The sequence below is a fragment of the Capra hircus genome, chromosome 16, assembly GCF_001704415.2.
Source record: "Capra hircus breed San Clemente chromosome 16, ASM170441v1, whole genome shotgun sequence".
NCBI classification, from domain to species: Eukaryota; Metazoa; Chordata; class Mammalia; order Artiodactyla; family Bovidae; genus Capra; species Capra hircus.
In genome coordinates this window covers 22,097,019-22,385,376 of record NC_030823.1, presented here as the reverse complement: position 1 = coordinate 22,385,376, position 288,358 = coordinate 22,097,019, and the positions used below count along the sequence as shown (strand labels likewise).

At 40.6% G+C, this 288,358-nt stretch overlaps 3 protein-coding genes and 2 non-coding genes across 8 annotated transcripts in view; 4 read left to right on the top strand and 1 right to left on the bottom strand.

The window, feature by feature from the left end:
• On the top strand, positions 121,164 to 223,090 carry RAB3GAP2 (RAB3 GTPase activating non-catalytic protein subunit 2). The gene is made up of 35 exons (XM_005690485.3): positions 121,164 to 121,408; positions 143,599 to 143,660; positions 162,486 to 162,609; positions 163,449 to 163,530; positions 165,605 to 165,652; positions 165,747 to 165,822; positions 166,144 to 166,245; positions 170,506 to 170,605; positions 173,099 to 173,197; positions 178,395 to 178,543; positions 179,662 to 179,741; positions 179,862 to 179,951; positions 181,543 to 181,682; positions 183,422 to 183,638; positions 184,179 to 184,322; positions 184,749 to 184,831; positions 185,187 to 185,251; positions 189,053 to 189,143; positions 191,382 to 191,509; positions 193,355 to 193,568; positions 193,890 to 193,987; positions 202,688 to 202,793; positions 203,400 to 203,560; positions 204,580 to 204,808; positions 206,174 to 206,347; positions 206,448 to 206,554; positions 208,997 to 209,063; positions 212,654 to 212,724; positions 215,255 to 215,290; positions 216,479 to 216,553; positions 216,880 to 217,098; positions 220,403 to 220,492; positions 220,689 to 220,910; positions 221,531 to 221,689; positions 221,885 to 223,090. The coding sequence occupies exons 1-35, from the start codon at positions 121,294 to 121,296 to the stop codon at positions 222,038 to 222,040; spliced, it is 4,179 nt and encodes a 1,392-aa protein (XP_005690542.1). The 5' UTR covers positions 121,164 to 121,293; the 3' UTR covers positions 222,041 to 223,090.
• On the bottom strand, positions 224,491 to 273,724 carry IARS2 (isoleucyl-tRNA synthetase 2, mitochondrial). The gene is made up of 23 exons (XM_018060168.1): positions 273,333 to 273,724; positions 271,484 to 271,606; positions 266,763 to 266,922; positions 265,679 to 265,827; positions 265,548 to 265,597; positions 265,357 to 265,466; positions 264,953 to 265,043; positions 264,490 to 264,605; positions 259,617 to 259,786; positions 258,581 to 258,671; positions 256,991 to 257,142; positions 254,479 to 254,639; positions 244,096 to 244,198; positions 243,365 to 243,458; positions 237,692 to 237,800; positions 236,615 to 236,717; positions 234,862 to 234,987; positions 234,116 to 234,247; positions 233,196 to 233,302; positions 231,903 to 232,048; positions 230,586 to 230,776; positions 226,755 to 226,899; positions 224,491 to 225,594 (listed from the first exon to the last, which is right to left on the bottom strand). Exons 1-23 carry the CDS (start codon positions 273,597 to 273,599, stop codon positions 225,452 to 225,454), a joined length of 3,039 nt encoding a protein of 1,012 aa, XP_017915657.1. The 5' UTR covers positions 273,600 to 273,724; the 3' UTR covers positions 224,491 to 225,451.
• MIR194 (microRNA 194) lies at positions 251,993 to 252,089 on the top strand. Its single transcript, NR_129629.1, has one exon. It is a non-coding gene; the product is annotated as a microRNA 194 (primary transcript).
• MIR215 (microRNA 215) lies at positions 252,286 to 252,392 on the top strand. The gene has a single exon (NR_129650.1). It is a non-coding gene; the product is annotated as a microRNA 215 (primary transcript).
• BPNT1 (3'(2'), 5'-bisphosphate nucleotidase 1) overlaps positions 277,004 to 288,358 on the top strand; it is a 24,715-nt gene continuing 13,360 nt past the window's right edge. The window contains exons 1-4 of one of the 4 annotated variants that reach the window (XM_018060166.1): positions 277,004 to 277,184; positions 283,021 to 283,148; positions 286,778 to 286,822; positions 287,585 to 287,692. In XM_018060166.1, the coding sequence (XP_017915655.1) occupies positions 283,029 to 283,148; positions 286,778 to 286,822; positions 287,585 to 287,692 (273 nt within the window). In that variant the 5' untranslated portion in view covers positions 277,004 to 277,184; positions 283,021 to 283,028. Of the gene's footprint in view, positions 277,185 to 283,020; positions 283,149 to 286,777; positions 286,883 to 287,584; positions 287,693 to 288,358 lie in introns of all 4 variants that reach the window. The other 3 variants (XM_018060164.1, XM_018060167.1, XM_018060165.1) reach the window with 3 other exon arrangements.

Genomic DNA, 288,358 nt, shown 5'->3' with positions numbered 1-288,358 from the left:
TGGGCCTAACATTTGGTTTGTATTATACATACATTGCACAGATCTGCCTGAGGGTAGTTTCCTCTCTCTCTTAGGGTGGCCTCGCTGAGAAGGCAGAAGGAGAGACGAATTGCTATTTGGACTCAAATACTGCCAGCTGGTTGCTGACATGGCAGATAATATTGTTACCTTAGGACCTGGTGACAGGGTTATCTCAGAGTTCATGGATCAAGAAAGAAGCTGGGAATCATCTGGCACTGAAAAGAGAAATCAGACCCTCAGAGACAAAGTAGGTAAAATACAACACTCAGAAATTCTAAAGAGGAGCATGGTTAATAGAGGTAAAAGTTTCCAGAATAATTTAAATATTATTCTAACAATGTAATTCCAAACAATCCCAATGACGATTTCAGTGGGGCTGGTATAAGTAATTTCTGTGTGGTTTTTGTTGATTGAAATTTATTCTTTTCAAAAAATTTTATTGAAGTTGAGTTGATTTACAATGTTGTGTTAATGTCTGTTGTACAGCAAAGTGACTCAATTATATATATATATATATATATATATTCTTTTTCTTATTTTCCATCATGCTTTATCACAGGATATTGAATATAGTTCCCTGTGCTATACAATAGGATTTTGTTGTTTATCCATCCTATATATACTAGTTTGCATCTGCTAATCCCAAACTCCTAATCCTTCACTCCCCTACCCACCTCCCCCTTGGCAACCAGAGGTCTGTTCTCTATAACTGACACTTATTTTAAGGTATGCCAAGAACTATAAAAATTCTTTACAAACATTTCCTCACTCAATCCCAAAACAACGGTATTAGGTAGAGTTTTCGTGCCCATTTAAGAGATGAAAAGGGCCTTCCCTGGTGGCTCTGGTAAAGAATCTGCCTGCCAACGTGTGTTTGATCCCTGGGTCAGGAAGATCCCTGGAGAAGGAAATGGCAACCAGTGGCACTCCAGTATTCTTGCCTGGGAAATCCCATGGACAGAGGAGCCTGGCAAGCTGCAGTTCATGGGGTTGTAAAAGAGTCAGACACATCTTAGTGACTAAATAACAAAAACAATTGAGAAAACCAAGGCTTACAGTAAACTGGCCAAGGTCAAACAGCTGGGAGGTTTTCCAAGTCTGGATTTGAACCTAAACAATCTAACTCCAGAGCCTGTGCTCTTAACCATCACCCGCACAAAAGAGAGGCATAGATCTGAAAAGATCATATCAGGATCCATAAGCCCCAAGTTAAGCTAGGGATTTTGAAAAGGCTTTTTAATGAGTTATCATGAAAGCAGGACTAACAAGGTAAGTATAAGCCCACCTTTAGGGCTTCCCCGGTGGCTTAGATGGTAAAGAATCTGCCTGCCATGCAGGAGACCCGGCTTGGATTTCTGGGTCAGGAAAATGCCCTGGAGAAGGGATAGGCTACCCACTCCAGTATTCTTGGGCTTCCCTGGTGGCTCAGACAGTAAAGAATCCACCTGCAATGCAAGAGACCTGTGTTCAGTCCATGGGTTGGGAAGATCCCCTGGAGGAGGTCATGGCAACCCACTCCAGTATTCTTGCCTGGAGAATTTCATGGACAGAGGAGCCTGGCAGGCTACAGTCCATGTGTCACAAAGACACACCTGAGCAACTAACACTTTTTTTCAAGCCCACCTTTTGGAGCTAAATGACATAATCCAGGATGGCAAAAAGGTTTCCATCTGCAGCACAATTCCGCTGGACTGGGTGAAGTGACCTGGAGTCCAGTGTCAGAGAGGTTCCTGAGACAGTGCTAGGCTGTGGTGGAAAGAATGCTGAGACTTATTACCCATACCTGCCACGTGTGCAGGGGCTGGGGACAGCATGATGGATGCTGCATAGCTGCCATTCCTGACAGAGGCCCACAGATGGCAGAGAGAGAGCAGGATTCCTTCAAGGAGACAGGCAGAACTTGAACTAGAAGCATGGCCTGCATGGGAAGAGCTTTAACCATGACTGAATATGCCCACCTGGAAGGAGGCTACAGGTGCGGTCAGGAGGGACACACATAGGTGGAGGTCCCAACTCACCTTTTAGGGTCAGTAGCCAGGTATCAGGGGCTTCCCTGGTGGCTCAGTGGTAAAGAATCTACCTGCCAATGTAGGAGACATGGTTTCAACCCCTGGGTCAGGAAAATCCCCTGGAGAAGGAAATGGCAACCCACTCCAGTATTCTTATCCTGGAAAATTTCATGGACAGAGGAGGCTGGGAGGCTACAATTCATAGGGTCTCAAAAGGGTCGGACATGACTGAGCAACTAAATAACAGCAAGCCAAATGTTAAGGGTGTAAAGGTGAGATTCCTTTTATAGAAGAACAAGATCTCAGAAAGAAATCAGGCAGTGACTCAGGGACTTGGTATGTGGTCTCAGAACAGAAGGCAAGAGTCAGAGGCCTGGTCCCTAGAGGTCAAGTTGGAGTGAGGTCAGCAGGGTGTCTGAGCAATGCTGCTCTTCAGAGTAATAGATCTCGGCTCTGTAGCTGTGTCTCTGTTGAAGGTCTGAGATTATTATAGAATACAAAGAGGGAAAGAGCAGGCAACTGGGAACTAAGTAGCCCTGGTTGTTTGTGAAGCTTCGGAGAGGACAGGGCAAGAAAGCAGTATGTCCTTACACTCTTCTCTGAAGAGAGAATTGGGGAGAACCGGTTTGGCCACTGATCAAGGGAGAAAGGCCTGGAGACTGTGACTTGACAGCTAAATTACAATTAAGCAACAGCTGGTGTGCTCTCTGTTAAAAGTTCATGCAATCTGCACCAGCCCTGTTTTTAGATGTGTGGCCCCCAGATCAAGGGGGAAATCATCTTTATTTTGGCATTTGTAAAACTGTATCTGGAAAACCATGCCAAGTCTTGTCACTCCATGTCAGGGAGGCCAGGGGCAAACTACAGAGAATGGTGAGAGATTATAGAAAGCACAGTTGAAAGGATTAAATCTGGATATTGTTTTGTTTCTGTTCTCTGGTCAAGAGGGGACCTTTGAGCAACATAGAAGTTTCTTGTAGTCAAAGAGCTGGCCTTTGGAGGAAGTCTTTGACGTGCTCATGTAACTCCAGGGAGAAGAATTAAAAATAGTAGATGAGGGCTTGCCTGGTGGCTCAGAAGTAAAGAATCTACCTGCCAACGTAGAAGACACAGGTTCAATCCCTGATCCGGGAAGATCCCACATGCTGCAGAGCAACTAAGCCCGTGGGCCTCACCACTGAGTCTGTGCTCTAGAGCCTGGGAGCCACTGCTATGAGCCCATGTGCCCTAGAGCCTGTGCTCCCTGATAAGATAAGCCACTGCAACGAGAAGCCTGAACACAACTAGAGAGTAGGCCCACTCGCTGCAAGTGGTAAAAAGCCTGTGCATAAAAATTATTTTTAAAAATAGTAGATGACAATTGGGCTTCCCAGGTGGCTCAGTGGTAAAGAATCTGCCTGCAGCGCAGACGACGTAGGAGACTCAGGTTCAATCCCTGGGTTGGGAAGATCCCCTGGAGAAGCTTAATGGGCTACAGTCCATGGGGTCACAAAAAGTTGGACACGACTGAAGTGATGGAGCATGAGCACGAGGTGATACTTACAGGGAGACTGATTTCTATTTAGTAAATGAAGTCATTTCTAACCATGAAGATAGCTTTCCCGCAGATTATTTCTCCACAGACTACTCTCCCATTGAATGTTACTAGAATATACCATAGGGTAAATTTAGGAATCTCTGGATTAGACAAAGTAAACAGGTTTCTTCATCGCTGGATTTCTCAAACCCTTTAATGTGTCAGTATCCTTAAAATTTCTCTGAAAAGGACATTCTCAAACATAACTGACCCTGACAGAATCAAATTCTATTTTATGTATTAGTTTTCATGACACAATCTGCTAATACCTCCTGAAGCAATGAGTTGTATCTGCAAAACACACTTGGAAAACTTGGACTAAAATCAACCACAAAGAAATGGGTTGCTTGGTAAAGAAAGCTGGCAACCCATCAATATTCATGCAGACAGCCTTCAAATTCTACCTGGGAAATGGGTTGTAGAGGAAATAAATTCACCAAGCACTGTGGGTCCCATGACTCTGGAGCACATGGTTCTGTGATTCCATTGCCTGCTTGAATGACCTTTGTCCCACAAACAAGCATTTTCAAGGACAGCTGAGTTAATTCTCATTTCAGCAGATGGGAAAGATATCCATATAAAGATGGGTGGGAAAGGGTGATGGTTGTTGGAGGGAGGTCCAAGAGAGAAGGGATATATTTATATGGATAGCTGATTCTCTTCATTGCAGAGCAGAAACAGGCACAACACTGTAAAGCAAGTATGGTGGGGGCGGTGGTCTAGTCAGTCAGTAAGCCGTGTCTGACTCTCACGACCCCATGGGCTATAGCCCACCAAGCACTCTGTCTATGGGATTTTCCAGGCAAGAACTGGAGTGGGTTGCCATTTCCTTCTGCAGGGGTAATGTTCCAACCCAAGGATGGAATCCCAGTCTCCTGCATTGCAGGCAGATTCTTTACTCACTGAGCTACCTGGGAAGCCCTAAAGCAGCAATACTCTCCAAATAATAATAATAATAATAAATAATATAAGGCTATATAGAGGCAGCCATTGCAAACGCTCAGCTAGTGATAACCCTTGGGATTATACAGGTAAAACAAGTGTGCTATTGGTGCATGCAGGTGTGTAAGACACTACGAGGCCAATTCTGCCTCCACAAAACGCCTTACTGAACTCGTAGAGCCTTTCAGATCAACTCAGGTCAATCTCTGAGAGCGTTTTTCTGCCTCTAGTTCCTCAGGTCTTACAGAGGTGCTTTTGTCTAAGATACATCCATGACTCCCCTTAAAAATGATTCTGCTTCTCAAACTTTCATATCATCTACGTCTTTTCAGAGACAGAGGATGGGGTATAAATTTTTTTCATTTAATTAATTAATTTACTTTTTTGGCTATATCCCACAGCATGTGGGATCTTAGTTCCCTAACCAAGGATCTAACCTGTGCCCCCTGCATTGGAAGAAAGCCATCCTAACCTAAATTTTAAATACAGAAGCTTGAGAACAGTGTATTTTCCACAGCCATAATATACAGTGGCATACCTGGTATTAAAAAAAAAAAAAAAAAAAGTGGGCCCAGTATAAAATCTGAATCCCTGGATTGAACAACAGCAAAAAAAAAAAAAAGATACTCAGACATTTCCACAGGTGCACTGGGTCTTAATTGCAGCATGTGGGATCGAGTTCCTTGACCAGAGATTGAACCTGTGCCCCCTGCATTGGAAGCACAAAATCTTAGCTATTAGACTACCAGGAAAGTCCGTCAGCTTTTCCTTTTAGGCAAAGGACAGGGATTTAGTTACACAAGATCTGTTTCTAGAAACTTCCATAAACATCATGGGCAGCTCAAGCCTCATTGAGCTCAAGCCTCGTCCTCTGCCTGGCTGGTCAACAGCCAAGCCCAACCAAAAGTCCACAGCTTTCCTTGTCCAAGATGGGCTGCTCTTTGCATACACACCATTGGCCTCAGCATACCCGTCCCTGCCCCTACAAGAGACAAAGATGACTGTTCTGGCCCTCTCCCTCCTGCACATGATCAGCTGCTGAGGCAGGGAGAAAGAGCTCCTAAGGAGACCTCCAGGCCTCCTGTGGTCTGGCCCCTCCTGGCTCTGGGATCTCACCTTCCCCCGCTGCCCTTTCACCATGCCCCTGTCCACTGTCTTTGACCCGACTCAAGCTAGTTCCTGCCTCCAGGTCGCCATTAACCCCAACATAGAGCTGCCAGAACTTACACAGGACTGGGGAAACAGACTCTCAGAGGGCACAAACAAAAGTTTGTGCACACCAGGACCCAGGAAAAAGGAGCAGCGACCCTAGAAGAGACTGACCCAGACTTGCCTGTGAGCGTCCAGGAGTCTCTGGCAGAGGCATGGGTCAGAGGCACCGAGTGCTGCAGCGCATGGGACCTTTTGAAGGAGGTCGCCATTATCTCCATTACCTCCACCAGAGTTTGGCCCCAGGTCAAACAACAGGGAAGGAACACAGGCCTGCTCATTAACAGAAAATTGGATTATAGATTTACTGAGCATGGCCCCGCCCATCAGAACAAGACCCAGTTTCGCCCTCAGTCAGTTTCTCCCATCAGGAAGCTTCCATAAGCCTCTTATCCTTATCCATCAAAGGGCAGATGGAATGAAAATCACAATCAATCACAGAAAACTAACCAAACTGATTACATGGACCACAGCCTTGTCTAACGCAATGAAACTATGAGCCATGCCATGTAGGGTCACCCAAGACAGACGGGTCATGGTGGAGAGTTCTGACAAAACGTGGTCCACTGGAGAAGGGAATGGCAAACCACTTCGGTATTCTAGAACCCCATGAACAGTATGAAAAGGCAAAAAAAACACAGGAAATGGAAAGATGAACTCCCCAGGTTGGTAGGTGCCCTATATGTTACTACAGATTGGTGGAGAAATAGCTCTAGAAAGAATGAAGAGATGGAGCCAAAGCAAAAACAACACCCAGTTGTGGATGTGACTGGTGATGGAAGCAGAGTCCGATGCGGTAAAGAGCAATATTGCATAGGAACCTGGAATGTTAGGTCCATGAATCAAGATAAATTGGAAGTGGTCAAACAGGAGATGGCAAGAGTGAACATCGACATTTTAGGAATCAGTGAACTAAAATGGACTGGAGTGGGTGAGTTTAACTCAGATGACCATTATATCTACTACTGTGGACAAGAATCCCTTAGAAGAAATGGAGTAGCCGTCATAGTCAACAAAAGTGTCTGAAATGCAGTACTTGGATGCAATCTCGAAAACGACAGAATGATCCCTGTCCATTTCCAAGGCAAGCCATTCAATATCACAGTTATCCAAGTCTATGCCCTGACCAGTAATGCTGAAGATGCTGAAGTTGAATGGTTCTATGAAGACCTACAAGATCTTCTAGAAACTAACACCCAAAAAAGATGCTCTTTCATTATAGGGGACTGGAATGCAAAAGCATGAAGTCAAGAGATACCTGGAATAACAGGCAAATTTGGCCTTGGAGTACAAAACAAAGCAGGGCAAAGCTAACAGAGTTTTGCCAAAAGAACACACTGGTAGTAGCAAACAACCTCTTCCAACGACATAACAGAAGACTGTACACATGGACATCACCAGATGGTAATACCGAAATCAGATTGATTATATTCTTTGCAGCCAAAGATAGAGATGCTGTATACAGTCAGCAAAAACAAGACTGGGAACTGACTGTGGCTCGGATCATGAACTCCTCATTGCCAAACTGAGACTTAAATTGAAGAAAGAAGGAAAAACCACTAGACATTCAGGTATGACCTAATACATATCCCTTACGATTATACAGTGGAAGTGACAAATAGATTCAAGGGATTAGATCTGATAGACAGGCTGCCTCAAGAAATTTTCTTCAGATGGAAGTTTGTGACATTGTACAAGAGGCAGGGATCAAGACCATCCCCAATAAAAAGAAATGCAAAAAGGCAAAATGGTTGTCTAATGAGGCCTTACAAATAGTTGAGAAGAGAAGAGAAGCTGAAGACAAAGGAGAAAAGGCAAGATATACCCATTTGAGCGCAGAGTTCCAAAGAAAAGCGAGAGATAAGAAAGGCTTCCTCAGAGATCAATGCAAAGAAAGAGGAAAACAATAGAATGGGAAAGATTGGAGATCTCTTCAAGAAAATTAGTGATACCAAGGGAACGTTTCATGCAAAGATGGGCTCGATAAAGGACAGAAATGGTCTGGACCTAACAGAAGCAGAAAATATTAAGAAGAGGTGGCAAGAATACACAGAACAGCTATACAAAAAAGATCTTTATGACCCAGATAACCACGATGGTGTGATCACTCACCTAGAGCCAGACATCCTGGAATGCGAAGTCAAATGGGCCTTAGAAAGCATCACTATGAACAAAGCTGGTGGAGGTGATGGAATTCCAGTGGAGCTATTTCAAATCCTGAAAGATGATGCTGTGAAAGTGCTCCACTCAATATGCCAGCAAATTTGGAAAATTCAGCAGTGACTACAGGACTGGAAAAAGGTCAGTTTTCATTCCAATCCCAAAGAAAGGCAATGCCAAACAATGCTCAAACTACTGTACAATTCCACTCATCTCACATGCTAGCAAAGTAATGCTCAAAATTCTCCAAGCTAGGCTTCAGCAATACGTGAACTGTGAAATTCCAGATGTTCAAGCTGGTTTTAGAAAAGGCAGAGGAACCAGAGATCAAATTGTCAACATCCATTGCATCATCAAAAAAGCAAGATAGTTCCAGAAAAACATCTACTTCTGCTTTATTGACTATGCCAAAGCCTTTGACTGTGTGGATCACAACAAACAGTGGAAAATTCTGAAAGAGATGGGAATACCAGACCACCTGACCTGCCTCTTGAGAAACCTATATGCAAGTCAGGAAGCAATAGTTAGAACTGGACATGGAACAACAGACTGGTTCCAAATAGGAAAAGGAGTACGTCAAGGCTGTATACTGTCACCCTGATGATTTAACTTCTATGCAGAGTACATCATGAGAAACGCTGGGCTGGAAGAAGCACAAGCTGGAATCAAGATTGCCTGGAGAAATATTAATAACCTCAGATATGCACATGACACCACCCTTATGGAAGAAAATGAAGAAGAACTGAAGAGCCTCTTGATGAAAGTGAAAGAGGAGAGTGAAAAAGTTGGCTTAAAGCTCAACATTCAGAAAACTAAGATCATGGTATCCAGACCCATCACTTCACGGGAAATAGATGGGGAAACAATGGAAACAGTAAGAGATTTTATTTTGGGGGCTCCAAAGTCACTGCAGATGGTGACTGCAGCCATGACATTTAAAGATGCTTGCTCTTGGAAGGAAAGTTATGACCAAACTAGACAGCATATTAAAAAGCAGAGACATTACTTTGCCAACAAAGGTCCATCTCGTCAAGCCTATGGTTTTTCCAGTAGTCATGCATAGATGTGAGAGTTGACTATAAAGAAAGCTGAGTGCCAAAGAATTGATGCTTTTGAACTTTGGTGTGGGAGAAGAATTTTGAGAGTCCCTTGGACTACAAGGAGATCCAATCAGACTATCCTAAAGGAAATTGGTCCTGAACATTCATTGGAAGGACTGATGGTGAAGCTGAAACTCTGATACTATGGCACCTTTTGCAAAGAACTGATTCATTTTAAAAGACCCTGATGCAGGGAAAGATTGAAGGCGAGAGGAGAATGGGATGACAGAGGATGAAATGGTTTGATGGACATGAGTTTCAGTAACCTCCAGGAGTTGGTGATGGACAGGGAAGCCTGGCATGCTGCAGTCCATGGGGCCACAAAGTGTTGGACACAACTGAGTGACTGAACTGAACTGCAAAGAGGATATGCCTGGGAAGTGCACCCTGAGAGTGTGTGTGGGTGTGCTCAGTCGTGTCCAGCTCTGTGTGACCCCATGGACCATAGCCTTCCAGGCTCTTCTGTCCATGGGATTTCCCAGGCAAGAATACTGGAGTGGGTTGCAATTTCCTTCTCCAGGAGAATCTTTCTGACCCAGGGATCGAACCAGTGACTTTTGCGTCTCCTGCACTGGCAGGTGGATTCTTTATCACTGAGTCACCAGGGAAGCCAACTGGTCTTAAATCTACTCAGTCCTACAGTGAGCTGTCTGCAGTGGCTGAGGTGGCTCCTGTCCTGTCCTCTGCTCCTGGCATGCCTTCAGCACAGTTAGGCAGGTACCAAAGTGTATGAAACTCACCAGAGCAGCAGAAGGACCTTCTCTCAGAAGCTTCCAGCTGGGCCAGTGCATATGAACTTCACCAGCATGGACTGTAGCCTGCCAGGCTCCTCTGTCCATGGCATTTCCCAGGCAAGAATCCTGGAGTGGGTTGCCACTTCATACTCCAGGGGATTGGAGAAGGGCATGGTGACCCATTCCAGTATTCTTGCCTGGAGAATCCCACGGACAGAGGAGCCTGATGGGCTGCAGTCCATGGGGTTGCATAGAGTCAGACACGACTGAAGCAACTTAGCTCACACACACTCCAGGGCATCTTCCCAACCCAGGGAGCCAACCTGCCTGACATTGACTAGTGGATTCTTTCCCAGCTGCACCAAAAGATGCATCACATGTTCTTATCACTTAGGAAATTACAACAGCTTTAGGAAGCTCTGTGCCAGGAACTGGGGGCAGATTTACCTATCTATCTATCCACCTATCTACAGAGACTTTGGTTGGGCTCCAGGGTGGGGGCTGGTCACCAGAAAGATCAAGCCGTGATTAGAAACTTGACATTTTTAGCCCAGCCTCCTGTGGCTTCTCTAAAGAGAGGAGAGGAGCTGGAAATGGAGTTAATAACCTACCATGCCTACAAGAGGAAGCCTCCATAAAGTCTCCAAAGTGCTGGACTGGGGGAGCCTCCAGGTGGGTGAACTTCTCTGTGCATGGAGAGTGTGACACGCCCTGATTCTATGGGGACAGAAGAACCGATGCTCAGGACTCTCCCAGACCTTGCCCTGTGCATCTGTTCATCTGGCTGTCATCTTTGTCCTTTATCACATCCTTTAATAAATGGATGAACTAAGTAAACATTTTCCTGACTTCTGTGAGTCCCTCTAGCAAATTAATCAAATCCAGAGGGATCATGGGAACCTGTGGTCTGTAGCCAAGTGGGACCGAGGTTGCGGGTAACCTGTGACTGGTAACTGCAGTGGTGGGGGGCAGTCTCATGGGACTGAGACTGTAACATATGGGATCTGATGATGTCTCTGGGAAGACAGTGACAGAATTAAATTGAGGACACCCAGCTGGCATTGTGGAGAATTTCTTGGTGTTGGGGGAAAAAAAATTCCACACATTTGATGACCAGAAGTGTCTGGTGTTCTGGGTGAGTAAAGAAGACACATGGGAGGGAAGGCTGGACTGAATTTTTCACTTCACTGTCCCATTGGGTCTACTGCACACAATGGGAGCTTCTGTCCGGTTCACCACTGTATACTCAGCACATAAACAATTCACACAGTCGATATTCAGCAAGTGTTTTCTCATGGTTAAATAAAACAGCAGTAGGAGATTGTCTAAGAGTGAGAATGGAGAAAACAATAAGATCCATAGCAAGGAACTGGAGGTCAGCTTTTCCCTCCTGAATCCCCCCACCTTTGAGACAATAGCTTATGACTCTAACAACAGCCTCTTACCTGGGCATGGAGCCCAGCCTCATGTGGTGAATGGACCCATTAGGACACCATCTCCAGAACTTCCACCAGGATTCCTCCCTGATAATAAAATCCTCTGAGATTTACAAAATTTGAAGACACTCCCTTGTTATTCTGAAGGACCTCAGCCCTCTTCTTCCAGATTTGTTCCCTCTAACCCTGACCACCAGGACTCACTATCAACCTGTAACCTTGAACTTGCCCCACTGGCCTCTAAACTCTGATTTCTATCTTCCAATAAAGTTCAAACCTGTTTCCCAAGCAAGCTTTATTCCTGAAATTTACCCCCTGTTATTTGTCTGAGTTATTTCTTACCCTATCTCATGTCGTTTCACGAGACCTAGAAGGGTGCCTCCTTGGAGTATACACTGACTGAAGAAGTAAGACAGATGCGACTTTAAGCGACCAAACCAGATACTCATCTCAGCATTTTCCATGGAAACTAAGAAAGGACACCTCAGAAGCAGGTGGTGACTGCTGGAACAGGCTGATCTTGGGGAAATCATCAGGTTCCAAATGAATACTGCAAAATCAAAGGAGTTGAAGTCCACAAGCCATTAGTGAAAACCCTTCAATCGATGGAGGAAATAGGAAAGACTTGTATTTGCTACAAGTTAGCTTGTTCTTAAGAGGTGCCATTTAAAACCACACTCCATAAAGAGGGTATGTGTAGGCGGATTAAGCTGAGAAAAACACTGCATCGCCTCATGCCAATGAAGCACCCAGAACGGTCAAGCTGGGCTTATATAAAGAGGTCAGCAGAAGGGAGATTCCAAGCAAATTTAAACATAGAGGTGGAAGATATGCAACATGTCGTAGAGCAAAGAACTGCACTTCACAAGCTTTTCCATTGCCTTCGCACTGGGCGTCCCCCGGCACACACCTGCAATGTCAACTGTAGGCCTGTCCTGTCCTATTCATGCCTGAGCTGTGTGTGTGCTTAGCCTAGTGGGACACCAGAGACACTTGGTTCTGATGTGCCCCAAGGTGGCCCAAAGTCAGTGGGCCTATTCCAGAGTGGGCTGGTGTCACCTGTCACCCTGTACCTACACACGTGCACACACACACACACACACATACACACACACGCTGCAGCAAGCCAGTGATTCTTTCAAGAGAGGAGTTTGGATTGAAATCTCAAGAGAGGATACATCATCTGATGATAAAAAGCAACTTCAACGTGCCTCTGATTTTCTAATAGAAATTTTGGGAAGTAAAGCGTCACAGAAATCTTTGTATTGTATGCATCAGCAAACAGCAGAGTGGGTGAGAATGCTTTGAAGGGAACTACTGGGCTTTAGAGAAATCCCTGAAAATCACTGCTTGTGTCTGCCCTTGTCTGTCCTTGGTGAGGCATCAGAGGTGGACAGTGCTTCAGGGCCCCCAGTCAGCAAACAGCACAGAAGCCTTAGTGTTTTCAGGAAAAAAATGTGACCTCCAAGCAGTTAAGTCCCCAGGAAATCTGCCTGTATTAACCAGCTGGGTGCTGGAAAACTTTGCCACTGCCTCAGAAAAATGATTTCATGAACAGATGTCTGATCTCCACCTGAAAGGATTATAGAGCAAATAGCAGATTTCCCACAAGCTTAGTGAGTCATCACCGATGCCGGGCCAGGCAGTTGCTCAAATTGAAAACGTTTGAGGAAATGTAGTCAGAGGGGGACCAGCTCTGGTCATGTGGTATCTTTTTTTTTAAGATTTCTTTTTTAATATGGACCATTTTAAAAGTCTTTATTGAATTTGCTACATTATCGATTCTGTTTTATGTTTTAGTCTTTTGGCTGAGAGGCATGTGTGATCTTAGGTCCCCAAGCAGGGACTGAACCCACATCCCCAGCATTGGAAGGTGACGTCTTAACCACTGGACCTCCAGGGAAGTCTTAAGGTCATGTTGCATCTTGATGGGGAAACAGAGCACTGTCATCTTTGTGATTGGAATTTTAATATATTGAGATTTTTCTACAAAGATTTTAGAATGTCAAGTCTCATTAACTGCAAATGACAGCATTGATTCCAGAGCTGAAAATAGTGCTTCCACCTAAAAAATAAAAACAGCTTAATATTCTGACTGTCTTTACTTGGCACCAACATGAAATTTTTTTTTAAGTTAGGCTCTCAAGATCAAATGGGACATCAGAATTGGTTTAGTCTAAACAATCAAGAAGTCAGCTTCTAATACTGCCTAGAAAATTGAATTCGAGTGAAAGAGGTTGAAGTGCTATTCTGTTTTAAAATGTTTTCCCAGAAGTGCTATTCTGGGAAAAAGACCCAAACCCTCCTGAAAGGTGTAAATGGGCTTATGTGTGAATATACACATATACACAAGTGTTCACATATTTCACACACATGTCCACACAGACTTGACTCTTCTAACCCTCCATGTGTCCTCCGCCTCCAAGGGTCTTTAAAAATTCCTTTCGATGAGTTTACAATCCAGAAGAACAATTAAGTTAAATAGCTCTGGAGTGAGACCCAAGCTTCAGTACCTTTTAAAACTTCCTCAACTGATTCCACAGTGCAACCAAGATTAAGAACTGTTATTCCAGAGGGAGAAAATTCACTATCCATTCATTTATTCATTTAACAAGTATTTATCGAGCATTCGGTGTGTACCAGACACTGTACTAGATGCTGGGAATAAAATTAAACAAAAACCATGATCTTAGCTCGCATGGAATTTTTAATCTAATGGGGGGGGGGTGAACCAGCTAATAGTAAATAATGTTGTTTAAAACTTACTAAGTGTTCTGGAGGATAGATTATCCTCCTGTGAGCAAATGTGACAAAGTGACCTAGACGAGAGGTTAGGAAGGAGCCTTTGCCATGAGTTCCTAAGGTGAAGTGAACCTTGCTCGACATCACTAGTCATCAGGGAAACGTAAACCAAAATCACGACGAGCGGCCGCCTCACGCCTGCTGCATCCGCAGTGGCTAAGGCATGTCCAGTTCCTTGCTACCCCAAGGACTGGTTGATCAGGCTCCTCTTCCATGGAATTTTCCAGGCAAGATTACTGGAGTGGGTTGCCATAGCCTCCTCCAGGGGATCTTCCCAACCCAGGGATCAAACCCATGTATCCTGCATTGGCGGGAGGATTCTTTACCACTGAGCCACCCCACTTCCCAGGTGACCCTAGTGGTAATGAATCTTCCTGCCAATGCAGGAGACTCAAGAGTTGAGAGTTCAATACCAGGATCAGGAAGATCCCTGGAGTGGGAAATGTAATTCCTCCAGTATTTTTGCCTGGAAAAGTCCATGTCCCTGGGGCAACAAAGAGTTGGACAAGACTGAGCAATATTTGATCTGATTTCACTATCCAATGAAATATAATACCTTAACAATTTGATAGCCACCATTATGCACTTTAAAAATATGAGAAAGATCATTTTTTAACATTTGTAAATTTAACATGTTTCTTTATTCTATCTGAGCTCATATTTCTGTTCTGCTTCTCCACACACACACACACAAATCTATCCTAATATATTTTATGGTTAAAAATCTTTTGTGTTTAAAATTACTTGATCATTTCATATCTATAATTAAAATATGTATAATAATTGAAAATTTGATGTGTTTTATTTTCTATGACCTAGCATGTTTAATGTTTAAAATTTACAGGGAGTTGCATTATCATTATAATGATGGTTAAACATACTTGATGAAAACAAAGTAAATACTTTTATAAATATTGATTATAATAAAACAAAATTATATTGAGACAACATCTTTTAGTCAGATGAATCATGATCAAACTTTTCCTATATATAGGTTTTGCCACAAGCACATAATTTTATTTTTTGCTAATGAGTTAAAAATAATTTAAACATTTATAAGATGAAACAAGAGTTGATTGCAACTGGAATAAATATTTAATAATATGATTTGATAATATAGGTTTTAATGACCAATTCTGAAAATGAAATCACATAAAATTTTTATCTATGCATTTTAGCTAATGTATCCTGAAAAAGCTTCCTGTTATATTTAAAGGAATTAATGTCATTCCTCTATGTTGTTGTTTAGAGATGACTTGTTTTCCAGCTATAAAGGAGAAAAAAGTACTCCTTTGAAAATAGCTGGAAAAAAAATGCCTTAAGAAGTATATTTTAAGTATTTCATATTTCTTATCAATGCTTTACTTTTATAAGACTCTATCTCAATAGTCAGGAAATGAGAGAGGCAAATTTACTGAGCAAAACTGTCCTTTCTCCTCTGCCATCCCACGCTACTCTGAATCTGAACTTCCCTACCCAGGAATGCCACCCCCATCTTTACACAGAAACAAGAGCAAAACCGAGAAAAACAGGATCTTAAAGGTTCATGGCACCTCATTACCCATCTGAGGAAGTCCTCCTTTGGCTTGGCACTGGGAAGTTTTTTCATTTCAGGACAACGCGCCCATAGTAAGATTTTTTCCTGGCGGTTTAGTGGTTAAGATTCTGTGCTCTCAATGCAGAGAGCCTGGGTTCAATTCTTGGTCAGGAAGATAGATCTCGCATGCTGCAACCAAGAACTTACATGCTGCAACTCAGCCAGATAAATAAATAAAGATAAATAAAATATCTTCATATTTTCATTTTAAAGTATTTAATCTTAAAATATCTTAATAAAATAAAAGATAAATAAAATATATATCAAGATAAATAAAGCCAAATAGATAAAAGAAAACAAAATGGGTGAGGAATAGAGATAATTACTGTGAACATAGGTCTGTTCTCTAGAAGAAAATATCTCACTGAGGATGGTTGAAGATTTGGATATTGATTTCTTTAAAACTAGGCATTGTATACCTTAAATATTTTTTTGCACATTCCAGAGGTGCATATACTCCAGCTTGAAAATCACTCAATAAAATAGCTTGATTCTGCAGTAATTTCAAATACAGATCCCTATCCCAGTTCTGACATTACTACTTGTGTGACCTTAGGCAGATTGTTTAGTCTCTCTGAGCCTCAGTTTCTCATGGGTAAAAAGGAACTAACGGACATATATCAGAATGTCATAGTGACAAATACAACAATACATGTAAAGCAACTAAGGTATCACCTAGTTAACATAATGGTAGGCCCTGAATAGTTTTGATCATTATCATCATTTTGATTTTGGTACAGGACTTGCTATCATTATTCCCCTGAAGATGGCATTGGATTAAAAGAAGAAAACAGGCACTGAAAGAAGGTCCACAACAAAACTGAGTATTTTACCAAAGGTCATGATGACCTAAGATTTCACTGATTGATGGTGGAGAAAAACTAGTGACTGAAATCAGAATTTGTTGTACAACCATTTGGTGTAATCTTTATTACAGAGAATGGTGTAGTCTTTCTCCTTAATCCCATTGAAGTCTTTGTAAAGTCTTTTGTTTAAAAATCTCTTTAAGATCCTACTGCATTATTATAATCTGGGTTCTAGTGTTAATAGATCACACAATTGAATGGATAGAAAACTTTACCTAAAAATTTCCTTGATGTGATACAGACTGGGGTCGTTCTTTTAGCCCATGAGTTTTGGAGGCAGGTAGATCCAGGTCATGGAGAAGGCAACGTCACCCCACTCCAGTCTCTTGCCTGGAAAACCCCATGGACCGAGGAGCCTAGTAGGCTGCAGTCCATGAGGTCGCTAAGAGTCGGACACAACTAAGCGACTTCACTTTCACTTTCCATTTTCATGCATTGGAGAAGGAAATGGCAACCCATTCCAGTGTTCTTGCCTGGAGAATCCCAGGGATGGGGAGTCTGGTGGGCTGCCATCTGTGGGGTTGCACAGAGTTGGACAGGACTGAGGCGACTTAGCAGCAGCAGATCCAGGTCAACGTCAAAAGACCTTACTAAATTACATCAGGGAGCTTGACTGATTCAACTCTTTCCTAAACTGTAAAAAGGATATAACAACACTAATTTTTCAGAGTTAGTCAAGCAGAAGTATGTAAAATACCTGATACATAGCAGGCACTCAAGAGTTAGTATTATTAAAGAACACAAGAAGAGAAACCACAGCAAATTATCACAAAAGGCACAATGTTAAATACAATGACAAGCAGTCAAGGGGCTGTGATGGTTGGAAAAAAGAGAACACCTTATTTTTTAAATTGAAATAGAGCTGAAATTTAAATTGAAGTATATAAGTTACAGGTATACAACAGCTGCACTCCACTATCAGTCCAGTTGCTCAGTCGTGTCTGACTCTTTGCGACCCCATGAATCGCAGCACGCCAGGCCTTCCTGTCCATCACCAACTCCCGGAGTTCACTCAGATTCACGTCCATCGAGTCCGTGATGCCATCCAGCCATCTCATCCTCGGTCGTCCCCTTCTCCTCCTGCCTCCAATCCCTCCCAGCATCAGAGTCTTTTCCAATGAGTCAACTCTTTGCATGAGGTGGCCAAAGTACTGGAGCTTCAGCTTTAGCATCAGTCCTTCCAAAGAAATCCCAGGGCTGATCTCCTTCAGAATGGATTGGTTGGATCTCCTTGCAGTCCAAGGGACTCTCAAGAGTCTTCTCCAACAACACAGTTCAAAAGCATCAACTCTTCAGCGCTCAGCCTTCTTCACAGTCCAACTCTCACATCCATACATAACCACAGGAAAAACCATAGCCTTGACTAGATGGACCTTAGTTGGCAAAGTAATGTCTCTGCTTTTGAATATGCTATCTAGGTTGGTCATAACTTTTCTTCCAAGGAGTAAGCGTCTTTTAATTTCGTGGCTGCAGTCACCATCTGCAGTGATTTTGGAGCCCCAAAAATAAAGTCTGACACTATTTCCACTGTTTCCCCATCTATTTCCCATGAAGTGATGGGACCAGATGCCATGATCTTCGTTTTCTGAATGTTGAGCTTTAAGCCGACTTTTTCACTCTCTTCTTTCACTTTCATCAAAAGGCTTTTTAGTTCCTCTTCACTTTCTGCCATAAGGGTGGTGTCATCTGCATACCTGAGGTTATTGATATTTCTCCCTGCAATCTTGATTCCAGCTTGTGTTTCTTCCAGTCCAGCGTTTTTCATGAGGCACACTGCATAGAAGTTAAATAAGCAGGGTGACAATATACAGCCTTGATGTACTCCTTTTCCTATTTGGAACCAGTCTGTTGTTCCATGTCCAGTTCTAACTGTTGCTTCCTGACCTTCATACAGATTTCTCAAGAGGCAGGTCAGGTGGTCTGGTATTCCCATCTCTCTCAGAATTTTCCACAGTTTATTATGATCCACACAGTCAAAGGGTTTGGCATAGTCAATAAAGCAGAAATAGATGTCTTTCTGGAACTTTCTTGCTTTTTCGATGATCCAGCGGATGTTGGCAATTTGATCTCTGGTTCCTCTGCCTTTTCGAAAACCAGCTTGAACATCAGGAAGTTCACGGTTCACGTATTGATGAAGCCTGGCTTGGAGAATTTTGAGCATTACTTTACTAGCATGTGAGATGAGTGCAATTGTGCAGTAGTTTGAGCAATGTTTGGCATTGCCTTTCTTTGGGATTGGAATGAAAACTGACCTTTTCCAGTCCTGTGGCCACTGCTGAGTTTTCCAAATTTGCTGGCATATTGAGTGGAGCACTTTCACAGCATCATCTGTCAGGATTTGAAATAGCTCCACTGGAATTCCATCACCTCCTCCAGCTTTGTTCATAGTGATGCTTCTTAAGGCCCACTTGACTTCACATTCCAGGATGTCTGGCTCTAGATGAGTGATCACACCATAGTGATTATCTGGGTCATGAAGATCTTTTTCGTACAGTTCTTCTGTGTATTTTTGCCACCTCTTCTTAATATCTTCTGCTTCTGTTAGGTCCAGACCATTTCTGTCCTTTATCGAGCCCATCTTTGCATGAAATGTTCCCTTGGTATCTCTAATTTTCTTGAAGAGATCTCTAGTCTTTCCCATTCTGTTGTTTTCCTCATTTTTTTTGCATTGATCGCTGAAGAAAGCTTTCTTATCTCTTCTTGCTATTCTTTGGAACTTTGCATTCAGATGCTTTTATCTTTCTTTTTCTCCTTTGCTTTTCACTTCTCTTCTTTTTACAGCTATTTGTAAGGCCTCCTCAGAGAGCCATTTTGCTTCTTTGCATTTCTTTTCCATGGGGATGATCTTGATCCCTGTCTCCTGTACAATGTCATGAACCTCATTCCATAGTTCATCAGGCACTCTATCTATCAGATCTAGTCCCTTAAATCTATTTCTCACTTCCACTGTATAATCATAAGGGATTTGATTTAGGTCATACCTGAATGGTCTAGTGGTTTTCCCTACTTTCTTCAATTTCAGTCTGAATTTGGCAATAAGGAGTTCATGATCTGAGCCACAGTCATCTCCGGTCTTGTTTTTATTGACTGTATAAATCTTCTCCATCTTTGGCTGTAAAGAATATAATCAGTCTGATTTTGGTGTTGACCATCTTATGATGTCCATGTGTAGAGTCTTCTCTTGTGTTGTTGGAAGAGGGTGTTTGCTATGACCAGTGCATTTTCTTGGCAAAACTCTATTAGTCTTTGCCCTGCTTCATTCTGCATTCCAAGGCCAAATTTGCCTGTTACTCCAGGTGTTTCTTGACTTCCTACTTTTGCATTCCAGTCCCCTATAATGAAAAGGACATCTTTTGGGGGTGTTAGTTCTAAAAGGTCTTGTAGGTCTTCATAGAACCATTCAACTTCAGTTTCTTCAGCATTACTGGTTGGGGCATAGACTTGGATTACCATATTGAATGGTTTGCCTTGGAGACAGAGATCATTCTGTCATTTTTGAGATTGCATCCAAGTACTGCATTTCAGACTCTTTTGTTGACCATGATGGCTACTCCATTTCTTCTCAGGGATTCCTGCCCACAGTAGTAGATATAATGGTCATCTGAGTTAAATTCACCCATTCCAGTCCATTTTCGTTCGCTGATTCCTAGAATGTCGACGTTCACTCTTGCCATCTCCTGTTTGACCACTTCCAATTTGCCTTGATTCATGGACCTGACATTCCAGGTTCCTATGCAATATTGCTCTTTATAGCATCAGACCTTGCTTCTATCACCAGTCACACCAACGACTGGGTATTGTTTTTGCTTTGGCTCCATCCCTTCATTCTTTCTGGAGTCATTTCTCCACTGATCTCCAGTAGCATATTGGGAACCTAATAACCTGGGGAGTTCCTCTTTTGGTATCCTATCATTTTGCCTTTTCACACTGTTCATGGGGTTCTCAAGGCAAGAATACTACAGTGGTTTGTCATTCCCTTCTCCAGTGGACCACGTTCTGTCAGGCCTCTCCACCATGACTCGCCAGTCTTGGGTTGCCCCGCAGGCATGGCTTGGTTTCATTGAGTTAGACAAGGCTGTGGTCCTAGTGTGATTAGATTGACTAGTTTTCTGTGAGTGCGGTTTCAGTGTGCCTGCCCTCTGATGCCCTCTTGCAACACCTACCATCTTACTTGGGTTTCTCTTACCTTGGACTTGGGGTATCTCTTCATGGCTGCTCCAGCAAAGCACAGCCACTGCTCCTTACCTTGGATGAGGGGTATCTCCTCACCGCCACCCTTCCTGACCTTCAATGTGGGATAGCTCCTCTAGGCCTTCCTGCACCCGTGCAGCACATTGGCTATTTCCTCTGCGTTGTACAATATATCCTTGTAGCTGATTTTATATGTAATAGTGTGTACCTCTTATTCCCCTACCCCTTCCACAGTCCCTCTCTCTCCCCTCTCCTCACTGGTAACCACTAGCTGCTTCTCTATATGCGTGACTCTGCTTCTTTTCAGATACATTCACTAGCTCGTTGTATTTTTTAGATGCCCCATGTAAGTGAGATCATACAGTGTGTGTCTTTGTCCAACTTATTTCATTTAGCACGATGCCCTCCAAGTCCATCCATGTTGTACTAATGGTAAACTTTCATTCTTTTATATGGCTGAGTAGTATTTCATCATATACATACATACATACATACATACATACATACATACATACATACGGGCTTCCCTGGTAGCTGAGAAGGTAAGAATCTCCTGCAATATACACCAGACAGAAGGACAGCTTTCCATTCTGGAAAGAGGTGATGGAGAAAGGCTGTCTGGAAGAGGTGGCACTTGAGATCACCCTCAAAGGACCAGGTGGATTTTGACAAGCAAGGTGGGAAGAAGGGACATTCAGGGTAAAGGGGAGGATGAGAAAAGGGTAGAGGTGGGAGACCATAGGGATTGGTTCAAGGAATGAATAATTCAGTGCTTACAGGTGGATGATGTTGAGACACCAGCTATTGCTTCATCTGTTTATGTACCGCCACCACCCCTGCCCTGCAAACCTGAGGTTGTAAAATTGGAAAGAGAATTTGCAGCCATGGCATGGAGATCCTTGAATGCTGGACTTAGATGCTGTAGGTGGGAGAGTTGGAACCAGAACAACTCGGAGATCTCAGGCAGGCCCTTAACTACCACACAGAAGCAGAGAAAGGAACTGGGTTTCCATTCCTTACCTGTTCCTCATACTACCTGGGTTGGATCCTGTATAGATATATTTATTAGAGAATACTGTTCAGGGGATGTTCTTGGGCCAGCATTTCTCAAACCGTCCTTTGGATGCACTGAAAACCCTTAAAGTTAATACAAACATACCACAAAATTGTCCACTGTGATCACACCAACCTGGGAAACATGGATATCCTGTTCCTCTTGGCCAGTTACCAGTAAATTAACATATTAAAGATCCTGAAAAATCCTGAAACCAATGAACCATTTCCCTTAATTTAATCCAGCATTTTCCTACTGTTTACAGCTCAGCACCATTATCAACAGCTGTGGAACACAATTCTGTAGAACCCAGTTTGGAAAATGTATCTTAAGCAAGACCTAAGTAGGCATCTAAATTATGATTTTGGCTAAGGATTTGGTGAGAAGCAGGGAGAAAGAGGGTGGAGGTGGGCAAGGTTGCCAGAATAGCTCACTGGGTATAAGCCAGGCTGAGTGACCAAGAGTCACATAGATAAGCTGTAGAAAATTAATGAGCAGATAAAAGAATTTAATCATCTTGAAATTTGGCAACTGTGAATAACACTTTCTTCCTTAAACTCCAATCTTTTTAAGTTTTTTAAACACACTTTTCAAATTCTATTTGCTAGCTCTTTTAAGAGCCAGAACTCCAGATTGCTTGGTGCTTGTTTTGAAAGACATTTCTGTAGCCTGCCCAAAAAAGGGTGTGAAATGGTTAAATACTAAAATCTAGGATCTCTGCAGCCAGAGTTCTGTTTAATACTGTTGCTCTGGCATCTCTGCCTCCCTCCCAATTTCCCAGCAGCAGAAGTCTTTTCATTTCATGTTGGAGCCACACGCATTTCTTCCCACCCAAAATCCAGAGACTATAAAGCATGTCTCCCCATCTTCCATTATTCTGCTTTTTCCTCTTTCTGTCTGGCAGCCTCTGAGGCAAAAATAAATAAATAAATAAAAAAGAAGCAGCAGCAGCAGCTTGCAAGCAGCATTTAGAGAGAAACAAAAAGTTGGCAAATGACAAAAATACAGTGGGACTCCTTCTTTGAGTAATAGGTTACAGGTAACAGGCTGTATATTGTCACCCTCTTAATTAACTTATATGCAGAGTACATAATGAGAAGCGCTGGACAGGAAGAAGGACAAGCAGGAATCAAGACTGCCAGGAGAAATATCAGTCACCTCACATATGCAGATGACACCATCCTTATGGCAGAAAGTGAAGAGGAACTAAAAAAACCTCTTGATGAAAGTGAAAAAGGAGAATGAAAAAGCTGGCTTAAAGCTCAACATTCAGAAAACTAAGATCATGGCATCTGGTCCCATCACTTCATGGCAAATAGATGGGGAAACAGTGGAAACTGTGTCAGACTTTATTTTGGGGGGCTCCAAAATCACTGCAGATGGTGATTGCAGCTATGAAATTAAAAGACACTTACTCCTTGGAAGGAAAGTTATGACCAACCTAGATAGTATATGAAAAAGCAGAGACATTACTTTGCCAACAAAGGTCCATCTAGTCAAGGCTATGGTTTTTCCTGTGGTCATATATGGATGTGAGAGTTGGACTGTGAAGAAAGCTGAGTGCCAAAGAATTGATGCTTTTGAACTGTGGTGTTGGAGAATACTCTTGAGAGTCCCTTGGACTGCAAGGAGATCCAACCAGTCTATCCTAAAGGAGATCAGTCCTGGGTGTTCATTGGAAGGACTGATGTTGAAGCTGAAACTCCAATACTTTGGCCACCTGATGTGAAGAGTTGACTCATTGGAAAAGACCCTGATGCTGGAAGGGATTGGGGGCAGGAGGAGAAGGGGACGACAGAGGATCAGATGGCTGGATGGCATCACTGACTCAATGGACATGAGTTTGATTGAACTCTAGTAGTGGGTGATGGACAGGGAGGCCTGGCATGCTGAGATTCATGGGGTCGCAAAGAGTTGGACACGACTTAGTGACTGAACTGAACTGAACAGGCACTTTTTAAATAGTATTTAAAGATAGCAACTCCTCTAAACTGTGATTGATGAATCACAAACTCTAAGCTGAAAATCCAAACTTTGAACCACTGCCGTTAACAGAGTGAAAGTTCTCTGTTAGCAACATGAGGTCCTGATATAAAAGTGGTATAAGCCACAACATCTTATACAACAGTATAAGCCAGGGACATCTGTGGAACCTGGAACTGAACAAGCAAACAATATCAGAACAAAAACAAGTTTCCTAGACACACCTGGGCAAGGATTTCAATAATTTCTACTGTGGAGGACTTTGAAATCAATTATTTCAGCCAACATATATGGTATATACAGTATGATATAGATAATTATGCTTGACTGAGTTTATGATAAGGCAGACCGCATGTAATTAATCCATATGTAATTTTAGTCATTCTGAATTCACCTTGTCTACCATGTTTATAAAGTTTATAGTAGGTCGGGATGGGAGACACATGTACATCCATGACTGATTCATGTCAGTGTATGGCAAAAACCACCACAATACTGTGAAGTAATTAGCCTCCAATTAAAACACATAAATTAATTTAAAATAAAAATAAACACCTACAAGGGGCTGACTGATTATCATACTCAACAGTGAAGTTCTGTTTGGTTCTTTTTTCACATCTTTCAATTGTTCAGTTTCTTAAAAAAATAAAATAAAAAGTTTATAGTAGGAACTTCCCTAGTGGTCCACTGCTTAAGAATCCACCTTCCAATGTAGGGGGCTCAGGTTTGATCCCTGATCAGGGAACTAGGATCCCACATGTCACAGGGCACCTAAGCCTGTGCACCACATCAAGAGAAGTAAATAAGTTAAAGTAAAATTAAACTTTTCAAAATAAAAGTAAAGTCTCTAGTTAAATAATCCTTTTAAATACATGTATTGATATGTTTATCTATTGCTTAACTGACAATTATAGACAGTATTTAATTTTTAGAATGAAAGATAAGATAAGTAACAGTTTGCAATAGCCTTCCTTAGTCAGACTTACTCTTGTCTAATAAGCCACAGTTAGTCTGAACTGTGGTGTTGGAGAACCCTCTTAGGGTCCCTTGGACTGCAAGGAGATCCAACCAGTCCATTCTGAAGGAGATCAGCCCTGGCTGTTCTTTGGAAGGAATGATGCTAAAGCTGAAACTCCAGTACTTTTGCCACCTCATGGGAAGAGTTGACCCATTGGAAAAGACTCTGATGCTGGGAGGGATTGAGGGCAGGAGGAGAAGGGGACGACAGAAGATGAGGTGGTTGGATGGCATCACCAACTGGATGGACGTGAGTTTGAGTGAACTCCAGGAGTTGGTGATGGACAGGGAGGCCTGGCATGCTGCGATTCATGGGGTCACAAAGAGTCGGACACGACTGAGCGACTAAACTGAACTGACTGAGTCTGCCGTTTATTCATGAGTTTCTCCACACACCTATGGCTCTATACTGGCTTCAGAAACTCCCAAACTCTGAAATAAAATGCTGAAGGTGGCATTCATGTTCTGATTTAAAGAGAATTAAGGCCTTATCATTCCTCCCTCCATTGTCCGGCATTATATCACATGACTGACTTTGCCTCTGAAAAACGGCACTGCCAGGAGATGACCACTCTCTCTCTGAAAAGTGGGACTATGGTTGTGTGCTCATCACTTAGTCATGTCTGACTCTTTGTGACCCCACAGACTGTAGCCTGCCAGCCTCCTCTGTCCATGGAATTCTCCAGGCAAGAATACTGGAGTGGGTTGCCATTCCCTTCTCCAGGGCATCTTCCCAACCCAGGGATTGAACCTGGGTCTCCTGCAGTGAAGGCAAAAGGACTATGGGTACAGAATAGCAATTTTTTCATCAGCCCTTCAGAGCTGATAGCAACCTTAATAAGCCTCAGTAACAACCAGAAAGATACTTTATGGACACAAAGTCCTAGAGGATGCAAACAGGGAACAGAAGCATCAATGGCTATTTCAAGGACATCCTTGTGCTGCTGACCACAGGAAACAAATTCTATCTTAGAGAATAAAGGTCAGAAATAATGAGAGTATTGCCCAGAGGCAAATGACAGTTCAGGAGAGTGGGTGGCAAGAAGTCAGTTCTCCTTTTCCCCCACCTGGCTCTCTCCCAGTTCTGGCCACCCTTACAGCCAGTCTCTCTCACTTAGTATTTTCCTTCCAGATCATTCATTTCATTCGCATAATGCAGGGAAAATATACTCACCTCAATTGAAGAGGCATTGTGAGGAGTGATTACCCACTCCTGCTCTCAATGGCTTTTACTCATTGTAGACAGAGGAAAAAAAAACAGCTAAGACCAAGACACACATACTCTGCATGTCCTGCTAATGGGAAGGAAACTCCAGATAAACTCTGAACTGTAGCCCTTGTTTTCCTTCCTTTTGGGCTCCTGTTGGAAAAATATGAGCTACTGTGATTCCTAAAGGAGAAACAGGTAGTGGAAAGAAGGCTTGCTGCCTTGGAGATATATCAGAAGCATCTGGCAAGGGAGGAGGAACATTTTTACCATTAAAACTTTTCTCCCACTGTAAGGGAATTTGGTACCCCTTCATGAAGGCATGCCCAAACTTTTCCATCCTCCGCTGCTGAACATCCCTGGACTGGGGAGACACTATTACGGATGTAGTTGCCCATATCCCTCCGCAGAGTTGAGTCAAAAAAACAGAACAAGGACCACTGCTAGAGAGACTCTCCACTCAACCTCAAAGAAGCTGAACATTTTTTTGCCAGACAAATGTGGAAGCTTTGCTGGGAAGGCTGTGATGGAGGAGAATATCTGAGTGTTGTCCCGAGGTCTGGGGCGTCCAGACCGGGAAGGATGTGGAAGCCCCTGGTTGCCAGGTAATGGAAGAGCTGGAGAATACAGAGCAATAAGCAAGCCGCAAGGGTAGCAACACAAAAATTGGTTAAGGGTCCTGTCTAGGAATGAGGTTTGCAGTGATGGTCAGAGGCAGGAAAGGAAGAGGAGATACAGTGGTTGAAACTCGGGGCTGGAGTAGAGTTGAGCAGAGCCGAGAGCCGACAGACAGGAGTGTCCAGTGGATGCAAATGTCCAGCCGTTTCCATGGTGAGACTCCTGCTTGATGCGGCCCCTGTGTTCCCTCTGACAACAAGCTGACCAGAACCCCTTCACACTTGGGGAGCAGCTCTGCTCAGAGGATTTAACTCATTGCCCACAGGCCTCAGGTGCCCCCTGAGCATCCTTAAGAAGATCCCTTTACTTCAGGCAAGGAAGGCATACTTTTCTACTCTTGCTTTTGGTCTTTGATAGCAAGCAGAGTTGACCCGTGAACAGCAGGGGGTTTGGACTGCCTGGGAATGCTTAATGGATTTTTTTTCAATAGTGAATATCACAGTATGGTCTGTGGTTGTTGATTCCTCAGATATGAAACCATGAAAGGGGGGAACCAGGGCAATGGAGGGCCAGCTATAATTTAAACACAGATTCGATTCTGTGAGGATCAGTAGCCCTAAACTCCGTGTTGTTTAAGGGTCGATATCACTGCAAACTGTGTTGTCAGGGCTTATTTTTACAGCAAAACAATTCGGCTTCTCCCTATGTTGGATTTAATCCCCCGTGTAAAAATTCTGACATTGGTGTGGAGACTGCTCCTGTCCCAGCTCCAACCAGCATCTCCCTGTGAACTCAAAGGCAAAAAACATCTAAGCTACGCATTCCCTTCCCATCCCTCAACTCTGCAAACCTCACTCCTTCCCTCCTCTTCAGCTTTGTGCGGATATAAAGCATGACAAGATGAAATGCTTGTTGAACAAACAGCTCCAGACAAGAGTGCATTGCCGTGGACGTCTGACGGCCAGAGCTTGACCGCTGTGATCTAGGGAGTGGCAGGACTCGAGGAGGCATGTTTTGGCTCATGTTTTGCAATGTTGTGCTGTGTGTCTCAGTTCCCATTTATATTTTACTCTATGAGACAGATTTAAGCTAGAAGACCGACTGACCCAAAGCCTCCTAGATTTGGACCACTGCTTTTTGGGATGCCCTCTGTATCTTTGAACACATTTCCTTGAAAGAACTAAACCTAGATCTCCGTGGTCTTTCCAAAAGGAGAAAGATTTCTTTACTTTCAAATCATGAGGGATCAATACTTTGCTCAGGGAAAGCAAAGGAAAATATGTAACATTAAATCGAGTGGTATAGGGTGCTTGGGCAAGATTTCTGCCATATATCTCTGGCCTCTGTCTTGAACTGCCACAATAAACACCATTACTGCCCTTAATTATAACATGTATAAATTAATGAATCCTGCAAATGTGAAGAATTGAGGCTTCTCACTTCCCTGCCTGAACAAAATGTGAAATTCTTCATGAAATTATCAAGATATCACTTAAGTTCAGTGTTAATTATAAATAATTTGCTGTGAAGTAATTCGGTAGACAAAATTATCCCTTCTTCCTAAAACTTTTATTAAAATAAAATGCTATAAATGCATTGTGACCTGTCAGTAGAAAGATGTCAAATGTTTTATATTGGGATTGCTCAGATGGTCAGTCATGTCTGACTCTTTGTGACCCCATGGACAGTAGCCTGTTAGGCTCCCCTGTCATGGGATTTCCCAGGCAAGAATACTGGAGTGGGTTGCCATTTCCTTCTCCAGGGGATCTTCCCATCCCAGGAATCAAACCTGCATCTCTTATATCTCTTGCATTGGCAGGCAGATTCTTTACCACTGGGAAGCGCCACCTAGGAGCCCTACATTGGAATTCAGTTCAGTTCACTTGCTCAGTCGTGTCCGACTCTGTGACCCCATGAACCGCAGCACGCTAGGCCTCCCTGTCCATCACCAGCTCCCAGAGTCCACCCAAACTCATGTCCATTGAGTCGGTGATGCCATCCAACCATTTCATACTCTGTCGTCCCCTTCTTCTCCTGCCCTCAATCTTTTCAAGCATCAGGATCTTTTCAAATGAGTCACTTCTTTGCATCAGGTGGCCAAAGTATTGGAGTTTCAGCTTCAACATCAGTCCTTCCAATGAACACCCAGGACTGATCTTTAGGATGGACTGGCTGGATCTCCTTGCAGTCCAAGGGACTCTCAAGAGTCTTCTCCAACACCACAGTTCAAAAGCATCAATTCTTCAGTGCTCAGCTGTCTTTACAGTCCAACTCTCACATCCATACATGACCACTGAAAAACCATAGCCTTGACTAGATGGACATTGGGATTATCAATTTCCAAATGATTGGAATAAAATAGAATGTGTACAAAAATCTGCTGAGTATAATTTGGCCTTTCTAATTATGGAAAAGATACTTAAGAGTTATCATAAAAATTCCTTGAAATGGGGGTGGGGTTAAAGGGACATTTGGAAAGTGCCCTTGATTTCAGGTTGTTTTAATGCTGTAGGTAAAGAATAAAGGTTAAATATCTAGAAATAAAATACATCAACCTCTTTACGAAGGCAACTATATGACAGCTCCAAGACATTCTCTCTCAAATACCTCTGAGATGCCTAATGATAAAAAAAAAAAAAGATAATGACCATCGCCACCTAGAACTAGTACTTACTCAGTAACTATGCAACATCTTTGTATGGTGACATATTGTAACTAGACTTCTGGTGGTGATCCGTTGAAATATACAGAAATATTGAATCGCTATCTTGTGGAACAGGAACTAGCATAGTGTAGTAGGTCAATTATACTTCAAACTCAAATAAAAAGAGATCAGATTTGTGGTTATCTGCAGGAGGTAGGGAACTTGGATGAAGGTGATCAAAAGATAAATACTAGGGATGTAATATATCAATACAACCTGATAAACATAATTAACACTGCCATATATTATATATGAAAGTTAAGAGAGAAATCTTGAGAATTCTCATCACAAGAAAAAAAATTTTAATAATTTGATCTATATGAGATGATAAACATTGTAATAATCACTTCATGATGTGTGTAAATCAGATCATTATGCTACCTACACAGATATCTATTACTCAGTAAAACTAAAAGAAATATATTTTAAAAATAAAAATAGGACTCACAATCATGCTACCGCATCTCAGAGATATTTCTGTTAATCATGAAGCTGATGAAATTCAGTTTACAAAAGCAATCAGTGGTCCATGTTTACTTTGCTGCTAAAAGCCTAGCAAACATGTTGATCTGAATGAAGACGGTGAAAGTGAAATTCGTGTCTGCCTCTTTGCAACTCCACGGACTGTATAGTCCATGGAATTCTCCAGGCAACAATACTGGAGTGGGTTGCCATTCCCTTCTCCAGGGGATCTTCTCAACCCAGGGATCAAATCCAAGTCTCTCATATTGCAGGCAGATTCTTTACCATCTAAGCCGCCAGGGAAGCCCAAAAGAAAATAGGAAGATGCCTTATGATTTTTCTGAGTGCTGCCTCCAAGTTTAAAATGGCAAAGTTGGGGCTAATCAGAAAATCAGGCAGAAAAATCTAGGGGTAGACTGGGATGGTGGGACATGGTTAGTGAAGTCCCGGGGCAGTTTATCAGGACAGTAGCCCATTTGATACAGTCTACACCGTAGCTCCCTTGTGGTTTTTACACATGTAGTAAAGATCTATTAGAATCCTCAAGACTTCTAGATTGTGGGCACCCGAGGACAAGAATTTTGTTCCTGGTTCACTGCAACATCTCCAGAATCTAGTGAAGTTATCAGGCACACAGATATACTCCAAAAGTTATTACATGGAAGAAAGAGAAGGAAGAAAGGGAGGGAGGGAGAATAGAAAGCTGCTTACATCCGACAGCAAGATTCCAACACCTCTTGGGAAGACACTTGGTCTACAGTGCTTTCTCATAATTAGAAAGAAACACAAACCTTTTTCCGGGGAAACTGTTTTGAAACAAACCTCTTCTATTATATCTACGCTGTGGTATATCTAACAAGTGGTGTGGTGCTAGTTACATACCCCACTACCTGTTATAAACTTGTCTATATTTGAAAACTATGCTTATGTAGTCTTCTTTTAGAATTTTAAAATCACCCTCCCCTGTACTTATCCTTCGGTAATCATAAGTTTGTTTTCTATATCTGTGAATTTGTCTTCTATGTCTGATTTTCTGTTTTGTAAATAAGTTCATTTGTATCTTTTTTTATACCTACATTCTTTTGATGACCCCTGTCCTATGCCATATTATCCTCCTGGGATTCTTAGATCTAATTAAAATATATTTAGTAGGGAAGGACATTCCAACCTGATCCCTGATCCCCTTTGGGGATATTCTTTCAGGAATAAACTGAAACCTCCCAGGCTTCTTGCCACGCACCCCCTCGACTCCATCTGCAACCTAGTTTCAAGGAAAGAAATCCAAGAACCCAGGAGATACCCAATCAAGCATTGTGCCATTCATCTCAGAGACCAAATAAAGACCTTTGCAGTAAATATGTGTGCAACCAGCTCTTTGTGACTCCATGGGCTATAGCCCATGAGGTTCCTCTGTCCATGGGTTTTCCCAGGCAAGAATACTGGAGTGGGTTGCCATTTCCTTCTCCAGGGGATCTTCCTGGCCCAGGGACTGAACCCGCTTCTCCTCTATCTTCTGCACTGGCAGAGAGCTTCTTTACCACTGTGCCACCTGCAAAGCCTCCTGGGAAGCAGTGAATGTAAAGATCTCTATAATGAAAATGAGGTAAATGAACCTATACAGTAATACTGCCAGGGCTACTATTTCAAAAGAAGTAGGGTAAAAATTTGTGTTCAAGGTCAATGAGAAAGCAAAACTAGTTCTCTCCATGGTTGGGTATGATTGCTTTTGGGTTATTTAAGATGAATTAGCCATGGGGATTCACTGGGGATTCCCAGGTGGCGCAGTAGTAAACAATCTGCCTGCCAATGCAAGAGATGCAAGAGACACAGGCTTAATCCCTGGGTCAGAAAGACCCCCAGGAGTAGGAAATGGCAACCTGTTCTAGTATTCCTGCCTGGAAAAATCCCATGGACAGAGGAGCCTGGCGGGCTACAGCCCATGAGGTTGCAAAGAGTCAGACACGACTGAGCATGCCACATAGCCATGGTTATTACCGCTGGAAAGAAACTGGGGTGGTGTCAGCTCACAAGTGAGCCAGCCTGGTGTACAGGCTAAGCGGCTGCAGTCTCGTCCCACTCTTTGCAACCCCATGGACTGTAACCCACCAGGCTCCTCTGTCCATGGGATTCTCCAGGCAAGAATAGTGGAGTGGGTTGCCAAGGCCTCCTCCAGGGAATCTTCCTGACCCAGGGATTGAACCTGAGTCTCTTATGTCTCTGGCACTGGCAGGCAGGTTCTTTACCACTAGCACCACCTAAAAAGCCCAGAGCCAGACTGGAGCCCCCACCTACTTCTCTATCCGAGTTGAGCTGAGATGAAGGTTGAGTTCAGCAACCCCCACCCCCTCCCTCAGAGCAAGCAGAAGCCGACAGGGAAGATTTCACTGACTCTGACTAGAGCCCCAGGTGGCTGAGTGAGTGTAAGACAAGAAGGATTGGGGCTGGGCCTCCCTGAATCTGTGAGGAAGTACAGCATCCCCACAAGAAGAAAAGGGCCTTAAAGAGAATATTCCTCATGTGGGAAGAACACAGGGATAATTAGAGAGGAAATGAAAGACCGCTCAGTGAGGCTCAGCACTGTCCTCAGCTCCCCCTGTCTCATCCAACTCTATACGTGTATAGAGGAGGCAGTTAGCCAAGGAAACCCACACCTTCTGATCCTACACCCTGTAAAATATTGAGGCAGTGGTTCAATGCTTCATTCACAATTCACCATGTGAGTTTGGTTTGGGGAGGATGAAAAGGATAATGCTGAGGACTTCTATTTGACCATCCCCTGAAGATTGCAAACCCCTACTTGCCTTAACATCTCTCAGGTGGAGAGTTAGTTGATTGGTGAGTCTGCTTAGAGGTCAGGCAGGGTTCACGGGTAAGCTTTCTCCAGGGAAGAAAGGAAGAGGCATTCCCTGCAAGACAGAAAGGAAACATGCCCAGAAACTCTTTTCAACAAACTCTCTTGCTATGCACTTTACAAACAAGGAATGGACAAGAGAGGATAACTAACCCTCCTTGCATCTTAGGACTGAGCTCCTTAACTCTTAGTGTTCAAGGAAAGAAGTTTGGATGGGCACATGGGATAGATTCAAAATAGCCACAAGGGCTTTCAATTTCTCACATCAGAAGATAGAGGATTTTCCCATTCTTTACATCTGGACTGGACTTGAGACCAGCTTGACCTATAGAAAGTGGGAAAAATTATATTGTGCCAGTTTGAGCCAAGGCCTCCAGAGACCTCAGCTTCAAATCATCCTCTCCCCAAATAGATACCATGTGAACAAGCCCACAGTAACCTCCTTGAAGGTGAGAACCATGTGGAAAGAAAGGTCTTGGGCATGCTCACACCACAAGGAGCAGAGAAGAGTCACCTGGTTTGAAAGCATGTCTGGAAATCCTTAGACACGAGTGTGGCAGAGTTTAATTGCCTTCCCCCTTGAAAACGGGTTGGCCTTTTAATGACTCACTTTTAATGATTATGATGCAGTGAAAGTAACTCTGCATGACTTCTGAGATTAGGTTAGAAGAAACAATACAACATCCACGGGCCTCTCTCTCTTGCGAAACACATCATGGGAGCCCTGAACTGACGAGTGAGAAGTTTGACTACCTGGAAGCCACCACATGAAGAAAACACACGGTGGGGTCACATAGAAACAAAGCAAGATGCTCCAGGAGCTGCCACTGTTTGAGTCTGATCAGCATCAACCAGCAGACATGTGAACCCCCAGACTTCCAGCCACTCCAGGTTGGTGCCAGGTAGAACAGAAATGAGCTGGTCCTGCCATGCTCTACTGAAATTGCAGATTTATAAGCAGAATAAAGGTTTCTCCAATGGCTCAGCAGGTAAAGAATCCACCAGTAATGCAGGAGACCTGAGTTTGATCCCTGGGTTGGGAAGATCCCTTAGAGAAGGAAATGGCACCCCACTCCAGGATTCTTACCTGGGAAATCCCATGGACAGAGGGGCCTGGAGGGCTGGAGTCCTTGGGGTCACAAAGAGTCAGATATGACTGAGTGACTAAGTGCATGCGTGGAAGCAGAATAAATGTTAATTTAAACTACTAAGTTTGGGGCTGAATTGTTAGGTAGCAGTATACAACAGACTATTGCATCTTCTTATTCTGACCTGTCATAATTTAGTGAGTTCTGGTGAGCAGGTATGCTTAAGCTTTAGCAGCATGGATCAATGAGGAGGAAGCAACTGAAAACAAGAAACTAGAATGAAGAGGGATGAAGGCTGGATATACCTACTTCAGCTGCAGAGGCAGCTGAGGAGTCCAACAGGTGATGCTTAAAAGCCAGGGGAACTCAAGTGAAGCGGCAAGGAGAGAGGACAATCCAGCCTGTGTGAGTCCATATTTTCAGGCAGGTGGGCAGAGCCCACATACATGGTAGCCATCCACTCCTGGGGCCTTAAGAGGGCTAAAGACATTGGGAAAGTAATTCTCCATCCCAGAGGAAGCCCTTTCCTTTCTATCTCATGACCCAGTTGAAGAGATCAAGTGTGGACAAAAAACTGTTGCCTGCCATTGCTTACCAACAAAGAATGCTGCTTAATATTCCTGTTAACAAGGAACGTTACCCACCATTAAGCCATTAGCCACCACAGCCACTCTTGACAGCGTGTCCTGAGGGGAAGCTGGGATGGAAAAAGAAGAAGATACAGGCTCTCGATAGTTAAGATGCATATCAAAGGAATCATTTCAATAAGCCCAGACTCCTGCATCTTCCCAAGTAGAGAAAAGCACAAAAAATCATCAACTTGAAATGTCTGGTTTTTTGTGTGATTAACAGTAATCTTTTGTTGTTTGACTACACGGCTTTTGGTTTTGTTTTGTTTTTCTTCCAACAAAAGTTCCTATGTATTCTGACTCCTCCTTTACCTCTTTGGGACAGTTCCTCAGAACTACCTGAGAGGCTGCCTTCTCGGGCTATCGTCCCCAGTAAGGTCCCCAAATAAAACGTAACTAGCAAATTGCAGGTTTTCTTTTTTTCTTTTTCTTTTTTTTAGTCAACAAAAGTAACACACATGAAACCCTTAGAGGGATAATTAAGAGCTCGATTACTTGGACTATGTGTTCAGAGAACAGAAAGTTCCAGTGTGTTGAAAACGAAAATTACCTTCATACAACACTATTCATATTAATTCACCTCCACCTTAGGTACAAAGAGCTGCATTGAAGATGGGTCATAGATGCATTCTCTGGCTAGAAAATAATTCGTTTCTGTTTCCTAGAAATGAATGAAAAGGATTTGTGAAAATAAACCACCAGTCTTGAGAAAGGGAAAGGCAAGACTCTGTAGCAGTTTGAAAATGTGACATTGAAATTTCCCAAGCAGCCCCAAATCATCATCTCCCTCCCAGCAGTGGTTCTTGGAAATCCATTGTATACTCATTTTCCTCCATGGAGTATTCACTTGAGCATCAGCATCATATTTTGAGTGTAAGTTACATTGAACCTCAAGCCCTGAGCGAATCCTGTGCTCTGATTTGAGGCCGGAGGTAAATGGGTTCCAGGCTAGACATTTGCAGCTAGATTTCTGTTCATATTTCTAGAGGCAGAGGATAGATGGGCCCCAGGTTAGACACTGATGTCCAGCCTCCTATTTATACTTCAAGATAGAAATAACAACAGCAACAAGGTGAGTAGCTGGATTTTGTCTCCTGTGGCCACTTTAAAACAATAGTAATGGCAGGCGCAGAGACGGGCTAAGCCCTGCTGGCCTAAAGGATCAGGAGGTCACAACTTCCCTCTCCTTGGGGCCGGGAAGATTTCAACTGCGCGTGCGCAGAAAGGCTCCTCGGGGGTCAAAGGGAGATACCAGGCCATAATAAGTTGTGCTAACTCCACCAGTGGCCTTTGCGCTGAAATTCACCTTGGATAAAGGATGCACACCGGAGAAGGCAATGGCACCCCACTCCAGTACTCTTGCCTGGAAAATCCCGTGGACGGAGGAGCCTGGTAGGCTGCAGTCCATGGGGCCGCTAAGAGTCGCACACGACTGAGCGACTTCACTTTCACTTTTCACTTTCATGCGTTGGAGAAGGAAATGGCAACCCACTCCAGTGTTCTTACCTGGAGAATCCCAGGGACAGAGGAGCCTGGTGGGCTGCCGTCTATGGGGCCGCACAGAGCTGGACAGGACTGAAGCGACTTAGCAGCAGCAGCACCAGAGGATACACACCCGCCTAAGGGAGAACTCTGGGGCAGATCAGCCCTGGGATCAGAAAAAGGCGATTGGCCAGAGGAAAACAAAGACCTGGGATACTTTAGCCCTTACTCCCTCTCTGAGCTCAAGCACGTGTCTATCCACATGTACTCCGCTTTTCTAATAAACCCCTTGCTTTCCTCTCTGCCTTCCATCTCCCTGTCAGAATATTTTTTTCAAGGTAGACAGGGTCTGGGGCCCAGACTCTAGCCACTGGCCCTCGTGGTCTGGTGGTTAGGACTTGTCGCTCTTGCTGCTGTGACTGGTGTTTGATCACAAGTCAGGGCACTAAGATCTCACTTCAAACTGCTGTTCACCGCAAGCTATCACTCTCACTGCATGTCCAAAATCATGCTCAGCATGAATGGAAAAGAATCAATGGAACTGAAGCCATAGATGCTGAACATTGGTTAGGAGTTGAAGGGTAGTTTTATCTTGTGTCTATGACTGTCTGAAATAATCTGATAATCTATTCTCACTGCGGGATGTTACTACAGATTTTCTACCCATTTGCCGAGAAGAGTACAGAGAAAGAGAGGAGTGTCAGAGAGCTGTATTCAAAATAATTATCTGTTACTCTTGGTAACTTAGACTTGCAGTAAATTAAATTAGAGGAAACTATGGTCCTTTTTGATTTTCAGATGGTTGAATCTTTTAAAAAGTGGACTTAGTTTATTTTTGGATTTTATGGTTCAAATATTTCTCCGAAGGTCAGTAGGCCTTGGGAAGGTTTATATCCCATATTTAGATTTCTAAAGCTATGTTTTAAATAAGAATAGTTGGGATTTATCCAGAATTTGAACTAAAAATAAGAATTGTGAGAAAAGTAGGATTTTAACAGCCAACCCAATCATTTGCATGTCCCCATTCAAGGCCATCCTTAGAGCTCCTCTTACTTCATGGCCACGTGTCATAGACCCTTCCAGCATCCTCTTACCATTTGCTTGTTTTTTTCTTCAAAGTCTTCACCCTGTGCTTGCCTTTTGGGCTTGACAGAAGAATTTGGCTGACCGAATGTATACACTGGGATTTTTGCAGTTCCAAGTAATAGAATATTCAGCTCAAATTGGCCTAATTCAAAAAAGAAACGTATTGTCTCATGCAATTAGAAATTTCAGAATTTCAGGTACACCATGGTGCAGGGGCTCAAGTGATATCTCCAGGACCCATTTTTTTTCTCTGTGCCATGACTCAACTAACTCTACTTTGATTCCATTCTCAGGAAGGCCCTCCCTGTATGAACCCCCAAGTGGCTGCTACATGTTCTGGGAATAAGTTCCTTCAAGGTCCAAATCTGGTAGAAAAGAGTGGGGAATATTTGACTCAGAATTCTCTAGAAAAGTCCAGAGAAACACACTGACTAGATTAGGCTTGGTCTTATGCCAAGAAAATATGTTACAGCCATTGGCTGAGACTTCAATCCCCAGAGCAAGGGTCTACTCTAGGCCACAGGAATGAAAGGGAGCAAGAGTGGATCTCAAAATAAAAATAGGGGCCATTGATGGCAGCGAAAGGACTGGATACCAGGGAGGCAAACAGCAAATGTCCATCCACCCAGCTTGGGGCATTAACTCTTTCTAGGTTCCATATATACACAATCTGCGGTGCCAAGTCACTTCAGTCATAGTTGACTCTTTGCAATCCCATGGGCTATAGCCTGCCAGGCTCCTCTGTTCATGGAAGTCTCCAGGCAAGAATACTGGAGTGGGTTGCCATGCCCTCCTCAAGGGGATCTTCCCAACCCAGGAATGAAATGCAGGTCTCCTGCACTGCAGGTGGATTCTTTACCATTTGAACCATCAGGGAAACCCAGGAATACTGGAGTGGGTAGCTTATCCCTTCTCCAGGGGATCTTCCCAACATGGGAATTGAACTGGGGTCTCCTGCATTGCAGGTGGTTTCTTTACCAGCTGAGCTAATACTCCTGCCATATTGAGCCCTCCATACTCAACTGGCCATGCTCTTTCCACTTTGTGTCACCCCATATGCTGGGATATGTGATAAGAAGTCGAGTCTATTGTCTGCCTACCATGAAAGAGTGTAAGTGAACTTACTCCAGGTACATGATTGAGGGCTTTGGACCCTGTCCAGTGAAACACCCTAACAATACCAGGATTGCTACAGACCCGCTGAATGAGCATTGCTGGTTCCAATGCATATTGATCATATAAACTCAAGAACTTCTAATTTTAAAACTTATCCTGCTATAGGAAGAATGATGATACAACATCTGTAGCAGGAGATGGGAAGTTCTCAGCAGCACTTAACATGGTGGCCAATAACACTTGGGAGTGCTTTTTCTCTACTGTCTTAAAAAAATATCTCAAAGTTTATCCTCCAACTAAGTAATCGTTTTGAAATTACTTGGCACCTGACAAGATCTATTCAACCTAGAGAAAAATACTTATTCAAATTACAGATAAAGTCGTCACCTACCATATCAATAAACCAAGGATGTTACAGCCAACAAATCGTCAGCCACTGCAGCCTCCTCTAAAGGTGCACCCTGAGGGGATTCAGGGTGGAGAAAAGCAGGATACTGTCTAAGACAGTTAAGGTGCACATCAAAGGGATGAATTTAGTGAGCCTAGACATGGGGCTTCAAAGGTGGCCCTAGTGGTAAAGAATCCGCCTGCCAATGCAGGAGACGTGGGTTCGATCCCTGGGTTGGAAAGATCCCCTGGAGGAGGAAATGGCACCTGACTCCGGTGTTCTTGCCTGAAGAATTCCATGAACAGAGGAGTCTGAGTGGATACAGTCCATGGGGCCACAAAGGGTCAAGATATGACTGAGCACACACACACAGACTCTTCCATCTTCCCAGATACAGAAAAGCATGCTAGATTCATTAACTTGAGATGTCTGGCTGGCTGTGAGTAACAGTAACCTTTTGATGTTCCAGTCACCTAGTTTTTGTTGCAAAAACTCCTATAGATCCTGGCTCCTCCCTTATCTCTTCAGAGCAGTCCCTCAGAGCTATCTAAGAGGCTGTCTTTCAGGCTAAAGTCCTCAGTTTTGTCCGCAAATAAAGCTCAATATTCAGAAAATGAAGATCATGGCATCTGGTCCCATCACTTCATGGGAAATAGATGAGGAAACAGTGGAAACAGTGTCAGACTTTATTTTTGGGGGCTCCAAAATCACTGCAGATGGTGACTGCAGCCATGAAATTAAAAGACGCTTACTCCTTGGAAGAAAAGTTATGACCAACCTAGACAGCATATTCAAAAGCAGAGACATTACTTTGCTGACTAAGGTCCGTCTAGTCAAGGCTATGGTTTTTCCTGTGGTCACGTATGGATGTGAGAGTTGGACTGTGAAGAAGGCTGAGCACCGAAGAATTGATGCTTTTGAACTGTGGTGTTGGAGAAGACTCTTGAGAGTCCCTTGGACTGCAAGCAGATCCAACCAATCCATTCTGAAGGAGATCAGCCCTGGGATTTCTTTGGAAGGAATGATGCTAAAGCTGAAACTCCAGTACTTTGGCCACCTCATGCGAAGAGTTGAGTCATTGGAAAAGACTTTGATGCTGGGAGGGATTGGGGGCAGGAGGAGAAGGGGGCGACAGAGGATGAGATGACTGGATGGCATCACTGACTTGATGGACGTGAGTCTGAGTGAACTCCAGGAGTTGGTGATGGGAGGCCTGGCGTGCTGTGATTCATGGGGTTGCAAAGAGTCGGACACGACTGAGTGACTGAACTGAACTGAACTGAAGATATAATTCTTAACTTTTAGGTTGTGCATTTTTTCCCAGTCAACAAAATTATCTGAAGAACTGTGAGTTAAGTAATAAAGAAATAGGCTTATTTTGTTAATTTTTTTTTAGCATATAAACAGAGCTAAAAGGAGAATTTCAAACAGGGCATATTTTATTCAACATATATTTATCAAGAGCCTGGGAAGTGCCCAACTGGGTATACACCATTGAAATGATAGAGGTAAGATCCTTGCCCCCAAGGCACAAATAATCTAGTAAAAAACAGTCTTGTGAACAGTATACACATTTAACACTCACATTAACACACACATTACTAGATGCCCCCAAGCGTGCCAGGAACCCTGACTGAGAACCACTGCACCCTCCTCTTGGCTCTGCCAACATTCCCACCTGGAAAAGAGGTGATCAGCGTTAGACTGTATAACATCCCTGGGCCTGCTTGGCATCTTCCAGCAGATGACTCTTCCTTATTTCTTCACCTCCCCTTAAATCCTGCTGCATCAAGACCATCTTGGCAGTTTCTCTTGCTTTCCTTATTGTTGGGAAAGACCGGTGAACTGGAGAGAGGCTCACTGGAATAATTTAAAGGCAACTCCTCACTTCCAGAAGCAATGCTCCAGTTACGTAAGATAACATCAGGCCACCCAGCCTTCAGCTTGTGCCTGAGGCGGGTATAGGCTAGTGATGGTTTCGGTTAAAATAGCCACTGAAGCAGTAGTGGCCATAACCACCCCAAAATTGTCATGAATTATGGGCTTCATTCTAAATTGAGGGATGAGGCTGTGTGTGGGAGAGGAACTGGTTAGATCAGTTGGTCAGCAGCAGGAGAACTGGTAAAAAGTAACACTTATTTGATCTGTAATAAAAATATCATGATTATTTACAGTTTTTGAAGTCAAGTATGGAAATTTTATCTACTTTCTCCACCTGCCTCCAGCCTCTCCGTTATTTCTTAAAAAAAAAAAAAAAATATTGGAGTGTAGTTGATCGGTGGCTCAGCAGTAAAGAATCTGCCAGCCAATGCAGGAGACGTGGGTTTGATCCCTGGCTTGGAAAGAAATGGTAACCCGCTGCAGTATTTTAACCTAGAGGATTTCATGGATAGAGGAGCCTGGCTGGCTACAGGACCAGGAGGTTGAAGAGTTCGACACAACTTAGGGACTAGACAACAACATAGTTAATTTACAATGTCGTGTTAATTTCAGGTACAGTAAAGTGAATCTGTTACACATATACATGCATTCCTTCTTTTTAAAATTCTTCTCCTATGTAGGTCATTACAGAATATTGAACCTCAGTCTTTTCAATAAGCACCTTCACCATGGAATTCAGAGAAACACAAATCAGTAATACATTTGAGTCCTAAAAATGAAATAAGCAGAAGTGAGACTTCTGTGGAAAGAAACAGCATGCAGTAAGATCTAGAACTCCCAAACAAGCTTTGTTCATTCAAATCCCCAAAGAAATTGGGTTCAAAATTAAGATCATACTTGCCAGATTTCTAGGTGTGACTATTGAAATATCCTGATTTAGCCAGGGCTAAAGATTGAATAGAAGCTAAAGCTGGAAAAAGAATAGAAACAAATCCAAGAAACAGCGTCCTTTTTATATCCGCCCTGTGAAAGTTGCTTTTATTAGTTTAATTAAGCTCCTGGATTAATTCAGGTAAGCCCTTCCTGATCCACCCCTTGCTCAGGCAGGAAATCCAGCACGAGCCTAAGCTGAGTTCATTCCAGGACTCAGGCAAGTTGAGGCGTGTTACAAGGACTGGCAGGGGTGAGGGGTTGGATCTACCTAAATGAGGTGTGGAGGGACCTTCTGGGAAATGACTCCTTTTCAGGAAAGAGACTTTTAAGGCAAACAAATTTGATACCGGCTTCCCTGATGGCTCAGATAGTAAAGAATCTGCCTGCAATGTGGGAGACCCGAGTTTGATCCCTAGGTCAGGAAGGTCCCCTGGAGAAGGGAATGGCAACCCAGTCCAGTATTCTTGCCTGGAGAATCCCATGAACAGAGGAGCCTGGTGGGCTACAGTTCATGGAGTCTGCAAAGAGTCGGACGTGACTAAACGACTAACACTCACTTTCAGAGGTACAGAAAGGAAGCGGTAAATGAACTAAAGGGGTGAGGTGGGGGATCTCGTTGAGGCTGAGGGAGCCCCAAACTCGTTCAGTGTTTGAGGCATCTGAAATATTACAAGATTAATTAATACCAATACTGGGTTATAAAGAACAGTCACATTTTACTAGTTTACATATAACATGTACATGTCAGATATTAATGTTGTTAACACCAAACTAAAAACACATTGCAGATATTCACAAGGTAATTACAGGATTTCTAAGTCAAGCATTTCTAATTCATCATTCAGTACAGGTGGACTGATCCAGATAGACACACAGGAGAAAGGCGTTGTGGGGAGTGCTCCTGTTTCTCTTCTGGGGATGCCTCTCTGAGGTGGCATGAAAGACCTATGGCTTCATCCCCGCGACTGTCCTGCGGGTGGCTCTATCCATCCCTCAGACTGTGCTCCTGCTCAGCCCTCACTGCCGCAGCCGAATTGTATGCCTGGGGGCATGGGGGGGAGGGTTGCAGGAAAAGGACAGTCGAAACCACAAGAGCTCTTTATCCGTAAGCTCTGAGAGATGCTGAGTTTGCAGACGTGCTGGTGCCAACACTTCTTCAGCAACTTTGGCTTCTTTGGCAACCACTGGAGCTGGCTCAGACTTTATCGCCTGGACTGGACGTCAGCGGATTTGGCTTGAGTGTTCCTAGGGCATCACAGCAGTGGAAGTGCCTTCACCTGACACCAGCAGTGGCCGCATCTTCTGGGCATAGTGACCGCCGAGCTGTCAGTTTCAGCGCTGATTACAAGAGAGCTCACCAATGGCAAGAAAATTGCAGTAGCCATGGGATAACGAGAAGCGTCATATTTCATCGATTAATCCATCCCTGGAGAAGGCGATGGCACCCCACTCCAGTACTCTTGCCTGGAAAATCCCATGGACGGAGGAGCCTGGTGGGCTGCAGTCCATGGGGTCCCTAAGAGTCAGACACGACTGAGAGACTTCACTTTCACTTTCTCGCATTGGAGAAGGCAATGGCAACCCACTCCAGTGTTCTTGCCTGGAGAATCCCAGGGACGGGGGAGCCTGGTGGGCTGCCGTCTATGGGGTCGCACAGAGTCAGACACGACTGAAGTGGCTTAGCAGCAGTCCTTTCATTTGGGGGCCAGTCTTCCCTCAGAAAGCACACTTTCTGTTTCTCTGTGGTGAATTTCGTAGGACAGTCTTCATAGGAAGTCTCTCCCTATAACTGGGTGGGTAAATCTGTTTAATCCTCAGGTTTAGTATCTAGAGGGCTTCCCTAGTAGCTCAGATGGTAAAGTATCTGCCTGCAATGCAGGAGACCCAGGTTCAATCCCCAGGTTGGGAAGGTCCCCTGGAGAAGGCAACCCACTCCAATATTCTTGCCTGGAGAATTCTATTGACAGAGAAGCCTGTCTGGTTACAGTCCATGGTGTTGTAAAGAGTTGGACACAACTAAGCAACTAACACACACACTTAGTATCTAGAAGCCCACTTGTCCACAGACAGAAGGTTCAGTCTCCAATATAAGCTTAATTGGGATTTTTTTAAAAAGTTATAACTTTGAATGTAAATGCTGGCTCTTTTGTCTTATTTCTGGATTGGCTCAGAATTCTGGAAAGAGAGATGTTATTTGTTGAGCTTCTTAAATACTCACAGGAACCATCATCACCAACATCATCATCACACTATGTTCTCAGGGCTTATATATTATTTGCCCCTAATAGACATATAAAAGTACATATGAGAAATGAATGAATGAGAAAATATGTGTAACACTCACCCTGCAAGAACAGCAGAAATATCTGACCGGAATTGAAAGGCTGCATAATGGGAAGAAGGCACGTCTAGAGAAAAACTGCTTGGTTGTAACAGTGATTCAATTTTTTTCCCTAAGGCTGGTATACCCCAGCAAGCAAAGTTTGCTCATTTACTGATTTGTACTTTCAAGAAACACATTTTGAGCATTTAACATGTACCAGGCACTCAGGAAAAGAATCCCCACCTTTTAGGCAGTCATACTCTAGTTGGGTAGGCAGACCTGGGTGGGAGTAACTGGAATTTAATATGCAAATGATTTACTAACAACAGAAATCAATTACTATAGAGCATTAAGGTGGTGACAATGAGTTCCGACTGTCAAGAAAGTTAGGAAAGTTTCAAAAGACAAAGGACCAAAGGATATCAGCTAAAGTTTATGGATTCACAGTCTGGAAAAGACAGGTAGGTTCGAAACATGGAACAAACCATCAGTGAACTGGCAGTTCTTCTGGAAGCTAGCAGATGGAAAAGACTCCACTCCAATGAACTGACAATTCGTTCATTCAGAGCATTAGCTGAGGGACTACTATATGTAAAGAACTGGCCCTGGGACTCTGCAGACCCAAGCATGGTGGAAAAAGGGCCAAGAGTTATATGTGAAGGGGAATCATAGAACTTCTCTGGTTTCAGCACCAAGCTCTCACTCCCAGACTCTGTGCTTGGCAGAAGCTTCCTTCCAGCAGAGTCCTGTTTCATAAGAACTATGAAAGTGAAAGTGTTAGTCAGTCAGGCATGTCCAACTCTTTGAGGCCCCATGGACTGTAGCCTGCCAGGATTCTCTGTCCATGGAATTCTCCAGGCAAGAATACTGCAGTGGGTAGCCATTCGGAATATAACCTTTAAAAATTATGAATCACTATATCATACCCCTGTAACTTATATATTACTGTACATCAACTATACCTTAATTTTAAAAATAAACGAATAAAGCGACTGTATTTCTGAGGAGAGGAGCCACTTTCTGTGAGCTGGGGGTTGCCTATTTTTCTAAGGGGAATGGAAATTTCCAGAATCTGGCATATGGAAATGGGAAGATCCAGGGCCAGAAAGAAAAGACTCAGAAGGCAGAGAATCGTTTACCTTTGATGGATTTGGGGACCATGAAGCAATGGCTCAGCAGAGGGGGAGATGCCTGAGGTCTTTCCTCCAACACGGGAAGGAGAAAGTTGGCGTCCACCATGACAAGCGAGGTCAAAGACTGTGCTGGCTTCGGCCAGTGCCTCTGAGAAGAGGCGTATCTATCAGTGATACTAGTTTCACATTTCTCTGCATTGCATTTTCCTTCTGTGATGTTCAGGCCCTGCATAAAGTTGTGTTGTTACAGTCTGGCCTTGGGTTGTCTAAAACCTAAGGTAAGGATCTGTGTAAAGTTGTTTTGAGGGAATAGACTTCTCTTATCCTTAGTTTAGCTTCATCAGAGCAGCAGCATTGATTGAAGGAATGTAGAAAGTTCTAGAAATTCAGAAAGTAACCAGCAGGAAAGTGAATGGTGGTCCAAGGCAGAATGGAGTTCACCAGTCTGGAGTCCTGCAAAGCAGAGGCATAGGTGTGGCATGACCGAGTGGGAAACCACATGAGACTTTCCCACCTACCTCTTTCTGAGCACACGAAAGGGGAAGGAACCATGCGGCTGGGAAGGGCTAGGTGCTCACTGATACTGTTGCCACCTCCTGAACACACAGACTGCATCTCCTAGGTCCCTTGAAGTGGTCAAAGTGGCATGATTGGAACAAACATGGGGGCACCAACAGGGAAAGGGCAGGGTGAGATGAACTGGGAGATTGGGATTGACATACATACAATATCGATACTATGTATAAAATAGATAACTGATGAGAACATACTGTATAGCACAGGGAACTCTACTCAGGGCTCTATGGTGACCTAAATGGGAAGGGAATCCAAAAAAGAGGGGATACATGTGTACATGTGACTGATTCACTTTGCTGTACAGCAGAAAATAACACAACATTGTAAAGCAACTATATGCCAAAAAAAAAAAAAAAAAGACAACTGGAAGTGAGGTAGGCCACTTTCAGGCCTGGACCCTAAAAATCTCCATGATACCCTCTCTTGGTCTTTCCTTGCTTGCTGGTCAGCTCTGCTCAGATACTATACAGAGGACTCCAAGAGGGCCATGCGTGTGTGCCTGCTAAGTCAACTCAGTCATGCCCAACTCTATGTGACCCTATGGCCTGTATCCCTCCAGGCTCAACTCTCCATGGGATTGTCCAGGCAAAAATACTGCAGTGGGTTGCCATGCCTTCTTCCAGGGGATCTTCCCAACCCAGGGATCGAACCCACGTCTCTTACGTCTTCTACATTGGCAGGCGGGTTCTTTACCACTAGCGTCACCTGGGAAGCCCCCAGAGAGGGCCATAGAGGGCAGCAAACTCAAAAGACAGAGGAGCCTGAATGCCTGAGTCATCACTTGGAGGAGAGCTGCCAGACTTGCTTTGGGAGTTGTGATGTGAGCAAAGGATAAACATTTACTGTGTAAACCACTGAGAATTTGAGCTTCTTTTGCTACTGCAGCTAACATTAATTACTCTAATACAAAATAAAGGGATGTCTGAAGTCCTAATATTAAACAGATGAGGGCCTTTGAACCGTCTGAGGTCTGGGTTACAAGAATACAAAATCGGACATAGATCTTTCTCCCAAAGCACTAGCACTTCACTAAGAAGCTTAGAGAAAAAGTGACAATAGAAAGATAAACAGGAACCTAATAAATGATTGCATTTTCCTGTTGTAGACATTCGTGATGAGGCACTGAGCCAGGAGGAAATGTTTAAGCGACGATTCTATAGTATTGTTCCTCTGTCAGTATTGCCGAGGGTTGAGTCCTTGTTTCACAAACGGTGAAGTCATTGCAAACCTACCCATTTTTCTCTCTGAGTCTCTCACCGGTTTTTGTTTATAACTTTCATTTCTACACTTGATCTTAGCCAAAAGGCCAAGAAGCAATGTTTATAACCTTTATTTCTGCATTACCATGGTTTTATTTTTTACTTCCCCGTGGCTATTGGAAAAGAAAACAAATTAAACTAAGTCAGTTCTTATTGAGCCAAAACTTTGCTAACACAATGTTCTTTAAGTATATATAACTTCAAACCAAAATATGACTAAAACTTCCCCCCAAAAAAGTTTATTTGGCACCCCTGGAGGAATAGCTATTCACCTGGGACGTATAGACTTCCTTTGTTTCTTTTAATCCTCTTTTCCCATTTCCTTGGAACTGGATAAAGCATCAAATCAGAGGTTCGCAATGGCTATTCTTTCTCTTTTGGACAACAAGCAAATCGGAGTGGAAGGAAATATCCAGCTAGGTGAAATGGGTCTGTGGCTTTCCCTCTCAATTTTTTAAAATTCAAAAGTAACTGAAAATATACGCTGCACCATGGATAAACCTTAAAAACATTAAACTATGTGAAAGAAGCAAGACACAGAAGACCACATATTGGGTAATTCCATTTATATGAAATAACCAGGCAAATCCATAGAGACAGTAAGCAGATTATTGGTTGCCTAGGGACTGGTGTGAGATGGGGGTAGGGGAATGAGTGCCACTTAATGGGTACAGGGTTGCCTTTTGGGATGATGAAAAAGTTCTGGAACTAGATTATAGTGGTGGTTGTACAACGTTGTGAATGCATGAAATGCTACTGATCATACACTTTAAAATGGTTAAAAGGATGTTAAGTGAATTTGACTCAATTTTTAAAATATTCTGACTTTCAAAGGTAACTTACTATTATCTGTTGCCTTTCTTGCCACACATATTCTTGTTCTGTCTCCTACTCATCCTTCCTAAAGCTATAGCATTAATAACGGCAGAAATTAAATGCAGCTCACTGCAACCAGACTGGCAAAACACAATACTCAGCTTTAGGACAATTGACTGTCTGCTGAATCAATGGAAAATCTGAAAGGGGAAATCGTATGATCTTCAGTCAAGCCTCAGGGGAGTCTGTGCTTTCACTTGGAGCAGACATAGAACTGTAAGTTCCTGGATGGGAGATTAAAGACTAAAGAAATGTATCTGGATCTTTTCAACTCACCTCCCATAAATGCATATTGGTGTTATATACAGGTCGGACCATTTAAAAAAAAAAATCTTACCTCCCAGAACTGGGATAAGCCACTTGGGTAGTGAAGAAGGATAATGACTGGAGGGCAGAAAAGGAGCTGGGGTTGGATTGAGGTTGTCACATTGATCCATAAAAAGCCACCCAGTCACTGTCATTGACTTTGTGCCAAGCAGGTAGGTAGAAAGACATGAGGCTTGAAGACAATGGACTGAAAGTCACTTATTTAAATTCCTGCCCTCTCTTTCTGCCTTGGCCACGCTTTCAGCTGGGATGCCTTTCTGGGAGAAAAAGGGCAAGGCTGTCACTTCATAAAGAAGTACATACCCTCATCTCAGGCTCCAGTCTGTTCTTTGAGATGGTTTCCAGGCATCTCAGGATATAAAGTTAGCAAGATGTCAGTAGACACTCCCTGGTCCAGCATGACGGAAAGCAAACACCATTTGGCGTTTTGATTACTGACTCCTACATACTAGCCCTGCTTTAAAGAAGATTTGAAGAGAATCAAGAGAGGTGACTGCCAGCCCCTAAGGCAGAGGTGTGCTGGAGCTGGCTTGGCTTATAAGAGTTATATGCTAAATTTTCAAGAATTTTTCAAGCCAGTCCTTAAATGAAACCATAATTTTTTAAAAATTATATTACAAATGTTATTAGAGCTGAAAGAGATGTCAGTTTAATGGTTATAATTTGTATAAAGGTGATAAATACTACATCAACAGTAGACTGCATAACAGATGTTACGATGATAGATTTCTTGGGTAAGGATTTAGCGAATTGGGCTACAGTGCTGTTCATCATGTCATGGCTAAACTGCAATCATAAGTTGACTATGGATGTATGATTTTGACAAAATCAGCAAAAGCCTTTAGTAAGGGTTAGTGGCTGTGTGGAATTTACAATAAAGCATGCTGTATATTTTATTATTATCTGTAAATTGTACCCCATACTCCTTTTATATTGATAAAATTCATAATAAACTCATAAACTACTTTTTTTTTGGCAGCCTGTCATTAAATATTACCAGCACACCTCTTCTTAAGGTCAATAACCACAGGAGACCTGTAGCAAGCTATTTTCCCACGTGTGAAAAAAGAGAAAGGAAAGGAAGGAAGGAAGAATGGAGGCTGGGAGACAGGGATGGTTCTAGGCTAGCCTATCTCTCACATTTTAAATTTAACATAGTGAAGAAAAATCTACATATGAAAAAAAAAAAGCCCACACAGGGCTCTCTCCTTTTACATGTAGAGCAGGATGCCTCTGACCTTGTACAATCTGAGAAGTACTCCAAGGCTTAGAGCCCAGAAAAATCGACTCCTTTGGCTTTCCAGAGTCTGAGTCTTGAAACTCACAGGATTTGAGGATCCTTCCTTTGGGTAAGCCTGTCTCCTGGAGCTTTCTTTTGCCTCCAATCTCACTCATTATCACTTTAGCCCATGTGTGTGTATAAATAACTAGATATGACCTTGAAAAGCACTGTACTTCTTCGCAGGGAAATGAGACAAAATTAAAAACTCAGATGTGGGAAGAGAGTTGGGAAACACCAAGACTTTGGACCTGCCTTGACAGTATCGGCCATGAAGCGAGGATATCAGGCAGCGTCTGGCAAGGGTGCCAACGGCCCTGTGGGTGAGCTCAGGGCGTCTCAGAGGATGGAAATGCTCCAGGGATCACGTCACGTGTGGACCAGCCTCATGCAGATCATGGGACTGAGCCTGCACATCAGACCCCTCAAAAAATAAAGAGGCTAGAATGAACCCTAATGCAAACTGTGGACTCTGGGTGATAACGGCGTGTCAATATCAGATCCCCCATTGAAACAAGTGTACCACTCTGGTGGGGAATGTTGAGGGTGGGGAGACTGTATGTGTAGAGGGGAGCAGAAGGAATATGGGAATCCTCTGTATCTTCTGTTCAATTTTGCTGAAAAATCAAATATACTTAAAAAGAGAGTTTTACTTGGTAGTTCTGGTTCTCAAGTGTGTACCCAGATATCTTCTTTCACTGCCACTCACAATCTTCCAGGGCCTCATACTGTGATCGTAACATACAATCCTTGGAAAGATTTAACTACAGGTGGTGGTGGTGGTTTAGTCACTAAGTTGTGTCCGACTGTTTTGCAACCCCATGGACTGTAATCTGCCAGGCTCCACTGTTGATGGGATTCTCCAGGCAAGAATACTAGAGTCAGTTGCCATTTCCTTCTTGAGGGGATCTTCCCAACCCAGGGATGGAATTCACATCTCCAGCATTGCAGGTGGATTCTTTACTTCTGAGCCAACCTGGAAGTCCAACTTAACAAATTAACAGGTATAAACGTGGGAATTTATAAAGTGGTGGCATGGTGAGAGAAAGCATCTCTCCCTCCAACCAAATTCAGAACTAATAAACACTCATGTTTTGCTCTTTCAAGGCCATTTCTCTTTCGCACTTCAGACAAAACATTGTGACAAACAAATATTGTGGTTTTCAAATCTGTATCACAATCTCTTTTCAGATATATATTTTATTTTGTTTATAGAGACCACCCTGGTTTTCAAAATATTTCTCTGAATGTCTTTTCAAAGGTTTATTTGATTTTACTTCCTATCCCTCCCCTTCTTTTCAAAGTGTATACTCGAATTGCTCTTCAGTACTATCATCAGACCTTTGAAGTTTGTTTACTGGCAGTCCAAGGGGCTCCCTTCCTTGTATGTTTCTGGAAAGGTCAGAGAATCAGAAGACACTGAGTTGTACTCAGGTGTGAAACAGACCCTAAAACTGATGCGATAGCAGCCTAGCTGCTCTTCCCTCCCTCCATCTCTTCCTGCATGCAGATGTTTTAGTAAATGGAAAAGTTGTATATTTTTAAAAGGGGTGAGGAATGACTCACCATGTACACAAAGGGCAGGGTTGGCTCCTGGTGGTAACTATAAACGTCAGGTCTGTGCCAGATCATAGCTGGTCCAGTTGGTTCACACCTGCCCTACCCTGGGTCTCACTCACCTCCTGTTCTGCCAGCCACAAGAACAGGAACTAAAAAGCCTCTTGATGAAAGTAAAAGAGGAGAGTGAAAAAGTTGGCTTAAAGCTCAACATTCAGAAAACGAAGATATGGCATCCGGTCCCATCATTCCACAGGAAATAGATGGAGAAACAGTGGAAACAGTGTCAGACTTTATTTTTGGGGGCTTCAAAATCACTGCAGATGGTGACTGCAGCCATGAAATTAAAAGATGCTTACTCCTTGGAAGAAAGGTTATGACCAACCTAGATAGCATATTCAAAAGCAGAGATATTACTTTGCCGACTAAGGTCTGCCTAGTCAAGGCTATGGTTTTTCCTGTGGTCATGTATGGATGTGAGAGTTGGACTGTGAAGAAGGCTGAGTGCCGAAGAATTGATGCTTTTGAACTGTGGTGTTGGAGAAGATTCTTGAGAGTCCCTTGGACTGCAAGCAGATCCAACCAGTTCATTCTAAAGGAGATCAACCCTGGGATTTCTTTTGAGGGAATGATGCTAAAGCTGAAACTCCAGTACTTTGGCCACCTCATGCGAAGAGTTGACTCATTGGAAAAGACCCTGATGCTGGGAGGGATTGAGGGCAGGAGGAGAAGGGGATGACAGAGGATGAGATGGCTGGATGGCATCACGGACTCGATGGACGTCTGAGTGAACTCCGGGAGTTGGTGATGGACAGGGAGGCTTGGCGTGCTGCGATTCATGGGGTCACAAAGAGTGAGACACGACTGAGCGACTGAACTGAATTGAACTGAACTGAACTGATAGGTCCTGCTTCATTCAAAGCTCTGGGCCAGCTTCTGGCAGTTCAAATGATCCTTTTCCACCAGGACCCCAGTCATCAGCTATCTCTTCACTTGCCTTGTTTGGGCTTTCCCAACCAACAATGCTGCCAAGTGGTCTAAGAAAAACATATATTTGACTTGTTTTTCTTATGAAGTCTGAAAGTTCTTAGGAAGACAAGTTAAACCTCATTTCCATATTTTATGAACAGCTTTTACTGTAAGGAATCACAATTGACCAAACTGGAACTGTTGAGGAATTCGGAATGGGTGGCCACCATGCCAAGACCTTCTCTCACAAAGGCCATTGGTCCTCCAGCCAACATCCAGGGACACTTTCACTTTGTGATCAGAGATGGAAACAGAGGAAATCATTTATTGGCTTCCCAGGTTGGCAGTACTTTTCCAAGATGTCACCTTTGAGAAGTTACTGCTTTGGGGAATTCCCTGGTAGTCTAGTGGTTAGGACTCCAAGCTCTCATTGTCAAGAGCCTGGGTTGGATCCCTGGTCTGGTAGCTATGATCCCCCAAGCCATGTGGCTTGGCTGAAAAAAAAAGAGAGAGAGAAAGAGAAGTTACTGCTCCAGATTTCAGTCTAAGTATGAGTCTTGGAGGTTTTTTTCTTTTACGTCCCCAACTCTAAGACAGACCCAGTGGATGACTCTGTCCTTCCTGGAGTCCACTCTCAAATGGATGATTTGTTTCATCCACTATAAAGTTGTTTCACCAACACTGTAAAGGAACCAATCTGGTATAAACAGAGCACCTGGACTCTGAGTTAAATTTTTGATCTGAGCCAAAGCTGACTATATTTTATAGGATAGCAGAGCAGATAATGACTTGTGTGAACTATTCTTAACTAGTAAGTAGAGGCCAAAAACATGATAAAATGATGATTACCAGTGCATCTTCTGCCGTTCGCACATGGCCAGCTGTCTCTGGGAGCCTTCCTGGGAATATCATCTCTATGGTTGCCAAAGAGAGGAACTGCATTAAGGAGATGACCAGCTCCTTGGCTCAGCTCCTCTGGATCTGAAGACAGATTGACAAGATCCGGGAAGGAATGGTGTGTTCTGTAGGCTTGGGCTTGGCATTGGATGTGTTGAAGCCATTTCTCAGCATAAGATCTCCTTTACTTAGCAGCTTGGAAAAACTGATTTATGGCTGTCAGGCAGAATTCACAGAAGTCACAAACCTAAGATGCATTTCCTTATGGCTAAACTCACCCTCAGCAAGTGGGTAAGAGGGCTGGGTGTGCTCCACAGCGATCCCTGCTGAGTCATGGCTTCTGGGCTGTGGGGAGAGCCCGGCAGCAGAAGCTAAACCACAAGAGAGGAAACACCGAGGCTGGAGACTACACAGTCCGATTAGTGCCTGTGATGTGTGTTCTTTCCTGAGTACTGCCCTCCCAGTAAAGCCTCCAGATGGCTAAAAAATAAAAGTAGCAGCTGCCAATTAATCCTACCTCCTATTCCCCTACTTTTGGAGAAGGAAATGGCAACCCACTCCAGTGTTTTTGCCTGGAGAATCCCAGGGACGGGGGAGCCTGGTGGGCTGCCGTCTACGGGGTCACACAGAGTCGGACACGACTGAAGCGACTTAGCAGCAGCAGCAGCATTCACCTACTTGGTGTCCATCCATTTGTTCTCTATGTCTGTGTTTCAATTTCCGCTTCACAGATGGGTTCATCTGTACCATTTTTCTAGATCCATATATAAGCCTTAATATGTGATATTTGTTTCTCTCTTTCTGACTTACTCCACTCTGTATGACAGACTCTAGTTTCATCCACAGCTTTGAAAATGACACGTTTTTGTTTCTTTTTATGGCTGAGTAATAGTCCATGGATGAATTGGGCGTTTGGGACTGGCATATACACACTGCTGTGTATAAAATAGATAATTAATGAGAACTGACTGCATAGCACAGGGAACTCTACTCAGAGCTCTGTGTGACCTAAATGGAAAGGAAATCCAAAAAAGAGGAGATATATGTGTGTGTGTGTGTGTGTGTGTGTGTGTGTGTGTGTGTATCTGATTCACTTTGCTGTAAAACAGGAAAATAACATGACATTGTAAAGCAACTATAATCCAATGATTTTTTTTTTAAGTAGCAGCTCCTTGTTCTTCTCTGTAGTTTTCCTCTCTCTTCACTCAGAAAGGGCTGCAATTAGCTTGGAGCCCTTCCCTCATGGGAAGATTTGGCCATGGCCACCCCAGACCACCAACCGTCCTCCCGCCTGGAGAAAGTCACTGGTGAAGAAGGGTCAGGAAGGAATATCTGCTTAGTCTCTTTGCAAGGCTGCTTGTCTTTGACCTTGTTTTCCAAACCAAAGCTCAGGACGTGTGGTCTGAAAAAAGGATCTTTGTGCTGTTCCCAGGGGCATGAGTCAGTCGGGAGAAGCACAGTTTAGAATACAGATGCTGGAGTCTCTGGCACACTTTGAGAATAGCGAGGAAGAATAGTAGTTTAGGAGTCAAATGGAAATGATTAAAAATTGTATCTGCTTGAAAACTGTGCGGTCTTAGACATATTATTGAGCTGGCCAAAAAGCTCATACCATCTTATGGAAAAACCAGAACAAACTTTTTGGCCAGCCAGTATTTTACTAGGACACAGCTTTCTCCTCCATAAAGAGAATCATAATTCCTATCTCAGAGAGCTGTTCTGAATACAGAGATAATATATATGTAAGGGAGAAAGGGAAAAGCATCACTATAGATGTCACAATTGCTTTTCAAAAAACCAGGATTCTTTTGTTCTGGGCATCTTCATGGGTCGGCGGGCCTTTCTTAGTGAAAAAACAAGAATTTGGACTTGCTGGAAATAGGCCAGGAGGGATCCCCTGAGGAATGGGATGGAACCAGGGAAAGAAAATAGGATCTGGTGAGCTGGTGTGAGGCTAGAGGAGGAGGTTCTAAACTTAGGGGCTTGTAGGCTGGATAAATGAAGGTTCAAATCCTACCACTGTCACTAACTAACTTGGAACTTTGGGTCAGTTCTTTGCCTTATTTAGTTCAGTTTCCTGGGGAATTGGGATCAGCATATTGAGGTAAGAGAGAGTGAGCATCCGGGCTGGACACCTGGTATTTGTCAAGTGGAGTAAAATTGAATCTTTGTACCCACCCAGACACTCCAAGATCAAAGCTAGTGGCAGAAGCTGAGCTCTGCTGAAGCAAAGAGATAAAGTGCCCACTCCTGAGGTCAAGGAAAACATCCCTGCCTGCATATATGCTGGAAGGCTACTTGAGGGTCAAAAAGGGAGGGGTCGCCACCCATATTAAGTCTGGACATGTACCCATAGGCCTCTGCGGTAGGACCCATCTTAGAAAAAAGTTGAGTTTGCATCCTGTGAAGGGTCCAAGGACCAGTCAGGTATGAAGAAACAAACAAGATAATTGGCCAAGATACACAAAGACTCAGAAGGATTGTTCTATGTACGTGATTTGCACCACCGCTTCCCTGCTCTCCCCCTCACGCAGGACACTTGCATTCCTCCTGCACTCCAGGCGTGTCTCTCTGCCTAGCTTTTGACCTACTGTGCTCCACACTCAAGGGGTCCACACTCCTTTTCAGGTGTGCACCTCTGCCTTGCTTCTGTCTGAAATAAACAACCTGCTTCACTGTGTGTTCTCCCATACATTGTGCTGTGTCTCTTCATATTAGACTTTGGACCTGTTTTTACAGTTTTTGCTTCCTTGAAACATTCTTGCTTTTAAATGGGGAAAAGAGCCAGGGCCACTTGGCTTCTAACCTCTAGCCCTAGTGGTCTGGTGGCTAGGGTTCCTGGTTTGAATCTAGGCTCAGTTCAGTTCAGTTCAGTTCACTCGCTCAGTTGTGTCCGACTCTTTGCGACCCCATGAATCGCAGCACGCCAGGCCTCCCTGTCCATCACCAACTCCTGGAGTTCACTCAGACTCACGTCCATCAAGTCAGCGATGCGATCCAGCCATCTGATCCTCTGTCGTCCCCTTCTCCTCCTGTCCCCAATCCCTCCCATCATCAGAGTCTTTTCCAATGAGTCAACTCTTCACATGAGGTGGCCAAAGTACTGGAGTTTCAGCTTTAGCATCATTCCTTCCAAAGAAGTCTCAGGGCAGATCTTCTTCAGAATGGACTGGTTGGATCTCCTTGCAGGAGAATCTAGGCTACCCACCTTCAATTTCTGGGCAGGGAACTAAGATCTCTCTTTAGGACTGCTCACTGCTCTCCCTCCGAGATCAATACATCCCTCCCAAAGCTAGACTGAGCATGAAATGAGATAATTATTTGGAAATATCTAGTACACAGTACCTACCATTGCTATGGGTGTGAATGACATTGAGAATTTGTGGTCTAGTTTCTACAGCGAGCAGCCCCACGGCAAAAGCACATCTCCTGCCTGTTCAACTAAGAGTGGACACGGTCTTGGCCCAACCTTTCCAAAGTCCAATGTCAGATGGGAGAGAGTTGAGAGAGTTTAGGCTACGTCCCTGGGTTCCAGCAGCAGGTACCACAGTCTACGCCCCAGCTGAAGACCAGGAATCACTTCCCCATCATGCTCTCTTTTTAATGTATTTTTAAAATTGGGGTCTAGTTGCTTTACCATGTTGTGTTGGTTTCTGTAGTACAACGAAGTGAATCAGCTATATGTATACAAATGGGTCCCTTAATGTATTTTTAGTTAATTAATGTTTATATTTATTTATTTCTTGACTGCGCTGGGTCTTCATTGCTGTGCATAGGCTTTCTCTAGTTGCAGAGAGAGGGGGTTACTCTTTAGTTGCAGTGTGCGGGTTCCAGTAGCTTCTCTCGTTGGGTAGCACAGGCTTTAGTTGCGGCTTGTGGGCTCCAGAGAGCAGGCTCAGTTGCTGTGGTGCATGGGCTTAGTTGTCCCATGGCATGTGGGATCTTCCTGGACCAGGGATTGAACTGGTGTCCCCTGCACTGCAAGGCAGATTCTTAACCACTGGGCCACCAGGGAAGCCCTGCCTCTTAATGTATTTTTGATTCAGAAGAGCAGCATTTGCTTTCTTTGACTGGGATGACAAATGTAAACGGTTTGTTTTTCTTGCTACATTTATTGTTTTATTTATTATATTTATTTTACTTACAGTATGTATGTAAAATAAATTAATGTACATAAAAGAGTTTTGTAAACAAATAAGTTTGTCATGCAAAACTAAGCCATCAGGATTATTATTACCAGAAGAAAAGGGTTTAAAGCCTATAAGGCTAGATATTCCTTTTCTATATCAAGTAGTTTTCTTCAGATACATCATCTCTATATCAAGTAGTTTTCTTCAGATACATCATCTAAGCACTAAGCACTTTTAAAAATCCTCTCTGGAGTTCCACCAAGTTTCTCCAGGGCCAGTGAAAATGAGTACCCCTTTTGCATGTGATGTGGTTCTAGGGCAAAGGTCAAGTGGACCAGCCCTCTGCGTCCTAGATGGGATGGTACCTCCATCCCCGTGGCGGTGAGTGGATGGGGCTGGCACAGGGAGAAGAAGACAGTTCTCTGCTGCAAAGGTGCTTACTATGGAAAACATTTCGAGTAAAGTCCACAATATCCATTCAGTTCCTTTTTGGTAACAAGTAATACAAAGTAAAGCTTACAAAAGTGTTCAGATAGAGACCTGACCTCATCTGAGAGTTAAGGCAAAGGCTTTTCTGAAGAAGTGATACTGCAGCACTTGATTAGAGTGTTCGCGCGCACGCGAGAGAGCCCAGTCCCACCAGGAAGAGGGAGAGCATGTGCAAAGGTACTGAGGCAGAAAGGAGTGTGGTGGTTGAGGGTCCAAAAGAGGGTCAGGATGTCCCAAGTCTAGTAAGAGGATGGGGAAAGTAGCCTGGGATCGAGGGGCAACTACGAATGAATCTTCCAGGTTGTTTACATGGGTGAATGGTATAGATAAATCTTTCCTCTCACAATCAGGGGAACAACCATCTGTAATATATGAGAGAGAAGGACAGCAGACGTGAATATACGAACACCTTCATTAAGGGTGTGGATGGTTTATCAGCTACCTAAAACACTGTGCCTAAGTTAAGGACCGATGAACTGTTTGAGCTGGCTGATCTTCCCCTGTCACGGCCAGCTTGCAGACAGGTGGCAAGAGAGAGGCTCAGGCAGTGTGTGGTTCTGTGCAAATTCATTCCCACTAGTAGGAGCAGGCTCAGAGTGAACCCTACTGATGATCTCACATAGAGGAGAGACCACATTGTAGTCTAGACACCAACCAAGCACGTATCGCAAGTGTTCCGTGCATCGGTGCACCTAACACGGAACCCAGCCTGCTTCTTGGGTAACTCCTCTGCTTCCAGAGGAGCGCCCATGTGTAGACTCTCTGGAGGAGGTGTTTCTACTTCTCACAACCTGCTTATTTGTCCTGACCCCTTGCAGGAATGAAAGCATCCAGGTATTCGGAGCTGGCCACAGGCAGCCTGCCTCTAACACGAGAGCTCAAGAACGGAGTGGGGTCCTCCTGCTGAGCTGTCCTGGGGCTTGTGACCCATTCACCCTGGGATGGTACTTTCTGGCACATCTATACCCAGACATTCACTGTCCCTCCAAGATGGGACACCTCCGTAACAGTGCCAAATGAAAGTCCTCTCATTCAGGTAAAGAGAAGCAAGAGAAACTATTACCAGTTCAGAACTCTTGGACTCTTTGGTGATATTAGTAGCTCAGTCATGTCCAACCCTTTGCGATCCCATGGACTATAGCCCACTAGGCTCATCTGTCCATAGGATCCTCCAGGTAAGAATACTGGAATAGGTAGCCATTCCATTCTCCAGGGGAATCTTCCTGACCCAGGGATCAAACCCTGGTCTCCTGCATTGCAGGCAGATTCTTTACTGTCTGAGCTGCCAGGGAAGCCCAATAAAAATTGATGAGTCCAGACAAGAAATGCAGGCCAGGCTTTATTGGGACTTGTGCTGAAGCTTAGGGAGCAAAAAGGAGTACAAAGTGCCCCTGCCCACTCCCTGAAAGAGAAGGAGCTGGTTCCTTAGGTGGGGTGAGTGGTGAGGCAGAGTCATGGGTCAGGCAGAGGGGTGGCTTGGATGGTCTGCCTACCCATTTCCTTGGAGGGCACGTGTCCAGGGGGCACATGCAGTCCCCCCATTTTTGCTCCCCACACCTCAGAAATGGCAGCTGGGGTTTTGGTCTTTTTGTGTCTGGTTGTTCATAATTTGCCTCAACTGCCCATGCATGCAATTATTTGTTGTTGTTCAGCTGCTAAGCTGTGTCCAACTCTTTGTGACCCCATGAACTGCAGCATGCCAGGCTTCCCTGTCCATCACTATCTCCCCAAATTTGCTCAAGCTCATTTCCATTGAGTCAGTGATGCCATGGAACCATCTCATCCTTGGTCTCCCTCTTTTCCTCTTGCCCTCAATCTTTCCCCGCATCAGGGTCTTTTCCAATGAGTTGGCTCTTCCCATCAGGTAGCCAAAGTATTAGAACTTCAGCATCAGTCCTTCAGTGAATAATCAAGGTCGATTTCCTTTAGGATTGACTGGGGTGATCTCCTTGCTGTCCAAGGGACTCTCAAGAGTCTTCTCCAGCACCACAGTTCAAAAGCATCACTCCTTCAGGGCACTAATTTTAGTCCCTTGTAGTTTGTGTTCTGCTGCTTGAGGAGACGTTTGTCCAGGTGCAAACACTGCTGCGAAGGGTCCCAGGTCCCAGGTTCCAGCCTGGCTCAAAATCAGTTTCTCCTCTTTCAGGTTCACATCGGAAACATTTGTTCTTAGCACTTATCTGCTAAGAAACATCAGGAGCCTTCCAACTATCCTTCCCACCACCCCTAGCACCTGTCTCCTCCTCCTCTTCACCTCATCCACCTCCTTCTCTTCTTTTTTCTCTTTCTTCTTCTTAACACTTCTCTATACCATTCCAATATTCTCTAATGAATATACCATGTCATAATAAACAGGGAAAAATAAAAGAGAAGAACCGAAAGGAAACTCAATCCTCAAATCACTAAGAAAGGTTGACCGGAGGGGTGAGTATCCTGGGCTCTGGCCCTGGACTTTTCACTCATAATCTCTACAGCCTTCAGCTCTCTCTAAGAGGGAATGTTTAAATCATTTCTAAACTCTATTTAAGCTTTAAGCTAATGGAACATGTGAATAAGTTGATTTTTTTAAAGGCAAAACAATCCTCAGGGACCAAAGGTATTCTTCAGTAACTTCATCATGGGCCAATAAGACAAGAAACTAGCCTTGAGCAAGGTTATTGGGTTCAACCCCTGACTCCAGTTAGCCATGCTAAAAGGACTTAGCCCTTAGACCTCAATGCAATCTTGCCTTTGGGGCAGTGAACACACACACACACACACACACACACACACACACACACACAGGAAATATAACACTGGAGAGATCCTTAAAAGAAGAATTTCTATTATCATTGATTTGCTAAAATTTTGTCAAAATTAAAGTCTCAAATTTGTTTATCCTCAGCTTTAGAAATGAATAGGATGATGGTGTCACCAAGCAGTTTCCTTGAGCTAGACTATTATTGATTAATACTTTCTCCACTTCTGAGAATTCATGCATATTCTGCCCCCACTACAATGTCTTCTCATGAAAGTCTCTCAGTCATGTCTGACTCTTTGTGACCCCATGGACTATACAGTCCATGGAATTCTCTAGGCCAGAATAGTGGAGTGGGTAGCCTTTCTCTTCTCTAGGGGATCTTCCCAAACCCAGAGATCAAACCTAGTTCTCCCGCCTCGCAGGCAGATTCTTTACCAGCTAAGCCACAAGGGGAGCCCAAGAATACCAGAATGGGTAGCCTATCCCTTCTCCAGCAGATCTTCTCGACCCAGGAACCGAACCGGGGTCTCCTGCATTGCAGGCGGATTCTTTACTAACTGAGCTATCAAGGAATCGGGGAGAGCTCTGATGAATGTGTGTATGTGTGCGTGTGTTAGTCGCTGAGTCGTGTCCAACTCTTTGGGACCCCATGGACTGTAGCCTGCTGGGCCCCTCTGTCCATGGGATTCTCCAGGCAAGAATACTTTAGTGGGTTGCCATGCCCTCCTCCAGGGGATCTTCCCAACCTAGGGATCGAACCCTGGTCTCCACTACTGTGAGTAGATTCTTTACCATCTGAGCTACGTGGGAAGCCTGCTCTGATGAATGGATGGCATCAAACACCCTAGAAGACTTCCCATATTTTTAGGGACAGATAATATTTAAGGGACTCCCTTGACAAAAAATGCCTTCTTGTTTATCAGAGAGCCTAATGCTGGAGACCTGCTGGTAGGATCAAAATCGAATTTCACCTGAGTTTCTATGGGAGTTTTAACCTATGAGAAGAGGAATGAGGTTTCCTCCCATCTCTCCCTGTCTGTGGGTTTTCTGGGAGAGAGAATTTTCCCTCTAGCCTTCTTGAGTTCTTGCAGCTGAACTAATAATAAGTTCAACACAACACAGGACTTCCCTGGTGGCTCAGACAGTAAAGCGTCCACCTACAATGTGGGAGACCTTGGTTCGATCCCTGGGTCAGGAATATCCTCTGGAGAAGGAAATGGCAACCCACTCTAGTACTCTTGCCTGGAAAATCCCATGGAGAGAGGAGCCTGGTAGGCTACTGTTCGTGGGGTCGCAAAGAGTCAGTACACCACTGAGTAAACTTTCTTTTCTTTCAACACAACACAGATTGATGGAAGAAAAGGAAACAATTTTTTAAAGATACTTATTTATTCATTTGGCTGCACCAGGTCTTAGCTGTGGCATGCGGGATCTTTAGTTGCTCGTGGTATGCACTCTTAGTTGGGGCACATGGGATCTAGTTTCTTGACCAGGGAGCAAACCTGGGCCCCCTGCATTGAGAGGGCAGAGTCTTAGCCACTAGACCATCAGGGAAGTCCTAGGAAACAAGTTTTAATTCATGTGCACAAAGGTCTCATAGAAATGCGACCGAAGTAGCCAAAGCTGGCGGTATTGATGCTCTTTAGACAAACAATAAATTTGTGAGAATTGACAGGAGTAAGAAACTTGAGTTTGGGTCCTCAGTTAGTGAAGAATCTAAATGGAGTTTGGGCTTGGGATAGCAAATTAAGTAACAAAGTTTGCCTATACAGGCTTCTGGGCTCAAATCTCCCACCTCTGGTGATAAGTGTCCTACTTCCAGATGTAGACAGTGCACCTCTCACATGAGAGTTTTTCTTTCCTGTTTTCAGAGAGACAGGGAGAAGGGTCACAGTGTCTCTCTTGCATTGGTCATTTCAAAACTTTCTCATGATGGGTAGTTAACAAGAGAAGCAGAAGAGTACTGCTGAGAAATGAATAGCAGGAAAAAGTCAGGAACTGCAGGAACCGAAGGGCACTTACCTTCATTGCTGAGATCATCAGAGCTGCCAGATGACTCAGATTACTCAGGTTCAAGAACTGCTCCTGAGCTGCCATGGGATCTTCCTGGGGAGGAGTTGAGCCCTGGCTGTAATCAGGGATGCTCTTCCTTGCCTGCTTGTACTTCATCATATTACCTTCTCCCACCCCATGTTAACATGTCTCTCTGATCCTTAAAAACTGTACTTTCATTTATTCAACAAACACTAGAATCCAGGTTAAAAAAAAATCAGCGTATCATTGAGGCACATTTTGGGGTAGCTTGCCCTGGACCTCAGCGGAATCCTCGTCGACCTTACCACCACCGCCTGTACATCTCCATCACTCATGGGGATTTGCTTTGCCTTGAGAAGCATGATCTATGGCTGCCTCGAGGGGGCTTGAATCCTAAATCACAAAAGTCGATGCCAAAAACTGACAAGTTGCAACCCAGTTGAGAAATCCATTTGCATATTTGGAACATATGGTTCAATTATGTCATTTAAGCTCCATAGTAGTAGACTGCTGCTTATTAGCGCTCTCATTTTGGAGATCAGGAAACAAAGGCTAGTCCATGAGTTATATTAGGTCTGCATTGAATATTAATAGATCCCTTTAATGTCAGACCTAAAATAACTGGGAATAAGAGATCAAATAAAAATCAAAAGGCTAAAAAGAGAAAACAAGTCTGTCATGAGTCAGGAGAGTCTCAGCAGATTTCACAGTTCCCTGAAAGCCCTCGAACTTCACTGTCTAATCTGATCATGATGACCCACATGTGGCATTTAAATTTTAATTGTAATGATGTCCTCAGTCACACGAAGTGCATTTCAAGTGTTTAATGGCCACACATAGCTAGTGGCTACCTTACAGATTTATATAGCATTTCCATTATCACAGAAGATTCCATTAAATAATACGGAATGTATCCTCATGAATGAAGGGGTCTATTCTTAGAAGATGATGGTTTTTTAAAGGCTATTATCTGAGCAGTGCTAGTATGGAGTTCCAGGAGGACAGAAGTAATCTGCTTTCTCCTGCTGATGGAACAAGATGCAGCAGACATCCTTTGTCTTTGAAGACAAAGCAGAGAGTCTTTTAAGAACCCACTCACTTGCCCAGGAGGCAGAGATGCTTCAGCGGCCAACGGGTGAGGTCTTTGAGGGCCCAGGAGGCACAGACTCATCCTCTGAGCTCTCTCTTCCTCTACAGGAGGCTTGATGGACTAGAGGACTCAGGAGGCCCTGTCAAGCTGCTCACCTCAACATGCTTCTGTGATGATGGGACTTCCCTGGTGATCCAGTGGTTAAGACTTTATGCTTTCAATGTAAGGGTTTTACCTCTGATCAGGGAACTAAGATCCTACATGCCACCTGTTGTGGCCAAAATATAAATAAATTCATAAAGTAAAATGTCTCTTCCAAAAAAAAACAATCCTTCCATGATACAACTAGCCAGAGGTAGGTAAGATTCTAAAGCTTAGTTTTATGGGGAAGACAGAGAAAATGCAGGATCAGAAATCTCACTTATGCCTCAAGCCTGAGCCAGATATCCCCCTATCGCCGCCAGAGCTGCACTGAGTGTTACTGCCTTTGGTTTGGTCCTTAATAAAAATTGCAATTTGATTTTTATTTGATATTCTTGTATATACTAATTCTTTGGGAAACCTGAAAGAAAGAGACTAGCAGGTAGGGCTGGGACGAGGTGACTCTGGGAGGCTAAACATTAACTACAATTAAAACCTCATCTCCCAATCAATAACACTTTATCCAGTTCTTTTCTTTAGCACATGCTGCCCAGCCCCTTCTTTCTGAAAGTCTCCTTCCTTTGTTTCCATGACAGTATTCTGAGTTTCCTATTTCTTTGACTGTTCATTAAAAATACCTTTAATTTAGTCTTCTTTTTCAACTGTCCTAAATGCTCCTACACAATCACACCTCTATTTATGGTTTTGCCCACTTCCCATATATGAATACTCTGGATGTTCTAATTGCATCTCACATCTATTGAGCTCCACACACAGATACTTGGTGACCTGCCAGATGTCACCATTCAGACGTCCACAGGCAATCCAAAGTTATTTCATCTTACACAGAACTCATCATTTCTCTTCCCGTTGCTAAACCTTTTTTCACCCAGTTTCAGCCAAGGCTAGCCATTGCTAGTGCTCTAATGCTACTCAACTTTACTGGTCAGCTTTAAACCAGGATTATGGTTCTGTTGGCCCTAGGCTCCCTCCAACAACCTGAGACACAGAACTTCGTGAAAACGATCTATAAGATATCAAAGGCTGTTTTTTTGTTTGGCTTTTGTTGGTTTTGTTTTGTTGTGGCTGCACCACACAGCTTTCAGAATCTTAGTTCCCTGACCAGGGACTGAACATAGGCTCTGGTAGCGAAAGCACAGAGTCCTAACAACTGAACTGCCAGGGAATTCCCTGCAAAGGTTTTTAAGGTAACGTTCAGTGCTAGTGGGAAAATAACATGAGTCCGTTACATGCTTTTATGATGGGAGCATAAATTTATACATTCCTGAATAGCAATTCAGTAGTATATGTTGTTACTAATATCAAAACACCCCTTCAGAACACACTTGGGTTCCTGAAATAATATAGCGAGACAGAGACCTATCTGACCTGAAGAATCTCTGGAGTCTATACTTGCATCAAGGCACTTTCCTCCATCATTCCTGATGGCTACTCCCTTGGGCTTCCCTGGTAGTTCCGAGGTTAAAGCGTCTGCCCACAATGCGAGAGACCCAGGTTCGATCCCTGGGTTGGGAAGATGCCCTGGAGAAGGAAATGGCAACCCACTCCAGTATTCTTGCCTAGAGAATCCCATGGACGGAGGAGCCTGGTGGGCTACAGTCCACGGGGTCACAAAGAGTCAGACACGACTGAGCGACTTCACTTCACTTCATGCCTTGAAACCAGCTTGTCGGAGTAATTTTTCATAAAAGTTTAAATGTCTTGAGCTCATCTTCTAACAATATCATCCATTATTCCCTCCAGAGCCATTTGTCTTTGATAACAACTCACAGTTTATTATATCAGATTATCAGAGGTGATGACAGAAGGCAGCCTGCAAATACAGACATTCCCTCCAAGTTTGGAGGTGTTGGTGCTCAAGAATCTCATCTACTGCTTGTTTCTTCTCCTCACAGGTACTCAGAGGCTAGATACAAGGCCTCAGCCAATCAGAGCTTGACGGAGCCTTCCAGACCCGTGCAATGAGATATATATATCCTAGGTAGAAAACATAGAAACAGCAAAGAATTCCAACTCTGTCACAGCACATTCCAGCACAAAATCAACTGTAAAATTTTATAAATACCACCAGAAATGTACTTTCCAATGGACAGAAAGCTCTATTCAAGGAAATCAAAGAAATGTAAAGCAAATTAGTGAGTGAATTGGAGACATAATGTGGTACATTATTCCCCAGAGCTGAGTGTCTGAAGTAATGCAACATCTTTCCAACACGTGTTGAGAGTTTCCAAAAATTTATTCTCAATCCTTCTCAAATGAATGTGTACTAAATGAGTCAGTAGAGACAAGGGTAAAGATTTGTGGTCTAGGATGTTCAATGCAATATTATTCATAAAAATAAATATAGTGGAAACTATAAATGCACTATAATTTATTTGTTGTGTATTATATTAGTTGCTTAGTCATGTCTGACCCTCTCTGTGACCCCATGAACTATGGCCTGCCACTCTCCTCTGTCCATGGAATTCTCCAGGCAACAATATTGGAGTGGGTTGCCATTCCCTTCTCCAGGGGATCTTCCCAACCCAGGGATCGAACCTGGGTCTTCTGCATTGCAGGCAGATTCTTTACCATCTGAGCCGCCATGGAAGCCCTGTTTATTATAGGTGGGTAATAAATAAATTATAGTACTATGAATACTATGCCACCACTAAAATTATATTTTGAAATAGTTTTAATATCATAGTAAAATGCTCATGATACAATACTGAATTTTTAAAAAGTACATGTATGTACAAGTATAGCTTAGTTTTAAATGTCTAAATATATATACATATGTGCATGGTAAAACAAGAGTTAAAACACACTAAGTGACAGAATTAGAGATTTTCCTACAATGTGTAGCTGTTCTCTTTAGAATAAGAAAAATATTAGATAAGCAATCAGGCTGTCTTCACAGTATTATTTAATACCTGGTGACAGATAAAAGAAATACATTTTATTTACAAGTTCTTTCCTCCATTTAGATTTGAGTACTTTGAAAGGACTTCCCTGGCAGTCCAATGGTTAAAGCTTCACACTCCCAAAGCAGACGGCACAGGTTTGATCCCTGGTCAGGGAACCAAGACCCCATATGCCCCATAGCATGGCAAAAAAAAAAGAACTTGGTTAGATTTACATCCCTTCAAAGTAAAGACTTGTCTACTATTTTTTTTGCTCCCTTATATTTAATAGTACAGAGTTTTATGCACAGGAAGGCAGTCAGCCAGTAAGTTTAAGGAGAAATAGCTAATATGGTCAGTTCAATGATCACTTCTAAAAAGGGCCCATGGTCAATCTGTCAATAAAAAGACCAATAAGTTACAAGGCGAAATTCAACATCAGTGAAGATGTCAAAATTTCCACTGTAGAGGAATACCAAAAAAAATTAGGGTCAAGCATATCTGAGTTCCAACCCAAATTTCATCACTTAATAGCTGAGTAAATTTGGCTCAGTTACCTACATCTTTGAGCCCCAACTGGTCACCAATAATAATACAATTCCTCAAGGTAGTTAAAAGAATTAAAGGAGGTTCAGTACCTGGCAAATTGTTGGTATTTTGTTTGCCCCCTCTTGAAGCATGCATCATTTCACCAAGAAATGAAAGTTATGAATAATTAAAATTGTCATCAGCATCCTCACCTCATTAAATATCTTCTTTTGAAGAACTCAAAGGATTTAACATTAAATTTTAAATGATATCTGTGTGGACTAAATCCACCCACATTAGAAAACTAGAGGTTGAATCTTTTGTTCTTGCTGCCAGCAGCTACATTTTTCAGTATTTCCCTGAAATCCTTTTGTTGTTTCATCAAATCTGAGTGGGATGGGACACTCGTTTCCCCAGGGTCTGGGGTTGAGCATTATATATGAAAGTCACACCAAGATCAGGAGGAATGAATACTTTGTCTCAGGTCGTTTATTTTCAAATGCTTTTTGAGGCAGGAGAAGAAGTGGATGGGAGGAACTTTGAAAGAGTAACCAGCTTTATGAGACCAAAGGATGTCATTTTCATAATTTAATACTAGGAAGCAGAATTATCTTTGATGAAATAGTTATTTTGGAACTGGAGTATCTGCTATTTCCTTTGTGTTTGCCTCTCACAGTATAGGGACATTAACTACAGTGACTGTAATAGGGCCATGTGAAATTTTATTTTCCATGCAGTACCACTTCTTGTGCTTTGACTAGTTGGTTAAGCAATAAATTTCAAAACATTTTTTCTTATCCATCTACTTAAAAAGATATTCTTTCAAAAGACTTATCAAAACAATTCTATATTCTTCTATTTTGGTCTATGAACCACAGGACTTTTATATTGTGCTTACTTTGAAGGAGGTGGCAATAATTATTAATAGCTGGGGCTATACGTGCATTAAGCAAACTAGTCATTTCAGTAAAGAAAACTGGATAGTAATAATGATGTGATGTGCTTGATTCAATCTTATTTAAGCTAAGGCTGTGTACAGCTGAGTGGTGTTTCTGCTTTGGCTCAGCTGCTTCATCCTTTCTGGAGCTATTAGGAATTGTCCTCCGTTCTTCCCCATAGCATATCTGACACTTTCTGACCTGGGGGACTCATCTTCCGGTGTCATATCTTTTTGTCTTTTCATACTATGAATAGAGTTCTCTGATCCTGGGAAAGATTGAGGGCAGGAAGAGAAGAGGGCGACAGAGGATGAGATGGTTGGATGGCATCACCGACACAATGGACTTGAGTTGAGCAAACTTTGGAAGATGGTGAAGGACAGAGAAGACTGATGTGCTGTAGTCCATGGGGTTGCAAAGAGTCAGATACAGCTTAGCAACTGAACAACAACAAGTGGGGTTCTCCAAAGCAAGAAAACTGGAGTGGTTTGCCATTCCCTCCCCCAGTGGACCATGTCTTAACAGAACTCTACACTATGACCCGTCCATCTTGGGTGGCCCTGCATGGCAAGTCTCTTAACTTTGTTGAAGTTATACAAGCCCCTTTGCCATGAGAAGGCTATGATCCAGGAAGGGGACTGTTAAACGTGGTGGGATCCCATTCCACACCACACTTTGGGAAATTTTTTTGGTCATTATGATATAACTTGCCTTCTAGAATCCTTGCCTTATACTACAAAATTCTTATGGTGTGGTTTTTGTTCTCATGGACTCAAGATGGTGCCTCTATGTCCTCTAGACACTACACAATCATTCCAGGCAAGAGGAAGAGATAAGGACAACACTGTAAGTCTGCCAGTGAAACAATATATTTCCTAGAATTTCCACCCAGTAGAATGCAGCTTGCCTGTCATTGGTCAGAATTATGTGACATGTTCATTATTAACTGCAAAGAAAGCCTAAGAAGTCATCCTCATGAAATGTTTTTCTTCTGCAAATGTATCAGATATCCCACCAGATTCATTCTCACCCCCAGAGACATCTTCCTGGTGCCTCTTGCCCTCTTCCAATCTGACCTGTATCTGCTCTAATCTTAATACTCAGCCAGGAACCCGGGACACCTCCGTTTTCATCATCCTAGGAACTTTCTTCCTCCTGCTCCCGAGTTAGATTCTCTTGTTCTTGTAGGCTTAGTTCCTGCTTGAAAGTGAAAAGTGAAAGTGAAGTCGCTCAGTCGTGTCCGACTCTTTGCGACCCCGTGGACTATAGCTCACCAGGCTCCTCAGTCCATGGGGTTCTCCAGGCAAGAATGCTGGAGTGGGTTGCCATTTCCTTCTCCAGGGGATCTTCCCGCATTGCAGGCAGACACTTTAACCTCTGAGCCACCAGGGAAGCCTTCCTGCTTACTCCTTTGTTTTAGTGGTGCACATCCTTCAGTAGTTTTTTGAAAAGGATCAAAAATATTTGAGATCTATTTACTTTGCCAACAAAGGTCCGTCTAGTCAAGGCTATGGTTTTCCCAGTGGTCATGTATGGATGTGAGAGTTGGACTGTGAAGAAAGCTGAGCGCTGAAGAATTGATGCTTTTGAACTGTGGTGTTGGAGAAGACTCTTGAGAGTCCCTTGGACTGCAAGCAGATCCAACCAGTCCATTCTAAAGGAGATCAGTCCTGGGTGTTCTTTGGAAGGGCTGATCCTGAAGCTGAAACTCCAGTACTTTGGCCACCTCATGCGAAGAGTTAACTCATTGGAAAAGACTCTGATGCTGGGAGGGATTGGGGGCAGGAGGAGAAGGGGATGACAGAGGATGAGATGGCTGGATGGCATCACCGGCTCGATGGACGTGAGTTTGAGTGAACTCCAGGAGTTGGTGACGGACAGGGAGGCCTGGTGTGCTGCAATTCATGGGGTCACAAAGAGTCAGACACGACTGAGTGACTGAACTGAACTGAACTGAACTGAAGATATTTGAAAATATATTTTCTCTCATGTCACACTTGAATGCTAGCTTGGCTGAGTAGAAGCCTAGATTATCAATTAGATTTTGGGGCTGCTAGTTTCTTTTTTTTCTTTCAATATTTTGGAGATGTCATTCAGCTGTCCTCTGTTGGGTTCTTAGATGTCTGCTCAGCACTGTGAAATCTCAGTATCTTCAGTCAGCTTCCTGGAGTCTCTCCAGCCATGTGTGCAGCTTCGTGTTTGGCTAAGAATCCAGGACTCTTTGCTGGTATCTGGGTCTCCTTCTCTGTACAGTTGCCTTCTCCCAAGCGCCTGACTCAAACATGTCAACTGTCTTGTTGTCTGGGAGTCCCAGTTTCTGTCTTATCTCCTCTCTGACTTCATTTCTGTATGCCATCTTTACAGAAGGCCCCATGGAGAAAACCAAGGTGAACGTGCTGGTTACATAATATGTTTACCTTTTCTTAAGAACCTTATCCCTGCAGCGTTCAATGCTGAATAACTGAAAAGTTGCTTCATGTATTTTGCCCAGTTTTACGGTTGTTTGCTGTAGGAAGGTACATCTGTATCGGCTACTTCATTAAAGCTGGAACTAAAATCTGATTGACAGAATTTTTTATTTTTTAATTTTTGGCCATGCTGTAAGACTTGCGGGATCTTATTTCCCCACCCAGGGATCAAATCCAGGTCCTTGTCAATGAAAGCTCAGAGTCCTAACCACTGAATGGCTATGGAATGCTCTAAATTTTTTCACTTTTCACTTTTTTCTGTTTTCAGTGCACATACAACAGAATTTAATTCAACATCTTAAAAGGGACAATTTTTTATGGTGATACTGGTTCTGTCCCCCCACCAAGTATTTAGTGATCAGTATAGAAAAAAGCGGGGTGCTTCACTGGGAAACTGTATGACATCTGTAAAAACTTAACAGTCTAAGTGCTAGTGAGGTTGATTTCTCACTATGAGATAAGGTGTGAGTGAAAGAAGATGTTTTTGCTCTGGATTGATCCGGGGAAGATTTGGATTTCTATTTTGACAAGCTGCTCAAAGTCTTCAAATATTAGCTTTAGAAAAATGAGCTCCCCATTCTTAGGAATGGAGAGAAGATTCTGCCAGAATAGATTCACATAGAGGAATTTCCTATTATAATTCCAATACATAGCTAAGTTAAACAATTCATTGGACCGGAAAAATTCAACAGATAATGAAAAACCGTGTTTAAAATAAAAGCAATTTAGGGACTTCCCTGGTAATTCAGAGGTTAAGACTCCTCACTCCAACGCAGGGGGCCCAGATTCAATCCCTGGTCAGGGAACTAAGATCTGACATGTTGCAATTATGAGCCTGTATGCTGCAGCTGAAGAACCTGCATTTGCAACTAAAAAAAAAAAAAAAGAAGAAGAAGAAAAAAGATAGACCCCCATGCTGCAATGAAGAACTAGAGCAGGCAAGTAAATTTTTAAAAAAGGAAAATAAAAGTGATTTATTCAAACTCTGGGCTTACCAGATGGCACTAGTGTAAAGAATCTGTCTGCCAATGCGGGAGATGTAAGAGACACGGGTAAAATCCCTTGGTCAGGAAGATCCCCTGGAGGAGGGCACAGCAACCCACTCCAGTGTTCCTGCCTGGAGCATCCCATGGACAGAGGAGCCTGGCGGGCTATGGTTCATAGGGTCACAAAGAGTCAGACACAACTGAAGCGACGTGGCAAGCACGCATGTATTCAAACTCCAGTATGTACTGTGGATAAAGACAGAAGCTGGGCTCCTTTTCACACAAGGCTTCATGACTCTTACATCTCTGATCTGGAAGGTTGTCAGCATACTCCTCATATCCCTACAGGTTCTGCTTTTGCCTGTCTCAGATATTGAGAATTGAGCATCGATGTTCTCTCAACATGGGAATGTGGATTTTGGGGTCAGACTCACTAGTTCAGATTCAAGCTGCCTCTTACAAGTTGTGTGATCTTCAGGATGTTACCCTCTTTGAGGCTCAGTTTCTGGAATACAGCAGAAAGCACTGCTTCCTGAGACATTATCTGCCTCTGCCCTGCCAAGCTGTTGGCACTAAAGCCAACTTCCTAGGGCAAGTGCCTGGACCAAGAAAAGGGGTATGTTAAAGACTCCTTCCAGACTTCCCTGGTGGCTCAGGGGATAAAGAATCTGCATGCCAACACAGAAGACATGGCTTTGATCTCTGGGCCTAAAAGATCCCACATGCTGTAGAGCAACTAAGATCGAGTGCAACAGCTATTGAGCCTGTGCTCCAGAGTCTGGGAACTGCAACTACTGAGCCCTTGAACCACATCTACTGAAGCCTGTGTGCCCTAGAGCTCGTGCTCTGCAGCAAGAAAAGCCACTGCAATGAGAAGCCTGCTCACTACAACTAGAGAGTAGTTCCCGCTCACCAAAACTAGAGAAAAACCTGTGCAGCAATGAAGACCCAGCACACCCAAAAAATATATTAAATAAACAAATATATATACATATATACATTTTAAAGACACCTTCCTCTTAGGAAGAAGAGACAGGAACAAGCACGCGTTGCCCATCCCACCTGTGGAAGTAGCAAACCGCTGCATACCCTGTGAGTGTTGGCCGCAGACAGCTCCTCGACCACTGTTTTTGTTCCTCAAGTGTGCCTTGCCTTTTCTTGCCCCCAGGGTTACACACAGCTCTTTCCTTCAACAGCAGTGTTCTTCCTTATCAAATCCTCACTGTGAGTCCCATCCCAAACTCATGTTTCCTGGTTAACTCTTACTCTTTTTATAAATCTCAAGCTAAACATCTCTTCCTCATGGGAACCTTCCCTTCCCTACACCAGGTTCACCTCGCCCTGCACTGGGTTCTCTGAAAATTCGTACTTCTCCTTACATAGGGGTCCCCAGTCAGATCAGTGGTGGCATTCGATTCCAAATAAAGTGCACAATAAATGTAATGCACTTGAATCATCCCAAAACCACCCCACTACCACCCCAGGTCTGTGGAAAAACTGTCTTCCACGAAATTGACATGTGCTACATCATGTCCAACTCTTTGTGGCCCTGTGGACTGTAGTCTCCTCTGTCCATGGAATTTTCCAGGCAAGATTACTGGAGTGGGTTGCCACTTCCTCCTCCAGGGGATCTTCCTGACCCAGGGATCAAACCTGCGTTTTTTGCATCTCCTGCACTGGCAGGTGAGTTCTTTAGCACTAACACCACCTGGAAAGCCCTATAAAATTGATCCCTGGTGCCAAAAACATGGGAGACTGCTGCTCAATATGTCACAAATACAATAACAGGTGCCACAAATACAATTATTTATTTAATATCTGTTTCTCAGATAGATCATAAACTCCATGAGGGCAGGGATTATGTCAGGAATCTCTAGGACCTCACCTCAATCCATAGCCAGAGGCTCTATAGGATATTGTTGACTTGAGTTAGCATTAGTGGTGATGCACACACATGTATCTGAAGTATGTTGGTGCTGGAGAAGTGGGAAGACTGGTTAGAAGCCCAGGATGGGGTCCAGCAGCAAGATATTTTGAAAACACACCTCTTTTCTATTAAAAATCCCACACATAGAGGGAGTTAGGTAACAGAGACAAGAATTCAGAGCTGAGTGGATAGGCAAGCACTCTGTCTATGAAGTTCTTTATGGAAACTTTGTTGAATAGAGAACAGAACAGAAATCAGTGTCACTGGGCAACCTAAGCTCACCTGGTTGGTACAAAAAGGTAGAAACAGAAAATGTTTGAATTCTGGCCATTGTCCAGTTTGGGGTGGACTCCGGGAGTTGGTGATGGACAGGGAGGCCTGGTGTGCTGCGGTTCATAGGGTCACAAAGAGTTGGACACGACTGAGTGACTGAACTGAGCTGAGAAGTCATTTTACGGCTCAGTACTTTCCTTTCTTCTCTGGTGAAACACAAGAAAGAGATAGGGTGTTTATAACCATTATATTGTCCTCTTTTTATACAGAGGGGGGTGGAAGTATACAGTTTAAATGTGAAGGAACCAAACACAAGAACAAACTCCTTAATTCTAAAGAAGCGATTCTCAACAGGATCAAGAAGGAGAAGATCAGTAACATTTGACTTGAAAATTTTAAATAATTTACCATTGTTGTTCTGAAAATTAGATGTAGGGACTTTCTTGGCTCTCCAGTGGTTAAGACTCCATGCTTCCAATGCAGGGGGCACAGGTTTGATCCCTGGTGGTGGAAGTAAGGTCCCAAAGGCCATGTGGCATGGCCAGAAAAAAAAAAATTTAGATGTACATGATAGATAGAAAGATACAAATTTTGCTTTATTTCTCTCTTTGTGTGTGTATGTGTGAAAAAGAGAAAAATAAAATATATAGAAAAATAATAACTGGCAAACCTATGTGAATGCTATATATGTGTATTTCTTTTGGCAATCTCATTTTTCTGCATATTTGAAATTTTTCAATTAAAAATATCATCATGATTAATAAAGCTTTGTATTTTCAAAATATTATATTTGGTCCATCCAGGGAGTTTGTAGAAGCTTCATTTCCCAACCCCCTGCACTTCCATCCCTAAGATTCTGTCTCCCTATCCACTCAGAATACATAGGAATCTTTGCTGTTGGGACCTGGCCAAACCCTCCCCTCACCACTGCTCCCAGACACTTACTCCTTGGAAGAAAGGTTATGAGCAACCTAGATAGTATATTAAAAAGCAAAGACATTACTTTGCCGACTAAAGTCCATCTAGTCAAGGCTATGGTTTTTCCTGTGGTCATGTATGGATGTGAGAGTTGGACTGTGAAGAAGGCTGAGCGCCGAAGAATTGATGCTTTTGAACTATGGTGTTGGAGAAGACTCTTGAGAGTTCCCTGGACTGCAAGGAGATTCAACCATTCCATTCTGAAGATCAGCCCTGGGATTTCTTTGGAAGCACTGATGCTAAAGCTGAAACTCCAGTACTTTGGCCACGTCATGTGAAGAGTTGACTCATTGGAAAAGACTTTGATTCTGGGAGGGATTGGGGGCAGGAGAAGAAGGGGACGACCAAGGATGAGATGGCTGGATGGCATCACTGACTCGATGGATGTGAGTCTGAGTGAACTCTGGGAGTTGGTGATGGACAGGGAGGCCTGGCGTGCTGCAGTTCATGGGTCACAAAGAGTCAGACACAACTGAGTGACTGAACTGAACTGAACTAAGAGCTACTGTTCTCAGGTTAGGGACCCTGGAGGCACAGACTAAAGCAGCTTATGTACCATCATTCTCCTCAAGAGTTTTACACACTTGAAGTTTTAGATATAATTCTCTAATAGCTCAGGTGGTAAAGAATCTGCCTGCGGTGCAGGAGACCCTGGTTCGATTCCTGGGTTGGGAAGATCCCCTGGAGAAGGGATAGGCTACCCACTCCATTATTCTTTGGCTTCCCTTATGGCTCAGCCGGTAAAGAATCTGCCTGCAATGTGGGAGACCTGGATTTGATCCCTGGGTTGGGAAGATCCCCTGGAGAAGGGAAAGGCTACCCACTCAAGTATTCTGGCCTGGAGAATTCCGTGGACTACAGTCCATGGGGTCGCAAAGAGTCAGACACTACTGAGCCACTTTCACTTTCACTTCCTAAAAGTAGACGGTTGAACCAGGTAAGCCTCCCAAGGTCCTTTCAATGGTAAATGTGCTTGAATGTGAACCAGTAAGGGTGTAGAGTCTCCTGAGTAAGTTTTACAGTACTGTTTCTTTTCCCCTGTGATCTGACTACTCAGATTTTTGAAGCTGGCACACACTTTTGCTTTGCTTTCTTTTTTGTCTCCCGAAAGAGCTAAGATCCAGTGTCTGCCAGGCAAAGTTGCTAGAGGTGCATTCCTGGAAGCTCCCACCCCCAGGTGATGTCAGACCTCACGTGACCCAACTACCACGCAATGGGATGCATGACGTCATTTCAGGATGTGAGTCCTAATGCAGAGCTTGCTGCTGCTGCCACTGCTATGAATAACAAGCCATCACCGTAGGCAGAGTCAACTTTGCACAGGTCAGCGGTCAAGGCTGAGTAGACAATAGACTCATCTGAAGGTCACATTGCCCCCACCCTAATGAAGGGACCTTGGTGGCAGGTTACACAACATATTCAACATTCATGAAACATTCTGCAATTGCAGATCTGAAATGAAAGCAAGGTGGGTTTTCCCTGCCAAGATGTGGTATCTTGTGGTTCACATTTTGTTGAGTCAGGCACTTCAGTTGGTCAGGCTGGGGTTATGTGGGCAGATGTTGGGGTGAATCGTCACTATGCACTGGTGGAAAGAGACTGACTCTGAATATAAAACTCATGAGTAAACAGTATCAGGACAAGAAGCCTTTAGATGAGCATTAAAAGAAGACAAGGCATACTTTAAAGACACTTGTCATTCACAATTACCTCAAAATAATTATAGATGCAGAACTTGAGGGTGGAGGGAAAAGATGAATAGCCAATATCCATTTGAAAGATAGTTATAAATAGAACAATAGAAATGATGACAATATGTTTTGTGTGGAGACTTTAGGGGCCTCTACCATAGACAGAGAGAAGTGTGTTAGTTGCTCAGTCGTGTAGGATTCCTTGTGACCCCATGGACCGTAGCCCACCAGGCTCCTCTGTCCATGGGATCCTCCAGGCAAGAATACTGGAGTGGGTAGACAGTCCCTTCTCTAGGGGATCTTCCCAACCCAGGGATCAAACCCACATCTCCTACATTGCAGGCAGCTTCTTTACCATCTGAGCCACCAGGGAAGCCCTCTACCAGAGAATATCATGTCAGTTCAAACAGTGAGTTTTATCTCTTCCCTGCAATTAACTCTGTTTCTTAAAACTAAATCTGGAGTCCAGAAAGTATGTGCTTCCCTACTTACTTAACAGTTGTGTTCACCCTCCTGGCTCCCCCAGTGGGCTGAGGCCCCCTTGATCACTGCCTGCTGCTGCAGCCCTCGTCTCCTAGCAACACCCAGCTCCCCACAGCTTGGGAAGTGGGGGGTGTCAGAGGGAGCCTGGTGGGGGCAGAGATGAGACTGTGAGGAAGGCTCTTTTCTCCCAGGTCTGGAGTAAAGAATTGCTGCCTCATAATCATTAATATTACAGAAGAAGGGATTTGCTTTCCTTGGCATATTGAGGACTCAGCCCAAGGGTAGTAAATCATGTGCCAAGGAGGGCGGGACTGCATTTTGGTGCCAGAAGCAGAGAGTTCTGTTTGAGAGATGCCTAGTAATTCTTTCTCTACTTGCCCTAAGGACTGATGAAGAAATAGTTTAAATGTATTGTCTTTTTGGTACATAGTTAGACTGTTAGGACGGGCTTCAGTTGTTCTTTGGGAATAATGTCATTTCAGAGTCTGATAATATTTTAGGATCATGCGGCTCAAGTATCTGATCTTCTGTAACCTGGTAAGTTGAGGCCCTGGGAAGTTAGATGACTCACTTGGGCTCTCCCAGTAAGGAAGGGTGAAGTCGGGACTAGAGTACTACCACTCACAGCTCAGCCTCATGCTCCTTCCAGAGTCAGTGCAGAGGTGCATCGGGCCATGACAGCTCACATCATGGTCAAGGTCATGGGTCACAAAACAGCTGGCTATTTTCAGGGATACGGCCCATGTTGTAGACGCAGCAGAACTAACTGAAACACACGACCTGCGCTCTTGGCCACACTAGCAACATGTTCTCCTTGGTTGAGCTAACCAGGACAGACACCAGTGAGGAAATGGCAAAAACCAGCGAAAACAACAACTAATCATCACTCACCCACGAACCTTGCACTGAAAGATGGACTCTGGGCTTATCCCTTTGTTTATGGTCAGAGGGAAGGTGATACCATGCTATGAAACTGTCTCTGTACTCAACAAAAGTTTCTGTTATGACAAAAATCTACCTCAAACTTTTTTTTTAATTTTTAAAAATGTCTATTTTGATTGGACCATTTTTCAAAGTCTTTGTTGAATTTGTTACAATATTGCTTCCATTGTTTATGTCATGGTTTTTCCCGCTTCGAGGCATGTGGGATCTTACCTCCTGGACCAGGGATCAAACCCACATCCCCTGCATTGGAAGGCAAAGTCTTAATTACTGGACCACCCCGAGAATTCCTTCAAGCTATTTTAAAATGACAACAAAAGGAACTGATCTCAGCTCTTGTCAGTTCAGTTCAGTTCAATCACACATGTAGCTCGTGGAGCTAAGTATAATAATTAGGGTCACTCAAAGAACGAGAGAACCTGGAGAATCAGAATCAGGAATTGGGAGTCAGTCCTCCATTTGGCATTTATCTCTGGGTCTGTGGTTAACTTTTGTATCTCTTCCTACAGCAAGTCTTCTCCGTTTAGTTAGAAAATGGACCACAAGTCATCTAACTTTATATCTTTCTGGCACCATAACCCCTGAGACAAGATAGTTTCTCCAATTTCAAACTTGGGAATCCTAGGAAAGGACTCTGATAGTCTCAGCTGGGGGCTTCCCTGGTAGCTCAGCTGGTTGGGAAGTTCTCCTGGAGAAGGAGAAGAATACCCACTCCAGTATTCTTGGGCTTCCCTGGTGGTTCAGATGGTAAAGAATCCACTGGCAATGTGGGAGACCTAGGTTTGATCCCTGGGTTGGGAAGATCCCCTGGAGGAGGGCATGGCAACCCACTCCAGTATTCTTGCCTGGAGAATCCCCATGGATAGAGAAGCTTGGTGGGCTACAGACCATGGGGTCGCAAAGAGTCAGACACGACTGAGCGACTAAGCACAGCACAGGCCCAGCTAGATGTCATGTCTTCCCCTGAATCATCACTGAGTTGGGAGAAACCGGAAATTATGATTAGCCAGACCTATGCTACAGGTTCATGTCTCAAAGTGGGGGAGGAAGAGGGAATAAGGGGTAATAGGAAAGCTTGCTTGTATAGCAGAAAGACCACAGCTACAGCAGCTCCTTCCATTGCATCTTGATCTCTGTAGGTGCTGTCATTCAGCAAAACTGCCATTACTTCATGCCCCCCCTCCCTCTAGCCCACATGCACAGATATGAACTATTAATAAACTTGGATGATGACATTGGTGGTCCAGGGATATCTTGGCAAGTTAAACAGCCTTGTCAAAATCAATCTATATCAATGAACCCTGCAAGAACCTTCCAAGGACAGGAGGGCAAGAGACAGTGTATAGTAAGGTCCCTACATATGAATGAGTTCCATTCTGAGAGCAAGTTCATAAGTCCAATTTGTTCATAAGTCCAACAAAGTTAGCCTAGGTACCCAACTAACACAATTGGCTATATGGTACTGTACTGTAGTAGGTTTATAATACTTTTCACACAAATAATACATAAAATAGGCATAAAAAATAAAGAAGACATTTTTAATCTTACAGTATAGTACTTTGAAAAATCCAGTAATACAGTACAACAGCTGACATACAAGGGCTGGCATCGAGTAAACAGGCAGGAAGAGTTACTGGTTGGAGGAGGGAAAAGAGGTTGAGAAGGTAGAGCTGAAAAATCGTCAGCAATAGGAGATGGAGGGCAAGCTGCAATTTCACTTACGCCTTATGGTGGAATGCACATTCACATCTTTGAAAGTTCGCAACTTGAAGTTCATATGCAGGGGACTTACTGTCTAGTGATTAAGAGTGCTAGGAGAGAAAGCAAGTGATCTGGGTTTTGTCATTAACCAACTCTGCGCCCTTAGGCAAGTCCTTTCAACTCTCCGCCTGTTTATAAAATGGAAGAAGCTGGCCCAAGAGATCACCAAGTTTCATTCAGCCCTATGCTTCAGGTGCAACGCAGGTGCTGCTACAGAGCATATGTCACTGCCCCCTCTAGTGGCTAAAGTAGGAAAAGCCTACTTCCAGCTTCAAATGCGGAGAAGGCAATGGCACCCCACTCCAGTACTCTTGCCTGGAAAATCCCATGGATGGAGGAGCCTGGTGGGCTGCAGTCCATGGGGTCGCTAAGAGTTGGACACGACTGAGCGATTGCCCTTTCACTTTTCACTTTCATGCATTGGAGAAGGAAATGGCAACCCACTCTAGTGTTCTTGCCTGGAGAATCCCAGGGACGGGGGAGCCTGGTGGGCTGCCGTCTATGGGGTCGCACAGAGTCGGACACGACTGAAGCGACTTAGCAGCAGCAGTAGCAGCTTCAAATGAAGAGGGGAACAACTTTCTCCACCCAGCCTGACAAGCACATTCCCTCGGAAGAAGTTTTAAAGGCCTACTTCTGGGAGCAGAAAGACACCATAGCTTTCTCAATAGAAGCCCTGGAGAAGTGCCAAGGGCAGCCTCGTTCCTGCCCAGAAATGTAGCAGAAACCCTGACATTGTGATTCTCCACGTCACTACGTGTGTCCAACCGAGGTGGTAGAAATAAGAAACTGACCACAGAGAAAAAAAAAAAAATTGTAGAAGAGTGTAAACACCTCTGCAGACAGTAGAGGACGAGAGGGAGAGAGAAGTTAGTCTCGCGAACGCTATTGATCGAGATTGAAGTGCTTATTGAGCATCTATTGTTGTCCTAGGCACTGACTGATTAATAGCACTGAGGATAAGGGAATTCACAGTTTCAGTCCTCCCAAAGCTTATATTCTAATATAGGACCTACACAGTACATATGGATGGATACAAAAACAGTATCCATAAATATAAGGATAGTAAATGCCGGAAAGTGGAAATCTAAGGTGTTCTCTGAGCTCACAACAGGGGGCCCAGCCCTTGACTTTGGTATCAGAGAAGATCTCTCTAGGGAAGTTATCTTTAAGCTCAGTTTTAAGAGTGCTAACAGGGCTTCCCTGGTGGCTCAGTCGGTTAAGAATTTGCCCGCAATGCGGGAGACCTGGGTTCAATCCCCGGGTTGGGAAGATCCCCTGAAAAAGGGAATGACTACCCACTCTGGTATTCTGGCCTGGAGAATTCCATGAACAGAGGAGCCTGGCGGGCTACAGTCCATGGGGTTGCAAAGAGTTGGACATGACTGAGCAACTTTCACTTTCAACAGTGTGCTATTTTGATATACAAGTGTACATACATCTTATTATACATATATATTTATACATATAGTTACTGTTGTTCAGTTGCTAAGTCGTGTCTGATTCTTTGTGACCTCATGAATTACAGCACGCCAGGCTTCCCTGTCCTTCACCATCTCCCCGAGTTTGCTTAAACTCATGTCCATTTAGTCAATGATGCCATCCAACCATCTCATCCTCAATCGTCCCCTTCTCATCTTTGCCCTCAATCTTTCCCAGCATCAGGGTCTTTTCAAATAAGTCGACGCCTCGCATCAGGTGGCCAAAGTATTAGAGCTTCAGCTTCAGCTGAATGTCCTTCAGCATCAGTCCTTCCTATGAATATTCAAGGTTGATTTCCTTTAGGATTTACTGGTTTCATCTCCTTGCTGTTCAAGGGACTCTCAAGAGTCTTCACCAGCACCACAGTTCAAAAGCATCCATTCTTCAGCACTTAGCCTTCTTTATGGTCCAACTCTCACATCCATACATGACTGGAAAAAACATGGTTTTGACTATATGGACTTTTGCTGGCAAAGTGATGTCTGCATTTTAATATAATGTCTAGGTTTGTTATCGTTTTTCTTGCAAGGAGCAAGTTTTTCTTTCAACTTCATGGCTGCAGTTACTGTTTGCATTGATTTTGGAGCCCCCAAAAATGAAATCTGACACTGTTTCCACTTTTTCCCCTTCTATTTACCATGAAGTGATGGGACTGGATGCCATGATTTTAGTTTTTTAAATGTTGACTTTTAAGCCAGCTCTTTCACTCTCCTCTTTGACCTTCATCAAGAGGCTCTTTAGTTCGGCTTCACGTTCTACCTTTAAAGTGGTATCATCTGCATATCTGAGGTTGTTGATATTTCTCCCAGCAATCCTGATTCCAGATTGAGCTTCATCCAGCCCAGCATTTCATATGATGTACTCTGCATATAAGTTAAATAAGCAGGGTGACAACATACAGCCTTGACATACTCCTTTCCCAATTTTGAACCAGTCCATTGTTTCCTGTCCGGTTCTAACTGTTGCTTCTTGTCCTGCATACAGGTCTCTCAGGAAGCACATAAGGTGGTCTGCTAGTCCCATCTCTTTAAGAATATTCCACAGTTTGTTGTGATCCACACAGTCAAAGGCTTTACTGTAGTCAAAAAAGCAGAAGGAGATTTTTTTTGGAATTCCCTTGCTTTTTCTGTGATCCAGCCTATGTTGGCAATAAGGGTAGTAAATGCCAGAAAGTGCAAGCAGCCCCTCAGACTCTGCAGCCTCATCTGTTGAATTCATTCAGAATGTAGTGTTTCAGACTTCGATATGGAGACAAGGGGCAGGAAGAAGGTTGGTGCTAAGTCAATGCCCTGCATAGAGTAGGTTCTTCTTTTTTTCTTAAGAAAGTCCTGCTTTTTAAAAAATTAATTAATTTATTTGGCTGCACCGGGTCTTCGTTGCAGCTCCCTGGATCTTCAGTCTTCATTGTGGCATGCAAGCCCTTAGTGTTGGCACGTGGGGTATTATTTCCCAACCAGGGATTGAACCCAGGGTCCCTGCCTAGGGAGTACAGTGTCTTAGCCACTGGACTACCAAGGAAGCCCCCAGAGTAGGTTCTTAATGAGTGTTTAACGAAGGCTTTGTTGAATGCATGTGTGAACAAAGAGCTTAGTCTGCTGGTAAGTCCAACAACTAGGTGATGACAAGGGTGTCATGTCCATCAGAAACCTGAGAGGCTGATAGTGTTTTAAGACTCAAAAGAGATCTTTAATTGCAAGCACAGTCACCTCCATTTTGTTGCTGTTGGCCATCCTCAATCCTCAGCATCGCAGGCTTCCTGTGTCCCACTACTGAGACTCTTGGATAAAGTATGATTTTCCGTGATTCTAAAGATGAAGAAAAACCAACCTCAGTTCAGTGATAGGTGGTCTGAGGGCCACTGAACCAGGTGCCAAGATAGGATAGGAACTGAAATCACTTTCTCTCACAACTGAGACTTTATTTCATAGAGTCAACACATTTATCAAGGAGAATATATTGGGAATTAAATCATTTTCAACACACTAAAGGTCTTATTGGAAGGAAGACTAATGAGGGTTCCTTTTTCAAAATTAAGATATCCTAATGGTTTCTGTATGTGGACTTTCCCCACCAGGTTTTCTTAAAATGTGGTTAAACTTTAAGGCAGAAATTTGTGTCAGAAAACAAGTCTCAGTTTCTGAAAATAAAAACTTTTAAGAGTCATCATCCTATACCCATAAGGATTCTCTCTTGCAAACAGTCCAAAACAACCCCAACTGCTCTAAGGAAGATGGGCATTGGTGAAAATGAGAGGTATGTTACACAGAATCACAGTAAGGCTGAAAAACCAGTTTGGGGTAATGAATCCAGAAAGAAGCCTGAAATCATGTTACAGAATGGGCCTGCAGCCTGACCTCCCCCCCCCAGGCCCCCCCCCCACACCGTGCCCCACATTGCAACTTGCACCACTGAGAGTGCATTGGTGAGATTACCTTCAACACTAACTACCAGAGCCCCCCAATTACAAGATTGTAAATAAGAGAAAGACAAGAAAGACCCCTCTTTATTGTTTTAAAGCCTGGAGCCTCAAGGCTGACAGGTAAACTCCGTTCCTTGGAGCCTCCTCTATGTGCATGTTCCCCCGTGCAGTCTCTGTTACTATGGTTACCGCGTGATTTGTGATCGCTGTTCCAGTTCAGCCATCCTGAGCCCCACTCTAGCCAACATAAAGAGGGAAGGGATGAAGTCCCAGCTCTCCTTTATTTTTTATTCGAAATCTTTTGCATTCCTATACACCAACAATGAAAGATCAGAAGGAAACAACGATATAGAGAGCAGTACAGAGGCTCCAGCTGTCCTTTAGAAAGAGGCATCCCAGAAGAAGCCAGAAGGAACTCCCCTGTACTGTGCACTGGCCAGAACTAGTCAATCCCTGCCTCAGTGGAGCAGGGTGATACGGTCTTTATCCTGAGTGGCATGTGCTCACTTTAAAAAAGAGAGGTTTGGAGGAGACACTTACACTGTTGGTGGGAATGCAAACTAGTAGAGCCACTATGGAGAACAATGTGGAGATTCCTTAAAAAACTGGAAATAGAACTGCCACACGACCCAGCAATCCCACTGCTGGGCACACACACTGACAAAACCAGAAGTGAAAGAGACATGTGTACCCCAATATTCATTGCAGCACTGTTTACAATAGCTAGGACATGGAAGCAACCTAGATGTCCGTTGGCAAACGAATGGATAAGGAAGCTGTGGTACATATACACAATGGAATATTACTCAGCTATTTAAAAGAATGCATTTCAGTCAGTTCTGATGATGTGGATGAAAGTGGAGCCTATTATACAGAGTGAAGTAAGCCAGAAAGAGAAACACGAGTACAGTACCTTAGCACATACATATGGAATTTAGAACCAGGGTAACTATGACCCTATATGCAAGACAGCAAAAGAAACACAGATGTAAAGAACAGACTTTTGGACTCTGTGGGAGAAGACGACAGTGGGACAATATGAGAGAATAGCATTAAAACATGTTTATTACCATATGTAAAATAGATGACCAGTGCAAGTTCGGTGCATGAACCAGGCACTCAAAGCTGGTGCTCTGGGACAACTCAGAGGGATGGGGTGGGGAGGGAGGTGAGAGGGAGTTTCAGGATGGTGGGACACATGCCTACCCATGGCTGATTCATGTCGATGCATGGCAAACACCACCACAGTTTTGTAGAGTAATAAGCCTTCAATTATAATAATAAATAAGTTTTAAAAAATAAGAGGTTTGGGGGAGAAATATTGGGTATAAGATAGGCTCAAAGATGTATTGTACAACATGGGGAATATAGCCAATATGTTATAATAACTATAAATGGAAAGCAAACTTTAAAAACTGTATAAAAATGAAAAAAAATAGGGGACGTCCCCAGTGGTCCAGTGGTTAAGAATTCATCTTCCGGTGCAGGGGATGTGGGTTCAATTCCTAGTTCAGAAACTAAGATCCCACATGCCTCAGGGCAACTGAGTCCATGGGCCGCAAGTAAGACTCAATGCAGACAAATAAATAAATGAATAAATGTAAAAAACAAGAGATTAAAAAATGAAAAAATACACATGCATACGTTAAAAAAATTAAGAGGTTCTGTTACTATGGATGAAAGGAAGAACAGAAACCTAGAGGCGCCTGGCACACATAGCAGACACTAGACATGAGACACCATCATTTCCTCCACTGCCCCTGTCTGTTAACTCCCAGGAACTCAGGTTTTCTGCAGCCACTGTCACTGCAGGGAACAGCTGTGTCTGAAAGGGCAGGGCCAGGGTTGTGTGCCCACTCTCCACAATGAGAAGCAGGTCGGGGAATTGCATATCTGACCTAATTGGCCTCCAGAGTTAGGAAAAGACTCCACATTCCACAATATTCATAAAGTATGAGAATTCCCAAAGGAAAATGTTGATTAGAATCTTAGATAAGTTCTTAAAACAACTATAATCCCAGACAATACTGATTTTGTTCCTTCTTATCCAGAGTCTCACTGTGAAGCCACATAAAAACATTACTGCTTTTGGCAATGATTTCTTGGACATAATACCAAAAGTATAGGCAACAAAATTTAAAAAATGGAAAAACTGGCTACATCAAAATTAAAAACATCTGTGCATCAGATGACATAGCCAACTGAGAGAAAAGGCAACTACAAAATGGAAGAAAATATTTGTCAATTATATATCTGATAAGGGGTTAATACCCAGAATATATAACTAACTCTTACAACTCAACAAATTGAAACCAAATAATCCAACTTAAAAGTGGCAAAAGAATGTGAAAAGACATGTGTCCAAAGATATACAATTCTCCAACAAGCACATGAAGAAGATACTCAACGTTACTAATCATTAGGGAAATGCAAATCAAAACTTAAACACATTAGGATAGTTACTATTTTTAAAAAGAAGAAGAAAGAAAACTGCAAGTGTTGGTGAGGATGTAGAGAAATTGAAGCCCTAGGCACTGTTGGCAGGAAAGTAAAATAATGCAGCTGCTAAAGAAAACAGTATCGAGGTGCCTTACAAAATTAAAAATAGAATTACCATATGATCTAGCAATTCTATGTCTGAGTATATATGCAAATAATTGAAAGCAATGTCTTGAGGAAATATTTGTTCAACCAGGTTCATGACATTATTCAACACAGCCAAAAGGTGGAAATAACCTGAGTGTCCAGTGACCGGTGAATGAATAAAGATGGTGTGGTATATCCTTTATTCAACTTTCTAAAGGAAGAAAATTCTGACATGCTACAACATGATTAGACCTTGAGGACATTATGCTACGTGAAATAAATCAATCACAAAAGACAAATACTGTATGCTTCCACTTATGTGAGGTATTAACCTAGTAGTAAATTTCATAGGGATGGCAAGTAGATGGTGGCTGCCAGAGGGTGGGCTTAAGGGAAAAGGGGAGTTTGTGTTTAATGGGCATAACGTTTCAAGTTTTGCAAGATGAAGCACTGGGGAGACTGGGTGCGCAACGATGCGGAGGTACTTAACACTACGGACCAGTATATTTTAAAATGGTTAAGATGGTGTATTTTATGTGTATTTTCAGTTCAGTTCAGTTCAGTTCAGTCGCTCAGTCGTGTCCGACTCTTTGCGACCCCATGAATCGCAGCACACCATCTTTTAAAAATGCTACTACTGTTTTCTTGATGTACACAGCAGTGGCCAAGGTTCTCAACCAGCCTGGCATTCATCTTGCCCAGAATGTGAAAATAGTTAGTAAGAACAGACACATAATAAAAACTATGACACACAACCCAAATCATAGAAGTCTTTGCTCTTGGATGAGAAAAGGAAGGAGCTTTTTTCCTTTAGCTTTAGGAATTTATCTATTCCTGTAGGTATCTATTCCTATTTCTTATAACCTTAAGAATTTAATCTTATTTATTCCCTATACCTGAGATACAGGGAATAAAATTTTCAACATAATTAAATTATAATTAGTATTCTGTGAAGGGTTTAATCTAGCCATTCTCTTTTATTTAGAAAAAGTTCTAGCATTCAAAAAAGGCAGATAAGTGGGTTAAGAGGCACAATCCTCAGAAGAATTCAATATAGGGAATAAAAGCAAGTATAATTCAGTAGTCCCATTACTACTTGAAAGTATATAGCAGTAAGTGTAATTTGAATCATGTCTACAGAAACCTGTCATCTACTATATACATTATCTCATTTGAACCTCAAAATAATCCTGCAAAAGAATTAAACAAGTATCACTGCTCCTATTTTAAATGTGAAAGCCAAGGCTTTTGGAGGACATATCTAGGGTTAAATGAAGTGTTCTATGAAGGACAACGACTCAAACCCAGAAGGCAACAATCCATTTTCTTCAAACACATTATGATGCTTCCCTTAGCACTTAGAAAACAAACTGGTTAATACAGAAAGCAGGCCAAAGATTCTATGCCCTTTAAATATATATACTGGCTTTATTTTCATTCCAGTTTTCAAGCTTTGCTCTTTCATGATATTTCTTTCATCACAATGGAAAAAAATATCTTAAAGCATTGTTTTGAATAAAAGCCAAATTTAAATCTCTTAAAAAGAAATAATTTGAGAGTTTCTGTTTCCAGATATAAGGAAGACTAACATATCTGAGACTCTTTAAAGCATTTCAAAATGCTGGGTAAAATATAACAAATACTCTTCTCAGTCATAGCTGAGAGCACAAAAACAAAGGGAAAGCTTCAAGACCTGGAAATTAAAAAAACAAACAAACAAACCAAAAACTGAAAAACACAGACGTAAGCTTGTAAATTAACACACAGACTATGCTGGAGCAGTGGGCATTATTAGTGCTGGTAACCAGGGCAACTTTCATGCATGTCTGGGAAATGATGATTATGCCTCAGGCTGGTTCAAAACAAGATCTGGAACTGAGAACATGCTTCATAAAACTAAGATTCAAAAAGATCTGCCCCATCAATGAAGCAGCAATTTAGACAAGCTTCCACCTTCTACCATAGATAGGAAAGGCACTTGTTTGAGTAGTCTTGGCTCTCTGTGAAAAATTCTTTCTGAGAATTAACCACCACCTCAAGCAGAGGAATTAGCACAAAAAAATGATTCCAACTTCCTGATACCCCACGACATGTGATCAGAGCAAACCAAACTCTGCTCTAGATGAGCATGCCTTCAACCCAAGTTGCTCATATAAGGCTCTGCTAAAGACGAGATATCAGCCCAAAATTACAAGACACACAAAGAATCTATTCTACATGACAGTCAAAACTAGACCCCCCAAACATGTGATATTAGGATAATCTAAGGAAAAAACATAAAAGTACGTTTGAATTTATTAAAGATATAAAATAAGAAATGAAAACATAATAAAATGCAACCACACTAAAGGCTATGGTTTTTCCAGTGGTCATGTATGGATGTGAAAGTTGGAATGTGAAGAAAGCTGAGTGCCAAAGAATTGATGCTTTTGAACTGTGATGTTGGAGAAGACTCTTGAGAGTCCCTGGGACTGTGAGGAGATCCAACCAGTCTATTCTAAAGGACATCTGTCCTGGGTGTTCTTTGGAAGGACTGATGCTAAAGCTGAAACTCCAATACTTTGGCAACCTCATGAGAACAGTTGACTCATTGGAAAAGACTCTGATGCTGGGAGGGATTGGGGGCAGGAGAAGGGAACGACAGAGGATGAGATGGCTGGATGGCATCACTAACTCAATGGACATGAGTCTGAGTGAACTCCGGGAGGTGGTGATGGACAGGGAGGCCTGGCGTGCTGTGATTCATGGGGTTGCAAAGAGTTGGACATGACTGAGCGACTGAACTGAACTAAACTGAACGCTATTGAAAAAAGGAAAACTTTTAAAAGAAGTGAAGTGAATCTCTAAAACTTAAAAACATAGTAATCAAAGTTTAAAATTACAAGAAATAGGTTAAATAATAAGCTAGACATATTTAAAGAGAGCATTCAGTTCACACCACGTGTGCTTTTTTATCAGCCATTATTAAGGATGGTAAAATATTTCAAAAGGATGAGATCATGAAATATTATTTTTCTGAAAAATAAAATAACTTTTATACAAACATGAACATTATCTTCAGAATAGATTCCTTGGAGGCAATGCTTTTTTTCCCCCAAGGTGTAGGTATTGCTCTGTATGTTTATATAGTTCCTCTTTTTAAACGTCCTTTAAAAAAATTAAAAATCTAGAGAAAAATTATCTTTGGGTATGCTGCCTTATTTTTTAATTTTTAAAACTTTTAATAAACTTTTCTTACTTTTTCCTGCTTTTCTCAGTTCACTTAATACCATCTCTCTTTGTGTCTTATGTGAAACCACTGACCAGTGATCCTGGGGCTGTAGTCTTAAATAAATGTGGCCCACATATTAATTCAATTTAGTTCAAACTAGAAAACATTTACAAAGCCCACACCATATTTTAGACCCTGAGCTATAAGCTAGAAAGCAAAGAGGAACTAAACAGCCTCTTGATGAAGGTGAAAGAGGAGAGTGAAAAAGCTGGCTTAAAACTCAACATTCAAAAAACAAAGATAATGGAATTTGGTCCCATCACTTCATGGCAAATTGAAGGGGGATAAGTGGAAACAGCATCAGATTTCATTTTCTTGGGCTCCAAAATCACCAAACAATGACTGCAGCCACAAAATTAAAAGATGCTTGCTCCTTGGAAGTAAAGCTATGATAAACCTAGACAGTGTATTAAAAAAGCAGAGACATCATTTTGCCAACAAAGGTCCATCTAGTCAAAGCTATGGTTTTTCCAGTAGTCATGTACGGATGTGAGAGTTGGACCATAGAGAAAGCTGAGCACTGAAGAAATGATGCTTTCGAACTGTGGTGTTGAAGACTGTTGAGAGTCCCTTGGACAGCAAGGAGATCAAACCAGTCAATCCTAAAGGAAATCAACACAGAATATTCATTGGAAGGACTGGTGCTGAAGCTGAAACTCTAATACTTTGGCCACCTGATGTGAAGAGTTGACTCATTTGAAAAGATCCTGATGTTGGGAAGATTGAGGGCAAGAGAAGAGGGCGACAGAGGATGAGATAGTTGGATGGCCTCACTGACTGAATGGATATGAATTAGAGCAAACTCAGGGAAATAGTGAAGGACAGGGAAGCCTGGTGTGCTGCAGTTCATGAGGTCACAAAGTTGGATACAAGTTAGCAACTGAACAACAGCAATAAGCTAGTTATACAAGAAACAGTCTACTTTCCAAGAGCTCGTTATTTATCAGTGGAAGCAAGGCTATGAACAAATAACTACCACAATGTGGTCAGCACTATAATAGAACTGTGTGCAAAACCAATGTTAGGCAACAATTCACTGTGCATGAGAGCTGACATGGAAAGGGGCAGAATCAGGGGAAGCTTTAGAATTGACACTGATTTGGGTTCTAAAGAAGTAGTGGGAATCCAGGAGGCTGACGGGAGAATGTGGGTGAACTGGAGACCGAAGTAACAACACGGACAAAGAGAACAGTCTGATAGTGCGCAGGACCGAGAAAACCCCAGTATTGATGTGCTTTGGGGAAGCACCGAGATATAGAGGGAAGGAAGGGGAGGTGGGAGAGATCTGAGAGAGCTTGGGAAGGCTCTTGATTCCATGATCAAAATCTGGGAACTGGGATTTCACTGGTGGTCCAGTGGCTAAGACTGGACCAATGCAGGTGGCCTGGGTTTGATCCCTGGTCAGGAAACTAGATCCCACATGCCATGACTAAGAGTTCGCATGCCACAACTACACATCCTGCATGCCACAACTAAGACTCAGTATAGCCAAAAAAAAAAAAAACAAAAAAGTTTGGAACTGATATTTTTTTGTACCCTACTGTGTGCCAGGCACACAGAAGAGCTTTTCATGTATTCTCTCGTCTAAGAAGATTGAACTTCACTCATTGAGTACCAAAGAACATTCAGAAGGAAGGCAGTGACATCATTAAATGAGGAAGGAAAAATGACATAAATTCTTTTGTATCTTTATGCTTCCTTTCAATGCTCAAAGTGGTGCTAGCTGGGAAAAACTGACTGAATGGTGGAAATGCAAAACAGTGAATGTAGAAATAACCAAAGTTGAGGACTGTCCGAATTTACCCCAAGCTTCACATTCTTTGAGGGCTCCCTGAGGAAGCTAACTATCATATACTCCCTTCTTTATTTGGATGAATACAGTAGAAGTTCCTGAAAATTTACAAACTAATTTGGAAATGCTGTAATTGGAGGTGGCTTAATCTGGAACCCAACCCAGAAAACCTTATCCATTAAACACTATAGCACCTCGTTAGACAAAAGGTACACTATCTGAGAATACAGGCCCCCCTGAGGGAAGCGATACTAAAGAATAATAAGAATCTCCATCATCATCACCATTATATCATTACATTAAATGTAGTATAATCTACATATGTACAAAGTATAGCATATAGTGTATAGATGTGTACTGTATACTAGCTATTCATGTCTTGTTTAACAATCTCTACACTGAACTCTAGTTCTAAAATGGGTCCATTATTCTGTCTCCATTTATTCAACTGTAAAAGGAGAGTATTGGGGACTTCCTCGGTGGTCCAGTGGTTAAGAATCCGCTTTCCAATACAGTGGATGAGGGTTTGATCTCTGGTCTGGGAGCTAAGATCTCTCATGCCATGGAGCAAGTAACCTGTGTGGCACAGCTACTGAAACCCACACACTCTAGGGCCCATGCTCCACAACAAGAGAAGTCCCTGCACTGAGAAGCCCCGTGCACCACAGCTAGAGAGAAGCCAGCTCACCACCATGAAAGATCCTGCATGCTGCAACTAAGACCAGATGCAGCCAAATAAATAAATACTAAAAAAAAGAGAGAGAGAGAGAGAGAGAATACTGGACTAAATGGTCTCCAGATTTCCTTCCCGCTCTAAATTTCTATGATTCTACAGGTGTTTTCTCTAGAAAAAGGAATTATATTCAAGTTCTGTATTTTGTGTGAGAAAGTTACAAAGGATTACACTGTATTTATCAACATCACTTGACTTCACTGGTTTAATATCAGTTATTGAGTTACTTTACACTGAGCCATATACATTACACACCTCTTCAGAAGAAACATCTCAGGATATTTGATGAAGTAATTGTTGCTCTTAAAATTTTTGATTATTTACAATTACAGAGATATTAGCAGTTATACTGGGGAATATTAGCATTAACTACTATAATTGAGGCTTATACAACCTTCCTTTAGGCAAACCACTCATATGAAAATAGAATAAACTTGTGGTTAGGTAGTTGCTTTACAAAAATAATCTCATAGGATTTACTTCAAATAATGAAGTCCTCTAAATACAATCTTTGTAGTGGTCGTGTCACAAAAAGCCTATCTATTCATAAAAGACCAGGATGAAATATTCACTATAGATAATGCTTGTGCATGTGGATACATATTTACACACACATGTGACAAAGGGCTTGTATCCAGAATATGTAAGGAACCCTTAAAACTCAACAAGAAAATAACAAGTTGAAAATAGACAAAAGCCTTATGGAGACACTTCACAGAAGAAAATGCATGACAAGCTAGATAGCACATGAAAATATGCCCCAAATCACTAGTTATCAGGAAAAAATAAATCAAAACACAATGAGATACCACGAGAACCATGAAAACAGCTAAAATCAACATAACTGACAATACCAAGTGTTAGTGAGAATGTGGAAAAACCAGAACTCTTATGCATTGTTCATAAGAGTGTAGATGGCACATTTATTCATAATGGTGATAAAATAGTTATCTTCTGATACAGCAATTCTAGTTCTAGGTATTTACCTGAGACCTAAAAATAAATATCTATAAGAAGACTGGTGCATAGTTATTTATAATGGCACCAAACTAGAAACAACCAGAAACAATCCAAAATTCGTGCAAGGTGAATGAATAAACAAATTCTGGTATAATTAAACAAATAACTAGTACTGCTAAACGAAAATAAGCAAATTTCTGATATCCACACAATAGGGACAAATCTCACAGAGATTTGGGTGAGTGAAAGAAGACATAAGAGTCTATCTATCTCATTCAATTTATATGAGCAGGGAAAATCACCATTTTATGGGAGAGGGGGCAAGGGCTGGGTCAGTGTAATCAGGACTGACAGCAAAACAGCAGGAAGGAACTGATTCAGGTCAGTTCAGTTCAGGAGCTCAGTCGTGTCCGACTCTTAGCGGCCCCATGAATCGCAGCACGCCAGGCCTCCCTGTCCATCACCATCTCCCAGAGTTCACTCAGACTCACGTCCATCGAGTCAGTGATGCCATCCAGCCATCCCATCCTCGGTCGTCCCCTTCTCCTCCTGCCTCCAATCCCTCCCAGCATCAGAGTCTTTTCCAATGAGTCAACCCGTCACATGAGGTGTCCAAAGTACTGGAGTTTCAGCTTTAGCATCATTCCTTCCAAAGAAATCCCAGGGCTGATCTCCTTCAGAATGGACTGGTCAGATCTCCTTGCAGTCCAAGGGACTCTCAAGAGTCTTCTCCAACACCCCAGTTCAAAAGCATCAATTCTTCGGCACTCAGCCTTCTTCACAGTCCAACTCTCACATCCATACATGACCACTGGAAAAACCATAGCCTTGACCAGATGGACCTTAGTCGGCAAAGTAATGTCTCTGCTTTTGAATATGCTATCTAGGTTGGTCATAACTTTTCTTCCAGGGAGTAAGCGTCTTTTAATTTCATGGCTGCAGTCACCATTGGCAGTGATTTTGGAGCCCAAAAAAATAAAGTCTGACACTGTTTCCACTGTTTCCCCATCTATTTCCCATGAAGTGATGGGACTGGATGCCATGATCTTCGTTTTCTGAATGTGGAGCTTTAAGCCAACTTTTCCACTCTCCTCTTTCACTTTCATCAAGAGGCTTTTTAGTTCCTCTTCACTTTCTGCCATAAGGGTGGTGTCATCTGCATATCTGAGGTTATTGATATTTCTCTCAGCAATCTTGATTCCAGCTTGTGTTTCTTCCAGTCCAGCGTTTCTCATGATGTACTCTGCATAGAAGTTAAATAAGCAGGGTGACAATATACAGCCTTGACGTACTCCTTTTCCTATTTGGAACCAGTCTGTTGTTCCATGTCCAGTTCTAACTGTTGCTTCCTGACCTGCATACAGATTTCTCAACTGATTAAGGAGATGGAAATGTCCTACATATTGACTGGGGTCAAGGAAACATGGGTGTAGATGTTAAAATTCATCAAACTGTACACTTAAACTCTACACAATTTTAAATGTATGTAAGTTATATTTCAATAAAGATGGCTTTACAAGAACAAGAAATGATTTTACAAGAATGATGTTATTGATTACCAACAATTTTCTGTTAAAAGATTTTTGGCAGTTTGTTATGTCATGACTCCTAAGTATCATTTTCTTGTAGAAAACATGTTATTGTAAAACCAGTGGTTCTTTAATCGATAAAGATGTGATACATGTATATAATGGAGTATTACACAGTCATTAAAAACAATGAGGAATTCCATGGTGGTCCGGTGGTTAGGAATCCACACTTCCACTGCAGGAGGGCACAGGTTTGCTCCCTGGTCAGGGAACTAAGATCCCACATTCCATGAAGTGCAGCCAAAACAACAAAAAGAATAAAATAATGTCATTTGCAGCAACATAGATGGATCTGGAGCTTATCATACTAAGTGAAGTCAGACAAAGAGAAAGACAAGTATCATATGATATCCCTTGTATGCAGAATCTTTAAAAAATGATGCAAATATTTACAGAACAGAAACAGACATAAACAGAATGAATTTATGGTTACCAGGGGGAAGGTCAGTGTGGAGGGATAGATTGGGAGCTTGAGATTGACATGTACATATTGCTATATTTAAAATAGATAATCAGCAAGAATCTACTATAAAATAATAATAAATCAAACCAGTGGTTCTTTTTTTAAAATATAAATTTATTTAATTGGAGGCTAATTACTTTACAATATTGTAGTGGTTTTTGCCATACATTGACATGAATCCGCCACAGGTGTACTTGTGTTCCCCATCCTGAACCCCCCTCCCACCTCTCTCCTCCTCCCATCCCTCTGGGTCATCCCAATGCACCAGCCCCGAGCACCCTGTATCATGCATTGAACCTGGACTGGCGATTCATTTCACATGATAATATACATGTTTCAATGCCATTCTCCCAAATCATCCTACCCACGCCTTCTCCCACAGAGTCTAAAAGACTGTTCTATATATCTGTGTCTCTTTTGCTGTCTCATATACAGGGTTATCATTACCATCTTTCTAGATTCCATATATTATGCATTAGTATACTGTATTGGTGTGGTTTTTTTCTGGCTTACTTCACTCTGTATAATAGGCTTCAGTTTCATCCACCTCATTAGAACTGATTCAAATGTATTCTTTTGAATGGCTGAGTAATACTCCATTGTGTATATGTACCACAGCTTTCTTATCCATTCATCTGCCGATGGACATCTAGGTTGCTTCCATGTCTTGGTTATTATAAACAGTGCTGAGATGAACATTGGGGTACACATGTCTCTTTCAATTCTGAACCAGTGGTTCTTGACAGAGGGTGACTGTATCCCCTCCCAGATGTCTGGCAATGTTTGGAGGCATATTTGGTTGTCACAAGTTGGGCAGTGGGGTGAAGGTAGCTGCTGGTGTCTGGTGTAGAAAGGCCAGGATACTGCTACAATGTATAGGATAGGACTGCCTCTATGCGGAGAATGATCAGGCCCCCCATGTCAAAAGCACCCTGCTGTAAAACACTTCCCGAAATTATATTCTGATGTGCACACAAACATTGGTGAACTTATTAGATTTACTCATTGAATGTGAACATCTATACAGTATCAACATTGTGCAGTACGGTGACCAAGGGGACAGCTTTGCAGTTGATGGTGCTAAAAATTCTTCATCCTACATGATAATGTCCAACTTTGAAGTATGGACTGCTAAAGGATGAAGTAATACAAATAATATTTGACTTTTTAAGAAGTCCATCTGAAGACATTTCAGGGACACAGGTACAACATAAAGAGAAGCTGTAAGTTTAATGAAATAGCAATGAGTCCCTTAATATTTGTGTTAAGAATCACCTTGACAATCTGTTTTAAGAGGGAAGAGTTCTAATAAGTACAATGAAATCAGACTTAGGGTATGATAAATACATATCTTTTCTTTCAAATGTCTTACACTATTAATGAGCTCATTTATTAAAACATCCTTAAAGTGTTCTTTTCATATTCATTACTAACTTTTGTTAAATACTTTATCTAGAGACCCATGCATGGTCAATAATGCTAAATAGTTAAGCTGTAACATATAAAACATTCAAAGAATTTCACTTACCAAGATATTAACGTGCATTAACCAGGACTCCATTCAGTACTGAAATATTTATTAATATGAGTGAATTATTTATTCCCTTGTTTTATTCATTGCTTAACATCTCAGGCCTTTTGATTTTCAAATTTCATTTCTTTAGGAAAAACATCTCAGAATGGATCTTGCCATGTTTACAGAGCTTAATGTCATAGCTTACAAAAAATACTATTCTCTGAAGGATGAGATTTTCAGCAAATGTGATTTAGCTAGAAAGGCTGCATATAGTACAGTGTTGTGCTCATAGACAGCATACAGTCAGTGTCTGAGGATGAGATGATGATGGGGGAAAGGAGAGGAGGGACAAAATAGACAGATGGAAATAAAATGGGAATGGATATCAAAGGATTAATATTAATAGTATGTAGCTAAATTAGTCCATAAAATGTAAGATGAGATTACACTTTATGAAATAATTTTAAAAAATAAAATGTAGATGGCTCAGTGCCACAGATAAAATCTATATTGATTTGTATCATCATCACAGGTAGTAATTTTAAAAATTGACAGTTATTATACTTATCAGAGTCAGAGTCTATTTTTGGATTAAATGGAGCCCGGTAAACCATTTTCTTATCTCACCAGTAAAAGAGCATTTGTGTGAGACTCCAAGGGTTACACAGAGCATAAATTAAGTAATAAGTATTTCTTGTTTTTATTCCATTTCTATGTAAATCACCATTTAGTAAATATTTCGTGATAATGGCAAAGCTATTTTGTAGCTTCATTTTAAAAAGTACTAGCTGCAAAGGAAATGACTGGACAATCTAAAAGTCATAGCATTGATTTTTTTTGAATTCTGCAACAATAAATGATATTTTATTTTCCTGATTACAAATGATTATCCAACCTTTTGTCTTTTCAAACTCAATGTTTGTTCAGTATAGTTTTTGAAATGGATTCAATGCTTCAGTTTGCTTTGACTTTTGACCTTTTAAAAAGCAGTGTTTATTGCCTCCTCACTTTTCTGCCGCGTGCATGATGGTGCAATTGCTTAAATCTCTGTTAGTATCGACTAAAAACAGCCATCATAAATTTTCTGCTGACCATTTGTATTTCTAATTTAGTGAGTGTGCAGTACAATATATAATCCTTGGTTCTTGTCTCCCTAAGGATCATAGTTAATTTCAACCCTTTAAATAGCTGGTAGATACATCACAAAAGTGACTCTTTTCCCAATAAAATATAAATCACCTAACTGACTGGAAAGACAATCAAATATTTAGTTCTATGTTCCTGATTTTCTGTTAGGAACAAAGAATTCTCCAGGGTTATCACAGAAAACTTGGAAATTTTTTTTCTTAACCTTTTAAGTTCAGAAAAGATTTGACAGAAGAGGGAGAAGTTGATTATTAAGAAATATAAATAAATCATTAGTAATAAGCACAACTTGTACCTTTTAATAAACTGACTAGCTTGACTGGGTTTACTAGCTTTACTTTTAATAAACTGACTAGCTTTATTAGGTTAACTACCATTAATAGGTCAGCGTAAAGCTACCATCAATAAACTAAGTCATCTAAAATACTTAAGACAATGTCACAGAAAAGTGTGGGGCTATCTGTGTTTTTAAAAAAAGAAAATGTATTCATTGTTCTAAAAGTTGGGCTTTACCAGTGGCTCAGCAGTTAAGAATCTGCCTGCATTGCAGGTGCTGCAGGAGACATGGGTTCCATCCCTGGCTGGGGAAGATTCCCCGGAGGAGGGCATGGCAACCCACTCCAGTATTCTTGCCTGGAGAACCCATGGACAGAAAAGCCTGGTGGGGTCCACAGGGTCACAAAGAGTCGGACACAACTGAAGTGGCCTAGCATGCATGCACATTGAGAGAATTTCTCACTGTCAAATGTTCTAATTGCAGAAAATACTTGAGAATTCACTATCATATATCACTGATTCTAAGATATATTTTCCCACAATATAACAACTCTAAAATAGAACTTGTTGTTGCTGTTTAGTCACTAAATTGTGTTTGACTCTTTTGCAACCCCATGGACTGTAGCCTCAGACTCCTCTGTCCATGGGATTTCCCTGGCAAGAATACTGGAGTGGGTTGCCATTTCCTTCTCCAGGGGATCTTTTCCCACACAGGGAGTGAATCAGTGTCTTCTGCATTGCAGGCGGATTCTTTACCACTGACCAACCAGGGAAGCCAAAATAGAGACACATTTTACAAAAAAAAAAAAAAAAGCTATATTATAGTTTAACTAACAATGCATTTAAATAATGATATATCTTTTAAGCAACAATATCTTAGATTCAATGAAATATAGCAAATGACAGGTAGACTCTGCACTAAAAGGATTGCATGAATTAGGTCACATTAATGTACCCATATTACAGGTGATGAAATTGAATCTAGAGAGATTAGAATACTGTGGCTGCTTATACCATTAAAAACAGTAGTACCTGAACTCAACCTTAAGATTTAGAAAAAGCTCTCACTTTAGCTAGACTACACCATCTTATACATTTGTATGAGGCTTGCAAGAGGAGCAAGAATTAAGAAATCTGCAGAAAAGTTTTACATAAAAATAAGTGTCACGTGATTGTGAAAGCCTGTTTGAGATTTAAAAAATAAAATAAAATAAAAGCTCTGCATTAAGAAAACACAGTAAGTTAAAAATCTGTATTTTTCAAATTAGCTTGATCACAGTCAATGATGTCCTGGTAACTATTTAACAGCTGGTTTGGGAGGGCTTCCCTGCTAGCTCAGACCAGGGAAGAATCTTCCTGCGATGCAAGAGACCTGGGTTTGATCCCTGGGTGGGATCCCCTGGAGAAGGAAATGGCATTCCACTCCAGTAATCTTGCCTGGAAAATCCCATGGACAGAGGAGCCTGGTGGGCTACAGACCATGGGCTTGCAAAGAGTTGGACACGACTGAGCAACTATCACTTTCACTTGGGAGTGGTAGGAAAGTAAATCGTGGTAGTGTTTGCTGACTTCTATGGTATAAACATTCTCACTACTATGGCAAATTTCCAGACACCAAAGTGGAAGCAATTGGTTTATGAATTTCTTAAAAAAAAGTTAAGCAAGTCTGGCAAAGTAGTAGGAGACAGCTTGAGTATACCACTGCCAGTAAATGTTAACCAATCGTAAAGAAATTGTTATAGCTCATGATTATCTTACAATGTCTCATTTGCAATATTCATTCAAATTATCTTGGAAGACTAAAAACTGATAAAACTATCATAAAGTCATTGCTGCTAAGATGGCAGATGAATAGGATGGGGAGACCACTTTCTCCCCCACAAATTCATCAAAAGAACATTTGAATGCTGAATAAATTCCACAAAACAACTTCTGAATGCTGTCAGAGGACATCAGGCACCCAGAAAAGCAGCCCATTGTCTTCGAAGGAGGTAGGAAAAAAATACAAAAGATAAAAAGAGAGACAAAAGAGGTAGAACTCCATCCCTACAAGGGAGTCTTAAAAAAGAGAGGTTTCCAGACACTAGGAAACACTTTCACTGCCGAGTCTGCGGCGAGCCTTGGAACCACAGAGGGCAACATAACTGGGAGGAAAAATAAATAAATAATTAAACCCACAGATTACATGCCCAATGGTAACTCCCCCAGCGGAGAAGCAGCACAAACGCCTGCATCCGCCACTAGCAAGTGGGAGCTAGGCAGGGAGGTTCAGGCTTCACTGCTTATAGTAAGGACTGGGCCAGAATGCCCCAAGGGCAATCTGAGGGAACTAACCTGGGCTAGCAAACTAGACTGTGGGATAGCTACCACGTGAAAAGCCCTAACCTAAGACACCGTCAGGCCCATTCACAGAACAAAGGCCTGATTAGAGCTACGTGAAAAGCCCTAAGACACTGCCAGGCCCACGCACAGAACAAAGGACTGAGCAGAGCTAGCCGGCTGCAGACCGGCCCATCCCCCTCTTCAGTGACAGGCAGCCAGAGCCAGAAGGGGGCAGTTGCGGCCCCAGAGAGGCATCATCTACCAAACAGCAAGCAGGCTTCGTTGCTAACTAAGACTTCTTGGGATTCTGGACAGTCAACATCCGCCTGAGAAGGTGCACCGGTTGTACACCCAGAAAACCAAGCGGTAGGGATGGGGGAGGTGATAAGTCACAGTGACTTAAAGACTGGTCACCTGAGCTGCTCAGACCTGGGAAGGGCACAAAACGCAGGCCCAACTGAGTCTGCACCTCTGAGGACTACCCGAGTACCTGAACCTGAGAGGCTTAGACCGGGGAGGTGCATGCAGCCCAGGGCCAGCCTCGGACAGTTCTCGGTGGAGCAACCTAGAGCCTGAGAAGTGTGGGCAGGGAGGGCGCACATGCCATGAGCGGGGGCAAAGCCAGTGTGGCCGAGAACCTGCGAGCACATGCCAGTGTTACTTGTTTGCAGCGTCCCTCCCCGCCCACAGCACGACTGAACAAGTGAGCCTAAAAAAGTGTCCACCACCGCCCCCTTGTGTCAGGGCGGAAATTAGACACTGAAGAGACCAGCAAACAGAAGAAGCTAAAACAGAGGGAACCTCCTTGGACATGACAGGCGCAATAGGTTAAAACCCTGCAGTTAGTACTGACTACATAGGAAGGGGCCTATAGATCTTGAGAAATATAAGCCAGATCAAGGAACTATCCGAAAATGAACTGACCCCACACTGCCTGCAACAACACCAGAGAAAGTCCTAGATATATTTTTACTATCATTCTTTAATTAAATTTTTTGTTGTTGTTGTTTTCTTGTTTTTGTTTTTTTCTTTTTTTTCCTTTTTTGCTTCTTCTTCTTTTCTTTAATATTGTATTTTTGAAAATCCAACCTCTACTCTAGATTTTTAATCTTTGCTTTTTGGTATTTGATATCAATTTTGTACCTTTAAGAACCCAGTCTTCAGTACCCATTTTTACTTGGGAGTGAGATTGCTGGTTTGACTGCTCTCTCCCCCTTTGGACTCTCCTTTTTCTCCATCAGGTCACCTCTATCTCCTCCCTCCCCCTTCTCTTCTCTATCCAACTCTGTGAATCTCTTTGTGTGTTCCAGACAGTGGAGAACACCTAGGGAACTGATTATTGGCTGGATCTGTCTCCCTCCTTTTGATTCCCCCCTTTATCCTCCTGGCCACCTCTGTCTCCTTCCTCCCTCTTCTCTTCTCTGTATAACTACGTGAACATCTCTGAGCAGTCCAGACTGTGAAGCGCACATAAGGAAGTGATCACTAGCTAGCTTGCTCTCTCCTCTTTTGATTCCCCTCATCTCATCCTGGTCACCTCTGTCTCCTTCCTCCCTCGTCTCTTCTCCATGTAATTCTGTGAACCTCTCTGGGTGTCCTTCACTGTGGAGAAACTTTCCATCTTTAACCTAGGTGTTTTATCAACAGTGCTGTATAGATGGAGAAGTCTTGAGGCTACTGTAAAAGTAAGACTGAAAACCAGAAGCAGGAGGCTTAAGTCCAAATCCTGAGAACACCAGAGAACTCCTGACTCCAGGGAACATTAATCGACAGGAGCTCATTAAACGCCTCCATACCTACACTGAAACCAAGCACCACCCAAGGGCCAACAAGTTCCAGAGCACGACATACCACACAAATTCTCCAGTAACACAGGAACACAGCCCTAAGCTTCACTATACAGGCTGCCCAAAGTCACTCCAAACCCACTGACATCTCATAACTCATTACTGGACACTTCACTGCACTCCAGAGAGAAGAAATCCAGCTCCACCCACCAGAACAGCAACACAAGCTTCCCTAACCAGGAAACCTTGACAAGCCACCCCATACAACCCCACCCACAGTGAGGAAACTCTACAATAAAGAGAACTCCACAAACTGCCAGAATACCGAAAGGCTACCCCAAACACAGCAATATAAACAAGATGAAGAGACAGAGGAATACCCAGCAGGTAAAGGAACAGGATAAATGCCTACCAAACCAAACAAAAGACGAAGAGATAGGGAATCTACCTGATAAAGAATTCTGAATAATGATGGTGAAAATGATCCAAAATCTTGAAAACAAAATGGAATCACAGATAAAGAGCCTGAAGACAAGGATTGAGAAGATGCAAGATGCATGGGGATGACCCAGAGAGATGTTGTGGGGAGGGAGGTGGGAGGGGGGTTCATGTTTGGGAACGCATGTAAGAATTTAAGATTCTAAAATTTTTAAAAAAAATAAATAAATAAAAAATAAAAAATTAAAAAAATAAATAAAATAAATAAAAAAAAAAGAGAAGATGCAAGAAAGGTTTAACAAGGACCTAGAAGAAATAAAAAAGAGTCAATATATAATGAATAATGCAATAAATGAGATCAAAAACACTCTGAAGGGAACAAATAGTAGAATAACGGAGGCAGAAGATAGGATTAGTGAGGTAGAAGGCAGAATGGTAGAAAGAATGAATCAGAGAGGAAAAAAGGGAAATGAATTAAAAGAAATGAGGACAATCTCAGAGACCTCTGGGACAATGTTAAACACCCTAACATTCGAATCATAGGAGTCCCAGAAGAAGAAGACAAAAAGAAGGACCATGAGAAAATACTTGAGGAGATAATAGTTGAAATTTTCCCTAAAATGGGGAAGGAAATAATCACCCAAGTCCAAGAAACCCAGAGAGTCCCAAACAGGATAAACCTAAGGTGAAACACCCCAAGACACATATTAATCAAATTAACAAAGATCAAACACAAAGAACAAATATTAAAAGCAGCAAGGGAAAAACAACAAATAACACACAAGGGGATTCCCATAAGGATAACAGCTGATCTTTCATAGAAACTCTTCAGGCCAGGAGGGAATGGCAGGACATACTTAAAGTGATGAAAGAACCTACAGCCCAGATTAATATACCCAGCAAAGATCTCATTCAAATATGAAGGAGAAATCAAAAGCTTTACAGACAAGCAAAAGCTGAGAGAATTCAGCACCACCAAACCAGCTCTCCAACAAATGCTAAAGGATCTTCTCTAGACAGGAAATACAAAAAGGGTGTACAAACTTGATCCCAAAACAACAAAGTAAATGGCAATGGGATCATACTTATCAATAATTAACTTACACATAAATGGGTTGAAAGCCCCAACCAAAAGACAAAGACTGGCTGAATGGATACAAAAACAAGACCCCTATATATGTTTTCTACAAGAGACCACCTCAAAACAAGGGACACATACAGACTGAAAGTGAAGGGCTGGAAAAAGATATTCCACGCAAATAGAGACCAAAAGAAAGCAGGCATAGCAATACTCATATCAGATAAAATAGACTTTAAAACAAAGGCTGTGAAAAGAGACAAAGGACGCTACATAATGATCAAAAGATCAATCCAAGAAGAAGATATAACAATTATAAACATATATGCACCCAACATAGGAGCACTGCAATATGTAAGACAAATGCTAACAAGTATGAAAGGGGAAATTAACAATAATACAATAATAGTGGGAGACTTTAATACCCCACTCATATCTATGGATGGATCAACTAAACATAAAATTAACAAGGAAACACGAACTTTAAATGATACAATAGACCAGTTGGACCTAATTGATATCTATAGGACATTTCACCCCAAAACAATGAATTTCACCTTTTTCTCAAGTGCACATAGAATCTTCTCCAGGATAGATCACATCCTGGGCCATAAATCTAGCCTTGGTAAATTCAAAAAAATTGAAATCATTCCAAGCATCTTTTCTTACCACAATGCAGTAAGATTAGATCTCAAGTACAGGAGAAAAACTATTAAAAATTTCAACCTATGGAGGCTGAACAACACGCTGCTGAATAACCAACAAATCACAGAAGAAATAAAAAAGGAAAACAAAATATGCATAGAAATGAATGAAAATGAAAACACAACAACCCAAAACCTGTTCAGTTCAGTTCAGTTCAGTCGCTCAGTCATGTCCAACTCTTTGCAACCCTATGAATCACAGCACGCCAGGCCTCCCTGTCTATCACCAACTCCCGGAGTTCACTCAGACTCACATCCATCGAGTCGGTGATGCCATCCAGCCATCTCATCCTCTGTCGTCCCCTTCTCCTTGGGCCTCCAATCCCTCCCAGCATCAGAGTCTTCTCTAGTGAGTCAACTCTTCGCATGAGGCAGCCAAAGTACTGGAGTTTCAGCTTTAGCATCACTCCTTCCAAAGAAATCCCAGGGCTGATCTCCTGTGGGACACTGTAAAAGAAGTGCTAACGAGAAGGTTCATAGCAATACAGGCATACCTCAAGAAACAAGAAAAAAGTCAAATAAATAACCTAACTCTACACCTAAAGCAACAGAAAAGGAAGAAATGAAGAACCCCAGGGTTAGTAGAAGGAAAGAAATCTTAAAAATTAGGGCAGAAGTAAATGCAAAAAAATAAATAAATAAATAAAAGAGACCATAGCAAAAATCAACAAAGCCAAAAGTTGATTCTTTGAGAGGATAAATAAAATTGAAAACCATTAGCCAGACTCATCAATAAACAAAGGAAGAAAAATCAAATCAATAAATCTGAAATGAAAATGGAGAGATCACAACAGACAACACAGAAATACAAAGGATCATAAGAGACTACTATCAGCAACTATATGCCAATAAAATGGACAACTTGGAAGAAATGGACAAATTCTTAGAAAAGTACAACTTTCCAAAACTGAGCCAGGAATAAGTAGAAAATCATAACAGACCCATCACAAGCACAGAAATTGAAACTGTAATCAGAAATCATACAGCAAACAAAAGCCCAGGTCCAGACAGCTTCACAGCCAAATTCTACCAAAAATTTAGAGAAGAGCTAACATCTATCCTACTCAAACTCTTCCAGAAAATTGCAGAGGAAGGTAAACTTCCAAACTCATTCTATGAGGCCACCATCACCCTAATACCAAAACCTGACAAAGATGCCACAAAAAAAGAAAACTACGGGCCAATATTACTGATGAACATAGATGCAAAAATCCTTAACAAAATTCTAGCAATCAGAATCCAACAACACATTAAAAAGATCACACACCATGACCAAGTGGGCTTTATCCCAGGGATGCAAGGATTCTTCAATATCCTCTAATCAATCAATGTAATACACCACATTAACAAATTGAAAAATAAAAGCCATATGATTATCTCAATGCTGCTGCTGCTGCTGCTAAGTCGCTTCAGTTGTGTACAACTCTGTGCGACCCCATAGACAGCAGCCCAACAGGCTCCCCCGGCCCTGGGATTCTCCAGGCAAGAACACTGGAGTGGGTTGCCGTTTCCCACCAATGCGTGAAACTGAAAAGTGAAAGTGAAGTCACTCAGTCGTGTCTGACTCTTCGCAACCCCATGGACTGCAGCCTACCAGGCTCCTCTGTCCATGGGATTTTCCAGGCAAGAGTACTGGAGTGGGTTGCCACTGCCTTCACTGATTATCTCAATAGATGCAGAGAAAGCCTTTGACAAAATTCAACATCCATTTATGATAAAAACTCACCAGAAAGCAGGAATAGAAGGAACATACCTCAACATAATAAAAGCTATATATGACAAACCCACAGCAAACATTACCCTCAATGGTGAAAAATGGAAAGCATTCCCCCGAAAGTCAGGAACAAGACAAGGGTACTCACTTTCACCACTACTATTCAACACAGTTTTTGCCACAGCAATCAGAGCAGAAAAAGAAATAAAAGGAATCCAAATTGGAAAAAAAGAAGTAAAACTCTCACTGTTTGCAGATGACATGATCCTCTACATAGAAAACCCTAAAGATGCCACCAGAAAATTACTAGAGCTAATCAATGAATATAGTAAAGTGGCAGGATATAAAATCAACACACAGAAATCCCTTGCATTCCTATACACTAATAATGAGAAAATAGAAAGAGAAATTAAGGAAACAATTCCATTCACCATTGCAATGAAAAGAATAAAATACTTAGGAATATATCTACAGAAAGAAACAAAAGACCTATATATAGAAAACTATAAAACACTGGTGAAAGAAATCAAAGAGTACATTAGTAGATGGAGAAATATACCGCATTCATGGATCAGAAGAACCAATATAGTAAAAATGAGTATACTACCCAAAGCAATCTATAGATTCAATGCAATCCCTATCAAGCTATCAACAGTATTTTTCACAGAGCTAGAACAAATAATTTCAAGATGTGTATGGAAATACAAAAAACCTTGAATAGCCAAAGCAATCTTGAGAAAGAAGAATGGAACTGGAGGAATCAACCTGCCTGACTTCAGGCTCTACTACAAAGCCACAGTCATTAAGAGAGGATGGTACTGGCACAAAAACAGAAATATAGATCAATGGAACAAAACAGAAAGCCCAGAGATAAATCCACACACATATGGACAACTTATCTTTGACAAAGGAGGCAGAAATATACAATGGAGAAAAGATAATCTCTTTAACAAGTGGTGCTGGGAAAACTGGTCAACCACTTGTAAAAGAATGAAACTAGAACACTTTCTAACACCATACACAAAAATAAACTCAAAATGGATTAAAGATCTAAATGTAAGACTAGAAACTATAAAACTCCTAGAGGAGAACATAAGCAAAACACTCTCTGACATAAATCACAGCAAGATCCTCTATGACCCACCTCCCAGAATATAGGAAATAAAAGCAAAAATAAACAAATGGGATCTAATTAAACTTAAAAGCTTCTGCACAACAAAGGAAACTATAAGCAAGGTGAAAAGACAGCCTTCAGAATGGGGGAAAATAATAGCAAATGTAGCAACTGACAAAGAATTAATCTCAAAAATATACAAGCAACTCCTGCAGCTCAATTCCAGAAAAATAAATGACCCAGTCAAAAAATGGGCCAAAGAACTAAACAGACATTTCTCCAAAGAAGACATATGGATGGCCAACAAACACATGAAAAGATGCTCAACATCACTCATTATCAGAGAAATGCAAATCAAAACCACAATGAGGTACCATTTCATGCCAGTCAGAATGGCTGCAATCCAAAAGTCTACAAGCAATAAATGCTGGAGAGGGTGTGGAGAAATGGGAACCCTCTTACACTGTTGGTGGGAATGCAAACTAGTACAGCCACTATGGAGAACAGTGTGGAGAGTCCTTAAAAAACTACAAATAGAACTGCCTTATGACCCAGCAATCCCACTTCTGGGCATACACACCGAAGAAACCAGAATTGAAAGAGACACGTGTACCCCAATGTTTATCGCAGCACTGTTTATAATAGCCAGGACATGGAAGCAACCTAGATGTCCATCAGCAGATGAAAGGATAAGAAAGCTGTGGTACATATACACAATGGAATATTACTCAGCCATTCAAAAGGATACATTTGAATCAGTTCTAATGAGGTGGATGAAACTGGAGCCTATTATACAGAATGAAGTAAGCCAGAAAGAAAAACACCAATATAGTATACTAATGCATATATATATGGAATTTAGAAAGATGGTAATGATAACCCTGTATGTGAGACAGCAAAAGAGACACAGATGTATAGAACAGTCTTTTGGACTCTTTGGGGGAGGGGGAGGGTGGAATGATTTGGGAGAAGGGCATTGAAACATGTATACTATCATATGTAAAATGAATCGCCAGTCCAGGTTTGATGCAAGATACAGGATGCTCGGGGCTGGTGCACTGGGATGACCCAGAGGGATGGCATGGGGAGGGAGGTGGGAGGGGGGTTCAGGATGGGGAACATGTGTACACCCATGGAGGATTCATGTTGATGTATGGCAAAACCAATACAATATTGTAAAGTAATTAGCCTCCAATTAAAATAAATAAATTTATATTTAAAAAACTAACAAAAAAAAAACTATCATAAAGCAAGTATAAGAGTATAAGCCAGTCTAGTTAAAAGAAGGATGTACAGAGGAATAATAAATCTGCAATAGTAAGTCAGGATATTGTCTTAAAGTAAATACTGAACTTCTACAGGGAACCCAGCAGTTTTAAGCCATAGTCTATAAATAATGTGAAATGTGGCAGTCAACTTTCAAAGGTTTCTCTAAGAGAGGGAAAATAAAGCTTCAAAAGGAAAGTTAGAGATTATTCTAAATTTGGGAGTGACACAAACAACAGCAAAGACTGAAAAGAAAGCCAATTTTTTTTTTAAGTTTAACAAAAAAAAATGAGGAGAAAATACATTTTAACTTCATAAAATGTGAATCAGTAAATTTTGAGAAAATAATTTAACACAATGAAATTGGAAAGGTAAAAATTCAAAGATACCCAACTGTGATATGCAAGCAGCAACAGGAAAATATGTTGACAAGATGATGGGCAAAAATGCCAGAGCCTCTGATAGAAGACTTAGCCAGGATGGTAGAACTCAAATGCTATTACACAGCTTCTATGGAAGTACCCACAGACTTTTGCTGTTCTAGATTTTCTTGGTTAAACATTGTTTGAAATTTGTAGGGTATTGGTTGCTTTTGTAAAGCAGAAAATGATCCTGTTTGAAAAATAAATCTTACTTTAACAAACACTTAACATGGAGCACATTTTGTATCTCTGGATCTTTTTTTTCCCCACCTCAGAGCACATTTCCCCACTAAAAAGTATATTCAAGCAACTATTGGAATTTGAGTCTCCTGAGCTCTGACCCTATAAATGGGCTTTCCTCGACAGAGTCTCCTGGTCCATGCTCTGAGGCCTTTCAGCAGACCTTGGTGCACTTCAGAAGACAGCTCCTAATTAAACAGAAGTTGATAGGAAAAGGAACCAAAACAGGTTTAGAAGGATTACACCTCCTCCTTCATCTTGTCCTCCATGTCCTCAGTTCCATGCAGTAAAACTCAAAATGTCCTTTTTTTCTTTTCTTCCTAGTTAAAAACTACACTCAACCAACAGATGCAGGTCGGGTCTCACCTTCTTGATATGGGTCTCCCAACAGCCTCCCGGCACAGCAACCTCTCCAGACAGAACCATGCTTGCCTGAACCACTTTCTTTCACTATATAATCATATGGGACCTCTTTTGATTTACCTGTTTAGACAGCAATGTCTATCTGTTCAACGGCCCTGCGGGCAGGCAGGATCTACATTTCATGTCTTTTATCTCCACCCCCTGGCTATTGGACCATTCTTTCTTTTCTTTTTACCTCCCTTCCACAAATATCTATTAGCAAGCTGCCTGTTTGGTCAAGTACTTATCTGCTAGACACTGGAGAAAAAACAAATTTGAATAAACTATTGTCTCTGAGTCTGAGTGAGAAACAAATTTGAATGAACCATGAGTCCTTTTTAAGATTTTTCCCCTCCTTACCTCTCCAACCTAACCTCAACAATTTTCTTTTAGCTCTAGACAGACTAAAAGAGTAAATTCTCTAAATACACTATGTCCTCCCATCTCCAGGGTACTGAGTTGTTTCCTGTGTCTAAGAATGCTTTGCCCACTCTTATTCTGTCTTTGCTCCAGTTTGTATCTGAAACAACACCGACTCAATCCTTCTGGTCTCAGACTGGTATTTCTCCAGGAGCCCTCCCTGATTCCCAAAGTGGAGTACCCTTTTTATGGTCTCCCCTGTACTGTTCCCAACATTGCACTTTCAAAAAGGAGTTACGGTTGCCTGTTTATCTGTGCATATCACTGAAATCCGTTATCTATTAGTACAGGTATGTGTTGCTGTTGTGTATTAGGTATGAGTCACGTGCATGTTCATGGTATTTTTGGTACCTAGCAGGTATTTTTTACAAGGTACTGAATGAATGAATGTACCAAAGTAAGCGGGTTGAAATTCCTGCCCTTGAGAACATCACCATCTAGTGGAAGAGTCTGTATCAGTTGCTCAGACTCTCTGTGACACTATGGACTATATAGCCTGCCAGGCTCCTCTGTCCATGGAATTCTCCAGGCAAGAACACTACAGTGGATTGTCATTTCCTTCTCCAGAGATCTTCCTGACTCAGGGATTGAACCCAGGTCTCCTGCATTGCAGGCAGATTCTTTACCATCTGAGCCACTGGGGAAGCCACCAGTGGAGGAGACAGACATTCAAATAGATAAACCATATAACAAGTTGTTACATTTTACAACCCAGGGGCTTTCCAGATGGCTCAGTGGTAAAGAATCCACCTGTCAATGCAGGAGACACCCAAGACTCCAGTTGAATCCCTAGGTTGGGAAGATCCTCTGGAGGACGGAATGGCAACCCACCCGTGTTCTTGTCTGCAAAATCCCGTGACAGAGGAGCCTGGCTGGCCCCAGTCCATGGGATCACAGTCAGACACGCACACAAGCCCCCTACATACAAACCTTCAAGTTTCAAACTTTCAAAGATGTGAACATGCATTCTATCAGCATCAGGTGTGAGTGAACCTGCAGCTTGTTCTCCATCTCCTATTGTTGACGGTCCTTCAGCTTTACCATCTCCCACCTCCTCTCCCTCCTCCAGTCAGAACTCTTCTTGCCTGTTCACTCAGTGCCAGCCTCTGTATGCCAGCTGTTGCACTGTACTGTAAGATTTAAAATTTTTTTTGTTTTTTATATATTACTTGTGTGAAAAGTATTATAAACCTATTACAGTACTATAGAGTCAACTGTGTATTAGTTGCACACCTAGGGTTGGACTTATGAACAAATTGGACTTACAAATGCACTCTTGGAGCTTGTTCCTATGTAGGGGATTTACTGTAAATACATAGACAAATAAGCTATGGGGTTCCAAAGGGATTGATTTTGCCTGTGAAGACAAATTCTTCACTAAGGAGGTGAAATTTGAGCTGAGTTTTGAAGGCTTTCAAGATGTACTAGGAGAGAAGAGGCTCGTAGCAGATGCTCAGTGATTTAACTCCTTTTGAATGTTCCAGCATATCTCTGTACAGGTCTATATGGTCCTAGATGTTTCAGACCTTCCAGGTGACTTTTAGTGCGATAAAGAAAAGACCAGAGTTTGACCATAAATGAAGGACCTGACTAATCAGGACAGAGGAAAGGACTGTATTTGGAAAAAGACTCTGTGTGTGTGTGTGTGTGTATGTGTGTGTGTGTGTGTGTGTGTGTGTGTGTGTGCATACGTGCGTTTTAGTCGCTCAGTCGTATCCGACTCTTTGTGACCCCATGGACTATAGCCCGCCAGGCTCCTCTGTCCATGGAACTCTCCAGGCAAGAAAACTCAAGCGGGTTGCCATTTCCTTTTCCAGGGGATCTTTCCAATCCAAGGATCGAACCCAGGTCTTCTGCATTGCAGGCAGATTCCTAAATATCTAAGCCACTGGGGAAGCCTAGGGAAAAAAAAAAAGATTCAATAGTATCAAATATAAATCAAATCAGTGACTTCTGGCAAGACTATTAACACTGACTACATCTACTGGAAAGAAACTGTGTCAAGAAGAGTGAAATAGTCGATTGCCTGTGCCATTCAATGTAAGGAAAACAAAAGGCTTGAGAGAAGGAAATTCTTCATTGAACACATAAGGGAAAGTTCCACAGTTCTGGAATCTTATAACCTGTGAAAGTTTTACCAACGATGAATAGAAAGCCAACATTCAACATGAATCTAGACTCTAGTGGAAATCATCAAGCATGCCATGTGGAGCTGGGCCAGATGAACATGTATGACTCCCAACCTATAAAACCTTCCCTCCACAGCCCTTAGAGTGAAAGCAAGATGTGAAAAGTGGTATCAATAAAGACCAAAGGGAGGCTTTTCTCACTTTTAGGCAAATGAAGAAATATTGATTAGCCCTTAATTTCTGGAGAAATTAGAGTAAGTTTAAAATTACTCAGGCTATCGCTCTGGACTCACCCCTGACCATGATGTCACAATTCACATACCAGAAACAGCTGCTTGTTTGTCTGCACACACAAGTCATCACTACGCCAAAGCCTTTTGTGATGTCATTGCATTTGCCTGGGCTACTTTCTCCTATCTCCCTTCTACCATCATTAACCAGCTAAAATCTATTCTACTTTCAAGACCAAGCTTAAACATTACCTCCAAAAAGCCTTTTCTGAATCCCAAGCTTGTGGTATTTGCCCCCACTCTGTGCCCTTGTAATATTTTTGCCTGTTTTTGTCTTGGTAACCTACAAATTCTACCAGTAGAGGGTCTTACTTATATTTATGTTCATAGGGTCTCTAGCCATGGGCACCCAGAAAATGAATGAACAAATTAAAAGAATATATTACAGTGTTACTGGAAGATTTCTAACATGATTAGAGATGGGGCTTCTCTGATGGCTCAGACAGCAAAGAATCTGCCTGCCATGCAGGAAACCATGTTTGATCCCTGGGTTGGAAAGATCCCCTGAAGAACAGAATGGCTACCTACTCCACCACACTTGCCTGGAGATTTCCATGGACAGAGGAGCCTGGCTGGCAACAGTCCATGGGATTGCAAAGAGTTGGACACAACTGAGCGACTAACACTTTCACTTAACTTCTACTTTTTCATGATTAAACCTATGCCTCAGGAGGACAAGTCTGACAGCAATGTTCAGGATGATTAAAGTGTGAAGACATCAGAACCAGAAGCAAGAAGAACTGGGAGATATAAAAAGAACTCAGGAAAGTGGTTATGTAGATCTAGATTAAGGAGATGGTAATGAGGACAGTAAGGAGGGGATCAATCTGGGAGGCCTTTGGAAGCTAAACCAATGGAGTCTTAACAAGGGAGATAAACCATATTTTTAGTTTTTCTGTTATTAAGTAACCCATCAACAGAAGAATAATACCATTAACAAAAAGAAAGGAGTCTAGAATAAGGGTGACTTTGAAGAAAGGACTAGAGGAGGGGAGAAAGACGGCAAGAAGCTAATAAAATATCCAGACATAAAATGATTAAAGGGGAAGAAAGCGGCCAGGAGGATGCAGCTTCATTGAAGCTAAGGTTTGGGAAAGCTTTAGGAAAGTGTGGTCCGGAGTAAGAATGCTACAGTGAAGTCAAGAAAGATATCAGGGAATTTCCTGGCAGTTCAGTGGTTAGGACTCCATAATTCCACTGCAAGGGGCATGGGTTCAATCCCTCTAGGGGAACTAAGATCCTTCAAGCTGCATGGTGCAGCCAAAAAAAAAAAAAGAAAAAGAAAGATGTGCCTCGGTTATCTTAGCTCACAAACCCCAAGGCAATGGCTTTTGGGATTTAGGGTCTCAGATTTAAATACAACTCCTTCCACCAGTTCCCCCTCCTCTTAACCTGCCCTTGATTTTCCATTATGAAAACTGATGGTTGAAACTTACCACTCAGGTACTCAACAACACTAGGAATATTCCTTTATTTCACAGAACCTTTTAAGGATCAGTTGTGCCAAAAGTAACATGAAATATTCAGTCATTTGGAGCATAATTTTATGTACAAATGAAACCAATATATTTAAATAATTAAACATGTCCTGTTAACTAGTTTAATCTCTTCTGAACGGTGCTAAGGAAAAAAAATCAGAGAAATAAAAATGCTTTTATTTCAACAACACAGATGGAAGAGACAAAGCTTCCTCCTTGAAAAAGTTCCTTTTTGTTACTTAGGTCATGCTGTGTTGGGATTAGGTGCAGCTACAGTAACAGAAAACCTAAAATAACAGTAACTAAAACATGGAAAGATTTATTTTCTTCTGTAAAAGAAGTCCCCATGTGGTAGTCCAAGCTTAGATGGCAGCTCCAGGCAGCAAAGAAGCCTGGAGCCTTGCCTCCATGCTCTGTCATGGTCTAAAGAAGCCTGGAGCCTTGCCTCCATGCTCTGCCATAGTCTAAAGAAGCCTGGAGCCTTGCCTCCATGCTCTGTCATGGTCTAAAATGGATGCTGCAGCTACAGCCATAACATCAAATTCCATGAAAGAAACAAAAAAGGGGAAAGAAAGACCAGAGAGTTGTCCTTAGCTGCCTGTTCCTCTTTAAGGAAACTTTCTGGAAATCCCTTCCAACAATTCCAACAATTTATGCTCCATCTCATTGGCCAGCACTTAGTTATTTGGATCCACCCAGTCAGTGAAAGTTAAAGTGTTAGTCGCTCAGTCATGTCCAACTCTGTGGGATCCCATAGACTGTAGCCCATCAGGCTCTTCTGTCCATGGGATTTCCTAGGCAAGAATAGTGGAGTGGATTGCCATTCCCTTCTCCAGGGGATCTTCTCAACTCAGGGATTGAACCCAGGTCTCCTGTATTACAGGCAGATTCTTTACCATCTATGCCCCAGAGAGACTGAGGAATGTGATTTGTTTTTAAATCTGAACACATAGCTTGCCCAGTAATATAGGGGTTCTTTTGTTAAGAAAAAGGGGGTATGGATAATAGGTAGCTAGTAATCTCTTCCATGTGTCTTCTCACTGTTTTAAATATTGTGACCTCCTTACCTAACATGTCTTAAATGCAGTAAGGTGAAGAAGAAGGAAACTTACATGTAGAATTAAACAATAAATAAACAAAACCAAAAATGAGCTTTTAGAGAACAGAGTGGTGGTTGCCAGAGGCAGGAGTTGGGGATGGGCAAAAAGCATGAAGGGAGTCAAAAGATAAAACTCCATTCATAAAATAAATAAATCAAGGGGATGTATTGTACAGTATTGATGTAATGTACATCAAGGGGATGTAATGTGCAGCATGGTGATTTAATAACACTGTAATAACAGTGTAACAATATTTCTAAGTTGCTGAAAGTAGAGCTTAGACGTTCCCAGTGCAAGAAAAAATTTGTAATTGTGTATGGTGATGCAGGTTAACTACTTATTGAGATGATCATTTCACAATATATAAATATAGAATCATTATGTTTTACACCTGAAACTAATATAACATTATATATCAATTATATCTCAAAAAAGTTATCAATAACATACACACTCAAACTATGGGGACTTAAAAGCACTATAGCACTCAAATTTTTTAGCTATTTTTAATTTACCTTTCTTATGCTATTTAAGTAGATTTTGCCCTCATATAAAAATTGGAAAATATTGAAAACACCTATTTTATATTCAAAAAAACAAAAGTTTTTTTTTTCATAATTGATAAATGTCAGCAAAACAAATAAAAACATTTCTTTTTCCCTCAATAAAACATTTTCCCTTTATGTTGTTGCTAAGTTGTGTTTGACTCTTTGCAACCCCATGGACTGTAGCCTGCCAGGCTCCCCTGTCCATGGGTTTCTCCAGGCAAGCATACTGGAGTGGGTTTCCATTTCCTCCTCCAATTTTCCCTTTACCCAGAGTTAAAGATTGTCATAGCCAGCCTCTGTGGCTGCTGGAAAAATAACCTACTTCTGAAGAGAGGTTATAAATTTTCTTTCAAGGATAGAGTTTGGTTGATCCATAGGCTGATTACTTGTGACTTCCTACCTACTAAATGCCATCACTTTGTCTCAGCGTTCACTGCCCTTAAATTCTTCATTGAATTCAACATAGTAGATTCAACTGTTCATGAAATTTTCTTTTCTCTCCCTTGGCCTCTCTGACATGGTTCTACTATGCCTGGTCAATTTCTTTGACTGCTTCTTTTCAATCTCCTTTTCGAGAGCTTCTTCCTCCAGGCACTCCTAAAAAAGTAATGCTCTCATTTTCTATCCAGGACCCAATCTTTCTCATATCCCATATGAAGTCCAGTGACACTTTCACTCCCACCCTTCAATATAATATTGTGTGAATGACCTCTCCAATCCCACATTTCTGTTTATAAAAAACGTGTGTGTTTTTTTAACCTAGATCTTTCACAGACACTTTGATTTTAAGGAATCCAAGACTAAATTCATCCTATTCATGTTAGCACTCAAATGCATTCCTCTTCTTGCCTTCTTTTGTTTGCTAACATGACATTGCCATTGCCTTCTTGGTTCTCATCTTTGCTCCTCACTATCCATTTGTATTTAATAATAATTTGCAACGGATAGATACCACTATCCATTGGTATCTAATCACATACCAAAAATCCAGCTCCAAGGCATTCCATTATCATTCAGTTCAGTTCAGTTCACTCGCTCAGTCGTGTCCAACTCTTTGCAACCCCATGAATTGCAGCACGCCAGGCCTCCCTGTCTATCACCAACTCCCGGAGTTCACTCAGACTCATGTCCATTGAGTCAGTGATGCCATCCAGCCATCTCATCCTCTGTTGTCCCCTTCTCCTCCTGCCCCCAATCCCTCCCAGCATCAAAGTCTTTTCCAATGAGTCAACTCTTCGCATGAAGTGGCCAGAGTACTGGAGTTTCAGCTTTAGCATCATTCCTTCTAAAGAAATCCCAGGGCTGATCTCCTTCAGAATGGACTGGTTGGATCTCCTTGCAATCCAAGGGACTCTCAAGAGTCTTCTCCAACACCACAGTTCAAAAGAATCAATTCTTTGATGCTCAGCCTTCTTCACAGTCATTACTTCTCACTTATTATAGAATAATGTTATGCTGGGACTTCCTTGTTGGTCCAGCGGCTAAGACTCTATTCTCCCAATGCAAGGGGCCCAGGTTTAATCTCTGGTCAGGGAACTAGATCCCACATGCTGCAACTACTGATCCCTCATGCCATGACAGAGATCAAAGATTCCACGTGCCACAACTAAGACCTGGCACAGTCAACTACTTAAATAAAGTTGAAACTTTTAAAGGACAGAATAATGTGCTGTTATCTTGACGTGTTTCTCTGCTGTCAGTCATGCATCATACATACTGTTGTCCATCATGCCATACCTCTTCAAAACAGTATCTTCAGTTGGCTATATCTTGCACACAGAATAAAGCTCAGATTCTATTTGGACTTTGCAGTTCTCTAAAATCCAGATCCAATCTGATTATTGCCTTTCATATTTCTTCCCCACTACTCCTTTTCCATAAGACAACCTAGCAATCAAAATGAATCTCCCCTTATTTCTCCCATGGCCCTTTATGACTACCCAAAGTCACCCATGGTACTCATTACACTCTGTTTTTTAGAGCTATCTGTGCTGGTCTGTTTCCCTGCTTAGGTGGTGAATCTCTGGAGGCTTGTTCTTATCACCCCCCTGTGCTCACAGGAGCATCTTTAGTGGAATAAGATAGATGTTGTCTTTTGTGGATGTTTATTGAATAAATATGAGTTGTATATAACCTCCACTTCTGCTCACAGAATTTGAACTTCAAGGATAACCCTCAGCACAGCTATGAGGTAAGCCTTCAGTGCTTCAAGATATCCCCTTTAAGGGACTTCCCTGGCAGTCCAGTGGTTAAGACTCTGAACTTCCACTGCAGGGAGCATGGGTAAGATCCCTGGTTGGGGATCCTGCATGCCACACGGCATAGCAAAATAAAATAAAATAAACTTGGGAATTCCTTGTTGGTCCAGTGGTTAGGACTCTGCACTTTCACTGCTGAGGATGTGGGTTCAATCCTTGGTCAAGGAACTATGATCCCACAAGCTGTGTCACCAAAAATTTTTTAATTTTTAAAAGGGATTTCCCTGATGGTCCAGTGGTTAAGGCTCCATGCTTCCACTGCAGGGGGCATGGTTTTGATCCCTGGTTGGGGAGCTAAGGCTGTGAGGTGCAGCCACAAATTTAAATATATATAGCCTCTTTCTTTTACTTATAGATGCTCAGTGTGCTCTCATTCACTTCTGCCTTCCTTAGACCCCTTACTGGGGTGCCCACATAGACCCGTCCTTTTGAGCAAGTTGAATGCCCAGATCTTTTCCTTCCCAGTTTCTTACCAAAACTTACACTTCCCTCAGATGCACTTCAGACTCCAATCTTCTCATTCTGTAAATCAAGAGACTAAGGCCCAGCAAGGCAAGATGAGTTGCCCAAGTCCAAGTGACCTACTAGCAGGCCTAGCTGAGATGGAAACTAGTCTCTTGACTCTAAGTCCATTGCTCGCTCGTTCACACTTTGCTGCCCATCCTGTTTCTCAGCCCCTCCAGTCTCTGGCTGCTGTTAAAGATTGGCAAGGATTGGCCTCTGGTGCTCCGTGAGCATCTCTCTCTTTGCAACAGCTACCAGTGTTCTAACTCTCAGGAACAGATCCTGAGGGAGCTCGAATTCGTTCCCCTCTTGGTGATTGTTTGGTCAGTCTCTTCCTAGCTTCTGAACACAGAGACACTGTCTAGGCTGGGATCCAGAAAGCCTGCACATTTTCTGCAAAGTGCTTTCTCATGGCTGTGTGGTTACTGATCCTCACAGCATAACACAAACCTCCCACACTTCACAGAAACCATGGCAGCAGAACTCCAGAGGCATCACCCTGCAGTTTACAACTTCCTGGGGCGGAAGAGCTCCATTCACCAATACGAGGTAATTTCTGTGAAGGGGATCCAGCATCCTTAAAAGTAGTCATGAATGAGTCTTTTCAGTACTACTTGGAAGGAAGTCAGGGACTTCACAATTGACACTAAGCAGTAATGCCATTCAATAGCAGCCACGCAAGAGATATATGAATGCCTCAGGGCAGAACAAAGACCAGCTGAATCAGCCAAGGGCAGTTATTTCTACAAAATGCATTTACCTGAATAGGAAGTTGAAGGGTTTTCAAGGAATGACACTGTATCCTTTCCAAAAGTGTGATGTGTTCTTTGCTCATCTTGTAAAACTAAGAATCGAAATTCAAATTTTATTCTAGTTTGGTCTTGGTGTCATATTTTAGGATTTAATCATGAGGGCTAATCTGAAGAGTTTTTTTTTTTCCAGATGTAAGAAGGAAGCACTGAAAGTTTGCCTTTTCTGCAAGATTTGATTTTAGAATTGTAGGTCTTTGATGTTGAAGGAACTTTGCAGTACATCTAAAGTAACAGTGAAAGTCACTCAGTCATGTCTGACTCTTTGCAACCCATGGAATTCTCCAGGCCAGAATACTGGAGTTGGTAGCCTTTCCCTTCTCCAGGGGATCTTCCCAACCCAGGGATCGAACCCAGCTCTCCTGCATTGTGGGTGGATTCTTCACCAGCTGAGCTACAATGAAAGCCCAAGAATACTGGAGTGGGTAGCCTATCCCTTCTCCAGGGGATCTTCCCAACCCAGGGATCAAACCCAGCTCTCCTGCATTGTGGGTGGATTCTTCACCAGCTGAGCTACAATGAAAGCCCAAGAATACTGGAGTGGGTAGCCTATCCCTTCTCCAGGGGATCTTCCCAACCCAGGGATCGAACCCAGCTCTCCTGCATTGTGGGTGGATTCTTCACCAGCTGAGCTACAATGAAAGCCCAAGAATACTGGAGTGGGTAGCCTATCCCTTCTCCACCAGATCTTCCTCACCCAGGAATTGAACCAGGGTCTCCTGCATTGCAGGCAGATTCTTTACCAACTAAGCTATGAGGGAAGCCTCAGTACATTTAAACCAACTATATATTTTAGACATTAAGAACTGGCCCCTCACCTGATAAAATTATCTACTCTATTTTGTGAAAATTTTTTACTTTCAAAAGGGCATCTCAGAAAACTCTGAGAACTGTTCCACTAATTAAAAGTCAAAGCACCATTATATATGTTTTTTGAGACGGACGGCTAGTTACATCAAATTGTTACGGGAACTACCAACTAAAACTACCTGCCCTGGCCTGGCACCATAGTAATCACTTGCATGAGTTACCCTTACAAAAGGAGGTCCTGGCTAGGAATAAGGATCTAACAAGCTACCATTAACCAGAAGAATTCAGGAAACATCAAGAGGAGAGAAGAGACTCCAATCCATATGTCCTGCCACCCTCCCAGAAACCTGCTTGCTGGAATCCATCTTGGCTGAGTGACAGGCACACCACCAGGAAGGACCGTGAGTCAAGAGTGATTGGCCAGAGACAACCTGAAACCAACCAGATTACCATAAAACCCAAGACTGTGAACCACATGGCAGAAGAGTTCTCCTGGGTTTTCTTACCCTGCAGCTCTCCACTAGGGCGCCCCTTCCCAATACAGTCTCTTACTTTGTCAACACCTGTGTTTCCTTAGACAACTCAGTTCCATGTGTCAGCCCATTCTCGGGCCCTGGAAGGGGTCCCTTTTCATGTAACAAAATGACGTCTTATTGATAGCTTACATAAACCAGTTCTAAGTGCCATGTGACCCCTTACGAGATCAAAAAGGAATGTCATCTTTTTCAGCTTTTACTTTTTAGAAAAATCATTTAAATGTGCTTAAAGGGTCTTCTCTTTGAGTAGCCATGTACAGATGAGAGTTGGACCATTAAGGCTGAGTGCCAAAGAATTGATGCTTTCCAACTGTGATGCTGGAGAAGACTCCTGAGAGTCCCTTGGACAGCAAGGAGATCAAACCAGTCAATCCTAAAGAAATCATCCCTGAATATTCATTGGAAGGACTGATGCTGAAGCTCCGAAACTTTGGCCACCTGATGCGAACAGCTGACTCATTAGAAAAGATCTTGATGCTGGGAAAGGGCAGGAGGAGAAGGGGGCAACAGAGGATGAGATGGTTAGATAGCATCATCAACCCAATCGACCTGAGCTTGAATAATCTCAGGGAGATAGTGAAGGACCGGGAAGCTTGGCAAGCTGTTGCCCACGGGGTTGCAGAGTCTGACACAACTTAGCAACTGCATAACAAAAGGGTCTTCTCAGATACACACACATATATTTCTTCATTTAAAAAAATTGAGATAAGACACATTCAGGATGGCATTGTGACTACCTACCTTGACAGTGTGTGGAAAAATATTTTTAAAAATATAAAGTGCTTTGTAAAAGAAGTGGGTTATTCTATTTACCTTATGAACACATTCCATTTCATTTATTCCTCCAGGAAATATTTATTGAGCACTATGTGCCAAGTCCTGGGAAGAGACACTGAATATAAAGGACACAAAATGACATCCCAACCTTCAGGAATTTACAAGGAAGTCTGTTCCTGAAACTGGCAACACCTCCATCCCAACAAAACAAAACAACAACTTGGTGAGGTTCCCTGTTATGCTATGAACTTACTTCTTTTCTTCCTAGCATCATGATAATTTCAGTAAAATAGTTGAGTAATTAATAGCTTACTATCCATGTCAACCATCAGAATTTTAAGCTCCATGGAACAAGTATTTCACCTCTTTTGGTCTCTGCTTTATACTGAAAGCCTTGCGTGCCTGACACAGAAGAGGAGCAATGTATTTGTTGAATGGACGGAGAAACGAATGAAAAAGCAAACGGATGTCGGAAAACAATAGAGTACAATACAGTATAATACGTACTGTATTAGGCGTGCATAGTGTGACGAGAATTTATATGAGGCGTTTAAAACTAGGCTTGACGGGGCTGACTTCCAGAAGAGAAATGATTTTTCCAAACTCAGATACTTGCATGATACCGTCCCCCACTGGCCTGGCAGTAGCTTAACAGGTATTATTCTCTACCAGGCCATCCAGAAGACCGGTTACATGGCTCAAAGGCCGGCGTAGACAACGTTCAATGAGGTCACCTCTGGCTAAGAGCCAGAATGAATAAAAGGGTTCATCCCCGGTGCGGATGCAGAACCCGGACTGAAGCCGGATCCCGGCCTCCACCGCGACGTTATACCCCGCGGACGCTGCCGGTCAGGTGACTCGGCCTTCGCCCGCCAGGGCGCCTGGGTTGTCCCGCGCATGCGCAGTGCTCCGGGCGGTGGAACCGAGGGCGCTGACAGCTTCCGGTTTGGTTTCCCCGCCCCCGGCGTGGCTGGAGCTCTCCGGGCTCCGCGGTGGCGGCTGGAGCAGCGGCGGGGTGGCGGGGGGCAGGGCGTGGTGAGGTAAGGTGAATGCCCGAGCGGGGTTCCCGGAGCCATGGCCTGCTCCATTGTCCAGTTCTGCTCCTTCCAGGACCTCCAAGCTGCGCGGGACTTCCTCTTCCCTCATCTGCGGGAGGAGACCCCCAGCGGCGCCGTGAGGAGGGACCCCAGTAAGTGCCCCCGCCTCGCCGCTCCCTTCCCCGCCTCCTCCCGTGGGACCTGCGCGGCGGGCTCTGGTCTCCCGCCCGCCCTGGCGGTCCTAGTTCCTCCCTCGCCTCCCCTTTCCTCTCCGCGCGGATCCTCTGCCGTGCGTCCTGAAGCCGTGTCCGCCTGCCCCGACTGCGTCGGTGTTGTCTTCCTGTCGCCTAAGCCACTCCGCCCTCTGGCCAAACACTGCGTCTGGCTTGCTCTGCTCTCTGCCTAGCCCACTTCCCCACCCTCCAACTCTTACTTTTCTCTCGGAGTCTCTTCGTTGTCTCCCCCCCTCCCTCCGGCCGGGGTCCCCGGTTCCACACCGCCTGCCCCGTGATCGCATCCTCCTCCCGACTCCTCGCCAGCTGTCAGCGCGCTAGCCTGGTTTCGCCTCAGCCCCCACGCTCCTCCGTGTTTGGGACTGTGTGGCCTTCTGCTGCTTCCCTTTCCGAAAGTGTCTGGCATCGCCCACTCTCTGCCTTCTTCCATCCCCTTTCTTCCCATTCAGGTTTAGAAAATAAGTGATTGACAAGTGAGAGACTCCTAAGGTGGTGAGTTGGAGGCTCCCAAATAAAGGAAAATAACCTGTCAGGGAGGGAGAAGCCACATCAGGAGTTAAAATCACAGCAGCTTGGCCATGAAAAGTTAATGAGATGAGAAGCCTTCTGTCTGTTATTATCATCAAACAGCGTGACTTGCCCACGTAGTGTAAAACCCCAAGTCTGTTTATTAGCTGCCGCAGAATTCCTTAGAATTTCCTACGTTTTACCTTTTAAAGGGGGTATGTATTGAGTGTCAGTTTTTTTGTTTCCATTTTACTGCAAAGCCGTATGTCCAAAGTGCTGTTACTTCGTGCTATATTGGAATGGTGATGAAAAGCCCAGTAAATAAGTTTCTCTCCGTTTTTAAAATTTAGAAGGTATCAAATCACACCTATTTATGAATATTAGCTCTGTGCCGGTCGATAGTGCTGCCAATCAAGTGATACTGATGGTCTCTGTCCTCTAGGAGCAGTATAGTTTACTGGGACAAATAAGTTAACCCTTCCTGTACAGTGTGAACCATATATATACATATGGCACTAGGAGATACAGTCTTTAAAGTGGGGGTACTTAAGTCTACCTTTGAAGTGGCCCTTAGATGAATAGGGGAGAGGGAATAGCACCTGTAGAGGAAGGGAGGCCTGAAATGGCATGATATTTAGCTAAGAAAGGCTGAATGAATGACTGAAGAGGACGGTGTGAGGAAAAGAGCCATAAAGGTAATAAGGAGCTTGATCATGAGAAGCCTTGTGAAAGGAGTCAGATGCATCTGAAGACGTTAAGCAAAGAAATGATGTGATAAAATTTGTCCTTAATGGAATCAGCAGAGTTCTTGCATACTTGTTAAGTGTGTTGGCAGCAGTATGGAGGAGAGATAGGAAGCAGGGAACTTCATTCTGAGGATATTTCAATAACCCATGCAAAAGTGATGCAAGCATGGACTAAAGTAGCTTCAGCAGGACTTGAGATCAGCGGCTAGATCAGGAAGATATTAAGAAAGAATCTGCAGGACCTAGTGAAGATCTGGTGCTGGGGGTTGTAGCTGGTGAGTGAGAGGGAGGTGAGGTTGCCTTTGGCTTTTGACTTGGGCAAGGGTTTCTAATGAAAGGGAAAGAAGGAGATTGGTTTTGGATCTTTTACATCTTAAATGCTTCTAGTTTGTCCAGTTTCAAATGTATGCAGTGTCCAGTCGAACAGGTTTAAAACTTAATAAGGATCCCTGGCCTCGAGGTGTTAACTCAGGAGTTACCAGGAAAAAGTGTCAGTCTGTCTCAAGGGTCAGGAATATAGTGAAATGAATGCAGGACTGAAGATGTAACCATAGAGGAGCACTGAAGTTTAAGTCAAATAGAGGTGAGTGGGAAGAAGACTGAACAGAAAGAGGAAAACTAGATGAAAGTAATGCCCCAGAAGTGAGAGAGAATCCGATGAAAGGGGGGAATGGTCAGTAGTTGTGAATGCAGCAGAGATCAGCTAGGATGAGGATGGAAAAGCATTCATTGGCTTTGGGAGGATGGAGGTGACTAGGACCTTAGGACAGTTTCAGGGGAAGGGCGGGAGAGGAGTTAAAAAGTAAATTTGCCTGTTCCGAGGAGCCAGGTTGTGAATGATGGTGGACATAGGACTGCAGATAAAGGATGCAGAGGAAAGACCACATTTCCTCTATTCCAATGCCATCCCCTTGTCCCGGCCACCATATTCTCTCACGTGCTCGATGGAACTACTGGTCTTTTAACAGATCATCCTGCTTCTCTGGTTGGCTTTGGTCTTTTTCTTAATGTATGATAGTTTGTATCAGCTAATCCCAATCTCCCAGTCCTTCCCGCTCCTAACCCCCTCCCCTGTGGCAACCACAAGTCTGTTCTGTGTCCTTAAGTCTGTGTTTCTTTTGTAGATATGTTCATTTGTGTTGTATTTTAGATTTCAAGTGTAAGTGATGCATGGTATTTGTCTTTTTCTGACTTACTTTGTTTAGTATGATAATCTCTAGGTCCATCCATGTTGCTGCAAATGGCATATTTCATTCTTATTAATGGCTGAGTAATAGTCCGTTGTGTGTGTATATATACACACACACACCACATTTTCCTTATCCATTCATCTCTTGTGGACATTTAGATTGGTTCCTTGTCTTGGCTGTTGCGAATAGTGCTGCTGTGAACATAGGGGTGCATGTAGCTTTTTGAATTACAGTTTTGTCTGGGTATATGCTCAGGAGTGGGATTGCTGGTGGGTCATAAGTTGGGTCTATTTTTAGTTGTTGTTTTTTTTTTTTTAGGAACCTCCATACTGTTTTCCGTAGTGACTGAACCAACTTATATTCCCAGTAACAGTGTAAGAAGGTTCTCTTTTCTCCATACCCTCTCTAGACTTGTTAATTTGTAGGCTTGTTAATGGTTTCCTGTAGTTAGTTCCAAAAGCTGTCAAAGTGAACTTTTAAAGACAGTTTAATCATAACAGTCTTCTCTGTATAACTGTCTGTGATTTCAGTTAAACTTAATATAAAATCCAAAGTTCTCACATGGCTTAAAGGAACTTGAGGCCCCACTTCCTGCTGCTTCTTGTACCTCATACTCTTCTCCCCTTATTTCTTATGCTTCAGACACTTTTTTGTTGTTAAAGCTGTGATGTGCTTAGTCGCTTAGTCATGTCCGACTCTTTGCGACCCTTTGGACTGTAGCCTGCCAGGCTCCTCTGTCCATGGGATTCTCCAGGCAAGAGAATCTCCACTACAGTGGGTTGCCATGCCCTCCTCCAGGGATGTTCCCAACCCAGGGATCGAACCCAAGTCTTCCTCATTGCAGGTGGATTCTTTACCGTCTAAGCCTCCAGGGAAATCCACCAAGCTCGTTTGTACCTGAGACCATTGCCCTTGCTCTTGTCCCCACCTTGGATGTTCTCTGCAGATCCTTGCATGCCCAGTGCATCTCAGAGAGAGCTTTTTGGAGTACGTAATCTAAAACAGCCGTCACTGTTTCCTTTCTTCTCATTTGTTACTTGCATTCCTTTCATCTTGTTTATTTTCATCACCAAGTTTGTATTGTCCAGTATGGTCGTTTCTTGCCAGAACTAGCCGTTGAAATGTGGCAGCTGCTGCTGAGGAACAGAATTTTTAATTTTACTTAATTTTAATTAAATTTAAATAGTCAGATATGGCTGGTGGTTACCATGTTGTATGGCACAGTTATGAATGTTGAAATTTAGGCAGCTACAGATTGAATACTTGTGCAGGGTCACACAGTGAAGAGTAGCCATAGGCTATGAATTTGATCCAGGTGTTTGGGAATATAATCATACCCCAGACATCAGATTAATTTATAATATGCCTGTGAGTTTTTAAATATTTAATTTATTACCCTTTTAAATAAAATTCTTTGATATATGTATATTGGTATTATTGTGGCTACTAGCAATTCAAGTGGAAAATAAGTGGAGAGAGAACCTCTAAATCAGTGAACTCCTCTGCCAGATCTGTATTTTACAGTTAAAATGGTGCTTTAATTTAGAAACGAAAGTCTGAAAAATAGCTTGTCCTGTTGTAAATAGTTTACTTGGAATTCTTGGAATGACTGGTTTACAGATCTCAGTAATCACTCTGCCCATCTTCTACAAAACATCAGGCTTTGTGAAGAGTTCATCATTAAGAAAATACAAACCTTAATTTTTGTGAGGGTGAAAATTTGCATTGTAAAAATGAAGTTATGGTGGTATTTGGTTTTACTTTTCTTCACTTTGTTATTGTTGTAAATGATTATTGGGAAACAAATCATGTGATCATTTTATTTAGCTTATATAGTTTTGCTTTTAGAATGTGTCTTTAAAAATATATATTTATTTGATTTCGTTGGTTGCTGCATGATGGATCTTCTTTGCATCATGAAGGGTCTTTCGTTGCGAAGCACGGATTCTCTAGATGTGACACTCAGGCTTAGTAGTTGGGGCACATGGGCTCAATTGCTCTGCTACATGTGAGATCTTAGTTCCCCAATCAGAGATAGAACTTGTTTCTTTTTTTTTATTTAAAAAAATTTTTATTTTTACTTTATTTTACTTTACAATACTGTATTGGTTTTGCCATACATTGACATGAATCCACTACGGGTGTACATGCGATCCCAAACATGAACCCTCCCTCCCACCTCCCTCCCCACAACATCCCTCTGGGTCATCCTCGTGCACCAGCCCCAAGCATGCTGTATCCTGCATCGGACATAGACTGGTGATTCGATTCTTACATGATAGTATACATGTTTCAATGCCATATTCCCAAATCATCCCACCCTCTCCCTCTCCCTCTGAGTCCAAAAGTCCACTATACACCTCTGAGTCTTTTTTGCTGTCTTGCATACAGTTTCTTGCTTTACAAGGTGGATTCTTAACCACTGGACCACCAGGGAAGCCTCAAGTTTATATAGCTTAATTTCTTATACCAGCTCATCTCTGGAGGATATGTAAACAGCCCCCTCCCGCAAAAAAAAGAAAACTGAATTACTTGTCATGATTTGTCCTAGGCAGCTGATAATTTTGAAGACTTGTCTGTTGGTTTAATGGTTTTGTTTGTTTCTTTTTTTAATGTGGATGGCTGCTGTTGACAAAGTGAGACCAAGTACTGGGAACCCTGAACTCAAAACTACACCTCTATGTTTGAATTGTCAGAGAATAAATAACAGTATGACTTTATGTTACTTTGTATCATCAACTATAAAATGAGACTGTCGCCTATTGCTTTAAAAGAGATCTTGAACCCTATTTCCCAGTCTTTAATTAATACTAATAAATGTTAATAATTGTGCTCTTAGTTGCTCAGTTATGTCCGACTCTTTGCAACCCCATGGACCGTAGCCTGCCAGGCTCCTCTGTCCTTGGAATTCTCCAGGCAAGAATACTATAGTGGGTTGCCATGCCCTCCTCCAGGGGATCTTCCCAATCCAAGGATCGTACCCAGGTCTCCCTCATTGCAAGCGATTAGTAACTGGTTCTACTCAATCAGATGCTGTTTTAGACATAAAATTTGCTCTCATATTTTGAAATTTTGGAGATGGGCAATAGTATAGGTCCCCCCCTGGCCTACAGTGACACAATTTCCAGGGAGATTGGATTTCTGTACCAGAGTTTTCTGATATTTATAATTGCTGAATTCGATTCCTGGGTTGGGAGGATCCCCTGGAGAAGGGAACAGCCACCCACTCCAGTATTCTGGGTGAATTCCATGGAGAGAGGAACCTGGTGGTCTACAAACCATGGGGTCGCAGAGTTGGACAGGACTGAGTGACTTTCATTTCATTTTTTTAGGCAAAGAAAAAACAGAAGGGAGAGAAAGAAAGAAATACACGTACAGATAGGGAGAATCAGACTATTTGGAGATAATTTACATATTATAATATTGTGGATCTATTAATTTACCTGGGCTTCCCTGGTGGCTCAGTTGGTAAAGAATCTGCCTGCAATGTGGGAGACCTGGGTTTGATCTCTGGGTTGGGAAGATCGTCTGGAGGAGAACATGACAACCCACTCCAGTATTCTGGCCTGGAGCATCCTCATGGACAGAGGGGCCTGGCAAGCTGCAGTCCATGGGGTTGCAAAGAGTTGGGCACAACTGAGCAACTAAGCACTGCACAGCACACTAATCTACCTAATAGTAAGTTAATTTTCTGTTAACATTCTAATGAGGTAGAACAGCCTCTACTTCCCTTCTTGCTCTTTTATCAGAAAGATAGAAGAAGATAAAGCATAAGGAAATTACCTTGGAGTCATCAATTGAAGTTTGTATTTGTTCATTCACTAAGGAAAGTATGCTTTTTAGGATAACCTAAAGTCATGGACTCAATTTGGAATATTATAAATGGTATAAAGTACCCATTTTTTTATGCTGAGTGAAATGCTTTCATTTGTTTGTGATCATAGTAGGGAGAGAAAAGTAATCTGAAAGTAGAATATTTATAAGAATTTCTGAAAATTTTTAGTTATTGCACTTCAGTAGCTGTTTAAGGTTGGAAGAGGATCTTAGGAGATAAATTTCTGTCGGTGACAAAACTGACACATGACTAGTTAATTCCTTTATTCAGCTGGTACTTATTGAGCATCTACTATGTACAAAGTAGTCCTAAATGTAAATAAAATAGGTCGCTCTCCTCAAGGACCTTTGAGCCAATAAAGGAAATAAATATGTAAAAGAAGTGTTAGAGGTGCTGTGCTATAATTTGCCATATGATAGTTGGAGAATGAAGGAGTGTTGGCTCATGCTATATAGTAGACTCAGAAAAGTCTTCATGAAGGAACTGTTTTCACTATGTTTTAATGGTTTCACAGAGGTTCAGGTGGAGAGAAAATGGCCAGGCAAGGGATGTGAAACAGTATGGGGTTCAGAAAGATGCAGATAGTAAATTCTGGTGGAAAAGTGGGATATGGTAGGGTAAAGAGAGAGATTGGCAGAGGAATTTAGATTTTATGCAGTAGAAAGGAAATAAGAATACTTAGGAATTACAAGGAAGTTTGCTCAGGGTTATTAGGGAACAGGTAGTTTTAAATAGACTAGTTTCCAGATGCACCTAAGTAAATGCCTACGTTCCCACCCTACCTTCTGCTTTACTACACAAAGGCTTACTTCTCACACATTTTAAATATTATAGTAAGTTGCTTCCAAAGCATGTAAGCAGAAATTTGTGTTTAAGTCTCTGTAAACTCCACCTCCCATCCATCTCAACAAGAGATTTCCAAATAATATTTGCTATTTATGTTTAATAATTATTTCTCAAAGTTTGTGATAATGTATGTTTTTTCAATTATCTGCTTCTAATAATAATTGTAATAAAACAAGATAACTTCATATTTAGAGCCTTAGATCCCAAGAAAATTTTTTTTGTCAATTCTTAACTCTTTTTGCAGAGAAACTTTTGGACTGATGATACATATCTGTATTACATTAAAATAGCATTCTGTGGAGGAAATAGAATGAAGATAAGAATTCAGTGAGAAAAAAGAACTTATAAAATTATTCTTAGAGACACTAATAGTTTTAAAATGGGTATTTGTGGGTATTATTTCCCCAAAGTATTTAGAATCCACTGAATAAATTTAAAAGGATGATATAAATACTATATTAAAATATCCATGTTTAGTATTTCAGAAATTACATTTTTGTCCAGGAGGTATATATTATTGAAAAATTCTTTTGGGGTGTATATAATCAGAAAGTGTGAAGACATTCTGTGGAGCTGTTGTTCCCAGTTTTTTTTTCTCTTTTTCATTATAACATGCATAAAAAATGAGACCTAGGCCCTGAATAGTGAAAACAATTTTGAAGAAGGAGGAAGAAGTTGGAGGACTTTACTTTTTTATTTTCAAAATGTATACAAAGCTATAGCAATCAAAAATGTGGTACTGGCATAAAGACAGAGTAATGGAATAATGGATTAGAGAGAGCTCAGAAATAAACCCTTGCATATATGATCAGGTGATTTTTGACAAGGGTGTCAAGACCACTCAAGGGGGAAAGGACAGTCTATTCAACAAATGGTGTTGGGAAAACTGCATATCCAAATACAAAAGAATGAAGTTGGACACTTTCTTATACCACATTCAAAAATTAACAAAAAAAAGATTAAAGACCTAAATGTAAGACTTATCACTATAAAATTCATAGAGGAAAGCATCAGGGGAAAATTAATGACGTTGGATTTGGCAGTGGGTTTTTGGTTATAACACCAAAAATACAGGCAAAAAAGCAAAAATAGGTAAATGGGGCTGTATCAGACCATAAGACTTGTGAATTGAAAGATGCAGTCAACAAAGTGAAAATGTGGCCTACAGAATGGGAGAAAATATTTACAAATCATATATCTGATAAAGGATCTATATTCAGAATAACTAATTTCTACAGCCTAGTAAAGCAAAATATAACAAGTAAAAACTGAGCAAAGACTTGAATAGATTTTTTACCAAAGATGTTATAGAAATGACCAGAAAGCATATGAAAGATATTCAGTATCATGAATCATGAGAAATGCAAATAAAAACCACAATAAGGCATCACCTCAAAGAAAAAAAAAAAAGGCATCACCTCACACTCACTAGCTTGGCTTCTATTTAAAAACTCAAAACAGAATAACAAGTGTTGGCAACAATATGGAGAAACTGGAACTCTGTACACTAAAATTGTGCAACTGCTATGGAAAACTGAATTTAAAAATTAAAAAAAATAGAATTACTGTATGATTGAGCAATCTCACTTAGGGGTGTATATCCAGAAGAACTGAAAATAGTATCTAGAAGAGATACTTGCACACCCATAATCATAGAGGGATAGTTCATAAAAGCCAAGGAGTGGGACCAACTGAAATGTCCATCGATTGTTGAGTGGAATGAGGTATATATATATATATATATATGTATAAAATGGAATATTATTTGGCCGTTAAAAAGAGGGAAATGTTATCACATGTGACAACATGAATGACCTTGAGAACATTATGCTGTGTGTAGCCAGTCTGAAAAAAATAAATGCATGATGCCATTTATATGAGTTATCTAAAGCAGTTAAAGTCATGCAAACAGGAGGTAGAATGGTAGTTACTAGGAGCTAGGGAGAGGGAGAAAAGGAGTCTTGTTTAATGAGTATTGCAGTCTCAAATTTGCAAGATGGCAAAGTTCTGAAGCTCTGTTTCACAACAATGTCAGTAAACACTACTGTGCACATAAAAATGGTTATGACAGCTTTTATGTTGTGTGTTAACAGTAAAATATATAAATTAGTATGATGATAAAGAAATAGGTCGTAAAATGTAAAACAAAGCTGTTCATGGTGAGAAGTGACCTGCTAGAAGTTTCAGCAGCCCCAGGTGCTACCAAGCTATCCTGAGAGCCGAGAGGATCAATGTCTTGGCTCATCTGTAATCCATTTGCAGTTCCGTGGGCATCTCTGCTATAGGCAGAGGGTAACCACTGATGCAAAGCAAAAGTATAGCATTTCAAGATTTGATTTGCAGAGAGATGGATTTGGTGGCTCTGAAAAGGGTAGGTTTTGTAGTTCAGAGTTAGAGGTAGGTATGAATTTGGGACATGGACTTGGAACATTTGGGAGATGTTCATACAACTCTAGATCAGGGTCTTCAGAAGTAAAGACAGGACTAAGGCAGGAGCAGTGGTGATGGAATCTGAAGCTTGAGAAACGTGGCAGTGGCAACCTGCGCAAGGAATTTGAACTGAGAAATAGGACAACCAGGTCAGTATTTGAGAGACAGTTCTTTGTTAGCAAAGAAGAGAATGAATGGGAATGGTGGGTGAAAGTGGAAATAGAGTGACCAGTTGGGTGGCCTTTGTTCAGTTCAGTTCAGTCACGTCCGACTCTTTGCGACCCCATGAATCGCAGCTCGCCAGGTCTCCCTGTCCATCACCAACTCCCAGAGTTTACTCAGACTGGCGTCCATCGAGTCGATGATCACATCCAGCCATCTCATCCTCTGTCGTCCCCTTTTCCTCCTGCCCCCAATCCCTCCCAGCATCAGAGTCTTTTCCAGTGAGTCCACTCTTTGCATGAGGTGGCCAAAGTACTGGAGTTTCAGCTTTAGCATCATTCCAGTGTCTATCAAAAAGGGAGGTAATCTCCCTTAGATTGGTATTCTTCAGATGGTATCTAATGGTCTACACAGTGACAGTTCTGGATCTGTACGACAGTAAGTGATTTTGTATGACTACTGTGTTAATATCATTTGGGACTATCGAGACCCTAAATGAACTTTCCTCATGAGAAAGAATTCTTGAAATTCTTAGGTGTCTGCCATACCATATTACTCCTTTGAAAAAGTGACCAAAAAACAGTTCTTTGAACACAGATCATTGTTCTTTGTATCATGTGAGCCTAAGCCTCACATATAAATTCTTCAGAAGAGAGACTCTCAGGTCAAGAGAGATAATCACGTATTATTACATCGCCTCTATTTTTTTTAAGTGTATAAAATCAGACGTAAAATCTATCTTCTAGCTACTCACATCCCCCCTCCCAGATGTCAAAACTTTAGTCTTAAGCTTTTTAGTATAGTAGCCACTAACTTCATGTGGCTGTTTAAGTACAAATTAATAGAAACTAAGTAAAAATAACAGTCCAGTTTTTCAGTCATACTAATTACATTTCAGTGGCCACATGTACCTACCTGCTGCTAAGTCACTTTAGTTGTGTCCAACTCTGTGCGACCCCATAGACGGCAGCCCACCAGGCTCCCCCTTCCCTGGGATTCTCCAGGCAAGAAAAAGTGAAAAGTGAAAGTGAAGTCGCTCAGTCGTGTCTGACTCTTCACAACCCCATGGACTGCAGCCTACCAGACTCCTCTGTCCATGGGATTTTCCAGGCAAGAGTACTGGAGTGGGGTACCATTGCCATCTCCAATGTACCTACCTAGTGGCTACCTAATGGACAGCACAAATACAGAACACCACCATCACTATGGAAAATTCTGTCATTATAAAGTGCTGCCCTAGCGAGAATCTTCCAGACTTTCTGCTTAGACAGTAAACATACATGCTGTTGGGATGTTTTATTTCTCTATTTTGCATTTTATATTACAACCTCATTTTTGTAAAATGTACATTCTGGAACTTTTTTGGTTAATTTTTAATGTCAACTGTTGTGACAGTGTCAAAAGATGTCAATTTCTTTTTCAACCTGTGTATATAAGTGTAGCATTTTTTTTCTCTAATGTCTGTACAGTTATTTCAGTGAAGACTACCAGGTTTTAAACATTCCCCTATCAATGAACATTTAGATTATTTCCAATATTTTTACTACAAGAAAATGTTCCAGTAAGCATCCTTGTACATGCTTTACCTAATATGTTTCTATTTCTGTATGTAAATTTCTGGGATTGGAATTGCTGGATAATAGAAATTCACATTTTAGTTGTTGAGCACAGTCACATAGTTAGTCTAAAAATTGGTCAGCTTTATTCCTGTCTGTGGTAAACAGAAATGCTCATTTATACCCACACTTGTCATCTTCCTGTGTTATCAGTTTCTTTGATTTTTGCTCTTCCAATAAATGAAAAATGGATCTTAGGCGATGCTAATGTTATTATCAGATTTTATCTGTGTGTTTTTTTTTTAAAGCAACAAGTAATAGCAAGATTAAGCTGGTATTGGAAGAATTTACCTTAACTGTAAGGAAAATTTTCTCACAAGGACAATCATATTAGAATTGAATAAGTAAGGAAGATACTGAATTGGCTTTAGAATTTGCAGAAATTAGCTCTGGTGAGCAGTATTTATATACCTTCACCCTCATTTACGTTCCCTGTTCAGTTCAGTCACTCAGTCGTGTCCGACCCATGCAGCGCGCCAGGCCTCCCTGTCCATCACCAACTACCAGAGTCTACCCAAACCCATGTCAATTGAGTCAGTGATGCCATCCAACCATCTCATCCTCTGTCGTCCCCTTCTCCTACGTTCCCTGATCTTTTATTATTTTATGCTGCTTTGGATATAATAAATTCGTAACACATGAAGTTGTAGGAAACAACTATAAAGGATATAGAAAGTCTATCTAATATACAAAATATATTGTTGCCCTTAGTAACTTCCTTTAAAAAATAAAATGAGTAGAAGAATAGGGCATATTAAATTTCTTCAAGTCTACAGTTTGTTTTTATCGTTTTTATTAGGATGGGTCTAAAGATTTCTTAGATTTGGAGCAAAAGAAGCATACTTGTGTTTTTTTAACTTTATTTAGAGCAAGAAAAGTGAAAGTGCTAGTTGCTCAGTTGTCTTACTGCTCTTCTCTCCATGGAATTCTCCGGCAAGAATACTGGAGTGCATAGCCATTCAGTTCTCCAGGGGATCTTCTTGACCGCAAAATCAAACCTGGGTCTCCTGCATTGCAGGCAGATTTTTTTTTTTTTTTTTTTACCTTCTGAGCCACCAGGGAAGCCCTTTAGAACAAGAGGATACACTCTGTTTCTGCTTAAAGATATTTTCAGTTCTGTCCTTTTTTGAAATGACTGTCAAAACATTCTCCTTGAGTGATAAAGAAGGCCACTTATTTGATAACAGGAGTCCTTAGAAATCTGGAACTGGAAGGGGCCTTACAGACCTAGTCTGATTTAATCATGGTGTTTTGAAAGAAACTCCTGTTTGTTGAAAATGGGATGGCTTCCTCATTTTAGACTGCTGCCTATTTTTATGTGCTGAGAGGACTATGCTAATATAAAATTTATATTCCCATTTTCCATTTCTTTAGAAATAGAAAAAGATGAATAATTCTGAGGCACAGGAAATTAAGCAGCTTCTCTATTCTTTAGGCTTTTTTTTTTTCCTTTGTATTGCTATGTGATGCTTTCTGTGGCTTGGCCAAGAAGAGCCAACTAAAATTGTTGAGCTTACGAATTATTTACAAGTTATAGGTTCTGGAGGTTGGTGCTCTTTATAGATACAAGTACATTTTCTTTTTCCTGTTTTAGAAGAATGGAAATGAATTTTCTTCAGTGCTAGTAAGATCTTTTCTTAGATCATAGAGATTAAATTTTCTTTTTCCTAGCATTTAATGATTTCAGTTTCCCATTTAGTTTTCGATCTTGACATACTCATATTGAGGAAAGCAAATACTGTCAAATTAATTGCCCACTTCTAGAATTCATTTTCCTTTTTAGCTTCAGGTTATTTTTAAATGTGAAACTATTACTCAGTTTATGAGGACAGACTGTTCAGAAGCAAATTGGAATAATGTATATTTTAAATTAAATAGAACTGTGAACAGCAAAAATTGAATTTCTCATTTAAGCTTTTGTTGGTAAAATAATTCATTCATTGGAAATATACCTTAAAAGACATCTATTATTTTTTGGTGCTTGAATTACAATGTTTTCTCCATAGTTTGAAGGTTTCAGTGACTATAAAAGACTGATGATATCAAGTTTTTTTAATACCAGTATAATCTAATCTCTTCAGGGAAAAAATTCTCCCTAGAGGAAGTTGTAGTTACATTTTATGTTTTAAAGTCATTGGTTTTATTCATTTACCTGATAAGGATAAGAACAAGAGTTTTTGTTGCCAGTTTTTCTAGACAGTTCAAAATAGTCCTCTTCAGTGATATGTATGAAAAAATGATAGAAAAGTCAAATTACTTGTCAATGAGGAGGTTGTTGCTTTTTATTACTAATACTTATAACTTCATTTTGTTCATGTTTATTTCTTTCTACATCATATAAGTTGATTGGAGATAAGCTTAGAAATTTTAAATAGAGAGCAAGTATGATTCAAGGTGTGGTATAACATATGAATGAGGGGTAATTTTAGCAAATGAGGTAGTAATGACATAGTAGTTATGACTCACATAGTAATCTAAACTGGCAAACTTCTTTTCATTGTTACTGTTTATTTTTATTTTTTTAAATTTGTCTTTGGCGGCACTGGGTCTTCCTTGCTGTGCAGGCGTCTCTCTAGCTGTGGTGAGCAGAGGCCACTTTCCAGGTGCAGTGCACAGGCTCCTCATTGCAGCGGCTTCTCTTGTGGAGCTCAGCCTCTAGAGCACGAGGGCTTCAGTAGTTGCAGCTCCCCCGCTCTCAAACACAGGCTCAGTAGTCGTATCTCATGTACTTGAAAGCGCCATTTTTTTCAGTAGGCAGTACTGGAAATGAGGTAGGAAAGCCCAGTTGAAACATGGACATTTGAAATATTTGGCTTAGAGCTGATGCTGCCCTGCTGTGCTATAGTTGTAAAATTACTGCTTTAGGAGCAACATCTGGCAGGTGAGCCATAGCACTAAAGTAACAAACCTAGGGGAGCAGTCTCATGATCTAATTTTAGATGTCTCCAATAGGCAATATTTGCCATTTCTTAGCTGTTTTGAATATAACCTGTTTTATTCACTGTTGGCAAAAAGAATATTTGCATAATAAAATACAGACACATTTTGAGAACGATGTGGGTGTTCTTTTTTGCCTTCAAAATGATATGGTGTTTATTTGGGAACTCAGTGTTCTTTGTAATTATTTTTTCTAGCCTACCAAAAAGTCAGGTTTAAAGTAAATGCTTAATGGAATGAATGTATTGGTTTTTCTTTACTGATGCAAGATCTTTTTAAAGTAATGATACAAGTGTTGTTTTGAAATGTTGAAATATACGTTGTGTGTGTTTGTGTGTGTGTGTGTGTGTGTATCTATCAAATACAAAGATCCATTGATCCATATTAGGCCAACTATATTCAACAATATTTCTAGGGGATCTTTTTACATAGTCAAATTCTGCCATTTAGACTTAAATTAGAACAAAAATACTGTTTCTTGTGTTCTTAATCAAAACTAAAGCTAAAGATTGTTAATTATTTTTCCTGACTAAAATGGAATAGAGAATTATCAAATTTTATCAATATATATTTATAATTTTACATAGAAAACTTATTTACAAAAGATAGTTTTGATTTGGAATATAAAGTCTTTGTATATAAGATAAAAATAAAATGTTTTTGTATTTCTGTGGAAATGTAAAATATTTAGAATCAACATCTGATTTGCTTACCATATTTAAATATGTTAATTTAAATCCTGCTCCTTTTATAGGGATATATGGGGAAACCTTTGTGTTAGAAGGTTATTTTCAAAGACTTGATATCCTAAATGGATATAAATATTTAAGTACCTACAGTGTTCTTGAAGATGCGTATATGTGTGTGTAAGAGTTTGAGCACACACAGTATGTATATTTCTTGTCCTCCAAGGCTTAAATGGTTAGCTGTATTGACATGGTATACCTTTATGATCAACCAGACAAGTTAACAATGCAACAAATGACCCGACGCAATTTATAATTCTGAAAGGAAAATATAATCAAATGCTGTGGTTTCACAAGCGGGAAAGATCATTGATAGATGCAGTAAAACTTCATAAATAATTAACCCAAGTCCTGAAGGAGAAGGTGAATTTGGAGAGGTGGAGACAAACGGGAATACTTAAATTAGTTGACAGATACAGAATAGGCAAATGCACAGAGTAAGAATGAAGAAGGAGGGTGCTGTGTTTGGAGAGTAATTATTTTAACAGCCATCAAGGGTGTGTATGTGCCAAGCACTGTTCTTTTAACTCTTAACAAAAATGGATACAGTTATTAACTCCATTTTGCTAAAGAGGAAGCTGAGAGGGAAGAGATTAAATTGCCTAAGGATATATGACTCTTCAGGGGTAAAGCTGAGTATCAAACCCAGGCAGGCTGACACGAGACACCTAACAGTTGTTCTAGAGCTGTGCTGTCTTATACTGTGCGGTGGAGCACTCGGAATGTGTCCGGTCCCAGCTGAGATGTGCTCTGGGTGTAAAATACGTATTGGATCTTGAAGACTTAGAGAACCAATGTGAAATATCTCATGAACAACTTAATAGTGATTACATATTGAAATGATGTTTGGGGCTATACATATTAAATAAAACATATTAAAGTTAACTATACCTGTTTCTACTTTTTAAATATGGCTGCTAGTCAGTTTAACAGGGCATGTGTGGCTTGTGTTACATTTTTTTTGGACAGTGCTGCTAAAGGCTGCCCTCCAGTAAGTGAAGAGGCTAATGAAGTGAAAGAATAGAAACAAGGAGGGCAGGCAGAGGAAAACAGGAGATTTTAGATCAGATTAGATTGGCATTGAAGTTTATCCTTGAAGCTAGTATTCCTCCGAGCATCATCCATGGACAGCCTGCCTCACATTTTCAGGATGGGATCAACCCTGAAACTTCAGTCATCCCTAATTCATTGTTTTAATCTCTTTGAAGATATTTTAAGGCTCTCTTATCGTGGACGTGAGTTTGAGTGAACTCCGGGAGATGGTGATGGACAGGGAGGCCTGGCGTGCTGCGATTCATGGGTTCGCAAAGAGTCGGACACGACTGAGCGACTGAACTGAACTGAACTGAACTGAGAGAGGCCATGCTGCAGAAGAGACTGTAACTCCAGTTTTGTAAAGGCAATGGATGTGGATGCCATTTTCTTAATATTCTGATCAGTGTTGTTGAATTGAACTTAAGCCAGATAAAGGATACAGGCGGTTGATGACAGTGTCATTTAAAGGATTGCTTTCTGGAGATTAGGTGGTTACTACTTACTTATTTAATAAATGGGGGGGAATACATACAATTACCCCATAATTATAGCCTAGCCTTTGACTGAAAAGCATGCCACTTGGCTCATTAGGTGAACTGGGTGATTTGGTGATTTGTGTGGTTTTTGGAATTCTACACTGGATCCTGATCACGCTAAAGAAGTTTATGTCTTGAGTGTCCATCCTTGATAGTACATTTTGTTAAACTGACTTTAATTCAGTTGCTCAGTTGTGTCTGACTCTTTGCATCCCCATCGACTGCTGCACACCAGGCTTCCCTGTCCATCACCAACTCCTGGAGCTTACTCAAACTCATGCCCATAGAGTTGGTGATGACATCTAACCGTCTCATCCTCTGTCGTCCCCTTCTCCTCCTGCCTTCAATCTTTCCCAGCATCAGGATCTTTTGAAATGCGTTAACGTCGGACTTACATCTTTTCAAATGAGTTTCAGCAAGAGTTAGGACTTTCAAATCACCCTGGCTTATAGAAGGTTTTATCTATTTATTCTAACAGACCATCATCGTTTGATGTCTCATTTCTTCCTGTTATGTAGAAATTTATAGACCTTAAAGTTTTGTAGTAAATGTTCCTTATTGACATTAAATGGCCCAGTTCTCAAATGTTAAACACATTGCTCTTGTTATTCACAACTTTGATCAATAATCAATTAAAATACACTGATACTGACATGGATTGAAGAAGAGCATCCCTCATAGAAAAGTTACCAGAAGGAAAGACCACCTGAATAAAATGTTGTATATGAATGGCATCTTTATTAGACATTCAGCAGCTATTTTTTCAATATAAACTTTTTGAAGATTGTGCTTGACCTGCTTTCATATTTGAGGACATAAGAAATAACCTTGGTGAGGTGCTAAGATTCTGATACTTCAAGAGTAGCTGTCAAATAGCAGCCTGCAAAACAGTATCAGATGAATTTTAAAGTAGGTCAGGAGGCTACAAACTTTACATCACTGACACTGAGTAACAATAGTCAGAAGGTAGTATCTTATTTACTGATGTTTCCATCTTTGATTTTTTTTTTCTTTTATGTTCCTCATTTTTAAGTTGACTAAAATTTGGACTGCATTTTCTTACAGTGTTATAAATAATACAGAGAATTCTAAACCAACCTTCAAAAATATTTTTAACCTCTCCAAGTAAGAGTTCTGTTTTTCACAATCACCTTCCTTTAACCTCTTTGTACCATGACCCCTTGGGGAAATGTATTCTTGTGATAGTGGGAGGTGCCTGATTAATATTTCTTTCCCTCCAGTTAATAGAAATTCCCCAGTCAGAGACATTGAGATGGGTAAACCGTCGTGAGCGCCACTGTTTTGTAAAAAGAAGGTATTTCTCAGAGTTTTTTTTTCTTCCTGGAATGTTTTGAATTGTGCTTTATGGAGAGAACTGGGTCTCTGCAGGGGCTGATAATCAAAATTTCTGCTGTCTTCTGCTGATTGAATGAGTCATTTGTGAATGGAGCTGGGTACATTTTTACCACTATGGAGGAGAAATATCTCATTTTTTATAGTTTTCTTTTGAACAGCATTCAACAGAGGTTATGTGCACAGACTAAGCTCTTTGGAGGCTTATTTTGCATTTGTATGTCACTTAGCACAGGGCCCAACACAGAAGAGATGCTGTATTGTGTTTGTTGAATGAATACATGATTAGCTGACCTTCATGAAGTACCTTAAATTCTGCATGTTTTTCCAGAGAATGTGGTAATTTGATAAATATTTTTATAGCAGTTTTAACATTGAGTTGTGGACCTTAGAGCAATAAGCTTTACTACACATTTTGCTTTCTCATACGAAAGACGTTATCAGTTGGATGGCCTAGTTACCATCAGCCCATAAGAAGATAGTTGCTTTCTATGCAGTAGAAAAATTAGCAGACTAAAGGGATTGCCTAACAAATTTAGATTGCCAAAGAGCAACTGTAGTTTTCCAAGTTACAAAAGAGAAATTTCCAAGTCTCAATATCAGGGGAATATTTCCATGTTAATGTAATGAAATCTTGCTTTTGGTCTTACTTGTAAGCCCCACTGTTTCCTAATATTACTCTTATTCATAGGCCGTAGGAGTAAGTATGGGAGAATACTAGGCAGCGTGGGCTCTGGAAGTCAGATAGAACTGAATTCAAACCCCGCCCCTCCATTTAATCCTCTGGATCTTAGGCAAGTGATGTAAACTAGGCAATCTGCTTTTCTCTGTAAAAAAGAGGGAAATAGGGGATCCTTGTCGTTCTTATGTGAATTAATGTCAGTAAAGCACTGAAGCGTATAGAAATGCTGAATACATGTTAGTTGTTGTTACGTAATAACCTCTGTCTGAATGGCTTTTTTTTTTTTTTTTTTTTGCCTCTTTGCCTTTGAAAAGTTTCTAGCCACTTTAAAAAAAAAAATCTGTGGACCATTTTTAAAGTCTTTATTGAATTGTTTAAAATGTTTGGCCCCAAAGCACGTTGTCATCTTAGCTCCTTGAACAGGAATCATACCCAAAGCCCTGCGTTAGAAAGTGAAGTCCTAACCGCTGGATCACCAGCGAAGTCCATCTAGCCACTTTTTATAAGATTTCATTTAAGATGACTCCTCCCTGTAGTTTTTCGTCTCTTTTATGGCCTTGTCTGAGTTTCCATCAGTTCAGTTCAGTTCAGTTCAGTCGCTCAGTCGGGTCCGACTCTTTGCGACCCCATGAATCGCAGCACACCAGGCCTCCCTGTCCATCACCATCTCCCGGAGTTCACTCAGACTCACGTCCATCAAGTCCGTGATGCCATCCAGCCATCTCATCCTGGGTGGTCCCCTTCTCCTCCTGCCCCCTTCTCCTCCTGCCCACAATCTCTCCCAGCATCAGAGTCTTTAGTAGTCAGTTACAGCCATCACCATGACGATTACTTGTCTCTCTCCTACACTAGATCACAGATTCTTTAAAAAGAAAAGGAGTTCATATGTTTGTATTTTTCTCTGTTTCTACTACAGGATTTGGCACAGGGTATTTAACAGAACAGTTGTTAAATTGTTCAATTGATGTGTCTATGGAAACCTTTTATTAGTTGTACAGTGTTAATCAAATGATTAGTACTATGTTAGGACTTAATATATGGCTAGCAGTGTGCTTGGTACATTATAAAGTAGCTATTTGGTGTTTAAGTACCAAAGATGGGGATATTGCCACAGAGCTAATTGAGCAGAGATTTCGAGTACTAGACTGTAACTTTTTTTTTTATCGTCTAATATATAGTTGATTTTAGCAGCTTTTGGAACGTTGTAGAGAAGTGGAAGTTCTTTTTGCTTCCTTCCTCCCTGTCAGCAGATAACATGTTCAGTCCCATCTTTTAGGCTGCTTTTTCCTCCAGAATTTTGAGGCTGATTGGTTTAAATACAATATTTTATTTATATTTTGTAGTATTTTAATAGCTAAATCCTGATCACTGGCATTAAGAACTTATTATGTTGGGAGAATGACATTAAAACATGTATAATATCATATGTGAGACAAATCGCCAGTCCAGGTTCGATGCTTGATATAGGATGCTCAGGGCTGGTGCACTGGGATGACCCAGAGGGATGGGATGGGGAGGGAGGTGGGAGGGGGGTTCAGGATGGGGAACACGTGTACACCCATGGTGGATTCATGTTGATGTATGGCAAAACCAATACAATATTGTAAAGTAATTAGCCTCCAATTAAAATAAATTTATATTAAAAAAAGAACTTATTATGTGTCAGGCACTGGGGACTTAGCATCCTGATGGCAATCGCACTAACTGTAGGTACTGTCATTTTCCATGGTGTTACAGTAAGAGAGCTAAAGCTTACGAATACGGGATAACGGTTCTGGGTCACAGAGCTGATAAGGGCTGGATCCAGGATGAACCTAGGTAGTCTGATTCTGGGGCTAAACTTATAATTAGACAACTATCTGCTCTTTTCACACTTAGGGAAACTTTTATTTGTTTTTTAATTTGATTTGAAGTAATACATATAGAGTATCTGGTGTTTGGTTCAGAATGTTAATAGTTCCTTTAAAAACGATAGTTTTATTCATTCTTTTCTGATATGGTTTAAGATAACCAAGATAATTATATAAAAATATACTCATTAATTTGGGATTTTTTTTTTTATTTAATTTTTTAAAAAATTTGACTGTGCTGGGTCTTTGTTGAGGCATGTGGGCCTTCTCTAATTGCTGTGCGTGGGCTTAGTTACCCTGTAGCATGTGGGACCTTAGTTCCTTGACCAGGGATCAAACCCTCATCTCCCATGTTGGAAGACAGATTCTTAACCAGTGACTACCAGGGAAGCCCCCAGTTTGGGATTTTCAGTTCCCCATTGCAGTGGTGGTTGGACATCTTTATTTTAATACAAGACCATGTTCTCATGTATGAGAAATCCCACAGTGTCAGGAAAAGGTGGAAAATAGTAGACCAATCTGATTTCAAAATTGTTTTCTTAATCTTTGATACATCTTATTAAAATACTTTTAAAGATCATGGCATCTGGTCCCATCACTTCATGGGAAATAGATGGGGAAACAGTGGAAACAGTGTCAGACTATTTTTGGGGGCTCCAAAATCACTGCAGATGGTGACTGCAGCCATGAAATTAAAAGACTCTTACTCCTTGGAAGAAAAGTTATGACCAACCTAGATAGCATATTGAAAAGCAGAGACATTACTTTGCCAACAAAGGTTCGTCTAGTCAAGGTTATGGTTTTTCCTTTGGTCATATATGGATGTGAGAGTTGGACTGTGAAGAAGGCTGAGCGCCGAAAAATTGATGCTTTTGAACTGTGGTGTTGAGGAAGACTCTTGAGAGTCCCTTGGACTGTGAGGAGATCCAACCAGTCCATTCTAAAGGAGATCAGCCCTGGGTGTTCTTTGGAAGGAATGATGCTGAAGCTGAAACTCCAGTACTTTGGCCACCTCATGTGAAGAGTTGACTCATTGGAAAAGACTCTGATGCTGGGAGGGATTGGGGGCAGGAGGAGAAGGGGACGACAGAGGATGAGATGGCTGGATGGCATCACTGACTCGATGGATGTGAGTCTGAGTGAACTCTGGGAGTTGGTGATGGACAGGGAGGCCTGGCGTGCTGCGATTCATGGGGTCGCAAAGAGTCGGACATGACTGAGCGACTGAACTGAACTGAACTGAAAGATATCTGTGTGACGTTTTAGGTGTGTTTTTGGCCATTGTGTACCTTTAACTTGTCTGGTATATTAAGTAACAAATATTTGTCATTTTAAGATTTTTTAAAAAGTCACCTTTGCAGTTTGATTTAAATATGGGTAAACTTGATGTCCAGTATCCTGAAATCCAACTAACTCGCACACTTACATAGATGTGGAAATTCGGGTCATAGATGTGGAAATTCGGGTCAGATGTTTCCTGAATATTATTACATATAGCAATATCCTGACCTAGTATAGTTTACCATTGTTTTCTTCCTTGATATGAGGTTGGTTCTATTATGTTTAGAGGAAGTGTTTTTAAAATAACTTAAGCTCTATATTTTACATAGTAAGCGCTTTTCATCTTTTTCAAAACAGGTAAATCAAACTGGGAAGATGATGGTTGGGGAGCATGGGAAGAATCAGAACCCCAAGAACCTGTAAGTCTGCAAAAATATGCATGCTTTTTGATAGTGACAGTTTCCTTTTGTAATGATGGTGACATATTTCAGTGTTAGGTCAACATTTTAAAATCATTATCAAGAACATTTTTTGCTTACTCAATAGTACTTAAGTAGATGCCTGTTTTTAAGGATTTAATGACTTTTTATAGCTCAGTCAGGGGTTCAGTGGAGAATAATTGTTTTAGGAGTCTTTCTCCTTCATTGGTTATTCTTTCAGACTCTTGAATTTATTCATTCAACATAGATTTGTTAAGTGCCCACCATATTCTAGGTGTTGGGAGTGTAGCATTGAGCGAGTAAACAGAGTCCCACTCTGTGCAGTGTATTTTCACCTATAGATAATAGAAAATCTAACCTGCACTGGCTTAAATAAGAGGGACACTCATTAGCTCACATAAAAGGAAGTCAGAGATACTCTGTATTCCCAGATGGGTTGACGAGGCCATTCAGCTGTGTCATCAAAGACTCATGTTCTATTCTACATACACCATGTTGACTTCATCCTAAAGCTTGTTCCTCTCACATGCGTGGTGGGGCAACTTGTTTTTTCATTTCTGACCAGAGAGAGAAAAAGGCTGGGGATTTTCATAGCTTTCTTCCTTGCCTTTTATCTCCTTGGCTCATTTCTGAACTAGCCACTAGCAAGGTATATGAAATTTTCATCAGTCAGTCATATCACTTCCTGAAGCTGGAGGATAGAGGGTCAGCTTTTCCTGAGGCCCATGGCTGCACAGGGGAGGAGTTGATACCTGAACACTGAACAAAATCAGGGTTTTGTTTTGTTTTGTTTTTTAAGAAAGAGAAATGAACCTGTATATTGGATAGGTCTTATCATCCCTGTGCCCAGCTGGGGAGAGAGGGGAAAAAAATTTTTTTAAGACACATGAAAAATATCAAATGGTGGTAGTAGAGAATGCAAATGATGATGTAACAACTGTCGATTGGGTGGCCTGGGAAGGTGTTTAGGAGGATGTTATTTTAAGCTGAGGTTTGAAAGATGGCAGGGAATCAGCGAGGTATAGGTCTGGCGAAGAGCATCGCAGGCCAGGGCAACAGCCCATGCAGAGGCCCTGAGGCAGGATGGGCTTGGTATTAGAAGGAAGGAAGAGAAGGCCAGTGGGGCTTGGCAGGACTGAGGTGGCTACAAGAGGGGGTTAGAGAAGCAAACCGGCCTGATTAAAGACTTCATGAATTTGAAGTTTATTCTAAATGCAGTAGGAAACCACACTGATCTGATTCTTTATTGTTCATCTTGCTGCTGTTTAGAATAGATCAAAGTAGGGAGCAAAAGTGGAAGCAAGGGAGACCAATTAGGAGGCTTAGTTGAGAAATGATGGTGACTTGCATTAAGATAGAGAAAGAGAAATTGTTAGATTCAGGATGAGTTTGAGAGGTAATGCTAAGATATTCCTATGAACTGGCTGTGAGGTATGAGGGGGGAAGGAAGAACCTAGAATTAATTTCTTTGATCTAGGGCATGGTATATAGTAGATAAAGTATAACAAGATGTTGCTGCTCCCTAAAGCTGAATAATAGGTACCATTCTCTTTATTTTTGTCAATCTTTGAAACTATCCATAATAAAAGGTCTTTGAAAATCCTTCTAGGAACTTCCCTCATGGTCCAGTGGTTAAGAATGGTGGTCCCTTCTTCTACTGCAGGGGCCACTGGTTCGATCCCTCGTCAGGGAACGAAGATTCCACATGCCACATGGTGTGGTTAAAAAAAAAAAATCCTTCCAGATATTTGGCTTGAGCTACTGAATACATGGTGTATCATTTCCTGTGTTGGGAAAGACAGAATAGATGTGGAGGAGAAATGAGAGAGCATCGTGTTGTAAGCCGCAGAGCATGTTAATGTCATATAGAGTTGTAGCAAAGCTCCAAGGGGAGATACAGAGCAGGGGACCATTTCAGAGGACCTCAAGGAGGATTGGGATGTGCTGCATAGGATGCAGTGCAGCTCAAGGAACTTAGTTATCCCATCACCTCCGCAAACACCACCTTGTCCCTCTCTGCTCTAGTCCTGTGTCAACAGGGAGACTCAGTTATACTGTCTCTGCATTTGCTAATAAGACTGACTAGTTTCTGCTTACTCATAACTTAGACTCTAGAGTGTCTTCAGTTCTTTCTCCTTTTCATTTCCCCCTCAGAGCTCCTATGAGGATTTTACTGAGTCTGTTCATCAGCATCCAGTGTAGGATATTTGGGTGGGGGGTGGTGCGGTGTGTAGATTTATATGAGGTCAGGGACTTCCCTGGTGGTCTAGGGACTTCTTGCTTCTGCTGCAGAGGGTATGGGTTCTATCCCTGATGTGGGAACTAAGATCCCATATGCCACATGGCGTGGCCAAAAATAAAAAAGAGGAAAACTTCAGAAAAACAAGCTGGTGCTGAGTTTTGGTACCTATTTAGAGGCCCAGAGGCCCTCATCTTAAAGAGTCTACTGGTCCATTTGGAATGGATTTTTGCTTGTGAATGACGCAGTTGGGGATTTGTGTGCAAGGCTAGTTCTCCTTACAGAGATCTGCTACATCTTCCCTGATAGCATTACAGGGGTGGGTTCACTGGCTGTGTGTCATACACCTGCTTTTTGGTTTTGCCTTCCTTAAGCTGACAGTTTCTCATGGTGTGTAAGCCAACATAGGAGAAAACGGGACTTCCCTGGTGGCTCAGACAGTAAAGAATCCACCTGCAATGTGGGAGACCTGGGTTCGATCCCTGAGCCAAGAAGATCCCCTGGAGAAGGAAATGGCAACCCACTCCAGTATTCTTGCCTGGAGAATTCCATGGACAGAGGAGCCTGGTGGGCTACAGTCCATGAGATCACTACAGGCTGGGGTCAGAGAAGCAGGCAGGCCTGGTGTAAGGCTTTGTGAATTTAAAGTTTATTCTGTGTGTGATCAGAAACCACACTGATTTCTGGTTTTTGAAGCTCACCTTGGCTGCTCTGTGTGATAGGTTGCCTCCCATACTCATAAAGGTCATGGGTTGTTTATTGTTCAGTACTTCATTTTGATGTTGCACCGTCCCAGCTGATCCTGGTGACATGGACAGTGGCAGCCTAGTTAGACTGTGTAAGTGTTACCAACCTCCTTTCAATCTGACATGTAAGTATGTTGTCTTCTCTTTACTGGGAAGGCGATCCTAAATCTAGGGATGACATATCTTAACTGTTTGAGTTAAAAGCCAAAATATGCTTCTACTCCTGAAAACACACGAAATTACTCACATGTGGAGCATGGCTTGAGTCAGATAATAGTTGAGTATTCACAAGTGACTCTTGGGAACGAGGGTGGCTTTTCCTCTTTGTCTTGATGGATTTGCTCACACTGTGGACTTGAAATGCAGGAAGTAAGGCAGTATTGTTAGGCCTTGTTGACAACAGTTTGGGGGTACCAGTCATTCCTGTTCGAACCGTTTGCCCTGTCATAGTCTCTGATATATGGTGAGGGAGAAGGTATTTGGATGACAACAAAAGTGGGCTAGAACACTGAGGCAGTTATTCAGATGTTCAAGTCATCCTGCAGTGTTTAAGAGAGCTTCTCTGAATTTGGATCCAGTCTTCAAAACAAGACAACATGGCACTGTGGCCAGGGAAAAGGATGTGACCTCTGACACAGCAGCATTATCCAGAACTTTCTCTGTGTAGTATCATTATGAAGTTCTGCTGAGAAAAATTTTATAATCAGGACTATTAGTAATTTTACTCAGCTGAAGCAAGAGACTTCTGTTACCTCTGCTACCATCTACAGTGATTAACAACTCCAAAGGTACAGCCAGCTCCAGGGGCCTAGCAAGAATCAAGAGTGCATTTTGTCAAATGCATGAAATGCAGAAGTGGCATGCTGTAGTCAGGGTAGTAGGTGTAACCACCTAGTGGGAATGGAGAGGGAGCTTCCTTCCCTCTCTTGTCATGTACAGACAGCAAACCCAAAACCTGCCTTCCATGAGTCCCCTGAAAGTTCTTGTCCACATTAAAGATGAGTGAAGTGAAAGTCACTCAGTCATGGTCTGATTCTTTGTGACCCCATGGACTGTACAGTCCATGGAATTCTCCAGGCCAGAATACTGGAGTGGGTAGCCTTTCCCTTCTCCAAGGGATCTTCCCAACCCAGGGATTGAAGCCAGGTGTCCCACATCGCAGGTGGATTCTTTACCAGCTGAGCTACAAGGAAGCCCAGGAATACTGGAGTGGGTAGCCTATCCCTTCTCCAGGGGATGTTCCCGACCCAGGAATCAACCTGGGGTTTCCTGCATTGCAGGCAGATTCTTCATCAGCTGAGCTATCAGGGAAGCCCTGAAGATGAGAGAGACCACTTTCAGTCCTTAAAGATGAGAGAGAACAGGATTGGAAGAAGTGGAGCAGCTTTAAGTCAGGATGCTATCACTATCAAAACAATGAGAGGCTTTTCCACCAATTGCCATTGGCAGTTACTGTGACTAACAGAGGAAAGTAGGCTTTCATTCTTGTTTAGTCTGACATTAAGAGACGACTAGTGTTCTGGTCTTTAGGAGGCTGCAGTGGTGTGTCAGTGAACCATAGAGAAGGGTACCTAAGAGTAAAGTGTGGCAGCCTCTGCCACTGACTGCTGACCTGAAGGCCAGCTCACTGCTACTGAGTCCAGCAGAAGAGCTATAAAAAGTCAGAGTGCTTTTTATCTCCAGGAGACTGTCAACTCTTTGATAGTGGTTTCTTATTTTTATGGCAGAAGGGAGTAAAAAGCTTTTGTAATCAGAGAGATTTAGTACCAGGGGTCTGGATAAGGCTTTGCTAAGGAAGGAGAAAGCCTCTTTAATTTTGCTTCTGGAGTGTCAAGTAGAATGAGGACTCAGTGAAGAAAGCATAATCTAGTATCTGTTATCATCAATAGCCAGCTGCGTCCAAGAAGGCATTCATCTGTATGGCAGGCTTTGGAACTTTAAGCATGACTTCCATTATAGAAAAGGACAAATGTCCTTCTCCTGTAGATATTTCATGCCTGTGTTAGTCTCTTGGGCTGCCATAACAGAATACCACAGACTGGGTGGCTTAAACAACAGAAATTCATTTTCTCACAGTCCCGGAGGCTGGAATCCCAAGGGTAGTGTGCCATCTGGGTTAGTTTCTGATGAGACTCTTCTTCCTGGCTTGCGTCCTTACCTGGCCTTTCCTCTGTGTGTGAAGACAGAGAGTGGGTTCTGGTGTTTCTTCCTCTTATAAGGATACCAATCTTAACAGGTTGGGGCTGTGCCCTTAAGACTTTATTTCACCCTGATTGCCTCATTAAAGGCCCATCTTCAGATACAGTCACATTGGGAGTTAGAGCTTATGAATTTGAGGGTGAGATACAAATCAGTCCTAACAGTGCCCCAAATAACAGATCCGTATCAGGTGTAACTTTTATGTCTAGAAGTGCAGTGGATAAGGTTAAGAAATTCCTCCTCGCCCGTGAGTAAATACACTAAAAGATTGAAAGACAAGCAGAATAGGTTTTCAGGATGGAAGAAAAGGCAAAGCAAAGATCTTTCCCCGAATTGAATTCTAAGCTGGCATCATGACAGATTGTACCTGACTAGGGGAAGTGGGGAAAGAAGATATTGTACGATAACACCTATCACTTAATGATGTATGACAGATAGTAAATTGTATTTTTTACAGTGTTGTAATGGGCTTCCCTGGTGGCTCAGATGGTAAAGAATCCACCTGCAGTGTGGGAGACTTGGATTCCATCCCTCGGTTGGGAAGATCCCCTGGAGGATGGCAACCCACTCCAGTATTCTTGCCTGGAGAATCCCCATGGACACAAGAGCCCGGTGGGTAACAGTCCATGGGGTTGCAGAGTTGGACACGACTGAGCAACTGTGCACAGCACAGCACAAGGGCTTTTAGCTGGGGTATAGTTTTTCACTCTGGGAAGAAGGTGATACTTTGCTGAGCCTCACGCTGTAATGGGAATTGAGCTTCCCAGGTGGCGCTAGTGGTAAAGAACCCGCCTGCCAGTGCAGGAGACACAAGAGACGCAGGTTCAGTCCCTGGGTCAAGAAGATCCCCTGGAGAAGAAAATGGTAACCCACTTCAGTATTCTTGCCTGGAAAATCCTATGGACAGAGAAGCCTGGCGAGCTACAGTCCATGGGGTCACACAGAGTCAGATATGACTGAAGTTACATAGCATGCATGCAAGGGCTTTTGGTTGGGGTATAATTTTTTGCTTTGGGAGTAAGGTGCTATTTTGCTTAGCCTCATGCTATAATGAGAGTTGAGGCAGTGGGAAGAAACTTGCCAGGCTAATTTAATTTTAACTAGTAAGGCAGATTGAATGAGCTTTCTTTCATTAAAACCAAAGGGTTGAAAGTACAGAATCAAGGATTAGCTTGACAGCAGTTTGTGGAACAGGAACACAAAAGGTCTTAGGTTAAGGTCCTCAGTTAAGGTAGGCAGCATGGGAAATTTTCATTCAAAAAGACAGTCTAGGACTGTGTTCCATCTGTTTTACAGAAGGTGATAGCATGCCGTTTACAGAGGCACTACTGATTTCACACTTTAATGGGAATATAAGCATGCTTGCCAGATAGAGGCCCCAGAAAAATGTTCATTTACAGGCTGAGAGATAGGAGACAGTGAGACCTGATTAGAGATTCTTAGAGCATTAGTGAAAATGTTAGTTTCTCAGTCCTGCCCAACTCTTTGTGACTCCATGGATTGTAGCCTGCCAGACTCTTCTGTCCATGGGATTCTCCAGACAAGAATACTGGAGTGGGCTGCCATTCCCTTCTCTAGGAAATCTTTCCCAACCCAGACCTCCCACATGGGAGGCAGATTCTTTACCATCTCAGGCAATAATCTGGAGTAATGCTGGAAAATATCTTGCCTTATTTTAGTGCCAGTGGACTCTGGTGCCATCTGCCACAGAAGAGATGTAAGCACGGGCTCAGCCAGAGGCAGGAGAGCACCCACAGGATGCTGCAAGCATGCCCCAGGCTCTCCTGTGAGGGGTGTGGTCGCAGAGGGTCTCTTTCCTAAGGTGGGCCTCATCAGGACTTTGGACTTGTAGAAACACTTTTGTTTCCCAATGACCTTCCTCTCCACCTTAACACGAAGCTGGGTTTAGCCTAGTGCTTTTCGATCGGGGGTGATTTTGCCCCTGAGGGGACATTTGGCAATGTCTTGAGACACTTTTGCTTGTCATAGCTTGCGGGGAGGTGCTAACTGGAGGGATGCTGCGAGGTATCTTACAGTGCACAGGGCATCCTCCAAAACAGGATTGGCCACCCAAAATGTTAGTCATGCTAGAATTCAGAAATCGAAATCGTGGAAAGCCCATGGTTTCTTGTGTAACTCTCTGAGCCTCTCTTCCCATCTTTACCTCCTTTTGTTCTCTAAAATTTCTTGGCCTCGTTTGTGGGCCTCTAAGCTTTTGGTCTTGTAAATCAACCATACCTCAATTTAAGAAATAAAGTTATTTAATTTTTTTTGAAAAGGACGGGGAAAAAAACCCCTTTTATCTTTATGGCCATGAGTTTGGTTTTAGTAGATTCCTGTGGAGAGGTTTGCTAGGATGAAAAGTGCAGCTAAAGAACTTGTTCACCAGCAAACAGTGTAACCTGTTCCTGGGTCTTTGACCACAGACCAACCAACAGTCCAGGCTCAGTCTTAGTGGCAATATTAATGCCTAAATATTTAAGAGCAACCTATTTTTAGTCTCCATATTTAGTCTCCATATTTTAGTCACCACTTTTCCTTGCTCTCGACAGTTGTCCATTTTAGTTCAAGTCTGGACTCCGCAGGCATTCCTTCAGGGTAGGTTCAGGGAGTTGGTTTTGCATAGTGATGGCCCTCTGGTCTTCTGGCAGGGAGAGAGGGACAGCGACTGAATGAGGAGTCAGGGAGGGGATCTAGGGACCTGCCTCTGCCTAAGCACTTTTTCAACCAAGCCTTCTGACTTTAGCCGCTCTTTGCTCTCACTTCCACAGGGAGCTGGCACCAATTCCTAAGCCTGCTGGCAATTTTGCAGTGCAACTGGAGTTGCTTCTCAGCTTTCCCCAGCATCACTTTAGTGGGAGTCAGTTTTCTAAGGACTGTAAAATCAGTTACCTCCTGTCCATCTGCTTTCTAGATCTCAAATTTTAGTGGTTTTTCTCCTCTTGTTGTTTTTGCCCATAGTTGAAGCAAACTCTTTTCCTGCTGGTTTTAGTGGGGTTGAGAGTGCTGAGAAAGTGAGAGTAAAATTGATATGTTTAATTCTCCTCATGTCAAGTCCATATAGACTTCATTTTTACATACTGTTCTAAGTCTTGCCTTCTCCATTTAGTGTAATACGGAGGTTTTTCTGTGTCTCCATATATAAATCATCTAGTTCTTTTAAAGTAGTACTATTTCATTGTCTAGATGTATTGTGATTGATTCAAGCACACCCCTGTTGAGGGACATTTTGTTTTTGTTCTCTTTTCTGTCACAGGCAATGCTGTAATCATTTTTACATCTACTGTGCGCCTTTGGTTACACGTGTGTGCAGTATGATGAATGCAAGTCAGACTGCCAGAATTTCTATCCTATCTGTGCCACTCAGTGACTGTAGAACCTTGGACAAGTTCTGTAACTTCTCTCAGTCCAGTTACCTCATTCCTAAAGTGGGACTAATAGGATTATTAGTCATAGGATTAAAATTATAGGATTATTGAAAGTGAAAGCGAAAGCGAAGTCGCTCAGTTGTGTCTGACTCTTTGCAACCCCGTGGACTGTAGCCCACCAGGCATCTCTGTCCATGGGATTCTCCAGGCAAGAATACTGGAGTGGGTTGTCATTTTCTTCTCCAGGGGATCTTCTCGACCCAGGGATCGAACCCAGGTCTCCTACATTGCAGGCAGACACTTTACCCTCTGAGGGAAGATGAAATAAGATGTGCTTAAAATAGTACCTGGAACAAACATAGTATGTGCCACAGTAAATGTTAGCAATTCTTGTTTTTCCTTTAGAATAAATTCCTAAAAGGTATACATGTTGTTGTTGTTTTAGTTATTACTAAGTCATGTCTGACTCTTGCGATCCCATGGTCTGTAGCTCGCCAGTTTCCATCCATGGGATTTCCCAGGTAAGAATACGGGAGTGGGTTGCCATTTCCTTCTCTAGTTGACCTTTCTGACCCAGAGGTGGAACCCATGTCTACTAGATTGGCAGGCAGATTCTTTACCACTGAGCCACCAGGGAAGCCCGAAAAGGTATACATGTATGTTTCAAATTTTAATAGAAATTGCCGATTGGTGCTTCCAAAAGCCTGCCACATTGTATATTTCAAACATAGTGAGACTGTCTTCCTTCACTCTCTGTGTCACAGAAATGAAAACATCTCTGAGCTAATTGCTTTCCATCATTGTCTGCTATTTATTTTGTAAAAAATGAAATATTTCTCTGTATGCCTATTTTTATCAATCCTGGGAAACTCAAGACTATGAGAGATGGATGTGTTTTCTTACAGTGGTACTTTTTGAAATCATTGGCCCCTAGTAGATTATCAAACTATATACTTTGCAAAACCAGAATGATGTGAAATGCCATTTCAGTGTTTTAATTTGTATTTTTAAATTTATGAGTGACGTTGGTCATCTTTGCGTTGGTCATCTTTTCGCTCAGGTATTGTTGGGAGAATGTGTACTCTGTGTGTGTGTGTGTGTGTGTGTGTGTGTGTGTGTGTGTGTGTGAACACTAATAGCAGTTTAAGGTCCATAGCATCGTTTAGCTGTCAGATCTGTTCTTACTTATGTTGGATGCTGATTATTTCTTTTTTATTGAGTCTTATTTGTCCAACTAGATAGTAAAGATTTTGAGTAATAATTTGTTAGTATTTGCTTATATCCCAGGAAGCACATAGATTTTAGTATTAAGTGTTGTCTCAAAAATAAAGAAGTTTGATTTTTATGTTTGGTGTTTTGTTGTAATTATTTGTGAAGTGAATTTTTTGTGAGTAATGAATTTCGTTTGTAAAACTGAAGTTTACAGAAAATTGAGGTAGGGAAAAAATATAAAGACTACAATACTCAACTTTCTAGCATCTAAGAATAGTCATCATTACTAACTTTAAGAAGTAATTGGCACATTTGGCTGAGTGGTTGGATGAATGGGCACACAGATAATTCTCTAAAAATGGGATCATATATATACAATTTAAAATAATAGCATAATTAATCCTGTTGGAATTGACAGTTGAAATAAAACTGGAAGGGTTACTGAATTATCGTTAAGTTACTCTAAGGGTAGAAAGAAAAGTAATTTTAAAAAGTGAAAGATTGAAGTCAGAAGTTTTTGTGACTTCAAGGTGTTTGTAAATTTTTTTCCTTTGGGTTATCTGTAATGAAATTTGTAACCAACTTTATAGCTCTTGCCTTGCCTCATTTTAATTTTGACAAGACCTTAACTTAAGATGTTTGATTTGAGAATTTTAGTCTGTGATCTGGAAAAAGGCCAAGACCAATACTTTTCATGATGTGTTAGAGAAAGCTCTAAGGTTCTACAGAGATGCTTCCTCATTTCTGCTTTTATCTATTTCATATATTAAAATACTGTATAAAATTTTGTTTGGGAATAAGAAAGTCCTGCAACCTAAAAAATAGTTTGAGAAGCATTGGGAAGTACATATGCTCATAGGAAACTAGGAAAAAAAAAAAGACAACTTATATAGCATTGTTATTTACTTCTTTGTGTTTCAAAATTGCCAAGCACTTACATCTCTTGGTTTAGAAAGTGTAGTTCAGTTCAGTTCAGTCACTCATTCATGTCCGACTCTTTGCGACCCCATGAACCGCAGCATGCCAGGCCTCCCTGTCCATCACCAACTCCCGGAGTTTACCCAGACTCATGTCCGTTGAGTTGGTGATGCCATCCAACCATCTCATCCTCTGTTGTCCCCTTCTCCTCTTGCCCTCAATCTTTCCCAACATCAGGGTCTTTTCAAATGAGTCAGCTCTTCATATCAGGTGGCCAAAATATTGGAGTTTTAGCTTTAACATCAATCAGAAAGTGTAGATGGCTAGTTCATTCCCATGAATTAGGAAGTGAAATACTGAGAATTTACGCTGAATATGCTGACAGTCCCTTGTTTGTAATGGATTCTGTTGGCACCACTGTTACATGTATGTGTCTGTGACAGCACAGTGACAGTGACAGTGAAAGCTGCAAGTGATGGACTTATTAACTAAAGCTGAAAGCTTTGAAAAATTACTCTGGGCTGCTGCAGGGGCTCTCTAGTCATCACAGTGGTTGATACACTACAAAACATTTGCGACTCTTCACAGAGTGATATTTACCAGCTATAATGAAAGGTCGGTTAAATTACTGCATTTTCCATCTGCTGCCTTGTGAAAGACTAATCATTTGATGAATTTGTGGGATTAACATCAAAAGAAATAAAAGTTTAAAATACGTATTTGTTATAGTCCTCGTGTTTAGAATGGATTCCCTTTCATAATCCATGTTGATGGCTTCCATATTTGTGCAGATTAAGAAAATATTTTACTAATCTCAAGGCAGAGAAAAAACTTTGAAGTTTAGGATATGCTAAAAGAAAATTATAGATTCTCTTTTCTCACCCCTAAGCAGGAGCTGTGTTTTATAGCTAATGGATGAATTTAATGTTAAGTTTAGTATCTGAGTCAGAGAAGGCAATGGCACCCCACTCCAGTATTCTTGCCTGGAAAATCCCATGGACGGAGGAGCCTGATAGGCTGCAGTCCACAGGGTCGCTGAGAGTTGGACACAACTCAGTGACTTCACTTTCACTTTTCACTTTCATGCATTGGAGGAGGAAATGGCAACCCACTCTAGTGTTCTTGCCTGGAGAATCCCAGGGACGGTGGAGCCTGGTGGGCTGCCGTCTATGGGGTCACACAGAGTCGGACACGACTGAAGTGACTTAGCAGCAGCAGTATCTGAGTGCATGCTGATTTTTGTGGCAAGCCAAGATAGTCCTTGATGGTGCTGTTTTTGTTTTTTTAAATATCATGCCTCACTAGGGAAATTAACTACTTTATTACATGATCGCATTATTGTAGAATCATTACCTTCAAGGGAGCATTTTTCATGGCCATGGGCCCCATATTCGTGTGGGGAGGTTTTCAGAAAAATCTTAATTGTTAGCAGATACCCTTATGGTACAAAACAGTGATGAGCTTGCATCTTACCAGCCAGCAAATGTGTGTAGGCACATTCTTATGAGACCTTGACAGCCCACTTTCCTCCCTTTACTGTTTTTAATCATCGAGGGACGCTCGTCTTTCAGTCTAGAAGCAGACTAGAGCTCCTTGTCACCCCCTTCATTCTGAATGCCGAGCAGAGCGGGGTTGAAGGGGCTGTGACAGTTTTGCTTCTAGGGCGCAGCTTCTCAGGGCAGTGCAGCTTGGAAACAGCACAGGGGGTTGTCCAGGCGGTTGCACCCCAGGGCCTGAATTCAAATGCCTGCGTCCAAGTCCCCGCTCCCTCTGTGTGATGTAGGGAAGGAGAGGAGTAATGGAGCCTTCTTGGAGAGCAACAGTGAAAATTAAGTACGATTTATATGTAGAGCATTTAACACAGCGTCTGACACTTAGTGAGTGTTTGGCAGATGTTCCTGTGTACATCATCCAGGTCACTGATGTCAGCCCTGTGTCATTCCTGTTGAGTTAGGTGGCCAAACCCAAACACACATCTGGGGCAAACACTTCTCAATGAAATCACTGTCCTCTGCTTAGGGTGGCGCCCAAGGATTCCTTTGTCGTGAGAGGAGATTTCACATGACTGGCCTCATTCCTGCCACGTTGCTCGGGTGTGAGTAGCAGGCGTTCTAGGATGGTGCACAGTGTCGGACGCCTACTTCCCCGCACTGTCGTTCTCTGCTTGCCTTTGTGTACAGCGTATTAATTGTTGATTCAGATGTACCAAGGGGTTTCTTTTCCTTTTTGAGGACTTACTGAAAGACATTTGATTTATTGGAGTTCTTTGCCCACCTCCACTCCCAATTGTTTTCAATTCTTCCATTTGCTTTATCATTTTCAGTTAAAAATTCACACTGCATGGGGCAAAATAGCTAAGCCCGTGGAGAAATAACACATTTTAGCTCTGTTTATAATTTTAAAGATAATAACTTGTTTTTAGTTGTGTCCTTAAAAGGCTTTTTATTTTATCATATCTGATGCATTGAATATTGTACCTTTCTGAATTAAATGTGACCAGGAACTTGTGGTTGCTCCTTCCCCGCCCCAGTGTGGCTGTGGATCAAAAGAGCTATCGAGCTTGCATTAAGAGCACACACCATTGCATTTCATGACAAGCTAGCATCATTCCCAAGCAGCAAGACTAAAGCTTTAAATCTAGAATTTTATAACATGTCAAATCCTAATGATGATATGATATCTTAATATAATATAACCTAATATACTATAAGTCCTAGGGAAGGAAATGGCAGTGTATTCCAGTATTCTTGCCTGGGAAGTCCCATGACAGAGGAGCCTGGAAGGCTATAGTCTGTGAAGTTGCAAAAGAGTTGGAGGTGACTTAACCATAACAAGAAGGAATAGCATACCTTATTTCATTGTGCTTTGCAGATATAGTGGTTTGTTTGTTTGTTTTTAAACAAATTGGTTGATGCCACTTTCCAACAACATTTGTTCACTTCCTGTTTCTTTGTCACATTTTTCTAATTCTTGAAATATTTCAAATCATCTACTGGTAAAATGATTATGATTCGCTGAAGGCTAAGATGATGGTTAGCATTTTTTATCAATAAATATTTTTAAATTACAGAGTGTACATTTTTTAGACATAATGCTGTTATGCACTTAATAGACCACAGGATAATATAAACATAACTTTTATATGCACTGGGAAATCAAAAAATTCATGTGACTCACTTTGTTGTGCTGTTTGCTTTATTGTGGAGGTCTGTAGCTGAATCCACAGTATCTCTGACCTCCGCCTGTAGAATATAGTCATGTGAGTGTTCTATAACTTAATTTTGGTATATGGAACTCCTGCTTGTACTCATTCAGCTTTGCCATGATAGACTAGGAGGATCTGCTTTTAGTCCCACAGTCACAGGAAAGATGGAGAGTTGGAGAGTGAAGAGTGTTGGAAGGTATGGGTTTTTGCCATCTTCTCACCCCTCCCCTACCAGCCCTCATTATCAATAGATGAAATTGGAATGCTGATCCATGTGATTTCATATTACTAAAAATGTACATGAATGAGATGGCTCAGCAAGGGTAGGGATGTAACCAACCAGTCATTGTGGAGTAGTTTCTCTGAATTTGCTTCTCAGTGGTATCTACTTCTGTGCTTTCATCTTGGTTAATTCTTACAGGGCAAAACTCATGTTTGTACTAAAATGCCTTATAGACCACTTGCTGGACATGGTGGAAGACAAAGCTTGATTATGATTTGACACTGAGTTCTAGACCCAATAGAGAGAGTAGTACTTTGTGTGTTTACTTGTACTTACATGGATACGTCAGCTATAATCTGAAAATGTTAAATCATAAAATTACTTAATGAAAAATATTACTAAAGATACTATTATTCCTTATGGATACATTACTTAGCATACTAGCCTTGAATCAATTGGTCATTGTCATATAGTTTCATGTGTAAGAATAAATACTAGGTTATGCAAGTATCTTTGTGAATATAAATAAAGAGGAATTAGAAAGCTGTTATTCACTCATGTTTGCAGTTGTGCAGTGAGCGGAGTAGAGGAGTCATAGAAAGTATGGAAGGCATCTAGTTGAGGGTTGGAGAAATGCAGTCACAGAAGAAACATCAGAGAATAGTAAGACTTTTCATGGCAATAAATGGAAGATGGTAAAGTCAGAAGAGAATGGGATTGTAATAGGAACTGGCACGTGAGGTAGACAGGCAGAAAAGAGAGGAGAGAGTCTTTCTAAAGGAAGAACTCAGAGCAGTGCCTCAAGAATGTGCTGACTCCCATGTTCACACACGGTTCCTCACAGCTCTAAATCAGTTTGCGGAACCACGGGAACAGTAGCCTGGTATATTGTTGTGTCGTTGCTAAGTTGTGTCCAGACTGTTAGTGGCCCCGTGGACTGTAGCCAGCCAGTCTCCTCTGTTCCTGGGTTTCCCAGGCTAGAATTCTGGAGCAGGTTGCCATTCTTCTCCGAGGGACCTTTCCAACCCAGGAGTCAAACCTGCCTCTCCTGCATTGGCAGGCGAATTCTTTACCTCTTAGCCACCAGGGAAGCCCAGTCTGCTATATAACGATAAGTAACAGGGCAATTCTTTTAGAGAAAACACTTTTCATTGACTGAGACTGGAGTCAGATCCTGCTGCTGCTGCTAAGTCGCTTCAGTTGTGTCTGACTCTGTGCGACCCCATAGATGGCAGCCCACCGGGCTCCCCCGTCCCTGGGATTCTCCAGGCAAGAACACTGGAGTGGGTTGCCATTTCCTTCTCCAATGCATGAAAGTGAAAAGTGAAAGAAGTCGCCCAGTCGTGTCCGACTCTTTGCAACCCCATGGACTGCAGCCCACCAGGCTCCTCCATCCATGGGATTTTCCAGGCAAGAGTACTGGAGTGGCGTGCCATGGCCTTCTCCGGGAGTCAAATCCTAAGGCTTCTTAAAGATCTGTTGCAGTCACCCACCAAGATGAGAGTGGTCCTCTTCTGGCCTCAGACACTGATTGTGTGGCAGGGAGTACATATTTTTAACCGTCTCAAGACTCTACTGTTAGTGTAGAATGAGGTATGGGTCAGTTAGTCTTTAAATGCCTTCCATCTTTGAATTCCTTAAACTCTGTCTTTTGGGCACATGTAAACACAGCTCTCATCCTTACTAGTGACATTATTTTGAAAACAGGATAAAAACAGAGGAATAATACTCTTTGTTGAAAAGTAATTTTTACAGACTTTTTGGAGTTTACTGTTTGAACAAAATTTTGGAAGTATGATAAAAGGAAGGAACCCATGTTTATAGATGTTCAGTTATTTAAAAAAATTTTTTTAATAGAGCTTGCCAAAAGTAGAGCTGTATTATCCCTGTTCTGGAACATTGTTTGGATTTCTTTTCTATTGCAATGAAATGGAAATTTTATAGAGCAGTCAAAGAGTTTCGATACTCTTAATTTCTTATCAAACAGAACACTTAAAAAATAACCCTGTATGACTTTCCCTGCTTTGATTCTTCTTCCTGAAGGATGTTTTCCCTTGAAAACCCCTGAACCTCAGAGTTAGTATAATTGGATCTCAGTGAAGTGGAGGAAACCATAGGGTGCTGATGCCCTCAGTGGCCAAGGTGCTATGAGGAGTCCTGGGTGAGTGCTGGCCAGACAGAGACTGTGCACTCGGGCGGAGACTGTGGGCCAAGGTAGAAGTGAATTAAAACTCACTTTGACCTTATAACTTTCACTTTTTAGGGAATAATCTTCTCCCTGGCTTATATGTAGAAAAATACACATTAAAAACAACAGACTAGATAACAAAAGTCCTAAAAATTGGAGCTTTTCTAAAGTAAGGGATCATGCCAGTATGACTCTTCTCCCTGTCTTTTGGGAGTGAGTGTAGCCTCTTTGGGGTCGCAAAGTCAGACATGACTGAAGTGACTTAGCAGCAGCAGCAGCAACCTCTTTAGTGTACCATGTAGAAGAAAGAGTAAAGTAATATGGTTCCTTCCACTGAGAAAGAAAACTAATTACGTGACTATTCCAAAGGTTTCAGACTTACTTGGAGATTTTCCTAATGCTTTCCTATTTTATAATCCATATTTTATTTCTGTTTTAAACATTTCTTTGATAGTATGTTTATCTTTCCTAGAAATTCTGCCATAATATTTCTGATTAAAATGATTTTCTGTTTTTAAAATCCTTTAAGTTTCATTGTACTAGTAATATATTCTTATTGTTTGTGTTAGTCACGCAGTCATGTCTGACTTTTTGCGACCCCATGGATTATAGCCCACCAGGCTCCTCTATCCGCAGACTTCTCCAGGCAAGAATACTGGAGTGGGTTGCCATTCCCTTCTCCAGGAGATCTTCCCATACCAGGGATCAAACTGAGGTCTCCCACATTGCAGGGGGATTCTTTACCATCTGAGCTACCAGGGAAGCCCTGAAAGCTTAAAAAAACAAAAAAAATTTTTTTTTTAATGACAGCCACCTGCATCTCTACTCCCTCTTTTCCCTCCCATCTTGGTTAATTCAATCCAAAAGCTGTCAGGTAGGGTTGAGTAAGGTAGAAGATCAAATAACATAAAACCTAGAAGCTATAAGAGAGTAAATATAAATAGATCAATAATTTTAATACATAAAATTTGAAAATTCTACATGAAGAAAACTAAGCTATGACATGAACTGGGGAAAACTTTTGTTCAAAGGGCCAATTTTCTTTGTATGTAAAAATGCTAAGAAAACGAAAGAAGGGAAAGTTATGTAGAGGTTTTGATGTAGCATTTTTTAAATAATGTCAAAACATGCCCCCAAATAGCAGAATAGTTAAGCAGTTTCTAAGGAAAAGAACCTTCTATAGCCATTAAGATGATAGTATGAAAATTCAGTGGTGTCCCAATTGTGGGTGATTTTCCCCTTCTATTTTCTGTGTTTTGAATAAAACAAAATAAATCTCCAAAAAGCAATACAATGTAATCAGGAAAAATAAATGCTTTATGTTAAAAAAATATATACAAATCAATTAGAGAAAGATCAGCAACCCAACAGAGGGTCTGCAAAGGAATGGAACATACTGTTCATAGAAAAGTCTCTTAAGCATATGAAAAAATACCCATTCTCACTCATAAGAGCAATGCTGTGGACTAAGATACTACTTTTTATGTGCTAGTTGGACAAAGATCAGAGTTAAAGCACTTTTGAAGAGTCCCTGAGGAAGCAAGCACTTTCAAAACTTGCTGAATCAGATTATAAGTTAACACAACTTTGGCAGAGCACAGTGTGGGCATAGCTAGCAAATTTACTAACACACCTTCCCTTTGACTAGGAACTTATCCTACTGGCATCCTCCCACATAAACTGATAAATGTATAAAATTATTCATTGTAGCATCATTTGTAGCAGCAAGAGTGTGAACAACACAAATGTCAGTCAGTGGGGGCTGGGGTGTTTCTACAATGGAATGTTCTACAGCCATCAGGAAATTAAGGAACTTTAGGTAAAGTGAAATCTAAGGTATGTGTTAAGAGAAAAAACATAAAATATAGAAGTATGTATGTAGCATGCTACCATTTGTGTCAGGAAAGGGGAAAGGGGTAGTTAATCGTATTTGCCTATGCATGGTGTCTCTGGAAATACACATGAGATACAGTCGCAGTGCTGTCTCCAGAGTGAACAGCAGGGTGGCTGGAATACAGGAATTGTCAGACTTTGCAAAGACCTTTTGGATCTGTGAATTTTTAACCATAGGAATTTACCTATATAGTAAGTACATTCAGTTGAAAAAAAGAAAACACCTTTCAGACCACATAAAAAGAAATGTCATAATTACCATACTTTACAGGCCATAAGTGTCAGTTAATATTTTCTTTGCTGTCTAGCTGCAGATGCCCTAGCTATCTGTCTCAAGTAGGATTAGTTACCAGATTTCCTAACTAAATCATTCTTTTAATGTCTTGCTGTCTGTTTTATTTACAATTTTTACAATAATTTTCAAAACTGAGATCTGCTTGTGGTGAGTATTTTTTTTATTGGTCATCTTTGACATGTTTTGATAACAAATATTATTGAGACTATAAAAGAATTGGGAAGGTTTCTTTTCCCTTGCTTCTCAAGGTGGACATGGTGAGTTGAACTGTTCTTGATATTTTTCCATGGAAGTAATTAATTGTAGTTTTACTCACAGGAAGAAGAAGGAAATACTTGCAAACCACAAAAAACTTGCTGGCTTCAAGATTGTATTTTATCATTATCTCCAACCAATGATCTTATGGTTATAGCTCGGGAACAAAAAGCTGTATTTCTAGTGCGTAAGTACTCTGAAATTTTAATTTATTTTAATGCATAGAATAGAAAATGAATTAGGTAGAAAGAAAAAGTGTTACTTCTCCATTTTATGGCAGCATTTGATAGTTTGATAGGTTGCACAGCACTTTTGATTCTCTTTTATTTCTTTCTCTTCCCCTTTCTTTTCCTTTCTTTTCTGTTTCTTTTCTCTCTGTTTTTCATTCTTGGCTGCAGATACTCTGGCACTTTAGAAGCAGTTTTGGGCATTGCCCAATTCTCACAAGGGGCAGTTAGAGCTAAAAAGGCCACTGACCCCTTCTTAGCAATAATGTGAATTGGGTGACTTTCACCTCTAATTTGAAAGCTCACAATACTGTTGTTTCCTATTTGGGGTATAAGCTTAGCTTACAATTTTTGTTGAAGATTAAATTTATTGGCTATATATAGAAGGTGGAAAACCTCACTAATAAAAATAAATAAGGTTCCTGTATTAAATGGGTATGGAGTGGCACTATTAAGCAGATTTACTCTCCAGTAACATAAATCTATTAGAAAATTTTTCTTTGTCAATTGAAGATAAAAGTTTTATAAGTAAAAATGATGGGGTAATACATAAGAATTAATAACTATTATATGGATTGAATTGGAAGAAACAGAGACTAAAGAGAGAGTGTTATAACAATCTTATAAATATTTTTAAACATTATATTTATTTATAGAAAGACCCACATAAATTAATATAGAACTATTAAATTATTCTCTCATCATTCTAAAGGAAAAGAAAGAAATTAATAAATTTTCTGTTTTAGTATACTATAATTAAAGTTATTTTGTGTGATGTTTGTTTTTTGTTTTTTTTCAGCAAAATGGAAACATAGTGATAAAGGGAAGGAAGAAATGCAGTTTGCTGTTGGTTGGAGTGGTTCTTTAAGTGTTGAAGAAGGGTAGGGACCAATTAGTTCTTTTTGTCTCTCCATATGTTAAATGTATATGTGAAATTGATTGACTTGTATATCAGTCTGCTAAGATGTTTCGTCATTTGGAATGTTGATTAAAAGTATATTCATTGCAGCTTTAGAGATTGTAGAGCATGATTTGGGCAGTAAATTTTAATTTTATTAACCATGTAATTATTAATCAAAGAACCAAAAAAAAAAAAAAAACCCTTGTGTTTGGAGAGGATTTACAGGAGAGTTCAGAGAGAATTCTGTAATATCCTGTCTAGATTTTGTCTTTTCCTTCAGTTCAGTCACTCAGTCATGTCAGATTCTTTGTGACTCCATGACAACATGTGGTCCCCTGGAGAAGGGAATGGCAAACAACTCCAGTATTCTTGCCTTGAGAGCCCCACGAACAGTCTTTTCCTTAGCTCTTTATTATTATTATCTTTTTTTTTTTTAGTATACCACAGGGCATATGAGATCTTAGTTGCCCAATCAAGGATCAAACCCATGTCTCCTGCAGTGGAAGTGTGCACTTTTAACTTCTGGACCACCAGGGAAATCCCTCGTTGTTAATTTTTATTCAGTCAAAAAGTCAAGGGCTGCCATGGTCCTCTCTGCTTTGCTAGCACTGGGCTTATACTTAAAGGTGACAGTGCTACATTAATTCTGAAAACTCAGAAATACTTAAGAAATGCAAGTTAGTAAATTCAAGTTTCCTACTGACCCAGTTAGAGTTTTAAAACCAGATCTCTAGCATGGTTCTGTGATGGAGCTGCTAGCCTGGAACCTGCAGCCAAAAATTGTTTTCAGTTATGACTGAAAGTTATCTAGTTGGAATGAATAAGGTTCTTTAGACTTTAAATTCAGATAAAAGACAATCAAGTAGAAATCTATAGTACATGCCTGACACTCTGTAGAGACTCAGTGAAATGCAGTTTCTCCTTGAGTCATTTAGTCTAAGCATTTTGAAGACCTTTAATTTCTGTTGGAAATACACATGCAAGGTTCAGTTACTTTACGGCCTCCCAGATGGCTCAGCGGGTAAAGAATCCACCTTCAATGCAGGAGACACAGATGTGGGTTCAGTCCCCGGGTTGGGAAGATCCCCTGGAGAAGGGAATGGTAACCCACTCCAGTATTCTTGCCTGGAAAACCCCATGAACAGAGGAGCCTGGCAGGCTACAGTCCAAAGGGTCACAAAGCGTCAGACATGACTAAGCATGCAGGCATGACAGGAGGGCCCGAGGCTGTCAAGAGCCTCACCCACTTATGCTAGTGTGTTACTTTAATATGTTTTCAGTTACCTTAGAGACAACAAACAACCAAAAAGATTCATTTCATTTGGTGTCTAGTTTGATATATGGGGAAGAGGATTTATACTTTGTTGAATAAACTGGTGATGATCCTGAGTTTTGACAATTTAAGGAAGAAGTCAGTAGGAATTATTTTAATTTTGAGGCTTGTCTCTGGGCGTGGGACAAATTTTTCTCAAATCTGCATGTCAGAAAAAAAAAATCTTTTAGGGACCATCCAGCACAGCAGGTGCTTAGAAATAGATTATCAGCAGCAATTTCTGCAAAGTATAAAAAAAGAAGCCAGCCAGTTGAAATATGGCAAGTCTCTAGAATCATGTTCTCAACAGAAATGCAGTTTGCCTGTTATGTGATTGCCAGTTCCTCCCAGCTTCTGCCCAAGTTCTTCACTGATGTGGAGGAGAGGGGAACAGTGGGAAATGATGGCTTGGTGATCCCTTGATGTTTTCTTACTTTTGTGTATAATCAGTTGTATACGGTAAAGGTTTGCTTTTTTTACTTTTATGCTTTTCATGACAATACAGAATGAAAAATACTGTTTTTTATTAACCTTAAGTGAATGTGACATTAGCTTTTATGTGAATGGGTTTTATTACCCACCTAATGGTGAAGTTTTGCTCATTTTTTAAATTTATGTATTGGATACAGCTGGTCTGCAGAGCTCATCTTCCACTTAATTGTCCTTTAACATCCAAACATAGAGATAGAAAAGTCAATGATAAATTGATTGGGTAAACATATGATTTTGTCTTTGTTTTTAGGGAATGTGTAACCAGTGCTCTGTGCATCCCACTAGCAAGCCAGAAGAGGTAAGGATAAGAGAGTAAGTGAGGCTTTTTTTTTTTTTTTTTTTTTTTGGTTTGATGTATGAACTCTTAAGATCATTGATTTTGTTTGTAACAGGAGTTCCACTGGACGTCCAGACTGGACCTGCATCGTGGTGGGCTTTACTTCGGGTTACGTACGCTTCTACACAGAGGTGAGTTGAGTGTGACACAGTTAAAAGGCACCATTTGACTGGAAAACCTGGTTCCGCATTCCCATTACACTCCTTGGTGACTCACTCCCTGCCACTTGAATGTGAAGTTATTACTTATGGGGGTGAAGGCTGGAACGGGGGAGCTGTGGTGGTGGAAGGTTCTGCTGTAAACTATAGAGAAGAGAAGCCATGTTCTTGTGCAGACAGACCACCTGGCATCCATGGAAGACTTGTGGGGGAAACGCCGCTCTCTGCCCAGCCACACGTGTTCAGGTATGTTGGTAAGAAAACAAGCAGGCTCGTCTCTGTGCTTCCTCCTAGAATGGCGTCCTCCTGCTCGCACAGCTTCTGAACGAGGACTCAGTGCTTCAGCTCAAGTGCAGGACCTACGAAATCCCACGACATCCTGGCGTGACTGAGCAGGTAGCGTAAGAGATTATGTCCAGAGGGACAGTGGCTTTACTCTGAAGTAGTTTCTTCCTTCTTGTTGGGTGGAAACTTTTAAGGTATCTTCCCGTGGCACAGTTAGCCCTGCTGTCAGACTTTAGAAATAGAAGCTATTCATAGCTGAGTAAGGAACACCAATATTGCTTTTACTTACTTACTGAAATTTCGTACACTTTGTTCTACAGTGAAATAAAACACTTGAGTTAGAAACCAAAAGGTTTTCTCATTTTTAGAACTTAACAGTGACTTAAGGTAAAAAATGGGTTTATATAACCTTATATCTTTTTTATTTGGACAAAGGTGGTAAAAGTATGTAGAGTAAAAGAAAAAAGATTTAGCTGTGTTGTTAATAGTGCTACTATATTGCACTAACCTATTTCTCAGAAAAGGGGTTATTCAGTTTTTATTTACTGTGGAAAATATTTTATATTCATTGAAAATTTTGATAGAGAAAATACTATTGAATATCTAAGCACTCCACAGTTCTCTCTTCTTCCCAGGTGCTGTGTGAGATTTTGGTTGTCTCATGGTCAAAAATTTTGATTGTGTCTACAGTAATTGTACAGCCACATGAACTAATATGCTCTTGTTCAGCACATCTTGTGTGGTACATCATCAAAACTGTATAATATGCCTTCTCTCTTTGTGCTGTCCAGCTTCCAAGATGTGTTCCTTTGTGGACGTAAATTGTGTGATAGAGGGACTGGAGTGAAATTTAACCAGTAAGAAAGCCTAGACTAATATCTGTTAATACTAGTGAATGAATTAATCAGTAGTATTAAGCATTACCTTATGAGTTGCTAATTTACATGAACAGAATAACTTCTGTGCTATTTTAGAGACGAGGGAGCTCAATTAAGACTAGGGTAATAAAGGAAAATTTCATTGAGGAGGTAGAGTTTGACTTTAGCCTTGAAAATGGGTATAGAACTTAGAAAAGAAGGGAAAATATTTTAGGTAGTTAGGAAAAAAATCAGGGAAGATTCGGACATGGAACTGTGAGACAGCAAAGAAACTGTGTTAGAAACTGAGAAACTGTCAAATAGTCTGAGTGACCAGATTGTTTATAAATTTGAAAGCCAAGTGAAGATCAGAATTGCTTCAGAAGATCTAGAAGCTACTAGAGATATGAGAAGGAAGTAGTATCATCAAAGGGATCTTGAAGGACCTTGTTCTGGATGAATTGGACTTGTGAGAATCTGGAATCAGGGAGGCTAGTTATCCTGTTTTTTCAGTTATCAGTAATAGAGTGCAGTGCTGCGAGCCAGGACTGGAATGGCTGTGGGAAAAGAGAGGAACATTTGACAGGACTGGGTTACTGTATCGAGATGCTGAATTTTTCTTTTTTTGGCTGTATCTGGTGTTAGTAGTGGCATGTGCAATCTTTTGCTGTGGCACACAGACTCTCTAGTTGTGGTGCTCAGGCTCAGGGGTTACAGCATCTGGGCTTAGTTGTTCCACTGCATGTGGGATCTTAGTTCCCCTACCAGGGGTTGAACCTGCATCCCCTGCATTGCAAGGCAGATTCTTAACCACTGGACCACCAAGAAAGTCCCAAGGTGTCGAATTTAAAGAGAAAAATGAGTTGGCTCTAAGATCTCCTGCATTGAGGCATGCCGTTGACGAAGTTGGAAGAAGGGACTGCCTTGGTAGTATACAAAGATTATTAAATTTGACTTTGTACATGTTTGAGGTGATAGTAGGAAATAAAGTGAAAATACCATCATGCCTGTAGTGGTTTAGAACTACCCGAGAGGCACAAAGACTAGATTGAAGATGATTGAAGTCACAGATGTTGAACGAACTCTTCCCAGGACCCATTATAGGAAAATGAAACTGAAGGCTGAAGACCTAAGTTACAATGCTGGTCGTAAGGAGCTGGAAGAAAATGAAACTATTGCAGGAAACAAACAAGGAACTGTTGGAAATCCAAGACAGTGATCTGTTTATTGAAGCTGCCTCTCAAGAGCCATTTCCCTTTAAAAAAAAAAAAAAAAATTCCCTGGAAGATGAAGGTTCTTTAAATACTTTAAACTTGACTGTGTTTGTAATAATCTGTTTTTAGAGCTGGTGGAAAAATATAACTCACATTTAAATGCTTGCTATTTGCTTTTGTGAGTCAAAATCTTTTCACTGAAAAATATTTATTAAAGACACGGAGAGACGTCTTTGTTGTTACTCTGTATTTTACATAAGCATCTTTAGGTCCAATATACATCAGTTTGTATATCAGAAATATCTATTTGCTGCATCTTTAATGCACTCCCACATCTATTAAAGATCACAAGAGCAGATTTCCTTGTAATTCAGTTCTGGGGGCAGTGAGTGTAGTAGGTGGGATGACTAATCATTGCAGGAGAAGATTCCAAAGGGAGATGTTTTTCTGGAATGCCAAAGAAACCTCTTCTGTGGTTTCTGCACAGAGATCCCTATCATTTAGCACAATTTCTGTAGCTTTTGAACATTGGTGTTTGTAAGAGTATCTTTTTCAGGAAAACAGTCTTGTTTTGGAGATACTTAGCTGGTGGTTAGCTCCTCCCTGTCAAGGACCTCTCCCCCTCTGCCATGCTCAGTGGACTGCGTAAGCTAGGCATTATCAAATTGTCGTGTGAACCCCGACATCAGTTCCCACCCCTTGTGGCCCACAAAAATGTTGTTTAAAAATGGAAACACCCCAACAGTCCAGTAGAAAAAAAGGACTAGACAGTTCTCCAAAGAAGAAATATAACTGGTTGACAGCATATGATAAACTTTTGAATGTTACTGATAATCTCAGAACTATGAGCAGCTACATTTGGATAATTTTTCACCTTTCAGATTGGCAAAGATGAAGATTAACAAAAGTTGGTGACAGAGGAAGAATCAGGCACTGTCATGTATTGTTGGTAGAATTATAAACTGATAGGTACTTTCTTGAGATAGTTTAATAATATGAATGAAAATGAAAATTGTGAATGCTCTGTGACCCAACAGACCTCCTTGAAGGAATTTAGATCAAAGTCATGTGAAAAGATATATGCAAAAGAATGTTTACTGCAGTGATGTTTATAATAATGAAAATATTTCATTCATTCATAAACAGTTATGTACTGCCCATTATGTGCCCAGCCCAGTTGTAATCACTGAGAATCCATTTTTGAACCAGACATGCAAGGTTTCTGCTTTTGTGGAGCCTATAGTTTGGAGGTGATGGAGGATAACCAGTGATGAACAGCTTGAGATTTTCCAAGATGTTTCCAGCCTCTGATAGGTGCCGTGAGGGAAGCAATCATGTTGATGAGATTGAAATAAGACAAGGAAATGGAATTGATGTTTGAGACAGACTCAGGAGTAGCCTTTCAGAGCAACTACATTTGAGCCAAGACCTGAGTGATCTAAAGAAAGTCAGGCAGCTACTTGGGAGGTGAAGGTGCAATGACCTTTGTGTTTAGGGTGCAAGGGATGAGGTGTGAGATGATGTTGGAGAGAGAGGCCCCATCTTGAAGCTTCAGTAGAGTTCAGGTTTTATTCTAAGTGCAGAAGGGAGCCAGTGGAGAGGTTTGATCAAGGCACTAGTTTGTTCTGCCGTGTCTCAAGAAGATCACTCTGGCTGTGAAGTGTGGATGGTAGAGAGGGAGATTGGAACCAGCAGGCCAAACTAAATGTCCATCAGTAATAACTGAAATTTTGGTACATACGATGCAATACAGCATCGCCACAACAAAAATTGATTTGCTCACTTACTGAAATGGAAGAATATCATAGATATATTACTGAATAAAGAAAAACCTGTTACAGAATACTGGATATGGTATAGTCTTGTACAAAAGTGTGTAACTATGTATGACCCTATATACTGAAATACGTCTGGGATTTCAGGTGAGTTTCTTTTCTCTTCTTTTTACTTTTATGTGTTGTTTGCATCCATATAGTGACTAAATTTCACTTTTATGAAACTTGTACTTTTTGGGTTACTCCCTTTGTCTATCCTGAAAATATTCACCTTGTACAAAGGCTCATATTTGAGAAGAACTTGAAGTCCTTGACCAAAAGGCGTTTAAAAAAAAAAAAGTCTTATTTGTTTTTTACTATTCCTCTGCCTGCCTGCTGTTGTCTTGTGTGTTGGGTGTTTGATGGTTGTTTAGTTATAGTATTCCTTTACTTTACATTAATCGTGATATTCAGCTATAACAGAAACATAGATATGCTTATTTGGCAATAATGGAAATATTTTCTTCTTCCTTATTCCTTTAACAGAATGAAGAGTTGAGTATATTATATCCAGCTGCTATTGTGACTATTGATGGATTTAGCCTTTTTCAGTCTCTTCGTGCTTGTCGAAATCAGGTAGCAAAAGGTAATTTGGGGCAAGAAATAGCTAACTTGTGGTGATATTTGTCTTATTTAATTTAATCTACTTAGAAAAATACATCTTCTAAATTTAAAAGGCCTTCTGAACTAGTTCTAAACAGAAAAAAAAAAAAACCCCACTACTATAGAAATGGGAGTGTAGTAGATTGCTTCCCTGGTGGCTCAAATGATAAAGAATCCTCCTGCAGTGTGGGAGACCTGGGTTCGATCCCTGGGTTGGGAAGACCCCCTGGAGGAGAGCAAGGCAACCCACTCCAGTATTCTTGCCTGGAGAATCCCCATGGACAGAGGAGCCTGGCAGGCTATAGTCCATGAGTTTGCAGAGAGTTGAATACGACTGAGCGACTAAGCACAGTAGATTGCTTAATTAGGAAGATAAAGGTGAGGACTAGACCTTCAGCTCTCATGTTGCCAGTTGAACTGTTGGCTTTTTTCACTAATTCAGCAATATGTCTTGGCCAGTTAAGAGAGGAGTTCAGCACTGGGATAGAGAATTCAGTTGCGTCTCAGTGAGGAACCAGATTTCTCATTAGATGAGTGCTACTTGGGCCAGCATACTAAAATCTTGTGATTCTGCCTTGCTTCCACTCTCTGGGGGTGAAGAAAGCAGAGTGTGTGCAGGGGGCGTTTTCCTCACACTAGGCCGGATTCAACAGGCAGGCAGCATCAGCTGCTTTTAGCTAACTTGAAACACTTCTGAACAGAGAAAGCTTAAGAGCCCTAAATAGAATCTATCTAGGCAACTATGTCAGTTCCAGACTTTGGCATGAAAGGTGCACTTTAACCTTCTCTACCCATAGTTTAAACTCTGAGGCTATTTAGTCTTTAGAAGAGGATACTGTGTTTCATCAAAAATCAAGATGCAACTGTTATTTTCTGTTCCACTAAGAAGCGAAAGTGCTGCCAGTAAGAGTCACGCCATCAGTTTTAAGATTCCAGTTTTAGAGATATTAAAATAAAAGTATAAAAAGCCCCAAGTCAGTGCAGATACCAGTGTTGGTGCTGACTTACTCCATTTTCTTCTGGTTTGGAATAAAGGAGTCTTCATGGCCCTAAAAAGAGCAGAGTTAAGCGTGTAAATGATTTAACTCCCTGAAAGAGTTTAATTAAGATGTGCTATCCAATTCATAAAGATTGTTCATAAATCCAGAACTAAAGTGTAAGACACAGAAGAAGCAATTTCTTCCAGGGAGAGAATGCAGCATCTCACATTGCAATAGAAGCTTTCACTGTTTTTTTAACAGGTTGATATATATAATCAGTATCTTCTTGGTTATGTGGTTCTTTAGTAGTACATGCTTTTCTGTAAAGTCAGAATTTGTTTGAATTTTTATACCTATTTTCATAATCTTTTAAATTATTTAAATTTAGTCCACGTAAAGTTTCAATGTCTGTTATTTTGGAGAAATTTCAAATAGTCACCATTAATATATATGTCATTTTCTATAGAAATTTCTATAAGAATTTTCTATAGGTTTAAGAATTTCGTAGTTTTATATGCATAAGAATTCTGCAGTAAAATAAACTAGAAATAGACAGTTATGCTTTAACTGGTATCATTAGCCATTTCATTTTTACTATTTTTGAATTGCCATTTATTTTATTATGTATGAGATCATAAAGCCATTTTATCTCCTAGCAAGTAAGTAAGCCACTTACTGCTCTCTTACCGTAAGTTGCTCTAAATATCTGATTACTTAGCTACAGATTGTTGTGACTTTTATTTCACAGTATAGGAAAACTCTCTCTGCTTGGCCTTACTGTCAAATCTGAAGTGCTTAGAGGATTACTGTTTTCCTTTGTCAGAGTACTTTTCTTCACCTTCCTGAATAAATGACGAGAATCCAGCTGTGTTCTAATGCATAGCCTGAGAATGTACTGACAAGTGGGGTCTTGTGCGTGAACCTGTGGCCCAAGGTGTAACTGCTGCTTTTCTTTTCGTTCCTCACTCCCTGGTGGAAATGCCATGGTCAGTGATCAGCATTTCCTTCATTTTCCTGGCAGTGCTGTCGCTGTTAGCATATCTTCCTGTCAAGCCTGGTCTCAGTTGTTTGCATTTGAGATCTTTCTGTTTTGTTATGTGTGCTTCTGCTGGGTGTACCATCAGGGTTCACTAAGACGCTGGTTGCTGCTTCCAGGATTCTATTCACTGTCTTTCTCAAGAGGAGAAATTGCATACTTGGCTTCAACTACAGTTTGAATTCACCTTGATTTTTGATGGTAGTCTAGAGTTTTTAGTAGTGTTTTCTGATTCCTTAAGTGTTTCAGAATCTCTTATGTCAGCCAAGTTAGTCTTTTAATATATGCATTTTATGCATATTGTCTTGGTGTAAGTCACACTGTATGCATGGTTTATATTACTTTATTTTTAATTAATTTAGAATAATAAATCAAGTTATTATATTTTAATGATTTTTGGTAAAACTTCATTTTCTCCATTTTATTTAAGTTTGGTTTGTCTAATTTTTATCTTTGACAGCTGCAGCATCAGGCAATGAGAACATCCAGCCACCGCCATTAGCGTATAAGAAATGGGGTCTACAAGATATTGACACAATTATTGATCATGCTAGTATTGGTAAGCCATTACTAGTTCCAGTTATTTTGGAACCTACTTCTTATACTTTTTGATAGAAGTATCTCATTTATTGGAAGTGTAGATTTATTCTCAGGGCTTCCCTGATGGCTCAGTGGTTAAAAATCTGCCTGCCAATGCAGGAGACATGGGTTTGATCCCTGGATACTGGAAGATCCCCTGGAAAAGGAATGGCAACCCACTCTAGTATTCTTGCCTGGGACATCCCATGGACAGAGGAGTGTGGTGGGCTGCAGTCTGTGGGGTTGCAAAGAGTTGGTCACAACTTAGCAACTGAACAATAACAATAACATTTATTCTCATGTGAAAAGGAAATCTTTAGTGAGACATTTGGAGGGTAGTTTAGACTTAGAGATGATCATAAGTTAATGTCTTTAAGGAATGGTAGTGGTTTTAGTAATTATGCCCTTAGCATAAGCAGTACTGTACAGTTTTTTCCTTGTTGTTTTGTTTTTATAAGATTGTTTTTTAATATGAGCCATTTTTAAAATCTGTTTTGAATTTGTTGCAGTATTGCTTCTGCTTTATGTTTTGGTTTATTGGCCATGAGGCATGTTGGATCTTAGCTCCCTTGACCAGGGCTCCAACTGCACCCCCTGCACTGGAAGAAAAGTCTTAACCACTGGACCATCAGGGGGTCCCTCCTGTACAGTCTTGGATCACCCACTGTTTGACTTAAGTTCTATACAGATGAGTTTGATTGATAGAATTGCCAGATCGGTCTTCTAAAAATGTATCCTTTAGATCAACAAAGTATAGAGTAAAGCGTATGTCTTGTGACCCGTATTTGAAGGCTTACTGTGTTAGGTGTGAGGAATGCAGAGATGGAAAGACTTGTTTCTGCTGTCAGGACGCCTGTGGCTGGCTGGGAGAAACATGTGAAAACAGTTACGGTATCACAGCATGTGACAGTTGTCAGAATCGCAAGTGAACCTCCTCCTCCAGGGTGGGTAGAGGAGAAGCCCGAGGGAATCAGGAAACTGGAGGTTGACCTCAATCTGCGACTGAAAGAATGAGTGGGACTTGACCAGGAGGACAAGCGTCAGGGAGGCACTTTAGTGAACAGGTATCACATGGGGGTGGAAATGCGTTGTGTGCAGGAAAAACAATGAGAACCAGCCCGAGTGAGGCCAGCCTGTGAGGAGCAGCCAGATTGTGAAGGCCTAGGATACTGTGCCCGGGAACTGTTATTTTTCTCATCACCATGTTGAGAGTCCTGAAAAGATTCTGAACAGGAAAATGGTACTGTCACTTAGCCTGTTGGGAAAATCACTTGAATGGGTCAAGACGAGAAACTAAGTGCAGTAAGAAAGCTATGATGAGCTCATTAAGAAGTGATGGGCTTCTGAACTAAGAGTAGAAATGGCGGTAGAGAAGAAGGAAATGTTATTTTAAAATATACTCCCATTTTTTTCTGTTTAATAATATATGCTTGTTAGATTTTTCAAATAGCACATAAAATATAAAGAAAAAAAATAACTGGATGAGGTTTTTGCTGAGAAACTACTTATGCAGTCGTAGTGTGGGAGAACCACGCGGGATAGTCCAGTGTCTCAGGGCTCATTAGCAGTGCAACTGTTAGCTGCTCCTAGGCCTCAATTCTACTCATTCGAGATAATGAGTAGAATCAGCACCTTGAGAGCAGAGTGGTTTTTGGCCAGTGGTCCCAAGGAAATACGTATCCTGACTTCATTTTCTTTTCTGTCTTTGACCTCCTGGTGGGGCTTCCCATTGTCTGAATCCAGCTCAAAATCTGGGTTCATAACATGCACACACCAGGAGGGAGAGAAGGAAGGAGTGTGAATCCAGAGGGGCGAACTGGAGATACCTGACACAGAGCGTCTTTGTTTATTGTTGCATTTCTTGTATGGAATACGGACAGACCTTGTGTTATTGCACTTTGCTTTATTGCACTTCGAAGATACTACATTTTTCACAGATTATACATTTGTGGCAACCCTTTGTCAAGCAAATCTTTGGGTGCTATTTTTCCAAAAGCATTTGCTCACTTCATGGCTCTGTGTCATATTTTGGTAATTTTTGAAATATTTCAACTCCTCTACCAGAGACAACATTAGGAGTCAACTGAAGGCTGAGATGATGGTTAGCAATTTTTAGCAATGAAGTATTTTTAAGTTAAGGTATGTTCATTGTTTTTTAAGACACCATACTATTTCTTAACAGGCTACAGTATAGTATAAACATATTTTTATTTGCACTGGGAAACCAAAATATTCATTGACTCACTTTGCTGGGATACTTTCTTTTGATAGTCTGGAATTGAACCTACAATGTTTCCGAGGTCTGCCTATAATCTGTAATAAGCAACTTGTTGGTAGACATTCCATATAATTATCTTTACTTTTTGTGAACACAGAAATGTTGCAAAACTCCAAAGTGTTGAGTTCAGTTCAGGGTGACTTCCTTGTTCTGTTAATTAAACTTTGGAACATTGAAACAGGCTAGGAGAAATGATTGGATAGAAAATTTTATTCTATTCATTTATCTCCCAGCCTACAAAATGGAAAAATAAAAAAGAGGGGGCATGCCATGAGCTTTATTCCATGTACATCTTTATGTAAAGGTCTGATTAACTCATTCAACAAAGAAATGAATGAATACCTGTTGTGTCCCAGGTACTAGTTTTGGTGCTAGAAATACAAGGCAGACAGGACCCCTGCCCTGATGAAGCTTAGGTTCTGGTGATGGGGAGACAAAAAAGAAACAAACCAAATGAATAAATAGGGTAATAACAAAATGTTAGTGAGCATCATGAAAATAAGCAGAGGGTTATGACAGAAGTAAAGGAACGAGGGGACTAGGTCTAACACAGGTGAGCAAAGGCCTCTCCTGAGACACGAAGGATGGGAAGCAGCCACTGTGTGAACGTAGAATAAGCATTCTGGAAGAGAAAGCAGCAGAGACAGAGGCCTGGTCTAGAGGGGAGAGGGGATGGCGTGCAGTCAAAACCTGAAGGGTTAAAGAAACGGAAAGGAGGTAGATGTGCCTTGATTGTAAAGTGAGGAAGAGGGACCAGATAAGGTGGGAGACAAGGACCAAGGTCAGATCACGTAGGTGTGAGGAGTTCGGGTTTTATTCTGAGCACAGTGGATGCCATTGATGGATTCTAAGTATGGGATATTTAAAAATATCCCTCTGACTCCGCTTCAGGGAGAGGCTTGTGGAATAAAAAATGAAAGCTAGAAGACCAGCAAAGAGTTTGTTGGAACAAGAGAGAATGAGGATTTTGTTTCAGGAGGAGGCAGTGGTGCTAGAGAGTAGACAGATTGGAGATGTAGTTGGCACTTGCCAAGGGATGGATAGTAGAAAAGAGAGAAAGGAAAGAGTCAGAGATTTCTTAGTTTTTAAGTGTGAGCAGCTGGGTGAATGTTTGGGCTGTGGCTGAAAAGAGGATAGGAGAAGGAAGCGGTAGGGGTGAACGAGTGGAGACTTCTGGATTTTACAGGTTAACTTCTGATGCAGACTTCCAAATGGAGATACCAGGTAGACAGATGCATGAGTCTAAAGGTCAGGCAAGAGGTCGAGATTATCAGTATAAATTTGGGACGGAATGGTTAACTGGAATGTGTCACAGAATTCAGGAGAGGAGATTTAACAACGTTCATTGAGTCTTAGAAGTTTAAGTGGGATGGTGAGAATGAAAGCTGCATCGGAGTACATTTAAGGATAAATATTCCCACCCCCTACTTTCAAAACTCAGAAACACAAGAACAAGAAATCAGCTCACAGCATCTCCATTTTGACTCCAGTCCTGACTTCACTAAACTTCTTACTCATTTTCCAGCTCCTGGTGAGCACTTCCCCCTGGGTATCTGAACTTAACATATCCCAAACCGAATTCTTGACTTCTCCCATCAAGCTTGGTCCTCCTCTGTCCTTCTCTCTCGTCATCTCCTCTTGCTTGCACCAAAAGCTTTTGAGTCATCCTTAATTCTCTTTTTTTTCTCACCAGTCTGCCTTTGACTCAGCTACCCTCACAGGAAATCCAGAATCTGACCACGTCTCCTCTCCATCATTGTCAGCATAGTAGTCCACACCACTGTTGTCTCTTGCCTGAACTACTGAGGAAGTGAAAATCCTAACTGGTCTTTCTGCTGCCTTTCTTCTTTTCCTATAATGTCTTTACCCAGTAGCAGCTAACATGATCCTGGTAGAATATAAGTCATATTTTTGCCACTTCTCTGCTCACAACCTTTCAGTGGCTTCCCATCCTATTCCTCATAAAACCCAAAGGCCTTGTATCTCCTGCAGAACTGCCCCTTCCTCACCCCTGTGTTCCCCCACGCTGATCTACTTACGCTCCTCTGCTACACCAAGCGTCCTCCCACTTTGGAGCCTTTGTAGTTGTCCCTTCTGGACTACAAAGCAGATGTTTGGAAAGGGTTCTCACTGTGTGGGAGAGGATATGGCAGCAGAGGTGCTCTACCGCCTTTCTGGTGCGGGTGTGAGGCAGCACTGCCTCTGTGGAATGCTGCGTCACAGTACTTAATAAAATTGTTTACATATGTAGATCGCCTTTTGAGCCTGCACTTCTGTTGATGAGGATTTGCCATACAGCTGAACTTATATAGGTATGCAAAGACCTGTCAAGGTCGTATATCGCAGCATTATTTGTAGTGGTAAAAGGTGAGAACCAACTCAGATGTCCATCAGAAGGTCAGATCAGTTATGGCATGACCACACAGTGGAATGCTCTGAGTGGCTGCCAAGAATGAGGCATGTCTCCTTGATATTTTATTAAATTTAAAAAACGAAGCGCATATCAGTCGATTTGGTGTGCTGTCATTTGTGCACCTGCGACATTTCTGAACAGCAACATAAGAAAATATTTTAGTTGTTACCTCAAAAAAGTAAACTTACAGCTGGAAATATTGGTAGACTCTATATTTCTTGTACCATTTGAAGTTTTTATCTGTTTAAAAAACTAATATTTAAATTGTTTTGTATATTTTATAGCTTAGAGGAATTGTAGATGGCAGTTTTAATATCTTATGGATGTTCTATGGCATTGATCTTGTAGCTTTTAAAAATGACTTTTATCTATTAAATGAAACTCAACAGTTAGCATTTTAGAATGGAGTTGAACTAAAAATCTAGTAAGCTAAAATGACAGTGTCATTTCAGTGCATTAAAATCACTGTTGTTGTTTTGTCATTAGGTATTATGACTCTGTCCCCTTTTGATCAAATGAAGACTGCCTCAAATATAGGTGGATATAATGCAGCAATTAAAAACAGCCCACCAGCCATGTCTCAGTATATCACTGTAGGGTCCAGTCCATTTACAGGCTTTTTCTATGCTTTAGAGGTAAGTGTTTCATCACTGATCTTGATTTTCAACATATATACAAATTGGATATGGTAACAGCCTTAAGATTAAGCAGTTTACATTTGTAAGTTTCAGTATAAGCTGAAATTAGTCTCAACTCATTTTCTTCTAAATTCTTTAGATTGACTGAAAATGTACTGAAGTCAGTGTAAAATAAGCAGCCTTGTTTGTTTCTGATGCCCCGAATTCTTAGTTGAGTTGTCTTAAAATATTGGTGCAGTAGTCAGAAGCTTAGAGTTGTTAGTGATGTCAGCCCACGAGGGAGCTGAGTAAATGAGGAATTGTAAAGATAGAATGAGCTGCCAACTGTAGCTGATGAAGTGGTGAAAACTGCTCCCTAAAACTGGGGAGATTTAGGTATTAGACTTGGCAGGTCTGATTTCTCACAGAAAAAGCACCCTTCTCAGAATTGTCCAAACCGTCTTTTTACTTTAACAAAAATATATTTTTAAAAAAGAGATGGGGGGAAATAAATTAGGAGTTTGAGATGCATAGATATACACTCCAGTATATAAAATAGGTAAGCAACAATGAAGACTGCCTCAATATAGGTGGATATAATGCAGCAATTAAAAACAGCCTACCAGCCATGTCTCAGTATATCATTGTAGGGTCCAGTCCATTACTGGATAGCACAGGGAGCTATATTCAGTATCTTGTAATAATCAGTAATGGAAAAGAATCTGAAATATGTGTGTGTATATAAAACCAAATCACTTTGCTATATACCTGAAACTAACACAACATTGTAAACCAGCTATACTTAAATTTAAAATATATTTTGTGCAATATGAAGTATTTCTAAATAAAAACTAACTGAAAAAAATATTTTGAAAAGACGGAGAAGAGCTAGTTCTGTATGGATGAGAAATCAACCCTGCTAGAGTAAGGCCATTTTAATGTCCTAGTTTAGATTTTCTAATTGACTATAATATAAAGAGGGAAATCATGAAGATTATAAACTATTAGTGATTTTACTTTTGAACTGTTGAGTTAAAACTTCTGATTATATTTCTGCCCCCTACCTTTTTAAAGTGCGTCTCATTTAAAAAGTGTATTTTGTTTATTTGTCATCTTTCAAATGTTCTGTTTTTCAGGGAAGCACGCAACCACTATTATCTCACGTTGCACTTGCAGTGGCAAGTAAACTCACTTCCGCTTTATTTAATGCTGCCAGGTAATGACATCAGTTTAAATAATCTAATTTTCATCTCTCTTAGTTTTAACATGTATTTGGATGGTCTGCATGTTAAAACACTGGAATTCGTGGTTTTAGTCTAAATGCTCTTTCTTTTAGTGGTTGGCTTGGTTGGAAGAGCAAGCATGAAGAAGAAGCTGTCCAGAAGCAAAAACCCAAGGTGGAACCAGCTACCCCATTAGCTGTAAGGCAAGTCTGTCGTGCTCCTCTTGCATTTTAATATTTTTAGAAATGGACTGTTAAATGTATGGTCTTTCCATGTGCTTAGCTAATTTATTGACTTCTTGAGTCTTTGGAGCTCCTATAAGTCATTAATGTGGGGCTAAGGTTTTCTACCAGAATGTGAACTTCATGAGGAGAGTGGTTCCTGTCTGTTTTAATGACACTTGTCTCCCATCATGTAGTAGAGGCTCAGTGTGTGTGTGTGTGTTGGGTGTGCACTTACAAACACTGTACACTTAGACGTACAGTAGAAATATTGGGTTTTTGATAGCTATTGAACTTCTTTCTGTAAAAAGTTTAGCTTATTGGTAAGCTGTAGAACCTTAAAAAGGACATAGTGATTTCTTTAAAAAAAAAAAAAGTAAAAACAGGATCACATATATTCAAGCTCATTGTGCTTGAGTAATGCTGGCTTATGCTTCCTTCTTGTTCCAGCAGTACCGAGGGATATTTAGTGGATTTGTCAGGTTTTGTGGGGAGAGGGCATGAGTTTTGCTCGATTCTATTTTTAAATCCTTTTTTATTACTCAATATAAAGTACCACCATGAAGGGAAATAAAAACATCTCCCCTTTTTTAGATGTTCTTCAACTGAAGAGATACAACTAATCATCTGTTAGGGCTTCCCTGGTGGCGCAGAGGTTAAAGCGTCTGCCCGCAGTGCGGGACACCTGGGTTTGATCCCTGGGTCGGGAAGATCCTCTGGAGAAGGAAATGGCAATCCACTCCAGTATTCTTGCCTGGAGAATCCCATGGATGGAGGAGCCTGGTGGGCTACAGTCCACCGGGTCGCAAAGAGTCGGACACAACTGAGCGACTTCACTTCACTTCAAAATGTATTGAAGATTATTTTCTAGAGTTTTTTCCATCTAACATATCACATCCCCAGTCACCCAAGAATGAAGAAATAAGCTAAATGGCCCTATGCATTGCATGGATGTAACAAAGTTTCTGAGTACGTGGTCTCAGGGAGTTTTTTCAAAATGAGCTATTCTGGTTCTTTCTCAGTACTTCCTTACTTTTATTTTACCCACAGTTCTAATAGGATTGATTATAGACCAAGAACAGTGTACAGATAACTATTTAGAAGGAAAGTTCTTGCTTCAGGCAGTTACACTGATATCAGCAGGATATGCTATCTAGAGAAGAAAGAGGAAAGATTAGAAATAAGAAAAAATAGACAAAGATGTGAGTGTAGGAGCAAGGTATTCTAAAATTTAGTTGGTTGTCAGGGTAGTTTCATATGACATATTGCTTAGTCAAGGAAAGATATAGTTGTACTTGATACTCTGAAAAAATAAGGTTGTGGTTATTCTGTATCAAATATCTCTGAGATAAGACTTAGGTATTATTATATAATAGAAGAAAGTTCCTTATGTATTTTGTATTACAAAATGTCTGTTGTGATTAGTTAATAAATTTAACTTAATCCATAGAAAGTTCATATTTCTCTATATTAATGTAAAATCAGATTCAGTCTGTTTTGTTATTTCGTTATTCTTTTATTTATTTCTAGATTGGACTTTGATTTCTGCTTTCTTTTTTCTTTTAAATATCAGATTTGGGCTTCCAGATTCTAGACGCCACGGTGAAAGTATATGTCTGTCTCCATGTAACACACTGGCAGCAGTAACAGATGATTTTGGCAGAGTTATTTTGTTGGATGTAGCTAGAGGAATTGCAATACGCATGTGGAAAGGTACTTTCTTACAAAAATCCAGGACAAAAGTTAGTTAGCTTTTTACCCCAGTAGCTGAACAGTGCTATCCTTCTTCAGTTTCTTGTTGATAACAGTGTTTAATTCTTTATGCTTTCTTTCTTTCTTTTCTTAATCATGAACTCAGATCATATCAACAACATTTGACCTGTAGTCCAACTGACACATCCTTTAAGTTTGACTAACTCATAGGTACTTAAAAACTCTTTCTTATGTACTTCTTTTCATTTCTCGCTGACATTGTCAATTCCTGAATTCAGTTTCTTGCCCCTGCAAGGTTCATTCCAGTTTGCAGGGCCATGCTTAAATCAAATCTTTCGAAAACTAGAATGCCAGGTTTTTCAGATTCAAGATGGCAAAACCTAGCAAGATTCATTTTTTAAAAATTTGAGTTCCATATCCATATGCCTGGGTCAGTTCATTTAAGTGTGTTGGTGACATTGTCTGTTAGAAGTTACATTTAGTGTCAAGCACAGAGCTATGTACAGGATCAGTATGATATCACATGACATCCTCAGGAACTCAGTCTTATTCCATGTAGCTTCCCCATGAAGGTTATATCATGGTCCAAATGGCTGCTGAAGCTCCAGCCATCTTACATGCATCCCAGGAAGGAAGAAGGGGACAGAAAGACTGCCGCCTTAGTCTACTTTGAAGATACTTTGAGAAGTCTTGCTGAGCTTTTTCTGCAATACATTATTTAGGACTTAGTCGCATGGCAAACCTAACTATTAAGGGAGACTTAAAAATATAACGGCACATTTTCAACCTGAATAAAATAAATCCCCTTGACTAAGGAGGAGAGGAGAATTCATTGTTTGTAATCATCTTTAATATTAACATGTCAGCAGAGACTGTTAGTTAGAAACCACAATTTTGATGCAATCTGGTCTGTTTTTAGCATTGTGAGGAATAATGGATTTGAGGGCATTAAATTTAAACTCTGGACCTGACTGAGGCCACTATTACCTTCTTGCCAAAGAATTCCTGCAGTGTTTACTTGCCACATGTTTAAGCGTCTTTAAAATAGGTTTCAAGGTAGCAGATACATCATTTCTCCGTGACATGGTGCTTGTCTTTGAAATAACTTCAAGGGTATGTTCTCAGCAAGACTTTTCCAGAATGTATACCGATTGGTCCAGATCCACTATGGTGATGCCATGGCTGCCATTGTGGCCTGTCCTTCTGCAGCTGGTGCACACTGTCCTTTTCCTCCCCGTTACTAAGAAGAGAGGGATTAGGAAGGCATGTCAGCTGTGTGTTTCTTCTCACAGGCCAGTGCTGCTTCCCATTGCTCTGCAGCCCATGTCCCCCCTCTGTCTGTGTACCACCAGGGGACTGGAATTGCAGGAAACCAGTTTGATCTTCTGTTTTAATTGGATTTTTATTTTAAATCTGAACCTTAAAGTCTCTCCAGAATTTTTTAAAGAGAGGGAGGAAGGGACGGAAATCAGGAAACCTTCCATGATAACTGATTTCTTCTTACAAAAGAAAGTGTGATCAGAACCAACTGTAGCAAACTGACATTTTAATGAGTCTTGGCGATTTAGGATTTGTCATAATTACAATTTTTTTTGTTTAATATATTTCATAATAAAAGAGAATACACGTTTATTGCTTTTCTTGAGCCCCGCTGACTAAAACATTCTGGAGTGCTTCAGAAGGCTCTGCTAAACCTAGATTCCATATCTGAGTGGCTTTCCTTTTCCTCTGTCTCTAAGGGTATCGAGATGCACAGACTGGTTGGATCCAGATTGTAGAGGACCTCCACGAAAGAGTGCCAGAAAAGGGAGACTTTTCCCCTTTTGGAAGTCCTCAGGGTCCAAGTCGAGTGGCTCAGTTCCTTGTGATCTATGCACCACGGAGGGGCATTTTAGAAGTGTGGAGCACACAGCAGGGCCCTCGAGTTGGCGCTTTCAACGTGGGAAAGCACTGCAGGTAACCTGCAAACCCTAGCCTTTTCCTGGCTGCAAAAAGAAATGCTTTTGTTCAAGTAAAGCTTCTGTTTAAAGCTACTTAATTAGATTGCAAGTTGGTTGAGAATTAAAATGTCCTTTATTGTGGCTTTTCCCCATGAATGCCTGCTATGTAATTATGGATTAAGTGTTTAATAACAAAGGAATCTGACTGAGGAGGCCATGATACACTACTGAATTAAGGTCAGCTTTGGTGCCCCACTTGTCCCCATCCCTCCTTACACTGTGGAGGCTGGAAAGGAAAGATTCCTTCCGATTCCCCTGGTCATGTGAGTGCTTTGTTTGCCACTGCGACATCAGCCTGGTTGTGTTTATGTGATTTCTAGCACATTTTTACAAGGTAGAACCCTGGCAGTTAGGTTCTATTTTACTTTTAAAAAAATATTTATTTGGCTGCCTTGGGTCTTCGTTGTGGCACCCTGGATCTTCATTGCATCACGTGGATCTTCTGTTGCGGCATATAAACTCCATGGCTTACCATATTGCTTTGTGATTTCCTCAGGCTTCTGTATCCTGGCTATAAAATAATGGGCTTAAATAACATTACTAGTCAGAGTTGGCAGCCCCAGACTTACCAGATCTGCCTGGTTGATCCAGTGTCTGGAAGTGTGAAAACAGTCAATGTTCCTTTCCACTTAGCATTGAGGTAAGTTGTATCACGTGCCAGCTTGTTAATGTCCCTCTACCGACTTTTCCCAGTCCTTTTTGTTTTGTATTAAACATTTAATTTTGTACTGTAGTATGGCCAATTAACACTGTTGTGATAGTTTCAGGTAGACAGCAAAGGGACTCAGCCATACATATACATGTATCCATTCTTCCCCAAATTCCCCTCCCATCCAGACTGCCACACAACACTGAACAGAGTTCCCTATGCTATACAGTAGGTTCTTGTTGGTTATTCATTTTAAATATAGCTTTGTTTTATAGCTATTGTTTTATTTCTCTCTAGACTGATCCCTTTAAAGTTAAATAGGAAGCATAGGAAAGAAAAAGAAATTTGTATGTATCAGAATTAGGAGGAAAACAGCTTCACTTTCTTTAAGAATTTGTTGTATTTTTTTTGTTTCAGCGATAAGAAGAGTGAACGAGCCAAGGACATGCACTTAGTGAAGAAACTGGGAACCTTACTGAAAGCAAAATGTCCCAATCTTGGTAGGTGTCCTTTAATAAAAATGAAGGATACTGTCATGGCATTTTTAAAGTTAATAGAATATTCTAAATGGAGCAAGCAAAACACTTTAGTGCATTTATGAGCTGTTGCAACTCCTTTGTGGAATGAGATGAGGTACAAGTAATCGTGTATAGCTTTTATTGGAATTATTCTGAAGGATGAAGCACACCATCGAGGGAGTATTAAAATTTGTAACAATAAAACAGTAATTTCCAAGAGGACTCAGAAATCCTTCAGACTGACTGATAGTGCAAACACATGTGTTTTTCTTTCAGAATAAAGTTTACCTGTCATAAAAGTGACCCAAAATTTTATTTTGGTTAATTTTCTTTCTAGATTTGATTGAAACAGAAATAAAGGAATTAATTCTTGATATTAAATACCCTGCAACCAAAAAACAAGTAAGTGTATATAATAAAAGATCTTTCCTGCCAAGTAACTGTTACATTCCCTTCTAGTAAAACCTGTATTTTTCCTGTTTCCTTCCAAAAACATGACAAGCCAAAATCCTCTTTCTGTATTTTCATGCATGTTCATCCTTTTTTCACATTCCCATGCAAAAGTTTCTTTTGTCTGTTTTGTCTTTTTTGATTAAGTAATACTACCATACATGGAAGTGTGTGTGTTTTATATACACACGAAAACCCATACATAACATATATTCAAATTAAGTAATAATGATAAGACAGAGCTGTGTATGACCACCCACCTTAGGAAACAGGATGCTACCAGGAACTCTGAAGAGCCCTCCCTGCGTGTCCCTCCTCCTCCCATCCCTTCTCCCATTCCTGAGGTAACCAGTGTTTAGAATTTTGTGTTCCTCTTTTGCTTTTCTTTGTAGTTACAGCATTTCTGTGCGACTCCTTTAAAACATAGTGATGCATTTTGCACTTTTTTGGACTTGAAGTGAATCGAGTCCTACTCTGTCTTCTTTGTGACCTACTCCATTCTCTTATCGTTGTGTTTCTGGAAGTTCTCTGCATTGCTGCCTGCAGCTAACTCGTGTAATGTATGAATTCCACTCTGTGACTGTCATTTATTTATTCACTATGTCTGTGGACATTTACTCTTCTCAGTTTTTTGCTGTTACCAACAGTGAGAGTGTGATTATCCTTGTACAATGTTTCCTGGCACACAAATGTAAGAGTTTCTCTTGAGTTTATACCTTAGAATGGAATCTCTAGGGTATGAGCTTCTGGCTGGTTGATGATAAATTACTTCTCAAAATACTTGTACTAATTTACATTCTCATTGATACTATAGAAGAGGCCCTGTTGCCTCTTAGCCTCTCATGGAATAATCAAGACTTGTTACCTTTTCCAGGCTCCTGGTTGTAATATGGTAACTCATACTGCCACTCCTCTTACCCAAATCCCTGCTGTTGCTGCTGGGGTTCTGACATGGCGCGCCGGTCCTCAGGGATGCCTCTGAGCTCTGCTTTTAATCAGAACAGACAGCTAATGACTGCAGTCTCACTCAGTTTCCTCAGGGGCATTGATTCCAGGACCCCCTGTGAATACCTAAATCTAAAGGTGCTCAAGTCCCTTTACAAAATTGTGTGAGGTGACAGTTGCTCAGTCATGTCCGACTCTTTATGACCCCATGGACTATACAGTCTGTGGAATTCTCCAGGCCAGAATACAGGAGTGGGTAGCCTTTCCCTTCTCCAGGGAATCTTCCCAACCCAGGAATTGAACTGGGGTCTCTTGCATTGCGGGCGGATTCTTTACCAACTGAGCTATCAAGGAAGCCCCATAGAATTGTGTAGTATTTGCATATAACCTACACACATCCTCTTGTATGCTTGAAATCCTCTCTAGGTTACTTGTAATGCCTAACACAATGTAAGTGCTATGTAAACAGTTGTAAATACAGTGTAAGTGCTGTGTAAATAGTTGCAAGTATGGGGCAAATTCACAGTTGCTTTTAGGAACTTTGTGGAATTTTTTCTTTCCAAGTATTTTCAGTCCATGGTTGGTTGAATCCATAAATGAGGAACCCATGGATACAGAAGGCTGATTACATTTGTTTTCTGATTATTTCATGTGTATTAGTCCTAGCTCCCCAGCTTTTTCCTCTTTACCTCTTTTAAGCTCCTTCAAATAGGACCTTACCAAATACGTCATTTTCATAACGCAGCATCTGAAATAGTAGGATGATTTAGTGAATACTGGTTTCTTTCTATCCCTCTTATTCTATTATGGCACTCATTTTCTAAAAACACTATCGTTTTGTAAAACTGACAGGCCTCTGACTTTTAATTGTGTTTTCCACTCCACTGACAGTACTAATTGATTCTCATTTTCCTTGGGGCAAAGTCTCCATTATTAAAGGTGATTCTTTTGACAGAGTGGGCATGTGGAGAGCAGTTGAAGGCTTCAGTTCTGGAAAGGGAGGGTCAGAACCCACATAATTCTTCTCATTTTAATACCGTCTTTTTTATATCATAGAACAATAAAATCAGGAAACTTTAGAACTGTTTCCTTAATTTTTTTAATACTATGGAATTTCATATGAAGCTATGAATTTTATAAAAAATACTAAACAACCTAATAGTGAAATTTGTGTATTGTTTTACAGCAGTTAAGGGAGGAAAGAAACCAGTTTAGACTTTGAAGACTGAATAATATTAGTAAGGCAGTGAGCTGCTAACTTGTGTGATAGTAGACACAACAGAGGCAGATGACATTTTCCTAGGTATTTGCCTTTTTTGATCACTTTCTGTCTTTTTCTTTTTACTTAATATTTTATTCATTTATTTGGCTACTTTGGGTCTTAGTTGCAGCACGTAGGATGTTCGTTTCAGCATTTGGGATCTTTTGTTGTGGTGCACGGGCTCTCTAGTTGTCGCACACAGGCTCTGTGCTCAGAGTTGGTTGCCTTGCAGCCATTCTTTGTAAGTAAGTAAGTGAAGTCACTCAGCCATGTGCGACTCTTTGCGACCTCATGGACTGTAGCCCACCAGACTTCTCTGTCCATGGGGTTCTCCAGGCAAGAATACTGGAGTGGGTTGCCATTCCCTTCTCCAGGGGATCTTCCCAACCCAGGGATCGAACCTGGGTCTCCCACATTGCAGGCAGCCGTTCTTTGACGAGGGATGAAACCTGTGTTCCCTACATTGAAAGGCGGATTCCTAACCAATGGATCACCAGGGAAGTGCCTGGGTTACTTTCTTTATATTCTCCATGTGTTTGCCTCATGCTAGGCCAGACCAACCTCCAGAGCTGCCCTCTGCACCTATTTCTCCCCCACAGACACACAGAGTTGTTGTTGGATGAAGTCTGTTATTTGTTATTTGTCTCATGCCACATTCATGGCCTACCTTTTATACTGTTTAATCTCATAATTCAAAATTCAGTTTAACATGCTGATATGAAAGGACAAGTGTGAACTTTAAGTGCTGTGTGTAACCCACTAGTGATTCTGATGGTTGCTTTTTTAGGCGTGAAGTAATGATGAAGATTCTTAAATATCTACTACTGGGCAGGAAGAGAGTAGGTGCCAAGAGGTGGGAAATATATTCATCTAGACTGGCCTGTGGATACAGCCAGCCATGCTCAAGCACAGTAACATAGCAGTAATTAAGTTGTTGTCAGCTTTTATTACTGGCATGACGGTGGCAATGTCTGCTTTTCATTTATGCATATGTACTACAAACTCACTCAGACTCTTACTGGTGAATAACTTTACCTCTGTCTCTGCCATCCTGTTGCACATCAGTTGCTTTCCAAGTTGTTTCATTCTCAGTCTGGACTTTTTGTCATGGTACCATATTTGGCATGACATGAAATTGATTACATATTACTTATGTTGCAACTTTAGCTCTCAGATGATTAATACAACATCTTAAAATGGAATTTCCCTTTGAAACTTGGGGCAGTGAAACTATGGGCATAAATGTGAAATTTAAAAACCAAGATCTTTGCCTTGTAATTACGAAAATTGTTCATCTTTCTTCTAGGCGGCTTCCCTGGTGGCTTAGATGGTAAAAGCGTCTGCCTGTAATGTGGGAGACCTGGGTTCAATCCCTGGGTTGGGAAGATCCTCTGGAGAAGGAAATGGCAACCCACTCCAGTACTCTTGCCTGGAAAATCCCATGGATGAAGGAGCCTGGTAGGCTACAGTCCATGGGGTCTCAAAGAGTCGGACACGACTGAGCGACTTCACTTTCTTTCTTTCTTTTTTTTTTCTTTTTCTTCTAGGCTTTGGAAAGCATCTTGGCAAGTGAACGTTTACCATTTTCCTGCCTTAAAAACATCACTCAGACATTAATGGACACTTTAAAAAATCAAGGTAATAGGGTTTGTTTATGGTCTCAGCTCAAATTTTGTAACTCTGACCATAGGAAGTATTAACTGTTTATGATGCCATCCTGTTACCTTGATATGGCAATATGTATAAGAAACAATGTATAAGAAAGAAGAAAACTTATTTCATACCTTTATCATTGGGGACTTTTAAAGTTGCCTGTTCAGTGTATGCTACTGATCTTTCTCGGAGTATGTTGACTCTGTTTCTTACTGTAAATATTTTTCATTTGAATCCATCTATTATGAGGAAAGATAGAATGATGGGAAGTGACTATTGTGATACTAGTTGTAAAGCGTTTTGAAAGCCGGTTGGCATGTGGGGACAAGACAGCTGGTGGTAAGCAAAAAAACAACCAGACTGTCTTGCTGCCATTGTATTTTAACTCTCAGTAATGTTGTTTTGACCATGATAATGATTTTTTTCCCCAAAATTCTATGCTTTGATTAATGTTTTGTCAGTGTATGGAATCCATATTTTTTCATCCACTTCCCTCATGAACGGAACTAGGGCTTCCAGAATCACAGACTATGATTACATGACTAGTTCTGATTGTTTTTTACTGTTCAGAATGTATTTGTCTGGAAAAGAATTACATCTGTAACTGTGGGGTTGTAACTCCATATTCTTTCTAGCTGAGCTAGAAAAATTTACTCTGAATTCCTAACATCAGTTAAAAAAGTAGTATGTGGTGTACGGACTTCATCTAGTTGTGACTTTTTGCTTGCTTATTGTGTGAATTATATGAAACCTACTGTTTTTTTTTTTGTGGACTGATTTGAAAGTCTTTATTGAATTTGTTACAGTACTGTTTCTGTGTTATGTTTTGGGTTTTTTTGGCCACAAGGCATGTGGGATCTTAGCTCCTTGACCAAAAATCACACCCTCAATGCCTGCGTTGGAAGGCAGAGTCCCAACCCCTGAACTGCCAGGAGGCTTCATATTTAAGCCAGCCTAGAGTGGCTTCGGAGAGGGCAGTGGCAACCCACTCCAGTATTCTTGCCTGGAGAATCCCAGGGACAGAGGAGCCTGGTGGGCTGCCGTCTATGGGGTCGCACAGAGTCGGACACGACTGAAGCGACTTAGCAGCAGCAGCAGCAGAGTGGCTTAATGGATAAAGCGTAGTATGCTGTTCCAGGGGACTTCCCTGGTGGTCCAGTGGTTCCGACTCTACTTCCACTGCAGGGGGCACTGGTTCAGTTTGCTGGTGGAGGAACTGAGATGCCACATGCTGCATGGTATGACCAAAAAATAAATAAATAATATGCTGTTGCAGGACAGTAAGCATCTTAATTTTGAAATTTTTTCTTAACACATGTAAAGTTGACTTTTGGCAAATAGAAAACTCCCTTAGTGCATACAACATGTTAGAAATACCTCTTTTAAAAAGTATAGTAAACTTCTAAAATCTCCCTATTCCCCTAAGGATTTTTTTTTTTAATGTCAAAAAATTTATTAAAATCTTTCTTGCACTGGGCTGGAAGTAAACCAAACACCAGTGTTGGAGTTCTGTAACATCACTAGCTTCAAGTTCTACCCACAAATGAGAGTCCTAAAAATGACAAATATTGAGAATGCTTAATTTTATTATGGCTGTAAGAACATAGACAATCTTCCATGTTATTGTATCTCATAACAGAGTCTTGCAGTTTTCAATGTCTGCCTTTATCATACAGGAATGTATTGTATTATGCAGAGAGTGGGTACTTTTCCAGCGTTAACCTCAACAAGAAACCTGACTGATGCAGGTGGAATTCTACTTTTGGTCTCTTTCTCAGCCTCTCTTGAGGATGCATGTGTTGACAGTCCAGTTTCTGGTTGAATTATAGTATCTTTGACCACCGTGATAAGAAGAGCCAGGCAGCTTTCCAATTGTCTTTTCTCAGGGTATAAGAATAATAGACAACATTTGATTTAGGGAGTGAGGGGAGGATATTTTCAAACCTGTTTCCAAAATATTTGTTTAAATTTGAGTGCTAGACTAAAATATCTCTTCTGTTTTCTTTCTTTCTTTTTCTCCTCCTCTCCCACTATTAGAGCACCTTCATTTAAAAATTTAGACTCTTTGCATGATAGAAAAATTATTTTTGCCTTCTTAATTTGTTATATTGAAAATATAGCTATATTACAAAATGGAACATCAAGGAATTATGTAAAATTAAGGTATTTTTATCAGTCCGTTAAATATATCTCTTTAATGTATTTCTTCTTTCTACCTTGTAGAGCTTGAGTCTGTTGATGAAGGACTGCTACAATTTTGTGCCAATAAATTGAAATTACTGCATCTTTATGAGTCTGTTAGTCAATTAAATTCCACTGATTTTCGTTCAGATACACCATTCTCTGATAATGTGAGTAATCCCATTATTCATTATACAAAATCATCTCTTTGCTTATTTGTTATTTTTTAATTGGTAGTAAAGAAGTACAAATATTAAGGGTTTGGTTTTTTTTTTAATGTGTAAAGCTTTATGTTCTTTACAAGATCCCTGCTGGCTTTCTCTGCCTTGCTCCTAAATTTATGCTATTTAGGTTTGAATATTGAGCTTGTTATTAATCTATGTCAGTACCTAGAATCATTTGGTTTTCCTTAAGTTCTTTTATAAAATTGCTTACTACAACTTCTTTTCGACAGGGTTTGCTAATCAAAAATGTGCAATGAACGGAAGTAGCAAATTTTCTATTTCTTTTAAAGAAAATGATTCTAACAAGCAGAAGAGACCAGCTTTTCTGTGTTGTTTACTACATAATAGAATACATTTTTAAGCTAGTCCACCTTACATCAGAGTGTTTAAAGTAATTTTAGAAAATGTTCTATGGTTTTATTCTTCACAATGTGAAAAAAGTGATAGGACCTTGTAATCCTTGTTAGAGTGCAAGTGCAGTATTGCTCGTTTCTGGGAGAGTGTACAAAATTCCTACTTTCTCTGCAGAGACTAGAATCTCTCTTGATAGAGAGCAGAGAGAAATAGTGTCCTCTCTTCCCTCAAGTACTGTATGACCGTGGGCAGGTTGGTGGCTTCAGGGTCTCATGTCTTTTACTTATCTAAAGGAAAATCGTTAAAGCGACTTTAATGATTTGTCAAGGCACTGGTAATGCTTCTAAAAAACATATTTGGTACATCTGAAAGCTCATTGAGTTTTAAAACAGTTGTCTATTATTGTAAACACATGTATAGAAATAAATTTTAAATAAAAATGAGAGGTGGCAAATACTGAAAATATTTCCTCTCAGTATTGAAAATAACCTACACATTCTAACTTTTTTTTTTAATCTTTGGTATTATAGATGAATTTTATAAAGTATTTTAACAATCGCTTCATAATACTATTCTGTGAATGCCATGATAAATGACAAGGCCATTTTGCAGCAGATTTTGTTCTGCCATTACTTCTCCAATAGTGAAAATACTTCAAGCAGCAGAGAAGTTCAGGTTGATTAAGTTATACCTATAGGGTGCCTGGAGTGGGAAGATCCCCTGGAAAAGGGAACGGCTACCCACTCCAGTATTCTTGCCTGGAGAATTCCATGGACAGAGGAACCTGTTGGGCAGCAGTCCATGAGGTCTCAAAGAGGCGGACACGACTGAGCAACTAAACTGCCACCACCACCGGGAGTAGTATCAGGAGATGTTTCTGCACATCTGATGTGAAAACAGTTTGAAAGGCTGGCAGGTTGTATCTGTTACTCTTTAATCTGTACAACCCTGAGAGCCATAAAGAGGATTTATATGTAGACACAGTGAGGACCGTTGCCCATTGCTTTCATTTTATAGTGTTTGTGCTGCTTACTAAAACAAGTATTAAATATCAAATAGTTCTTTAGTTTCCTCAGAATCACAAGAGTTGGCAATTAACAACCACTTACATTTTTTTCTGATTAAGCAATAATATATGTTTATTAAAATTCAGACATTTTAGAAGGGTATTGAATAATCTCAAGAAACTTTCTAAGAGTGATACTTTTAGTAATATGTAGTGTTTCAAGATTATTTTATTTAAATAACATCCTGCTTACCAATTGAGAGTAAAATTTTCAGCAGAGCACACCATAGCTGTCGCATTAATTAAGAAGTCATTTTTTGCTTATAGTCTTGGATATTGTTTCAGGTGATAATGACAGATGATTGACACATAATGGCAGTCATAGAAAGAGAAATGGTCTATTGATAACTTCCTTCCTCCCTAAATTTAAGGACTTGGCCGTGTTACTAAGGCTGGATGAGAAAGAACTCCTTAAGCTCCAGGCCTTGTTAGAGAAGTATAAGCAAGAGAACAGCAGGACTGCTGTCCGATTTTCTGATGAGAAGGATGGTGTGTTGCCTGTGAAAACATTCCTGGAATATTTAGAATATGAGAAAGATGTGGTCAACATAAAGAAGACAAGTGAAGAGGAATATGTGGCTTTAGGTAGGTAGAATGATAAACTACTTTCTGAATCCTCCCTCTTTTTAAAATAATTAACCAAAGAATTGAATGTATATTTTACAGTCAATGGAAGACTCTCTGGATAGGTAGGCACTGTCTTAAAAAAGTTGTACTGAATTAAAAAGAATACTTAGGAGACAGTGTGAGACATGTAATGATTTGCCTTCTGCCTAAACTGAGCCATTGATTTCCCTTCTCTGCTGTTGTTTTGCTCCTCTAGGGATCTAGATTGCAATTCAGGAAGATTTTGAGTTTGGTAAGCAGGCATTCATTGGTTGACGTGTTTTGTTTTTGTTTTACCAGGCAGTTTCTTTTTTTGGAAGTGTTTATGTGGAGAAAGCTCCACTGAGGAAATGTGTCACACTTTGGAGTCGGCTGGACTCAGCCCCCAGCTGTTGTTGGTAAGGTTTCTTGTTGCTGGATGCTGTTCTTCCTCGTTAATGTCATCTGGAAGTGACATCTTTTTTTTTTACTCTTGTCTAAAGTGTATTATAGAGCATACAGAAAACTTTCTAAAAACAATCAAGGAAATGTATAGTCATGTATTTAATTGAATAATAATATCTGATTTTTCTCATTCTCTGTAAATTATAACCAGCATATTCCAAGGTTGGCCTAAAATAAATTTAGAGTCTGTTGTGTATGCATGCAGTGGACTGGGATCATCAGAAAAAAGTGTTCATATTAGCCTAAAAAGATCTTATCTAGAGAACAAAACTGTTTCCTTAAAGCATTATTGAATTATCAGACATTCCCAGACCTTGAATACATGTTAGGATTTAATCTCTGTGCCATAACAAATATAAATAAAGGAATCATCCACTGGGAAAACTGCAACACTAAATTTTCACCCTTTCTGAAAAGGGCAAGGGAGTTGGCCCACATCACTTGTTCTGCTCTTGACTGCCCCCCACATGTACAGAGATACACGCGTGCACACCCTTTACCACATGCCCACTCACATCTCAAGTTTTGGCCAGGATTTGGGCCTTCCACCTCTATGAACTTGTTGACAATGCTAACATTAGTTTTTATTTGTTTGTGTATTTTTAACTGTGCTGGGTCTTTGCTGCTGCTCACAGGCTCTCTCTAGTTCTGGTGAGCAGGGCCTGTTCTCTAGTTGCGGTGCACAGGCTTCTCATTCTGATGGCTTGTTGCGGAGCACGGGCTCTAGGGTGCAGGCTTAGTTGCCCCAAGGTATGTGGGATCCTCCTGGACCAGGGATCTAACCCGTGTTCCCTGCATTGGCGCATGAATTCTTTATGTAACTGGACCACGATACTGTTTTAACTGAACATGTAAGTCCTTTAAAAATGGATTTTGCTCTACCTCCCTTTGCAGTATAGATGTCAGGAAGTACAGTTAAAGGTGCACATTGCTTGCACATGGTTGTTCATAAGTGGCTTCATTCATAATAGCCAGACACTGAAACCTGCTCTGTGCCCTTTAGGGGATAAACGGATAAACAGACTGTGGCTCATTCTTACCATGGAATACCCCTCAGCAATAAAAAGGAATAAACTATTAGTAGAAGCAGTAGCTTGGATGAATAAGGAAAATATGCAAATAGAAAAAATTTTTTCAAAAAAAGATACATACTGCATGATTCTGTTTTCATAACATTCATAAAATAACACAGTCATAAAGACGGAGAACAGATTAGTGGTTGCCAAGGGTTAGTGGTGCACGTCAGGGAGAAGGCTGTGGCTATAAAGCGTTAACAGGAGGGAGATCTTGTGCCTTGGCAGAGTGTCTGGATGGTGGCGATTATGCAGTGCTACACATGATAAAATTGCATGCTGCAAAATGAGTGCCTATATCACTGGTGAAATTTGCACAAGCTTTATGGATTTTACCAATGGAAGTTTCTTGGTTTTGTGTAAGATATTAACATGAGGGAAGACTGCAGGAAGGGCCCATGGACCTCCCTGTGCTCCTTTGTGCCACCAGTGAATCTATAATTATTGCAAATTAAAAAGTTTTTAAAAAGGAGATAACTATTACCTATCATTCAGAATTGAGATGCTGAAATAGATGAACATGGTATACTACTTGTTTTCTATTGTGCTTCATCAGTTTCATTTAAATTTTGTTTACATTAAAACTGAGGTCATTGTTGTTCAGCTGCTAAGTCATGTCCAACTCTTTGTGACCCGTGAACTGCAGCACACCAGATTCCTGTCCTTCATTATCTCCTGGAGCTTGCTCAAACTCATGTTCACTGAATCAGTGATGTCATCCAACCATCTCATCCTCTGTTGCCCCTTTCCCTTCTTGCCCTCAGTCTTTCCCAGCATCAGGGTCTTTTCCAGTGATCTAGCTGTTCACATCAGGGGGCTAAAGTATTAGAGCTTCAGCTTCAGCACCAGTCCTTCCAATGGATATTCAGGGTTGATATCCTTTAGGATTGACTGGTTTGAAGGGACTCTCAAGAGTCTTCTCTAGCACCACAGTTCAAAAGCATCAATTCTTCAGCGTTCAGCCTTCTCTATGGTCCAGCTCTCACATCCATACCTGACTATTGGAAAAACCATAGTTTTGACTATATGGACCTTTGTCGTCAAAGTGATGTCTCTGCTTTTTAATACACTGTCTAGGTTTGTTATAGCTTTTCTTTCATAGCTGCAGTGACTGTCTGCAGTGATTTTGGAGCCCAAGAAAATGAAATCTGACACTGTTTCCACCTTTTCCCCTTCTATTTGTGATGAAGTGTTGGCACCAGATGCCATTATCTTTGTTTTTTGAATGTTGAATTTTAAGCCAGCTTTTTCACTCTCCTCTTTTACCTTCATCAAGAAGCTCTTTAGTTCCTCTTTACTTTCTGCCATTAAAGTGGTACCATCTGCATATTCGAGGTTGTTGATATTTCTTCCAGCAATTTTGATTCTAGCTTGTGAGTCATCCAGCCCAACATTTCATATGATATGCTTCATATATAAGTTAAGTAAGCAGGATGGCAATATATACCCTCAATGTATTCCTTTCCCAATGTTGAACCAATCCATTGTCCATGTCCAGTTCTAACTCTTGCTTCTTATCCTGCATACAAGTTTCTCAGGAGGCAGAAAAGTGGTCTGGTATTCCCATCTCTTTCAGAATTTTCCACAGTTTGTTAATGATCCATACAGTCAAAGGCTTTGGCGAAGTCGGTAAAGCAGAAGTAGATGTTTTCCTGGAACTCTCTTGCTTTTTCTGTAATCCAGTGGATGTTGGCAATTTGATCTCTGGCAATTTGATCAAAGGCTGGAAGAAACAAACCTCACACCTATACTTCAAGTCATATATTAAAAAAATTAAGTCCAATGGAACATAAATATCAATATGAGGTAAAACTACAAAATCTATAGAAGAAAGCATCAGAGAAAGCTTGGTTTAGACAAAGGTTTCTTAAGGTAGAAAAAGCATGAACTGTAAAAGAAAAATACTGAAAAGTTATGCTTCATGAAATTTCAAAACTTTTGTTTTTTAAAAGACTTAAGAAATTGAAAAGGCAAGTCTCTTACACAACATAGATCTGATAAATGCATTGTGTCCAGGTTGTACAAAGAATTTGTACAAAGAATTTGTACAACTCAATGATGAGACAATACAGTTTAAAAAAATGAGCAAAGGATTCGAACAGGTACGTCACCAAAACATACATACAAATTGCAAATAATTACCTAAATGATGTTCAGAAATTAGCCATTCAGTTCATTTCAGTTCAGTCGCTCAGTCATGTCCGACTCTTTGCCACCCCATGAATTGAAGCACGCCAGGCCTCCCTGTCCATCACCAATTCCTGGAGTTCACTCAAACTCATGTCCATCGAGTCGGTGATGCCATCCAGCCATCTCATCCTCTGTCGTCCCCTTCTTCTCCTGCTCCTAATCCCTCCCAGCATCAGGGTCTTTTCCAGTGAGTCAACTCTTCACATGAGGTGGCCAAAGTATTGGAGTTTCAGCTTTAGCATCTTTCCTTCCAAGGAAATGCAGAAATACAACCATGATGGCCTCTGTTCCAGAGAATGACTAAAACTTAAAAAGACTGACATATCCAGTGTTGATGAGGATGTAAGCAATCAGAATGCTCAACACAGATGAAAATGCATCAGATGGAAATGCAACTTAATACAACCACTGTAGAAAACAGTTTGAAAGTTTCTTGTCAAGTTGAACATAGATTTACCGTAAAATCCAGCAGTCTTGCTCCTAGGTACTTAGTCAAGAGCAATGAAAATGTATTTTGCGTAGACTTGGAGTAAACTATTTACAGCAGCTTTATTCCTAATAACCCAGACTGGAAACAACCCAAATATCCAGTAATTGATAAATGGATGAAGTATGGTGTAACCATACAATGAAATGAACCACTGATACACAGAATGACATAAATGAATCTCCAAAGCATTAGGCCAAGTGAAAAGATCCAGAAACAAAAGAGAACCTACCAGTGATTTCAGTTGGTTTTATATGAAATACTAGAATAAGCAAAAATAGAGTAACAAAGGAGATGAATGTGTGCTGGAGGCTGAGGGTGGGAGTTGGAGATAAACTGAGAGGCACAAGGGAGCTTTGGATGGAGATGTACTTTATCACGTTTATGGTATTATTTACCCAACTTAAAATTAGCTAACTTTACTGTAGATATATATATAGGTGTATGTGTGTGTGTGTGTTTTATAATGTGATAGAGTGATGTGTATTATATGGGAAATTTCTGTGCTTTAAACCCATCAGGCTGTGACCTGTATTATTGTGCTACTAAATTTCTAAAATTGGCCAAAATTTAAACACTTTTTTAGAAATCATCTCTTATGAGACTATTTCACACATTCCAAATGGCTGAATTCTTTTTCCTAGAGAAATGTTTTCTGGCTGGGTTTTATTTTTAAAGTATTTTTGTTTAAAACGTAATAGAAGATACTGTATTTTTAAAGTATTTTAAAAACAATCAGTCTACTCAGTTTAGTTTACTTAATTTGTATGTTAGTCACTCAGTCATGTCCAACTCTTTTTGACCCCATGGACTGTAGCCTGCCAGGGTCTTCTGTCCATGGCATTCTTCAGGCAGGAATATTGGAGTGGGTTGCCACTTCCTCCTCCAGTGGCTCTTCCTGAACCAGGGATCGAACCCTGGTCTCCTGCATTGCAGACAGATTCTTTACTGTCTGAGCCTCCAGGGATGCCCTTAATTAATTTATAATTAAGTAATTTTTAAAAACCCTGTGAATGCAGAGTAAAAAAGAGAAAAAGATAAGACATTTTCACTTAAAGGCTATAATGAATGGGAAGGGAAGAGGACGCTTCTCTTGGGGAAAAAAAAAAGCCCAAGAATAAAAGTAAGAAACTGAGTGTACAGTAAGACTAGCTTTTAAAAGAGCCTGCTTGGTCATTGTGGTGACATTGATTAGACAAGATAGCAGCCCACACACTCTCACTGTTACTCAACCATCTGGCTGTGGGAAGATAAAGTGCAGGGGTTTGTACACCAGGCAATAGGTATGTGTTCTGCTTATATCTTGCTCTTTCCCAAAGCAGTTAACACCAGTGCCACGGTATAGACTAGTGACATTTTTCTGGAGTTATTAAAATTCAAGTCATTTTTTTTTAAAGAGAATATAGATTAATGTCTGTTATTTAATGTTAAAAGAGTAACAGACTTTCAGGAATATGGACATATAACAGTCATGAATAAAAAGTGATAGGTCTTTCAGCAAAATTTATTACTAGTGTTTTAAAGGCACATTATTTGAAATGCTAGCTCTTTCTATTCTTTCCTGATCAATTATTCTCTGAATTCTTTTTTCTTCTGAAATATTTGAAAAAATAGTTTTATTGGAATTATGTACATGAAAAAACTTGGTACTTATAATCTGGGTTGTATACATTTTTTAATTTGAGATTTCCCAATCTAGTATAATCACAGATGATGTCATCCACAGGCAACGGCTGATAGTTTTTCACAACGTTTAAAACTGTCCTCAATGGAACTGTATAAAGTTTTAGATTCTGTAACCTAAAACAAACCCTAGTTTTCAGGAAAGACTAGGAAATAAGGCTCATCCAGAAGACTGACAAGATAGATTTCTTTGAAGTATAGGCAGGCAAGGCTGACAGATGGCTTCCTACACTAGGAAGCATTTCCTACACTACACTAGCATTTCCGTTGAGTGAAGGACTAAAACATTAAGGATGTAAATGATACAGGAGGATATTTTGCAAAAGGTAAAGCTCAGTGGGCTTTAGAAACATCCACCAAAGATCCCTGGAAGTTTGTTTCTTTCTTAGGTGGAAGTTCTGACAGGTCTTAGATACTCCTTGGTTAGAAGAATTTAGTAAATTTCTGTTCAAGGATTCTATTATTCAGTCTTTTGTTCAAATATCATCTGGTAAGATGTCAGTTTGTGACATTTATATGTGAATTAACAATTACAAAAGAACATGATTCACACTTACAGTGTGTGAATCTCTAATACAGATGTTTACATTATGAATAATACATAATCTAACATTCTTTGCTGCGATGTTTTGAAAATATATCTTATTTTGTATTCGCTAGTTGGGGAGATAGTTACCTTCCAGGTACCGTCTTTTCCTGTTGTGTATGTCTGTACATGTATTCTACGAGGTATCTACCTCCTATCTCTACGAGGTATCTCTATTCTCTATACTTGGCTTATTTTTCTCCTTTCCCCTTAATTTTTCCTGAAGTTTAAAAAATCTTTCTGTCACTTACATAAGTGATTCTAAAATTGTCTCATCCTGTTCTAAAGACTCCCACAGCATCCTCTGTTTACACTGACTTTCTACACATAAACAAAAGCATAACTGGTTTGGAATTTTTTAAATTTAAAAAAACAAGAACAATCTACCTTATAAGCAGAGTTTACCTAAGTTGGGCAAGAGATAGAGCAGATCTCAGACATGTAAAAAACAAGGTTTTTTGTTTGTTTTAGGACTTGCTAAATGTAGTGATGGATGAGGAAGCGGTTAATTGAAGAAAAAATTAGAAGAGTGCAGTGGTAAGAGAGAGCGAAGGCATGACATTTAATTTGTCTAAACATAATATAGTTTAAAACAGCCCTTTGGATTGGCAGTCTTTGTGAGCACTTTGAAACCCTTACTGTTGGGGACATGAAATCAGACTTTGAGAAACATAGTGCATTAGAAACCTGGTGTACTCTTAACAGAACCCCTGGACGTACATTTTGCCTCCAAAATTAATCAGGGTGAGTCAAATGGTAACCTGGCCATGAACCTAGTAGATAAATTCTGCCACTTCCCCTCATTTCCTTTTGATTTGCTTCACGACTTGTATGCGCAAGACACTGAGACGAAGTAATTTTCACGTGATTCTGGAATGTCTTTGTTGTCCATGCAGGCAATTCATTTTTTTTAGCCTGCTTTGTGGTTATAAGCAGCGGTGCTGTATGAGGTTAAGAAGTTTAAAACAGAGGGAATAACGTTGATAAATGGCTAGCGTCAGTCAAAATTTTGTGGATGACGGAGGATATTATGTAGCAGGTGGAATGATCATGGAATGATACGACCCCATTTTTGTGAGAGTGAACCTCCATCCTGTCCTCCCTTCATAATGCTTTCTGTGTATCTTAACTTATGAAGGCAATTAGTAGCTTCGCTCATAATAAGCTCTAAATAACTATTAGCATTGATTGTTAATACTGTCATTGTCTTATGATATGAGGGGAAATATGAAAGGACATGCTGCTGCTGCTAAGTCGTTTCAGTCGTGTCCGACTCTGTGCGACCCCATAGACGGCAGCCCACCAGGCTCCACCGTCCCTGGGATTCTCCAGGCAGGAACACTGGAGTGGGTTGCCATTTCCTTCTCCAATACATGAAAGTGAAAAGTGAAAGTGAAGGTGCTCAGTCGTGTCCGACTCTTAGCGACCCCGTGGACTGCAGCCCGCCAGGCTCCTCCGTCCACGGGATTTTCCAGGCAAGAATACTGGAGTGGGGTGCCATTGCCTTCTCCGATGAAAGGACATACCCAGTTTTAAAAAAATGAAAAGTATGGATAGGATGAAGTATAAAGGAGGCTAATGAAGGGAGAGATGTGAAAGGGTTAAAAAAGAGACAAGTTAAACCAAAAAGGGGAGAAATAGGAGAAAGTGTGTTGTATATTTTTATATTTATACAATCAGGCAGATCTAGGTTCAGACTTTAGTTCTAAGTTGGTAACTAAGTTATTTTTCCTTCTTATCGTTTGTAAAACCCCAGTAGTCAGCCCTGCCCCAAGAGGTTGTTGTTATCGAATGGGAAGATACGCTTGTTGGGTACTTATCTGCCTTGGGTCATTATCCTGAGTTAATTTCCTTCACACACTTCTTCAGCTTCCTGCTCTTCTTAAATTTGAAAATTGTATGTACTAATGTGTTTAAACTGATAGTCAAGCTTTCCTTTTATTAGAGCTTTTTTTTTTTTAACATAAAGACATTGCAGAATTATAGGCAATCAAAACCTTTCACACACACCAGCACTTAACAGATGTGACACTATGCCTTTTAAGTTTTCATTACCCCAGAATTATCTGTGTACAAATTTTATGAGCCCAAATTTTAAAAATTTTAAGTAGATACACTTATTTTTAAAAATCATTCTGTTGATTTAAATGCTTTTAAAATCTGTTTCTCATGACTCGGTGACTTGAAGATTAGAGTTTGATATGATAGTATTACGTACTCACCAATCACTGCCAAGTCCCCGGTTTCTTTGCATGACCAAGGCCAGGGCTAGAGCCATAGCTCCAGGCCCTCGTGTCATAACCTGCGGCCAGCCTTCTGTAATCCATGCTCACTGGCAGTACCCTCTCTGCCGATTTGCTCTTTAATAGAAGCTTGCACTGAAGGGTAGTACTGAACCTAAAGAAGTGGTGGAAATGGGGAGATTTTGATCCCCAACAAATAAGGAATCTCTTAAGGTAGACAAGCTACCTTGTTCCTTGTTCTCCTTCTCACACTACATCATGTAACAAGCAAGCACTTACCTCCCGACCAGAAAGGCTGAACCACTCATGAATACACATATGGTCTAAAATTGTACAAGATTTTGTTTATGGTAAATATTTTTTTTACAATAAAGATTTAAATCTGATTTCAGTCTCTGCTTCTGAGCGTTTGGCTTTCTAAGGAAAAAGATATTTTGGACAAACCGCAGTCTGTCTGCTGTCTCCATACGATGCTGTACCTCCTGAGCAAGATGAAAGGTGAGCACTGTGGACGCTGAGGTTTGGCTCCTTGGGAATGTGGTCTCCACTCCCAGAAATAATGTTCAGTGTTGAAATTCCACAAAAATGAGGAGGGAGAATACTTCCTCGTAACAAAAGGAGACTAGAAGGTACAAAACATTTCACTAGAGAGAATCTTTTATGTAGTCATAGAAAACTCTTAATACATTCAAAGTGTGCTTTATGAAATTTAACATTTTGCATCAACATCAAAAATGATAGTGAACAGTGTGTTTTCTGAGTTCAGTGAGGTGAATTGAATGGTCTGTGGTGGAGATAATATTTTTCTTACTATTTTTGGCATGATGAGAACAATAATCTGTTATATTAAAACATTCAGTAGTAGTTTTCATCAATGATGAAAGTATTCCAGAGATTTACAATCGATTCAGAGCAAGATGCCTAAGAGCATAAATAAGTGGAATATAAGTCTTCTGAATAAAATAAAGACTTCTTTTCCAGTTCATTCAAAAATACACACATGCATCAATGGGAAACTTGGTTCTAACATTATATTTAACATCAAAGATTAAAAGAAAGAAATTTGCCAAGCTAAGAGTTTCTTTTTTTGCCATTTGCCTGTAGTGGCCATCGAAGAGACCTGGGATTCCCAGTCAGTGTCCCCTTGGTGGCAGCAGATGCGCACGGTCTGTATTCAGTCCGAGAACAACGGGGCTGCGCTGCTATCCGCACACGTCGGGCATGCTGTCGCTGCCCAGATATCCAACAGCTTGACTGAGAAGAAAGTGAGTGGGCAGGGGGGCGGCTCTAGGGGGGCTCCCCTCCAGCGGGCTCCCCGACCGCTTTCCCCTTCTGGGCTGCATTGTCTTCAGTGTGTGGAACATCTAGGATTTGAGATATGTGTCCAGCAGAGTCTTGTCTCTCTCTTGAAGATGAGGGGTTCTTCTTTAGTTGTTTATTCAGATGACTTGAACCTAGTCTCCACACAGCATAAGGGGAGAAGCACTGGAGTCAGGGCAGAGACCTGTTCACAGCTGGTGGTCTGTGGTGAGTGCCTGTAGAAGGCAGGTCCTCATTCAAAAGGCTCAGGGTTAGACAGCATTATTTCTGATTTCTTTCAGCTCTTAGTTTCTACAGTTGTATTTATATCCTTCTTTTAGAAACAAGAGTGGTTTTGGCATGTAGTGTTGAATGACTCAGATGAAAGCTTCCAGTAGACCTTTTACTTTGTGGCTTTTCCCCATCTCTTGAAGACTAAAATTTATTTAAGACAAGACTAGTGCCCCTTGTATCTCATGGTGAATCAAATAATTTTTTCTAGGGGGATGTTGCATTAAATTGGATAGGATACTTAAATAGGTCTGTAGAGATTCACTCAACATTGTCAGTCTCAGTAGTTTGGGGCTAAATTCATTATGACTGGTTTATGATGTTTCTAGTAATGGAGAGAGAAAAATTTAAGATACATTTTTTATGTTGGCTAGTACATTCTGAAGAACTGTCAGTATCCGGGAACTCTTGCAGGGATGGGCCTGAAACCTTTGCAGTGCATGTCGGTTGAATCATGGGCCTCACTACAGGTCTCTTCATAAATGTCTGAACTCCATCAGCATTGCTCCTAAGTCTCCAGTCTACTCCTCACCTTCATGTTCCATCCAGCCAAGTAGTAATGTTTGTGTACCAGCATCTGTATATCGCTTTGTGATGTATCCTGATGATCAATCGGCTTTCACGTTAAAAGTTCATTCAAGTTAATGTTGATCCACACTCTTAGCCAGAGTATCAACTGGGCGTTTTCTGTTAGTTTTCCCAAACAGTTTCAGGAACTGACTCGGAAGCCCTCACTGATTCCTGGGAGGCCCTTTCTCTTGATACGGAGTACTGGAAACTCCTCCTGAAACAGCTGGAGGACTGTCTCCTGCTTCAGACTCTGCTTCACAGCAAAATGAACACTCGGACCTCCAAAGTGTCTTCACTGCAGGCTGAGCCGCTCCCGAAGCTTTCTGTGAAAAAGCTGTTAGAAGGAGGAAAAGGTAACCTGAAGTTATTTGAGCATTTGTAGCCATAGATCTATATTTTTATGGTATGAGCTTTCTGGGGCTTTTTTTTTTTTTTTTAAATAGAAACGACTGAAAGAATAAGGAAAGAAAAATACACTCAGATTTTAAAAGTAAACAAATAACCCATCATCTACCTCTTCTCAACTTCCAAGGCCCATCTCAAATGCTGCCTCCTCCAGGAATCCTCTCATGACCCACTAAGTGTGAATTTTCTCTTCTTCCTCCTAATATCCATGGAACTTCGTACCTCGTTTTCAATGCATCACTTTCTGCTATTCCAAAGTCATTGGATTCCTGTGCTTAAACATCTTGTAGGACCACAAGTATCTTAAAATATTGGATTTATCATGACGTACTTCCTCTCCTTATTACCAGCATCTCTGTCAGACGTTTGATACTGGAATGACTATTTCTGGGTTTAAATGCTGGTATTTATGGTTTTAATTTAGTTAACTCGTCTTCTCATTCTGTATAAGATTTGTGAAGATTTCCAAATTGTAAACTCAAACCATCCTCTGTTCTGCCACCTGGTGAAAATGTAGGAACACCATTTTAATATTACCTTGAGCAATAGGATCAGGACCTGATCCTGGAATGGGAATTATCAAATGATTTAGAAGCCAAGCTAAGAAATTAGATCACCTGGCACACTGCTCTCATTTATTTCCACTGATAATCATGATTTTGTGTTCGTGTTGTCAAAAAGGTTTACATTTGAAGCAAAATAGGAAGAAAGACTGAGAGGGAAATTTAATACAGAAGCGTGCATTTATTTTAGGTAGTAGGCAGGACTCTTGATTGTGAATGCTTTTTATGATTTATAACTTTCTGGACTATGTTGGTGACTAAAACATGGTATAGCATCATGCTAGTAATTAACTGTGGCTAAATTTTGCCCTCAAATATTCCAGAGGCAAGTTCTTGACTATTAAAAATAGTATTTTGCCCTAAGAAGCCTTGACACAAGTATCATGCTAATGAGTTTGTTTTCACTTGTGTTTAAATGAAAGCATTTTAAAGATGTATTCATGCCTTCATCTGTGCCTGGTAAAATGCAGTTTGAATTTGTGGACATTGAAGGTATTGTGTATAGACATTAATATTTAGCTAATATTTTACAAGAATGTAAAGATGCCCTTAGAGATCCAGTATCCCACTTGCCCTCACATGGTGAGTGGTACGTGGCGACACTGCTGTAAATCTCATGGCTTTGGGGTCACTTCAGGCTTAACCCAATGTGGCACTTAGGTCTTTGTGGGGACATTGAGATCCTGCACTCTATGGGCTCCTTTTGGCAAATGCAAATGGCAAATTTTCTTTCTTGTCTCCAAACTGTAGGTGGCATTGCAGACAGTGTAGCCAAGTGGATATTTAAACAGGACTTCAGCCCCGAAGTGTTAAAACTGGCTAATAAAGGAAGAGATGCAGAAAACCCAGATGAACCCAGAGAAGGTATTAACCGAGGTTTATTTGAGGTGTCAGAGGTAGAGATGGACTTGGGAGCCATTCCAGGTAAGACATAAACACGGGTAAACAGGAAATCCAGCGTGAAGAAGGCAGCCAGAGCTCTCCCTCAGGCAGGAGTAATACAGTGCTGTCTCCTAACTTTCAGACCTGCTGCACTTGGCCTACAAGCAGTTTCCTTGCAGCCTCGAGCTGGATGTGCTGCACGCACACTGCTGCTGGGAGTACGTCGTGCAGTGGAATAAAGACCCGGAGGTACGACTCTCGTCACCTCTTCCGTGGGACTGTCCCCTTTGCTTATAGCACTTGACTTCTTCCCCTTTGGAATGTCTCCATGCTAGGAGCTATACAAGGCCTTTTTCATATATAATCCTCACGGTAAACCTATGAAGTGTGGGTGTCATCATTATTCCCACTCTATAGAGAAGAGAAGACAGCCTCAGAGAAGTCAGATTCCTTGCCCAGCTTGTAAGTACAGTGCTAATCAGTGGCCAGGCCAGGATTCAAGCCTAGTAGATTTCTCTGTGTCCAACACCAGTGTGTTCTGTCCTATTCTTAATAAGTTGTGATGAGCATCTTTTATTTCCTTTGGGATTTTTACGTAAGATAGCATCAACCTATACCCAGTTCTTCACACTGTAGTCATCATGATCAAATCCAGAGTAAAGATCCTGATGCCAGCCTGACTGTCTGCTTGGGCATCACTTTCTGCCCCTTCCAGCAGCCTTCTTCCCTCCCAGACATTCTCAATCCGGAAGCAGCATGAAGAGAGGCAGTCCAGGCCTGGAGACAGGAGACCTGGACTTGAGGGCTCCGCACAGGTTGTCTGGGTTTGGGCCAGTCACTGAATCTCTTGAATCTGGTTTTTCTCCTCCCACCCTTTTTTAATGATGGTACCACTCTTCAGGATTGGCACCTGGATAAAATAAGATGTGAAATGCCTGCTGTATATTTCTCTTGGCTGTACAGTTCTCAGAGCATAGGCCTCCTTAGTTCTTTCGTAAATTAACCTCAATCAAAATTCTTTCCTTTATCATCCTTGTATCAGGTTTCACTACTGAAGAAAAATCTCACTGATTAACTAATTCACACTAAAATACTAATGATAGGAGCTTCCCAGGTGGCGCTAGTGGTAGAGAATGCGCCTGCCAAGGCAGGAGACATGAGATGCATTCGATCTCTTGGTGAGGAACATCCCCTCGAGGAGGTCATGGCACCCTACTCCAGTATTCTTGCCTGGATAATCCCATGGGCAGAGGAGCCTGGTGGGCTACAGTCGGTGAAGTCACAGAGACATGACTGAAGCAGCTCAACACATAAGCATGCATACTAATGATAATGATATTTTTCCTTGCTCTAAATAAAACAGTGTTGTCTTGAACATGTAATCACTTTCATATTAAAGGAAGACAAAATGCTTTAAACAAACTGATGTTCTTTGATCAATTAAACTTTGACCAAAAACTGCCCCTCCCATCACTCTTCAGTTGACCTCCCACAGCCTAAAGGGAGAGCAAGTTTAGTCTCCTCTTTAAATGGGACACTTTTGTCATATAAGAACCTTAGGGCTAGAACAAAGGCACAATAATTTCTAAAATCTGAGTGAATTAGTTCCAGATTCAGGCTTTTAAGTTAAAAATCTTTGTCCTACAGCGGTCATTTCTAAACCAAAGGCAGTTTGCATAATAGACTGTGTTCAGCCCCGTGGGTCCTGGCTATGTGACCTTTGGGAATGTTTCTGAGCCTTTTGTTCTCAGTTTTCTCCTTAAGTAGACGAGGACCATAACAGTAGCATCTCAAAGAGTTGTAGCAACTTAACAAAGAAAATACACACATGGTGCCTGACATTTTGATTTGTGTTGCCTTTGCCATTTATTATAATTGTTTACATTTAAAATCAGCAATCATTTTTCTTGTTTGTTTTTTTCCTGTTGAATATTTATCTCCTTGCCCCATCCAGTAATCCCTATCCCAATTTCATCATCTTACACACACAGCTTTATTAGGCTCAAAACAATAGAAATTACCTTTGGGGAACTTTTGACACACATTAGCAAAGGTGCTATGTTAAATAATGTACAGGCCACAGTTTTAAACTGCCTTGATTAAAAAGAGTTGAGTGTTCAGCATTCCCTCTTACATTTCCTATTTCCCTTCACTGCTTTAATGTTTTCTCCTGGGCACTTAGCACTGACATCCTTTATAAACATCCTCTATAATTTACTTATCGTATTTATCGTCTGGTTCTGTCACTAGACCATAACCTCAGTGAAGGCAAGGATTTGGGTCTGTTTTGTTCATTACAGTATGTCTGGTGACTTTAGCAACCTGGTGCATAGTAGTTGCTCAGTAAATAGTTGTTGAAGAATTAATTAATGATATTTACAAAGAAACTAAACCTATTATTTTTACATTTGTGTGAAATTCAACTATTTATTGGAGAGAACATTGCTGTAATGTAGAAACCACAGTAAATTTTGAATCCAGATGTCCATGAATCAGTCATTATATAGATACTGTAAATTTAAGGGAGACCATTAACATTATCTTAGGCAGGATTTCTTATATAATTATTCCATGTTCTTGTAACATTCTTGGGTTACTTTATGTAGAAATGTGTGTAAGAAGTCTCCATTTATATTTGAAGCACCTATTGAATAATACCTCTTCTTTCTCTCTTCTTTTCCTCTATGCAAGGAAGCACGTTTTTTTGTTAGGTCAATAGAACACTTGAAGCATATTCTTAATGCCCATGTTCAGAATGGTAAGTAAATAGGTGTTAAAAATGTAACTGTTTCTTTCAAAAGCCAAATCTCTCTTTTTTTTTATATATATTTTTTATTTTGTATTCGGGTATAGCCAGTTAACAAACAGTGTTGTGATAGTTTTAGGTGAACCAGGAAGGGACTCAGCCATACATATACATGTATCCCTTCTCCCCCAAACTCCCCTCCCATCCAGACTGCCACCTAACATTGAGCAGAATTCCCTGTGCTGTACAGTAGGTCCTTGTTGGTTATCCATTTTAAATATAGCAGTGTGTACATATCCATCCCAAACTCCCTAACTATCCCATCCCCTTCCTCACAGAGCCAAGTCTCTTTATTTTTTTTTAATATAAATTTATTTAAATTGGAGGTTAAATTCTTTACAGTATTGTATTGGTTTTACCATACGTCAACATGTATCCACCACAGGTATACATGTGTTCCCCATCCTGAACCCCCCTCCCTCCTCCCTCCCCGTACCATCCCTCTGGGTCGTCCCAGTGCACCAGCCCCAAGCATCCAGTATCATACCAAGTCTCTTTAAATTCACATCCTGGTAAATTTTTATTTGATAAAAACAAAATAGGTCCTACTATCTAACATGTTACTGTGTTGCTGCATACACAGTACCAGCTGTTTTAATTGCTTGAAAAATGCTGTCCAGAAAGGAGATGGGGGCTGGCAGTAATTATCACCGTCTCTCCCCACCCATCAATTTCCCATGCTGATGACTGTTCCTAGGTGTAATGAGGAGAATATTATGCATGAATTATTAATTCCCCCTCTAGTTCACAGGTAGATAAGGAAAGAAGAATGGGCTGCTCATAAGTCCTGATGAAAAAGTTAGGGTAGCCAAAGCCTAATAATACTATATCCTAGAAATTACTTTGTGCTGCTTCTTTTTCTTTTATTTATTGATAATCTAAGTTTATTTCATTTGTTTACAAAACAAATGCATCAATATTGTCTTTTCAAAAAACGTTTTATTGAGGTAGAGTTGATTTACCATACTGTTAGTTTCTGGTCTGCAGCAAAGTGATTCAGTTATACACACATACACGTGTATATATGTGTTCTTTTTCATATTCTTTTCCCTTTGGTTTGTAATAAGATATTAAATATAGTTCCCTATGCTATGCAGTAGGACCTCGTTTACCTATTTTATGTGTAGTAGTTTGTGTCTGCCAAATCCCAAACTCCAAATTTATCCCTCCCATCTTGTGCTTCTTTTAATAGACATGAGTATTCTCCATTGGCTTCTTTACCACGGGGATTGCTGTTGTCTTCTTGAAAAAAAAGTTACAAATTATTTTAGAAAAATGGTCACCAGATTGCTGGCTCCATTTAACAGAAGAGTTTCCCTGTAAGAATTAATCAAAGAACTCAGTAATGGACTAGTGAGATACTAAGATAGTAAGTTAGAAAGTTCAGTTCAGTTCAGTTCAGTCGCTCAATCGTGTCCGACTCTTTGCAACCCCATGGATTGCAGCACGCCAGGCCTCCCTGTCCATCACCAACTCCCGGAGTTCACTCAGACTCACGTCCATTGAGTCGGTGATGCCATCCAGCCACCTCATCCTCGGTCGTCCCCTTCTCCTCCTGCCCCCAATCCCTCCGAGCATCAGAGTCTCTTCCAATGAGTCAACTCTTTGCATCAGGTGGCCAAAGTACTGGAGTTTCAGCCTTAGCATCAGTCCTTCCAAAGAAATCCCAGGGCTGATCTCCTTCAGGGTGGACTGGTTGGATCTCCTTGCAGTCCAAGGAACTCTCAAGAGTCTTCTCCAACACCACAGTTGAAAAGCATCACTTCTTCGGTGCTCAGCTTTCTTCACAGTCCAACTCTCACATCCATACATGACCACTGGAAAAACCATAGCCCTACCATTAAGGCTCCACTATTGTATCAACCGCACAGTCATCTGTTTAAGCGGCTCCTGTTTTTAATTGTGACACGTCTCAAGCAAGATGCACTAAGAGCACACTGAATAAAAATATTCAACAATTATGACCAGGATAGTGAGGGTGACTTGATTCTTCCTTTCCATCATGATTCAGGTAGAAGTGGCCAAAGCTGGCGCCTCAAGAACAGCATGGTGGAATGTTAGTTAGGAAGTTAGTAAGACACTAAGTGGTGAGACTGGGTTTGGGTCCAGATAAGAGGAGATAATCACCTTTTTGTTTCTGTGATACATTATAGAGAAGCTGCTTATTTCTTTTCCTGTAACACCTTCTTGCAGGTGATATGGGGTCAAATTGCAGAAATTCTAAAATTCTTGTTTTGCTTGATAAGAACTTATATTTATTTTGTATATTCATCTCTTTACTTTAACTTTCTTCCAAGGGGGGAAAAAGGATTTAAAGTGGTTTATTTGGAAAATACGGTCTCTAGAGGATTTATCCTTACTGATAAAATTAAGTTACCATTGATCACAGGCTAGTATTCAAGTTAGAATTTTACCCAGTTTGTCATGGGAGGAATAACTTAGGAGTTTGGGATTAACATACTACCACACTACTACATATAAAATAGATAACCAACAAGGACCTACTGCATAGCACAAGGAAGGAACTATACTCAATATTTTGTAACATCTTGTAAGGGAAAAGAATCTGGAAAAGAATATATATATGTAAATATGAGTGGGGTGTGTGTTTGTATATATACACATAGGTTGTGTGTATCTGAAACACTGTTGTACACTTGAAACTAACACAGCATTTTAAATTAACTTTACTTCAATTAAAAAAGAAAAACACACTTTACCCAATTTGTACATTGAGTAAGTTTCCTGGCTTCTGCATAACCTCACTCCTAGTTACAGAAGCAGCTTTGTAGGTAATAAGGCAGTATGTGAAATGTCATGTTTATGCTGCCTAACTGACAGCTATTGCAGAAATTCTAGTATCAGTGCCACAGTTTATGGACATGTAAAGGCCAGATTTTTTGTTTGGTTGAGTTCTTTTTAAATATTTTTTTTGTATTTTGTTTTGCTTTTTAATACTTTTTTTGTATACTGCTTTATTTAGTGGCCACATATAAGAAAAATCCTTTAGGGTTGTTTCCATCGTTTGGCTGTCGACTCTCCTGTACATATTTTTGTGATTGTTTCTGCAGAGGACTTGCTGGGTCACACGGCAGGCACACGTAGCTTAGGTAGACATGGGCCAAGCAGTTTTCCAAGGGGTCTTCCCAGGTGATGATCCCACCAGCAGTGTGTGAGCTCCCCATTGTTGCCGCATCTTCATCCACACTTGGTGTTGTCATATTAAAAAATTTTAGCCTTTCTGTTGGTCGTGTAATGATACCTTTGTGTAGTTCTAATCTCTTTTTCTCTCATAACTAGTGACATCGTCTTTTCTTAGGCTTATTGGCCATTTAGATATACTTTCACAAAGCCCAGTTCTGATTTTTACAGATGATAAAGGTTTTTATTTATTTTATACATATTACATAAGAGACAAGAATTACTTATCTAAATAACACAGGTAGTTTTATAAACTTAATGAAGAAAACAGTTTGCTATATATAGTGAAAGAGAAGATATATAAGCATTCTGCTTACTGCCTTACTTCACTTGCTATCCAGGCATTGCACTGATGATGTGGAACACATTCTTAGTCAAAAGGTTTTCTGCCGCTACATACTTGATGGATAAGGTAAGGTCATTTTATATTTGAAATTTCCTATACTGACTTCTTGTTTATTTGGCTCCGTTAATAATTGATATAAGAAAGATTATTTACACTGGGCCTTATTAGACTATTTTTTTTAATGTGATAATTGCATTTTATTTATGCTCAGTTGTTCTACATTTTGGTGACTTGAAGAGCCCAGATCCTTGAAAGAGAGCAATATCCTGTAAAAGCCTCTTAACCCAGGTGATTAGGACCAGTGGTGAATTCAAGCAAGGATTTGCAATTTATTTTAAATTAAAACATATAAATGCGCAATTTCTCATTGATCATGGGATGTAGGGCCAAGATATTTTCTCTAAATAGGGTCGATTACAGTTTTACTGAGGTTTTTCTACATTAACCTCACCCATGATATATTGCCTGTGATTTCTAAATCCTGTCTCTTTAAAACAATGATGCCATGAGTATAAAATCTTAGGATTTTTTGTAATTATCCCCTACTCTTTATAGTTGTTTCTCTGTATCTAATCCAGTAGACCTTGGAGTGAGCTACTGTCCCCCATAAATCTTTTAAAAGCAGTCTACACAGTATTCATGTAAAGAACTCCCTTGTTTTCCTCATTCATATGATATTAGTTATTTAATTAAATTACAGACTTAGAATATGTACAACCAGCATAGGTAGATTTGGGAACAGATATAAAAGGTAAGCCTGTAACTCAGCCAGTGGGAGCAGAAACTGCTGGTGTGTTAGAGTGAGGCCTCTGGGCCTCAAGCTGAGTGGCAGCGTGCCTCGCAGGCCAGTGGAGAATGTAGGTTACCCTGGCAGCAGCTAAGTGGATGTTGGGAGAGCTACCACCATAATGACAGCATGTGCTTTTAAATGTACAGTGACAGACATTCCTAAACCATAAAGAGCACTACAGCTCAGACCCACTATAGGCCACAACTTCTGTAGAAAACGCTTTGACATCACTGGTAACATTTTTTTTTTTTTTTTAGTTAAATCTAACTGTTCTTCCCTGTGCGCGCATCTTCCTTGGCCATTTACCTGCTTATTTCTTGAAACTCACTCCTTTTGGCCTGTGTACTGTTGCTCTGTTTCACCTCTGACCACCGTCTTCAGAGACTGATAATGCAAAGCCTCTTCCATGTGTTAAGTTGTGCAGATGTTCAGCATTCTACCACAGTTGTCCCTTCTGACCCTTACAACTTGAGTTGGATTTAGCAGTCCTAAACCAGGAAGCAGAGAGTTTATAATCATTCATTCAATAGATATTTATTATGAGTATCTGTTATGTGCCAAGGACGGTGCCAGGTTTTGTGGTTGCAGAGAATAAAGTCACAGCCCCACCCTCAACCAACCATCGGAAAGATGGTAAACAGACAATAGGGTGCTTTTAGAACTCAGAAGAGGAATGTGAATGACAAGGGAAGGCTTCTGGGCTGATTTTGGAGGATGAGTATATGTATGAATCAGTAAAAAAGAGGGTGAGAATAAAATGTTTCCACAAAAAGCCCTGGAGGTGGGAGACAGCATCTAGGATTCGGAGAGCTGCAAGTAGCTTTGGTTGGTTGAAGGTTAAGCTAGATACAGGAGCAGGAAGTGGACCATGGAGAACCTCCTCTGTGGGCTATGGATCTGGGGTTTTCTAGTGTATGTCAGCTATTTAGCAGAGGGCCTGGCACAGTCGGTGAGGGCACAGTGAATAATAGCTACTGTTCACTTGGTACAGTTTTAAGCAGAAGAATGATATGTTCAGATTTGCATCTTAAAAGATGATTCTGGCAGCAGGGTGAAGTATTTTGCAGTTGGGGTGGGCTGAACGTGGTTGTTTTGAAGGCCGTTGAAGTAATCACAGTGAGAGGTAATGAGGTGAAGAGGCCTTTGTCCTTTCATTTTCACTGTTTCCTGTAAATTTTCTTATCACATAATATTCTTGAAGGGCAGAACTTTATCTTCCACCATGACCCCGTATAAAGTGTACAGTAGGATCTTAGGAATTACTTATGGAATAAGAACATCAGCTAATTTTTCTGAGCCAGGAATATAGCTTCTGGCTCAGAAGCTGGTTATTCCTTCTGCGCTTCTGGCTCAGAAGCTGGTTATTCCTTCTTTCTGACCTTTTAAAAGTACTGTGTATCATTATGAACAAGCAGAATTTTTAGCTGCTCCTTATTCGTAGCCTTCAGTTTGGTTCTAAATAGGTTTTAAGGCAACACAGTTTGATTATGGAAATTGGGAACCTGATCTTTGGGGTTTTTATTTAATAGTTCAAAAATAAGTATTTTTGAAAAGAATGATTTGTGAGCCCAGTGTAATATATTTTCATAATATATATATATTTTTTTAAGTTCCACCACAAAATTAATTGTTTTATGCTACAAATTAGTACAACCAACATTTAATTGATGACACTAGTACTGGATTTATTTATAGCTGGATGTATATTTTTAAAATTTGGTTACTTTTTACTTTCTATACCATAGTTTAATGCCTTTTGATTTAAATTACTAATTAAATGCAGCATTTTGTGTCCTCTTGGCTTAGGTTGGAAAAGCACCAAAAGATAGATTATGCCGAAGGGTGAGTGAATCTCCCTTAACTAGATGAATAGTTGTTAATTCTGCACTTTATATAGTACCTTATTAACTGTGGGGGTGGACTTTGCCTTTTACCAGTTTGATGATGTAGTGAGAGATAAGAAAAATGGAAAGAGAGCACTATATTAATAAGGAAACTGGTTATGACCTGTGGTCAATTTTAATTTACCTTTCCACATCATCAAATAGTATGTTTAAACTAAGTTTGCCAAGATGTCTTCAACTTTGGACTGTGGACAGGAGGTCCACAAAAAAAAAAATTGCTGTCTTTCAAATTAGGAATGTATAACTGAAGTGGATTCATATGAGTAGTGAACTTGATCTACCTTTATGTAATAGCTATTGTACAGTCTTAAATGATGTTTCAGTCCATGGATACAGGGGTTTATATGTGAGGTCAGTGATTAGTAATGCTAGCGTTGCTCAAAACTTTGAAATATTATTACAAATATCTTAAATACTAGGACACAGAGATCTAGCCTTTATAGGCCCTTAGTCCTGAAAAATCTCCATTGTTGAAGAATTTGTCTGTATGCTCTTGAGTGTGGCTTTGGGACTACTGTTAATATGTGTGTAAATTAAGGATGAATTACTTAGGGATGCCAGGGATTTGTGGCCATTGGTTTTAAGAAGACCTCATATGAGCACAGTGGCCCCTTGGACAGGCCCCTTCAGGAAAGATCCATTGCCCACAGCATCAGTCTCGTGTTTAGTTCACCAGCTAGGGCATCTTCCTTTAGTTCGGAGGGTTCAGTTCAGTCCCTGAAAGATGCTCTGAAACCAGACCAGGCTGTAGACTTGGAACTTTCCAGGTTGGCGTGTCTTGTGTGACTCTTACTGCACACACACCATGATTGTTTGGCCAGCAGATGCCTAAGCAAGCCAGACACAACCCATCTGTGGCTGACTGACGACACCGCCTCTTTCCAATACAGAAAGATACTCAGTTTTTAAAAATTGAGAGTAGAACCATGTTTTTTAAAAGCCCGATTTTAGGATCTGCTGAATCTACAGACAGAGATTAAAATGTGCGAGTGCCTTGACTTTCACTTCTTACCTGTCGGTTCAGCGGGGAAAGGCAGTTAACTAGATGCATATGTTCTGTTTATTTTTCTGATTAAAACCTACCAGTTTTCCTGCTAGAGCTAATGATGTCCCTTCTTACAAACAGGATGTGGGGATGAGCGACACAGCAATGACTTCCTTCCTTGGCTGCTGCTGGGATCTTCTTCAGACTTTAATGGAGGTAGAAGGGTGGTATTTTTATGCTGAACTGTCTCTAAGATGTCAAATATTTTTAAAGTCGCTGGACTTCAGAAAGAACTATATAAAAAGAGCTTGTTTTTCATTTATTCCCTTCGAAGTTTTGACTTAAGCCTAAAAAATAGTGATGTTTTAAAAAAAAAAATAGTGATGTTTCTTATTAGTATTAGTTTTTTTTTTTAATTATAACTTGAGGGATGGGGAAAAATACGAGTTTCTATTTTGCTGCTGGTAAGAAGCTCATTAAGATATTGGCAAACTGTTATTTCTCTGATTCTGAGCATAGCTCTCCCTTCTCAAAACACCCAGGCAGACGTCAGCCGGGATGAAATGCAGGTGCCTGTCTTGGACACGGAGGACGCCTGGCTGACTGTGGAAGGCCCAGTCTCCATCGTGGAGCTGGCTCTGGATCAGAAGCACATCCACTACCCGCTGGTGGAACACCATTCCATCCTGGGCGCCATCCTCTACGCCATCATGAGGTTCTCTCTCAAGACCGTGAAGCCACTGTCTCTTTTTGACAGTAAGGTAATTCTCAGAGCACTTGGGATCCTCTCGGAGCTGAGGGTCTAGCAGGACTGTCTTATCAGAGAGAAGTCACTCGGTCTTTTGTGTCTTGTATAGGATTATTTATTGTGGGGGTCTTGGTCCTCTATTCCTTGTCAGGCTCCCTGTTCTGATTTACCTGAAATATTGGTGTCCCGGGGTTCGGCCCTCTCAGCCGTCTCCACCCATCATTCAAAAAAGTTCCTTTTCTCCCTTTTGTGTGTCTTCAGGCCTGACCTGTCCCCAGGGTTTGGGGCATGTTTCTCCTGAATGCCTCTCTCGGCCTGTGCGGTGGGCTGCCTCCTTCCTGAAATATCTATCCCTGCCCCTACCCACCCTTGACCTACACTTGCTGTTCCCCCAAGTTCACTGGCTTGGTCAGCTGGTGAGTGATGCCACCATCTGTGATGTGGCAGAAACTAGTAGCCTGGGAAACATCTAGCTCAGTCCACTTCCTCAGGTCCCAGAGCCCCCGTGAGCTCGTCCCTGTTGGTTCTTCCTCACATCCCCTCTCGCCCACCCTTCTCTGTCACTGTGGCCCAGCCTCAGGCCTCATTGTCTCCCCTGGGCTGGTCCAGCAGCCTCCAGCTTCCTCTATGCAGTCCCTGCTGCCAGACCTTCCTTCCCAAACTCAGATTCAGTCATACTAGGTTCATGCTGGGACACAAGACACAGCCTTGCCTGGCTTCTCCACCCGGGCTTGTGTCCATAGTGGTGGTCTCACTCTGTGCAGCCGGACCACTGCTGGAGACCCCTCGGGCTCCTGGTGCTGGGAGCAGAGGACAGGAGCCCCTGCAGGAGGACTGCCCCCCGCAAGAAGGGGGAAAGCAGGGTGCTGCCCGAGCTCAGTTCCTCCTCCCAAAGGCACCGTCCGTGTGGGGAGCAGTGAGTCCAGGGGGAGAGCAGAGACCTGCCGTTACTGTTACAACTACTGTTACTAACCACGTTATTACTATTTCCTGCCATGTGGAAACATGGAGCCGAGAAGGCGGCTTCCCCGCCCCTTGACTTACCTCTCCTCCCCCTTGGCCATTCCTCACACACCATGCTCTAGCCGCTGCTCACCACTTCCACCCCTAGGAGAAGGCAGGCATTTTTCTCACCTCTTGTCTTGCTGTATTGTTCCATTTTCACAGCCAGCTGTTCCGTATGGTCAGTTCCTGTTTGTTACTCACTTATCACTTAAGTGTCACCTCCCCTTCAGTCTTTGTCTACATTTCCTGAACTGACCACCTCTTGGCCATGTCCCCATGTCTGTGTGCCATGCCAGGTACATAATAGGAACCCGATAAATGTTTGGTACATTCATAATTAAGGAGATGATAAAGAGAAGTTACGTGGCAGAGGTCTGCAGAAGGGACGGGGGGAGGTGGTGAGTAGAGAAGCCAGTGAAAATCAAGGAAATCAAGCCTCTTGGAGAAGCCAGTGGGAATCAGGAGTTGGTGACCATGTGGCCTGGGAAGAAATAATAAAGATCATGGAGGGGTTTTGAGGAATCAGCCACCTCCTGACAGACTAGTGCAGAGTGAAGGAGAGGGGATGAAAATTCAACCCAATTTCAAGTTTGGGGGACTGGACATGCCATTTAAAGGAAGCCCATTTAGAAGAGTTCTGGACATGTTGAGTTTGAGAGTAAATATAAGCAGAAATAGTGTATTTTAAGAAATTCATTTCTAACAAGTACTTTAAAATTTGATTAAAAACAACAACAACAACAAAATAAAGTGTCTAGCTCAGTACTCCCCTCAAAAAGGGACTTTTCAAAACGAGATCACATCCAGCAGCATTGAAACAGGCACGGTGGTGATGCTAGTCTCAGCCCAGATTGTGCTTGAGTGGCCTGGGCCAGCCGTGTGACTCACGTGCAAATACTGAAGCAGTGTGCTGTGGCAGGTGACACAGAATCCCTCCCGCGTTTGCATTTACTGGTTGAGTTGTTTCAGTTCTCCTAGCCTGAGAGTCATGACTCCTGGTTGTCCTGAGGGTTAAATGACATACTCAACACCAAGTGCTCAGCAGTGTCTGGAAGATAGTAAATAATAGATGCACACATACTCCCCATCCCGGAGGCCCTTCTGTAGAGCAGACCCCAATATCTAAGACCTCCAGGTAGAAACTGCAGAGTAATGACTGTGCGTGAGTGCATGGGGAAAACTCTCGAAAGGTGATGTTCAGAGGGAGCAGGTTGCCCTCAGAAGTCTGGCATGTTTCATCACCAAAGGATGAATGGCTTCTTGGCAGTCCCTCCAGATAACGTGTAATCACAGGTTAGGTGTAGAAAGTACCTTAGGTGATATCTGGCATGACCTGAAAAAATAGCAGCCTAGAATGGTGGGATTCTTTGTTCAGGATGACCTGGTGCAAGGAGTGGGCTTGGAGCCCAGATCTTGCAACTCACTGGCTAGTGCTCTTTGCTCTGTGTTGCATTTCCTTCCTGAGAACTTCTGAAACCGTATTTTCTGATATTCCTTTTTGGCTCTATTCTCTTAAACAGGTGCTTTTAAACAGTTCAACAAGTGTTTTTAAGAGGATTCAAAGTACCTACTATGTTATCAATTACTTAACAGGCAGATTCTTTACCATCTGAGCCACCAGGGAAGCCCCATGACATACAAATGATCCCCAAACTCAGTGGCTGAAAGCAGCAAATGTGTCATTTTTGTGAGTCCTGATCTGTGTTCCCCTAGTGCAGGCGACTTTGGCTCAAGGTCTCTCGTGTGTCTGCAGTTGGTGTGTCAGCCAGGACTCCACCAGAGCAGGGATCAAAATCCACTCACAGGCTTACAAGAGGATTGGCAGGACTCAGTTCTCCTCTCATGGGTGACTGCGCAGGGCAGCTCCCAGGTGGCTGCCCTCAGAGCAAGTGAGAGTGAACAGGAGCTTCTAGGGCAGAAGCCACAGTCCTGTGTCACCTGATCTTGAAAGTGTCAGGCTGTCCTCTCTGCCAACCCTGCTCACCAGCCCCAACTCAGGGGAGTGGAATTACACAGGACATGGCTACCAGCAGGAGGGCACCCCTGGGGTTCACCCTCAAGGCTGCTTTCACCATAATGCTTATGAAAATCAAAAGAACAGAATTCTGAAGTGTTAGTGTTCAAAGACAAAACCAAATCATGAGGTTTTTTTTTTTTTAATTTTTTAAATTGGAGGATAATTATAGTATTGTGATGGTTTTGCTATACATCAACCTGAATTGGCCATGGGTATATGAGTTATTCTTTATACCATCCCCCACCCCATAACAGTCCATACTCATCAATTTTCTTGGTCTCTTCTTTTTCTTTAGGGGAAAAATGCATTTTTCAAAGACTTAACTTCAATTCAGTTATTACCTAGTGGGGAAATGGATCCAAATTTTATTTCTGTACGACAACAGGTAAATTACAGCTATTGGGATGACCAGCTCTAAGGTATTTTTGAGAACTAGTTTCTCTTTCAATTATGTGTCATTTTTTGATAACTAATTGTAACGGAAAAACGAAATGACAGAAAAGCCAAGTTACTTGGAATTGCATATTTTTTAAATGAAAATACTAACAGGATGTTGCTGTATCTGTTTCTCCACCTTCAAGTTCTTACTGAAAGTCGTCAGTGCAGCTGTCCAGGCCCGACACATGGTCGCAAAAGACAGAGACTCCACGGAAGAGGCAGCAACCTCCCCTTTTGGTAAAGACCAGGACTGGCCAGTGCTGGCCGTGGACTTGGCCCATCACCTTCAAGTCAGTGAAGATGTTGTCAGGAGGCATTATGTGGGGGAACTCTACAACTACGGAGCTGACCACCTAGGAGAGGAGGTAACAGCCTATGAGTGTCGTCTGGGCTCAAGTTGTAAAACTGATAGTTGGGATAAACAGTCAGTAAAGTTGCCAGTAAAGCTTGTTTTCCCTTCCTTTGTTACAACTCCTAGGCACAATAGTAGAACAGGATTAAAATAAGTAACTAGGGAATTCCCTGGCAGTCCAGTGTAACCACCCTGCACTTTTGCTGACGGCCTAGATTCCATCCCTGGTGAGGGAACTAAGATCCCGGATGCCCCACAGGGCTTGGCCAAAAAAAAATTTTTAATAGAAACTAATCAAAATCCTATTTGTGGCCAGTGTTTAGTATAACTCATGCAGTGTGTCAGAGCTGTTTTATGCAGAGGGACAGAGCAGTAAACAGACAGGTGCCTTCTTCCAAATGCAGTCTACCTATGGGAGCTGAGAAGCACGCTCAATTCTGGATTGAGTGGTAAATGCTGTGAAGAAAACCACTAAGATCATGTGAATAAGCAAAAGTAGAATAGGATGATCAGGGGTGACTTCTGAGCTGAGCCCCAAGGACAGGAAGGAGCCAGCCACTCAGAAAACTGGGAACCTTGCCAGAGGCAGAAATAACACAAAGTCCGAACGTTTGTCCATGCTCCTCCCTGCAGGCCATCCTCCAGGTTCAGGACAGAGAGGTCCTGGCCTCGCAGCTGCTGGTGGTGATCGGGCAGCGGCTGGCGCACGCCGTGCTCCGCACGCAGACAAGGGAGGGGCTGGAGCTGCTCGCCAGGCTGCCCCCAACGCTGTGCACCTGGCTGAAGGCCATGGTGAGTGTCGGGCGTGAGGGAGGCAGACGGCCACTGGAGCTTTTCTCTTATGCATTTTTAATAGTGGAGGAAAATGGAATTTTCTTAATTCTGAACAAAAGCATTTTTATTGGGAAATTACTCTCCTGCTAATTCTTAAGTAGCAATTACTTAGTTGTATATAACTGATGGGTTATTTTTGTGTCCCATTTGCAGAACCCCCAGGATCTTCAGAACACAGAAGTGCCCATTGCAACAACAGCTAAACTAGTAAATAAAGTCATTGAGCTTTTACCAGAAAACCATGGGCAATATAGTTTAGCCTTACACCTCACTGAAGCTGTGGAAGCCATATCTCTTCCTCCTTTATGACACTTATCTCCTGCAAACAGTCTCAAATTGTGTGACTCTAATATGAACTAGTGCATGGTTATTTTACACAATAAGATCTGGAATTTTACAGAGGAAGTATGTTTTTTTCTTTTGTAAAGTAAATAAAAATACACATTACTTTTAAAAAGTGCAGTCTTGGCTAAATTCCACCTTTGGTTAATACTGACAATAAAATATAAACAGGTATCAGTTATACTATCAATTTCTCTTGAAGCCGTTTTCCTGTTTTTGATTTAAGCACTTAAGTAGCTTTATTGTCCAAATTTGCTATTTAAAACTGGTTATAATTTACAGATTATGTTCTTATAAGATTCTATATTTCGTACTCAAAATGTTATTGTAATTAAATTTAAATGTGTTCATGTGTAGTCCTCATCAGTAAAATGAGAGAACTCACTGTTTTAATAAATGTTGGGAAAATGCTTTTGTTATCATGCTTAATCCCATCCTGGGGGACTGCCCCCTGGAGTTCTGGATGCTGACAGGCTTCTTTCCCAGAGGAGGTTATGCTGGTGCCATCAAAGGAGGAATAATGGGTTCAAGACCATCATATTCATCAGAATGGACACTAAGTAGAACCCTTAACCTGTTGCACTTGCCAAAACAGAATCTGAGATGCAATCTAACCCAGCAAAATTAATTATAATGCAAGTTAAGATTTGCTTTTTGCCAAGATTCAAAATTGTATCCACATCAGGTAACTGTAAAAATGTATTATCTTGTAAAACTTATGTTTAAAAAAAGGGCAAAGATGCTAAAAATTTAAATCCAACTTTATTTTTCCTACAAGTGTTTAGAAATGTCTGTTTCTGGGATCTGGTCATGTTACCTGTTCTTAGGAACAGTATAGAAAATGCTTAGTGATGATACTACAGCTTAGCAAACCTACCTCACTGCTGGCTTGAGAGGATAAATACAACTAATTTTGTACCCTACAGTGCCTAGAGCAGTCCAAGTGCTGAATAATCATTTGTTGATTAAAACCAAATTAACCAAAACTCTGTAAAAAAAAAAAAAAGTACTTTGAGCTGTACAAATACCAAGTATTTATCAAGATAAATCTTTGGAATGTAGCCATACAGCGCAATTGTTGACATGTCCTGGGTTCACAGTTGTTACACGTAGCAACTCATTGTGATACAAAAGTTTGTTTCTTCACTTCCTCAGGAAGCCAGCTCTTGCAATTGTGCAAATTTGAGGCGTTGTTTTCAGGAATATAAAGGAAAAGTCTGATGTCTGAGAATATCCCAGTGTAAATTCTTTTCAACAGAGAGATCACATTCAAATAAGAACTGTCTTAAACCTGGTAATTACTGTTTCATTTTAAATCGTGAGAGATTAATTTTTCAGGTGCCTTGAGTGTTTGGGGTGAAGGCCCATGTGTCTGACCGAGGCATACGCTCTGCAGCAGTTAACACTAAAAAAGGCCTCCAGCCGGTCCAGGCCCTCAGCCTGTGCTGGGATCGCTGGTAACTCATCCAGACACATTCACGTGATTTCTGAATATCAGGCGTTCTGTAGTCACTTGTTACATGCACTCTAAAAGATGAGTTCTTTCAGTGACTTGTCTAGATATTCTGAAAGTAGTTAATGAACTTTGGAGGCTGGTCAAAGAAACTTGGAATTACAGGCATTTTTAAAGAGTAAATTACTCACTCTGATTCCATTATCACTTTGGGGGGTATCTAACAAGCATTTTAGATAATAAAACTGGTTGAACTTACTCTGATAGGACACATAATCAAATTTTGGGATTGTTGAGAATATATTAATAAGCTGAAATAGGGCTCCTAGGACCATAACAAATCACTGAGTCTCTAGTTCAATTTATAATCCTAAAATTTGCCATTGAGAGAATTTTAAAATTGAATTCTCAGTTGCATGGTTAAGAAAAGCAGTTAAATATTTTACTGTTTCGTTAAGGGCTTTTAAAATAAATCTAGTAGAGGAAAGGAGAACAAATACCCGTGTATACAGTCTGTAACCACGAAGAGCCACAAAGAACGGAATTAGGTTTCATACAGAACAGGCAGTTTCTGAAACAGGTACATTGCACTTACTGCAGTTATTGGTGCAAAGCCAATTTACCAGTGAGTAGCTTTTTCTTAGATATACTCCCATCGCATATATGTTTCCTTCTTATCATTAAGTAAGCATTCTGTACCTTGTTCAATTCTGTTGTAAATGCAAAGGAAATCAAAAGGGTTCAAATAATCATAACTTCTGCATAACAAGTTGTGTTTAGATGTAGAACTAGAATATACAGGATGAATGCAGATGGGGAGAAATAATAGTACCAGGCTTCTAAATACGTCCTACTTTTGTAAAAAGAAAAATGAGGTATGGAGAAGAGTTTCACCTTTGTTATAAAAATTCAACTAGGGTCAAAGTAAACAGTTAAATAGCTTTCTTAAAAAAAATGATTGCAATTTAAAATCACAGAAAACTCATTTAATAATACTAAGCATACATGGAATCAGTTCTCTTAGCAGTTACTGTGGTTCATTTCACTTAGGCAGATATTTTTAAAAGTACTCTATAGCAACAGTGAAAGCGCTCCCTCACCCTGATAGGAATGGATTTGTTATATTTCTGCTAAACAGAATTAACCATCCCTGGAAAGATTTTAATCCTATATGGAATTGTTTATAAAATGCCCTATTATCTATTGTAATGTATTGTAAGTAGTCAGATTCTGTATATACTGCTATTTTCTGTGTCTGTTCATTGTTGTGAACTTATGTATATTAGTGAAATAAATTTTCAGCTTTCATGTTGTTTCCTTAACATTTATATAGTATTAATGTGTTTTTCCCCTCTTACATGAGACATATTTGGTGACTTTTTCTGATGTGCAGCCCAAAGAACTATCTGTTTTGAAAAGGTTGATGTTTGCCATTAAGGCAGAATGAAATTACTCTCTTCATCTCTTAAGTGACAGACCGCTGCATTGTTCCTGTTCAGAACACATTTTTTTTACTTGCTATTCACAACTTTTGTACCACCACCAGTCAGTAATTTTCCAGGTGCCTTTATTTTTAGATGTTACAGAACTTAAATAGTGAGTGAAGAAGATTTATAAAATATAAAACATTTTCCGTTCAGCACACTTGTAGGCAAGCATTTTCAGTGTTATGCTCTGAGTTAAGTCCATTATGGACCCACCTGCATATGTATATGTTTCCATATGTATATATACACATCACTGTTTATCTAGTTACAGAAAAACACTTGTAGCTCTGACTTTGACTCTCATCCTCAACCATCTACTCTTCCACTCCTTACCTAAATCTTGGATTTCTCTCCAGTACTGTAAACAATCCATCTAGACCCCTACTGAGTCCTGTCAGGAGGTTCTTGCTCAGAAAGCTGTCAACACACACTGAGGTCCTACTTCGCTTTCACAACTTCTGCGCATCGGGGACACAGTGTGTCTGATGACTCAGCCGTGTACTTCCAACAGCGAGGGCATTTTTCCTTGGTAGTTGGCATGACAATTACTTTGTATGAAGACTCTTCACGAATATCACCACCTGTGGAAGAAGAACACATGGAGAGTATTCCTCACAGGCCACTGGCCTTGTGCATCTCTGTATTTCTCCAGGTGCCCCCTTTTCAGAGCTTCCTCCCTGCCTTGGGAAATACTGCTTCCCTTGCACGTTTGTACATAAACAGCCAAGATGGTAGGCTCTCACAATCTGATGGCTGGGAGAGGAGGAATCTGAGAGGCTGGTTTTTCCACAGGTCATGGGAGTTCGGCATCTACTCAGGCAGAGCATGCCTGTTCGCTCTTTATCTGTGTCCAGCTCTGCTAATTACACTGCCTCTCCTCTCCAGCTACCTTCTTGATTGAGAATTTGAAAAGAGGCAAATTCGAGGGACAATGAGCAGTGCCCCCACATTAAACTTCTTGGGTTTGGACAAAAGGAAACAAAAATTTGTCCATAATGAATAGACCTCAGACAGAAAATAAATCATTTTCTAGTCATTGCACAGAGAATATAAATTAACATTCCGGAAAGCAGATTAATACGAGTCTACTACATGATCAGTGCTGCCAGGCCTCAAATTTAAACTGATGGCTATAAATTAGTCTCCCACCTCTTGCTGGTGCCTAAAAGCTACTATGAAATACATAGAGAGCATCACTGTTCCTAAGATATACTCATGTTGTGTTAACGTTACTCAGCTTTCATTTCCATCAATGAGAATGAAGGTGACAAAAATCCCCAAATCAAACAAATGCCTACAAAAGGTTTGCTTTCAAGATAACCACTGTGGGAATGAGTTCAATAAAACTTCCTTGACTCATTAGTGGCTACGATACTGTAATGTGGGGTGAGCATAATAAATTGTAGATTGAACACGAGAGGGATGGTAGGGTTGGTCAAAGGACAAGGACACAGAGGCCAACTGAGGTAAGGCAGACTGACTTCACACACAGTGACAATGACGTTTTCCCTCCTCTCCCTACCCCTGTGTTCCCAAGATCACCAGGTAGGGCACTTGGAGAGCTGGTTCAGAAACCTGGCCACTGTTTACTACACTTTCTACAGAAAGACGCACTCACCAAGTGTGTATCTGCCTTTAGAATACAGGTTATCCACTGGAAAACTGCGGGAGATGACCTGTAATTATTGTTCAGTTGCCCACATACCATTGTTATCTGGTAGTATCATTCTCATCTCCTTACCTTCTAAATTGATTAGAAATGTCCCTTTAAGCTCAGTTACATCCTCACTTATTCCTCGCGGTTCCTGAGAAAGCAAAGTTGTCTGGGACGCCATCATTAATTCATTCAACTGAGAGGTACTGGAAGTCTCCTCCGCTTGTAGCATCTGGGTGTAAGTATTTGAAAGTTACTATCTAAATTAATTGTTACCACAAAGGTTATAAAAAGACACTGCAAGTTCTTATGTTTGGTAAGGAACTCTTTTGGGACGACCACCTCCTGAGCTAATACTATTATATAAATCAAATCTTACTAGTATGAAAGCTTTTAACTAAAAACTCCTAATCAATAGTATCCACTGAGAATACAACTCTATGCCAGGCACTTCACTTTGCTAGATGCTAAATGTCCACCCATTATCTGTAACTGTCACTAAACAGCAACAGCATTTTTTAATCCCCATTTTACAAATGAGGAAACTTGCTCAGGGAGGTTCCCAACCAGTAAGTGGCGCGCTGCAATTCCAGCCCACGTCTTTCAGCCTCAAAGCCCGCACATTACTCCTGTATCCAATGCTTCCTACAGAAGGAGAGGGGTTAAGATACTATCTCAACAAGGATCTGCTTTTATCGGTGTAGACCAATGGTGGCAGCCTGAATAATGCTCAGAACTCTTCTGAAGCACACTGAATTGGGATATCTGATAAGCACTTTTGTACATTTTTCATTTTAATTCTGATCTTCAAAGTAAGTGTGTGAATAAGTAATACAAAATCCCTTGGGGGGGGGGAAAACATGAGAAAATAGGAGCTTTAAAGAGATTGCATTTACACAATTAATAACTGATAGATCCAGGACTCCATCAGACAGCTAGTGGAAAACACATTCATGTTTTTTAAAATCCTGAATTATTTTTTTCAAGTATCAATGATCCAATCAAGGTGTACTGTTTTCAGCTTACTACTCAGAACTAATGAAGTCCAAGGAAATATGATATGCAGTAGGAAAGCTCAGTACCAGGCTGGGCAGCCTCAGCCAAGCCACAGCTTCAACAGGCCTCAGCTTCCTGGCTCAAAAAATGTCAACCATGAGCTTCCCAACTTGTAAATTTTAAAACGTCAACATCTTATCAAACTTCTGTTACCTGAGCAACTATCTTATACCTACTAGCGATTTCAAGCCTTGAATCGTAATCAACCTAATTACATTTTTAAAAATTTAGATTGAACTTCCAACCAGTTGAGATGGTCCTTTTTCAGTAGACTATGATACCAGTCAAATGTCAAAACGTTAAGTCACAAAACTAAGTTTTCTTCTCAAACATTAAAACTAAAAAAAAAATCTTGAGTCAGTATGTTAGGCTCTAAATCAATCTGGTCAATCAACCCCTAAGATCTCAAGGGGAAACTTTTGATGGCCCTTTTGAAAATAAAAAATAAGATGAATGCTTTGAGATCACATGGTAAATTTGCTGGTGCAAATGAATTTTCTTCAGAACTCATGAGTAAAAGATAAAAAAATTTTTTTTTGCTTTGAATCTTGTCCAGATGGATAAAATTCTCAGAAAACCAGACCCATAACACAAAACTCCCAATTTTTGTGTATTCAGATATTACTGCCAGATGCTGCCTGTTGTCTAACTAGCCCGGAGGGCTCATGTTTCAAATAGAACTTTATTACACCTTCCTGTCCCAACCTATAAAATATAAGTAGCAACAGAGTATATGTTTTATGAGAAGAAAAAGGAAACATACAGAGGTTGGAAACAAAGAATCAGTGATTAATATTAGGATTAGAAGACAGAAATCCTAATTTATAATTTTTTTTATATGTACTATCAAGAACATCCCTATGGAAAAGAAATGCAAAAAAGCAAAATGGCTGTCTAAGGAGGCCTTACAAATAGCTGTGAAAAGAAGAGAAGCGAAAAGCAAAGGAGAAAAGGAAAGATATACCCATTTGAATGCAGAGTTCCAAAGAGTAGCAAGAAGAGATAAGAAAGCCTTCCTCAGTGATCAATGCAAGGAAATAGAGGAAAACAACAGAATGGGAAAGACTAGAGATCTCTTCAAGAAAATTAGAGATACCAAGGGAACACTTCATGCAAAGATGGGCTCGATAAAGGACAGAAATGGTCTGGACCTAACAGAAGCAGAAGATATTAAGAGGTGGCAAGAATACACAGAACTGTATTAAAAAGATCTTCACGACCCAGATAATCACAATGGTGAGATCACTCGCCTAGAGCCAGACATCCTGGAATGTGAAGTCAAGTGGGCCTTAGAAAGCATCACTACGAACAAAGCTAGTGGAGGTGATGGAATTCCAGTTGAGCTATTTCAAATCCTGAAAGATGATGCTGTGAAAGTGCTGCACTCAATATGCCAGCAAATTAGGAAAACTCAGCAGTGGCCACAGGACTAGAAAAGGTCACTTTTCATTCCAATAAAAAGAAAGGCAATGCAAAAGAATGCTCAAACTACCACACAATTGTACTCATCTCACATGCTAGTAAAGTAATGCTCAAAATTCTCCAAGCCAGGCTTCAGCAATACGTGAACCGTGAACCTCCAGATGTTCAAGCTGGTTTTAGAAAAGGCAGAGGAACCAGAGATCAAATTGCCAACATCCACTGGATCATGGAAAAAGCAAGAGAGTTCCAGAAAAACATCTATTTCTGCTTTATTGACTATGCCAAAGCCTTTGACTGACTGGATCACAATAAACTGTGGAAAATTCTGAAACAGATGGGAATACCAGACCACCTGACCTGCCTCTTGAGAAACCTATATGCAGGTCAGGAAGCAACAGTTAGAACTGGACATGGAACAACAGACTGGTTCCAAATAGGAAAAGGAGTACGTCAAGGCTGTATATTGTCACCCTGCTTATTTAACTTATAGGCAGAGTACATCATGAGAAACGCTGGGCTGGAAGAAGCACAAGCTGGAATCAAGATTGCCAGGAGAAATATCAATAACCTCAGATATGCAGATGACACCACCCTTATGGCAGAAAGTGAAGAGGAGCTAAAAAGCCTCTTGATGAAAGTGAAAGAGGAGAGTGAAAAAGTTGGCTTAAAGCTCAACAATCAGAAAACGAAGATCATGGCATCTGGTCCCATCACTTCATGGCAAATAGATGAGGAAACACTGGAAAAAGTATCAGACTTTATTTTTTTGGGCTCCAAAATCACTGCAGATGGTGACTGCAGCCATGAAATTAAAAGACACTTATTCCTTGGAAGGAAAGTTATGACCATCCTAGATAGCACATTAAAAAGCAAAGACATTACTTTGCCAACAAAGGTCCGTCTAGTCAAGGCTATGGTTTTTCCAGTGGTCAAGTATGGATCTGAGAGTTGGACTGTGAAGAAAGCTGAGCGTCGAAGAATTAATGCTTTTGAGCTGTGGTGTTGGAGAAGACTCTTGAGAGTCCCTTAGACTGCAAGGAGATCCAACCAGTCCATTCTAAAGGAGATCAGTCCTGGGTGTTCATTGGAAGGAATGATGCTAAAGCTGAGACTTCAATACTTTGGCCACCTCATGCAAAGAGTTGACTCATTGGAAAAGACCCTGATGCTGGGAGGGATTGGGGGCAGGAGGAGAAGGGGACGACAGAGGATGAGATGGCTGGATGGCATCGCCGACTCTATGGACATGAGTTTGGGTAAACTCTGGGAGTTGGTGATGGACAGGGAGGCCTGGCGTGCTGTGATTCATTGGGTCGCGAAGAGTCAGACACGACTGAGCGAGTGAACTGAACTGATTTACATCGACATCTTCTGAAACCAGATTCTACGTGGAGCACTTTGATATGAACACCATTTCAAAAGGAACAAACTGCGACTCACCTCCATGATCTCAAAAAGCAGCCCAGGCTCGATCACAACAATCACCTCATACTCAGCTGCATTTTTGCCAGGAATGCTTCCAAGAAATGAATCTCTCATTGCGCACGCACTTTCTATGGCTTCTTCCAGTCCAGGTTTCTTCCAGATAGAACTGGTTTTAATCCACCCAGTACGAAAAACACTCTTGGGTTCTTAAAGAAAAAAAAGTTAAACCAATTTATATATATATTTAAACTGTATATAAAACTCAAACCACCACACATTTACTATTCATGGGAAATAAGGGTTGTTATTTGTGGTTAACATTTAGGATGCTTGTTGTTCAGTTGCTACACCGTGTCTTACTCTTTGCGACTTCATAGACGGCATCGTGCCAGGCTTCCCTGTCCTTCACCATCTCCCAGAGCCTGCTCAAACTCATGTCCACTGAGTCGGTGATGCCATCCAACCATCTCATCCTCTGCCGTCCCCTTCCCTACTGCCTTCCATCTTTCCCAGCATCAGGGTGTTTTCCAATGAGTCAGTTCTTTACATCGGGTGGCCAAAATATTGGAGTTTCAGCTTCAGCATCAGTCCTTCCAATGAATAGTCAGGGCTGATTGCCTTTAGGATTGATTGGTTTGATCTCCTTGCAGCCCAAGGGACTCTCAACAGTCTTCTCTAACACCACAGTTCAAAACCATCAGTTCTTCAGCGCTCAGCCTTCTTTATGGTCCAGGTCTCACATCCATACATGACTACTGGAAAGACCATAGCTTTGACTATATGACCTTTGTTGGCATCCTAAATGCTTTCCAAATATTTACACCAACATTTGGAAATGTAAAAAAGGGCAAGATTTACAGTAAGATCTCAAAAGATGCCTAGAAGAAACTAAAATAGAAATATCCCAATATTACAGTAGACGTCTCTCGGTTATATGTAACATCATGAGTGACATCCTCACTGTAAAATTTCTAATTTTCTGTAAGTTTAATGTAATCAGACAGAAAAAAAATTAGAAAAATATTCACTAGCAGGCACTATACTTTTAGTAAAACCTAAAATATATTTCTGACATTTATAAAGGGATATAAGAAAAAGTGATTTCTCAGTATAGTCAAGCTGCTAATGTATTTCAGAAAGCATTTTAAAGTGGCTTGGAAGACATGCTGAAATTCACCCTACTTCTCTACACACAGAAGAGACGCAGAAACTGCAGTTCATGATTACTGTATTGATGGATGAGTGTGTGCCTCTTACTTGAAGCAGATGAAAGCAGAAGCTGCACCCTCAGCCAGGGTCTTTCTCACTCAGAGAAAAATCAGTATTTCTTACCTTTAATATAGGGTATGTGCTGGAATACCTCTTCAGCCAAGTGAGGAAGAATGGGAGCAAAAGAGCGAACCATTACATCCAAAATTTCAGCTAGTGCAGTCTGACAAGAGCGTCGTTTGGGATCGTCTGCATTTTCACAGTACAGCCTGGACAAGAACAACTTACTGAGCGGTTGACAACATGCCATACACAATCACTGCCCAGTGGGACCGGCCTCAGGCTGAGCTTATTCTGTGCCTAAGCCTATGGCTCTGTCTTCTAATTAAAGGATAAAATATTCCATCATTCAGCTCTTCTGACTAAATCCTCTATTCCACTTGACTCCTTCCAGGTGTGCTCACCTCCTCAAAAACTCAAAGCCATGCTATGTCCGATTCTGTTTTACAGATCAATAATACCTAGAATCTAGACAACTTAGTGAAAGGAAAATGAGTAAGTCAGTTGATGGTATTTAAGATTCGAGTCCCCACTCCTACAGGCTTCCCTGGTGGCTCAGGTGGTAAAAGAATCTGCCTGCAATGCAGGAGACCCAGGTTTGATCCCTGGGTTGAGATGATCCTCTGGAGGAGGGCATGGCAACCCACTCCAGTATTCTTGCCTGGAGGGTCCCCACGGACAGAGGAACCTGGTGGGCTACAGTCCATGGGGTCACAAAGGGTAGGACACGACTGAGCGACTTAGCAGGCATGCAGGCACCTCACCCTTATGACCCTATCAGTACGTCAAGGGAAGGACTGGGATTTGTAATCCCAGTAGAAGGTCCCTGAAGTGCTGATGAGTAGGGCTGGCACTTCACACTGGCTGAGTTACTACAGGAGCAAAACATGAAGACAGCATGCAGCCTGCCTCTAAAAGGGCATCACTGATGTTATATGATGTTATGATATTAATAATTACCGGAATATTTCTCCCGCCTGAAGGCCAGCAAACTCCTGAGAACAAGCACTGTGTTATGCCCTCACAGTCACAGCTACTACTTACTGAGGACTTGCTTTGTCAAACACAGCACTGAGTGTGCTATTTATATGGTATCTTTTCATTTCCACTTTCTGAGATAGGTATTATCATCACCATTTTATGAATAAAGACACTGAGATTATAGGATAAGTCGCCTCAGCTCATCAAACTAGCAAGTAGCAGGATGAAACTGCCCAATCAGACTTGACTCAAGAATCCAACTTCTTAATAATGGCCCAGGTCCCCCATTGCTGGCCTCTGCTTTCCAACATTTGCCAAGCAGAGCAGACAGTCAAGCACTGTTTGTTAAGCATGTGAATGTTCAGTCATACATACCTGTCTTTGATTATGCTGAAATAAAAATTGGAGAGTTCCCTGGTATAAAATGCTTGTAACAGCCGAACAACCTTTCCAAAGTCATACTGCTTATATGAATCATTAATCTAGGGAACAAAACCAAAATAAATTTGGAAGCTGGGGTAAGCAAATAAAAATGCAAGTCGTCATGAGCAGAATATGTTCCTTTTCAAAAACACGTTTCAAAGGCAGACAAATACAAAACAGGAAAAATGCAAGAGCATTTAAGGATCTTTGAAATGTCATTTCTGGATATGAAAGGCTACTATCCTCAGAAAAAAACAATAATTTACTCTCGACTCTACAAAAGAACAGGCATCAAATGAAAAGATCAAGTTTTAAGTGATGAAACGGCACTATTCTAAAACAGCAAAGGGTAAAAATTACCAATGTTCCCTCATTGGTGCAAAAAAATTAATAAAACTGGGCAAAAGTCTATATGTACGACTCTGACTTAAGTGGAAGCGATTCCAATTTTGGAGAAAATACAAATTACTTGTGTTTATATATGAGAGAGTATTTTACAAGACACATAAGAACTGTCATTTCAGTTACTGCTGTACTTTTGAGATGGGTATTTCTATACATCTACAGACAAATAAAAGTACATCTCAACTTTATTCCTGCTTATACACGGAGCTGATTTTCAGAGGAAAATGTGGTCTGAGGAGAAGCCTGGCCTACTTTTGCCACAAGGCACTACTCTCGTCTTTTCTGAGAAACCAGAAGAATTCTAAGACTTCATACCTAGTCAACCTAGCAACATGTGGGACTGATCAAGTATAACTTTCCTCAGTGCTTTAGTTACTGTTTCTAACAAAGTTGGTTCCGCTCAACATGCAACCCAGATTTCAACACACAACTATGTTACCTCCAAAAGCGTCTTAATGCTCACTCACCTTGTTTGCCAAATCCTGCAGTAAGTGCAGCATGTACTGGTCTATGACATGCATGCTGTTGACAGGGATGGAATCTGTTTCTGGGTTGAAACCAGCCACATTTCCCAAAAGAAAGCGGAGTGTATTCCTAAGCTATAAACATTGAGAAAAAGAAATATGCAGTCAAAAAATATGAGTCCTTCAACTGTTACTGAAATTGTTTTATTTTTCTGTAATTTTTATCCAACTCATGTTACCTTCCTAATGGAATACTTTATTTTTATATCATTCCTTTTAAATAAGACTATTTAAGTGCAAAAAAACCCATCTCATTTCAAAAGCTGTTATAGAAACAACCATTGTAATATATTAAAAAAAAAAAAACCTGAGTTTTCTTTATATTTCTTTAAAATTTTAGGGCAAATCACCTGTCAGTGGCCCAGTTCATCAGTATAGATGAGAACGGTGTGTAGATAAAAATAAATGGAATAAATGTGAATGGTCATTGAGCACACAGAAAGCATATTAAAATTAGTGTAATTATATATCATAATATTAAAAAGGCAGTATATAAAAATGTTAACATTACCACTTATATTTCTAAACAAAAAAATTAACATACGTTATTTTTTAAAGCTCACAGCATGTGCAGAACTCATTTTCATTCAGCTGTGCAAGTGCCAACAAAATGCGCCTCATTATTTTGACAAGGCCTCAGTAGACTTTTCATTCAGGAATAGTAAGGAACAGAAAGGAGTGATCCTGACCTTGCTAATGTCATCTCTGGCAGCATTCAGTAAAGATGGACTAATTGTGACTTCAGTGAAGACGTTGGACTCGGCAACCCACCAGCGAAGCACATCAGCACCATAGGGGGGCTCTTTGCTGTGATCCTTTTCATTGAGGGGAAAAAAAAAAAACATACCAATAAATAAATAGCTTTTGATGACAATCTGGTGAACAGATGTTTTAGGTAAGACTCTTATTCTGAAATGCTTGAATACAACAGGATCATAAAATATACCTGAACTGTAATGAAATAAGCTAACAATTTCAGAGATCAGGCTGCATCTAAAAACACAACAGAAGTGGAAAAAGGGGGAGTATGGCCTGCAGCCTGGGTCAATGTCTTCCCTGAGATATCTGTGAACAGCTACCACGGCAGGTGGGCAGTAAGAGTGCTGCCCTGGATGCCCCTGTGATGGGGCAGTGGCCGGGGGTGGAGGGGGAGGGGTGCTTTCTCCAGTATGCCTAAGGTACTCTGACCAAGAGATGTGATTACTGCACTCTAGGAGGGCAGTTAAAAGCCAACAGGGTTAAAGAAGAGATAAGCAGTATCTTTTCTGAAAGCAACTCCAAAATAAACCAAATTACCAGCAGCCCCAGATTTGATATTCTTTAATGACTTGCTTTAAAGTGTATAATTTCCAAGAATGAAAGTTGCTCTCATTTTTTTCTTATACTGTTTCTCAGTTCAGTCGCTCAGTCGTATCCGACTCTGCAACCACATGAATTGCAGCACGCCAGGCCTCCCTGTCCATCACCAACTCCCAGAGTTCACTCAGACTCACATCCATCGAGTCGGTGATGCCATTCAGCCATCTCATCCTCTGTCGTCCCCTTCTCCTCCTGCCCCCAATCCCTCCCAGCATCAAAGTCTTTTCCAATGAGTCAACTCTTCACATGAGGTGGCCAAAGTATTGGAGTTTCAGCTTTAGCATCAATCCTTCCAAAGAAATCCCAGGGTTGATCTCCATCAGAATGGACTGGTTGGATCTCCTTGCAGTCCAAGGGACTCTCAAGAGTCTTCTCCAACACCACAGTTCAAAAGCATCAATTCTTCAGCGCTCAGCTTTCTTCACAGTCCAACTCTCAGATCCATACATGACTACTGGAAAAACCATAGCCTTGACTAGACAGACCTTTGTTGGCAAAGTAATGTCTCTGCTTTTGAATATGCTATCTAGGATGGTCATAACTTTCCTTCCAAGGAGTAAGCGTCTTTTAATTTCATGGCTGCAGTCACCATCTGCAGTGATTTTGGAGCCCCGAAAAATAGTCTGACACTGTTTCCCCATCTATTTGCCATGAAGTGATGGGACCAGATGCCATGATCTTAGTTTTCTGAATGTTGAGCTTTAAGCCAACTTTTTCACTCTCCTCTTTCACTTTCATCAAGAGGCTTTTTAGTTCCTCTTCACTTTTCTATTAACTGTAAAACCATAGTTTATAAAGTTTTAAAGTTCAGACAATTAAAACAGGGATAGTGTGAACCTAACTGGAGATTCAGACTTGAAATAAGTAAAAAAAGCCACAACAATCCCAATCCTTCACATTTTCAAAAAAGTCACACAAAACTTAAAGAGTCTAGATCTAAAACATGGTAAGGCATTTGCTACGAGTGTAAAAATCGGTTTTGTGAGGTTTCTTTTTTACACTGAAGTAACTATATTAAGGGTCTTACTGCCAAATTAAGAGCCTAAAAACAAAAATAAAATGAGTTTTTAGGGAACCACTTACTTGTCCTCCATTGATGACAACATCAGGATCAATAACATTCCCAAGAGACTTGGACATCTTTTCTCCCTTTTCTCCAAGGGTAAATCCATGAACAACCACTGTCCTAAGAAGACAAATGAGCTACTATACTAATAAACACAATTTTATGATGGACATTTTGAAGATGACTTAGAGCTTAAAAAGAGTATCTTAGTTTGACACAAAAATAAAAAAATTTTCTTGACAGATTATGTATGAAAATTTTTCTTCAAAGTATAATTCTAAGCTGCTTATTTATCCTGGTTATTAAATACTAAGCTCTCTACACACAGAAAGTATTTTTATGTTTACATTCACTAAAAAATTATCTCCTGATCATCTAAATGTACTGATTTTGATCATTAAAACAAACCAAGAAAAAGTATATCTTAAAAAAAATTGTCACCACAAAATTATCTTTGTTCAAAAAGGCAATTTGAGAAATATACCTACTGTTCCATCGACTTTTAAAAGCATGTTATACCAGAAACATAAACATGCCAGCTACTCTGAGGAGAGTTTTCATTGTGAGATGGCAAAAATCTTAAGCCATTTAAGAATCCTTCTGGGTAGAATCCACATATTTGAATAAGGAAAAGCTATTATCTGTAACTAAGTAAGAACCCCAAATTTAATAAAATTCACTGAACAAATGTTTCAGTTCATTAGCCACTTGTGGAAATTGCAAATATAAGGGTATCTGGTCAAGACTGTCCTTAGTCAAACTAGAATATCCTCTCTACATCTATCCGTGTCTACCACATTTAAAGGTCAAGCTCTCCATGGGTTTCTCTACTACGCCAGTCAGTGCCGGTTTTACTTCTGGGACTTATGATCTGTATCAGAGTGAAAGAACTTTTCTGTATTACTGTCTCCTTTGTGTATTTTTTTTCTTATTATTTCAAACTTATTTCTCTCATGAGACTGAAGCCTGTAAACTAATTAAGGGCACTGTTTTATCACATACATATTACTCAGCACATATTATTTCACACTGGCAAGTACTCAGCAGAAATACTCAAGGTATGCTCGCTTGTTTAGCTCAGGTGCAATACTTACTTAAAAGGTGACTTATTTCTTGCTGCCACACTTGTTAATAAAGAAGACTGAAACCAACCCCCAAGCTGGTCTTTTCCTTCCAAGTACAAATCTGCTCTTTGGTCAGTACCTCCAAAATAAATATGAAAACAAACAAAAACCAGAAATCTAAGTCAATTAAAGTTAAAAAATGGAAATGAATACTTATTAAAATATTAAAAGTAATCATGTCACCTATTGCTTGTGTCATCCTCCACCCAGTGGCCATACTACGCTCACCTCAGCTGTTACCTTCACTGTCAATTTATTAACCAAGATAAAGGAAATAAACTTCACGGTATGATCGTCCAAAAACAGACAGCTAAAATATTTTCTAAATTAGGAACTAATTCATAATGACTGTCAATTATCAGTATTACCAGTTAAATCTTTAGTGAAAATAAACTACTATTTTTATTAATTCAACAGTTATTTACTGAGTATCTAATAACTTTACTATTGTCATTTAATTCTCAGAGTAACTCTAGAAGGGAGTTTTTATAACCAACATTATTGTATCAAGGCTGAAGCAGCTAATGAACTTTGAAAAATACTTCAAAAGCACTATTTCATATATGGCATACACTATTTTGAAATGCAGGATGTTACCCCAAACACAGTAGAAGGTAACTCTTTTTCCTGTTTATAACACTACTTAACCTACCTACCAACCTTATGGAGTGTTATCTGCTTACATTTTCAATATAATTTAGGAAAACAAAGTGCCTAAACTGGCAATATTTTCTCTTGAGTACAATATTAGAAACTATTTAATATTGTTGCTATTAAACATTACTACAACTGAACTAAATAAAAATCATATTATACATTAACTTATATTTTATTATGAATTTTTACGAACATTTAGCTATAAAACAGAGTGAACATAAATTTATGCATATTTTAATTTCCTAGGCAGAAAGAAAGGCCCAAATAGCAGAACACATTTACCTGCTAGGAATCACACTCATGTCCTTTCAATAATGAGGCCCACTACCAGAAGGGTACCCCAAGTAGAACCTGACTACAATCCTGCTCAGTCCCTTCAACAATGGTGAGCGGCGCATGCAAGGCGTTTTTCCACATTCCTTTGCTCCAGAAAGGAAACCGCCTCATCCCTGTAACCTCCCGGGACCTGTCTGTAAGCTCTCAGTGAGGACACTTTACCTCTCACCTTTCACTTAGCATCCTTGAAGGCATCTGCTCACAGCTAAACGCACCATTTGTGTGCCAGCTACTACACCCTTCTGATCCCTGCCTAATCTCTCCTTCTCTATCCACCGAGTCAAAAGCTCACCCCAACCATGGGCAAGTAGAAACTAGTCAGTTGTCTGTGGAGAGAGGCGAGAAAGCTGTGAGAAGGTAATGGAGTACTGAAGAATAAGTACGGAAAAGCAGGGTGCCCGAGTTCTACTCTGACACTAACCTGTGTGACCACAATTCAATCTCATGTCCTCTTCTGAAAAATGAGATCGGGTCAGGCTATTTCAGAGACTTCCACGCTTGGTTCTACAAACTCAGTACCTTGGGGCTGCCAAGGAGGTCAAAGAGAATGAGCTGACTGGGAGGAAGAAGAAAATTCCCACCTTTATTTATCTTATGTATTGTGGTTCTATATAAAACTTCATGGAAGACACTGGGTTCAATGATTTCCAGTGGCTGTTTCAGGTTTAAAATGATACTATAGTAGGAGATGCACTAAGCGCAGGCAGCTGCGGCGGCGAGCCGGCACACTAAGCGCGGCCGAGAGGAGCTACCCCACGGCCAAGGTCACGGGCAGCGGCCTAGAGTGCCAGGCTGCGACGGCGCAGGAAAAGCCGAGAGGAGACACCCCGCGTGCGAGGTCAAGGCCGGCGGCCGAGATGAGCTACCCCACGTCCGAGGTCAGTGGCGGCCAGGAGGAGACACCCCGAGTCCGAGGTCAGGGCGGCGGCCAGGAGGAGCTACCCCGCGTCTGAGGTAGAGGCGGCTGGGAGAAGCCACCTCGCGCCCGAGGCCAGGGGCGGTGACCCTGCGGAGCCACCCCGAGCCCGAGCCCAGGGCCGGCAGCTGGGAGAGCCTCCCACACCCGAGGCCAGGGCTGGTGGCCGGGAGGAGCAACCCGAGGAGCGGTGGCTGCACAGGCACAGGAGGGCCTAGAGGAGCTATCCCACGCTAAAGGTCAGGAATGGCGGCGGTAAGGAGACACCCCTCCTCCAAGGTAAGGAGCAGCAGCTGTGCTTTGCTGGAGCAGCCATGAAGAGATACCCCACGCCAAGGTAAGAGAAACCCAAGTAAGATGGTAGGTGTTGCAAGAGGGCATCAGAGGGCAGACACACTGAAACCATACTCACAGTAACTAGTCAATCTAATCACACTAGGACCACAGCCTTGTCTAACTCAATGAAACCAAGCCATGCCTGTGGGGCAACCCAAGACGGATGGGTCATGGTGGAAAGGCCTGACAGAACGTGGTCCACTGGAGAAGGGAATGGCAAGCCACTTCAGTATTCTTGCCTTGAGAACCCCATGAACAGTGTGAAAAGGCAAAATGATAGGATACCAAAAGAGGAACTCCCCAGGTCATTAGGTGCCCAGTATGCTACTGGAGATCAGTGGAGAAATGACTCCAGAAAGAATGAAGGGATGGAGCCAAAGCAAAAACAATACCCAGCTGTGGATGTGACTGGTGATAAAAGCAAGATCCGATGCTGTAAAGAGCAATATTGCATAGGAACCTGGAATGTCAGGTCCATGAATCAAGGCAAATTGGAAGTGGTCAAACAAGAGATGGCAAGGGTGAACGTCAACATTCTAGAAATCAGCGAACTAAAATGGACTGGAATCGGGGAATTTAACTCAGATGACCATTACATCTACTACTGCGGGCAGGAATCCCTGAGAAGAAATGGAGTAGCCATCATGGTCAACAAAAGAGTCCGAAATGCAGTACTTGGATGCAATCTCTAGAACGACAGAATGACCTCTGTTCATCTCAAGGCAAACCATTCAATATCACAGTTATACAAGTCTATGCCCCAACCAGTAACGCTGAAGAAACTGAAGTTGAATGGTTTTATGAAGACCTACAAGACCTTTTAGAACTAACACCCAAAAAAAGATGTGCTTTTCATTACAGGGGACTGGAATGCAAAAGTAGGAAGTCAGGAAACACGTGGAGTAACAGGCAAATTTGGCCTTGGAATGTGGAATGAAGCAGGGCAAAGACTAACAGAGTTTTGCCAAGAAAATGCACTGGTCATAGCAAACACCCTCTTCCAACAACACAAAAGAAGACTGTAATGGACATCACCAGATGGTCAACACCGAAATCAGATTGATTATATTCTTTGCAGCCAAAGATGGAGAAGCTCTATACAGTCAACAAAAACAAGACCAGGAGCTGGCTGTAGCTCAGATCATGAACTCCTTATTACCAAATTCAGACTCAAATTGAAGAAAGTAGGGAAAACCGCTAGACCATTCAGGTATGACCTAAATCAAATCCCTTATGATTATACAGTGGAAGTGAGAAATAGATTTAAGGGCCTAGATCTGATAGATAGAGTGCCTCCTGATAGATCTGATGAGCCTCCTGGAATGAGGTTCATGATATTGTACAGGAGATAGGGATCAAGACCATCCCCATAGAAAAGAAATGCAAAAAAGCAAAATGGCTGTCAGGGGAGGCCTTACAAATAGCTGTGAAAAGAAGAGAAGCGAAAAGCAAAGGAGAAAAGGAAAGATAAAAGCATCTGAATGCAGAGTTCCAAAGAATAGCAAGAAGAGATAAGAAAGCCTTCTTCAGCGATCAATGAATGCAAAGAAATAGAGGAAAACAACATAATGGGAAAGACTCGAGATCTCTTCAAAAATATTAGAGATACCAAGGGATCATTTCATGCAAAAATGGGCTCAATAAAGGACAGAAATGGTACAGACCTAACAGAAGCAGAAGATATTAAGAAGAGGCGGCAAGAATACACAGAAGAACTGTACAAAAAAGATCTTCACGACCCAGATCATCATGATGATGTGATCACTAATCTAGAACCAGATATCTTGGAATGTGAAGTCAAGTGGGCCTTAGAAACCATCACTACGAACAAAGCTAGTGGAGGTGATGGAATTCCAATTGAGCTGTTTCAAACCCTGAAAGATGATGCTGTGAAAGTGCTCCACTCAATATGCCAGCAAATTTGGAAAACTCAGCAGTGGCCACAGGACTGGAAAAGGTCAGTTTTCATTCCAATTACAAAGAAAGGCAATGCAAAAGAATGCTCAAACTACCGCATAACTGTACTCATCTCACATGCTAGTAAAGTAATGCTCAAAATTCTCCAAGCCAGGCTTCAGCAATACGTGAACTGTGAACTCCCTGACGTTCAAGCTGGTTTTAGAAAATGCAGAGGAACCATAGATCAAATTGCCAACATCTGCTGGATCATGGAAAAAGCAAGAAAATTCCAGAAAAACATCTATTTCTGCTTTATTGACTATGCCAAAGCCTTTGACTGTGTGGATCACAATAAACTGTGGAAAATTCTGAAAGAGATGGGAATACCAGACCACCTGACCTGCCTCTTGAGAAATCTGTATGCAGGTCAGGAAGCAACAGTTAGAACTGGACATGGAACAACAGACTGGTTCCAAATAGGAAAAGGAGTACGTCAAGGCTGTATATTGTCACCCTGCTTACTTAACTTATATGCAGAGTACATCATGAGAAACGCTGGGCTGGAAGAAGCACAAGCTGGAATCAAGATTGCCAGCAGAAACATCAATAACCTCAGATATGCAGATGATACCACCCTTATGGCAGAAAGTGAAGAGGAGCTAAAAAGCCTCTTGATGAAAGTGAAAGAGGAGAGCGAAAAAGTTGGCTTAAAGCTCAACATTCAGAAAATGAAGATCATGGCATCCGGTCCCATCACTGCATGGGAAATAGACGGGGAAACAGTGAAAACAGTGTCAGACTTAATTTTGGGGGGCTCCAAAATCACTGCAGATGGTGACTGCAGCCATGAAATTAAAAGACACTTACTCCTTGGAAGAAAAGTTATGACCAACCTAGATAGTATATTCAAAAGCAGAGACATTACTTTGCCGACTAAGGTCCGTCTAGTCAAGGCTATGGTTTTTCCTGTGGTCATGTATGGATGTGAGAGTTGGACTGTGAAGAAGGCTGAGCGCCAAAGAATTGATGCTTTTGAACTGTGATGTTGGAGAAGACTTTTGAGGGTCCCTTGGAGATCCAACCAGTCCATTCTGAAGGAGATCAACCCTGGGATTTCTTTGGAAGGAATGATGCTAAAGCTGAAGCTCCAGTACTTTGGCCACCTCATGCGAAGAGCTGACTCATTGGAAAAGACTCTGATGCTGGGAGGGATTGGGGGCAGGAGGTGAAGGGGACGACAGAGGTAGAGATGGCGAGTGGCATCACTGACTCGATGGACATGAGTCTGAGTGAACTCCGGGAGATGGTGATGGACAGGGAGGCCTGGTGTGCTGCGATTCATGGGATCGCAGAGTCGGACATGACTGAGCGACTGTACTAAGGAGATATACTTCCAAAAAAAGCAAAAACAAAAAAAAAGTTCTTGATTAGAGATTTCTTCTGATAGCATTAATTTTCAGAACTGCCTGACAGGCAATAGACCTCTTGTTTTAGATTACCTGGAAGAACATTAGACCATGAAGTTCCACTATCAAACCAGATGTCCAAAATATCCTGACCTGGCACGTACTCCAAAGCATCAGGACCACCAACCTAATAAGATAACGTAAAAACATTTTAATTACACATAGATCATGATACTTACAATTAATATCCAAAAAAAAGTCTTAAGAAAATGAAATACAACCATTAAATTCACATTTTACACTGACATTTCTTAAGTATTCTGCCATTAGGGACAACTACTTCACTACTTCATCTACATGTACAAGTGACTGTGGCCACCTACGCGTGTATTAATACCCATGTATTAATGTAAATGTAAACTGTGTTCATTTTCTTGCAATTACATTCCAGTTTGGATTTCTCCGTGTGCGATGCCATCAGGCAACTTGGACTCATGTCCTATGAAGTCCCTGATGCACCAGTGTTAGGCACTGTTCTCCCACAGTCACACGTGTCTCCACTCAGCCAGCAGAGCAGCTGCAGTCAATCCTGGCCCTCAGGGAGACAGCAAACCCCCTCAGCCTCTGCTCCTCCACAAACACCCAGCTTCTCTCGTGAATTCAAAATGTCTACTCTCAAACTGCTCTGGCTCCTAGTTTATGATGACTAAACTCATGAACTGGACATGTTAGTATCACTACTTTTTAACTCCCAGAAACCTCCCGTGTTGTCATTAAATCATGCGATACACACAAAGGCTGTTTAAGCACAAATGAAAAGGCACCTGAGATAAGACTTCTTTTGGAAGAAGTTGCTCCGGGGGAAGAGTCCACCAGATATCACTGCCATGTTCTTCCACTAGTTTAATAATATGCTCGACGGTTTGGCTATTTTCAGGGGGACAAAGCAAAACCGTTCACTTAATTACTGTGGTTAATACCAAACATTTAAAAAATTAAAAAGGAGTGATTTTTTTTCCTATCTGCAGGGTATTTTTCCCAATATGTAGGACATTTTTTCCTATCTTTCCCCCAAACTTTAGTGATATTATCTTCAATTATTTGATTACTTCATTCCTACTGTCATCTTAAATTCAATATAAATGAAATCACGTTGACATTGATCATAAGTAGCCCTTAAAAGAAAAAGGAAAAAAAAAGTTTGTTTGTTTTTAAATAGGGATATCTCCTGATCCCTCTTTTTTGGTTACTAATTGCCCTGTTTCTATTTTCTATCCAAGTATCTGTATTGAAAACCTCCTAATTATCTACCTCCTCCAATTTCTGCTCAAATTAAGCCAGTACATTCTGTCAGTTCCACCTTAAAATGGTACTCAAATTTGTTCTTTGTTCAGATACTATATTAGTCCAACCTCTCTGCCTCCTACCAGACTGGTGCAATGGTCTGACTTTTCCCCTATTCTCATTCCTTTACATGACACATCTAATTTAATTTACAGGATACATCTCTGCATTCCTAAAATTGCTTTTATCACACCAACCCTGTCTCAGAAACTTCCAGTGCCCCCTCACTGCTTATAGGACGGAATCCAAATTCATCTGCGTAAGAGGCCATGCTGTACCAGCGCATGGGTTTTGGTAAGATATCCAGGCTTATCTCCCAACTGCTACTTTTTATATACATGACACACACAAGTAATAAAACTTCTCTAAGTTTTGACTGTCCCTTCTGTTAAGACTAATAGTACAATTTTTATTCAAAAACGTTTACTGAGTACTGCAACATCTTGGTCACTGTTCGAGGCACAAGAGTTACAGCAATTATTAACAAGGTGGATAAGATTCCCATCTAGTGGAACCTGCATTTTAGTGACCCTGGATACTTTTGTCAGGACGACTGCAAACTAGAAGAGATGGTCCAGTAAAACTTAGTGCGTGCCTAATACACAAAGCCAATAAATGCGCATCGAATGCATATGGAGACTGATCATATCTTTGGGAAGATAAAGATACACAGTTATAAATCATCTGAAAATTAAACTCAGGGAAAATTTTACACTAAATTTTCTCACAGCAATAATATACTTTTAATTTATTATCACAGCTTTATGGACATTACAACTTCCCCAGCTGCTTTCCACCAAGTCAGAATATAGTCGTCAAGAAAACGGAGCATGTGTGGGGAAAATGGAACCCTCCTTCCTGTTGGTAGGAATGTAAACTGGTGAAGCCACTATGGAAACAGTGCGAAGAGTCCTCAGAAAACTAAAAACAGAGCTGCCATATAATCCTGCAATCCCACTCCTGGGTACACAGCCAGAGAAAAGATGCAGGTACCCTTATGTTCACAGAGCAATATTTACAGCAGCCAAGACATGAAAGCAACCGAAATATCCATCAACAGAAGAACAGAGAGAGAAAATGCGGTGTGTGTATACACACACACACACACACACACACGGAATGTTACTCAGCCATTAAAAACAACAAAATAATGCCATTTTGCTTCAACATGGATGAACCTAGAAGTTATCATAGTAAGTGAAGTAAGTCAGACAGAGAAAGACAGATACTATATGGTTCTACTAATACAAGGAATCTAAAATATGACACAAATGAAGTTATCCGTGAAACAGAAAGAGACTCACAGACACAGAGAATAGACCTGCGGTTGCCAAAGAGGGGAGTGTGGCTAGACTGGGAGCTTGGGCTTAGTAGACGCAAACTATTATACAGAGAAATGGTGAATAACAAGGGCCTACTGTATAGCACAGGGAACCATATTCAGTGTCCTGTGAAAAACTATGTAAAAGAATATGAAATAGGATGTGTGTGTACACATATACATACACACACACAACTGAGTCACTTTGCTATATAGTAGAAATTAACACAACATTGTCCATCAACTATACTTTAATAAAATAAAATTTTAAAAAAAGAACATGGACCCCAGAGCCAGAGAACTTTAATTCCTGACCCTATCACTTACTAGCTATGTGACTCTGGGCAAAGCACTCGATATTCTGTACCTTAGTTTGCAAAAATGCAAATAATAAAGTATCATCAAGAGAGCTACTATGGATATTAATTGAGTTTATATGCAAAATGCCTAGAACAGTGTCTAGCACATATTAATGGGCATTATGTAAGCACTATCTATTATTTAAACTGATTCTTTGAAGTCAGGAAACTTTAGACAGTTAATTTTGTTAACCAATTATCAAAACACTTATCACACACATAGATATTAATATTTAAAGGTTAAAGTATGTATACTAAAGCCAACTTCTGAATTATCCTCCCTTCTACCACACTCCATTAACACAAGTAACAAAGAATGCAGGTCCACAAGAGTTGGCAGAAATGGAAGGAGTAGACAGAAAAAACCTCTACGCTCTTGACCTGGATCTACTTGTTATTAACCATGACCATGTATTATGAATCACTAAATCTCTCTAGGTCTGATAATTCAGATAAAATGAAGTGTTTCTGAAAAATTTCTATGGGAGGCAAAAACCAAATGGGTGTTATAAGTTAAATATGCTCTACAAATTGAAAACCAAAATAGTTAAGTTGGTTATACGTCAAAGAATAGACTGAAAAAGTATGATGCTACATTTATTTTGAAGAAATTATAAATCATAAGAATGTGTAAATGGGCACAAGTCCATATTACTAATACAGTCACACACTTCCTATGGACTTTAACAGTAAAGATAAACTTTTTGTGCCATGAGACCATAAAAACTTTGCGCAATAACTACCTAGTTATATGACAATATTTAGTTACATATTACTGTTTTATATCGTTTACACAGAACACTGTATCAGTTAAGAAAATTGAATATACTATAATAGAAAATCTGAATAAACCTAATGCTATTACTCTTACAACAAAAAAGAGATACTATCAAAGGATTCTACAGGTAAGAATACTGGAGTGGGTTCCCATGATGTTAGGATTTTATTACTCAAAATAGTTTTTGTGTGTATACAAGTTTTATATATATGTGTGTGTGTGTATACCTTTATTAATAAAAGGACTTTATAAGACCTCTCTAATTGGATTCATTAAAAAATGGCTAAAGTGACAGATAAACTGTTTTGCGCCTTGGGGTTCCTTAAATCCTGGGCCTTATAAGCAAGTAACACAATTAAAAGCAAGGCCTTGAAACTGTGTCTCCCAAATCATGGCTCAATTCTGCTTTACTTCTCCTTTCAGCCTTTCTGGGCTTCCCTAGTGGCTCAAAGGGTAAAGAATCTCCCTGCAATGAGGGAAACCTAGATTCAGTCCCTGGGTTGGGAAGATCCCCTAGAGAAGGGAACAGCTTACCCAATCGAGTATTCTGGCCTGGAGAATTCCATGGACAGAGGAGCCTGGTGGGCTACAGTCCATGGGGTCGCAAAGAGTCGGACACAACTGAGTGACTTTCACTTTCAGCCTTTTAAACTCTTTTATGAAGACAAACACTGCATCTCTGAACTCAGACTCCCCTGCTCTGGGGTTTGCTGAGCAAAGGCAAAAAGACCCTCAGTACCCATGCAGGATGAAGGCGTGAACCAGACATAGTCAGGAGCAGGAAGTCTCCAGAGACAAGTGCGCCGACAGAGCAAGCACCAAGCCCAAAGACCAGAGTCTACCTGCAACTTGCTAGATACTGACAGGAATACGCCATGCTATTCTTCCGAGCTTCAGTTTCTATGAATATTGGGAAATGCTGGGAGAAAGAAAACTATCTATTTTTTGTTTTCTTTTGAACTTTTTATTTTGTATTGGGGTACAGCCGATTAACAATGCTGTGATAGTTTCAGGTAAACGGAGAAGGAACTCAGCCACACATATGCATGTATCCATTCTCCCCCAAACTCCCCTCCCGGCCAGGCTGCCACATTACCTTGAGCAGAGTTCCATGTGCTACACGGCAGGTCCGTGTTGGTTACCCATTTAAAATACAGCAGTGTGTACATGTCCATCTCAGACTCCCTAACTACCCCTTCTGCTGGCGACCATAAGCTCATTTTCTGTGAGTCTCTTTCTGTTTTGCAAGTTCATCTGTATCATTTCTTTTCAGTTTCCGCATATAAGGGATGCCATGGGATATTTCTCCTTCTCTGTCTGACTTACTTCACTCAGGATAATTTCTAGGTCCATCCATGTTGCTACAAAAGGCACTATTTCATTCTTTCTAAACGGCTGAATAATATTCCACTGCATGTATGCACCACATCTCCTGTATCCATTCCTCAGTCAGTGGACACAGGCTGCTTCCACATCTTGGCTAGAAAATTTTTATTCTTAAAAAAGAAAAAAGTCCTAATATTTTAGTCTCCTTACAACTGTAGATGATACTTACATATCTATTTCAGAATGCCTAATCCAACTATAATATAAATTGTTTTTTATATTGCTAAATCACAGATAAATTCAGTGAAGTTTCAGAATTATATTTTAATTATTACTTAACTATATTCAAGTATTTTAGAGAGTCTGTAATGAAAAATACCCAACAGCAAAGAAAGATTTCAATTTTGCAACTGACATGTTACTAACTATTATTATAGAATCCCATCAAGGTTAGTTAACCACTTCTAGCCTAACCAAAGTTGAAATTTTAATTGCTACATTTGCTGATAAAGATATAGGTAGTTTACTTACATATACAAAATAACGGTCGAATGTAAGAAGTTTAGTATTGTATTATGTAAACCTTATTTGCAAATATACTTTTTAAATTATGAAAGTCCTTTATTTCAGTGATGAGCAAAGTTTTGTTTTGTTTTTCTTTTAGTTTACCTAATAATACTAAAATCGGCATAACCGCACAATGTTATCTACACCAATGAAAATAATCCTGTAGTAGCTTTAAAAAACCTAATTTCAAAAAGGCTGTCATAAATCAAATACATACTACTAAGAAAATGACTTGTGTTCTTCCCAATATACACAGATGAACAAAAAAAAATGTTTTTTCCAGTGTACTGAAAACAAATGCAAAGCATTTTAAAGAGGGGAGAGAAGCTCTGCCATATTAATAGACCAAGTCTTACTAATATTTAGAGCAAGACTCGGAGAAGGCGATGGCAGCCCACTCCAGTACTCTTGCCTGGAAAATCCCACGGATGGAGGAGCCTGATAGGCTGCAGTCCATGGGGTCGCTAAGAGTCGGTCACGACTGAGCAACTTCACTTTCACTTTTCACTTTCATGCATTGGAGAAGGAAATGGCAACCCACTCCAGTGTTCTTGCCTGGAGAATCTCAGGGACGGGGGAGCCTGGCGGGCTGCCGTCTATGGGGTCGCACAGAGTCGGACACGACTGAAGCGACTTAGCAGCAGCAGCAGCAGCAGCAGAGCAAGACTTGCTTCCTTCCTTTTTATCATGAAATATAAAAATATGATGTACTAAATGTACCTTAACAGGCATTTTCTTCTGCAACTTAGCTCTATTTTGAGATCTTAGACAACTATATTACATATGTTTTTAAAGAAAAATAAAGACAACTCTGAATTAGAATATAAAAGCTGAACAAAATTTATAACAAATAAGAAAGCAGATTTCAAAGATAAAAACATTCTCATAACACAAACAAATCAAAATTTAAGTGCATAGAACTGGTATAAAAAAGTGAGAACTTTCTCCTGACCTATATACTCTGGTGGTCTGAATGTCTCAAAAAGTTGTGGCAGTTTTAAAAATAAAATTTGCAATAAAAATAAACAAGCACATACAACTTTCACACTTGAGATGACTACAGTGGACTGCAAAATAAGCATAAATTTAATATTCAAACAAAATCTGAAAAGATAATTTGGGTAAGAAATACAAGTAAATGCTGCATAAGTGCTCAGAAAGTACTCATTATAGCACTGTAATAAAAACTCAGAAACAGCCAAATGTTGGGATGGGCTACATTTATTTGATTTTCATACAGAGGGAGTCAGGCAACCATTAAGAGCTAAGCTACTTAGGGTGCTTGGATTAAAGTCTGTGACAGATGATTCTCATTTTTAACTCCCCCTGCTGATAAACTCAGATTTTAATATTTAGGGGCTCCCTAAGGAATGTAAGGAGGATAAAATTCTAATTTGAAAACTGAAATTAAATGAGGATAATTTCATGAGGAATTTGGGGTAACCCTACAAATATGAGAATATAATATGATGTTCTAGACTTTTTTTCCTGTAGCTATTTTATTAAACAATCTATCGAAACTGTAAAATAAAAAAAAAAGGAGAGAGCTACCATTTTTAATGGCTACCTATTAATTCTTCCAAAACTGACTTTATTTCTTCTTTTTCATATCATGTTTCTTCATAAACAATTTTATTAGACATCCCTACATTTATCTACCTATATATATATATAACACAAGAGATGTTAGTGTACAAGAGATGTTAGTCCTTTTGCTTCCTTAGGATAAATACTTAGAAGTGTAACTTTTTTTTACAAAATCGAGATTGTGCTTTGAAGTTTTAAAACAATTTCTAGTGATATTATTCTTCTGGAAAATAGAACATAAGAAGTAGTCAAAATTTGTCTTTTGAAATGTAAGAAATCCCCCCTTTGTTAATAAAATGTTATACTTAACACAAACACACAGTTAACTTATAACCTAAAGATCAGTATAAATTACTGTTAATAAAAGTGGGTGAAACCACTTATCACTACATAATCTCTATGCTTCCATCTTAATGCTGCATTTCATAAAGCAATAAGTCCATCATAAAACTTTGCACTTTACGCAATGGCCTTATCTAAATACACATATTATGTGTCCTTCCTGGGTTTCAATCTGTGAAAATGTACTAGGTAGAACCAGCCACTGTAACATCAACCAATCATTCTGAATTTCGATATCAACTGGGCTGAAGTTTATTTAGCGTGTTACTAGAAACCAAACAGCATTAAGATTATAAGGTAATGAAGAAACTGTTGCTGTCATTTCAGTTCCCTGCGTTTTGTCTTTATAAAAGCAAAAATGCTAAGGACTATAATAGTTTTTTCTTCTGGAAGTCACTGGAATTAAGAATGAGGTAAGAGGCTAAATGTTTCATATTTATCTACTACATTTAATTCTAGAAATTGGGGGTAGTGTCTGTTTTTAATTTAATCCTATATTTTGAAGATGACAGGAAACAATTTTGGAGAAATTTTTATTTGATGAATACTATCGAACTTTTTCACAAATAAGTCATTATTAACATGAGCAAAATTTGAGGTAGCTAAATCTAACACTCAAATTTTAAATTCCTTGCATGTTTCTAATGAAATTTCTCATATTTCTGTAAATCAGGGGCTAAGTTTCCTAAATGCATGCTAACTATTGCATTAACACTTAAATGTTCTGAAATGAAGGAAATTCAATAACTTCTTTTCCTTCCTAGTTTCTATATTTTATCTTTATTATGCTAAAGAGTAACTGTCTTTACTAATTAGTAATAGATTTCCATCTAAATTATAAAGATGTTATATCACAGATTAAGATAAATGATCAATGATACTAAAGTCAAAAGTGGAATTATTTCTTGAGAAAATACAAATATGTATATAAAGTACAAATGAGAACATTAACTCAAAATAAAAATTAAACATCAAAGTTTCATATCTACCACTCTCTCAACTTCTGTAGAAAAGAATAAATCAAGATTTTCTTCTGTGAAACTACGAAAGAGATAATTTATACTTTCATCCTGCAAAGTGGAGGGAACCTCCTGATGTTCTTAATGGCATCATCGATTGTAACAGCAACTCCATGTGGACTGTGCGTCAATTTCCAGTGGAGATGCTGTTACTTTTGATGGCTGCCAACTCACTGCAATGTAAAGACATATTCAAGGAAGACGAAAAAAATCATGGTCACCTGATTCTCACTTGATTCAGGAAAAAAACACAGACATCCTTTCATGCAGTCTTTAAAAACTGGCAAATAATTAAGAATTAACATCCATTAAAAAAAAATCAACTGTTATGTCCCTTAAAGGACCAAAAATGGAAGAGGACTAGAGTTATTATTCAGAAATGGTGTACAGGAAAATGACCTATGAATTGACAGACAATGGGACTAAGTCTGTCTGTCATTTCTGTAGGCCAATATTCTGTATATCTCTGCGACTTCAAAATCAAAAATCAACTATGCCACGCAAACAACACAAAGGTCAATGCAGAGAAAAGAATCTGTTACTCACCGTGTAAACATATCGACTATAAATAAAACACAAATTATACCTAAAGAAAATCTGCTTGTTTTTTCTGACAAAGCTCACATTTATTTCACCTACGTCACTGATCAATTGGCCTATGTACCATTTTGTTGTAGTGATGAAATAATGGTCAAATAAACCAGCTTGCTCTACTTACTAATATGTACAATTGGCACACTTCAATCACTTCAAGGAAACTCCTTAAAAATCTCGCTCTCTAAATGCGGAAAAGAATGAGGAACAATCCCAGTGTTTTCGTAAACATTTCCTTGAAGGAAAACTCCCTGGCAAGGAATTTAAGCAATACTTGTGTAAATTTATCTCAACTTTAATTCTCAGTAGGGGAAATAAGATACTAGTTTTTATGTGATCAAGCTCTAAATTTTAAAAATATAAGCAACAATATTTAGGTCAAAGAGTCTTAGCTCCGAATTGTAATAATATTGCAATAACCTTACAATCACTTCCTGATCTCTAACTCCTAGCTTCTTTTTCTAAAACACACTCTTGCTCCTCACTCCTACTTAAAAGTTTGAACTCCTCAGCCTGGTCTTCAAGACTCACTTCAGTTTTCCCCAGCCAAGCTTTCTTAGGTGGCCATCTTTCTGTTTCCCCGCAGCCCCATTACAGCTCCTGTACATGCCATGTTTTCGGCACTCTGGGTCCTCAGCTTCTAATACCACTACTTGTTAAGTACTTTCCCCCACTTCCTGCCCAATGCTCAAGGCCTTTCTCAAATGCCATATCCTCTACAAAGGAAGCAAACAAACTATTTTGGGTTCAAACCAAATCCTTTAGTTCTCTCTGAGCCATGTTGCCAGAAGGTGTCAGATTATCCGTGAAGTAGTGATACAAGAATGTTTCAAAGTGAAAAGGAACCTTCACACCAAGGATACTCAGAGCTACCTAACATGCAGTGAAAGGTCATTTAAAACAAAACACTGGGATCGACAATTAAAAACTAAAATATATATATTCATAAAAATACCACATACAGCATACTAATAACGCAGACAATGAAAAAAGCACACCCTTTTTACAAAACTGATGTTGACGCCCAGGGCAGGGCACATTCCCTCCTGCTGTCTCCTGAATTCTCCACTACTTGCTGCCTCCATGCCCTCAAAATCCTCACTGGATCCTCAACTGATGAAATGTGAAAATATTTCCCAAAATGTAGTCAAACTCTGTGTTCACATTACCGAATGACTTAGTAAAAAAAATCTGAAACAAAATTACTCCCCCAAAAATGAAAATTCAGGATATACTCCCCAAAGAAATGATTAATATTCCCCTTTCCACATCTCTTAATAACAGTAACAATCCTGAAAGCCACCCTAATTTACCAGAAGATAAACTAGCTAGATTATTACCACAATAAGAGCAGGGACCATGTCAGTCTTGTTTATTGCCTCAATAAAGGGTCTAGTGTACGATTAGCAAAAAAAAAAAAAAAAAAACAACTTCTTTTTATCGTACAAGCTTTTCTACTCCGAACTGTTTGCTAGGTTCATGTATTATCTTTCCAAATTAAAAAAAAAATTAAGGAAAAAAAAGAAATAACTAGTGTAGTCAACTATATTATATTTTCTTAGATTTTAAGTTATCTGTACAATTACCTAACACCATTTCTACTGAGAGAGAAAGCAGACTCAGGATGAATCAAAGTTACACACCGGGCCACTCAATCTGCTCACTTTGGCTTCCTGACACCTTACTCCAACACAGTGCTAGGCACACCATCAGTAACAATGAATTCTAAAGAAAAAAAGTCAATGACTTTACTTCTGAGTTATCAATACTGAAAATAATCCAGTGTTTGTTCAAACTTCACCCATCTGAAAGGATCTTTTTGAAATTTATATTTTACTTCCCTAAAAGATAGTTATTTTAGACTATTTTATTTAACATATATCAAGAGTTTTCCATAGTCCACTATTTTTCCATTTTTGAAGAAAATACAACTCACTTTAAAATGCTGAAAAATTTTGAAAGAGTTCTACCTGTTGATCAAGACTTCATCTTTTGTCTTATGGTGAAACACAGGAATTGGAACACCCCAAGCTCTTTGCCTTGATATGCACCAGTATGGCCGCCTATCCATCATTTCAACCATGGCATTCAATGCTGATCCAGGAATAAATTTCACTTTTTTCAACAATTCCTGCAATTGATTCACAAATCAAGTTAGTGAGAGAAAGCAGAACAAATTTTCTACAACTCCCATTCTTTATCCTGATACAGTTCCTTATTTTGGAAGTTTATAGGCATTTACTTGCCCCCTCTCCCTGCCAAAGAGAAACTAATCTAAAAAAACCACAGATTTCAAAGCAAACAAGGCGATATTAAAACAGGGCCACAAAGGATCTAATAAATAAGATCTAGAGCAGACTTCACCTTTGAAGTAAGTGACAAGCGATTTTATACTAGTTTCCAAACACTCCTAGATCAAAATTGGTAATAACAGGTTTAATAGAAGTACTACACATTATTAAACTTCAGTTAAACTCAATTCAAACTTGATTTCCAGGTTTCTTTTTTAAATGTTTAAGAAATAAGCTCCTATCTTAGGTTGACAAACAAGGATATTGAAATACGACCTAATTTTATGTAGTATGGTTTACAACATAGAAAACACTTTCTCAAAATAAGTTGCTTATTTACTTACTGTCTCAAGAACTCTCCTTCCCTCTACCTTCCTCCAAAAAAGCTGTACATTACTGGCATTTGATTTCATTTATCAGTTACCAAGAAAAGAACTGTATAGCAAAATGTTAAAAATATCCATAAGTGAAAACATGATAAACTTCATTTCAAAAAGTCTCAACAAAGAAGTCTTTCTATTCATTAAAAAAAAAAAAATTATATTTTCAGAGCCTGATTAAACAAAACAGCTTCCTTGCTTATCTGACCAGAAATCCCCTCCCCAAAGCCTTTGTAGCACCACCTACAGGTAGAATGGCAATATTTGCAATTTATTTTGATTAAAATTTGAAGAAATGTGGATACTGACTGGATATTTGATTTAGTTCCGACTCGAAGGACTTCGTACGATCTTTTCTGGGCTTCCCTGGTGGCTCAGAGGTTAAAGCATCTGCCTGCAATGTGGGAGACCTGGGTTCGATCCCTGGGTCGGGAAGATCCCCTGGAGAAGGAAATGGCAACCCACTCCAGTATTCTTGCCTAGAGAATCCCATGGGCAGAGGAGCCTGGTGGGCTACAGTTCACGGGGTCACAAAGAGTCGGACACGACTGAGAGACTTCACTTTCACTTTCAAGGAATAACTATTATTTTTTAAGGTGACAATAATAACATGAAAATTATATTTTGATTTTAAATGTCAGATATACATGATGAAATATTTATGGAAAACATAATCCCTAAATGTTGCTTTAAAATAATCCAATGGGTAGGAAGTGGACAATGAGTAGGGATGTAGGTAAAAATAAAATTGGCCAAAAGTTGATTATTGTTGAAGTTGGGTGATGGAAACATGGCAGTATATTATTTTCTCTATTTCTGCAAAGAGTAACTAAAATTTTTCCATAAAGAAGTTAAGAAAACAAACTTTTAGCATATTGCATCAGTATCAGACTCAGATGTTCTGCAACAAAAATCTGTGCAGAGCTGAAAGTCACAAACTACATTTACAGGTAAGAAAAACAGGCTTTATAGAGAAACGTAAAAAAATAGAACAAAACAAAGAAACAGTCCATAGCACAGCTCCCCAGTCTACATGAATGTAGAAAGTATAAACTGCCTCCGAGCTTTGGCAAGGGCCCCAAATTGCTAGGCCAACAAATGAACCAACTAATAATAGTAATGCTATATGCAAGCTGTAAAGCAAAATATCTGTATACTCAGCATGGTCAACAAATATGTATTTGAAAAACAAAAGCAAAATATGTTATTTGAGCTCTTTCATTTAATAGAATCAAGTTATTCATGAGATACACACACACACACAGATACATCTATGTATTGAAGAAAGACCTCAAATATACATTAATATTTAAAATGCCAGCTATAAAGTATTTGTTAGCTCAAAGAAATAGCTTTTCAAATGAATTTTGATTTCAATTTTAAGGAAGCAAAGGGTTTTAAAAGAATTTTGGTGAATGCCTATTACGTTCCAGACACTATTGTGGGAACTCTTATTCACTTATCTCATGAGGTAGGCGTTATTATCACCTTTATACAGATGAGAAAAGTGAGGTTCTGAGAGCTTAAACAATTTGCTGAACTCAAGTCCTAATTCTATGCTACTTTCACTACATGGGCAGGAAATTAGAGCAAACTAATTAACCTCTTTAAGCATGAGTTTCCACATATGTGTCATGAAGGAATGGAGAAATCCAAGGTCCTTCCAGATCTAAAATTCTACAATTTTATGAAACCAATTAATAATAGCCTTAATTCCATCTACCCTCAAAACCCTACCCTAACCTCACAGATAAACCTTTCATCCTGAGGGAATGATAAACCCAACCCTTATAGCAGGATGCCCTTTATACCTTGGCTGTAGTCTTAATATCCGTGATATTTACAAACCACTGCTTGCTGGCACGAATAACTACTGGTTTCTTAGTTCTCCAGTCATAGGGATAACTGTGCACCAATTTTTCTTCTTTCAACAAATTCTTTGCAGCCTGAAGCATCATTATAACTTAAAAAACAAAAAACAATTTACATTAGACACAATGAAAAAGAACTATGAAAACCCTAATGACTCTAAACCTCCAGGGAGTACGAAATCTGAGCCAACAGGTGACAGTAACAGTCGCTGTCTACCAGGGAGCAAAGGCATAAGCTGGGAATCTCCAGACAAAAAAAGCAGAAACTGTAAAACCTTCATCAGACACCAAAGTATGCCATTCCCACGGGTTCTTCTCAAAGACGACAGAACACACCTAGAACTCTACGTCTCAAATGCAGAGTCACAGTCTCTCATACTATGAATCTTAAAATGGTCTCCAGGTAATCCAAAGAAACCAGGTTTACTGGCTTGAATTTTGTCCCCTAAATCCTTGCCCCTACGACCTGTGACTGTGACCTTGTTTGGAAACAGGGCCTTTGTAGATGCAGTCTGCAACTAAGATGGGGTCACACTGGACCTCCCTGATAGCTCAGTGGGTAAAGAATCTGCCTGTGATGCAGGAGACACAGGAGATGTGAGTTCAATCCTCGGGTCAGGAAGATCCCCTGGAGAAGGAAATGGCAACCCACTCCAGCATTCTTGCCTGGAAAACCCCATGGACAGAAGAGCCTGGCGAGCTACAGTCCATGGGGTCACAAAGAGTCTGACACGGCTAAGTGACTAAACCACCCCCACTGGATTAGAGTGGGCCCTAATTCCAACGCCTGGTGTCCTTGAAAGAAGAAGAAAGAATACACAGAGAAGAGACACACGGAACAAAGGACAGGGGACAGTGGAGGCAGATTGGAGTGATACAGCTATAAACCAAGGAAAGCCCAGGATTACCGGAGCCAACAGAAGCTGGCAGAGGCAAAGAAGACTTTTTCACAGAGCTTTCAGAGGGAGCAGAGCCTGGCTGACACCTTGACTTCAGACTTCTAGCCTCCAGAACTGCGAGAATAAGTTTCTCTTGTTCTAGCCACCAAATTTATAGTAGTTTGTGACAAGAGCCTAGGAGAATTAATATACCAGATCCAATTGGCCTTAGCCGTGGTGTGGGCAAAGAAAGGTGTTCATAGTGTAGGTCAGTGATATAAGAGTTACAAGAGGAGTGAGAGTGTTTGATTCAGTCAACATCTAGCCCCAAGCTTGACTTCATCCTTCCACAAAACTAATACTTCTGATGACTATCTCTATTGTTCTAAAACAACACCACTCCCTGCTGACTGCCCTGATTTGATTAAACAAGTAGGACAATTCAAAGTGAAAGATGACAAAGTGCCAAACTCCATTTTAAAACATGGCAAAATAAAATATAATTTCAGCTTTTTGCTTCTGTTCAAAGTGCAAGATGAGAGAACTGTCAGCAAAGATTAATGCTGGCTGCTTCTCAGAAAATGCGTATTTACAATACCAACATAAAAAAAAAAAGAAAAAAAAATACAATATTAACATATACAGGACTCACCTGCATCTGTTCCCTCTTTAAGAACAGCTTTGTTTTGAAGTTCAGGACCCGCAGCATCTGTGAAAACTCCATCTTCATTCACCAAACAATCCTACAAAGAGTCGTTCTGAACAATTAAAATAAAGCATCAAGACTTTCTATCTTACGATAGTATCTGGCAAAACAATATATAATGTATAAAGCATCTCATTATAGTCTAGTCTTCCACTGTACTGAAAATTTAGGTACCACTTCTTCGTCAATCAGAATTTGTGAATTTAAACACTTAAATCACCAAAAAGGCAAACTGTATTACTAAAGCACATACCTTAAATTTAATAATAAAAAGTAACAAGATATACTAAAAACTTCTGTTAACTTACAGATCTGTGGCAGTGTATATACACTGTGATGACTTTGAAACTTGTCCTTAACTAAATGGAAAAACTTGCTAAGTAACTCATGTGTAAAATAAATTTTGAGAGGATGGTTTAGTCTGAAAAAAATGGCTCTTTTGAACTATCTAGTATCCCAGGTGGCTCAGTGGTAAAGCATCCACCTGCAAATGCAAGAGACACAGGAGATGCGGGTTTGATCCCGGGGTCAGGGAAGATCCCCTGGAGCAGGAAATGGCAACCCACTCCAGTATTCTTGCCTTCGAAATCCCATGGACCGAAGAGCCTGGGGTGCTACAGTCCCCAGGGTTGCAAAGAGTTGAACATGACTGAGCGACTTAAGCACGCATGCACATAAGCAAAACCCACTTGCCATTTTTCAGGGCTTGAAAGTAATCTGTCTACGTGACTTAATACTTGGGAAAAAAAAATGCCCTCATTTACTATGTATTCTTCAATTTCAACTCTGTGCCAATTCTGTGCTGATTCTAAGAAATGATTCTTAATTAGTATGAGCTAATGAGGTTTATTGTACAAAAGCATTTCACAACTTAACTATGAAGACAAAAATTATCACTTATTATCAAAAAGTAAAGATGTTAGGGTTTATCGCTTCAATTCTACAAAAGCAATGATTAAAAAGGAAAACAGAGGAGCAGTACCGTGGACAAGCTGTGCTGAGAAGCTACACTGTAATCTTCCATGCCATGAGCCGGGGCTGTGTGAACCAGCCCCGTCCCTTTGGTCATGGTCACATGATTGGCAGGCAAAAGAGGAGACTCCCTCTCGGAAATTAAAGGATGAGCACAAGTACCATTTTCCAAGTCCACACCTGTGGGGAAAGAAAACCACAACCAAGAGTTATTTTATTTGGCAATTCTTCTACCTCTTGAAGGAAAGCTACAGACATCAGGCTGAGAAAAGCAAAATCTGAGACAAGGCTGGGCTTGAATTCTGGCTTTCCCTTTTACTTCTTCTGTGACTTTCAGGAATCTATAAAATGTAAGTGATTACAGTTTGTATCTCACAGGTCTGCTGTGAGGATAAACTGGTTGATGCATGTTAAGCATTTTGGGTAACATACCACAATACTTGCTGCACTGTAAATACTTTATTGGTAATTATTAAAATTAAACAGATAATCAAATGAACCTGAGAACATTTCTCTAATTTATGTACAGTTATGTGCCTTTTAGAACAGAGGACAAAAAAATTTTAGATCAATGGGTCAACGACCAGCAGGTTCTAATACTATCTCTGTGGGAACTCATTGCTGTTGCTTTTCATGTTACCCTGAAAAGGTAAGATCTGATAAATAATACCTGACAGTTACTGGGTACCCACTGGATACTGGACTTAACATAAACTCTTTTTTTTTTTTCCTTTCCCATTTTTAAATGACATAACAAAAGCAGTATTTTGGAAGGTTATAAAGTTATTTTTTTCCATTTATACTATTTCCTAATAAAAGTAGTGTATTTTGCCTTTTTTTGCGTATGTATGTAAAGACTCTGCTACTGCTAAGTCACTTCAGTCGTGTCCGACTCTGTGACCCCATAGACGGCAGCCCACCAGGCTCCCCCGTCCCTGGGATTCTCCAGGCAAGAACAATGGAGTGGGTTGCCATTTCCTTCTCTAACGCGTTAAAGTGAAGTCGCTCAGTCGTGTCCAACTCCTAGCGACCCCACGGACTGTAGCCTACCAGGCTCCTCCATCCATGGGATTTTCCAGGCAAGAGTACTGGAGTGGGCTGCCACTGCCTTCTCCTCAACATAAACTCTTACCTCACCTCATAATAGTACAAAACAGCTAACATTATCTCCAATTTACAAATCAGAAAACAAGAAAACACAGGCAATTTATCTGAGGTAACATGGCTAACAAATGACTGAATTCAAGTTCGAAGGCAAGTCTGACTCTAATATTCGACATAACTCCAGCTCCCTTTAATAATACACCATACCCATCATCTCTGAAGTTTTCTGTCACTGTTGTTATCATGTAATCACTAAGTCATGTCTGGCTCTTTATAAACCCGTGGACTATAGCCTTCCAGGCTCCTCTGTCCATGGGATTTCCCAGGCAAGAATATTGGAGTGGTTGCCATTTTCTTCTCCAGGGGATCTTCCTGATCCAGGGATTAAACCTGCATCTCCTGCACTACAGGTGGATTCTTTATTACTGAGGCACCAGGGACGGAGAAGGAGATGGCACCCCACTCCAGTACTCTTGCCTGGAAAATCCCACGGATGGAGGAGCCTGGTGGGCTGCAGTTCACGGGGTCGCTAAGAGTCGGATGAGACTGAGCGACTTCACTTTCACTTTTCACTTTGATGCATTGGAGAAGGAAATGGCAACCTACTCCAGCGTTCTTGCCTGGAGAATCCCAGGGACGGGGGAGCCTGGTGGGCTGCCGTCTATGGGGTCACACAGAGTCGGACACGACTGAAGCAACTTAGCCGCAGCAGCAGCAGAGGCACCAGGGAAGCCCTCTACACCATTACTATTTCCCAACTTTACTGCCTCTTGAGTTGAGCTCCACAAACTAATCTTTCTTTCACACACTCTAAAAATAGTTTCAAGCTTTAAAATGATTCACTGGTTCTACCCATCCACTTGCCCAACATACTAAATAGGTCTGTTTATTCTATCTAGTCTTTAGCATTAATAACTGAAGAATGGTTAACGGCCCCCTTATGCCTCAGATATTCCCCACAAATCATTCTTCACCTTTCCAAGCTAAATGATATTTAACCTAAAAAAACCTGCCTTTATAAATTTCTCCACTTCTATGATCCTTTTTTCTAGCCACAGAGCAATAAAAACTGCACCACCTAGTCATACCACCAGAACACAAGTCTTTTAACTTTGGACATTTCATAGAAAAGACAGCTCTTTTGCTGATTTCATTTTGCTTAAAACAGCACTATGGGTAACAGGTGTGAGAAAAACTGACATTTCCTTATAAAATCCTGACCAAATTCCCTTTTCTGAAGAAAATCACAAGCCTTTCTTGCTGTCTCACTTGGATGACTTGGCATTTATAACCAGGAAATACCTGAATTACTAGGAAAATTACTTTAGGATGCCTTCTTTTCCATGCAAATTTTAATGCTGTTAAAAGAGACAATGGTCAGCACTGATTTTTACAGAAATCAACTCTTTAGTTTGTGTTTTGATTCCTTTTCTCGAAATCAGATTGACAAGTAACACCAGTCTCTACAAACTTGTGCTGTACTCTTTACACATTTTTAGTATGGAAACCACAGCTTTGGAGCAAAGTAAATTTCATCTATGAACTTTCCTTTAGCCCCAATACTTAGTGCTTATAATACTTAATACTCTTCCTCACCTCCCAACAAAGATCCCCAGATAATTAGTAAGAAGCAATTTACATTTCTTTCTGGAAAGAAAATCTATCCCAAAGAAAATGTTCCATTTTAGCTGTTCAACATTCCTACTACTTTAGTAAATAGAAAGCCACCTATTCCTAGATTATTCAGCCAGAAATGAAAAGTATACAAATTGCTCTGAAACATGGTGGCTCAAAATGGCAATCCATCAACTCTCCACAAAGTGATAATTTGAAACAGTTAAGCAGTCTAGAAAAAGGATCTTTAAATTTAACCTTATACTTTCACAAACCTTTTGAGCATGCCATTCAACTTCTGTAACAACATCTAAAATGTCAATGAAGTCTGTTACTATCTTCTGCACTTAAAAAAGAGGTGGGCTGTGATTAATAATACTATATTGTATATTTTAAAGCTACTTAGAGAACAGAGCCTCTTAAAAAGCCTCTTAATGAAAGTGAAAGACGAGAGTGAAAAAGGTGGCTTAAAACTCAACATTCAGAAAACTAAGATCATGGAACCTGGTCACATCACTTCATGGCAAACAGATGGAGAAAAATGGAAACAGTGACGGACTTTATTTTGGGGGGCTCCAAAATCACTGCAGGTGGTGACTGCAGCCGCGAAATTAAAAGGTGCTTTCTCCTTGGAAGAAAAGTTATGACCAACCTAGACAACATATTAAAAAGCAATAAATTACTTTGCCAACAAGGCCCATCTAGTCAAAGCTATAGTTTTTCCAGTAGCCATGTAGAGATATGAGAGGAGGACTATAAAGAAAACTGAGCACCAAAGAATTGATGCTTTTGAACTGTGGTGTTGGAGAAGACTCTTGAGAGTCCCTTGGACTGCAAGGAGATCTAACCAGTCCACCCTAAAGGAGATCAGTCCTGAATATTCATTGGAAGGGCTGATGCTGAAGCTGAAACTCCAATACTTAGGCCACCTGATGTGAAGAACTGATTCATTTGAAAAGACCCTGATGCTGGGAAAGATTAAAGGCAGGAGAAGGGGACGACAGAGGATGAGATGTTGGATGGCATCACCGACTCAATGGACATGAGTCTGAGTAAGCTCTGGGAGTTAGTGATGGACAGGGAAGCCTGGCATGCTGCAGTCCATGGGGTCGCAAAGAGTCAGACATGACTGAGTGACTGAACCGAAGAGAATAGACCTTAAAAGTTCTCATCACAAGGAAAAAAACTTTGTAACTATGTGTGATGATGATGTTAACTAGATTTATTATGATCATCTCACAATGCATACAAATATTAAATCATTATACCAAATGCCTAAAACTAATACAATGCTATATATCAATTTTTTAAAAAAAAAGAGGGGAGTGAAGGGTATGGACTAAAGAATGTATCAGATCCTCTAACTTACCTCTAACTTACCGAATGCAGTAAGATACAAATGGTATTAAATACTAAACATTCTGCAGCTTCTTTTATGCCTTTGACATTAAAAACTTATCGATTTTTGTTTAGATTGTTTAAACCTCTAACTGGCTTATATCTGAACCGATACATTTTGAGGTCTTCTCTATTTAGCTGGACAATCTTTCCATTTTTGAGTATCTCTAACTTGTGATCTTTTTTCTTTCATAAGAAATTCAAAGATATACCTAAAGATCAAAGGTAATTTTAAACTTCCCTAGGTTTCCACAGTTTTATTTCAAAATCAGCCACTACTTTAGGAGTCCCAAATTATAGCTTACGATGGATTCTTATGATAGAAATGCTATCTTGGAAATAACTTTCAGAATTTATTCAATTTCCTTATTAAAATCATATACCCCAAAATAAACAGATTTATTTCCTTCCTTGCTCTCTTGATCAAATCAGATAAAAATAATTTTCAGTAATTTACTTTTGAATAAAAATTTAAAGGAAAATTTGTACATTTTATATTGCATAGAGGACATTTTTCTAATTTTCCACTGGATATTTGTCAAAAATATTTTTTTCAACTATTGTGACTTTCTCAATGTTCATATTTTCTATGCTCCTATCATGTTTAATGTATATTCTCCTTCAGTTTGATCAATATAAAATACATTCTAGAAAGGAAGAAGCCATATTTGTTTTATCTACAACGAGCAATGTTCAGCAAGGTACTGAACTCAGATCAACCCAGTATTTTGACGACTTTGACTGTCAGAATATCTATAAATCCTCACCTGAAAATGTTGAAATAACTTCAAATGTTGTTCCCAAAGTAGAAGCAACAGATGTTACTTTATCTGCACCGAGAATGTACAAGTCTCCGGATGAGGAACACTTCACAACAGCATACCTAAAATAAAACTGAGGAGTAAGCTACTAACAATGAAAAAGGAAAAACCAGAGATAACATTTTAAACGTTCTATATCACTTTAGAAAAACTAACTTTAAGATTAAAAAAAGTACTATTTTCAAAGGACTTCACTCCTTACATTTCTGTTTTCTTTTCCAAAGAAGCTGGAAAATAAGGTCTTAAGTAGAATTCTCTAAAGCTTAATAAAATCTATATGAACATAAAAACTAAGTGATAAGTCACTAATTTTAAGAGGATAATGAAGATGCAATAAGATCAAAATAATGCTAAAAAATGGAACTGATCCTATTTGTGGATAAAACAAAAATTGCTGTAATATACCTACTTTGATTCTGGCATGTAACAAACAGCTTGATTGGCTGGAATTGTCCAAGGCTGTGTGGTCCACACTAAAAAACTAACAGGAGATGAACCATCTGTGAAAATAAAATTTCAAATATGCTAGCAAATCAAATGTTTTAATTCCTTAAATTTAATAAACTTAAAAACAACGGATCGGAGAAGGCAATGGCAACCATGGGGTCGCGAAGAGTCGGACATGACTGAGCAACTTCACTTTCACTTCTCACTTTCATGCACTGGAGAAGGAACTGGCAACTCACTCCAGTGTTCTTGCCTGGAGAATCCCAGGGACGGGGGAGCCTGGTGGGCTGCCGTCCATGGGGTCGTATAGAGTCGGACACGACTGAAGCAACTTAGTAGTAGTAGTAAACAACGGATAAATCTTACCTAGAAGAGATGCCAACTTAGGAGAAGGTTTCAGGAGAGGGAATTTTACATATACTGAGCGACTGACGTGCTCTGGATTATATTCAAGTTCTGCTTCAGCCAATGCAGTCCTAAGGTTTAAAAACATTAAACATAAATATTTGGAAGTCCCACAAAATTCTCCACTTTAGCTACCCAAAACACATAAATACCTTGATGAAGGAGACCAAAACACAGGTTTGTAAGATCGATAAATCAAGCCCTATAAAAGACAAATATATATGAAAACTGGAATTCTGTAACATGTAATTCAACATACTCAAAGGAAAAAAAACTTTATTACCTTATCATACATTTGGTAGAAAATTCTCAACTGCCTAGCCTCATATCTTCCATCAAAAGTATAGTAGCAATTATTCCAATCTGCCATTATTCCCCAGCGAATAAATGCCAATTTCTGTTTCTCAATTGCTGCTTTGGCGAATGATCTAGCTAAAATCAGTAAACAAAAAGCATTTTGAAAATGAGTTAAAATTCTTGAACACGGTTTAGCATGTATCTCTCTAAACGCAAACGTCACACACAATTTGAAAATGAGTTAAAATTCTTGAACACAGCTTAGCATGCACCTCTCTAAATGCAGGTATTACACCAAATTTAGACTATAAAAATGTTTAAAAGTAAAGTTATCCTAAAGGTCAAAGTATTCAGCAGATACCTACAACAATTCTAAAGTTAACTAAAATTTCAAAAGTTAAAATTTTGTTACCTTCTCTTCCATTATTCAGAGATCATAAAATGATCTTACATTAAAAAAAAAACAAACTGGAAAAGCTACTCTTACTTGATAATTTAAGAAAAGGTCAGAGAATAATTATTTCATTATATACACACACACACACACAAAATTAATTAGTGTAACCAATCATACTGTTCCACAAGGAAGTATGAGATCTTCAAAATCATATCCAATTATACAACAGTTTAACAGATAAGAACAGACAAGTCCTCTTTGACTCATTCTACTGAAGGAAAGGACTGAAAAAGAGACTTCTAAAAAAATTTTAATTAAAAATTTACTTTTGGTTTAGGACCTAAAATAGGTCAACAGGTTCTAGCCAAGAAAGTAAATAAAAACAATAACCAAAATAATAATTTCAACAAAACGTGAGGACCAAAGAATTGAAACATGTACTTGGACGTTGCTCACAAAACTTTCCTTCATTTGTGAACATAAGTTCTCACAAAAGTAAATTACACAAAATCTGAATTTTCTGTGACACAGTGGTTTCCAACTGATCTCATTATAAGTGAAAAAATAATAGCAAAAAAACAAAAAGCAACAGGTATCTTTGATAAAGTCCTGACTTTTCCAAGGAACTACGGTTTACAAATAACATTTTAAAACAGAAATAGAGATTACTTACCTTTCTCTCTAATTTCCATAGCTGAAAGATTCTGAGCTTTTCCACCAAGTTCTGATAATACTTTCATTTCAATGGGTAACCCGTGACAATCCCAGCCTGGCACAAAATGTATTTTGGAACCTCTCATCATATGGTATCGATTGGCTATGTCTTTCAAAATCTGCAAAGATGAAATGATAATCATCATTCATACAAAAAGCACGTGGCCTACAACTTATGTTCTCTTAGTATCACTTTAAAACACTAATAAAATCCAACTCTGAAGGATTTACACAGAATTACCTATTAAATCTACCAACTTATGTTCTACATAAATACAAGCATAACAAGTATCTGATTTTTAAAATGTCATTAACTCCCCCAGGAAGAAATCAAATTACAAAAGATTTCAAAGCAAAAAACATTATATCCAAGATTACTAGTTTTTTTTTTAAGTTGGAGAATGCAAATAAGCAATCCACACTACCATTTTAAGAAATAATCTGAACTTCCTAAAAATCAGAGTAAAAAATTACATTTTGCTTTACTCTCATGGAGAAAAATTATTTATGTAAATAATCCAATATTATATATAATATATATAATATTATGTATATTTAGCTTATAAATATTAAAGAATCAAGGCAGAATTTATAATGCCCTTAGAGTATGAAATATTATGCTTACCTCTGTTACTACTTAAACCCTAAATAAAACAGTAGATCTCTTAGTAAAGTTCTGTAACTGTTTCCTAGCTCATCTTAAGATACTAGTGGGCAGCAAATTAAAAAAAATATATATACCCACTGAAAAATGGAGGCTCAAAGCCAAAGGACAGATTTGGCTCCAGGCTCAATTCCTTCTTCCCAAAATTAAATAATGCAACAGTCCAGAAAAATGTATCTTCCCTTCCATGTCTCTCAAAAGTAGAAAAGATAATACACATTCCTCTCACACCTTCTATGTAAAACTCCTTCAGACTTCTTACCAAAGGGCAGGGGGCCTTGCGATCTGGGGGTAGTCGTGTAACAAAAACATTCATCTACTGATACATAAGATTTGTACACTCTATGTTATGTATTACTTACATCAATCAATATAAATAACATCCTTCCTATTTATCCCTATTTGAAGTTGTTTTATTTATTTATCTGTCCCTTCCTGGAAAATATAAACTCTTTGAAATCAGAGATCCCATCTGTCTTCATCTGTAAACTCCCAGCATTTAGAACGGTGACTGCCACTATTCATAGCTCAGTCGGTAAAGAATCCGCTTGCAATGCAGGAGACCTGGGTTCGATTCCTGGGTCAGGAAGATCCCCTGGAGAAGGAAGTGGCAACCCACTCCAGTATTCTTGCCTGGAGAATCTCATGGACAGAAGAGTCTGGCGGGCTACAGTCTACAGGGTCGCAAGAATCGAACACGACTGAGTGACTAAGCATACACACCCTATTCTACAAGTACTTACCTGAATAAAGGAAAGCAGGCACATATGCTCCAGACTGTGATGTCTCATACAGTGCTTACTAGCCACCAGCAGTAATAAGCATCAAAACTGGCTAGTCCAAACTGAGATATAAATATACAATATATACTACTGAGTGAAAAAAGTTAATCCCCCAAAACTGTTGATTACATTTATACAGAATTCTTAAAATGACAAAAATACAGATGTAGAGAACAGTTAAGGAGATGCTGGGAAAAGAGGGAAATAAATATAGCTATGAAAGAGCAGCATGAGGGATTCTTGATGGAAATGTTTGGTATCTTGAATGTATCAATGTAACATTCTGGTTATGATATAGTACTGCAGTTTTGCAGGATTTTACCACTGGGAAAATTGGGTAAAATGTATATGAATCCTCTCTATTTTTTTCTTAACGAATGCACCTGAATCTATAATTACTTCAAATATAAACTCTAACTAAAATTTGAAAGAAATCGCTTTGAAATAGTGTATACTTAAAAAAAAAAACAGCACTTCAGTTCTGTCCATGAAAAGAAATAAATGCTTTTTTCACCATCTGATGTAATATGCCTAATAATTTGAAAATGAGCTATCAAGCAGCATGATTTGGCCTCTGTGGAAGCAAGCAGACTTCACACCAAGGAATGTGCAATATGTGTAACATCTCAAAAGTTTTAGACGTTTTCAATACAATTAAATGGTCTAATGCAATGAAAGAAAGTAAATGTAAAAGAAAGTGATGGTTGTTCAGTCATGTCTGACTCTCAGGGACCCCGCGGACTGTAGCCCACCAGGCTCCTCTGTCCATGGGGATTCTCCAGGCAAGAATACTGGAGTGGGTTGCCATGCCCTCCTCCAGGGGATCCTCCCAACCCAGGGATCGAACCTAGGTCTCCTGCATTGCAGGCAGACTTTTTACTGTCTGAGCCTCCATGGAAGGTCTAATACAATATGTAATACATATTATAACAGAATTCTGCTCTAATAGCAATACTGACTTGTTCAGTAACCAGATTTCTGGTGGTGAAAATACAGACAGATGTCCAAGGTCATGCCCTCTCCAAACTTTCCATTAAAGTAGACATAAAAATAAAGGACTGAAAAAAATAGTAAATAAATTGTGGTACACTCTCTAAATGGAATGCTTCTCTACAATTTTTGACAACTAAAACGGAATCAACTATTGACATCATAACAGCATGTATGAATATCAAACACTGCACAAGTAAAAGAAGCCAGACATAGAAGAATTTGTTATGATTCAACCTCTCTGAAATTCTGCAATTGGCAAAAAAAATTATAGCAATAGAAACCAAAATAGTGATGAGGGCAGGAAGCCTTCATTCTGGAAGGCCAGCATCACCCTGATACCAAAGCCTCAGTTTATCTTCCTCAAACACACGAAGAAAATTCACTTCAAGTCTTTGTATGTGGCACTGTGTGTGTGTGTATGCTCAGTACACACACAAATGGAGTGGGTTGTCATTTCTTCCTCCAGGGGATCTTCCCTACCCAGGGGTCTAACCTGTGTCTGCTGTGTCTCCTGAATTGGCAGGCAGATTTCTTACCACTTGAACCACATGGGAAGCACTTAGCTATTGCTGTTGCTTAGTCATGAAGTTGTGTCTGACTCTTTGCAACCCCACAGACTGCAGCACGCCAGGCTTCCTTGTCTTTCACTATCTCATGGAGTTTGCTCAATCTGAGTCAGTGATGCCATCCAACCATCTCATCTGTTGCCCCTTCTCTTCCTACCCTTAATCTTTCCCAGCATCAGTGTCTTTTCCAATGAGTCGGCTTGTCACACCATGGCCAAAGTATTGAAGTTTCAGCTTCAGCACCTGTCCTTCAATTAATATTCAGCATTGATTTCCTTTAGGATTAAATGGTTTGATCTCCTTGCTGTCCAAGGGTCTCTCAAGAGTTTTCTCCAGCAACACAGTTCGAAAGCATTAATTCTTCGGTGCTCACATCTGCACACGACTACTGGAAAAACTATACCTTTGACTGTATGGGCCTTTGTCGGCATATTGATGTCTCTGATTTTTAATATGCCATCTATGCTGATCACAGCTTTTCTTCCAAGGAGCAAGCATCTTTTGATTTCATGGCTGCAGTCACCATCCACAGTGATTCTGGAGCCCAAGATAATAAAGTCTGCCACGATTTCCATTTTTTCCCCTTCTATTTGCCATGTAGTGATGGGACCTGATGCCACGATCTTAGTTTTTTTGAATGCTGAGTTTTAAGCCAGCTTTTTCACTCTCCTCTTTCACTTAGCTCTACTTACCCCAAATACTCCACAGCTTACCCACCCTGCTTCCTTGAAGACCTTACAGGAATGTCATCTTTTCAGTGAAGGGGGCATCCCAGATCAATTTAATAAAACTGCACTTTGCCCAACTGACCTGCCCTATTAGTTTTCCATTTCTTTTATTTCTTTTAAAGCTCTTATTACTACTACCTTTTAGTCAATTTGGGTTGAGAAGAATTTCTATGCGTGTGTATATGCCTGTCTGTATGTGTGTGTGTAATTGTGTGTGTGGTGTGGGGGGTGGTTCCCACACATACAACCAAGCAATTCTTGGACATCAGCAGAGTGTCTGAGAATTAGCATAAATGGGGTGGCATAAATAGGAGAAATGTCTTTCTCACTATTCTACAGGTTGTGGAGTCCAAGATCAAGGGGCTGGCAAATTCAGTATCTGGTAAGGGCCGCTTTCTGGTTCACAGACCCCCATTTTCCCCACTGTAACCTCACATAGCATAAAGGGACAAGGGAGCTCTCTGACCTAATCATCCCTCAAAGGCCCCACCTCCACACACCATTAGAAATTAGGTTTCAACATATGATTTGCAGGGGGAGGGAGACAAATATTCAGTCTCTAGCAACTATCAACCATATTAAACATTTTACTAATCCTTCTGTGCTTTCCTCCTGTTTATATCACAAGCTCCATGAAGACAGGACTTATACTTATTTTGTTCACTGCTATCCCCAGAGTCTAGACAATATCTGGCACATAACAGATGCTCATTAATTATTTATTGAATAATATGATACTTATTAACATAAAATAAGTTCAAAGCAAATACCAGTGATGTTATTTTTCACACAGTACTAAAACTGTTCATTGCTGCTTTCTAGTAAGACATTTTAGTTTATGTCAATGCAAATTTATGTAACTGCCATAACCTTAGAATATACTCTTTTCCAAAGTGTATTTAAATAAAGATTTTCCCTCACATCTTATAACCAAAATTATAAATTACCTTATTTAAAGCATGTCCAACATGAGGGTCACCATTTGCATAAGGAGGTCCGTCATGAAGACAAAATTCAGTCTTCGCTTTTCTTTCTCTTTGCCATGAATAAAGTTCTGAAAATCCACATTTCTGTTTAAAAAGAACAATAATGTCTGCACATCACATAAACACATACACTTTAATCTTGCCATAAATAACACTCAGCACCAGTTTATTTCCTATCACATTCCAATATATTCAACTCTAAAACACAAGGTGAGTTTTCTAAAATGCACATCTTCCAATTAAAAAGTAAGTTTGTTGCTGCTGCTACTGCTAAGTCAAGAACATTTTATTAAAAAAAACTTCACTCCTTCTAATAATATAAAAAATAAATAAAATACACATCTGAGTACTTATCTCTTAAAACTTTCCAACAGTTACCCTTGCAGACTTCAGTTTAAAGTCTAAGCTCTTCATGAAGGTGTACAGGACCCTACAGAGGTTTGTGCTTAGTCTCTCAGTCATGCCGGACTCTTTGCATAGGGTGTAGCCTGCCAGGCTCCTCTGTCCATGGGACTGTCTAGCCAAGAATCCTGCAGTGGGTTGCCATGCCCTCCTCCAGGGGATCTTCCCAATCCAGGGATTGAACGTGTGTCTCCTGCACTGGCAAGAAATTCTTCACCTCTGCACCACCTGGGAAGCCCTACAAAGGTTTAGTATCACACAGACTCCATCCCCCTCCACTCCATGTTGAAGGACTTGTAGATCCCCCACCACACACACACACACACACACACACACACACACACACACACACACACACTTTCTCTCATATCTCATTCCTGCTATGCTCTGGCCTCACACTTGCTACTCTCAGTCTGGAAAAACACTGATTGCAATCCCACTCCCCTTCCCTCATCTTCTGTGTGACGTTGGCCAAGTCACTTTGCCTTTGTAGGCCTATTCTCTCCTTTGAAAAAAAAAAAAAAGAATAATATTCAACCCACCAAGCTGGTGTGAAGATTATACAAGAAAATATCTGAAAGTGTCACAATTCCGGAAATACAGAAGGTACTGGATGGAACACTTAAAAAACTAGATGGCCAAAAAGGGCTTGTGAGTCTAGAACTCTGAGAGCTGTCATAAGAATATTTAAGCTAAGCATATTTACTTAACTAATATATCCAAAATATCACGGAGTTTTAAAGACCCTAGAATTACACAAACTAACAAGTGAATTTCTGGCCTTAGAAAGTTCAGTTTAATACAGGAGACAGAAGCACAGGTGAGGAAGAGGACTCGGATGAAGTAACCATGGCTGCTTGACCCTTCAAACAAGCCACCTTCCAACTAAGGCCCTACTGATACCACAAAAGTGAGCTTCATCTTCTTCTCATGATCGCATCTTTATTTATATGTGTACATGTTAATTTACTGTAAACAAAATCACTGGAAAAGAGCCCAAATTCGACTAGTTTTTTATAAGCTATAACTGGCATTTATATTCCATCCATGCTATCTGAACATAGCTGTTTCACCGTTGGCCTTTCCTGGTGGCTCAGACGGTAAGTGGCTCTGCCAACAACGCGGGAGACCCGGGTTAGCATTCAGATCTGGAACCCGCCATCTCTAGCGGACTTGTCTATAGGTTTCTGCACCTGTGTTTTCACCCAGTACAACCTGTGGGAAGTGCATGATTCCCACTGGTCTGATCGCAACACCTCTGGCCCAAAAGGGCCTGGAGCCTGCGGCCGGGCCTGCCCTGCTCTGCCCTGCCCGGGATGTGGGTAGCCCAGGCGTGGCTCCAGGGAGGGCCCGTGACCCCTCCCGAGGCCCCGCTCGCGGCCCGCGCGGAGAGCAGGCCCGCCCGTACCTGCTGGATCTCCAGCTCCGTGTCGGGCTGCTGGCGGCCCAGCAGCTTCATGGGGAAGCTGGTCTGCGGCAGCAACACCGTGTCCCGATAGCTGCCATTACTCGAGTTCTGAGGCTGGTTACTGGCCCCGGTGACTGACCGCACCAAAAGGTTCCCGGTTGTCCCTCGCCAGCGCGGTCGACAACGAAGGCGGGGTGGCACCCACAAATTCCAGGCCGCGGCCATGGCCGCTGCCCCCGGACCGCGAGGGCGCAGCCCCCAACGCATGGCGAGCCAGGCCAACCCCTGCGTCCGGGAGGGCGCCGGGGCCTCGGCTCCGGCCGGGCTTTGTGGGAACAGGGACCCCTGAACACGGGTGCGAGCCTTACGGGAGTGCGCACGCGCGCGGGGCAGGGAAGGGGCGGGGAGCGCGGCGCGGGGCGGGGCGGGGAAGGGGGGGGAGCGCGGCGCGGGGCGGGGCGGGGAAGGGGCGGGGAGGGCGGCGCGGGGCGGGGAAGGGACAGAGAGCGCGGCGCGGCGCGGCGCTGCGCGGGGAAGGGGCGGGGAGGGCGGCGCGGGCCGGCGAAGACTGGGGACCCATCCGCATTCGGATCTTGGCGGCAGCTTCCCCTGGAGCGGCGCTGACTACGAGGGCGGGAAGAAGTGTGGCCCGCGCCACAAGCTCACCCTTCAATCACGGCGCGTTCCTTTTAAAGTTTATTTTATTTAATCCAGTATTACCAACATTACCACTTCAACATGTAATTAACATAAAATTATAAATGTAATATTTCACATTCTTTTTCTTCATTCCAGGTCTTCGAAAATTGCTATGTAATTTACACGTATAGCGTATCTCCAATCCATTTGGACTGCAATTTTCCAATTCAGTTCAGTAGCTCAGTCACATCAGACTCTTTGCGATTCCATGGAAACTGCAGCATGTCAGGCTTCCCTGTCCATCACCAACTCCCAGAAATTGCTCAAACTCATGTCCATCCAGTCGGTGATGCCATCCAACCGTCTCAGCCTCTTGTCATCCCTTCTCCTCCCGCCTTCAATGTTAACAGGGTCTTTTCCAATGAGTCAGTTCTTCGTATCAGGTGGCCAAAGGATTGGAGCTTCAGCTTCAGCATCAGTCCTTCCAATGAATATTCAGGACTGATTTCCTTTAGGATTGACTCTTTGATCTCCTTGCAGGCCAAGGGACTCTCAAGAGTCTTCTCCAACACCACAGATTGTGGAGGAGCTGAAAGGCTTTAAGCAAATACTGAAAATGTATTTGCTCCACTCATGAAGGTTGGAAGCTGGAACGAGCATAACAAAGGGTTATGAACGTTCACGCAGTGCCGAAGGCTGGGAACGATGACGAAGGGCCATACTCCCGGCCTTGAGGCGTTCAAAGGCTTCCTTCTGACCCCGTTTCTGGGAGCAAGGACAGTTGTTTCATGATAAGACTCCCTTTAGAGTTTCACAAAAGGTATGTTATGTCTTGGACGGTGGGAACTGTATTTTATGCTTGAATGCTTTGATCCGGTTCCATCACTTCATGGCAAATAGATGGGGAAACCCTTTCTTTTTTTTATCGAGAAAGGCTACGTGCAAGTCTGCTTTATGCTCTGCTCCCTGAGACCATGTATCTGCGAAGCTGGATAATAAAATTTGTCAGTCCACTAGAGGCTGTCCCTGAATGTCCTTTCAGAGCACGGTTCTCAGAGCCTTACAACAAATCAAAAGCATCAAGTCTTCCCTCAGCTTTCTTTATGGTCCAACTCTCACATCCATACGTGACTACTGGAAAAACCATAGCTTTGACTAGACCGACCTTTGTTGTCAAAGTAATGTCTCTGCTTTATAATATGCTGTCTAGGTTGGTCATAGCTTTTCTTCCAAGCAAGCATCTTTTAATTTCATGGCTGCAGTCACCATCTGCAGTGGTTTTGGAGACCAAGAAAATAAAATCTGTCACTGTTTCCCCATCTATTTGCCATGAAGTGATGGAACCGGATGCCATGATCCTGGTTTTTTTAATGTTGAGTTTTAAAAAGCGAGCTTTTTCAGTCTCCTCTTTCACTTTCATCAAGAGGCTCTTCAAAAAAAAAAAGAGGCTCTTCAGTTCCTCTTCAGTTTCTGCCATAAGGATGGTGTCATCTACATATCGAGATTATTGATATTTCTCCTGCCACACAATGGAATATTACTCAGCCTTAAAAAAGAATGACATTTTGCCATTTGAGCAACAAGGATGAACTTGGGGGTCATTATAGTAAGTGAAATGTCAGAGAAAGACAAATATTGTGTGATATCATTTATATATAGAATCTAAAATATACAACAAACTAGTCCATAAAACAGAAAAGAAGCAGACATAAATATAGAAAAACTAGTGATGGGGGCAATATAGCAGTAGAGAGAAAAATGTTATGGGATTATAAGAAACTATGCATGAAATTTTTGAAAATTGTAAAGCACTATAGAATTTAATGAATCTTCCTTCAATTTAAAAAACTGAAAAGAAAATAAAGCATATGAAACTAGGGGGTAAAAAGCAAAGGCCTGAGCAGATGGCTGTGGAGTCTTTCAGTTTTTTTCTGTTTGAGCAATGAGACTATGGTCATGGGTTATTTATTTAATTTAAAAATGTTTAAAAATAAAGTATCTTTATTAATATGAAGGATACCTTTAACAATGCAAACTCCTTGTTCCCTTTGATAATTTTTCTTAGCCTGAATTCTACTCTGATAAAACAGTGGGTTTGGCTTTCTAATGAATCAGAGAATTTGTCTTTAAATGGATGAGTTTAAACATTTTACCTTTATTATTGCAACTGATACGTTTGCTATTAACTCTGCCATATTATTTTATGCTGTCATATTCTAATCACGGTGCCATGCTTTTGAATACTGGGGAAAAAAAATAAAAAACATTGCTGTTTTCACCACAGGTCAGCTCTCCCGTGCACCAGAAATACAGCCTAAAAAAATACACAGACAATATTTGTTTTGGCTTGTTTTAACTTTTGGCAGTGCAATAAAAATCGTGATAGGGTTGGGTTGTTTTTTTTTCCCGATGCCTCAAAAACAAAACAAAACAAAACAAAAAAACTAATATGGTACATTCTACCAGGAAGACAGAAAACCTTCCAGGACTTACCATCAGGCAAATGAAAGTCACAGGCACTTTTATGAATTTGGTAAGTGCTTTAAAAAAAAAAAACAAGTAAGCGCTAGTAACACACTTCTTTTTTTTAACAGTTTTTAAATTTATTTATTATTATTTTTTTTTACTTTACAATACTGTATTGGTTTTGCCATACATTGACGTGAATCCTCCACGGGTGTACTTGAGTTCCCAACCCTGAACCCCCCTCCCATCACCCTCCCCAGTAACACACTTCTGCATAAAATTTTCTTTAGGAGAGCAAAGGTGGGGTGTCCAGGACGCCCAAGGTTTGAAGGTTAAGCAGCTGGCCCACCGCCGCAGGGCGGTATCAATAATCCGACGAATATGTTAAGGATGAACTGTGCACACAAAGTGGATTGGAGGACACCTAAAGCCAGAATGATTCCTGAATAGTTAATACACCTTTCGTTTTGACTTCAGGAGACTGGCACCTACGTAGAGCTTGAAGAAAACCCGGAAAGTGGAGTGCAGAGTCCGAGCAAGTGGGGAGTCAGAGCCGGCGACGGGCAAGCAGCTGTTCTGAGCCTGCGCGGAATTAGCCGCATGCTCAGTAGCCGGGGTAGGGTTGCTCCGCATCTGCTGTTGACCTAGCCCAGGAGGGTGAACGCTGCGCGGGACCTGGTGCCTGGTATCGCTCTTCTGGTTACCCCTGACGGGTGTTTCGTCTGACTTGGTCCCAGTCTTGTCACCGTAAGTAATTTTCTCCCCTTTGGGTCAGCGCAAGGGCCTTAGGCAGATCTGAGTAGTTTACTCGTCCCCTTAACTCCATCCCTCTGCACAGATACGAAGAGTTTCAAGGGGGTTATGTAAAAAAATAGTAATAATACTAGTAAAAATTACGTCAGTCAGGGTGCCTCTGCAGATACTTCAACTTTGGACCGAGATTCTTGAGGGTCAGTATTTTGATTGTTTATCCATGCTATTATTTTCATGCCCCTGGGTCTTTTTATGGCTCTATATTGTTGAAATAACAAGGCAAACCTGGATGGAGTTTAGTACACTCAAACGTAGAGACTGCCTTACGCCTAAAATTAAATTTCGTAAAATTAGCAGACGTTTTTCCTACTGTCTTTTCTGGTTAGTTCACTTGCTTGATATGTTTGGATCTCCTGAAAATGTAGTTGTTAGTTTAAAAGGTGTGTACATTTTACTGCTCATAAGATTTTCAAAGAAGAGGTTTTGCCACTTTATATCCTTGGTAATAATGATCAGGAGGATTTTCCCTCACTCTAGAGCCAACATTGGCCGAATTTTCTTACCTATGCCTGTCTTACAAATGAACAATCATTTCTCATTGGTTTAGATTGCCTTTCTTTCATAATTAGTGAAGTTGAGGGTTCCCTGGTGGCTCAGATGGTAAAGAATCTGCCTGCAGTGCAAGAGACTTGGGTTTGATCCCTGAGTGGGGAAGATCCCCTGGAGAAAGAAATGGCAACCCACTTCAGTATTCTTGCCTGGAAATCCTGTGGATAGAGGAGACTGGGGGGTTACAGCCCATGGGGTCACAAAGAGTTGAACATGACTGAGTGACTAACACTTGAACATGTCATGATTTAATGGCTTTTACTTTTATTTTTCTAAGACTTGCCTATTGTTGGTGTCATTTACCCAGTTTTATTGGATTATTCATCTTTTGCATATTGACATATGTAAGTCCTTTAACAAAAATTAGCTCATTTGTCTAGTACGTAATACAAAATTTTTTCTCTGTCATTCATCCGTTTGCTTACTGTATTTTGGTTATATAAACGTTTTAATTTTTATGCAGGCAGATATATCAATTTATTATATAATGGATTCTTGGTTTTAGTCATGTTTAAAAGTCATTTTCCAAATTTATAAAACATTTCACCCATGTTTTATTCTTATGCTTTTATGTTTTCATTGTTTAGTCTTAAAATCATGCTTTGGTCTGGAATTTACATTGCTATAAAGAGTGCAAAAAGATTCCAACTTTTTTTTTTAGAAAATTAGCAATTAACAATGTTTTGCACAATTTACTTTCCTCCATGATTTAAATTACAACCTTTAGTGGATTTGGATCTAACTCTGGAATTTGATGTCATTAATTTGTCTCAAATTCTGTCCAGGGCTATGCTTTTAATTACTATAATTTTATATCATATCCTATTTTGATAACTGGTGAGGAGAGTGTCTCTGCCCATTGTTTTTTGTTTTTTTTTTTTTTGCTTTGCCTTTTTTTTTAGAATTTGCTCTGTTACAGTCAGGTTCCAAAAGAGAAATAATCTTAGTATTTTGATAGGGAATTCATCATGTATTTTAAGTTCCTAATCTCCATATGTTCACGACATTTATATTGAGTTCAAGAAGCCACTCCCAGGCTGTGGGAAGAAATGGATCATTTGATTTCTGTTATTTCTGTCCTTCTGAACGAGCCCTGTTAGCAATTATAAAGATTTCTTAAGTGATAGGATGTTAGGTTGACTGCCTTAAATGTCATACAGTTTTTTTTCCTGCTCTAAGCCCAGAATGTTGTGAAAAAGACCCTGAACTGTGTGTGATTCACGGTCATACTGGTTATCACTTTATATCCTCAGTCAAAATAACGTTGCAGAAGCTATAGGGATTTTTTGCCCTTAACGCTGTCCTAATGTCCCTGAACTGAATGTCCCTGCAGGATAGTCAGTAATGAGAACAATCATCATAATAATGGTTAGCCAGCATTACTTAGTGTTTACTTTGTGCCAGGACTGATTTAACATTTATAACGACTCTATGTTACGATATTATTGTTAGCTCCATATTACCGCTTGAGGCACAGAGAATTTTAAGTGGCTTTCCCAAGGTCACAAAGCTAATGTGTGCCAGAGCCCGGAATTGAACACAGGAGGTAGTCTCCAGTGCCTGTGTCTTTAACCCCTGTTGTGTGGTTCAGTCACTCAGTCATGTCTGACTCTTTGTGACCCCATGGACCGAAGCATGCCAGGCTTCCCTGTCCATCACCAACTCCTGGAGTTTGTTCAGACTCACGTCTGTTGCGTCAGTGATGCCATCCAGCCATCTCATCCTCTGTCGCCCCCTTCTCCTCCTGCTCTCAGTCTTTCCCAGTATCAGAGTCTCTAATCCCTGTACTGTTTTTGAGTGAGCTTTCAGAGAGACATGCTCACAAAAGATAGTGTTTTAGGACCCAGAAGGTGTAAAATTGACAGAGAAGGAGGTACAGTGGATGTAATCTGAACTGCTATAAGGAAGTGACAAACTTGCAGAAGGAGCTTTTTAGCCTTGATTTGCCTTCACCTTTGCCATCAACAGGTAATTCTCATTTTGGGTGTGGGAGGGGACTTATCCTGTCTATAATAGGAAGGTCTTTTACAGGCTTTGCAATAATATGACTAGCTATATTTTCTTTACACAAAGAGCCAAAACTCTGTTCATTTATTTAAAAAATACTTAAGAAAATTACTAGGGCTTGGGGATAGCCTAGTATCTTATCAGTAGTTCAGTATGGATCAAAAGAAGTACTTCAGAGAAAATAATAGAAATATTCTCTCCTTTGCTAACTAAAAGTGATTTGCAAGATCTCTTTATAAATCATCGTGCTTTACATCAAACCTGATTTTTTGCATTCTTATAAAACTGGTATTTGTTTTAAAGGGTGATTCATAAGTATGGTACACATTCATTTTCTGAAGAATGTAGTAAGAAGACAAAGCCTAAAGCTGTTCTTTAGAAAGAAAATACTGTGGCCTTGGCAAGCAGAAAAGGAAGTGGTTTTAGTCATATATAAAGCTTGCCAAGGCTGGGACGGTTACTGAACTGGTTCAAAGGTAAATGATATCTGTGAAAAGTTAGAACACTATGCAGTGTGAGAAAATGATCTGCCTTTCACAGATGGCATTGTATAAAACATGGGGACTGAAAGAGCTCACGAGCACATTAAAATATCCTCAGTGGTTAAGACACCTGGGGAGTAGAGATCAGCTACCTGAAGACTACTTTTTCCAGCACAGAAAAAAATCAGTTCCATGGCTGATCATGGATATAAGGGAGTAGAGATAGGTCAACAAAGTGTTTGCTAAATCCTTCTCCTGTTTTCTGAGTTATTGCTGAAGTATTAATAGTAATCATTGTAAAGAGTTTTCCACATTAGTGCTCAGTATGCCAAGAAAACGAATCTAACCTGATTATAATGTAATAAGATAAACAGGATTCAGATACATAGAACCCATTTTGTTTTTATCTTAGTTCCAGACAATTTCTATGTGTTCACATACATAGAAACCCATTTTATTTTTATCTTAGTTCCATACTGGTCCCAGTATGATATTCATTACATCAGTTTCAGTTGTCTTCCTTCTGAGGGGTTTCAGCTATTTCACATGTTTATTGTCTCAATTATGTTCATAACCCCCGTGAACAGAATGTGAATGGTAGAAAAAAAGGTGTCAAGAGGTTAAAAAGTGCATCAGATTAAATATGCAGTCAGAAATTGGTGGGAAAATGATGGCTATTGCTGAATTAAGGTTAATAATGTCCTTTCTTTCCGTGTTGTGTTCCCTTATTGCATTGAAATCATGGTGACTTGATTTGGTCAGAAGTGAGAGAGTTTTTGTCCCAGATTGGTTCCCCCTAGGCCCAAAATACAAGACAAAGTTCAAGGACTGAGCACAGAGGGTCATAAGGGAGTGTTCTCAGGATTCCTCATGGGAAGTGTGAAGGAACTAGGAATGAGCCAGCGGGCAGTGGGGGTGGGAAGTTGGGCCATGGTGCAGCCCCAGCTAAGGCTCAGCTCACCCAGTGGGCATTTGGAAGCTAGGATGGCCCATTGGAATTGGGGCAGCAGCCCAGTGGGAGTGAGCAGTGGCCTTTATGTCTGCCTGTTGACCTGTTTTGGGTGAAATGACCCTTCTCAGATAAATTCCCAAAGAAAAGTGGCAGCTAAAGGCCATCTGTGGATGGCCCTTTCAGCAAATGGGGAAGTAAGCGATTCAGCCTCAGAGGGGACGTGAGTAGTGTATTTCAGCATCAGCATCAAAATCATCAATAAGAATGTACAGAAGAATGTATATGTATAACCGAATCACTTTGCTCTACAGCAGAAATTAATACAACTTTGTCAGTCAACTATGCTTTAATTTTTAAAAGTCAGTGAGATTGCAAGATTTGAATCTGTATTTTCAAAGAGGAATATGTTTGATCCTGGTGGTGGTGGTTTAGTCGCTAAGTTGTGTCCGACTCTTGTCACCCCATGGACCATAGCCCGCCAGGCTCCTCTGTCCATGGGATTCTCCAGGCAAGAATACTGAAATGGGTTGCCATTTCCTTCTCCAGAGGATCTTCCCAACCCAGGGATCGAACCCTGATCTCCTGAATTGCAGGCAGGCAGACTCTGCCTGAGCTACAAGAGAAGTCCCATACTTGATCCTAAAGAATGTTTTTCCATACTTTTTGTTGGGCCAGGGGCTACATGAGACTCCTCACTTTCCCGAATGATTGGTCTTCACTCCTATGACTATGCTATCTGTTCTATTTGTCTGCTGCTGAAGTGTTAGTTGCTCAGTCGTGTCTGACTCTTTTCGATCCCATGGACTGTAGCCCATGAAGTTCCTCTGTCCATGGAATTTTCCAGGCAAGGATACTGGAGTGGCTTGCCATTCCCTTCTCCAGAGGATTTTCCCTACCCAGGGATTGAACCCAGGTCTCCTGCACTGCAGGCAGATTCTTTACCATTCTAGTCACCAGGGAAGCCCCTGGTTAAATAACTAGCGGGTGAAATTTTATTTAATGTCTAAAGGAATATTCATTGGGTTTCAGAAACTAAATGTAATTACATGCAACCCCTCCCCTTTTAAACTATTAATACGTCCCCCATAAGGGCTTCCTAGGTGACACAGTGGTAAAGAATCCGCCTGTCATTGCAGGAGATACCAGAGACTTGAGTTCTATTCCTGGGTCGAGAAGATTCCTGGTAGGAAATGGCAACCCACCCCAGTATTCTTGCATGGAAAATTTCATGACAGAGAAGCCTGACGGGCAACAGTCCTGGGGGTCGCAGAGTTGGATACGACTAAACACACACACACACATACACTCTTCCCACGTATACACACATCTCTTATGCTATTCATCCCTCTCTTGGCATTACCTGTTTTATAGACATTAGGTTATAGCATCTCACCTGCAGCCCAACAAAATATTAGCTCTCATTAGGGCACATGGTATATTTTTAGCCCCTGAACCACCTTTTAATGCACAGCATTTGCACATTACACACATCATACATCAAACATTTCACATGCTCATAGACCTAAACCAGTTACCTCTATGCCTCAAAGTGTCCCACCTGCTGAGAAAAAGAATACTGCTGAATTTATTGGGCGAGCTGATGCTGAAATGGAGCCTTTTCCCAAGTCTTTTTCAGTAGATGTTTATTAGAGAATCCACACAGTTAATTGAAGCAGTCCCAAGGAAGAGCTCAATATCTATGTGTTGAACTGAATTCAGGTAAATGAAACCAGCAGCTGGTTTTGAAAGTAACAGAACATTTCTCCTGATTTCCCTTTAGGGCCCATCATGGCATCCAGTCCCGCTGTGTTGATGCGGTTGGTGGCTTCGGCATATTCTATTGCTCAAAAGGCAGGAACGATAGTCAGGCGTGTTATCGCCGAAGGAGACCTGGGTATCATTGAGAAGGTACTGAAAGTCTCATCTCATTTCATACCACCTCCATTATTGTTCCTTGAGGTTTAGGTAAAAGGATGTACTAATCTAGACACACTCAATAGTTGAAGTAGTCAGTGGCTTCCTTATGGAGACCGCGAGACCCTTAGTTCAAATGGGTTCCATTTCTGCTCTGAAAAGGACTCCAGACTTCCTACATCCAAAGCTTTCATTTGTATGACTGGGTCTTCTGACCACTGTCCAGCTCCAGAGCACTGGGACCAAGCTTCATATCCTGAAATAATCTACTTCAGATAGAGTCGTGCTGTCCTTAGTGAACTTGACATATTTGGTCAAGTCTGGTATTTAAATAAATATCCCTTATATTCAAAGCTTTTAATGTTTTCTTTTTTTTCTTCATGGAGAAGACACCTAAAGCAAAGTTTTTCTTTCCAGTATGATAACTAAAAACTTGAGTAAATTATCGGAAAGATAGTTTAGAATGGTAGTTGATTCTTAAAAGAAGTCTCACCCTGAATGTGTTTTAGTTTAAAACATAATTTCTTCCACAGGATTTGTTATTTCACATTACAAATTTGACTTCTCATCATAATCTTTAAGAAAGATTATATTGTAGTTTTACAAAAGTGGGAAATTTTTAGGATATTATAAACATTTTGATGGTTTGAAATAGAGATGTAGTTAAAACACTACTTTATGATAAGTCAGGCATCTACTTAAGGCTACTTATATAAAAAAATAAGGACCTTATATACAAGTAAAAAAAAAAACTTGGAAATAAGTTCCTTTGAACTAATTATAAGATTTTTAGCATAACTTCTTTTAAAAATTAAGACTAAAAATCACAAGAACAAGTAAAATAAATCTCATTTCTTTTTTTGATAGATTCATGGCCTTAATAGTATAGGAAAGAGATATATAGGGTATTTTGATCTTGAAGTCAAAATTGATTTTGAACCAGCCTTTTAAAAAAATATTATAGTACCTCATTTTCCATTTTCAGAAAGTACTCGTTTTTTATAATATATAAATGACATCTTCCATCCCTTATCCTGAACCTTGGTTGATGTACTCATAAACTCTGAACATTGTCAATGTTACCCCCCAGTTTTTTTCGTTATTCAGTTTCACCCTGGAAAAGGGTCATTGGTGACAGATCAGAGGATTCTGCTCTTGACTGTCTCTCTTTAGCCATTAACTTAAATACAGTATAAAAACTTTATTGAATGCATATTTCCCAAAGTGTTGTTGAAGAGGAGGCTGAGAAAAAGGATGCTGATCAAATTTGTCAATAAAAATGAAGCTGGGAGGGCTAGTTAATGTATTGGATCACAGAATAAGTATTCAAAATAGTTGCCAACTCTGAGAAAGATGGGCCAAATTCAACAAGATATTACAATAGGAATAATTATAGAGTCCCATATTCTGTGTTCAAGTACTTAGGAGTGAGTCTGATTCAAATTTGTTTGAAAAAGAGGTTTTAGTTGATCACATACATGCTTAGTGACAGATTAACAGTGTAACACAGCTACTTTAGAAGGCTTCTGATCTTGCTATCTTTTCTTTCTTATCATTTTCTCTATTATGAAACATAGGAAGTGGAAAAAATTAGCAAAAAGTACAAAATCATCTATCAGGCCACCACTGCCAATATTTTGGATCATATCTTTGCATATTTTCCCCTTAGCATCACTTACTTTGTTTAAATTGATTTTCTGTTGTGATTATATTAGATGGGCCACTTTGTAGTGTATAGCTAAAGAGTAATAGAAATACAGTGTTCAAGTTAGAAAAAGAGATAATAGGGACTTCCTTGGTGATACAGCAGCCAGGACTCTGCACTTCCAATGCAGGGGACACAGGTTTGATCCTTGGTTGAGGAACTAGATCCCATATGCTACAGCTGAGGGTTAGCTTGCCATAGCTAAAAGGATTTACATGCTGCAACAAAGATCAAAGATCCTGCCTACTACAGCTAAGGGTTAGCTTGCCATAGCTAAAAGGATTTACGTGCTGCAACAAAGATCAACAATCCTGCATGCTGCGGCTAAGACCTGGCACAGCTAAATAAATAAATACATATTTTTTTAAAAAAAGAAAAGAAAAACAATAATAACTTCACTGTCCTCTCTACTGGTCAGATACTCTTGGTACTTTATATCCACTTGTCTACACCTCATTTTAAAAGAGACAGGACAAAATCAGATTTGTCACACAAAATATCCAGAAAGGTGAGGTCTGGCACTGTGTCAGTAGAAAGAGCAGGAAATGTCTTACCTAGCTAGTGTTTGGGATAGCTTTCCTCATAGAGTTGAATGACTGTCATTGCTTCTTTCCCTCTGAAGCAGTGGTCCTTAAACTTGACTGCTAAGTGAGTAATCTTCAATTTCAACAAACCTTTATAGTAGTTTCATTCCACAGTTATTTTCAGAGCACCTACTATGTGCCAGGCACTGTACTTTAGGAAATAGAACAAAGTTCTCTGCCTTTGCAGCACTGCATTCTAGCACAATTGTTCTTTGCATTGAGATAAGCAGCAAACTTCAGTGTTGCAGAAAAAAATTTGATTTTCACAATCATTCCTTATCTCATTACAAAGTATTACCAAAGTTCTTCCTGTTGAAGATAATCTGTTCAGTTCAGTTTAGTCGCTCAGTCGTGTCCAACTCTTTGTGACCCCATGAATCGCAGCACGCCAGGCCTCCCTGTCCATCACCAACTCCCGGAGTTCACTCAGACTCACGTCCATCGAGTCCGTGATGCCATCCAGCCATCTCATCCTCTGTCGTCCCCTTCTCCTCCTGCCCCCAACCCCTCCCAGCATCAGGGTCTTTTCCAATGAGTCAACTCTTCACATGAGGTGGCCAAAGTACTGGAGTTTCAGCTTTAGCATCATTCCTTCCAAAGAAATCCAGGGCTGATCTCCTTCAGAATGGACTGGTTGGATCTCCTTGAAGTCCAAGGGGCTCTCAAGAGTCTTCTCCAACACCACAGTTCAAAAGCATCAATTCTTTGGCGCTTAGCTTTCTTCACAGTCCAACTCTCAATATGTAAATCCACCTAAACAGACATGTATAAATTGCGACATATCCTAACTGGTTGAAAACAAGATGACAAAGCGGTCACTGTGTTTCACAAGTGTGGTTTTACGACATGTGGATTGAGTTGAATGCCATAGGTGAGTTAGGTAGTAAATATTACTGCTGTTCACTTTCATATTTTTTATAGTTTTAAATAAGAATTTTGAAATAAATAATCATTCTGAGGACCTCTTGAATTATTAGAATTAGGATTAGTGAGTGAAATTTATAGAAGAATCCATATCAGAATACTGTTAACTGCCTTGAAAAATGTATAAATTTCCTGTCAACCTGCTTGAGCCAAAGATTAATGTAAAGATCTGATAAAAGAAATTTGTGAGCTGGGGCAGAAAATGTTCTAAATAATTTAAAAGTTCGTTTCCAAACTTTAGCCACTAGAGGTCCCATGAGGAAAACCAAGCCAAGAAACTAGCTGACTCATATGATGTTAAGCTCCATCAGTCTTAAAACAGACTGTAATTTAAATGGATATAGATAGTCACATGAGACATCAAAGAACAACTTTATTAGTTCTGCTAAAATGTACTTTCTTTGTTGCAGACCTGTGCAACAGACCTGCAGACCAAGGCTGACCGATTAGTTCAAGTGAGCATATGTTCTTCACTGGCACGGAAGTTCCCCAAACTAACAATTATAGGGGAAGAGGTGAGACTTGTCAGGGATACCATGGTTTTTTTTTTTAATCCCTGTTCACCATATGGATTTGTAATTGTCACTTTTTATACACTACTTTTATGATTGCAAGCATTATATTTTTGTGTTTTAACATAAAAATAACTGTGATGTTCCTTGGACTTTCAGGAAATGTCTGCTTTTAATATTTTGGTCTATTTCTAGACCAGATGTCTCAGTTCTTGACCATAGACAATGTGGTTACACTTGTGACATTCAGCATACAAAGTATAAGATGAGCAGAATTATCCAACTTTGAAATAAAATGAGTTTTGTTCCTGTTTTTTTGGCGTTTTTTTTTTTTTCAATTAACACTTACTTGCCTATTTATTCAAAGACTAACACTGTGAAGGTGAAGGAACTGACATCTCATATATTTGAGAGTAAGACATAGCTGATATCAGAGCCACTTGTGTAGATAAGTGTATAATACTTGAACATTCTTTTGTTTTTAATCCTTGTTCAGGATAATGAAGTTAGGACCCTTTGTAATCAACTTTGATGAGCCATACGTGATTTGTTTTTGCAGTTTTATTCCGTTAGCTTTAAAAGCTCCAAATAGAAATGGTAAACAGAACTAGCGAAACCTATGATGCTGTGTTACTTGTTACTGAGACAGAGGGTATTCTGTAAACAGGAAATAGCTTCGGTCATCACCAGTATTCCCTGCTTTAGGATCTGCCCCCTGAAGACGTGGATCAAGAGCTGATTGAAGATGGTCAGTGGGAGGAGATACTGAAGCAGCCGTGCCCATCACAGTACAGTGGTATCAAGGAGGAAGATGTATGACCCATACTATTACTTACCTCTCTATTAATCTTCTGTTTTTGTTGTAGTAAAGGAAATAAAATCTGCCATCATAATAAAAAGTCGGTAGTTATAAAAAACGGGGCAACCAGGAACCTGGAATCTTTTAGAGCCAGCATAGAAATGTCTGGCAACCATATGGGATGTCTCACCTGTTAATTTCAAGTTCATTTCCTTATTCTGTTGATTTCCTCTTCACTCTAAAACTGTTACTAAAAATACATTTGGGGGAATTCCCCGGTGATCCAGTGGTTAGGGGCTCTGTGCTTTCATTGCTGGGGCCCAGGTTCAATCCCTAGTCGGGGAACTAAGATACCACAAGCTGCATGGTATGGCCAATAATAATAATGATGATAATGATAATACATTTAGAGAGAAAATCTAATTTGTTATTTAGTAGATTTGATAGTAAAACTTTTCGTGGGTAATTGGAATTGGAAAGTGATGAAATGGATCACTGCCTTATATTTTTGGAAGGCCATAAAAATTACCCCCCTTGCTTTTTATAGTTGCTTAAATTAAATCTGTGACTTCAGATAGCTATCATACTTCTTTAATGTTCGCATTTTAGTTTATTTAACACACATTCGTTGAGCACATACTATGAGTAAGGTGCTTTGTTCTGTGATATGGAGTATAGAA

What these genes read in the sequence shown, in the direction of transcription:
- IARS2 (XM_018060168.1), bottom strand. Translation starts at nt 273,599, where the DNA reads ATGCGTTGGGGGCTGCGCCCTCGCGGTCCGGGGGCAGCGGCCATGGCC. An exon ending in TATGGAAATTAGAGAGAAAG is followed by an intron (nt 265,828 to 266,762) that starts GTAAGTAATCTC and finishes TACTGATTTTAG; the next exon opens with CTAGATCATTCGCCAAAGCA. An exon ending in CTCAGCACAGCTTGTCCACG is followed by an intron (nt 258,672 to 259,616) that starts GTACTGCTCCTC and finishes GACTCTTTGTAG; the next exon opens with GATTGTTTGGTGAATGAAGA.
- RAB3GAP2 (XM_005690485.3), top strand. Translation starts at nt 121,294, where the DNA reads ATGGCCTGCTCCATTGTCCAGTTCTGCTCCTTCCAGGACCTCCAAGCT. An exon ending in AGCAAAATGTCCCAATCTTG is followed by an intron (nt 184,832 to 185,186) that starts GTAGGTGTCCTT and finishes TTTTCTTTCTAG; the next exon opens with ATTTGATTGAAACAGAAATA. An exon ending in TCAGCCCCCAGCTGTTGTTG is followed by an intron (nt 193,988 to 202,687) that starts GTAAGGTTTCTT and finishes ATCTGATTTCAG; the next exon opens with TCTCTGCTTCTGAGCGTTTG.